The sequence below is a fragment of the Mixophyes fleayi genome, chromosome 2, assembly GCF_038048845.1.
Source record: "Mixophyes fleayi isolate aMixFle1 chromosome 2, aMixFle1.hap1, whole genome shotgun sequence".
Classification (NCBI taxonomy): domain Eukaryota; kingdom Metazoa; phylum Chordata; class Amphibia; order Anura; family Limnodynastidae; genus Mixophyes; species Mixophyes fleayi.
The window spans coordinates 137,631,705-137,920,062 of NC_134403.1; the positions used below are offsets into that span (position 1 = coordinate 137,631,705).

The following is a 288,358-nucleotide window of genomic DNA, read 5'->3' on the forward strand; positions in this document are numbered from 1 at the left end:
CTTATGCCACACTCCCGCTCCCTGCTGCCACACTCCAACTTCCTACTGCCAGACACCCCATCTGCCACACTCCCCCTTCCTCCTGCCAGACACATTATCTACCCCCCTCCTCCCTGCTGCAACACTTCTCCCCACAAGTACCAAAATGAAGACAAACAACTTTATTCTGTGGGCACCATTCCCCCTCTGCCCCTAGCTGGCCTCAGCTCTCTGATGACTGGCCACAGCCTTTATAGCAGCTGGCCTTGCCCCTTCAGCGGAGCACATGCTCTTTCATTTTAGTGGTCCCTCTATGCCCCAGTCCGACACTGTATGTGTGTATTGCAAAAGTGTAATTTTAACTCACTGATCAACAGATACTTCTGATGTTGCTGTAGACAACCACAAATCACATAAGTAAGTGTAAACAAAACATAACCATAGAGGAGGCAGATTTAGTAGTTACACATTAAGGAATCCTTAAATCTCCAGAATCAGATCTGTTTGCAGGAAATATTTCTGAATTCTGAAACATAAAATATTTCCTTTTCTTTTTGACATTTAGAATATTAGACTGCAGTGGGGGGATTTCTGCTTTCATTAAAGTACTGCTAATACCAAGACAATATTACACAGACTCTGTGTCAATCTAACTGCTTGATGTTGAATAGATCATTTTAGCTAACATTCTTGATGATCGCTTGAAAGCTACATTTTTACATTTTACACCAGGTTTACAGAATAACATTTCTCACAGATATACAGGGAAGGGCTTGATCCACAATAAGGATTTCAGCCTATTGACTTTCAAGCTTTAACTACTGTCTGATCATGTATTTATGTTTATGCAACACACGCAAAATACTAAACTAAAGTTTTAATGTACTGTAGTCTGGTGCGATGTTAATGCATTTAGGAAAGACTGATAGAGTGACTTTAATGTCCAAGTAAGATTTAAAATTAAATTGCTCTATACTGCAGTGATTTATTGGTGATTTTACCTTATTCAATCTTTTGAAAAGCAGAAAGAGATTTTCTTGAATTCCATTCATAAATCTAATAAACACAAAAAAGTACTTGCCAGCAGCCAGGCTCCAGGGGGTACATTTATCAAGCTGCGGGTTTGAAAAAGTGGAGATGTTGCCTATAGCAACCAATCAGATTGTAGTTATCATTTATTTAGTACATTCTACAAAATCGACAGCTAGAATCTGATTGGTGCTATCACTTTTTCAAGCCCGCCGCTTGATAAATTTACCTCCAGGAGTTGTATGTTAAAATCTATTATTGGTACACAGCTCCAGCTCAAAAGAAAACATTTATTAGAAGGGGATAAGAGTAAATTTCCTAAATGCAAACAGTTTAAAGCAGACTTAAGATTTTGAATGATTCTCGATCTGCAGGTAAATTCTCATAAAGACTCAATATAAAGACAATGTACAGTATATTTATTTTTTCGTTAAACTGGATCCTTGGAAGACTTTGCTGCAAACATTTTTTATTCCCACTGTAGTAGCTATATTACCAGATGCAAAGTGTCAGATTCTGAAGCATTACTCCAAAATAAATCTCCCACGGTAGCTATGTTAAAGTCAGAACTCCTTTAATAAATATAATTTGATAGAAAAGACCCAGAGAGGAGAGGAGAGCAATTCCCCAGAAAATATATATATTAACATGGTTGTATACATGTAACCATTACATATTTTTATATATATACTGTATGTACATTACATGGCCAAAAGTATGTGGACACTCAAACATCACATACATATGTGCTTTTTAAACATATCATTCCACAGCCAATGGCATTAATATGGAGTTGGTCCACCTTTGCTATTATAACAGCCTCCACTCTTCTTAGTAGGCTTTCTACTAGATTTTCGAACATGGCTTTAAAAAGGTCAGACACTGGTTTTGGGCAATGAGGCTTGGCACGCAGTTGGCATTCCTGTTAATCCCAAAGGTGTTTGATAGGTTTGAGGTCAGGGCTATGTGCAGACCAGTTAAGTTCTTCACACCAAACTCAGGAAGCCATTTTTTGATGGACGTTGTTTTGTTCATGGGGATATTGTCATGCTGAAACAGGAAAGAGCCTTCCCCAAATTGTTGCCACAAAGTTGGAAGTACACAATTCTCTAGAAAGTCATTATAAGCTTTTCTATCATTGGAATGAAGGGACCCAGGTCAAACCATGGAAAACAGCCAAAGCCAATTATTCCTATGCCACCAAACTTTACAATTGCCAGTGTGCACTCGGGTAGAAAGCTTTCTCCTGGCATCCACCAAACACAGAATGGTCTGTCAGAGTGCCAATTAGTCAAGTGTAATTCTTCACTCCAAAAAATGCATTTCTGCTGCTCCAGAGTGGTTTGCAACACTCCAGTTGATTTTGTGCATGGTGGTCTGAGGTTGTGTGTGTGGCTGATCAGCCATTGGATACCCAATCAATAAAACTAATGATAAACAGTTCTTATGCTGATGCAGTTTGGTAGTTGGTATTGAGTGTTGCAACTGAGGACAGATGATTTCTAAGCAATATGTGCTTCAGCACTAGTTGGTCCCATTGTGTGAGCATGTGTGACCTACTACTTTGTGACTAAGCTGTTGTTGCTCCTAGACATTTCCACTTCACAATAACAGCTTTTACAGTGGATCAGAGCAACTCTAGCAAGACCAAATGTAACACACTGTTGGAAATGTGACATCCAATTATAGTGCCACGTTAAAGTCACTGAGCTCCTTAGTAAGACATATTCTACTGATTGACTATGGAGATTGCATGTTTGTGTGTCTAATTGTATGTCCCTGTTAGCAATGGGTATGGCTGAAATGGGTAACCACACTAAGTAGTATAAATACATTGGTCGAAATGGAAAGTTACAAGTGGTGATATGTAAATTATAAATATTATTAAAGAGACTATAAACATGTAGTCTTGCCTTTAAAAGTTGTTTGCAGGTAATACTAAATCCAGTTAAAAACATAGCAATGTTTCAGTAGTTCATATTAAATTCATATTCAGTGTAGGACTGGCCCGAAAAGGGAAGACTACTTTGGTATGAGTTGGTCAGCTTAATATGTATTGCAATATGAGTATGTGGAACATTTCCTGTTTTTGATACAGAGTACAACTTAAAGTAGCTATAATAGCATTAATAATGTCTTTGATGAGTGTAGAGGATCCGAACATACAATATACCTATCTATCTTTAATATTACTGACTTCCAATTAATCATCATGACACCAAAGCAGTGTAGATATAAGTACATTGTTTTCTATTTCTCATGTATAAATAGAAGATACCTCTAATATGATGCTTTAAAACTAGACATGAATACACCCTTTTCATGGATACACATTTGTTGGATTATAACTAGTTCTGGGTTCCCCTCAACTTTGAATCCCTGAGATAAACAATCGTACAAATAACATAATATCAACGGATATTTTGAGAGCCACATTGCAGATTTTCTTATCTCTTTTTAAGTTATGTTGTTTAATTTGTTGAGTTTAGTTCCATGGTAACTTGAGGAAGAGATATTTGTCAGAATGTACAGTGGTTTTCCGATTATTTATTTATATACAAGGTAGAACAAATGAGCTTTCGAAGAGCAACACCTTATATCCCATAAAATCCATAAGGGATAACTATTTATAAAGCATCACCAGCAGGTGAATATGATATAGAATAACATTTTATTATTTCAATACCTTTTCATTGTATCAAACTTTATGCAACAGGATGAATGAAATAGGAATGACCAGTGTCATTTAATAATATGGTGCAAACAGAAACAACGTCTAATGAAATCTTATATCGGATTGGTTTCCATGTGTTTCACTTTCACTGTTTTATTAATTCTCAATATCTGATTAAAAACAGCCACCCTCCCTTATTCATCCTGTGTGTCTGTCATTTTTAACTTCTGATTATTATTGGCAAATCACAACCAGAAATTGTTTACAAACAGTTCAGTAATGTAGTTAGTGTTATGTACATTAAAATAATTTAGTCAATAGCTCATAGCAACAGAATACTCACAAATGCATTCATTCTAAATGTTGTACATACGACAACTCTACCACCAAGGCATTTTATAGTGTACTTTATTTATATGAATCCCTTCGGTACTAAGGTAGAGTGGAACTCGTCATGCTCATATATCTGACAAAGTGCTAGGGATGAGTCCTACTTGTCATTATCACAAACGAGATGTAAGGAACTAAAATTATCAGTTCCCCACCGGTATTTTCTGCTGGTGGGGGCTGGGGGAAGAGGTAGCGCATAATAAAGTGACTAGCAGGAAAAGTGTAGTCGATTGCAGGGGTACAACATTTTGCATATTGAAGGCAAGATAGAGGAATACACTACTTAGTACACCCACATGCAGATATGTGGTTTAGTTTTTTTGGAAAAGATAATTACAGAACTTTGGAGATGGTGGAGTTTGGTACTCGGCCTATACTTTCAATGGGATTCCCTTTGCAATTCATTTGGAATAGCATTTTTCTAGACATGTTTCTACTAATATAATAAAACCAATCAACTGTATGATAGTGACACATTTAATAAAAAAAAAGTCCCAATGTACTCTCTTGCTCAAGATTAATTTAATATATAAATGAGGCTAGATTAAGCAGTATTTTAGGAGAAAAAAAATAAAAGATGTAATAAAGGGTGGTGCTACGTCCGTGTATATCATATGCAATAAAAATTCTCCAATGCAAGCGATGTGGTTTTAAAGCAAAAAGGTTTTATTTGCAAAATAGTTTACAGGGCACATTTGTCATCCATACTCTTGCGGTGTTAGCACTAGCACAAGGTTCTAGGAGAACGCTCTGGTTTCCAAAGCCAGGGGTGAACAATTTATACATTGTACAGTTGTAAATTGCAGTGTCATCACAAAAATACACAGTTACAGTATTAAGGTCTACATTCATAAGTTGATGGGTCATGACCTCCCAAGAACTCAACGTGCCTTTGGTTAATTCCTCTGGTCATTGTTCCATGAGGTGGCCAGGTGTCCTTCTTCAGGCTCCCTAGAAATGTATAAACTGGTTCCTTTACGACATCTCTGGACTTGCTATTTAGTGTATGAAAAGTGATATTAATTATAACTAGCATTCGCAATGTGGGAACGCTACATAAATAATACCGGAAACGTTCTCATGCAATTGAGAACAGAATGATATCAAACTCGATGTAATTTAAATGTTCGAAACATTAATTAGCCTCTTCACCAATTAGTATTTTATATTAAAAGATATAAAATATGTTAAACATATTTAAATGTTGCTACGATAATAATGATGTTGTATATTAATCACACCGCAACTGATTGCAGTGTACAGTAATTATTGATTACCATCTTTGTCCAATTATTAAACTTCAACAGGGGGTAGGTGCGCTAAAATTATAGAAGACATGACTTCGAGATGACTCCAGCTATTTATCTCCAGCTATAACCGCAATATTGCAGAAATGGACCAGGCTAGTTTTGTGGGGACAATTCCATAAATTGTAATGGGGGTGTGTACTTGTATGTGGAAGGCAGACAAATAGGTACAGTTGCACAAAAAGAAATGCCCCGCTAGGACAAATATTTTTATTTCAGAAATGAAGCATTATTATTTCAACAGCAATGATGATGTATTCCTTTCTCCATATGAAATTCTCTACTCCTTCATGGTGACATAAATTTAGGGCTCACATGTAGTTTTGCCAGGACCGTCCTAAATTTTCCATAAGAGATTATTAATTTACTGTCTTATTTTCTCAGAATTCTGTCTCCTGATGCACCCACATTATTGCGATAAGTGTGGATAGCTTCCTAAAACTTACTATACTTATCATCTGAAAGGACGTATGGGGAGGAAATTAGGTGTCAGCAAATTTCAGGTCATATAGATCAGTGGTAGTCAGTTTCATGATACTGACTACCCCGACACAAAACAGAACGACATGAGGATTCCGAATGAAGACTACAACGACCTGTGAAAAAACCTACTTACCGGAATGTAGAAGACTTCACATCACGACTCCCTGTCTTGCTGGCTTGAGAAAATGACGTCATCAGGAAACGCGACTCGACTTAAAGCGGCGATGGACGGACCCGCCTGTCATTTATGTAAAGTAGGTACTGTTTTAGGGGTTAAGGTTATAGTTAGGGTGAGAATTAGGGTTAACCCTAACGCCTAACCCTAATATTCCTAACCCCTAAAACAGTACTTACTTTACATAAGTGACAGGCGGGTCCGTCCATTGCCGCTTTAAGCCAAGTCACGCTTACTGGTGACGTCATTTTCTCAAGCCGCCAAGACAGGGAGTCGTGATGTGAAGTCTTCTGCATTCCGGTAAGTAGGTTTTTCTACAGGTCACTGTACTCTTCATTCGGAATCCTCATGTCGTTCTGTTCTGTGTCAGTGCCGATAATAGGAACTACACCCATATAGATGTCCCAGTTTTTAATTTCAAATTGATGGGACCCTTACATGAATTATTCAACTGAAAGGGTGCATTTATTTACAGCACAACATTTAACCCTATCAGTAGATAGATAATATTAGAGGGAGAAGGCTAAAGTGCATAACTATTACTTATAGCCCATATACACCAGGCAATAATCAGTTTTAAGAGAAATGTAGGACAATGGGAGATGATAAAGAGAAAATCACTTAAAGGAATTTTATAGCTACAGTATGGTGTATATTACTAATGCTGACATTAGCTCCATTTTGGTTTCATTCCTTAGTACAGCTACAAAAAGCTTAGTATACCTAGGGGCAAATGTATTAAGCAGCGGATTCTGCAAGTCGGCGATATTCTGCGACTTTGCAGGGGAAATTTAAAACGGCAATGGCTTTCAAAGCAAAACTTGCCTTGAAAACCATTTTCGTTTTAAATTTCCCCTGCAAAGTCGCAGAATATTGGCAACTTGCAGAATCCGCTGCTTAATGCATTTACCCCCTAGATCAATAATATATTTCTGAGTTTCTTTCAAAGCACCAGGATGGGTTTCCTGTAGCCTTGATTTACCCCAAATAAAAAAAAGTAATTCCTAGTTTGCCCCCCTTACAATTGTTTAGACTCTATCCAACATTTTAAAATACTTGTTAAAATTGTACAGCTAACATGTCTTTATTAGGTTTAATTGCTTAAACAATGCAGACAAAAATATGTTTTAAAAGACACTTATTTAAAGAATTTAGTTCATAATTAATCAAAATGATTTACAAACAATCTGCAAATAAAAAGTAATTATACAATATTATTAATTGTCATAACATCACAGAATCCAGTTAATCACAGAAAACTTATCTTACAGACACAGCTAATTATGTAGTTAGAGATGATGATGATGATGATGATGATGATGATGATGTGATGATGATGATGATGATGATGATGCTGCTGCCGATGATGAAATGAGGCTTTTGAAATTAGCGTAGCTCAGCATAAAAATTTACTAAATTAGTTATCTTATTTTTACAATGCTAATTTCCTAATGAAGTACATAAATGTATCACTAACTATACTAACAATTCGCCTGGGAATTTTTGTAGAAGGATAAAATATTTCTTGGAAATTGTCCACTAGTTAAACATATGCTTGGACATCTGTCCATGAAAATATTATGTGATAATATGGACGAAAAGCAGAAGTCAAGTGTGATGTTTGAAAGTGTCGCAGGCTGTGACAACTAAGGGTTTAAATGCTTGTTTTGATGACATTTCAGTATCCTTATAACTTTGTACTTTATATTTGGACAGTTCATTGAGGGTGACATTGTTTGTGCTCTGGTTAGTACATGCTATGGATTCCTGTTCACTCAAAAGATCCTTGGGTGATGGTATTTGATATTTGGAGGTTACTGTTTTATGCATTGTATGGTAGTTTTCTTTCACACGGTCAGGTGACTCAGTGTGGGTTATCGGTTGCTGTTTACCTTTCTTTTCATGAAGTAGTGCATCCATTTTTAATGACTGTTGTTTTGCTTTTGTGTTCTCTAGTGGACATTCCTTACAAGCTGCTAGTGATGGTTCACAATTATCTTTTTCATTAATTTGTTTCTTCACTGGCACAGGCTTGTCATCTTGTCTCACAGTGTTTAAAAGTGTCAAGGTCTCATTGCTTGTGCTCGGTTCACTGTGGCGATCAATAGGAGATTTTATGTGACACTTGGTGGGCCCTCTTTTACCAACTGTATGGAAGTTCCAATTCAAATGACCAGTTGACTCCATGTACGTCATTGCTTCCTGTAGTTCTTTTTGTCTGTGCATTACCATTGACTTTAAAGACTGTATATTTGGTTTTGAGTTCTGCAGAGGGCATGGCTCACAAGGTTCAAGCCACGGTTCACTGTTCTTTTCTATATGTTTTTGGCCATGTTCCATCATTGGCGAATACCTGTTCTCCAAATTGTTAACTTGTTCCACAGAGTTTACAACATTCAAGAACTTTTCATGAATCTCTGTGATTTTGAACAATGCCATTTCAAATTGAACATAAGGCTCTATGCTACAGGTTGCTGTAAAACTAAGCACTGAAGGAATATTTTCCAAAAATTGCTCTGGTACATAATATTCACAGCACGTTCCATAATTAGTTTCAAAATGAATGGTTGCAGTAGCTTTACCTCTTGTTTTATCAGACATAGTCGTTAAATGTTCTTTCTTCGATGTAAAATGAGGAAGATTTATTAGGACTTCACTGCTGTTCGAATTCATTTGGTCCATGGCTTTGCTAGGTTTATCCCTATTTATTTCTTCTTTATGTGTTGTGGGAGTTATTATATTGTTTTTTGAAGTAATTAATTTGTAGCCATCACTATTAATCATTTCTTGTAACTCATTGTTTTTCGACATTCTACCACTAGGCCAATTCAACTGTGTAGTATCTTCACATTCTAAACACGTCGGAATTGTATAACTAGGTCCTAAAGCTTTATTCTCTTCACCAACTCCTTGAAGCTCCAGTTTATTTTCCCTTTTAAAGCCATAATTGGAACTAGAGGCATGGACATTTTCATTAATTACATTTTCTGCTGCACTGCCAATATTTCTAAGTTCACCATTACAACTGTACCTATTGTCACTACTTATGTTTTCTACAACAGTATGGTTATTTTCCAGTTCACGGTTGTTGTTGCTGTTTTTGCAAGTGTCCCCATTGTCATATAGTTCATGTATCACAGCTTTGCTGCTGTTTTCCAGCTCATTATTTTTGATGCTGTAGGGGATATCGTTGTTACAACTGATATCCTTCTGTTTGTTATCCATATTGTCTTCACCGTGTTTATTTATTTCACATTTTTCAGAACACTCAACACTATTAGTTGGGAGTTGTACATATGTTACTTCTTCAATTTCAACATCACCAACCGCATTCAATGTATCTGCAGAACTTTTCTCTAGTGTTCCTGTGTCCGACATATTTCCTACTTTTAGTCTAATTAGTGGTATACTATTTTTATTGTCCTCTACTAGACCTTGTATAACATCTTTACTCGTTTCTTTGTCAAAAGAGCCCTGATCCCTGGGCTGTACAAATTCTATCATTGCTGTAAGCTTTTCTTCAGCATCACTTTTGCAGTCAACTTTCATAGCCAGTTCACCAGTAGATGTAGTGGAATGACTTGAATGAAAGTATTTATTTTTCTCAAGCATATAATCACGTTCATTTTCATCATTTCTGAATGTTTGTTCCTCTGGATCTATCATTTTGGACCATAAGCCTAAAGGCTCTTTAGTATATACTCTCATATTTATGCTTGTAGCCAGGAAGGTAGGAATGGTCTGTTCCTTCAGAGCTGCACACTCTGGCTCTGGTATCTTGATATATGTTGCACTCATTGTGGGGGTATGTAACACTTCAATTTCTGCTTTTCTAATACATTTAGTATTTGCAGATATTGCTGTTTTAATTGTATGTTCATTAGGAACTAATGAAGGTTTCACCACTGAACAAATTGTAGAGCTTTGCTCAAACCTTTCTTTCAAGGCACAAATAACTGTACTTTTGCTGTATGTTTTGGGTGTATTCATTTTGGTATGTGCTGGTTTTATGTATGAGGATTTGTTTTTGTTTTCCTTTTCTTCCGCAGCAGCAAATTTATTCAGAATGGACTTCACTCTACTTTTTCCATTGCCTTTATTCCATGGACTCTTATCATTCTGAAGGTGCAGTTCATTTCCTGTTTTTTCATCTTTGCTTAGTTTTAATTTTGATGGATCTAATTTTTTGATAATACTGCCTGTGGAAATTCTACTGGCACATTGGTTTTCTTTAAAGGTTAATTTTCCTACTTCCCTTGACTTTTTCATTGGAGGCTCATGGTTTGGGTTCATAAACTTGGACTGCAACAGCTGAAATCTGGTTGGGCGGATAGCATTCTTGCTATTAGCTTGCTCTTGCTTATGGTGCTGTGTCTTATTTTTCTGAATTTTGGTTGTCTGCTCCAGTGTGGTTGACTTTGTGGCATCTGAACCATCCAAATTGGTAATGTAGTATAGTAAGCTACTGAGAACAGCAAATTCGCCTTGAGTCCTACTTTTATTGATCTTTTTCTTCAGAAGAAGTGGGTCTACTGACCTTCTAACTCCATGAGTCATTGATTTTATGGCACTGCATGAAAGAAAATGAAGGGCCCTTGTAATCATTAAATCAAAGACTAACTTTACTTAAATGCTACACTCATGCTACATGTCTGCTTATTTTCTGTGTGGCTAGATGCATGAAGGTTACATTATAGTATACTTGCCTAAATTTTTTATCTCCCCTTTGGGAGATCTCAAAGGGGAGATTCAAGTGTCAAGTGCGGGGACAGTAATGACGGGATTCATGTCATCATAGCATGGCCTTGCCTCCCCAACATCATTGTGCAATGCCAATTTGTGGCATTGCAATGCGGGGGATGGGTCAATGATGACACAATTTGCTTCAAATCACATCATAACGTCCCTGCCCCATCCACTTCACTAGTGACTAGTGAATTGGGCAGGATGCGGGAGGGTGCCTTGCAGTTCCGGGAGTCCAGAAGGTCTCACCAAAATTTGTGAGTCTAACGGACATTTCGGGAAAGTAGGCAAGTACAGCACTTATTCTACAATTGCCATGCTAGATTAATGGATTTACAGCTGAAAGCTATGGCCAAACACTTAGCAAATTGTGAAATGAGGAATGATATTTAATTTTAGTCACAACAATTAAGCCACAAATGAAATCGCATGATGTGCTGATTCCAATGAAGGTTTAAGACTCATAATATTTTTAAGAAATTGTAGGTTATAACAATGCTATTTTGTATTACAGGCTTTTTTTCCACCTTCAGTATCTTAGTGCATACATTTGTATATAACATTTCCATTAATATTAGCTTATTGGGTAATAGTTAATAGCAATCAAAATGTGCAAGAAACTACTCCTTAAAATAATGGAAAAACATTTTAATAGCATTTTTATGTTAAACAGTCCTCAACATGTTTACTTTAATACTGGTCCTACAGCTTGATACCAGTTATAAAACCACTTTGGTCATATGATGACAATTACATAGAGTACTGATGTACAAGGTGCAAATATTAGGATATTGTGTGGTGCTTGTTAAACAGCCAGGTTAGCTTTGAATTGTTCATCACATTTAATAGCTTGTAAATTAGTTAATATTTAATTTATTTAGCATATTTAAATAACCTAATTAAGCTATTATATCTTTCAAAATTCAATATCCTCTATTTAGAGTACCAAATAACTTGTTTGACTCCACAAAGCTAGGGAACAGTGCAATAATCTGCACAGTAAATAAACTGGGCTCTAAAGAACAGGTTTATCAGTGAATGTTCTCATAGCTAACTAATAAAATAGTGTTTTAAACTCTTTATACAGGCACAATGTACATTACTAGAAATAAATCCTGAAATTGTACTATTATCATGTTCTTATTATTTAAAATCAGAACCAGAGACACAAACACAAAATAAGACTAAAGTGTAAAGTCCAGTTGATGTGTCGCTTGTACCCTCTATATAAAAATATATAAGTCTAAAATCACACTTTTTATATGGTTTTCTTGTTATTGGTCTATTTAGTAAAGGGAGATAAGCTCTAAACCTGTGAAAAGGGGATTTTATGCACTATTTCTCCCTATTTACCAAACCCCCTGCCCGGTAAGGCTATTGTAGGCAAGTAGCCATTGTTGTGGGCTTCCTGCAAAGCTTCCCCATGCAAAGCATAAGAAAGCCTATTTTACCATGGACAGCTTTCCTTGCTGCCGCTATCCTCTGATTGCTAATTTTTTTATTTAAGTTTTTAACTTTAATATTTTTCTTTTGTCTTGAATTGGAAGCCCAAGTCCAGGCTTCCAATTCTAGTTTTTTCATACCCAAGCTGACATGCTGGCTCAAGCATGCACGGAAGGTTTCACCGTGGAGGTGCCAGCCACTATCACCGCGGTGAAAGTGGGTTCTAACTGCTTGCCAGCCCATTACTGGAACCCTCCACACATGCCACTATCACCGCGGAGCTGAGCATTATTACCCTCCCACAGTAACATTTTGCTAATAAATTTACTACAATCTAGTTATCGGAGGGGTCTTAATAAATGTAATAAATAATACTAATTTTGCTGTTACTCACTTTGCTTTGGAAGCTTTCCTTTACATAATATCTCCATAAAATTCAAAATTATAGTTGTCTATACAGAACTATAGCCTAGTATATTTTTACCCTTCATTTAGATGCAACAAACTAACCAAAATATGTCCTAAACTTTATTACCCTCTTCCATTGCAATTTCTATAGCTCTCTAATAATGTCTGCACATCATATTGTGTTGTTCATCGGTGTTGAATTTCTTGGTGCTCCTGCAATAAAATAAACAAAATACTAAGTAGAATTGCGTCCATCTGAATTTGTTTTTTAATGACCCATTGAGGACTGTTCATAATAGAAGCATGTTAATGAACACAAACATAAACTAAATAGATCAGTAATGAAACCTACAAACTTACATGCATAACACATGACTTCATGCAGTTGTCCAATGTTCTCTGATTTAATTAAATATTAGGATCCTATATCTATTTTCAATGTATTTCAAATATATATGGACATTTATATTGGACATTTAACATTTGACTTTCCCCACACAACAAAACCCATGACAAAAAGAGCTGGTATTAAAGCATAGTTTATTCACAGGCACATAAAGCAATAATGGAAATATCCCTTCTCCCCAGAAACTTTAAGGACAATGCTACCTTAATTCACCTCTTATATATTCATGCTTCTAAATGCAGATCAGTGCTCAAAGCACAAAATGACACATGCAACATTCCATTTATAAAGGATTGAGAAGTAACATTACATTTATACAGTCTCCTTGATGAAGTGCTCAGCGGGGCTGGAAACATTTTATGACTTGAAGTTTTGGGTTGGACACCATATATATTCCCTGTCCTGTTAGTATGCTGCAGGCTTCATTTACACAATGCAAAATGGTTGATATTAATTGCAAAGTCATATGTGGTAGAGCTGTGATATGTGCCTAAATATCTACCAAAATGCAAGATGGCTGCACTTGCTAATACCAATGGGAGGAGTAAGGCAGAGAAATATCCTTCTTTGTGAAATCTGGAGTAGGCTCATCACTGCACCTAGTATAACAGGGTGCATATTTAGGGGCATTCCTTACTGTGCAGAAGGACACCCAGCTATTTCTGTTCTGCAAAAATGTCTTTGCATATGACAAGATTAGTTATTGCCCTATGCTTTTAATGGGATGTGTTTTCCAGCTTCCAGTTGTACTTCATCTGAGAAGCATATTTCAAGGCGCACTTTACCCAATGTAAAAGAAGCTTAAAAACAGAAAAAAAACATTTTATATAATAAAGGAAGTCTTGAAATTATCTCATGGTTAATTTATGTCTTAAATTAGAATTGGCCGAGGCTGGACTTTTCATGTGATGTTTACACTTTTGCACATTGAACCCCTTCAATTTTTTCCACCTCCCAGCAAAACTAGACATACTTCTAGTTAGCAAAAGGGGTCTACCAAAAGCCAACAGTATACATGGTTCTGCGTGCTAAATGAACAATTTAAGCAGCCTGCTGCAAAACCAAGGTGTTCTGCCCAGCTTATCCTGTCTACTTTGTAAACTAGATCCAGTTTTTATGTGTGTACTAATATTATTGTATCAATAAAGTCTGGATTTTAACACTGTGTTTTTGAGCCTATTGCTTGACTGGACCGAACTCGCCTTCATGTTGGTTGACATATATTTAAACATAATCAACAAGTCCTTATATAATCAGTGATTACACAACATTTGTCATGTAATGTATAGTAACCCCATTGGCTTGGTGATGTGCAGCTCTGCCATTGACTATTTGTGGAACAGTGTGGTTTAGGGGCTATTAATTAATAATAAATAAGTGATTAATTAACATGTAATCACTCTATGGGCCTGATTCATTAAGGAAAGTTAAGCAGAAAATTGAGTAAGTTTTCATACTCAAGTTTTCTGGACAAAACCATGTTGTAATGCAAGGGCTGCAGATGAGTTTATTATTTTGCACATAAGGAAAATACTGGCTGTTTTTTCATGTAGCACACAAATACTTGATAGCTTATTTGTACACTGAAATTTAAAGTTGATCTAGAACATGCCCTACCCCAAATATAAATCTGCCATCACATTTTAAATTTAACTCCCACTCCAATGCAACATGGTTTTGCCTTACTTACTTATTCTTCCTTAACTTTCCTTAATGAATCAGGCCCTATGTGATTATAAAAGATATGGACCACCATATCACTGATTTATCTGATACAATAAATATTTTATAAATGAAATACTGTAGAATACATCTTGCCTATGGTATTGCAAATGCCATCAGATCAGTGTGGATACATTTTACATTTATGGAAGTGATATATAAGAAGGCAGAATCCTTAGTGTGACCTCAATTTGGACATTAACATAATGTAAAACGTGATGATGTCATTTGTTAGCTTAATACCGTGTACACGTTGTATGTAATTTGTGCTTTTGGCCTTGGAACTTGGGTACAAATGTTAAATTGGCCAATTGACATTGACTTTTTGTGCAAAACTAATGCAAAATGATATGTAACTTCAAGATTTGCTATTTGCAAAAACATAAGAAAAATGTTAGTAACAATAATGTACTAGTAGCAAGTTTATACATAAGATAAAACCAAATCTATCATGCTAGCCTACAGTGGACATGATTCTTTTTGTGGGGCGCAATCTCTCAGGTTGTAGAATGTTAGGCATTCCCACTGTCTGTGTTTTCTCTGTTATTAACTGGGATATGGAGGTCAGCTGAGCTAAGCTCTCCCATAAAACCAATCCCTAAAACTTCATCTTTGTGTAAAAACTTCTGCATCAAGTCTTTAAAATCTCATATCTCAATTCTTAGTCCTTTCCCATCAGCAGTCACAAAGTAATGACGGCTAGCCGTGTTTATGTTCCACAAGCAAGGATAGTGGTAGAGTTCGGACCCCTCTTCTTGTATGTGGTATGTAAATGAGGTAGGATGGCTGAGCTAACTAATTACCAGTAATAAAGAATTTTAAATTAATTAAAGAACTATGACAGCAGCACGGAAAACACCTAGACCCCCTACCCTGTCACCACAAGAGCACACTATTATATGAGTGTTAGTTTATGTTTAATCTATGTACTGCTAAGAAATGAAAGTAACTGCATTACTTTTCCTTTGAAGACAATTGATAGAGTTTCTCGCCCAAGTATTCAAGCCTTTCTTTAAGTTCAAGTTCCTGGTACAGATTTTTTGGCACATTGTTTGTACCATACAACAATCCAAACAGACCACCAGCAATAGATCCAGTTGCGCCACTTTCTCCTGCAACAAAACATTGAATGTAATATAAAATATCCAGATTCATGTGATTCCAATGAGTTATAGCGCTGCACAGTAAGTGGAAGGGGTCATCAACAATTCAAGATAAAACAGCGAGTAAAGGTGCATTTCCCTAGATGAGAAACTACAACCAATAGTCTCATATTACTGTTTTTTTTAAAAAAAACTTTTTATTTATAACAGCAGATATATATAAAGCACAGCAGTACATGTCACTGACAGTAAACCAAGAATACAAAATATAAAAACTCTGGTAGAGAAAATAAAAAATGCAGAAAAACAATAAAAAATATATAAATATAGTTTTCACATCATGATACATTCCAGGAGGAAACTGGGAGTTAAAGATCTACGGGGTGATTATAGGAGTAAGGAATTTTCCCATTTCCAGAGGTAGATCATGTAATGTTGTAGATATAAAGCGAATATAGCAAACTGCTGGATTTTTTTTATTTTTTGTTGGGGGTAAAGGGAGGGAGGGGACTGGAGGGAGGAGGTTGGGACAATCCAAGTTGGGAATATATCTCTGCCTGAGAACCCAACATGCCAAGATGATAGTAAAAAAGGGGAGAGGTGAACAGAAGGAGCAAAGAGAGAGTAGGGGGAGTAGAGAGTCTCAAAGTTTGGAAAAAGAAGGGGGGGAGCATATAAAGCTTATAAGAGGCCTGGCATAGAACTGTTGTTAAAGCTATACCAAGGATCCCACACCTTGTGGAACGTGGGAACTGTGTCATGGATAAGACTAGTCACATATTCCATGGATGCAGTGTGCCAAGTTCTCTTTATAACACCCTCTCTAGAAGGTTGTGAAGCCTTCTTCCACTCACTAGCTATTTGTAGTTTAGCTGCATTATATATGTGTCAGACAAGCTTATCCGATGCCTTAGTGATGCCTTTGATAGGTTGGTACAGTAGCACCGAAAGTGGATTCTTAGACACATTGATTGAGGTAACCTGTCGAACCAGTGATATTATATCATCCCAAAATCTAGACACTAGAGGGCAATCCCACCAAATATGAAGGAAAGAACCCACCGCTCCACAACTACGCCAGCAAAGATCTGAGGTGTGGGGGAAGATAGAATGTAGTCTCTCAGGGACCATGTACCATCTAGTATAAATCTTGTATGTATTTTCACAGATGGCTATATTCATATTACTGATTTTTAATAGATATCAGCCAATTATAACTGTTGACATACATTACATATTGTTTAAAATAATTTAGCTTCATTTATTCTTTATAGATATAATTTTCCTTTTATTTAATTTTGTGCAGAATATGAGTAACATGGTATTTGTCCCCTTCATAACACAGAGGAACTGTATCCAGGAGGGTTCGAGTTTGAAGTGTAGAAAACCAACTTGAGGATCAGATCATGAGGCTATATAGACCTCATTAGCATTCCAGAAGGGATAAGGACAACATGCACTCTTTTTGATAAATTTCAAATATGTATCAAGGCAGGAGTCTTATAGCTGCTCATACAAAACTGTGAGAGAGCATTTGCATGTTGCCAGATTCCTCACTACCACAGTGATTTACTGGATATTGCCATTATATGAAGTGAGTGTTCCTGGGTACTTGAATGAAGACAGAAGGGACAATACTTTTTATTAACAACTGTTGATTTGCATTGCAACAAATTGGAGATGGGGCTGTGACGTGTAAGGCTCTTTGAATGTAAGTATTAAGGGTTGCAGAATATTACTAGCAGCTGGTGGGTCTCCTCCATGTCTGTTATGAACCTCTGCTTCCTCCTGCTAACAACATGATGTTTCCTGTATGAAGAAGTCTCCTTGGTAGAAGTGAGGAGAGCATTGCCAGACCAAAGCAGACAAGGAGGACCCGTTGGTTCGAGTGGATCTCTATAACACAGGTATGTTATATTTTGGATCATTGTTTTACTTTATATAGACTACTGGATGAAGTAGAACAAAAATGTTATGACTACAGCTTCAGCTATATAAATTCACCTCTACCAACTGTATATTTGTTTATTAGTAGAAGCAGCCACTTACCTCCATGGAACATGGCTCGGCTGCATAGCTCCTTCCAATCCCCACCAGCTCCCAACAGAGCATCATATGCAATCATAGGTGCATCATGTCCTCTCCTTCCACCACGGCCCTCTGAACTCCATTTCTTATATGTCTATATATTAAATGGTCATACATATTAGCTCACTGTCTTTGCTTCAGACTAGAGATGTGAAAAATTGCAGAAAAATTTTGTGTGAATAAGCGGAACAGACCTTTTCACAGACCTGCAAAGTTCCACCAATACAATTTTTGAGATCTTCTCACGCTCTGCAGAATTTACAGTCTATAAATATAGCTGGTGGTAACTGGGGTATGATAATGGACCAGTCTGTTTAGAATAAAAAATATATGGGGAATTCCACATGGAACATGCAAGGCCAAATAGTATCAAGTTTCGTGCTTTTGTGGCCAAATATGGAATGAGGTGAAAATTTTGTGGAACATATTTCAAAATTTCTCCCATCTATAGTTGGAACATTTAAAGGGACAGTAACTTTTAAAAATATATAAAATTTAAAATGTGTATCATCATCATAACACAACCTAAATCTGATGAGACATATATACATTTTTGGATTACGTCATCCTAAAATGCCTTCATATCACATTACAGCGCATTATTTTTCGATCAAGTAATCACAATATTTGAAAATAGTTACCTTGTCTCTCTCATCAGCATCATACTTATCAGGAAAGGTGGGCTTAGTCACATTGTCTTCTTCTATTTCCCTTTCCTCCAGGTAAAATTGCCATTTAGCTTCAAAGTAGAACCAGTGTTCTTGGTACTCTAAATAGAAGCAACATCCAGAGAAATAAATCTTCAGGATCAGATTGCCAATCACATGAAGGTAGAACAATACGTTGTAAATGAAGTGGAATAAATCGGATTTAAAGAGATAATTAAAAGCACAATCAATTTTTTTTCTAGGCGTAAATTACCACAACATGGATTATATATAAGTGTGCTTGTGTTTACAAAAAATATATTTAAAACAACACAATACACTATTAAAAATGTCCCGTCCCCCCAGAAGATGTAATAAAACTTAAAACCTGAGACACCTATGTAGACAAATCCACTACCTCCTAGTATTTCTGACCTCCTAGTATTCTAGACAGTTTAAGTCATACATATTTGGTTTGCCCAGACTAATCCTGTCCTGCATATACCAGAAAGCTCCACCCCTAAATGATAAGTTCCTGACCTTTATTGGTCACAGATATTGATACTATCCCTCATGTTGGTAAATATGAAAGCATACCGAGGTTCAATTACAAGGGCTTCTAGTTTTTGAAAATGAAAACTGTAGCATTATTTCACATGAAGGTAAGGTACGTCCTACTTTCTTTGTGCAGAATACAGAATAATTCCAGTTAATCATGTTTATCTATATATTTTGATTATAAAATGAAAGTCACACAAGCAGAACAGTAACTTGAAATTTTCCTGGGACAATAAAAAAAAAATAGACACCTACTTTCCTCAAGTTTAACCAAATTAACCTAAAATATTTATTTCCCTGTGGCTTGTTTCCCCCTATAGTTTTGTGCCCTGGGAATTACACCTCTTGCACAGCCCTAGTTACAGTTCTGCAATTAAGCAATATAAATGAAAATATTTTTTTGTGTAACCTAGAAAAGCTTTGGTAACTGCTGTAGTGATTACTAGTAACTAACTCTAGAAATGTTGTAGTTTATCTGCACATTTGTAGGGCCTTGAGTCTAACTCTCCCTAACCCATTAGTGAGGCTGTCTCTATAGTACTTCACATTTTGAGTGAATGCTACACTGATGCACACCAATAGTATGCCTGCAAGTGGAAAGAATTTATTACGAGAAAAAGGAACTGCCCTTGTCGTTCTGGTCAATACACGCAGTACATTGCCAGTTTTCCAAATGGAAATGAATGCCGTTATTTATGATTAGTTTACCTTACCTGCCATATGACGAATAGTTTTCTTACAGTATTCCTCAGCAATTGGTATCACCTTTAGCAGGTCTCTTCCCCACTGTACTAGGGGCTTTCCTTGTATGGCGTAAGAGGCGAACAATGCAGTGCACAGTGACCCCAGAAATCCTAAATATATGAATACACAGTACCTGTGAAATGCTATGAAGCAAGACATATCCTGACACATATTATATTCAAATTACCATTCAGATGAACCATATGTCTCATGCAGTGGCAGATCCAAGGTGGGGTGTGGGCGATCGGGGCAAAAAATTCAAATTGATCTAATAAGAAACAGTATATTGTAATATCCACAAATATATATTATAGACAGAACATAATGGGCCTGATTCAGTAAGCAAAAAAAGGAGTAAATTTGCACCTTGGCAAAACCATATTGCTGGAGGTAAATTTAAAATGTGGGGACAGAATTATAATGTGGATAGGACATGTCCTAGATCAACTTTAATGTCAGTGTAAAAATAAAGTTATCAAGTATTTGTGAGCTACATGATAAACAGCCTGTATTTAACTTATGAAAAATATTGTCTGGCGCTCAAAAACAAACAATACATAAAAATCACTGTGTCAGCATATACATAAAGGAGAATTTTGTGCACAATATAGTTATATTGGTTTTAAGCTTAACTTATGTGCAAAATATATATATATAAAAGACGTTTGTTTGTTTGTTTGTTTGTGTAATATCTTCCACAGCTCTCAAGGTAAAGCTGTCAAATCTTATATAGTTATTTAGTATTGAAAAGCAACCTATTAGACTACATAGCAACAACGCGATAATGCGATGAAATGACAGAGCGGCAAATATTGAAAACATAATTTTTTGGTTGGAAACAATTGTTTGACTGCTGGAAGGAAAATTTGTGGCAACACAACATAACGACAACGCGACAAAGCAACAAGTCTTATTTTCTAAATAACATTTTTGGTCTATTTACCAAATAATTTGCTAAAATAGAAAAACTGCTACACATTACAAATCAGACCTACACGGGGTGACCCTGCTAATAATAAACTTATTTGCACCCCTTGCATTGTAACATTGTTTGTGCAGGAGAAAACGTACTCCTTTTTTTGCCTTACATTCCTTAATGAATCAGGCCCAATATGTTTAAAATTTTATATGTCTTTATGAGCGCAGTCAAAAGTCTGACAATAGCCAAAACAGCTGATACATGTCTCTGAAGTTTAATGGGTGGGGTTTCTATCATGACCTGCTAGAGCACCACCATGGCCTGATGGAAATTTTGTTTATTGAAAAACAATAATGAAGTACAAAAAAAGGACTGAACTGAAAATACACATAGATCAAGTGCTAGAACAATGGGGACAACTTGAAAGATGCGGCCCTCCAGCCTTCAAAGGGGCCACACAGAGGAAGGAGGGAGAGAACAGTGCATTCCCTCCTCCTCTGGATATGCCGTGTGACCTCCCTGCACTGAACAGAGCAGGTCACATGATGGGAAAGTCGGCTACCCCCGTTCTGATAAGATCTGGAGCAACGGGCTAGGAGGCTAAAGGTGAAGACTCATTGTGCCCACCGCTGTGCTAGAACCTATTTCACTTTTGTTGAATGGATTCAGAAACGAAACTCTCTCAGAAACTCCCATCTAGAAGGATTACTATTTATAACATACCATACATGTCAGAATCCGGAAACTCAGTCATCCTACTCAATAGACAAACAAGATAAAATAGGTTAGAATAACCACTGATTCTCTCCACCTTATGTTTGTTTGCTTTTAGGGAGTGTCTGCTCCTTGCTATGTCCACGACCAAAGTGAAAACTATCTCATTACTGTGAACATCATGCTATGTAAGAGATTGTATATAAGATATGGGTTGCTAAGCCATTTCTTTTAAAATTGCCAAATTAATGTAAAAATAATGTCTTAACGTTATAATTTTGGACAAGTCCTCACTTTCCTATACATTACCCACACCACCAATAATACAAATTTAATGAAAAAGTGAACAATAGTTTGCAAAGCTAATTCAGAGAATGTAAGTGTTGGACAAAAGTTTAGGAACCCTTGTACTATATCAAGAGTTATAAAGGAATAATCTCCTACATACACCAATCAGCCGCAACATTAAAACCACTGACAAGTGAATGAATAACCATGATTATCTCATTATGATGGCACCTTTCTAGGGGAGGGATATATTAGGCAGCAGGTAAACAGTCAGTTCTTGAAGTTGACGTTTTGGAAGCATAAAAAATGGGGCACAGTAAGGATCTCTTATTAGTGGTATACAGTGGTGCCTACCAAAAGTGGTCCAAGGAAGGACAACCAGTGAACCGATGAATGGATCATGGACGCCCAAGGCTCATAGATGCACATGGAAAGTGATGGCTAGTCTGTCTGGTATAATCCCACAGAAGAGGTACTGTAGTACAAATTGCTGAAAAAGTTAATGCTGGCTATGATAGAAAGGTGTCAGAACACATAGTGCATTGTAGTTTGCTGAAAATGGGGCTGCGCAGCTGCAGACTCATCATAGTGCCCATGCTAACCACTGTCCACCGCCAAAAGTGCCTACAATGGGCACATGAGCACCAGAACTGAACCATGGAGCAATGAAAGAAGGTGGCCTGGTCTGATGAATCACATTTTGTTTTGCATCATGTGCTGGGTGAATGTGCATTGTTTACCTGAGTGTCACTCACCGGACTGTGAGTGCTTCTTCCCGGACATTTAGGAACCGTGGCCGTCCTCCATCCTGAGGGACTGCGCATGCGCAGCCCTTTCTAAACCTTCAGTGTATGTTTCTTTAACTTAATTGGCAGATCAGGCAACCTCCCTATATTAAGCACCTGTGGTCATCACCACGTTGCCTGATCTTGGAGTCTCATTCCCCATGAGTCTCTGAAGGTGTTCCTGTGTTTCCTCGTTTATTCAGCCCAGCTGATTCCTGTGGTTTCCAAACCACTTCTACCTCTGTGGTTTCCAAACCACTTCTACTACTGTGGTTCCCATACCACTTCTACCATCTACTGTATCATCGTGACTGTGAGCTGATTCCTATCCGCTGCCTCCGTGCACTACAGTCTTCTAACCACTTCAACTCTACCATGTATTATTGGGACTGTTAGCTGATGCCTATCCGCTGCCTCCGTGCACTACAGTCTTTCATTCACATCCACTCACCTGTTCATGATTGTGACTGCCAGCTGATTCCTATCCGCTGCCTCCGTGCACTACAGTCTTCAACCTGCAACTCGTCTGTGTTTCATGATCGTGACTGCTAGCTGATTCCTATCCGCTGCCTCCGTGCACTACAGTCTTCAACCTGCAACTCGTCTGTGTTTCATCATCGTGACTGCTAGCTGATTCCTATCCGCTGCCTCCGTGCACTACAGTCTTCAACCTGCAACCCGTCTGTGTTTCATCGTGACTGTTTGGCTGATTCCTATCCGCTGCCTCTGTGCGCTTCAGTCTTCAGTCCTTGTCTACTCTCCCGTGTTTCCTTGAGTCTGCTGCCACTATTGCTACCCGCTATTCTCCGTGATCAACAGTTCCAGTTCAACTCTGCTCTCCCGTGTCCCATCGTTACTGCACCTGCTGGTTGCTATTGGCTACCTCCGTGTTCCCGCAGAGACCCGCTGCTGTTACTCCTCAGCGCTACTCATCCATCTACTGCTGATCCGCTCTCCACGCCTTCCTGTGTTCCCTGCTGGTCTACCTACCTGTGCGCTGCACCTGCTAGACCACCGCTTCACCCATCCAGGGACTTTGCATCCTGCCGGCCTCCTGCCGTTCAGGTATCTCTGCACTCCTGTCTGACTGCCTTCTCCTGAACCACGGTATGCATACTTCCCATTGACTGTGCTGTGTATTGCATACCTTGCTGGACTGTGTTGGTTCTCCTCTGGAGTGTGCTATCCGCTGAGTCTATTGCCATCATTGACTGTGTTATCTCGTGCTGGATTACTTCAAGAGACTTTCTATATTGGCAGTGTTGTTCAGTCATCTATACATTTATATTGTGCATATTACTGTGGATCAAAGTCAAGGTGCCCGTGTATATCTTGTGTTGCAGTCTCTCCCCGTGCACCTCCACACATATATATTCAGTGGTACAACTTGCTAGTGGCAGACCACTGACCCCTGTTTCCAGTTTCACCTGTTCCAGTATCCTCTCACATAGCAGTGGTACAACTTGCTAACGCAGACCACTGACTCCCCGGATACCTCCACTTGGATTCTATTCCTTCACTCAGACAGCGGTACAACTTGCTATCCGCAGACCGCTGACTCTCATCACCCCCTCGTTTCTGTTGGACATTCCTCCTCACTATAGCAGTGGTACAACTTGCTACCGCAGACCACTGACTACCTTCACGTGTCCTTTGTCCATACAGTTCCTCGTGTATTACTACCTCCATATTGCCAGTGCTGCTAGTCATAGACTTTCCTGAGCATCTCATCATCTGCTATTTCCTGTTCCGTGATCACCCTGCTACCAGAGTACCATATTACCACCTATACTGCTCTGGTAAGCCTATCACCTGGTGATCCCTGGGTAAAGACTCCTAGTGCCCGTGACAGTAAGATCAGGCCATGACAGACCCAGATACGGAACCTACCGCTAAAGAGATGCTGCAGCATCTGGTCAGCCGTGTGGAGCAACAGGATGCTCGCCAACAGCTGTTACTTCAATGTTACCAATCGCTAACCTCCCAAGGAACATCTGGACAGACTGTTACAGCTAATATTGAAGCTCCTGTGCTTTCCTCCGTTTCCCCAGTGCCATCCCAGGTGTCTACAGCTCCTACGCTTCACCTGCCTACTCCGTCAAAATATGACGGGGACCCCAAAACTTGTAGAGGTTTCCTTAACCAATGTTCAGTCCATTTTGAACTCCAACCTCAAAATTTTTCTACCCATCGTTCCAGAGTGGCCTATCTTATCTCATTGTTTTCTGGACAAGCCCTGGCTTGGGCCTCCCCTCTGTGGGAAAGAAACGATCCAATTCTACAAGATAGTGCCAAATTCATTTCCACGCTCCGAAGTGTGTTCGATGAACCAGGTCGTGTGACCTCCGCTGCTTCCAGCATTCTTCGTTTGCGACAAGGCTCCCATACAGTAGGACAGTATGTCATTCAATTTAGGATCTTAGCCTCTGAACTTCAGTGGAACACTGAAGCATTAGTTGCCGCCTTCTGGCAGGGGCTCTCCGATAAAATTAAAGATGCACTGACTACCCAAGAGCTTCCTTCGTCACTAGAAGATTTGATCTCTCTTTGCCATCGTGTAGATATGAGATTTCGTGAAAGAGAGTCTGAGAAAACAACGGCTGTCAAAGCACCTCTTCGTTCAAACCCTCAATTTCGTCCAGCTCCACCCTCTGTGATTCCCATGGAGATAGGACGTTCCAAATTATCTTCAGAGGAGAGGAAACGAAGAGTAAAGAATAGACTCTGTATCTATTGTGCTGATTCCACGCATATGCTCAGCTCTTGCCCTAAGAGATCGGGAAATGCCAGGCCCTAACTAGTTCTGGAGAGGTGAAGTTAGGGTCCCTGGAGTCCTCTCCATTGTCTATGAAATCTAAAGTCTGCGCTTTTGATGTTACGATTTCCTTTGCTACCAAATCCTTTGAGTCACAGGCATTGATTGATTCCGGAGCAGCAGGAAATTTCATTTCTAAATCACTAGTGAATCAATGGTCCCTACCAGTGATCACTTTAAAAACACCCATTACTGTGACGGCTATAGATGGATCACGTCTCATCAATGGTCTCATCACCCAGAGTACGTCTCCAGTAACCCTTCAGATTGGTGTACTACACCATGAAGAAATTTCGTTTTTAATTCTTCCAGTTACGACAAGTCCGATTGTCTTAGGCCTTCCATGGCTTCAGTGTCACTCTCCCCAGATTGACTGGCGCACCCCTCAAGTTACGTCTTGGGGGTCTGAATGTCACCATCGTTGTCTTTCTCAAGTTATTCCTCTTAAAGTACAGCAATCTTCCATCTCATCTTCCTCCCCGGGACTCCCTCCACAGTATGCTTCATTTGCCGATGTGTTTGATAAAGCTCAGTCTGAACGTCTTCCTCCTCATCGTTCTTGGGATTGTCCGATCGACCTTCTACCTGGCAAGACTCCTCCCAGGGGTCGGGTCTATCCTCTCTCGTTACCTGAAACTCAAGCCACATCTGAGTACATACAGGAGAATCTCCAGCGTGGGTTCATTCGACCTTCCACCTCTCCCGCTGGAGCTGGGTTCTTCTTCGTCAAAAAGAAGGATGGATCATTACGCCCTTGTATAGATTTTCGTGGACTCAACGCCATTACTATCAAGAATCGGTATCCCATTCCGCTGATCACTGAGCTATTTGATCGCATCAAGGGAGCTCGGATATTTACTAAGTTGGATCTTCGTGGTGCCTACAATTTAATTAGAATCCGTTCCGGTGACGAATGGAAGACCGCGTTCAACACCAGAGATGGGCATTACGAATATTTAGTAATGCCCTTCGGGCTGTGTAATGCCCCCGCTGTTTTCCAGGGTTTCATCAATGAGATCTTTCGGGACTTATTATATGTATGTGTCGTGGTCTACCTGGACGACATATTGATCTTCTCACAGGACCTGCCTTCTCATCACCAACATGTGGCAGAGGTCCTCTCCAGACTACGGAAAAACTCATTATTCTGTAAATTGGAAAAATGTTCATTCGAGTTACCCCAGATTCCATTCTTGGGGTATATAGTTTCCGGAGTTGGCCTGAAGATGGATCCAGACAAAGTAAATGCTGTACTACATTGGCCTCAGCCAACTACTCTTCGTGCCATCCAGCGTTTTTTAGGTTTTGCCAATTACTATAGACGCTTCATTCAAGACTTTTCATCCATTGCATCTCCTATTGTGGCCCTAACTCGGAAAGGGGCTAATACTAAGCAATGGTCATCCGAGGCTCTCCAAGCCTTTCAAATTCTCAAAGAGTCCTTCTCGTCTGCTCCCATTCTTCGACAGCCTGATGTGACACTCCCCTTCTTCCTAGAAGTAGATGCCTCTAATGTGGGCTTAGGAGCCATTCTCTCCCAACGCTCGGAGCAACAAAAATTACATCCTTGTGCCTTCTACTCTCGGGGTCTTCTGCCCGCAGAGAGAAATTGTACTATTGGGGACAAGGAGTTGCTGGCCATCAAAGCTGCATTAGAGGAATGGAGATACCTGTTGGAAGGAGCTCGCCATCCGGTGACGATCTTCACGGATCATAAGAACTTGTCATATTTGCAATCTGCCCAATGCTTGAACCCTCGTCAAGCAAGATGGTCTCTTTTCTTTTCCCGTTTTGAATTAATTATAACCTTCAAACCAGCCGCTAAGAACAAGAAAGCTGACGCTCTATCTCGAGCTTTTGTGACGTCCTCTGACGTTGAAGAGGTTCCCAACCATGCTATTCTAGACCCCAAATGTATTTCTCTGGCTGCTTCATCCACCAAAATGCTACCATTTGGGAAGACCCTCGTGCCTCCTACTCTGAGGAGGAAAATCCTTTCGTGGTTCCATGCCTCTCGTTTTTCTGGACACGCCGGTGAACACAAGACCTTTGAGATTCTCTCTCGAAGTTACTGGTGGCCTTCAATGAGGAGAGACGTCAAAGAGTTTATTGCTTCCTGTGATTTATGTTCTCAATTCAAATCCTCCCGCAGAACTCCAGCAGGGTTGCTGCGACCACTACCCATTCCGTCCAAGCCTTGGACCCATATTAGTATGGATTTCGTTACTGATTTGCCACCAAGTAAGAATCACAATACTATTTGGGTAGTGGTAGACAGATTTTCGAAGATGGCCCATTTCGTCCCTCTGTCCGGTTTACCTTCCTCGTCTACTCTGGCTGAACATTTCATTAAAGAAATCTTTCGCATCCATGGATGTCCGTCTGAGATTGTGTCAGATAGAGGAGTACAATTCGTTTCCAGATTCTGGCGGGCCCTTTGTAAAACCTTGGGCATACGATTAGCACTCTCATCTTCTTACCATCCGCAATCTAACGGACAAACGGAACGAGTCAATCAAGATCTTGAGACTTTTATTAGGATGTTCTCTTCAGCCAACCAAGACAACTGGGTAGAATTGCTCCCTTGGGCTGAATTCGCCCATAACAACATGTACTATGAGTCATCATCCAAAACTCCATTCTTTGTGGTCTACGGTCACCATCCGTCTTTTCCGGAATTTCCTGCCCTCCCGCCCACCCAAGTTCCTGCTGTGGAGACTGCTTGTCAGACCTTCAAAAATATCTGGTCTCAGGTCAAAACCTGTTTAAAGAAGACATCTAACAAATATAAGTCTTTCGCAGATAAGAAGAGGCGGGCTATTCCACCACTAAAAATTGGAGATCGTGTCTGGTTATCTACCAAAAATATTCGTTTGAAGGTTCCATCTATGAAATTCGCCCCTCGTTTTATTGGTCCATATAGGATCATTCAAGTTATCAATCCAGTATGTGTTAAACTTCTTCTTCCTAAGAATCTTCGGATTTCCAATGCCTTCCATGTGTCCTTGCTCAAACCTCTCATCATCAACCGTTTCTCGACTCCTCCCTCAGCACCGCAGCCAGTTCAAGTTCATCAGGAGGAGGATTTCGAGATTACTGAGGTATTGGATGCAAAAATTTCGCGAGGAGTCCTCCGTTTCCTCGTTCATTGGAAGGGCTTTGGTCCTGAAGAGCGTTCATGGATCAAAGCTGAAGATCTTAATGCTCCTGCCCTTCTGAAGAAGTTTTATTCCAAAAATCCGGACAAGCCCGGTTCCAGGCGTTCTGTGCCCACCTTTAAAAGGGGGGGTACTGTCACTCACCGGACTGTGAGTGCTTCTTCCCGGACATTTAGGAACCATGGCCGTCCTCCATCCTGAGGGACTGCGCATGCGCAGCCCTTTCTAAACCTTCAGTGTATGTTTCTTTAACTTAATTGGCAGATCAGGCAACCTCCCTATATTAAGCACCTGTGGTCATCACCACGTTGCCTGATCTTGGAGTCTCATTCCCCATGAGTCTCTGAAGGTGTTCCTGTGTTTCCTCGTTTATTCAGCCCAGCTGATTCCTGTGGTTTCCAAACCACTTCTACCTCTGTGGTTTCCAAACCACTTCTACTACTGTGGTTCCCATACCACTTCTACCATCTACTGTATCATCGTGACTGTGAGCTGATTCCTATCCGCTGCCTCCGTGCACTACAGTCTTCTAACCACTTCAACTCTACCATGTATTATTGGGACTGTTAGCTGATGCCTATCCGCTGCCTCCGTGCACTACAGTCTTTCATTCACATCCACTCACCTGTTCATGATTGTGACTGCCAGCTGATTCCTATCCGCTGCCTCCGTGCATTACAGTCTTCAACCTGCAACTCGTCTGTGTTTCATGATCGTGACTGCTAGCTGATTCCTATCCGCTGCCTCCGTGCACTACAGTCTTCAACCTGCAACTCGTCTGTGTTTCATCATCGTGACTGCTAGCTGATTCCTATCCGCTGCCTCCGTGCACTACAGTCTTCAACCTGCAACCCGTCTGTGTTTCATCGTGACTGTTTGGCTGATTCCTATCCGCTGCCTCTGTGCGCTTCAGTCTTCAGTCCTTGTCTACTCTCCCGTGTTTCCTTGAGTCTGCTGCCACTATTGCTACCCGCTATTCTCCGTGATCAACAGTTCCAGTTCAACTCTGCTCTCCCGTGTCCCATCGTTACTGCACCTGCTGGTTGCTATTGGCTACCTCCGTGTTCCCGCAGAGACCCGCTGCTGTTACTCCTCAGCGCTACTCATCCATCTACTGCTGATCCGCTCTCCACGCCTTCCTGTGTTCCCTGCTGGTCTACCTACCTGTGCGCTGCACCTGCTAGACCACCGCTTCACCCATCCAGGGACTTTGCATCCTGCCGGCCTCCTGCCGTTCAGGTATCTCTGCACTCCTGTCTGACTGCCTTCTTCTGAACCACGGTATGCATACTTCCCATTGACTGTGCTGTGTATTGCATACCTTGCTGGACTGTGTTGGTTCTCCTCTGGAGTGTGCTATCCGCTGAGTCTATTGCCATCATTGACTGTGTTATCTCGTGCTGGATTACTTCAAGAGACTTTCTATATTGGCAGTGTTGTTCAGTCATCTATACATTTATATTGTGCATATTACTGTGGATCAAAGTCAAGGTGCCCGTGTATATCTTGTGTTGCAGTCTCTCCCCGTGCACCTCCACACATATATATTCAGTGGTACAACTTGCTAGTGGCAGACCACTGACCCCTGTTTCCAGTTTCACCTGTTCCAGTATCCTCTCACATAGCAGTGGTACAACTTGCTAACGCAGACCACTGACTCCCCGGATACCTCCACTTGGATTCTATTCCTTCACTCAGACAGCGGTACAACTTGCTATCCGCAGACCGCTGACTCTCATCACCCCCTCGTTTCTGTTGGACATTCCTCCTCACTATAGCAGTGGTACAACTTGCTACCGCAGACCACTGACTACCTTCACGTGTCCTTTGTCCATACAGTTCCTCGTGTATTACTACCTCCATATTGCCAGTGCTGCTAGTCATAGACTTTCCTGAGCATCTCATCATCTGCTATTTCCTGTTCCGTGATCACCCTGCTACCAGAGTACCATATTACCACCTATACTGCTCTGGTAAGCCTATCACCTGGTGATCCCTGGGTAAAGACTCCTAGTGCCCGTGACACTGAGGGAGAGATGGCACCATGATGCACTATGGGAAGAAGGCAAGCCGGTGGAGGCAGTGTCATGCTCTGTGCAATATTCAGCTGGGAAAAATTGTCTCCCGGCTTTGTGGATGTTACTTTGACATGTACCACCTATCTAAACATTGTTGCAGACAAAGTACACCGCTTCATGGCAACAGTATTGCCTGATGACAGTGGCCTTTTTCAGCAGGATAATGTGCCCTGACACACTGCAAAAATTGTTCAGGAATGGTTTGAGGAACATGACAAAGAGTGTTGATTTGTGCCTCCAAATTCCCAAGAGCTAAATCCGATCGAGCATCTGGGGGATGTGCTGAAAAAACAAGTCCGAACCATGGAGACAGCACCTCGCAACTTAGAGCACTTAAAGAATCTGCTGCTAACATCTTGGTGCCAGATACCACAGGACACCTTCAGAGGTCTTGTGGAGTCCATGTCTGAATAGATTAGAGATGTTTTGGCGGCACAAGGAGTACCTACACAATATTAGGTAGGTAGTTTTAATCAGTGATCGGTGTAAAACAACTTTCACTTTAGGTTTTAGTAGCCCTAAATTTAGAATTTAGAAAGGATGGTGTATGTATGAGCTAATTGCTTATTTATATCACATGAATATGTAACGATGTACATGGTCCTAGGCAGGGCCGCATTTAGGGAGGTTTGGCCACTACAGAAGTAAGGTGCCCGGCCAAGCTAGGGGGCCTGCCTGGGACATATCTGTCTGCCCCTTTACTTTCTTTTTACATTATTTTCTTTTTACATTATTTTGTTTTTTTGTGTCTGATCCAGTGATTCAGAGACTCCCAGCCACTGATAGGCTGTGAGCGTGCTGTGCGGTGCTGAGGTCACAGTACAGCTTGTTCCCAGTTTATCAGTGGCTGGTTGCTACCGTATCATGTCAAGAAGGAAGAGAGTATGAGAGAGCAATGGAGCCAGAGAAACAAGATAAGTGAATTAGGAGGGGTTTAATATACACCATATTGTTTGGAAGGTCAGGAGAGGTCTGATGACATATGTGAAAATGATGAAAACAGTGCAACAGCTGACTAATGCCACCAATCATTAAAAAATCACTATCACATACCAGTAAACATTACTGGGTTCCCTACTTTATTGTAGAGCATGTGTGTATCGGTTTTATAAAACTTTTCCTTTTTTCACTGCCTTTTATTGATGCACATATGCAAGTGCTTGTCGGTGATGTGCACACAAGATCATCCTCAATTCAAATACAGTCATTTGTGTGATATGTCAATATGTTGCATTAAAACTCATCTTCATTACTCTGGAGATCTACAAACTTGTCATGGTTGTCTCAGCTAATTCTTCATTCAATTTATACAGTCAAAAGTATTAATGCATAAGGTAGTTTCCGGGCTATGGCAGACACCTTCACAGTTTGCCCAGTAAGTGTCATGGCCAAAAGAGTCCTTTGGAAACTTTTGGCTGCCCCATGTTTGCGGCACACTTTTATCTTTGGCAACCACAAAAATTTGACTCCAGCCAGGACAGAGCTGGAGACCAGTGTAAGCTTACTCCCAGAGGCCACGACTGCCAGGACAATCTAGTAGTCCACTGGTTGCGGAATTTCAGGTACACCAACTTAGAAAGATAGGCCCAGCAATTGAATAGTACATAGGCTATTAGGCTCTAGGGCACTAGGTTTTAAAGTGACCAAGTTCTTTGCACTTGGTACACCCCCGATCAGACACTCTTACAGCTGGATCAAGACTAGCAGTAGTGTTCTCTTAGATGACTTGGGGTTCAGACATTTGAATGCTCTCATTCTTAGTGTTTACTAGGTTGCTAATCACATTGTTCAGTCCCTTGTTGAGTTTTACTAAGTCCTCATTAGTTTCTTTTACAAACTCTCTTAACGTGTGTATCTTTTGCTGAACTATGCAAGTTTTTGTTTCAAAACAGCACTATCTTGGTCTTTCTCTGCTGCAATGTCTTTGCAGTCTTTTTAAGGGTTCTCACTTATTTTCCTATATCCTCATATGATCTCCGAGTACCTTATTGCACGATACACACTGTTCAGTTACAACATATCTATGTACCTCATCACAAGTTATGAGCTGTTCAAACAGTGTCAACACATCCATGTACCTAATTACATGCTACACACTATTTAACAGGTGCCAACATTCATATTTACTTTATTGCATGCTATGCGCTTTTAAACCAGTGCCAACACCTCAGTGTACCTTATTGCACACTATGCACTATTCAAATAGTACCACCACATCTGTGTATCTTATTGCATGCTATGTGCTGCCCAGGCAGTGCCTACAAACTCTGTGTACTCTGTTGCAAACCCCCAAATTTCAAGTACTCAGCTGTACCCTCAGCATTTTGCCTACAGTGTCAAACACCTAAGTGTATTCTGGGACAAACTCTCTTTGTATTGCATCATCTGCTAGTGTGTTCACCCACTGATATAAAATCCCATGTTCTCATACCCAAGTTTCTGACCTATGTGTTTTGAACTCCAGGGAAAATTGGTAGTTTTGGAAAGACAGTTTTCCAAAAGTTTTGGGCTTAAGCAAAGGCTGGATAAAAGGGTTCCCTGGAGTAAATAGAGGGAGAGGGAGGGCCTCCATTTATTATGCCCATTTTGGGTCTTCTGACCTTCCAGTCAGACAGTAGGCTAATTAATAGCTGTACCTGCAACTATTGTGTAGATTAAAAGGCTGTCAGTTTTCTCAGTCAGTCTCTTATTAACTGGGGAAAAAGGCTGTAATCCATGAAGATAAGGACTCAGGTACTAACCCTGATTGATGTTGACAGGCCCAGAGGTGCAGAGTCAAACAAGCTCCCCAGGTATTCACCAAAAAACACCACAAGGCATGATGGACTTTGCTGCCGGGAACTCATAGGTCGCGGTCCTTTGGGATGCCCCAGGGAGTAGTACTGCAGAAAACAAAACTGTACTTGTGGAGTACACCGGAGACGGTGGAGTGGAAGAAGGGTCACCCAAGTCAAAGCGGTACACGTGCAGATGGAGACTGGGCACCAGCAATAGGCAGGAGCAAAGGCTAATGGAAGCCAGGATCAGTACACGATAAAGCATTCAGGCGTGGTCACCAGGCAAATGTTCAGAACACAGGAGACAATCAAAAGCGTATCCAAAGAAAAGGGACTGGATCAGACACAGGGATCAAAACCAGGTGTCAGAAGCTGTCAACAAAGTTGCTCTCACACTGGACGAGTGTCAGAGCGCTGGTTTAATAGCCGAGCAAGTTTGAAAAGTCAGTCCCGAGCTGCAGTCATGTGAGCTGACACCTGGAAGTGCCGGGTGTGAACGAGATGGTACTGGAATGAGGTAGGTGGAACTTACCAAATGCTGTTTGTTTGTGAGCTGGACATTAGGTCCTTCCACACTAAGAGAGGGTCAAATATACTAGTTAGAGTCAGACAGGCTAGAATTTATTTTGTTGCTTTATTTTTTTCTGAGGCTGCCTTTTTATAGCTGCTGTTGGGAAAAGTGCCCTGTCTAGCCCAGGAGATGGCATTTGTATCCTGACCTTGTGATATTTTATATATATATATATATATATATATATGTGTGTGTGTGTGTATATATATATATATATATATATATATATATATATATATATATATATATATATATATTTATGTATATTAGAGATGAGCGGTTTGGATTGCTTGAAATTCGTCAAAATCTGATGATGGAGTTCTGAGTGAAACCAAGTCAATTGCTCCCGCCAAACTCGGATCTCAAAATGAGGTGAAACATCAGTTCCGTGATTTTTTTTTTGCAAAACTCTCACGTGTTTTGCATCACCATCTTTTGTATATATAGTCCGCCCTCATTCTCTCAACTGCCATTTTAGAACAGACAGTGTGTAGGAAAGCGGTTAGCTGCAGTGCTCTGCTCATAAAATAGCGTTAAGGGTGAACCAGGGACATAGGAAAGCAGTAGAATCATGTCACTATTGTAAAGCTGACAAAACCGGTAGCAAAGATGAAACATGAAGTTGGTTTAGAACTGACAGCGGTTTTGAAACCGCAACACAAAGGTCAGTGCACATCTCTAACATATCTATAATATATAAGCCTAGCGGCGTGTGTTAGTCTGTGTGTGGAAATAAAAAAAACAAGCTGCAGTGCCACCTGCTGGGCGGAGTTATACACTGACCTACTAAATTCTTAGCATTATCTAATATATAAAAGTAAAAGCCTAGCGGCGTGTGTTAGTGTGTGTGTGTGTGTGGAAAAAAACTATTTTCTCAGAAAGGGCTCATCCAATTGACCTGAAATTTGGTATACTGACATTATTTGACAAAAAAATTAGAATAGTGAAGTCAGTTAACTTCCATCATCCCCCCTTCTCCCCGTGGGAGGGGTAGTAAAGGCTAAATTTACGAGTTGAGGGCTCAAACTCATTTTCGTGAGGTCATTTTACCTCATGAACACACATTAAAAAGGGCGCTTGCATCGGGGAGTAACGCTCTCCCCCTGAGGAGGCCTGGGCTAGGCCCAAATGCATGACAAGAGACTTTTTTAAGACCTTAAGTAGCTTGATTTGACTAGAATGCATGAGTATCATGCACGGGTTAACTTGTATATATATATACGGGGAATTGCCAAAATCCTAGTGCTAGTTGTTAGAAAGGTACTCCACTGTGTTGTGCAATGTGCACTAGCATACCACAAGTATAATAATTATCTGTATGTGGCAGGTACTTAGGGACATTATTTTTGTGTTATAACATCGAGAAACAGCAGAATAACATCCCATTTTCCAATTCATTTGGCAATTAATATTAGGTTTCAGGGACAGAATACAGCATCGTCAGGATTCATAGCAAAATTTATGGGAGGGCCTGGTGATGCCAGTGCACCCTCCAAAGGACCCCAACTTGCTGATCTTTTGAGCAAGCACGGGAGCTTCATTGCACATATACCAGCCCTGTGCATGCTCAGTCCTCGGGAGGGTGGGCTGGCATTACTGTTCCTCTTCACCTATGGGCACTGTAGCTGCCGCACCACCAGCAGTAGTGGTAGTTCCACCTCTGCTAGGTTTCTTTTTAAATAATTGCTTAGTATATTTTTTTACTATGCATCAAGGTCTACAAGGTTATTCATTGGTTCGCACAGCTTTGGTTGCCAATGCTATATTAAAACAATTCCATTTATTTTAATTCTGTATTCATTTTATTACCAGCTAAGAGTTAATAGTTTATCTCTTGACTATTTCAGCACAGTGATATTCTGTCTCTGCATTTAGGGGATGATTTAACAAGTTAAGAGTTCTGACTGGTAGGAGATGTCCTGCTGCCAGCACTGTAGTTTATATGACTTGAAACTTGAGACTGTGAGGTGCTGGGTAAACAGATCCAAAGATTTCTTTTTTTTTTAAGCAAGTTTTCTTAATTAAAAATAACAAAAACAAGAAAAATCTGTTACATTTTACATGAATCGATTTTTGCGGCTGAACAATCTTTGGGTTTTGCTTTTGCTTAAGCCATTCTGTATGTACAGTGCCGAAAACAAATAACTACAAATGGCAGCATGCCTTAACCCCAAAAAACAACCAGCCCCAGTAAAAGACAGCCTGGGTTGGATTCTAGTATAATAGTGTGGGGTCTCCTGTTATAGAGAAAACCAGCTGGTTATTGCAGGCCTGATGGTCTTGGAGAGGGAGTTTGCATATAAAAAGTCTTGTATAATGGTAAAATTATTGTTATTTAGAATTATTGGTTATAGTATTTAAAGACCCTTTGGTACAAATAGCTTTACTAAAATATTAGAGATATTTGTAAGCCTTGCAGAATTTCTTTCTTCATATCAAGTGATCTTTCATCAGCTTAAAAATATACCCCACCCTCCTTGCTCCAAATTACTCCCCATCATTAAATTTGACATTAAGATTTAGCACTCCTAGTCTTTCAAATTGAAACTCACCTCATCCTTATCCCCCTTAACTTCCATCTGGTATAAACCTATAGTTCCTCCTGGTCTATCTAAGGTGAGACACTGACTCTAGACTCGTGCTGGCCTCAAATTCCTGACAGATTTCTCAAAACAAGGTCGATGGCTTCCATTAGCGGAGCTCCAGACTTGATCCACATCCCAGACGCTAAGCACCTTTTGAATTCTTTCAAATCACCCACTTCTTACGAACCTTGCAACTTACGTTTGTATTACATGCCCTCACTCCCTTCGAGAATCTTTGTAAACACCACCCTATGTCCAAGGGGCATGATATCACAGCTCTACAGTATCTTTCTTGACACCACTCTCCCCCCTCAGAACTCCCCTGAAGCTGACTGGGAGAAGGACATTGGCCCCCTTTCGTATGATGAGGCCTGGGAGGACATGAGACTGGTGATAGTCAAAAGCTCTTCATCAACTAGATTAAAAGAAACATTCCATACAATGTCTTCCTCCTCGTCACCCAACCGCTGGCAGGGATGTGACCACAGGGGCTCTATGCTACACATCTGGTGGACATGTCCAGTTATCGCTTCCTTTTGGACATGGTCCATGGCTTTATCAATACCTTATGTGAGGCTCCCGTTGCAAATGACCACAGGATCTTTCTCCTTTGTTACCCACTCCCAGATCTCGACAAAATTTCTAAAAAACTGACTCCACACATACTCACAGCCACCAAATCCCTTATAGCCCTCAACTGGAAACACAACTCTCCCCCCATCTCTCTCTGCCCTTAAAAAACAAATCTGGCATGTGGCAGCCATGGAAGATATTGCCTACTACCTGCACAACAGAGGTTATGCTTTTAGCCAAGTTTGGGCACCATGGCAGTTTGCGGAACGCTTGTTTCCCTCTGACCCTTAACCTCCTCATAAAGACCCATGTGCGGCGACCCTGATGTTACTTCCGCTCTTCCACTCTACGATCCTCCAATACGCACACACTATCTACCTTCCGAACACTCTCTCACCTCAACCTTCGTGTCCCCCCTCCTAACTCACCTCCACACCCCACATACCCACATTTACCCCACTTTACTTTTGTCTTATCACTTGTAATATTTAAAGAAAAGCAAAAACAGCTAAAATCCTGTCAATCTATGTTCCATGTCTCATTTGGAAGCTGTATCCTGATTTCACCACAATGTTAATGTCTTTATGTACACACTACAACTACAACTTCAATACTTTGTATCTTGTATGCCTTTATTTATTTCACTATTTAAAATGAAGAATTGTAAAAAAAAAAATCACAAATTACTCTTCAACAAAGAGGTTAATCATATTTATTAAATAACAGTAAGATACCTACATTCATGTATGTTAATAAATATAAAGAAGCAACAATTGTTGAATAGGGTACACATTTTTAATGTGTAATAAAAACACGTTTAAATGGTATTAGAATTATTACAACAAGAAAATATGGATGAAGAGAAGCGTTTGCATAACTAAGGCAAGTGTATTATGGCACAGTTAGCAATAGTTGACAATAGTTTCCAGGGTCAATTTGCTCCTGATGCATCTTGGGCAGCATGGTGGCATATTGGTTAGCATTGCTGTCTCACAGCGCTGGGATCATGAGTTTTATTCCAACCAGGGTCTTATCTGTCTGAAAATTTTATGTTCTCCCTGTGTTTGCATGAATTTCCCCCAGGCGCTCCATTTTCCTTCCACAATCCAAAAACATACTGGTAAATTAATTGGCTTGTGCACCTACCTCCCTGGGCTAAAACTTGCCAGCCAGACCCTGGAAAAACTCTGCAGCTGTCCTTTTTCCACCCCACTACGGCTCGGCTGTCAATCTAACACCCTGTGCCTCTCCTCCCTGCACCCTGCTGCTAGTACTTGGCAACATATTCCCATCACTAGCACTACTCAGAGGTGGCCTTTTACATGTCACTATCCATCATCATCTTCATCAGTTATTTATATAGCGCCACTAATTCTGTAGCGCTGTACAGAGAACTCACCTACATCAGTCCCTGCCCCATTGGAGCTTTTGTATTCTCCATTTGTAGTAAATCTAAACTTGATGTCATAGTCAGATCACAGCTGTCTAGTGACTATGTGATCTCAGGCAAGGCAGTGCACCCCTGAAAATAGCGAAATACATTTATTTATGGTGGGTTAAATTTAGGAGCGCTCTGATCTGCTGTAAATGAACTGATTATGTTTTACTCACCATAGCATACTACTGGAAGTGCCAACATAAACCAAACCAATAACAAAATAAAAAAACTATAGCACAGGGTACATTATTTCCATTATGAAAATACTGGAATTGTATGAATAAAATATCTATTGAATATTAACAAAAAGAAAGATATTACATTTTAAAGGCAATTTAAAGTCCAAATCGTGCCTAGCCAGCAGGTTACACATGGTCAATAACATCACAACATGCCCCAAATCACACTAAACTCACTGTCACTAGGTTATAAACCCACACTGTTGTACAATTCACAATTTGAATTAATTAATTGCCTTATCTCTCCTACAGAACTGGCAGTGTCATTTGATACCAACTATTATTTCCAATTACAGAAGTCTTAGTAAGAACCTATACATAAAGTACATATTACCTGTTGGGTGATTATGAGTCATCCTCCCACATTCAATGCTGACTTCAATCAAGGTCTCCAGTCTCTCTGGTTTCCAGTATCTCATACCAATGCACATGGCCTTGGTTGCAGCTCCAAATCCGGATCCTATTACAAATGAAAATATCACTGCAATTTTATTCTACAACAAATTATTTATTTACAAATGCTTTTATTTCCAGCAATAAAATAAGGTTCTTTATTCAAAATAAAAGAGAACTGGAATTATGTGATGGTGTGTGCTTCTGGTTAATGCATAGACGATGCCCAATTTGGTCCAAATAATGATCGAATCTAGAAAAGTGAAAAATGAAATGGGTGAGGTTGATGTCGAGGTGGAAATAGCTGTAAATTAAAAAAGTGAAGTTTTTAAAATAGGAACAGATTAAGGTGAAGCTAGTGATGAGGTGGGTTTGGTGTCTAATCAGAATTTTTATGTCGGTTTACTAAGTGTCGGAATTGTGGTCATAGGAAAAATGAGTACAACCGGTGGTGGGTTATGGTACCATTAATTAGGATTCACTTTCTTGAATTCTCCATTAGGCAAGTGCCTTACACACCTAATTCTAAATATATTTATAATTGCAAAGTGAATGCTGAACGCTTCACCTTTTTCATTGAATGGGGTATGCCATGCAAGTAAGTAGTTATCCGGCTTTAAATGTGAACATCCTTCAATGGTTGCCGGGTCTGGCTGGCGTCCTTTCAGCTTGTCCACAACATCAACATACTGCTTCACCATATCCCTGTACAGATCTTCCATACACCAGTAATCTGTCATGAAATGAGAAATGATAATGTATTAATGCTGCACAACAAGAAAAAATAATGCTTCAACTATTTATACAGTTAGCTGCTTATAGTATATTAAAATTATATTTTTAATGAGTAATTTCATGACATGAATATTTTCAGTACAGTTTGTCCAGTTCTCACCCACAATTTTTACATTTTCCTGTGAAGTGAAGCAAAATATTCTTTGGTAGCATCTCTTACCAAATTTATGGACATCTCGCTGAGAAGTGTTTCTCGGCTATAAAAATGATTACAACTGCTTGCTGTAAAATTTGTAAATATGTATGACTTCTACTTCATCCACATCTGTATCCTAATTACACTACCTCTCGGCTGAAACTTTGCATAATCAAACATGAAATATAGCCTAACTCCAAATCAAACGCTAACCCAAACTTAGCCTTAACACTAACCTTAAGACTAACATAGTCCTCACAATAAATGTAAACCATAACCTAGCCACAAGCAGTTTTCTAAATTCCCTGCATGCAATTGTCTTGCTATTTTCTGAACTAATACATCAATGAGCAATTGTCTCATGGGCCCTTACCATTTCATTCTGAATTTCCATGACAGCTACACTATATGCAAAAAAGTATTTGGCCACACCTGTTAATTATTGAATTGAGGTGTTTCAATCAGACCTGTTGCCAGAGGTGTATGAAATCAAGCACCTAGCCATACAGTCTCCATTTGCAAACATTTGTGATACAAAATGGGTCATCCTGAAGAGCTCAGTGACTTCAAGCGTGGTACTGTGATAGGATGCCACCATTGCAATAAGACTGTTCGGGAAATTTCATCCCTGCAAGATATTCCACGGTCAACTGTAAGTGATATTATTAGAAAGTGGAAGTGTTTAGGAACAACAGCAACTCAGCCACAAAGCGGAAGGCCGCATAAAATCACAGAGCGGGGTCAATGACTGCTAAGGTGCATGGTGCGTAAAAGTTGCCAATGCTTTGCTGATTCCATAGCTGGAGAGTTCTGAACTTCCACTGGCATTAATGTAAGCACAAAACTGTGTAGCAGGAGCTTAATGGAATGGGTTTCCATGGCCGAGCAGCTGCATGCAAGCCTGTTTGATGGAGGAGGGATAATTGTATGGGGCTGTCTTTCAGGGTTTGGGCTATGCCCCTTATCTCCAGTGAAGGGCAATCTTAATGCTGCAGCATACCAAGTCATTTTGGATAATGCTATGTTTCCAACTTTGTGGCAACAGTTTGGGGAAGGCCCTTTTCTATTCCAAACTGACTGTGCCCCAGTGCACAAAGCAAGGACTACAAAGACATGGTTTGATGAGTTTGGTCTGGAAGAACTTGACTGGCCCGCATAGAGACCTGACCTCAACCCCATCATACACCTTTGGGATGAACTGGAAAGGAGATTGCGAACCAGGCCTTCTCATCCAACATCAGTGCCTGACCTTATAAATTTTATTCAGGAGGAATGGGCACAAATTCCCACAGAAACACTCCAACATCTTGTGGAGCCTTCCAAGAAGGGTGGAAGCTGTTATCGCTGCAAAAGGGGGGACCAACTCCATATTAAAGTATATGTATTTGAACACAATGTCATTACAGTTCCTGTTGGTGTAATGGTCAAGTGTCCGAATACTTTTGTCCGTATAGTGTATATAAAATTTAGTTTTTGACTAATTATTTCTCCATTTCTCGAAATAGTGATTTTACAAAAGGTTCTATATCGCCTTATATGGATTTATTGTTAATCAATATCCTATAACAACAGTTCCATTCTTATCGAAGGTGGTTTGATTGTTGTATGTTGTCTAATAGGGACTTGTCCATAGTAAGGCTTGCTAACTTATTGCAACAATTCTATTGTAGTTTCAATATCCTAATTTCTTAGGACCTTCGCACCTCTGTGACACAGCCTGATCTAAACCAAAATTTGGACGCAACTTTGGTCATCTCTAATGCACATGGACCAAGTGTTTAAATGAGTTGTCCAAATACATTAAGGCATCATATCACAATGTCAAAGAAACTTCCACACTGCTGGCCTAACAGGAAAAAGATCCTCTGGGCTGAGGTGAAGTTTCTGTAATTGGACCTGCCCCAACCATTGTCCTGTTAGTGGTTATAGATGTCAAGTCCACATAGACAGGAAAAATAATAATTACAGGTCAGGGTTAACAGGTAACAGTGCAAAATCAAAATAACTGGGTAACATCAAAACAGGAATACCAACAATATAGGGACTAAGTAACAAGTCCAACCAAATATTAAGTCAGAAGACACAGTAGGCGGCCGAAACATATCATGCAGACTCAATGCCAGTTCCCTGACATGTCTATGATGTGCACTTATGTAGCATTGCTGATAATGGAACAGACAGCAGCTAAAACAATCCCTGGAGACAGTTAAGACCTGATTAGAACAGCTCAGGGAGAGGCTAAAGTCCAGCATATGGCTCAGCACCTGCTTGCTAATAGAAGACACAGTGGCAATTGCAGACACAAAACTACTATATTCTCATCTCACATGGAACAGATTACATGGGGGTAAAATAAATATGAACATACCAGTTACTTTTACTCAGACAGAAAAGGAGGTCTTTTAAAGATGTCACTCCTGAGTGATTGTGTATGAGCTACATCCCTGGTCTATGATTATAATTATACGTAAACAGATTGCATAAATAGAAATTAGATAGTTGGCAGCTATCAGGAGTTGCTGAACCAGGACTATACAGAAGCAGGACAAATGAGGGGTATGTTTAAAATAGTGATACAAAAGTTTGTGGTGTTACAGTGATAACCCAAGTCAAACTGTGATTTGTGAATAAAGGAATAGAAAAACATATAGAAAGGCTGCTTCTTTCTTATGCACCTGTTTAGAAGTTCAATACCTAAAATAAACCACAAAAAACAAATATGCCAAACATAGTGTAGTACATATAACCCAAAGTAATTCCAAAAAGTAATGCAGCTCAAAGCCACATACTATAGATAAATCAAAGAAGAGCTTTTCTGAATAATATTTGGAGTTTCAGGGTAAGGGCGTCCTCTTCAATAGGTAATGTAATCATATGGAAAGCTTGATTCTTCAGAGGATCAATGTGCTATCCAGCTCCACAGAAAAGACAAAATATAATATAGTGTTGTATATTATTAAAACATATTAGAATGAAAGGGTAAATAGTAATGTGTACTAAAGAAAAATGTTTAGTATCGCACATATAAACACCCTGGGCCTGATTCATTTTTGGACGTTGCATGATGGATTTGGCGTGACATTATTATTATTATTATTATTATCGTTTATTTGTTAGGCGCCACAAGATTTCCGCAGAGCCGTACACAGTACAAACAGTAGACAATACAGGGAGAGACAGTGCAGAACAATAAACAAAAAGTACCAATACTTCAGAAACTCAGGCAGGCTAACGCAGTAGAGGCAGAGCAAAAGAACAGGAGTGGAGACAAGAGGGAAGAGGGCCCTACTCATATGAGCTTACATCCTAAAGGGGGGAAAACAAACAGGCACAAGGGGAGGCAGTTGAAGTATGGGGGAGAAAAGGGGGGCCGGGAGGAGAGAGGGGAGAACGAGCGGAGGAGATGAGCGGGTTAGGGGGAAGGTTGGTATGCTTTGAGGAACAGGTGAGTTTTCAGTGCTAGTTTTAAGGAGCACAGGTTAGGAGAGAGACGGATGGAGCGAGGGAGGTTGTTCCATTGAAGGGGGTCGCACGGAAGATGTCTTGGATTCTAGATTGGGAAGTGGTGATGAGAGTGGAGGAGAGGCGGCGGTCATTGGCCGAGCGCAGGGAGCGGGCAGGAGTGTGAATGGAGAGGAGGTTAGAGATATAAGGGGCAGTAGCTTGGGAGAGAGTCTTGTAAGTGGTGGTAAGGAGTTTGAAACATGCTCAGAAATGGACTTTACGCCAGTGAACGCAAGTGCATGCAATTCAAGTTCAAATGCAAATGACACTTCTGACAGCCTACGATTTGAAGGACGGAACAGGGAAGTAGGCACATAGACAATGCACAATAAGGGTGTGCCAAAGTCGAGAGCACGCACATTCGCCCGATTCAAGCTCTGGCCATCTTTGAGATACGTGTTTTTAGTCGAATCACTTGCACCAGCTATAGGGCAGGTGTAAGTGCCCATTCATAGTGATGATGGATATGCATGCATGCCAGAACATGAGTTTGCAATTATGAGCAACTATAAAAATACATTTTATGTACAGTAGGCTTTAATAACATCCTGATATATGAATTTCATGTTAAAAAAAAAAACATTTTAAATGTATTTTTAGTAATGATTATAGTATTGCATTATTAATGTATTTAATTTTTTTTTATGCATTCCTATGGGAATTTATATTGCACATATGCAATGTGCGTATTATGCTGTGTGGTCTGTCTGTATGCATTTGGCAAGCACCATGTAGCCAGAACGTACTTATTCCCATATTTCCCTGAAAATGTTTTATTGGGATCCTTTTGTACTTGAAAACATGCATATGTGCATGCAACTTCCATCTGATTTTAAAAAACGCTATTTGCATTCACTTTGTGTTCCTTGATAAATCAGGCCCTCTATGAAGTTTTGATGAATAAACTGCCAGATTTTAAGTTTAAAAATGTTTAACTCCAAGTAAAAGATAATTTAGCTCAGTATTCATACATTCAATAAAAACATCTCATGCAATTCTCTTGGTGAAGATGTCCAAATGGAAGGGAAGGCCTTTGGCCAGGATAGGAAACTAAAAAACACTAAGGGGTCTATTTATTAAGCTGCGATGAGACAAAACTTGAGGGAACAGCTGTTTTCTGCAGAGAATGGTCATCACAATTTTTATTTCAATTTATCAAGGAATTAAAGGAGGAGAAATCTTTGATTAATGTATTTAACTCTGGTCACTACAGTCACATTAGACTGCTATGGGCATGTAACCAAATCTAACAAGCTTAAAAAAAAATAACTCCATCTCAATAAGGCATTTGCTTATATTTCCAATAGAGTCCATAAGACTCCATTGCCGCTAGAGAATACACCGTGGGTCGCATTGCTGGATCCATTCCCTATATACATGTACACAGCGCCGGTGCTAGGGTCCTTGGCGCCCTAGGCACAGTCTGAAAATCGCCCCCCCCCCCTTTAAAAATCGCCGCTGCGCTTCCCTCCCCACCCCTCCCCATGTCTTTCTTTAACTTACCTGCATGAAGCTGCTCCTCTCTGCTCTGTCTTCTCCCCTCCACTCACAGACACTGTCGGGCCGTGATGATGACATCATCATCACGACCTGTCACTGTCAGTGAGCGGAGGGGAGAAGACAGAGCAGAGATAAGCAGCTTCATGCAGGTAAGATTCATAGCCCCTTCCCTCCTCTCCTCCCCGTGGATTTCCGTTTTTTTTTTTCATTTCGAGGCGCCCTGCAGGTTCCGGCGCCCTAGGCAATTGCCTAACCTTGCCTAATGGGAGCGCCGGGCCTGCATGTACAACCATAGCAGCACATGTGCAATAGCCATACAGGGGCCAGCTTCTCCATTCACCAGCAGAATTTGGCTTCCAGTGGAAGGAGTTGTTAGTTCATTTATGCTGAGGGTTTTACCAGGGCATGCCAATGAGTTCTGGCATGGTAAATACAAGTGGCAGTACATTTTGTATCAATGTGGTATTCAGTGATACAAAATGATTTTTACTGTCACCCACATGCCACCAATAGACTGCTAAGGGAGAGTGCAGACTCAAATGATGGTAAGTCTTTAAAATCCGTCAGTTTCTTTGTCAAAACTTCATAGAATGTTTATATGTGCCAAACAAAACCTTTTTCTTTGGTACACATATCTATATTTATCTATCTGTGGAGTTGGATAGCACTTTGATCCTTAGAAGAATTAAGTTTTCCCTATTGTTACATTACCTATTGAAGAGAAGGTCCTTATCCTTAATCTCCACATATGACACAGATAAGCTCTTCTTTGATTCATCGTTGGTAAGTGGCTGCGAGTTGCATCTCTTTTTAGAATTCATTTGATTTATATGTACTACACTATGTTATGCTTTTTATGTATTATGCTTAAAATAGGCTTGACAAACATGTCCAGGTACTGCTTTCAGAGGTTTATCCAAAATATACTCAACAGAGATAGACCCGTTCCTTCTCACTTATCTATCCAACATAAATCTTGCTCATGCCAGTCTTACATAGCTGTGTGATCTGAATAAGAAGCTGTACGAAACTTACCTCCTTACTGCAATGAAAGAGGAGATGTTGCATACTGACCCTGTTTTTAAAAAATATTTCTCTAATCTGACTTCCTTCTTGGTGGTCTTAATTTTTATCTGCATGCAGAGCCCAAGGTGCCCCCAAAAGATTGGAAGAAATATTCGGTGGTGAAGTTTGAGACATATGAACTATTGTTGCATTTATTACAACAATAGTTTGCAACAATAATTATTTATACTACATGAGTTTAATTGTTGCTATTATACATAAAGAGGTGTTGCACTAATTTTATGTTATCTATTTTAAGTTTTTAAGCTTTCAATTAACCCATGGTGACTCAGTAAATGTTTCCTTAAGGAATTTTGTATTCACATACTAAGGTTATTATGTTTCTAATTGTTTTTTTTTTATTTATTTTTTTGCCCATATTTACATTAGTGGGAATCACCTCATGAGAACCCTGGAACATCCTTTTATCCTTCATATCCTGGATAAATACATGGGACATAAGTGTCTGTGACATGTGCCTGGCGTATACAGCATCCTTATGCTACCGGTGCCGTCCTTCGCGGATCTTAAGATACACAGGTCAGCATATTGGCAGAAATATGTTTTTTTAATTTCAATTATGCCCATTTTGCATTAGCACTACTATATTGTGTATTTCTTTCTGGGTCCATTTAAGTGTAACCCTCCTATTCACTCAGCTTCACCCATGTAGTAACTGGTACAGATTTATTGCAGAACCTCCTCCCATTGTTCCAATGTTATCAGTTATAAAAAAAGAAAACAATTCAGCTGAGGAACCAAGTTCTCCCGTAGGAGTAGTTTTATTCCAAAATTGCCAAAGTGTACAATATTTTGGGGGCTCCGTTCCTTCCTCATGTAACAAATGAATTCCTCAGGGAGGAATGGGCAGAGCCCTCAAAATATTGCACATTTTGTTAAATTTAAAACAAAACTACTCCTATGGGAAGACTTGTTTGTTCATCTGACAGTTTTTTTTTGTCCTTATAATATAGCCAGGGGAGAGGGGAGGGGAGCGGGTACTGATTACCGGGGCCCAGCTATGCCAGGGGGCCCAGGCCCGCACTGCAGACAAGCAAGACTTTTTTTTTGAGGGGAGAGGCGTGGGGGTGTCCGGCAGGCAGTCTATGCGATCCCTGCACACTGTGCGCTGTGACAGTATGCAGGGATCTCACAGGCTGAATCCATGATAGCGGCTAAATCACCTTCAGCTTAGGTACCTTCACACACATCACTGTGACATCACAGGGTCATGTAACTGTGGAGGTCACATGGTACAAAGTGTAGGCGGGCTGCTGGAATTCTATGGTAGTCAATGCAGGAGCTGCAGCATTTCTTTCTGTTCCTGGAGTCATTCGTGTAGAAAAAGGTAAGAGGAATGGGTAATGTGACGGGGAGCTAGCGTGCGTGAGTCAAACATGTGTGATTGAAGCTGCAGAGCATAGGGGGGCATGTGTGATTGATGCTGCAGGGTATAGGGGGGCATGTGTGATTGAAGCTGCAGGACATAGGGGGTCATCTGTAATTGAACCTGCAGGGCAGAGAGGGGCATGTGCGATTGAAGCTGCATGGCATAGGGGAGCATGTGTGATTAAAGCTGCTGGGCATTTCTGTAATGACAGTGCTACAGGGCTCTGTCCTTAGATTACGGGAGCCCTGTAGCATCAAATGATTATATCCTCTAAAGGATATATTAAATTATTCCTTGCCTTGCACTTTTTACCACCTAGGCACACCCCCAATGACACAGCCACACCTCCAATAGTGTGGCCCCACCCCTTTGGCGTTTGCCACCGCTGAGCAGCGGCACAGGGGTTCCCCTTTTAGTCGACTATAGGGGGGCCCCATGAAGTTGCTGTACCGGGGCCCAAAATTTCTCTTGGTGGCCCTGAATATTAATTTTACCTGACATTTCAACCACTTTAATAATATGCAATACAGGGGGCTGGATGGCTGGGGAGCAGGGAGTCATGCTATGCTATCCCTTGGTGCAGGCTATGAACAAACATATTAAGGAGGAGGAAGAAAAAGAATGAAGGAGAAGGGAAGAGGAAGGGGGAGGATAGAGGAATCACTTGTATGCTCTCTGTATTGTATATTGATCACTAGGATGCTCTCTGTATTATATGATGGTAACTAGGATGCTCGCTGTAGTGTATGTAAGTCTCTAGAATGCTCTGTATTGTATATTGATCACTAGGTTACTCTCTGTATTATATGATGGTAACTAGGATGCTCTCAGTAGTGTATGTAAGTCTCTAGAATGCTCTCTGTATTATATGATGGTATCTAGGATGCTCTCTGTAGTGTATGCAAGTACTCTGTATTGTATGGAGGTCACCTCATACTTTTATTTTGCTAGATACACACAGATTTGCAGTGATAAAGACAAGCTCTGACAACAACTTTCTTTTCATCTCTTCAACTAGTGCTTATGGTGAACATGTTATCGCTAATCATGCATATTGTAGAGAAGTATAGAAGGGAGGATTTATAATACACAATAATACCTCCCACAAGTGCAGTGTCTACAGAAAAACTGGAAAGCTAAATATAGCAAAGGACTTTAAAGTTGCCCACACACAATCTTGCATTCAGTGCAAATACCAAACAATATGATCAATGAGCAACTTTACCACACAGATCTTAGTGCAGAGCAGTTTCTTCCGCTCCAAACTCTAGTTCCAGGTTGGACTGTGATACCAGTTTAACTGTTTGCTCTGATTTACAGAGGTGCACTTAAATGGTGTAGGCAGTATATGTATTTGTGAAGACATTTTGAATAAGGGTTACAGAGAGGTAAAGAAAAATTGCATTCAAATTTTTTACTGATTCCAGGTCTATATATTGTATGTGAACCAGATAACTCTTATCTTGCAAGCCGTGTATGAGTTTCTATACAGATAGCTAGCATTCCTATTCACTGAACACTGAAACTAAATTTAGGCCACTCTTGGCTGGAGATTAGACAGTGGCATTAAAACAAGCACCCAACTTATCAAACAAAAGACAGAGAACATTCCGGGGTCTATATATATATATTTAGATTGGGAAGAGACGATAATGCGATAGCTGCTTACAACACATGTATTTTCTGTTAGTTGACTCATGCTACATACAGCTGTTTAAGGATTCACAGTAGCAACTAAATACTGTGTATACTTATACACAGCTGTTTCATAACCTTCTAAAATAAAATTAAAAATTAATTTTGGGTACCAGATTTCAAGCCACTGGCTTCTATTTATTAAAACATCTCAGCAGAAATGTTGTGTCTCAGCATATCTTTAGGGCAAAAGATCTAAACCGCCACCCTTCTTCAACGGGCAAAAATGTTTCTATAGTTTTCAAAAATATCATTATGTTGGGCACTATAACATACTGAAATACATCCTGATAAATGAAATAAGACTTCTGCCTCACAATTGCTTGTAGAAAACTGGGAAACAAACTGTTGCAGCAAATTTGACAGGGTGTTACTAGCTTTTATGTTTACAGATGCTGCTAAGGAAGATCCATTATTCACAATCTATCTGGGAAATGGAAGGAGCGGTGTTTTTGTTTTTGTTACCAACAGGTAATTTTAGACAGAAGTCCTATTTCAAGTACAAGGAATTATTCTAATAAGTCTTAGAACCCTTCATATTCATTTTACTTAGACTATATCATTTTTGAGTGGAGGTACCACTGGAGAGGTACCGCTGAAGAAGGCATCTTGACAATTAAATATTTTGCCTCCAAAACTATAGCCATTTTTACACCATCAAACCAATAGTCATAGATGTAAAATACTACAACAGACAAGGAAGGCAGCACTTGGTAGAAACTGTCTATCAAATGACTATAGCTTACAACATGACACAATACTCTGCTCCCATTTTTCCCACCAAAACACCAAGTGTAACAACCTGGGCTAAATTAAATATTGTTAAAACACTATCATCAGTTGTTTAATTCAGCCCAGGTTAATGCAGCTGGTGACTGGTGAAAATAAAAGTTGAATATTGTGCACTAGGTGAAATGTAATATGTAATAAACAATGAATATGTAGTCTGAGATATATAAGTTTGCTGCTAGTGGTACTTTCAATTGAAAAAAAAGAAATTTACAACTTTATATAATAGGTATCTATTCAAACATATTAAATGTGGATCCATTTAACTATCAGATTTTGAAAGTCAGTGACTTGCGGTCTGGGACAGATGCCTACTTTCCTACTCTTTAATTATTTTTTACCTTTTCTTTCAGATAGCTCTGACATTTAAGCAAGTCAAGGAAAGGCAATAGACAGTTCATCCGCTACTTCAACATCAACATATATTTATTTCCTTTTAGGAAAGGGCGAAAAGCCCACCTGTCGGTGAGAACGGGTGTTTCAAGTCCAATTCAGCTCACACATGCGCAAAATGGGTCCAATTCATTAAGGAAAATAAAGTGAAAAAAATGAGTAACTTTGAACCTGGGCTAAACCATGTTGCATTGGAGGGGGAGCTAAATTTAAAATGTGACGACAGATTTATAACTGGAGTAGAGCATGTACTAGATCAACTTTTAATGTCAGTGTAAAAATAAAGCTATCAATTATTTGCGTCCTACATGAAAAATCAGCCAGTATTGTCCTTATGTGCAAAATAATAAACTTATTTTCACCCCTTGCATTGCAACATGGTTTTGCCATGGTTCAAAGTTGCTAACTTTTTTCTTTACTTTCCTTAATGAATCAGGCCCAATAGGAGAGACAGGCTTGACTAAGCAATACGTTACTGCTTACTGCACAGTGCCAGTGTCGCATGAGCAGCTAAATATGACTCAGCTGCCACAGCGATATTTTTTCTTAAATTGCAGCAATATTTATGATGATAGAAAATAAAAAATCACTTTATCCTATGTTTGTAAATGTGCAAGTGTTCTAAATTTTTGTACTAATATTTTTCCTTACTAAAACAGTAAATTGTTGGTTATATTTTTCAGACTGGTGTACCCATTGGATCTGTCAGAAAACTAATTAAACACTGCTTACTACACAGCAAAAGTATTGATAATTTGCCTTAATAAGGGCTATAGACTTTAGACCATGGTGCTTAATTTGGTTTTCCACCTTAAAGCAACTTTATTGGTTTTAATGTACACTCTTGCAACTTTTACTAACTGTAGTGCTTTACCAAACTGGTTTTCTTCTGTATCTTAGCATTTGCATAATTTAGGCAGAATTGCTTGTTTTCATTGTTTTGAATACAACACCAAACTGATCTGCGATTACTTGATGTAGACGTCAGAGAGCAGATCTGCGACTTGTGATTGGCTCCTGCATTGTACATGATTTTGCCTGCTGTTGACTTGGGGAGTCACACATATGAAAATTTTCCCCGTAAGTCATGAGATGAAATGATGTGTACTGTAAGTGTGAAACGATAAATAGGCAACACTAGTCAACATGAAGGTGAGTATGTTAATATGTGCATTATTCTATTTTAATTTTGTGCTTTTCAAATTTCCCTATATGCTAAAATCAGCCAATGTATAGTGTCAGAAATTGCTTTCTACAAAACTTAATGAACCATATGCAATGCAAACAGTAGACCTTTTGTTGATTTGTTAACACCCACCAGAGCAGTATACCTATAAGAAACTATTCGTTAGAATAAATTTTGCTTAACAAACTAATTTTTTAGAAATAAATCCAGCTTTTTACATTTTTGTGGTTAACTATGAAATTCTGTATACAATGTATCAGTATATTTTGCCTGCTAGTCAAGTGACTGCTAACCTAATAACGTTATTATTTAGAAGGTAAAATGAGATCTCTAGAAGAGAGGAAGCTTTCACTATGGTTAAAATAAGATCAATAAGTTAAATTCCCATATGAAAAGCAATTCTATGTACATTCCTGCTCCAACTTAAGATGTAAATACCTTACCTGTGACAAGAGACTCTGCAGTAGCCATGTGCATTAGTGTGTTGTGGCTGACTGGCCATTTGTCTACTGACAGTATCAACTTTTCTAAACCTCCAAGTTCTTTCAGTTCCTCGTGAATTTTTACACCTGAAGCACTGATTTCCCAGTTGAAGTTTCTATAGCCTAAAGAATCCCCAAATGCAGCCAGAAGCATAGCAGCTGTAAATTTCTCCATGATAAGATGTCCTTGCAGCTCGTACTCCTCTTTTGTCTAGCAACCTCAAGATCTAACTTTAGTGTCACTCTATGGCTGGCAGAGCTCCTGACATTGGCTATAAAAGGTAGTGCTGCCCTTATCAGAACCTGTCAAATCCTCCCCCTTTGAACATTTCTGTAACTGGACATTATCTATTCACAACACTCATTAGAAAAGTCAATTACTGTTACTGTCTTTTTCTTATCATTCAAGAATAAGGGACAAAATTCCATTTTAAACAGGATGTTTTAAAGAAGACAAGATTAGTGACCTCCTTGGCATATTTAGCATGTAATGAACATTACATTATGAAATAAAAATGGATTTAATCTTGCATTGTTACCACTGATCAACAAAAAATCCCTGCAATATAAAGAAAACCTCTAAAGAAGTATAACGCTTATGGTTTTCGGTTGCTCAACAAAGGGTGGATTAACGGACGCGTCTCATACGGGAAAGAACGTAATGTGTTCAAGACCTGTGGTTCACTCTGTGTTGCGAAACCGAATGTCCGTTGTTGCATAGACTGAAGGAACGCTAATTTGAATCTAGGGACATGAAAGAATAATGTTTCTTTTTATTGTCGTTTTGCATTTTAAAGAGTATTGCATTGCATAGGGTATGTGTACTTCCTGCATTAAGTATGTGTACTTCCGTTATTGTTGCCACGTGTGTAAACAGTCATGATCACAGTCTGTTATCTATGCATAGTGTAATCACTTGGTAAAATCTCTGAAAAGATAGTGCCATTGTTTGGGAAATTTATTTTCTGTACAGAAAACAAAAGGTTGTGTGTGTATGTGAATATAAGTACATAAAGACAAAAGTATACTGGAAACGGAATATAGGTTTTTGCACGTGCGCTCAATACTAATCACGACGTTTACTGATAAATAGTAAGTCTGCATCCTGTCCGCACAACAGCAGTTCTCAATGGGAACAGAGATGGTATAGCTATCTTTGAGCGGTGCGATTTGACCGCATGGTAAGGCCGTGATTGAGTATTGGGAGAGCAGCGTGGAAGTGTTGGAAAGAGATTGCGCTATAGTTCAGGTGTGTCTGACGGGGCACAATAAACGGTGACCTGACAACAAAGGTTCTGTTCTAAGGGTGAGCAGGATATAAAGAGACCTTTGTGTGAGTGGTGGTCTGTTCTAACAAAGAGCAGGAGATAAAGAGACACCACAGAGTATACATGGCAGGTATACTCAAAGCGAAAATAACAGGTTTTTGCGACATTCCCAATAGTAATCGTAAAGCATACTGATAGTTAGTATCTGTAAGCGGTGCGATCGGACCGCATGGTTGATTATGTGCAGCCATGATTGTGACTTGGGAGATGTGGGAGGAAATACGCTGCAACCACTGATATTCTTGATTGATATCGGTTGCTAACAGTGGTAAAGTACTCAAACTAAGAAAAGCAGGGTATTGCGAAGTTGGTACTTGTCTGATCCTAGTTGTGTTAGAAGGTGGGTGGCGTAGCCTAATTAAATTGTCCACGGTTGATCTCTAGTAGGTTCTGTTTGAAAGGAGAACAGGTAAAAAGGCCCTGTTTGTGTAGCGTTGAGAAATAGGTTGTTTTCACAATGGATGCGAAGCAAACGCTAGAGACAGTTGATGTTGTGCTGCCTAATGAATGGCCGGTTGGTTTGGCAAAGTATGTTATGCATAATAAATACGGTGTGTATGCAACGGCATACTGCGATAAATGGGTCAAGATGACCCGGGAGTGTGTGAAACCTTTCCCAAACATAGGTAGTCTTGACTCAGAGGTGTTAAATAATGTTAGAGATAAAGTGCGGTTGATTAAACCAACAAAAACGAAAATTGAACATGATGACTGTTTAAAATTGTGGCAACAAGAAGGGTACACGTGGCAAGTGAGCGCGTGTTCAGCGGAAGTAGGCGTGGCGCAAATTGCACGCACAACAGAAGTGAGCGTTGCAAAGCATGGAGAACTGAGCACAAGCACGCCCCCGACAAATTCGGTCGGAGCGGAAAGTACAGCCAATACCAAAAATGTAAAAACTGTAACTAGTAACTTGTATGTTGTTTTAAGTAATGTTAAAAGTAATGTTTCAGGACAAAGAAAAGGAATCATCCCACCAGCAGGGGCAGCGGCTGAAAGTGGTGAGAATAATGTAAAGGTTAACACAGTGGGAGACATCCATTGTACTGTAAAAGCAATTCCAACAACTAGTTCAGAACATAGTGATTTGGTAGTCTTACATCCTGTTCGCACAACAGCAGTTCCCAATGGGAAGGTGGACAAAGATGGTGAAGTTCCCTTAAAACATGATCCATGGACTAGGTCAGAAATGTTTTCAGTTATGTCTGATTTCCCTGATCCTAGAAAAGATGTGGCCAAGAGTCTGAAATTTATTAGACATTTAGGTAATGCACATGAGCCTACTAATAAAGATTGGCGAATGGTGCTTAGAGCCTGTCTTCCTCTTAATATTGATATACAAAAGTTCATTAAGGATTGTATGTTGGAGGATAAATCCTTAACCGAGGATGATAATCAGGACAATATTAGACGTATAATCACACATTTGGCTATATATTTTCCAGTGATAGTGGACTGGAGTAAAATTTTTACTATCAAACAAAAGGACAGTGAAAATGCAGCAGACTATTTTTGCAGGGCTCTAATAGCGATGGCCAAATATACTGGGGTATCAGACATAAAGGATAATGTACACTACAGGGAGGTTGCTGTTACAGTTCTAATGGATGGCCTCAGGGAAAACTTGAAAAGAAGGGTGCAAACTTCATTACCAAACTGGAAATGAATCACTGTAAGTGCTCTCAGGGAGTCAGCTATAGGACATGATAGAAGTATAAATAAACAGAAAGAGACACTAAGTGATAGGGTAATGATGGTAAGTATCCCCGCACTAGAGGGACTGCACACACGACCACCAGCATACAACCCACATAACAAGAAACATAAAATAATCAAGTGTTTCAACTGTAACGAAGAAGGACATTTCATGAGAGATTGTAAAAAGGAAAGACACAATACACATAGGGGTGGGTCACGTAGATATCCTTCAAGGAGGAATTCACATAGACTAGAAGACTCACACCTGCCCGCGCATGTTATAGCAGCAAATGCTGCGCGGGAAAGCAATAGTTAACGCTAGGAGTCAGGTCACACCTATAGTCCTACAACCAGGCGTGGTAAATGTTAAACTGTGGTAAGTATTAGTGTGCAGGTTACTATTTTAAAAAGTATACTTTGTTGATATTACTTGTTTGTTTTATGTTGTCACATGCTTGCTTTTTATAATCGCTGGCCGATGATAAAGAATGAAAATGTTTGTTTCGTTTGTTGTTTAAAGATAACTATCTTGTTTTTTCTTCTCACAGATAATGGTACACAGAAGAAATATAGACTTAGGGCTAGATTTACTAAGCTGCGGGTTTGAAAAAGTGGGGATGTTCCTATAGCAACCAATCAGAGTCTAGCTGTCATTTTGTAGAAGGTACTAAATAAATGAAAGCTAGAATCTGATTGGTTGCTATAGGCAACATCCCCACTTTTTCAAACCCGCAGCTTAGTAAATCTAGCCCTTAGTGTTTAAAGGGGTGGGATAGAGAAATAGAAAGATTACTCTTGAAAGACTAATTAACAATGGATCATTGGAACACTCTTTGTTTTAGGCTGCAGTGACTCATGATAATTTGTTTGGCTGAGAATCAAAAAAAAATGAAGTATGTACATACTTTGCCCTAAAATATCGGTTTATGTATTTCAGATAAATATGAGTCACTAAGAGTTAATTTTCCATTTCTCTATTATAAGCTAGGAAGTCCGTTGCAAAGGTATGTAGTTAATGTGATACCGAGTTCTTAATGAACAAATGACGGACGACACTGGATTGCACGGTTGATGTAAGAACCTCTAGTCAAGTATGGGGAGGGGCCATAGTTTAGCAAATAGCTAAGGGGATTAGTGGAAGTAATACAGCCATTTTCCCATAGAGTCCAATCCAGCTGTCATTTTTGCTGTAAAAATCTCCCTTTCTGCATGTATGTTTGTTTTCAGACCCTTGTATTCAAATCTTTGTATTTCTATTATTCATTGCTTTCTTATTTCACATTCTTTACATCTATGCTAGTATCTCTCTCTCTCTCTCTCTCTCTCTCTCTCTCGTAGAGATAAAAAAGACATAGACACAGTCTCATTAGTGGGGCTAAGACATATTTTTTACATAAGACAAACTCAGGGATATACACACTAGATTGACATGAGTTACAGAAACAGTCAGGGGTTTGGTGTTATGTGTATAGAAGCTGCTAATTTTAAGCAAAAAGTTTTGTTGTGGAAATACGATTCATGTTTTATAAACTGCATATCTGTTTTTGTTTTCTTTTTTTGTTTCATGCCTCCTGAAAGGGTGGTTAGGAGATTGCTGGAGGGTAGACATACAGATATGCATCTCTGTGTAGAACATTGGAATAGGATTTTTGCCACAAGATACGACATAATGTGAAACCCTACAAAATGTAGAATTCTCGTGTTTTATATTTTTTCACTGTTAGACAGACATGTACTGGGTACTGTTATATTTGAAGAAAGTGTTATAGAAATAGACCCCTTTGTCTTTCTCACTTAGTCAAGTAGCTGAATGTGAGGTACTGAGAATGATATGTGAGTTGGCAGAGGGAAAATCGATTGATATACATTGGTCTTCAGCATTTTTATAGTCTAGGGGGCGATGTTGAGTTGACTGAAAAAATCTTTTTATAGCAATACTAGCACATAAGTAGGACGCTACATAAAGGAATTTATACAGTGACACAGTTACCAACTGAAGTAGCTGCTAGTAAAGTCCACACTTACACACACGACCATACATGGCTGTCACACCAGGGCGAACATAGCTGTCAAATAGACAGTAGGGTTTTATGTGACAGCTGACAAATCTATGTTTTGTCTTGTTTTTCGTTGTATTGTTTTTGTTTTAAAAAGTGAACACACACACACACATGCACGCATACACATATTGGTAAATATATGAAGATTTGTGTTACCTGAAGAATTAACTGTCTGGAAACTGAAGAGATGTAGTGAGGAGTCTAGTGGACTCTGGAGAGATGGGTAAGGTAGACCAGCAGCTCTCGTAGTGTATCTTCCAGACCTAGCGGAGGCAGCACATGGTCTGGCTCAGATGGGTACTGAAGGTATGTGCAAGCTGGTAAGAGCATATTGGGGTGCACTAGACATTTCTTCTCAAGCTAGTAGGACAGCAACGTCCTATCTTGATTAAGAGAATGTCAGGAAAATGATACCAATAGAGCCATCCCATATCCCTCCTGCAGATGGGTTTTTCTCCAGATAAAACAAATCCATGTCATCCAATTACCACCATGCGTCTGGGTAAAGGTGTATTGAAATGTGTCTAATGTATTACTGTGTCATATACAAAGCTTTTGTTATTCAATGTGATAGCCCTAGAGTTATAATAGGTGATAGGGGTATTCATGTTATTGATAATAAATGTATAACGTATGAGTAGTGGTAACAAATTACATGCTTTCGATTACCCACAATCCAGTGTGAACATAAAATAATGGTACTAGGTAGAACGAATTGAATAGAATGAGATTCGGAACTTGATTGAAGTGGTTGATAGCTTCGGCCACTAGTCCTTCCCCGCTACCAAAGATCACTCCTGGGCTGCCTCTTAACCTGTCGATTTTTAAAATGTTCTTGATCCCTCGAGATGAGATTGTAACTGAGAGGCTAGTTTAGACCTTCGAGAGGGAAGGTAAATGGTGAGACAGCAACGGAAAACGTCCAAAACACTGTTTCCTGAAAAGTCACACTAACTGTCAGGATGTTGGACCGGGAGAGTAAGTAGTGGAACAATAATTTCCTGAGCTCAGGTTATTTGACAGACAGATACCAGGTGTAGGCTACCAGCATCACGACTTCAAGGGTAGCAGAGACACACTGGTGCCCATTTCACCCACTGCAGACGGGCCAACACTCAGAGAAGGGTCCAAGGGCACTCATGAATCTGTTCTGGAAGGCCTCGAATGCAGTTAGTAGCACCTGAGCCAAAGGCTAAGACAGTTGTCCAGTATGAAGTTGTAGTTTTTCCTGTTTATTGTTTCTCTCATTTCATTCTCTTCTCAGGACGGTCAATTCTTTTAATTATTAGCAGGTGACAGAGGCTGGTTCAGGTAATGATATTGAGGAATTGGGGATGAAGGAGAAGTTAGTAGCATAATCGGTCCAGCCAATTACTCTATTCCATTCAGGGGTAAAGGAAAATTTGGAAACCTTGGAGCTTGGAGAAAGTGCGAGGGGCTATTGTCTGAGCAACATTACGTCCGTAAGTACATTGACCACATAGTTAAAAAAAGAGGTACACCCAGCGATGCCAGTCCAGTAATATTCGGACTTGAGCAGGCATCCTTGAGAATGATTATCAATTTTGGGTGGGTAAGGTTTTAGACCAAACATAGTGCTGGGCGTGCTCTCACGTGCCTCAGTGATTATATCAAGTAGGAATAGTTCTCTTTCCACCAAATATTCTTGACATACCCGAATTATGGGTGGGAGGTCACTAGGGGAAAAGTACAACACCTAGGTCCCTTAGTCTGGAGTCTCCCAATAGTTTGCAAGCCGATCACTAATTCATGTACAAAGAAACCTGAGTATTGGGAGACTGGGAAGAACGAACAGACAATAGCCCGCCCACAAGTGTTGATGAAAAGAACTGATGACATTATTAGAAATGTGTATATTAACGCAAGCTGAAGGAGATTGTATATGGCATTATTGTTAGACATAGGATGATGCTATTGATGAACATGAAGTGTTTAAATATATTCTGAGCTTAAAGACATGCGTTGGACAGATGAACCTGTTAAACTTGAAGAACTGTAGTAGAGTATTCTGTATAACTGTCACGTTCTTTTGTACTCTGTACCTTTCCAAATAATGTATTACGTGTTTTATTGCACCCTTGAAGGGCATACAAAAGGTTATCTCCAAGCTAGACAAGTGTACGATCTATAGTAAAGGAAGAAGTCATTTTGAGGATTAAGACTCTCTCTTATGATAACTTGTTTAGATCTACAGACAGCATGGTCATACACCAAGGGGGACTTGCATTACATAACAATGAAACGTGGTACTGAGATCCTGCATATAACATCTTTAAGGTGATAGTTTATTATACTATCAAAGGGTGGAACTGTCGAAGTCATATAATTGGATGAACGAAAGTATATTGGTTAATATTGTTTTATTGGCCGATTGCACTCAGTATGCCACGCTACATGTGGCATACGGCGATCGCACGGTAAAATACGCACGTACACACTCGCATTACAACAGTTATTTATACAATTCATATTGGTTCCGTTACACAGTAATTTATGAGCAGATAGTATTTAGTTTATTATTAGTTTATATATTATGATTATATGTAGACCTCAGTGTTATTTAAGGTTCAGGTTATAGGAAATGTGTCATGTCTGATATCATATTATTCCCCTATTTATCAGCAGCTGTCCGGTTCCATCGCCGAAGAGATCGCATATTGCATATTTTAGTTATTGATGTTAGGCAATATCTTGTCAGATTGATATCAGACTGTAAAATGCTAATGGACTAGTTGTAACTGGTTTCTGGGCGGGAGAATCATCTGGAATGTTGACCTCAGCCTTTGAGGGGGTTGTTTGAACTAGCCTATGACCTGTTTACCCTGGACCCACCCGAAGTCTGGACCTATAGAAGCAAGCCACGTCATCTGCATTGTTCACTCTAACACTGAATGTATATATAATCATAGCTGCGCTCCCAGTCTTCAGTCTACTCTGACCACAGTATTCAAGGGTGAACTACTGTTCACTGGTGCCCGTGGTAGCGCAGCTGTATGTATGTATCTTTTGGTATTGGCAGTACTGTACTGTCTATAATATAAATGTCTAGTGGCGTGTGTTAGTCTGTCTGTGTGTGAAAAAAAAAAACCCAAGCTGCAGCGCCACCTGCTGGGCAGAGTTATACACTGACCTATATATTTCTTGAAGGAGAAGTGACAGTGGGGAGTTTTTAACACCTTAAGTAGCTTGATTTGACTAGAATGCATGAGTATCATGAGTATCATGCATATCATGCACGGGTTAACTGACCTACTAAATTCTTAGTGTGTGTGGGGAAAAAACCCTCAAAAAGGGCTGAAATTTGGTATACTGACATTATTGACGAGTTGAGGGGTCAAACACATTTTCGTGAGGTAATTTTACCTCATGAACACACATGTGTACAGTGGCGGATCCAAAGGGGTGCGATCGGGGCAATCGCCCCCCCCCCATCCTAACAGGGGTTTGCTGCCGACGGCTGCACAGTATGTGCAGGTCCGTTTGGCAGTGACAGTGTGCTGCCCGGCTGCTCTGATTGTGTTTTAAACACAGAGCAACCGGGCAGCACACTGTCCCTGCCGAGCGGACCTGCACATACTGCAGCCGTCGGCAGCCTCAGAAGTCGGAAAGGGGGCAGGGCCTAAATTGCCCCGCCCTAACATCCCCCCGGAGAACATTTTCTAGATCCGCCCCTGCATGTGTAGCAGCATGTGTTAGTGTGATAGAATTACTTTAATAGCACTAACCGTGGTCCATGTGTACTGACTACACTCCCTATCTGGTGGCTGGCCATGATACCAACACAATGTGAAGGGGACCAAAAAATTGCTTTACTGGGGCCTAAAATTCTTCTTGGCAGCCCTGGCTGTATTTTTTGGATGATTGTCATGCTGGCATATAAATCTTCTCCTAAGTGCTAGGCTTCTTGCAGACAGCAACAGGTTTTCTTACAAAATTCATCTATATCTTACTTCATCCATTTCCCATCTGTTTTGAAAGCATTTAAAACCATGAAGCAGAGAAGCAACCCCACAGTATTATGCTACAGCTACCAATGCTTTATGTGTTGTTGGAATGGTGCGCAATGTTAGGCTAGCACCAAACAAAAGCCTAGCAATGATACCAAAGAGATCACTCTTAATCTCCTCCGACCATAGACCCATCTTCCACCTGATATATGGGCCTCCCACATGCTTTCTGGCAAAATTTAAGTTTAATTTTCTTTTATGAATTTTGTTCAAGTGTTTATTTGCCCCCCCAAAAAGTGTATATTTGAGAAGTGTCCAGGATATTAATGTACAAAGGAGGGAACAAGAACAATGTTGAGGTTAGTGCTGATTTTTTAAGTATGCTATGTAAAGTGGTAGATGTAACAAGGCAGCATTCTGCAAAGCTCTATAAAGTGGTTAATAGATTAATAATTTGCAAATAGAATGGGCCTGGAAAACTATGCAAATTAGAATTTGGAATTAAGTTGAAAGATGTATGACAATCCTTTTTGTGCTGTGAAATATTGCATAAGAGATTTATGGCCATAAAAACCTCTCACTTAAGACTGTGAGCTTCTATACAAGTCATGGATCTTTAATATGAAATGTGGTACACATTTTATTGTCCAATTGGGCATAGATTACTTCCTATAATACACAACATTCAATTTGGAATATCCATGCAGATGATCCTCATATCTAGGCTTACTTAATCTGCCATCACTGACCATAATAAAATGCAAATCATGTGACCTAAGTGAAATCACTACTCTCCAAAAATTATGTATTTTACAAGATGTATTATATCTGTTGATGTAACTTGTGTATTATAGGACAATTTGTTAATTAATATATATATATATATATATATATATGGTGAAAAATAAGCAGCTCATAAGGGGTGTGGAATAGTTTGATCAGTTTCATCAAATTCACCAACTACTGAATTATGTATAGAGGGGGCAGAGAGAGGATAGAGAACAAAGCTGCTTGTAAAAATAGCTGCCGCCTTCAAAACTCCGAGTTGTTAAAATTCGCAAAGCCAAAGTGGTTATAGACTCTGGCTCTCACATAATCTCCCCATACCCACTGCGGACACATTTAAGGCATTAGACTTCGACCCCTCTCAATGATGGGGCCTTCCACATCATCAAGTCTTAATCATGTGTGGTCCAATCCTCATCTCACTATAGTGTTTGCCCCATAACCTTGCCTGCAGTTACCGGAAGCGGGTCCACTTATCTGTAACACTATTTGCGTACTCCATACTTGGCTGCAGACTAAAGATAGTGGTGCTCATTTAGATTTAGGAACAGCACAAACACAAAAAAAAGAGAGCAAATCTATGTTGCGCTGAAGGAGAAGGGGGGGGGGGGGGGTCATTTCCTAGCTTAACTCTAAATTGCAGTGTAAAAGTAAATCTGACCAGTATTTGTGCACAAAGCTAATTTCCCAGATTTTTGTTTTATGGAAACAGGCAGAATCCAACAGAAAGCTGGGTTTAAGGCAAGCAGCACTGGTGAGTAAACAGTAGACTGGCTATAGGTATGGAAACTTGCAGATAAAGAAACAGACAGTGCTATGCAAAACCAGGAAATTGCTATAACAATAGATATGTACTAAGTTACTACTGAGAAAAAAGTATAACATTCCATATATTTAGGAAATGAGAATAAAATTCATGTGAAGGAACCAGGTTTAAACTGAGTGTCAGTGACATCAAGAGAATAAAACATGCCTGAAATTATGCACGCATTTTTACAAGCATGGAGGAGCACACAGCTAGAGTACAATGAAAGTGGCCACACCAGATGGGAAGTGACACAAATGTGACGCTATATAAAAATTCTGACTCCTAAATAACCTCCACTATATTGATAATAACATTTTCATTAAATGGAACTCTTTATACAAAAAATAAACACATTGCATCTCCATATTTTCATTCCTTAACATGTGGAATATATAAAATAGACAAGGATTAAAATAAATAACATTGGTTTACTTGCCGTTGCCATGATATCAAAATTAGTGATGCTGGGCTACAAGTACAGGGAACTCCCAGAAACTGCTAATGTCCTGTTTGCATTTCTTTTTTTATAATGTAGTACACAAACAGGTAAAACAAGTGAAAAGTTTGCAGTAGAACATATTGCTGAGAATAAGGCAGTTTTATTTATTCATCCATACAAGTCATTGGGGTCAGTGCCAGATGCTGATGTTTTTGTGGTAGTAATGTATACCTTTGTTAAGCATGTAAAATAAAAAAATTGGATATCCAATGTTGATTTAACTAGCGTTTTTAATTCTGTTCCCAAAGCTTGCATTTGTGCTGTAACTTGAAACACAAGGAAGATAAAGTAATTTGCTTTGGATTCAGAAGGAAAAGTTACCTTAGGGGTCCAAGTTTCATGGTAATTCCTTAATAAACACCAGAAATACTTCAAATAAACTGGAATAAATGAGCCTAACTAAAAATATTTTGTTAAAATATGAGGTGGGTTGTGGACACACCTGGCTGAACAGATGTAGAATGACCCCACTTGGGGACATCACTATTCACCTTTTTAAAGTCCTGGTTGATATTCCATACTGCATAGAAAATGTACATTGAGCAGGCTGTCACATAATCCATTCTATGAATATCTGCCACACTCCTATAAGGATCCACCACTGATGGAACCTGGAACTTTTCTAGGAATAAAATTATACAACACTGCTAGAAGACAGCCACGTTGTAAATATATTAGTTGGAATTGCATCCTCTAACTTTTAAAAATACTCATTACATTGTCATGAGAGGACATGACTAACATCTATGGTGTAAGGAACCCCTGGTCCCTGTGTATCTCCAACACAATGGCCATGACTGAAGAATCACTGCTGAGTAGGTAGATGGTTTTACACTTCACCTAAATCTCTCTAGTAAATGTTGTTAGGGCTAGAGGACAAGCAACCTCTCGTCGTAAATAAAAGGGAGCTTGAATGACATTTCCTGCACGTATAAAATATGTCCCTGAGAAAATGAGTCAGTTGAGATGCATAATAATATACAATGAAATCCTGTACAACTATTCTTCCCTTCATTATTCTGCCCAGAAAATAGACTTTCCCATCCTGCTGCCCCTTGAGTGACTTCTGATCTCCAGTGGGCATCCCCCCCACCCCAAAAAGGGCTGTACCTCCATAAATTATATTTACTAGGAAGCATAGGAGCTAGAATGCAGCTTTTGGGAATTAGTTTTTACCAGTCTTTTTCAGAGTCACACGTTGCACCCAATTTTTCAAGGTGGCCAAAACATCTGTAAATATAAAACAAATTGAATCACACCTTAAAACTGCTACACTGGTAGTATTTCTCTCCTAAAAAGCTGAATCCAAATATTCCTCACTATCCCACCAGACTGTTTCTGGGTCTGAAACACACATGCAATGTGTTATTCATTCAAGATCTGAAATGTTTGGAATTGACACATATTAGGAGCTTCTCCCTCCTGTCTCTATCATAGCTCTTCCTTTTATTTGGGTATGTATAATTCTCATCTTGCGCAGTTCATCTGTACAACTGCACAATTTCACACAGCTCATATTTAGATCATTTCAAAATTAAATAAGTTCCATTATGATATTTAAAGAATATTTAATTAAATAACCAATGAATAAAAAACAAGGCAAAAGTTATACATTAAGGCTAATTGACACTATAATTTATATTTATTAAATGTACATATAGTCACAATAAATCCCTGCCCAGAAGAGCGTACAGTCTCATTTTTATACCTGGGTCTCAGGTAGAACAGCGTTTAACCAGGATGACACAGAACAGGGGCAGATTTATAGCTACGACCTCAAGCCATCAAGCATATTGCTAGCTTTGTAAGAATTATTTGGACTTAAAACTACCTTATCCATAATTGTATCAAAGAGTTAGCGATAAAAAACAACAACATGCCATATAAGGTTCCATTAGAGATTTAATTTATAACACAAATACTGCTTTTTATATAGATACAATATAATACAGCTGTTCACTAACTGCTGGTGTTTATTCTGGCTCATAAACTGAATGGCATGCTCTTTTAAGTTATTTTTCTTAGACTTTTCTTTTAATAAAATGGCCTCTATTTAAACTGATCCAAAGTATAAAATCATGCAATCTCTACATCCTATATGATACAACCAATATAAGATATGAAGCCAGCATCCTACAAACAGCCGGTGCTCCCACTGCCAGCCAGTGCTCCCTCGTTTCGTCTTGTCCAAGAGCTGTCCACCAGAATGTTCCAAGGCAGAATTCAGACAGTGGCATTTTCCATGTCCATATGTCCGGGCAACTCTGCCGCATACTCAGTAATTGGCCAAAAACAGTGTTCATTATCTAATGAAATGGCAAAAGCATAACTAGTTCTTTTCAAAAGTCTATAGTTAAAGAGGTCGGCGTTTTCCACTCGTCACTAATGGTCTTGCATATTCCACAAAATCGTCTATAAGAACAGGCCATGCTCCTGAAAGAAAAGAGTATTTTACTTTTTGCATACTGAAGTAAATCACCACTGTGCACATTTCTACATCTTATGGAAAGTGTATTTTATCACATATTAAAAACAGTTAACAAGTAGCTTGATGTACAGTCGAAATTGTTCATAAAATCACACTATATATTTCAAGATAGCTATGGTGTAATAGGCAACTTTGAATGTAATAAAATGTATATATTATTGTATGTTTTCAAGCTTTGCTTTATATATTGAAATCTAAACTGGAACAACTGACCACATTTACAGCCATTCATCATATTGCAAATTCTGACATACAAGATGTGTTATGAATGTTCATGAGAGCTCACCATAGCATAGATTTATGGTTGCATTGTCAAAGTTCAATAATGCAAGAAGTGAAGTCCTGTAAATAGCTGGCAACAGTATAAAAAACATTGCACATACACACAAATGTGTTCAATGTTTAATCTGATATGTTATATTGATTAGATTTGCTGCAGCAGCCATCCAGTCATCAATACCCAAAACATCAGACACCTGCCCTTTCACATGTATTGGAATCTATATAGTGCTGCAGTGTATTGGGGCATAGAAAAAAAAACAAAAAACAGATAAAAAAAAAAAAAAAAAAATGCAGCCTGAACCCAACCTGGGTCATAATGGACTGTGACATATTTAAATTCCTAGAACACAGGGTGCCCAATCAGTTTTGAACACAACAAATGGTGAAGTATTCAAGCCTCAGAACAATGAGTTTCATGGAGAAACATTTGAATACATCGCTAATATAATATACACTGTTTGCAGACATTGGATGATTGTGTATATTAGTCTAGTGTTATGTAGATGATAAAAGCAATTGCATGAGGTTACACTGGCACGGTTAGTAAATAACCGCCATTATAATCCCAATGCATAACAAAAAAATAAACATCCTACAGCTCACATTGGACATTTGTGCACTTGCACTTAGATATAGGCATGTCTGCTTAAAAGCGGATCTCCCCTTATAAATGAGGAAGATTTTATTAAATACACTTACCTACCCAGTAATTCCAGTGATATGTGAGAGCACATTAAAAAGGTCATATAGCATTATACAATGAAGCAGGGAAGCCAGGTGAGTTCCTTTGAGATGTCAGTCTCCAAACACTTCAAATGTTCTCCATGTAGTAGTGAGCTGTGTGGAGAGAGACAGCGCAGCCAAGTGCTGGAATCACCAATTAATAAAATATTCCTCATTAGGGGAGTGTATATAATATTGTATTAAAAAAAGCAAATGAAAATGGAGTAATATACTCAATCATCCATATGAGGGTGGGGGCCTACATTACAATAACACACAAAAATATGCCCAGCGCTCAATTACTTTTTAGCAATTACATAAGCGCTGGAGAAATTTTGTGCATATCCGTTAAAGCTAAAGCTTCAAAAAGCAGCGGGGATTTAAAAAAGGTGTGAAGGGATTTTAGGGATTGGTAGCTTAGTTGTTGGGACACCATTCCAGACTCTTCTAGTACACCTCATTTGATACCAACTATTCATTTTAGTCTTCTGTATATTATTCAATAAAATAGAAGACAAATTACTATGTTTATAGAGTTTAATTTATCTGTGTATGCAAAAATTTTTACTCGAAATTGAGCAGCTCTATTGCCAATCATCTCTGAACACTGACATGACCTAAAACCATCCTTGTTTTATGGAGGAAGGAAATCTGCAAAGACATCCTCAAAATCTGAAGCAGAGAGAAACAATGAATAAAATCTCCAAAACATAAAAAAAAATATATAAATAAAAAAATACACATGTATGGAAGATTTTCTTAAAAGTGGAGGATACAAAATTGTAAAATATTCCTAAAACAAGTTAGTCTTTCTCAAAGATTACCTCCATATTTTAAAGTATTTTCTCTGCGCTGAAGTTTTTGAAAATGTATCTTTTTGTAGTTTTTACTTTGTACAATACGGTTTTCTGCACTTTTCAGAATATCTAATATATAAAAGCCTAGCGGCATGTGTTAGTGTGTGTGTGGAAAAAACTATTTTCTCAGAAAGGGCTCATCCAATTGACCTGAAATTTGGTATACTGACATTATTTGACATAAAAATTATAATAGTGAAGTCAGTTAACTTCCATCATCCCCCCTTCCCCCCGTGGGAGGGGTATTAAAGGCTAAATTTACGAGTTGAGGGCTTAAATTCATTTTCGTGAGGTAATTTTACCTCATGAACACACATGCTGTGTTAGTGTGTGTGGAAGAAACTACCGGGTGACAGAGTGCTCAAGCTGCAGCGCCACCTGCTAGGCGGAGTTATATACTACACTGACCTACTAAATTCTTAGCATTATCGAATATATAAAAGCCTAGCGGCGTGTGTGTATGGCGATGAAGATGACAAGAACCTTTTTAACACCTTAAGTAGCTTGATTTGACTAGAATGCATGAGTATCATGCACGGGTTAACTTGTCTTATATAACAAGGGTGATAAATGTTTTTTTTTCCCCCCAAGTCTTGGGTCATTTTAAACTTTTTTTGGACTTCACTTTTCAGAATCTCTCAACATGTAATATAAGATTTCAGTATAATTTCCATTTAAAGCAAAAAGCACCAAACAGATTTATATTAAACCGGTGGCAGCTAATGTTAGCGAGAACATAATAATAGTACAAGTCAATACCTTCTTCGTCATAGTTGGACATGTCATCGGCAATCATATTTCCAAAATCCAATAGGAGGTTCCATGTATCCTTTGGGATTGACCGCTTATGGTGTTCCTAAAACATTGGAATGCAGATTATACGAATATTCAGTTTTAAACTTCATAAACCAGACAATACTTTTACATAAAGCATCTTATTTAATAGATACCTATTTTTGTTGCATGTATTAAAATAGAAATTAGATTTTTAACAGGAAAAAGATCACATGATAGATCCCAATAGCTAGTCTTTATTTGAAGATCATTTGTATTACAACTTCAGACTTTGCAAAAAGAGAGAGGGTTAATGCAATTTTTAAAAAATATACAGTCATGCCAATCTGTTGACATCCCACTAAACCGAATAGTGATTTAAAAAACAACCACACAAATGGTCAAATACACGAAATGCATGACACAAATGACAATCACACTAGAAACAGTGTTTGTAGCCGACTTAACTAACTGTTGGACTCTATGTATAAGGTCTAGCCTGTAAACCTTACAGTAGTAGAGTGTAAGGTGTTAGAACAAGTACACAGCACAAAAATATAAACAAAATGTATTATTTCTAAAATAGAGAATAAGAGGGCAACTTAAAGAACAAGCAATGCCACTTGATAATAAATATTACAGTGTTTCCCAAAACCCAGTCCTCGTGGACTCCTAACAGTGCAGGATTTCCAGATCACAAGTGAAATAAATAGTACAACCTGTGGAACTTTCACAATGTGTCAGTCAGTAATGACCACACCTGTGCTCCAGTAAGGAGATATGGTCCCCCTTGAGAAGGCAGTCTGTGGCTGCGGAATGTATGAAGGTGTTTCTAAACAGTATAGAAGAAGAAGCTGCAATATCACATGCATTCTGCCCCTCACAATGTGCAGTGCCTTATTTTCTAGAATGGCAAACTTTCCAGCCACAACTGTATCCAGAGCTGGTTGTTTAGCTTCTCTAATATGTGACCTACACTGGCCATGGTTGGAGACACAGACTTTCCAGCGTTGCTTCAGCTGTAAATCTAGGGAATGCCCCCAGGGGATAGCAGAGAATAGAGAGCATCAGGCAAGCTGCATACGAACAGTTTGTCTGCCTACTACAAAGAGATGTTGAAAGTAGCACATATTTTCACAGCTTCATGTGCTGATATGGTGGGTGGCAGTGACCTGTACACTTGTATGATTATGTCAAGGCTGCATGTGAGAGTGGCAGTTTCAATATGTGAGAAGAACGGAGGCAAACAGGAAGCCATAGACATGGTTAGACAGTCAAGGAAGCAGGGTCCACAAACAGAACAAGATAGCAGTGTGAGGCCCCTATCAATCTAATGCAGGAAGATTGTAGTGTCTAATGCACAACCTCTTGTACCAAAAGGGGCAGTTTGCCACAGACCTTTAAGGAAAAGACTAATCATTCCTCTGGCAGTCTGTAGGCTCATGCTGCAGACAGGGTTAAAACTCCACACTTCTCTACACACATGGTTACAAGTGGAGCACATGGGTGTAATGTCATTATCTAAGGGTTCAGCAGGTTAGTGCATGGGAGGAAGCATAAATCGACGCTTTATGTTGTGGGCGGCAGGACCAACGGCAGTCAGTGGCTGGTGACTAGGGAGGCAACTGTGTGTCTAGCTAGCAGCAGGGTCGCGTGGCATTGTAAATACTTTTGAGTTGTTTGAATTACTGGAACTACAAGAGTTGCTGTCTGTGCCATTCTAACAACTCTGAATGAACTACAGCAAAGTAGTTCAGCAAACCAGTGTCATGGAGTGAGAGGGGAAAAAGGGATGAGAGGGGGAGGTAACAGACAAGGTGGGAAGTTAAGTGGATGAGTGGTAAGCTTTTAAGGAAAAGATGAGTTTTTAATGCCTGTTTGAAGTTGCACAGATTGGGGGATGATCTGATAGAGCGAGGGAGGTCGGTCCCATGTAAGGGGGAAGCGCGGGAAAAGTCTTGAATATGTAAGTGAGAAAAGGTAATAAGAAGGGAGTAGAGGCGACGATCATTGGCTGATCCCAGTAGGCAGGATGGAGTATGAATAGAAAGACTGAGCCCCTTAGTTATGAGAAGTGGGGCCCCATTGTTCTGTGATGTGACCAACTAGACAATCTAGAGCAATAGCAGCAGGAAGGCCTGTGTGTGTGTGGATTTGGGAAAGGACAGCCTGGTAACAGTCCCCTTATGACAGCTACCAAATCCTGTTAGGTCCCCTATCTAAGACCACCCTGGCCCAGTCCCATTTATATTGGATTGTATTATGTATGACTTTGTTATGGTCTATATTTAGGTGTGGCCAGGTGAGTTCTGCGACGCAGGAGGGTCCCTGTCACATGTCCCACAGAGAGGCTGCAGTAACCTGCACTACAGCTGTCAATCCCTATTAAGGAATGTCGAAGACTGACCTGCCCCTGCAAATGTGGAACTAAACAGAATATAAAAAGGAGAGGTGCAGGCTGTGTTCTGCTTGGGACAGTCCATAATTGAAGTTTAGGGTTCTGCTAGACTGCGCATCAAGTTATTGAAGTTAGGTGGCCTCTGATACCCCATGAGTTGTTACTTGGGGAGCCTACTGTAGCAGGTTGACCTTCAGCTTGACCCCTACCACGAAGTTAGAGGGGAGAATATCAGGCCAATTGGCCATCGCCAAGGGACAAGAGTACAAATATGACTACAGTCCTTGGGTTAGTGGGGTAAGGGACAGCAAGTGTGGTAAACCTGCCTGGCATTTATTTAATACTGTATTTTCCATCGTTTGTGTTTTTGCACAATAAAAGTACCATTGTACTTTCTATCTATTGTTGCCTGACTGACCTAAACCTATAAAAAGGTACCATCAGTTGGCACATAAGGTACCTCCGGATGGCCACCCAGCATTAAGTGGGCGCAAGTGGCCAACGCTAAACCTGGTGTCCTCACAGCATGTTCACGTTGGTCAAATATCAGTGTGTCCATGTTTGTACAGACACGTTATTGCGAGCACTAAAGACAGAGGTTCCTGGGAGCAAAGCCCGGGCCTTGTGTGTGCTCTCATCAAAATACAAAGTATATTCCACTTCCCTATCCCCCTCTCCCTTCTGCCCAACTATAGAAGCATGTAATGGAACACTACAAGTGGCTGCATATGGCGAAACTATGTCTATATGAGACATTGCGCCACAAATGGGTTAAGAATGCATGTGAGGACACTATGTAAAGAGACATTATGGCGACTACTATAGCATATGAGAATATGAACACTAGAACACAGCATCTATATGAGGCATAAAGGGCTCATAGTGCTTCTATGGACAACTGTTAAACATATGGAGACTGCTGTGAAAAAGATAGAATGATAAGGTGTGTATATGAGTTATTTCATTTGTTGTTATACATGCAGAGTAGTGGCATTTAGGAATTGTTGTTGTACTGTGCATAATACTGTATTGTGAGATATACACATTCTTGTGTTTGCGAGATAATGTGAGCATATGATTTATGTTGTGAGCTGTAGTTAAAATTTTGAAAATTGTAGTACGGTCATCAGGGGAGGACTGGCAAATTTTAGCCCAGGGAGCAAGACTCGACTCAGCAACCTATTAGGAACATTTTAAGGAAAAACAAATGAAGGTGACCCAGCCCAAAGTAGCCAACAATGGGGCTGGGCCAGGGGGGGGGGGGGGGGTAGATGCCCCCCTGTTCAGCTTGCCAAGACGGTCATGTGTAAGGAGTTGAAATAGGATCTAGAATATATACACACACAAATGAAGGTGTGTGTGCGTGTGTGTGTATATATATATATATATATATATATATATATATATATATATATATATATATATATATATATATATATATATATATATATATAACTAGGGGGTATATTTACTAAACTGGGGGTTTGAAAAAAGTGGAGATGTTGCCTATAGCAACCAATCAATCAGATACTAGCTATCATTTTGTAGAATGTACTAAATAAATGATAGCTAGATTCTGATTGGTTGCTATAGGCAACATCTCCACTTTTTCAAACCTGCAGTTTAGTCATTTTAACCCTCCCCAGTATTGTATCATCTGTGTTACACGGTTTTATACTAGGTGTAAGATTATTGAGGATTGTTATATTAACAAAAAAATATGCACCATCTCAAAATGAAGATAAATCTGTGTGTAATCTTTCTTGCTATAAGTGTCATTGACCCTATGATATGTTTTGTGTATTCAAGAGTGCGATTATCTATTAGTACCATATGAATTTATATCAGAATCTGTGCGCAAGTGGCAGGAAGGAAATGATGCCTTGTGTATATAATTGCAAGTCATCGTATTGTAAGTTATTGTACGTCTAGGATAAATGATACACAATGGCACCTACATCTAAGGCATAGTTCAGTTAGAGCAGAAAAGAAATACTATTTCTTGGATAAACTGGAAACTACTTTTGCTAGTGGTTAATTAATAGATTAGTTATTGTGGCTGGATCACTTATAAATATCAGATTGTATAAATTTAGTGGCACAGTGCGCCAATGTATATCACTGCAAATGTACTGATTTTTGTATTGGAAATGTATCGATTTTCTGAGACAGTCTGTAATGAATTGTTATTGAAACTTTTCTACAGGAAGTCCCATGCCAATTAAGTCTTTTCATCCAAGTGACTACATTTTTTTTAGCCTAAATGCACAGGAAGGAGCCTTTCATCCCAAGTCTTAGAGATGTGAGAAACATATCTGAATAATGTGACAGGAAGTAATTTATTAAATCACAGATTGATTTGAAATTTTGTTAAAGTTAAATTGCATTAAATCCAAATTTAGAGAACATATTACTGCCTGATGCTCAAGATCTGAGGTAATACCACAGACTTGTGCTGCCAGCTAGGATCACGGAGATGGGTTACCCCCTGCCAACATGTGGTTCAGAAACAATATACAAAAGCTGTATTTTGTATTTCACCTGTATTATACCATCTTAACTTCTGGAGATCACTAGTACCTCTAACTAGTGTGTAAATAAACATCACTGCTTGAAGATTTTGCCCGACGCCTATTGCCTGCTGTAGCCTGTGATCAACAGATAAGAGCTTACACTCTAACCTGTTCCCTGGCTGTCCTGCATTGAACCCAACGTCTGTGCCAACGCGTTGCTTGCTGCTGGGCAGTACTGATCCATGGTAAGTAGTCAACAGGTACAAGCCATCTCAGAGCGAAGAGGCACTGTAGCAGTTATACCAGCTACAGTGAATTAAGAAGTTCTAGGTGCGATGAAGGAGCCTAGTGATGGCAGCAAGATTCTCTTACAACTATTGCACATTCGGTTTCTGCAGTCGGCAAGTGTCTGGTGGCATGGTGACACTGGTACGAGTGGTCAGTAAGTCACTTATTGACGGTGAAAGAAAGACACAGATAATCTGTGTAAGAACATCCCTTCATACTCTTCCCCCACAGACCGGGAGGCAAAGTAAGCCCATCCGGTCAGTTATAAATAGTTATTAAATAATCATTAACGTATGTTCATGTGCATAGTGGTAGGGATACGAAAATGTAAAAAAGAAAAAAAAACAAAAACAAAAAAAAACTTTTTGACCTTGGTAAAGAAAAAAAAAAAACACAACTGTAATCAAGGCAGAAAAACATAACATTTCCAACATTCTGCACATGCAGTGGCAAGGAAAGAATTAGGCCTTTGCCTTTCTGTACGAGTGTTCGCTTTGCAACTATCAGTGTGGCATCTTCTTGTCAGGTCAGTTATGATGATGCAAGACCTTGTTATGCAGGATCAAAAAGTGGTGCCCAAATACTTTTAAGTGAAAAAGCCGAGCTGGAAAAACACCAGTAAGGCATTAGAAGAAACTATTTTCAAATTCAGAAATTACAAATCCCTGAGGAGAGTCTATCCATGAGTGCTATGTGTAAGCTTGACCTTTCTGATACTGTACTCATAAAGAAGCCTCCTTTCAGCACTTCGGATGTGTAGCCGGTGATACACATATTGAGGATGCCATTTTGGAATTGCAATAGGATGAGTGGGATATTTCTGTAGCAGACGACGGCGCTAATGAGGATGTTGATGAAGATGATGTTGTATGTGTAAGTCCTGCACCAGTGGAAGCAGTTCTTGCCAGTGATAAGAAGATGGCCATTGTCATGCCTTTGCACAAGACCAAAAAATACACCTCTTACATGTGAAATTATTTTGACCGAAATCCTGACAACAGTTGTTTAGCTATTTGTAGTGTTTGTAAAGCCACAGTCAGTAGTAGTCCAGCATCAGCTAGCTCCCTTCTCTCATCTAGAACCTGGCACATGCAATCTACACCCACAACATCGTCCTCATCAATATCCTTACTAGAATTCAGAGTTAGTCCTGCATCCAAGTAGCTAAGGCTAGATGACTCATACTATCCAGGATTCCTCAGAAAAATTATTTAGCGTTTGTCCCTATGCTGCTGCTGAGGGTGAATCTTCATCTCAGAAGCAAAACAAGAAGAAGACTACTAGTAGTTTACAACTATTGACTGCATTCCTTTACAAGAGGAAGCAAGTATGAAAGCGGTCACCCAGTCACAAAGCAGATCATAGACGCCATGGCGACTATGCTAGTATTAGATCTGCGTCCAATATCCACTATCAATGCAGCTGGTTTTAGACAGTTAATTGAGGTCGTGTCCCCGTTACCAAATTCCATCACGGCACCATTTTAGTAGAAAAGCTATTCCTCACCTCTACTAGAAGGTTTGTAAAAATATTATTATTGGGCTACAAAATGCCATTCTACCCGCTGTACACTTAACCACAGATATGTGGACAGGCGGAACTGAGCAAACTAAAGATTATATGACTGAGAGCCCACTGGGTTGGTGATTCACCGTCAAAAGCAGGAACAGCAGCATGTACCAAACTACGTCGCATTTTTCAGAGGCAAGCTACTCTGTGCATCACCGTCTTCACTAAGAGGCATACAGCTGACAATCTGTTACAAAAACGAAAGGATGTCATTGCAATATGAGTTATCCCACTTGGACTGCCCTCGGGATATGTAATTTCTGATAATGCCACCAATGTTGTGAGAGCATCACAGCTGGATGAATTCCATCACATTCCCTGTTTTGCTCACACAATCAACTTGGTGGTGCAGAGCTTTTTGAAAAATGACAGGGAATTGCAGAAGATACTGTCTGTGGCCTGTAAAATTTTGGGACATTTCCAGCATTCTGCAACAGCAGGTAGGAGATTGCAGCAGCTACAAGAACAATTTAATTTGCCCTGCCACCAACTGAAGCAAGAGGTGGTAATAAGGTGGAATTTCACCCTTTATATGCTTGAGGAGGAAGGAACAGCAAATAGCCATCCACGCTTACTCTACAAGCCATGACACTGGGAAAGCAGAGGGAACGTATTTTAGTCCAGCACAGTGGAGAATACTTTCTGTGTTGTGCAAGGTGCTGAAACCATTTAAGGTAGTTACCTGTGAAGTGAGCACAAACACTGCTAGCTTGAGAAACTGAAGGAGTGAAGCAAAGCAATTATGCCAAGTATGTCAGGTTTGTAGATAAAGTACTTTATTCGCTTCGCCAGGATTCAAGAGTTATCAAAATCTTGAAATCGGATCACTAAATTTTAGAGACTGTGCTTAATCCTAGGTTTAAGAGCCATGTCTTCTCTTTGTTTCCAACGGACCCAGATCTCAAGAGATGCAAGGAGCTACTGGTGAGCAAGATGACAGCTCAAGTGGTACATAACATGACGGCGTCTCCTTCCTCAGTTTCTCAGGCAACTGCTGCTAGGAAAAAAAACTTTGCTTTCCAAAGAGACCCAGAGATGATGGAGATGACTCTGTACAACATTTTGACATCTGGTCTGGTTAAAAGAATTCACCAAAAAAAGGGACAGCTCTGCCATAACTCCACCTGATCCTACTATCAACATCCAAAGAATGGTGGAGGATTATTTTAACGACAGCATACAAATAGACACATCAGACAGTTCCTTTACATACTGGGAGGAAAAAAAGGCAATGTGGAGACCCATGTACAAACTCACTTTGCAATACCTAAGCTGCCCAAACTCCAGTGTGTACTCAAAGAGTTTTCAACACAGCAGGGAACCTTGTCAGCGATCGGCGTAGGAGGCTACTTGCTAAAAATGTGTAAAAGATGTTATTAAAAAAAATGAACTACAAATTCCACAATGAAGGCCTTTACCAGCAATTACATCAAAGTACAGAGACTTCTGTGATGGTGGATTCCAGTGGGGATGATTTAATATTGTGTGAGGATGATGTACACACTGATGAGGGTGAGGATGACGACGACAACAACATCTTGCCACTGTAGAGTTCATTGAGAGCACTGTTGGGTTTGAGGCAACTAAGCTATTGGTAGTTTGTTTTGTGGGGGCCCAAACAAACAAAGCACTTCAGCCACAAAAGTAGCATTCCTTGTCGCTGGAGTGTTTGGTTTGTTAAACTGTGCATGTCCTTTTTTAAATCTAACATAAGGATGGGTGGAAGGGCCCAAGGACAATTCCAACTTGCACCATTTTTCTTTTCTGCCACTGCTGTGTGGCAATGTTTCCTAGATGTACTGTGAACTGCTGTGTGTTTGTGCAATTGCTCTGTCGCTTAGTATCTAGCCAGGTCGCTGCAGTATTTGGCCGAAAGTGGATGAAAATAATATTGTGAGGTGTTCAAAAATCGACTAGAAATTAGTGTTATTGAAGTTAATAACAATGAAGGGACAAAAAAAACAAAAAAAAAAAAACAGAAAAAAACCCAGAGCCAAATTGTGTGATATTAGCAATTTCCCCCCCCCCCCCAAAAATAAACAAATACAGATAAAAACCAAACATGCGAGTGCGGTTCTGCTAAAACCAACACACGGGAGTTGGAGCAAAAGACCAGTGTTATTTAATTCCCACTCTGCACCTTGAATCTAAAGCTCATATTGAGAAAACCAATATCTTTAAAATGTGTCCACCAGCTCATGAATATTATCTGGGACTAATAGCACGTTCCTAAATTTCAGGCATCCAACACCAGCGTGACACCAATTTAAAAGACCTGAGTCTTTGAGTGCTGCTAAATTAGCAAGTAAAAGGAAAACGCCTTAGTAATTATTTAACATATATAATAAGCTTGAGAGGTTTTGCATACATTTCCTAGCCATCTGATTTTACATGTTGTAAATGTGCATTAAACCATATTTGCAGCTGCATTTTCTAATTTGTATGTGAATTAAGGGTTATGTACGGTGTATAAATTAAAGTGCCTAAATAAAAAAAAAACAGTTTTTATAAGACAGTAGAGATAATTTTCCACATATTGATGAAAACTCATTTTAATAGATTATCCATTATAAATGTTTTGAATTGTCCGCTAAATATCTATTTTTTTCTGCATTTATACTGTATTACACCAATTAGCTACAGTAAATATTAGTGCTGCTAATTTTGTGGTTTCTATGATACGTTTGGTTTGCCAGTTATCCCACATTTTCTGCACTTGCTCTCTGTTGATTCTTGATGTAATGTCAATTAGAAGGTTTTATTAGTTTGTGTTTACGAACTGAAAAATATATAGTTTATGCACTTGAATGAGCCCTAAGAGACAGTGAGACACTGCTGCATGTCCAAAGTATCTAAAATGGAGTCAAATGCAGTTTCAAATGCAGATGCCTGCATTTGTTTACATTGGCAAGGTGTTTGTAGATGAAAGTATGATACAACACTTTCTAAAAAGATGCACACAACCATCATCATCACAATGCATGTATAATGAATATATGGGGTGCAATAAAATAGACACTATACTAAAACAGAATATTACACTACTAAAATGCATTGATGTTAAATAGAACCCAAACAATCCCATACCCCAAAAACTATACTTTATCTGCAATAAAAAAAAAACAAGCAAACTTGGTCGAGGGCGCTAAATGAAGATTTCTTCTATACAGTTATTAAGTAAACCTATTGAATACCAGGTGCAGCTGCTCAGAAAAGAGGGAAAGTCACCCCTCTTTACATACCAAAAAAAAGAAAAAAGAAAAAAAACAATGAGCTGCGCAGATGGTATCTTATGACAAAACTTCAATACTCCAAGACTGAGGAATAATAATAATAATAAATAATAATAAAAAAAAAATTATATATATATATATATATATATATATATATATATATATATATATATATATATATATATATATAACATTTATTAATCCGTAAAAAAAAAAAAGAGCATAAACTAAATTTGGATATACAAAGGTATACCCACATACATAGAACACCCCCAATTGTCAATAACAATATAAAAAACAATAATATCACAAAATTGTAAGAGAAAATCACAGTGCGTCCACTGTGAATTAAAGGATTCAAGCCCACATATATCTTATGAAGAAACAGTAATTGCTTATTCAATATCTGAAGTCCTATAGATTCGAAATATGTTATTAAGTAGTGTTCTGATATTCCTCCTTGTGCCGTAATCAATCAGGGTGCTGATGTGAAACATCCAGACATAAAGATGTGTGTATGTGTGTATATATTCAGACCAATTAGCGACTGAGGAATGAGTTTTCGATGTAATTAGTAAACTCCATCTGAACTTATATAGCCTGTAGATAATGTCCGTCACATCCTTGCAATCTGACGGACATTAACCTGCAAATAAACTGGGGGCAAGAAGGAACAGTGGATCAAATGGCAGCTTTGGTTGCAGGGACACATTTATAATGCCATAATGTAGTGGAAAGATACTAGGATGCAAATTCCCTGGAGGCCTATGACCCTAACCACCCTATATAGAGAGTTATATATTCTATATGACTCATGCATGATACCCTTAATAAAAAGGGCTGCATGAGTTCCATACCTACAAGCAACCAAAAGGTCACATCCTACTCAGTCTAATGCATGCTCTATAATAAGTCTATATTTCCAGGAAGTAATAATTTTGACTAATACATATAGAAGATAAACTTTTCACAGCTCCAAGTAAATATACTTGGAGCTATGTAAATCAATGATACATACCAACAAAAACTTATTCCAAAGATCTAAGAATTTGAATCTTCCTGACAATACTAAATTCCAGTATGCAATTGCCATATCCAAATCTGAAAAACACAAAGTAAAAACATATTAGGCCGATAAACTGCTTAGTGGCTTTGACTTACATGCCATTACTTTAAAGCTGCGCTACCACCTGTATGTTATAGTTTACTAACCTCATCCATGCCTTATAAGTCCCAAGGAAAATTAGGTACAGCTTTTTTTCCTTGGACTCTGTTCTTTAATGCAGAACCAACAAATCAATTTAATTCGCCACTTTAAAACCGAGGCACTCTGGGAGCCTGAAGAAAAATCTCTTAAATACAGCTAGTGACTGGCTGATACTCCCATCCAAAGCCCCCCTTGGTTTTGGCCAAGCCTTTGAGAAGATCCATAAGGGCTCCAGGAAAAATGGATGCAGAGACGCCCTGTGAGGCTTGTTAGAGGAAGGAGGCTAGTAGAATATAACATGAATTTAAGAACACTGGATGAGCAACAGTGTATTTGTAAATATGCAAACAAGTATATAAATGTGATTTCATACATAGGGGCATATTCATTTGTTGGCGAAAACCCCCAAAATCTCGCGGCGTGCGCACTATTACCGTCATTACGGTAATAGTGCGCGTAAATACCATTACGGTAGTTTTCTCGCTGGATTTCAGTTCACAACTCCCTGAGCCGCAAGCTGAAATCCAGCTTACCATTACCGTAATAACGATAATAGGTTTAACGCCACAGGGATTCAAAACAATTGAATATGCCCCATAGAATATTATAGTGAATAGTTTATCTTCTGTGCTTACAAGAATACATGTCACAGATTATCATGCTGCTATAATTAAAGCACAAAGCAGTACGTTGAGGGCCTTTATATAGGTTAAGATAACACTGTAAAGAGAACACAACTCATTTTAAACAAAGATATAATTAGTGCTTGGACCACATTTTTTCTGAATAAGAGGTTTTTTGTCTTATAATTTGGAGTACTATGTCTAAAATATACTAAACAAAGATAAAAATGATCCATCAACCACACTCTTGTTGGGATTACTCTTCTCAGTATGTTGTTTTGCACTGCTCCTCACAGTATGGAGGCACTTAGTTGTCATATTTCTGGGTAAGACTTCATCACTGAACAGCAAATGGTTTACTTTTTCCCAGATAATCTACTGTCCACATGTATGATCTTTTATCAGTATTTAATTTTAACTTTTATTTTGATACATATAGTGGACATATAGAATTTAAAAAAGTAATAACATTGTCTAGGGAGGGGTAGAAGGGTGGGATATAGGAACAGGAGATATGTTGAAAGTGGGTAAAAGGTACAGGGGAGGGTAAGGGATAGGATTTTCCATTCTTATAATAAAGAAGTTGCCATTGTCATGTTTAGTAATATATTACATGCATCTTAGCCCCATTGCAGCATGCCCTGCTTACATATTTTTCCCTGATCTCATCTTCCTGTGCTTAGTTGCACAAAATAAAGTTGATCATTGTAGCATTCCAGTCCATTAACAACCATAAAATCCCTTTTATTATTTTGTCATGTCAAAATATCATATGTTTATAGTTTTACTCATTTCATATTTTGCTATACAGGTCCATTGAAAGGTGAAATAGATTAAAATCAGAAAGAAAAAATAGAAATAAGTGAAATTAAAATCATGACCGTACCTTTCAGTAGAGCCGGCTATAATGACGTGTGGTATTGTCAGAAGGATTTTAATATTTTGAATGACAATTATTCTGTACTGTATTATTGTTACAATATTTTGTTGTTTTTAAAATCAGAAACTGTTGCCAGATTTCTTTATTGGATCTATTGTAAATTTCGCACGCACGCACACGCACACACACACGATATCCGAAATATTGAAAATGTCCGATATTATGATTTGGTAATACAATGGTGTCTAACAACTAAAGTTAAAGAATTTTTACTGTCATAGGATTCTTGTGCGACTGGGGGTATAAAATTAGATGTTGGCAGTATCAAAAAAAGCATCTCGTAATAATCCTGGTTTCTAATTCCACTTGCTGAGCATTCAAAAATTGTGCTTAATCAAAGAGTTACATCTTATTTACCACGGAATGTTATAAGCTCTTTTATTTTCAGACCCACTAATGTAAATAAATGGATTGTATCAGCCTATAATTTAGATTCTCCTTATCCACTTCTTTCCTGTTGTAGAATTATATACTCAGTGACTTTCCCTCTATTCTGTTTATTGCTCCAGAATCATACAGCTCGCACTACAGTACACAGAAAATGTAGATTATATATTTCTATTATTCAGAAAGTGGTGTCCAACTGTTTGATCCTATTGTGTATTGCTCAAAAAATTGATTGCTTCAAAATCAATAAACTATTTTATGGTTGTTAATGGACTGGAGTGCTACTAGGGTCAACTTTATTTTGAGCGACTAAGCACACATTTTTGAATCTGTATCTATACCAAAGTTGAGTAAGCACACCCCCCCCCCCCTCCCTTGTGGCATTACAGTATCACGATATATGCCAAAGGAGGAGGCCTATTCCCTGGGCTGACTTTTTTCTTTTATCAGTGAACAGATCCAGGGCACCCAGTATCTCAGTAGATGTTAGAAACTTTTCAAATGGTTTCATGAGAACACAAAATTAATTTGTAGTGCAGGAAATTTCTGACAGATAGTCATGTGATCTAAGATCCTATCACTAAGATTTTTAAATTTGATACATAAGTAATAATTTTTTTATTGAACTACTTAATGATTAAAAAGTTTTTACACCTTCATGACCAGTCCAATTTTCATGTTTTGGTGTGTTTTTTTTTCATTAAGAATATTCTTTTGTTTTGTTTTTGTTTAATAGATCCATGAAAAGGTTATATTGCTTTTTAAGGACATATACACTGATCAGTCACAACATTAAGACCACCTGCCTAATATTGTGTAGGTCCTCCTCGTGCACATTGAGGCATGGACTCCACAAGACCTCTGAAGGTGTCCCGAGGTATATGGCACCAAGATGTTAGCAGTAAATTATTTAAATCCTGTAAGTTGTGAGGTTCGGCCTCCAAGGCTCGGACTTGTTTTTTCAGCACATCCCAAAGGTGCTTTATCAGATGAGATCTGGGGAATTTAGAGGCCAAGTCAACACCTTCAACTTTTTAAGACGGTCCTCAACCCATTCCTGAGCAATTTTTGCAGTGTGGCAGGGCGCATTGTCCTGCTGAAAAAGACTACTGCCATCAGTGAATACTGTTGCCATGAAAGGGTGTACTTGGTCTGCAACAATGTTTAGGTAGGTGGTACATGTCATAGTAACATCAACATGAATGCCAGGGCCCAAGGTTTTTCAGCAGAATATTGCCCAGAGGATCGCACTGACTGATGGCTTTCCTTCTTCCCATAGTGCATTCTGGTGCCATATCCACAGCATAAAATGTGATACATCGGAACAGGCCACCTTCTTCCATGGTCCAATTCTGGCGTTCACATGACCAATGTCGGCACTTTCAGCACTGGACATGGGAAAGCATGGGCACTCTGAATAATCTTCAGCTATGCAACCCCTATACACAGCAAGCTGTGCCAAGGGAGGTTTCTGTCCTCCCTGAGCTCGCCTTAGGACACCTGCGTTATGGTTTGACAGGTGTACTGCCCCAGTCAAACTCCCCACCTGCCACTGTCCTCGGAGAGGTTCTGACACCTTTCTATCATAGCAAGCATTAACCTTTTCATCAATTTGTGATACAGTAGCTCTTCTGTGGGATTGGACAAGACAGGCCAAGCTTTGCTCCCCACAAGCCTAAGGCACCTATGACCCTGTCGCTGTTTCACCAGTTGTCATTCCTTCGACCATTTTTGGTAGGTACTAAACGCTGCATAACAGTACACCACACAAGATGCTCTGACCGAGTCATCTAGCCATCACTATTTGGCTCTTGTCAAAACCACTCAGATCCTTATACTTGCCCATATTTCCTGCTTCAAACACATCAACTGCAAGAACTGACTGTTCACTTTGCTGCCTAATACATCCAAGCCATTGATAGGCGTCATTGTAAGGAGACAATGTCATTCACTTCACTTGTCAGTGATTTTAATGTAGCGATTCACCAGTGTATACTTTCATTTGGTAGCATTGAAATACATCTTTATTTTATGGGATTCCTATAGTGGAACATTTGCAATAAATAAATAAATAAAAAAATAAAATAAAAAAAATATATAAGCCTTCTCCACGATTCTTCCCAAAACTACTTTTAAAATTAGTGCAACAGCAGATTAGTCCTTCAGAGTATAGAAATATTTTTATAAGGTCAGTTTATTTTCATTGTAGAAGTGCTCTCTTCTTATTTCCCAACTGTAAATAAATCTTACAGTGGAGAGGAGGCTCCTTTTTGCAGATTTGGGATCATGCATGCATTTATTAAAATACATCAGTGTCACAGAGAATTGATGACATTTTGGGGTGCTGGAAAGGGAAATGGGAAACATTTTTATTACTCTTTCTCCTTTGTATTTGGAGGAGGTGGCATGTCAGAACAGGGCCTCCTGATGCATGCCCTCCTGTATCACTGTAGTAATAAGCTTGCAATAGTGTTCTAAAGCTAGCGAGAGTAATATGTCAGCTAGCAATCAGTAATCCATTTATGCACAGCTACATGCTTTTCATCTACTCTGATATAGCAGGCCCTAGCCTGAGGGAAGCCAGTGGCAACCCTAATACAGAAATCTTTTTTCTGCATTGAGGTACATAGGCAAGTGGTCAGTGTTAGATGGAAATCAATAAGGCTACCAAATAAAATAGTTCCCAGACACAGCACTGGTCACCGTCCCGCTGAATGAAGAGCTAGATGTAGTGGTTCCGCCTATCCAGCAGTATGTGCCAAATCTATTATACATTTTCACAGTCTCTTCCTTGTAATATTCTGAACACAATTCAAAGACTGATCATATATATGTGTATCTGGCCAACCCAATTTCAATATTTAGTCAATACAAAAACTATGAAATATTTCCATACCTACCTAACCCTTTCTGTCCAGGATTTTTTGCAAAATTAAATGTAAACTGATAGAAGTCTTTAAACTTAAGAGGATCTTTGAGCTCTTGTTCTAGCCGGGGCAGCTGAGCTCTAAGTTTGTCCGTGCTGTCACACCTGCTAACAAAAACATAAAATCAGGAACATAAAAGCCATTTGCACACATGACAGAGATGCTACCACATAAAACACAAACAGCGAACCTTCAGCATTATGTTAAAATCTCTACCATCTAATTGCTATCAAAGCCAGTAGTCAGTCTGTAATGCCAGGTAATATCCCATCACCTTTTGCATTGAAGATCATTTGAAATGTGAAGGAACAAGAATAAGAATCAACCCAATGCCACCTCAATTTGGTGGGATCACTAAAGGTTTCAAAAACGCAGCAGCAATCACTTCTGCTGAGTACATGCCATTTCCTTCATTGTTGAAATGGTTCCATTTGTAAATGGTGAAGGGAAATAGGCAGTTAGATATATTACTTTGTTATAGAGGGTAAATATTTAAACTGAGGGCAAATGTTATAAGAAAAACATGCAAATTTTAACAAGGCAGACCAAAATCGTCATATCAATTGAAGATATTCTGTAAAGTTAATTGTTTGATATGTATAAGAAATATTTAGTTGAGGCCAAATGTAGGGGCCTCTGTCACAAAATTAAGTTTTACATACATTCCCTAACAAAGGGTGCTAATAAAAAAAAATAAAAAAAAAATAAAAATATAGATATTGCATATTTCCATAAGCGACAGTGATCATAAATGTTAAAACAAATTAAGTTAGGAACAACAGTTTAGACAAAATTGCTTATTTACTCTGAACTGGTAAAAGAGGGATCATGTTTTATTGTGACAAGTAGATTTTAGGTTTACTGTTCAATATTATCACCACCTATTAGGAAGTTTAATGAAGTTCATATTCTATTTAGGTCAAATTAACACAATAGATCATTCTAAAGGGGCGGTACACTTGTCATACCGTAACACAGGTGAGCTCAGGGAGGACAGAAACCTCCCGTGGAGCAATGGGGAACACTAGGAATGTTACAATTCTGATCTTAAAGTAGCAATTCCACATTATGGGGCATATTCAATTGTTTTTTTCCGCGCCGCAGAAAAACTATTACCGTTAATACGGTAATAGTTAGCTGGATTTCAGCTCGCGGCTCAGAGAAAATTACCGTACTAACGCGAGATTTTCGCCGTTTCTGCCGAGAATTGAATATGCCCCTAAAAGATGATTTTTCTCTTTAAATAGTGAATAGTGAAGTACTTTTCAAGCATGCATCTGTCATCTGCCAGTCACACACAGGCTCACAGCATGTCATGTAAAGGTGGGGGAGGATTTTACAGTACACTGAGTGGACATTGCTCAGAGGATTTCCAAAGACTCTCTGCTCACTATATAATGTGCCATGTGACTGTGATTACCATGGTAGTTCATGACACTGCAGGATTATAAATAATTCATAGCAGCCTAAAAATACAACTAAGGAAAATGGTAAATACTACAATTTTCTTATAGCCTGCTGCAGTGACTTATGTATATACACAACTCTGCTTTACAAACAAAACAAAAAAAACCCAACATAGTATACTTGATACAGGAGAGTGTAGGGGTGGGTTAAATTATCACTGGGGAGTGAGACAAAAACATGTGTTTAGAGTGGTTTACTGATCTTTTAAACCATAAATTATTAATGAATGGGGCACTCAGCACCACTTCCATACATACCCAAGCTCTGTCATCCCATCTACAAACTCCTTTTTACTGAATTCACATTGTGTTGCAGCTCTGAACTTCCATGCGATTACTAATACGCTAGTACTGGCTGGATCCAAGTGTAAATCATCACAGAACAATTGTATTCCATCTATGCCTATTTTATTTTCATCTTGAGGGTCTGAAATTGTGAAGTTGAGACAAAAAAACAAACAAAACAATTTTACAAAACAAAACTTGGAAACATATTGGGGCATAAAAATGAATGAAAGCATTCTATATCTACCTCCCTGAATACCTTCTTTATTGTGGGCAGAGATTAATCAGATCAGATTCTAGCTATCATTTATTTAGTACATTTACATCTAGTTAACTAGAATCTTATTGGTTGCTATAGGCAACATCTCCACTTTTTCAAATCTGCAACTTGATAAATTTACCCCTAAAACTTTTCATGTGCAGCCTTGCATTTTGTTAGTCATCTGTCATCTCACAAGGACAACAGTAAGCAATCATTAGTGGTGAGAGAAGGTTTTAATGTCCTAACCAAATGCAAGTGCAAATACTTTCAGAGTATGCAATACAAGTGTACCGACCCGGCTTATCAATTAACCCTTCTCCTGCTGAGTCCCTGGCTTATCTGTATCAACTGATCTACTGTGTACCGACCCGGCTTGTCAATTAACCCTTCTCCTGCTGAATCCCTGGCTTATCTGCACCAACTGATCTACTGTATACCGACCCGGCTTGTCAGTTAACCCTTCTCCTGCTGAATCCCTGGCTTATCTGCATCAACTGATCTACTGTGTACCGACCCGGCTTTTCAGTTAACCCTTCTCCTGCTGAATCCCTGGCTTATCTACATCAACTGATCTACTGTGTACCAACCCGGCTTGTCAATTAACCCTTCTCCTGCTGAGTCCCTGGCTTACCTGTATCAACTGATCTACTGTGTACCGACCCGGCTTGTCAATTAACCCTTCTCCTGCTGAATCCCTGGCTTATCTGCATCAACTGATCTATTGTGTACCGACCCGGCTTGTCAGTTAACCCTTCTCCTGCTGAATCCCTGGCTTATCTACATCAACTGATCTACTGTGTGCCGACCCGGCTTGTCAATTAACCCTTCTCCTGCTGAGTCCCTGGCTTATCTGCACCAACTGATCTACTGTGTACCGACCCGGCTTGTCAATTAACCCTTCTCCTGCTGAATCCCTGGCTTATCTGCATCAACTGATCTACTGTGTACCGACCCGGCTTGTCAATTAACCCTTCTCCTGCTGAATCCCTGGCTTATCTACATCAACTGATCTACTGTGTACCGACCCGGCTTGTCAATTAACCCTTCTCCTGCTGAGTCCCTGGCTTATCTGCACCAACTGATCTACTGTGTACCGACCCGGCTTGTCAATTAACCCTTCTCCTGCTGAATCCCTGGCTTATCTGCATCAACTGATCTACTGTGTACCGACCCGGCTTGTCATTTAACCCTTCTCCTGCTGAATCCCTGGCTTATCTGCACCAACTGATCTACTGTGTACCGACCCGGCTTGGCAATTAACCCTTCTCCTGCTGAATCCCTGGCTTATCTGCAGCAACTGATCTACTGTGTACCGACCCGGCTTGTCAGTTAACCCTTCTCCTGCTGAATCCCTGGCTTAACTGCATCAACTGCATATAAAACATTATTTTATATGCCATTATTTTGTTTTTCCTGATTGTACATTTACAAGTTTCTACTTTTTACCTGTTATTATTCTACTATTTATATGCCTTTATCTTGTTTTTCCTGATTTTATATTTACCAGCAACTAGTTTTACCTGTTATTATTCTTGCCTATTTCCATTGTCCTTATTACCTCTCCTTCTATTATTCTTTGCCTTCCACGCCCTGTTTGGTTATTGTCCTCCATCTTGCTATTGTCTCCCTGCTTATTCTTACCTGTTATCCGCTGTCCTTATTATCTTACTGTTCTGCTATCATTCTTACCTGTCTTCATTGTCCTTATTATCTCACTGTACTGTTGTTCCATGCCCTCCACGCCCTAATTCGTTATTATCTTCCACCTTTTCATTGTCTTCCTGCCTTTGTTCTTACCTGTTTTTCACTGTCCCCACTATCTCACTGTTCTGTTACTCTCTCTCCCTACTATGCCTCCCCGCTCTCACTCCATACCCATACTCTCCCCCCGCCCTACCTCTCCCGTTCCTCCCCGCCATCCCCCGCGCGCTGCTCATCTTGCTAACCTCATCCCCATTTCCCCCCTCTCCTCTCCCCCTTTCTTCTGTGCCCTCTGGAATGCCAGATCCGTCCGCAACAAGCTGACTGCTATCCACGACCTCTTTCTATCCAACTCCTTTAACCTTCTTGCCGTTACTGAAACCTGGCTCTCCGATTCTGATACTACTTCCCCCGCTGCCCTCTCCTATGGTGGCCTCTCCTTCACCCACTCCGCCAGGCCTGGTGCCCGCCCTGGCGGTGGAGTTGGCCTCCTCCTCTCCTCCACCTGTACTTTTCGTGTCATTCCCCCTGAACCCTCCCTCTCCTTCTCCTCTTTTGAAGCTCACTCCATCCGCCTCTTCTACCCCATCCATCTCCGCGTCACTGTCATCTACCGCCCCCCTGGCCCCACCTCCCTCTTCCTTGACAACTTTGCTAGCTGGCTTCCTCATTACCTCTCCTCCGATCTCCCCTCGATCATTCTCGGTGACTTTAATATCCCCATCGACAACCCCACCTACCCTGCTTCCAGCAAACTGCTCACCCTCTCTTCCTCCCTTGGTCTCACCCAATGGACCTCCTCCTCTACCCACTGCCTTGGTCACTCCCTTGATCTTGTCTTCTCCTACCTATGTAATCTCTCCGACTTCTCCATCTCTCCCTTTCCTCTATCCGACCACCATCTCCTCTCCTTCTCTCTCTCCTCTTCTCCTGCTCCCCCCCCCCTGCCCAAACCTACTCTGTCCATACGCAACCTCGATGCTCTTGACCATGCCTCTCTGTCCTCCTCTCTCGATACCCTCCTTTCTCCCCTTTCCTCCCAGGCCTGCCCCAACCAGGCGGTCTCCCTCTACAATCACACCCTCACCTCCGCTCTGGACGCGGTCGCCCCTGCCCACTCCGTCCACCCCCGCTGCTCCAAACCCCAACCCTGGCACTCCAAATTTACCCGCTTCCTCCAAAAATGCTCCCGTTCCGCCGAACGTCACTGGAGAAAATCCCGCTCCCTGGCTGACTTCCTCCACTTTAAATTCATCCTTTCATCCTACAGCTCTGCCCTCTCACTCGCTAAACAATCTTTCTTTAAATCCCTCATCTCTTCCCAGTCCTCTAACCCCCGCCGCCTCTTTGCCACCTTCAGCACTCTCCTGGCCCCCTCCCCTCCCCTCCCCCCACCCCCTCCTCCCTGACTGCCTCTGATTTCGCCTCCTTCTTCTCCTCTAAAATCGAGGCCATCCGACTTGAAATCTCCTCCTCCACTCTCTCTTCCACCCCTCCCACTCTTCTGTCCTCCCCCCCCAACCACCTTCCCCTCCACTCCTTCCGTCCCACCACCGGCGAGGAAGTCCACTCTCTCATTTTATCCTCCCCCCCCCACTACCTGCCCCCTGGATCCCATCCCCTCCCACCTTCTTCGCTCCCTTTCCCCCACCACCTGCTCCCACCTCGCTCACCTCTTTAATCTCTCCCTCTCCACTGGCATCTTCCCCTCCTCCTTCAAACATGCTCTCGTATCCCCCATTCTTAAGAAACCTAATCTCGACCCCACTTCTCTCTCGAACTATCGCCCCATATCTCTTCTCCCTTTTGCCTCCAAAATTCTTGAGAGGCTCGTCTGCAGCCGTCTCACCTCCTACCTTTCTGAATACTCCCTCCTTGATCCTCTCCAGTCTGGTTTCCGCCCCCTCCACTCCACTGAAACTGCCCTGGCTAAAGTCACCAATGACCTCCTCTCTGCAAAAGCCAGGGGCCACTTCTCCCTTCTCATCCTCCTTGACCTCTCTGCAGCCTTTGACACCGTTGACCACCCCCTCCTCCTTCACACCCTCCAGTCTTTCGGCCTCTCCGGCCCAGTCCTGTCCTGGTTCACCTCTTACCTTACTCACCGTTCCTTCTCTGTCACCACCTCTGGGTCTCTCTCCCCCCCATCCACCCTTCCAGTTGGGGTCCCTCAGGGCTCTGTTCTGGGACCCTTACTCTTCTCTCTATACACCTCCTCCCTGGGTGAACTCATCAGCTCCTTCGGCTTCAGCTACCCCCTTTACGCTGATGACACTCAACTATACCTCTCCTCTCCTGATCTCTCTCCCTCCCTCCTCTCTAGGGTGTCCGCCTGCCTCTCTGCCATCTCCTCCTGGATGTCCTCTCGATTCCTCAAACTTAACCTTGCCAAAACTGAGCTCATAGTTTTTCCTCCCTCTCATACCCCATCCCCTTCTGACCTCTCCATCACTGTCAACAATACCTCTATCTCACCTGTCCCCCAACTTCGCTGCCTTGGTGTCATCCTCGACTCCTCTCTCTCCTTTGGCCCCCACATCCTCTCTCTTGCTAAATCCTGCCGCTTCCAGCTGCGCAACATCGCTCGCATCCGGCCCTTCCTCTCCCAAGATGCCACCAAATGCCTTATCCACTCTCTGATCATCTCCCGCCTGGACTACTGCAACCTCCTCCTCACTGGCCTCCCCCACTCTCATCTCGATCCCCTTCGATCCGTCCTTAACGCTGCAGCTAGGCTTATTTTCCTCTCTCGCCGCTCCTCTTTTGTCTCCCCCCTCTACCTAGCCCTTCACTGGCTCCCATTCCCCTTCAGAATCCTCTTTAAGCTCCTCACACTCACCTACAAGGCCCTCGCCAACTCCACTGCGCCCTACATTTCCACCCTCCTCTCTATTCATGCTCCATCCCGCCCTCTCCGTTCTGCCTCTGACCGTCGCCTCTCTTCCCCCCTTATAACCTCCTCCCACGCGCGTATCCAAGACTTCGCCCGCGCTGCCCCCCTCCACTGGAACAAGCTCCCTCCCTCCATCAGAACTTCCCCTAATCTGTCCGGCTTCAAACGGGCCCTAAAAACCCACCTTTTTCTTAAAGCCTTTCTGTCTCCCACTTAACTTCCTACCTTATCTTCTGCCTCTGTCCCCCTACTCTCCCTCTCTTCCCTGCGTCTCTCTGTCTGTCCACCCCTCCCCTTAGATTGTACGCTCCTCTGAGCAGGGCCATCTCTCCTCCTGTTTCCACCACTTCTAACTCTGCTCTCCAGCTACTTAGCCCTCCTCCTTAAAGGTCCTCCACCCCACGTCCACTTTCGCTCCCTCCTCCCCCCTGGGGGTCTCCCTGTCTTCCGCGCCCCCCTTCTTGGGCCCCGTCGTTTTCGGATCCTCCCTCCCCTTTCCCCGCCCTCTCTAGCTGTGCATTGAGCGTACTGAGTTGCTGTGTTTACTGTACTGTGCTGTCTCCCATTGTATTGTGATTTTGTTTGTCTCTGTACGGCGCTGCGGATGCCTTGTAGCGCCTTATAAATAAATATTAATAATAATAATAATAATACAAGTGTGGGCAGCTTTATTCTAGTCTGGCAAAAATGTAAAGTGGCAAAAGGGTATTTTCTTATCAGTGTTCTCCCCACCCAACTGTTTTTACTTGCACTGGCAGGTGTGGGCAATAACCTCCAAAATGTTTTCGTATTACCACTGCCCTACTTCTTAATGCCACCCGGCTGGCAACATTATCTGGTAGAGAACACTGCTCATCTATAGCAGGAAAATAAATAAGTTCATTTCTACAATATATTACTTTGACCAGCATACTTATAAACAGGTTTACTTCTTAATTTGGTCACAAATACAGTAATGAGCACTACTTCGCTAACTATTGCAGGGGAATGCTGCATAAATTGTTATATAAAGATGAAGCATAGTGGGAAATAGCAAGGAGTATGTGGCAGACATTGGGGGTCTTGCCTTGCTCCGGTCAACCCGATTTTTTTTTTTTTTTTTAAAAACATGTTCACTACCAAATTGCTCTGTCAGAGGGAGCTAGGAGTACAGTGCTATTTGCGTTCTATACACTAGGGGACACAACGGAGCTGGACCCCAGGTAAGTAATCTTTTGGGACGGGGCTTAATTTAGGATATTCCACCCAAAACTGAAATTTCAGTTTAGCCTTTTATAGCAATTTTACAGCATTTCATTTGTAAATTACTTAAGTAAATTGTTCCTAAATCTTATATTAGAAATTGATATGGTGTGAATAATTAGATAGAAATAAAAAAAAAAACCCACATCAAACAAATTCTCAGAGTTGTTTCATGCGAGTTGCAATCAATTGAATAAATATTTATTTTATTTTATAGACCTAAATCTAATTTCTGCAAAACCCACCCACTACCATTCGACTGGTTATACAATGAACGGTAAAAGAACTAGCATTAAGTGATTAGTACAGCTATTTTTCTGTTCTTTGAAAATTCATATTTACACAAGAGTAAAGATTAGGAATATAAAATTAATTTGGCCTCCTCAGATGCTATGGTTATGTGCAATATATAACCACAGTGTAATAATTAAAATCCTCAAATCAAAAAATGACACAAAACATTCATTCATAAAGAGCAGCAGCTACACTCTTCAATGCAACTGTATGAAAAGGTCAAATGGTATTACGGAATTTAGTTAAATTTATAACTATTGATACAAACTTGGATTTCAGATCTACAACATTTAAAAAAAAAAGAAAAAAGAAAAAAAAAAAAGAGGATTTAAGAAAAAGAAAACCATCACATACATTTACATGTACAAGTAGTTTCCATTTTACACCCGTGACTTTGTATCATTTCACTATTTAGTAAATTGGTCAAAAAAAAAAACCAAAGCAAATTGTTTGTTTTATACAATACAACTAACAATAATTACATTGATATATCTCAAACACATGTTCAAGGTATTTATACCAGATTTATATGCACTTTAGTAAATAGTATTAGCTCCAACCTTTGAAGAACAAGCTAATTTGACAATTTCTTATAACCTACATGTCAGCACCCCTGTAGATGCACAATAAATAACTGGTAAAAAAAAAAAAAAGAAAAGGTTTCCTTACCTTTGTAACGGTTATACAATTGCTCTAGTTTCTTTTTGTCTACTGTACTTTTCATTGACTCTTTGCAGTACAAGGTTGTGTTCTGGAAGTAGTTGTCTGTTGCCAGTTCTAATTTCCAGTCATTCTGTGTTAAACAGTATATTGCAGTCCTTTCCCCAGCCTGGGTAAATGCCATAAACTGGCGCACCTTGTCCTTCTGAGACGATTTAAGTTTATGCTTTGGGATGCAAAAGAAGCAGCAGAAGTTGTTTCAGCATTGTACTTATGCTTATTTTATTCATTACAAAGATTTAGGTCTCTCGATGTGCGCATGCTTCATTTCAGCATTATGCGTCATATCAGCATAAGACGACAAAGCTTTGTTCTTCTGAGCTTAAAATGCCTTATCTGCAAACTCAAAGGACAGCATCTATATATCTCTATTAAAAACAAACCAGAATTTGATAAAACATTGTACTAAGATTAAAATAGTTATAAAAGTGTATAACATACAGCTCTCAACTGTCGATTGCTAGCGATTCATAACAGTTCAACCTCCAAGTCAACAAGCTCATTAATAGTGTATTTGTTAGGCAATGACAAAGATTGGCACTTATTTTTTGCCCAAGCTGTGTTGAGTTTACAGAATGGTAAAAGGCAGTAGGGATCACCAATTTGCAAGGGGAAAGGACAGACGAAGATAGAGAATGAAAGGCCAACAATGGATGAGTCGTGCAGTGTTCTAGGACATCCCTGGTCTGTCATTCATTCTCTATTAATACTTGTGTATACAGATTTTCCCATTCTATAACTAAATTATGCATGCTGATGTGAGCGTCCTCTGCTAATCAAGAGCCTATACTGTAAAGAGGAAGGTTACAGAACTATGTGCAAAAGAAAATGTTAAAGCCTATGTGTTAATTAGTAATTACAGATAGAAACTGCAAAATGGTGGACCATATGAACTAGGAAAGTCTTTAATTCTTCCTGATACTGTGACTAAGCACATGGAGTAGACAGGCAACCAAATAGCAGTTTTGTGTTATGGGTTTTACAGATCACTGCTTCCTATGTACTTTAGCATAGAAAGTATTTGAAACCTACTAACATGGGAATAGTAGACTACTCTGAATCTCTATTAATGTATACAAGTCACCTGCACCTGAGAGGGGCAAACTCTCCAAAACACTTGGTACACCCAAAAGGAGACCAGCTCATAGTCACCCAAAATGGGACGGATATTAAATATGCTGCAACATTGTATATACATGGAGCAGTAGCCATAGGGATCAGTCATCCCCCAAGATAGATGTGTTGTACATGCAGCTTGTCTGCAGTGAACACAATAACATAATTGAGTTTTAGAAATAAAAACAATGTATGTTTTTATTAACAACAACTCTTTTAGGCACATTCTACAAGGGTTTACTAAACGACAGTCGTAACAGATTTGCAAACAACTTATGACTTCACTTCTAGAGCATGACAATTAAACAATCATTTCTTAGCAGGGTCTCAAGCACGTCACTAAAAATGGTCTGAATTCATAAAAACTATGCCAAGTACATAAAGCACTGGAAAATTTAATGCAAATCTCGAACAAATGTATTAAAAAGGTAAAATCCGCAAGCAAAACAGACAAATGTTTATCACAATACAAAATGTCATGTTTCCTGGTAGGTGATATAGTGTGTTCAGCTTATGCACTCACTTGGAAGATAGAAGGGACCACAAAATGGGGCAATTATGCTGTGCTTGGTTCCCAGTGGCATTAACAAGAATACAACTGCTCCAAAAGAAAGAAATACTAGATATAAACCGTACTTTTGCACTCATTCCACAGGTTTCAGTTTAAAGAGAAGTACAACACGCTGTAAGTTCCCAAACTGTGCGCCTAGGCTCCCTGTGGTGCCTCGGCGATCACACACACGGGTGCCTCAGCCAGGGCCAGTGGTAAGCAAGGCGGGGGACTACTTGGTAATTATTTTCACTTATGGGTGCCTTGAAAAAAATATGGATACCCTGAGAGTGCCTTGAACTGAAGAAGTTTGGGATCCACCGATTTAACTCTTTCAAATACAGAGGTTTGGGAAAAATCACTGTAAGCGCCAGGCAATTTTGATAGACAATGTTTAATTATGGTCCATGTAAATATATTCCTCTTTACACACCAAGTGCCAATGCATGTTTTATTTAGCACAAATTCACCTTTCCATTGGTATTTGAACTTCATTTTATATGCGGTGTTATTATGTCAGAAATAAAGAGAAAAACTTTTTTCCTAATTATGTAATATGTTCAACAAATTAAAGTACCAACATCACCAATTACCGATATAAATTTTACTGAAGGGTTTCACCATTTTAAAGTGTTCCCCTATACATGCAGCTGGACCACACTGTTTCAGCAGCAGACCTTGTAGATTCTACATAGGTTTCACTCTAGGGTAGGATAAGTACTATATTATACGTGGGGTAGAACTGAAAGAGTTAAATTCAATGCAGTTTACTTCTATCAATAGATAAAATGCTGAGGAAGATGGACTAGTGAACCTGACTTGCCTTAACACAGTCACATGAAAAATATTTGTATGATATATTACAGTACTAAGACTCAAACAACACAGATTGAATGATATGCTTATGCCTCCAATGTACTCAGTCCTTCTTTATCAATATTATCGTTGATTTGTAAGGCACCACAAGACTCTACATGCCAGCCAGTGAGGAAAACAGGACATACAAGGCAGACAAAATAAATGCAGACATGAAAACAAAGTGTAGGGAGGGCTTCTGTCTCTTTAGTAATAGGATAGGAACTATTACTGTGCAATCTGCATTTAGAAAAGCATCTTATAATAGCTCAAGAACATTATGATTACATTTATGGTTCTACAACAGCATACTATGAGGGAAGACTGAAGATCAAGGTCATTATGATCAAAACTGATGGACAGCTTACTACCCAGTGGCATTTTTCAAAAATGCGTTTTACATGTACTAGAAACCATTGTTTGAAGTGTTACCATATCCAATGATGTTTTTCAGAACGCTACTTCATTTTTTGCATTTAACGCTTGCATCAATCCAGGCTGTGCCTTCAGCAGTAACAAGCATTGAGGCATAATATAGTAAATGAGATCTTCATTCCATGTACATAAACAAATGCACTGCTCCCTCATCTAATAGGGGTTTATGTCAAACAAATACATTGGCATTTGTAGCGTACATTAACTAAAACATACATTATTTAGATATAAGGAGAAAGTTCAAAGAAATGTATTCCCTTATAATGCTGCCTGAACTAGAGATATAAAAGTAAATGCTTTGATCGAAAGTGATCAGTGAACTTCCAAACATAAGTGGGATTGGGGAGCAGGCTGGAGGAAATATACTAACTGAACATCTCTATTCCTTCTCGTCACTATAGTGAATATGGAGTTTTATGGCTGTCAGCAGTAAACCTGAAGCTTCAGCTCCAAGTATAATACAATACCTATAACTTCTAAACTGCTTTGTTCCATCTTCCAAGTTTCCATTTGCCGAAACGCACATAAACTAGAGGAACCAAGCCACACCCTCCCACACCGATAGGCCAGGGCTTCCCTCCACTGTTATAAACTACACAGCCAAGCACAGCAGTTTTGATGGCAGGTACAACAAGCAGACTTCATTAGAATGGAGAAAGAAGAGGCTGACTGTTGTGTCATGGAATAAGCAAGCTAAGGGATATACATATTACACACACACGAAAGTATGGTTTGAAAAACTAAATAAATCTTAATTACAAAGGGGTGTGATGTGGGTCATTTATTATCTGCTTACTTGCAACGTGCTTGTGCTCAACAATTAACAATGAGTGACAAAAGATGTACATTCTTGTAGCACTAGTATAATTTGAGAGACTGTTACTCTTTAACACAATATGAGTATTTATACTAAATTGTCCACTTCTTTGCTTATTTCTATATGTGCCTAGAATGGTTTCCAAATGTGGACCAAATAGAGGTGCTACCAAACCAGCCAAAATTGACAATTGGAAAAAGAGAAAAGAAAAAGAAGCTGGTTTTAATTGTGGTGCACAGACAGTCTTCATATATACATATTATTCTGTTTTTTACATATGACCCACTTACTAAGCTAAATTTTTTATTTACATTGCTAATAAAAATAAAGTTAAAACAGCGGAATATTGTAGTGATAAAGTGAAAAAAGTGATTAAAATTGCTGCATGCATATTATGACCTCTTTATTTTGTTTCTCCTACATCTCCTGCTAATGATGTGTAAAGTACACTGTATTGTCTTAACAGCAAACTGCCCTTTTAGTATCCCAGTTAGGTAAAAATCCCCTGGAGAATATTTTGAGAACTTTTTATTCACATTTGTACACATCCCACTTTAATACTTGTTTAGGATGTATTATCTCCTTGTATAGTTCACGAAATGCGGTGCAATGATTCCTTGCTGTCTCCCTATATTTTTAGCAGGATTTGCTGCAGATTTAGTTACATGGCTTTCTGCGTGACTTCTGGTGTGGGGGGTGATTTGCTAACTGCCTCGCAGGCCACTTTCTTGGGGTTTAGGCATAGCTAAAACTTTTCTAGATATTCGCTGACTGTAGTATAGGAAGGATCTAATTCCTTATCCTAAGTAATATTGGAGACTGATAATATTAGATCAATTGCACACAGCAACACACTGACACACATTTCGCTGGTATTGCTTTTTCCAGGCAAATGCACACAGCAATTTTAATCACTTTATATTTTGCTGTTTTAACCATATTTTTATTAGCAATATAAATAAAAGTTAAAATTTAACATAGTAAGTGGGTCATATGTAAAACGCAGAATAATATGTATGTATGTATGAAGTCAGTGCATCACAATTAAAACCAGCTTCCTTGTCTTTTCTCTTTTTAATTGTTGAAAGATGTAGTTTCTTCTGCACTTGTTCACATTAGTTTTCAGTTATATTATTTCTAACAGATTTAACAATATTTGGCCTCATATTCAGTTAGGAGTAATTCCATGCAGTAGGTGCAATTTTGCACCTCAGCAAAACCAATCTGCTCTGCTGGTGGGGGTGGATTTGAAATGTGTGCACAGATTTAGAGTTAGGTGGGACAGGAGTGCATTCTAGCTCAACTCTAGAATTTTCCCTACATTCAAATAAAATTGCAGCTGCATCCCTTCTATCTCAACATTTGTCTAGGTGCACTTCTTCCTTACATTATCAGACACTATGCACACTTCAAAAGTAGTGTTTGTAGCACTATTTGTAGGTCCAATAGGCCTTATTTGACCTGTCTGGCTACACAGAAAATGAGTCATTGAGCACAGATTCTGATATGTTTCATACAAAATTTTGGTCAAATAGAACATCATTCTGGTTGTTGATCAAATGAAAGGATTGGATTTTAACTTAGTGATACATGGTTGTAAAAACTGGCCATCAATGACAACATTAGAGTACAAGGAACCAAGGCTGAACAAAATACTGCAGAATTTAGAAGTCTGTCAAATTCAGGAGCGATAAGGATTTTTTAAAATATTTTTTAGGGATCCAGAAAAAAATGTGCATCCATTAGGGCTGGCCTACAAATATTGCATTTAGCTTAGACATGTACAGTGAATCACAGTAACCAATCAGATTCTATCTATTTCACGGTGTAACTAGCACTACCGTCATATTGACCTCAATAGGGAGGACTTCCAAAAGTTAGGCTCAAGCATTCATATTTTGGGGTGGCACAGCAGCTACCCAGCTTCTGAAATTTGTTTACTCCTGCTAGAAAATATTCCATTCCTGGCTTCAAAATTGTTGCACTCAGTAGTCAAAGTGAGCATTGTGCTTCTGCAGTAGAATCTGAAATTCTTAGAAATGGCATTGTGTGTCACTGAGGATTTTCATCTTGAAGAACAGGCCAGGGAATATTAGAAACCGTCATGTATTTTACACATTTTCAATTAGTGCTGGGAACTGGGTCTGATTTGACTCTTAGGAGCAGAAGTAAAGTAGCCCTTAAGGGAGTCACACATAGCTGTCCTGATTAGTGTCCCCACTTTGGGCCTCTTCCTAGAAATTCTTAATTCCCAGAGTGAGCACAGTACATTTATCTAGTTTATGCAGCGAATTAGTCCATGACAGGATGGCAATCTCTCGCCAACTTAACTAGCCAGTTAAAGCGTGAACACTCCATGCAGGTACTCTGATGTTTTGCTAAATAGGTAATGTAAAAGGCCCCTGAAAAGTACAACATTACCCACCACTACATATATAATGAACATGCATATTGATGGTAATGTTAAGCCCCGCACAACACCATATAAATGCAAAGACAGAACAACATCTACTTGACAGAGCATTCAAAGAGTGTTGCAGTATAGTATGCTGCCTACCAAGCACAAACGCTCATGAATGCTGCATGCAGTGTTGAAATTAACACAAAGCGACGTTAACAAATGTCAGAGTGTGTTTACAGGACCGTTTTGTTTTGAAATATAAGCATTAAAGTACATTTAGCAGGCTTTGAGAATGCACGTTTAAATGGAAAGTTCAGGCCTCTTGTGAGCAAGCCTTTAAAAATAACATTGTAAAATATATATTGTTTTTGTTTGTTTTTTTTTTTTTTTACACATAACCTACTTAACTATATAGTAGTTAGAAAAACTTTTTTTTTTCCTTTTTATGTGTGAAAATCATATGTAAAAACAGCATGCTCTATATGGAAATGTCCCCTCACAATCAGGGAACAAACTGATCTATGCTCCTAACAAGGTGGCTTCCTTCAGTTTTCCTACCTCAGAAGCGCTTCTGATTAAGGAATAAACAGGTACAAATTTTAATGTATGTCTAAATGATTAAGTAGCTGTTATTATGCAGGTCGTATTTTGAAGCAAGTTACACAGTATAATCCACTTCACATGATGGTTGTGATATAACCAACTTAAGCAAAAAGGGACTTCAAAGTAAATACTTTTTGTCCCTTTCACATATGCAGGATTACTGCTGACTCTTGACATTTCTTTGCAGGATACATGTATAGTTTCCAGAAAGTATGTGATATAGATTCTAGTCTGTTCTTGCAAAGTAATAGAGGGGAAAACAAGACACAAACAAATTCAAATGGGAGCAGACCATCCCACTACAGCAAGATTTTGAAGGTGTGGCATTCATAGGGTGGAATGACTGGACAAAAATAGACACTAAACCGGTTACCCATGTCACAATAAGCCAAGTACAGTGCTTAGAAAGATAAATCCAAACCAATAACAATGTACACAGCTCCACACACTGCTATAATCCTATCATACTGATTTTAGATATATATTATACACACAAACAGTCAATCCTACCTGTTTGTTCTGACTGCCAGCAGGACCCCAAACTTACTTCAGACAACCATTACGTGAGCAACCTGGAACTATCATAGGCTGGAGGGGGCACAGCTAAGTCCTCCATATAACTACACCGCATCCCAAAAAAGGCAAAGATGAGTGCTGCCTGTGAGAGCTCTCAAAATACCAGCAACTCCACCTCCTGCTGTCACTCCATACCCTGCCTGGGCCTGCTCTGTGTCACCAGCAGACTGTGCTAAGAGCTGCTCCCTGACAACAACTTCTCACAAACTTTCCAACCCTATGGACCCAGCACTGCAGCTCTCACAGACACCGTGCACGGGCACTGGTACAGCACCGGCACAGCACATGCCGGGTCAGGAGCCGAGCATTACATCACACCAGGCGCTACCTCACCGGCTCTGCCCTGGCTTACTTAATGTGTGCCCCCGTAGTATCACCCCAGGGTGTATGCAATGTAGCATCATGTATGCAGGTCTAGCGGCCAAGTGTGTACAGGTAACGTGTCCACCAATCCGGGAGTGCATGGTCCCTGCTCAACCGGTGACCTTCCACTCGCTCACAGTAAATGGAGCACAGTTTCCGCCCTACCACATCCGCCCCCCTGAGATCAGCTACCATGATAACCCCTCAGTACACCTTTCTCCACCCCCCACCACCTACCATTTTATCTCCACCGGATCACACAACTCTGCGGCTCGGAGGTGCCAGACACGCATGCGCAGTTTGGGCCACAGATTTCCGCCCCCCGCCACAAGGAACTCCGGGAGTTGTAGTCTCATCCACGCAGTTTGGGTCTGACAGAAGAGGTGGGCGGGGTTAAGTTTGTAATGGTTCCGCCCACTGCAAACTTAATAGTGTCAGCAGTGCAACAACGGAAACGCTATCACTTTATCGTTAGACTGTTGGCCAACAACTTGATTCATATGTTATGGTGGTAACGTCATGTTATATTTGTTGTGGCTATTACCTGTCTGTGGGAATTCCTAGGGAGTATACAGAGAATGGGAAGTCTTGTAAGGATGTGATGCGTAATTCTGCGCAGTACAGCTATTAGACTGGGACTACATTTCCCATCACTCAATGCCCGACGCGATATGATGACGAGCAGGGATGGATGTTGTGGATGTGTTTGATGCCCGGGGCTCAGTGCTGTGACCAGTGCCGCCTGGTGACGCTGGCAGTAACTGTGTCCCGGCAGAGAGATGAGGAAACTGGACCTGCCCTGCAGAGTGAGCCTGGTTGCTGTCCCATTGCAGGTAGTGTGTTCATGTTTTTCCTGCTCTCCTACTTGACACTTACCATTCACCTTGCTCTTTAGCATATGATAAGTTGTGCCTGATTATATGGAATTGTCACTAATGTGGGACAAACTAGGAATACGTTTACACTAACATTGTTCCAATACCATGGACAGTGAAATGCTGATTTATGTTATGCTGGGTGGCATAATATTCCTGTGATGTTGGAATTACTTAGTTGTACACAAAGTGATTTACGAAAAGGTTAAAGCACTCCAAACAGCAAGCATATTTTTATAGGTCCTTTACATATATTTGGCATATGCCCACTCTATCCTCTAGGTTGTGTGGAATGCTCTTCACATTGGTGGCAGACCCAGGCAGTCCAATCCATCCGAGTAGACTATTTCCTGCCACTTTGGATGCATAATACCAGAGGAATCTAGATTTTTATTTTAGGGAATCCAGCCACATAAACTCCTAAAATATGCATGCACTGCACCAATAGTTTTGGATATGAATATGGTTATAGCCTATGTTTTTTTTTTTTCTATAGCTGACTCCTTTTTGGATGCTGCAACTTTCATTTTATGATTAGTTTTAAAACTGCGGAGGAAGTTGCCAGTGAACTAAACGTTCCCTTGTTCATTCTTTAATAACCCCACCCCTGACTTGAATGTCAGGGGTGGGGTTATTACACTATTCCCAGTGCAGGTTTAAATTATTCATTGTGGCTCTAGTACTCCAGCATGAGGCGGATCCCAGTACCTGAAAGTTATCTACAAAATAAAACCAAAACGCTAATTTAGAAGAGGTGTGAGAATGTGGTTCAAGTGAATGGAAATGCAAAAAAGCAAATTCCAAGCATACCCGAAATGGTATATTACTAACCACGCACCAAGTACTGGATGTACTCTAAAGCATAAATAAATGATGCAGTTTATCTTAAATAAACTGCATCTTAAATTTATTTGGCCTTTAGAGTCATTCCCTGCCCAGTGGCTTTTCAAATATACAAACTGTTGCCAGTGATTGGCAACAGATGGCCATACAAGCCTTTACCTGCAGCTCCCAGCTCCTTACTAGCTCATGCTTTAATGCCATTACAGATAGTTGTCTCCTTCTTTGATTAAATGTATTGTTTTAACTTAGTACTAAGATTAAGAGTAATGTGAGGATCTTTTGAAGGTTAGAAGGCCACACCATTGTCCCCCAAACTGTTTGTTTGCCCATTATTGCTCTATTTCATCTTGAATGCAGCTGCCAGATTGATTCTTACTATTGTCTAATGCTGCAACCCTATGCTAGGACAACATTCAAAATCATGGTTTTAGCCAAAAACCCTTCCACATTGCTGCACCACCCTCTGTTCAACAGTATATATATATATATATATATCTCCAATTGTCAACTCTAATCTGCCAATAACAAACTCCTATCATCCTCCCTTATTAGAACTTCCCCATGCTGCATCCATATTACCCCACTCTATTCATCTGTGCACTATCATTTTAAGCATATACTGAAAACACACCTTGAAATTAATAAAATATTCTAGTGACTGAGGACGCAGCTTCTTCCAGTGTTCATACAGCCGTGGATAATGAACACAAATTTGAATGTCGGAAGTTTCTTGAATTGAAGAATATGGTGAGGTGCAATAAGTAAATCAAATTACAAAAATGTTTTCTTCCAATATATTTGAGGCATGCAATAGAATGTATGATTATAATGTCAGTTTGACTCCCTGAATGAGCAGTACTAGTTATTGTAGAAGTTCAAATGCAAAGATCTCATGTCCTTTAAAAAGAAGATGAAAAAAGATTTGAAGTCTTAATGGAGGTGTGTTTTTAACATATATCATTGTGACAGGCTATAAGAATAATATTGGTAGTAACCATTTTCCTTGGTTTGTTTCATCAGTGCTGGTATTAATGATTTCTAATTCTGCACATTTGTGGACTACCATGGTAACCAGAGTCACATGATACATGATGTAGTGAGTAGAAATCCACCACTACTTCCTCCATATGTCTTCAAATGACGTGCTGTGAGCTTGTGTCTGTGTAACTGGCAGCCATATTTTGCCACCTCCAAAGAGAGTTTGAAAAGGAGATAATGACTTGTAGAAGGACAGTATAGAAAAATAACAGATGCATGCTTAATTGTACTTAACTTGCTTAATAAAGCAAGTAAACTATGAGGGATTGCTGCTTTCACTTGAAAACCCTTTATTTCATCAGAGAGAAAACGGTATATGGTTTTCTTAGTGATTAAGAAAAATATGTCAAAACAAGGCATTTTCTCTATGTCATGTCATCACCAGCCTGCCATAGATTTTTAATCCTTCCATTGTTCTCATCACATACCAGCACATCCATGTAACATTTATTTTTGTTATCTCTTTAAAAATAGGTTCATATAGATTGCAACCTCTTTCACAGTTTACAGAATAATTTGCTGTGTACTCAAATTTCCTGATACCCTCCCCTCTCCCCACACGCACTTTGGTCACTATCAAGTGATACAAACTGCAAAGTAAAGATCACTGTCATCCAAAATAAAAACTATTTTGCTGCATTGAGCTTTTTAATCCTCATATAAGATTTATAATGGATTACATGCCAAGATCAATCAGAGCTTATGTACGTGGTGAGCGTACCCAGTTTTATGTTGTGTTCTTGTTTTCTTTTTTTGTAGAACATGGGCCATACCATCTTCCATTTTTGCATTAAAAAAATGCATGTCAATGAGTTTGCTTTAACATGTGTTTCTTACTAGCGTTCTGAGCTCACTACTGGCTTCTCGAATACGATTACCCATAGTTAATGCGAAAAATTAAACCTGATGCTTTCTGAATAACAGGATGCAATGCGAACACTACAGCAATGCTACATTCTGTGGATTTTACAGTTGTAATCCATGCAGTAGAGCATGAAGGTGTAGGTAAACATGGCATCAAGCTGTATCTAGGCAAGGGAGCCACAGCCAGCCAAAGAAAGGAGTGGTTGCTGATCAGCTGCCAAAAACTGTCCAGTCTCCTTCATCAGAAAATGTAGTGCTTAACAAGTTGCAAAAAATGCCCTGTGTGTGTGTGGTGACACTAGAAACAATTGTTTACATGTGTTTTACTAACCTAAAACTTAGGTATCAATATGTATGTCAGCAACAATGTAGTACGAACAGGTATCAAAGCAAAGAGATAGATTTACTAAAAGTTCTAAAAAAGGAAAGTGGAGGTGTTACTCACAGCAACCAGTCAGATTCTAGCTGTCATTTATCTTTTACAGCCTGTGGGCAACACTTTTTTCCTTCTTCAAAGTTTTCGTAAATCTAAGTTAAAGACTCATAGCAAGCTACAATAATTTTACAATGGCTTAGCTGACCTAATACCCAATTCATACTGCACCAAAATCCCGGGTTTTTGCCGGGGCGAGCTCAAACGACCCGTGTCTTGGTGCAGTATGAATGGTACAAGTTAAAAATCCCGGTTCTAAAACCCTGGGTCTTCAACCCGGGATTTATCGGGGGTAATTCCCGGGTCGGACTCGGGTTGCCTGCACTATGAATGGTGCAACCCGGGTTTTTCAACCCGGGTTGCACAGAAAACAAGCTGATTGGCTGTCTGCCTGTCTAATGTGGTAAACAATCACCACCCACTTTTGCACCATCTTTATGCGTCAAAAAACCAGTCACCTTTCAATGACATCACCATTTTCAGCCAATGAAAACTGCTCTGGTGATGACTCCCACAAATTGCCAGGGCACAGACTTGTGCAGTATGAATAGGGTCAACCTGGGAAATTCCCGGGTCCGAGGTGCAGTATGAATGGTGTTTCTGAGCTGGGACGCTCCGAGCCCCGGCAAAAACCCGGCTTGAAAAACCTGGGATATTGCCGGGGCGGTATTATAGATATTTTGTCTCCGTGTGTACACCGTTTTTCTACCTTTATAAAGTCATCTCCATCTAGCACGCTCTGGTTTGCTTTTCCAAACAAGTTGCATGCACTTAATTACCACACCATCATGTCATAGGAAAATGTCTTTTCCGTTTCTTCATATATTTAAATTTGTGTTTTCATGACTTTCTATTCTGTTCAACACATTTATGATTTAACTGTACTATCAACAAACTGTTATTCAAGATCATTATTTCCACAGCAGATGTAGAAAAGAGCACTCTCACATCAGATACATACATCAAATATGTTACATTGCATATCCTTTTAACACACCAATGTCATTTACTCACCCGCAAATCAGTATGACTGAGAGCAAAATGAGTTGCCTTCTTAGCACTGTCCTCTTATATGTAGCCACTTACCATGATCTAGAGATGCAGTTATATGATATTCATTCACAGTTGTTACATGATCATCAGCACAAGTCATAGTTCACAAAATATAGTTTTTCTAGATTGTAATCAGCATTCACTTAAACTTTGAACTTCTCTGTTACGGACTTCCCTTATTGATTAGTATTTTATGTTCATGTTGGAGATTCATGCTCTCATTTATCTCCTTTACAGAAATCCTTTCTTTGCATGACTAGCTAAAGATGACAACATTTCCCTATCTATTGTATTAAGAATGCTCAACCCTGTTTTCACTGCTTCCTATACTGCCCCTGTATCTTTCCAGATTATTATCTATTTTGTTTCCACCCCCTCCATAACTTATATGCCAGTGAGGACAGAGCACCATTTGCTTGTGTCATGTAGTCACATTGGATGTAGTGAAATGTAAGATCTCTCTGTTTGGGATTATCATCATTGTGATGAAACGAGTGTGATATGCTAACCATTATGTGTCTCGTTTATCACATAATGTGGATTGTAGTACACCAGACTACAACTGCATTGTCCAATTACATGTGGTTAAGGGGACATTGTAGTTCAATGTAAATATGTATATTGTGTACTATATATTGATGACTTGCAGTAATGTTATTCATTGTCCTTAAACTGAAGCCAGGATGGTTATGGGTAAAGATCAGATGGTGTCCACAATACAGGTAAGCGGGCTGGAGCTGCATTCATTCTCCCGCCTCCTTCCTCTACAGGAAGCATGGAACAGCTGGGGACCCTGTGACATCACAAAGTAGTGTAAGGAGTTAATTTTAGGAGGGGCTCACTGCTACCTTATCCTTGGAAGTAGGGGAAGCCAATTAGCATCAATTGTTCTCCTTAGGACTAGTGCAGACTTCTGTCTGCATCCCAGCAGGGGATGCAGACAGTGAAAGGACAGCTGTAAAAGGACAGCTCATCTTAACTGCCCTGTCCAAACCCCTTAGTCCTGCACTGAACAATGGTTAAGAAGAATAGACCCAGGGGTTTGCCCAGGGAGGGGAAAGACTGTGGAAATTAGACCTGAGATATAAGGAACAACTCCAGGGGGGGAAGGGTGTTCATTCTGGTATTTCATTCATGAAGGTGCAAGATCTAGTTTTGAGTTGTCGATCTCTAACTAGAGTCTATATATGCAGCTGAGAGAGATCCATGGATCGTGAAGTCTGGACAGCCAGGTGACTATAACTCCTTAAACTAGTGGGGTAAGGGAGAGATGATGTGTGTACATAATATTCTGGTGTTGTTCGTGTGACAATAAATATACTGTTGTATTTTTATAACTGCATTTGCCTGAGTGACGATACGAATCCCAGAAGGTACTGGGTAGGCTTCCCTGGTATAGGAAGGCACCCGTGGGTGGCCAGCCAGCGTGAAGTGGGTAGCGTTGGGCAAGATAAACCCGGTATCTTCACAATCATCATCATTTATTTATATAGCGCCACTAATTCCGCAGCGCTGTACAGAGACCTTGCATCAGTCCCTGCCCCATTGGAGCTTACATTCTAAATTCCTAACATGCACACAATAGGCTCATCCTGTATTTACCTGCTTATTATGAGCAGGACATTTTAGTTGACGCAGATTTAGAAGCTCTAACAGCCATTAAATCTGCTGAAAGACGTGTAATTCATGTATTACAATACTGTAATAACGTTTTGACTATCCATTTTACAGTGCCTGTTCTTTTTTTTTTGCTGTTTCTTGCAAGGCATACATGTTTTTATATGACTTTCTTTTAGATTCTGTTTATTACTAGGAATAATGCCCGTTTTGCTACCAAATCAACATTTTTGTAGCTATGTGAGTTTTTATAAATATACCCTTTACCCTGCATGCAAGAGTTGAACCGGTGTACATTTTCAGCTCTATTCTATGTGGAGAGACCACATGATGCACCAGTTATGGCATTGGTATGTTTTAATGCATGCTTTTATGTATTGATGTTCAGTATTTACCTGTACTTCAATAATTCCTGGCATATTGTCTTTTAGAAATTCAAGCCATGTGTACCAGATACAGTGAGCCAACCGAAGAGTGTGTATTAACGTAACTTTGGCCAGTACCTGAACGCAGCCATGAAGTTCTACATTGTGTGGATTTTACAGTTGCAGCTGTTTTACCATGTAATCCATGCAGCAGAACATGAAGGTGTCGCTAAACATGCCATCAAGCTGCATCGAGGCAAGGGAGCCACAGCCAGCCAAAGAAAGGAGTGGTTGCTCAACAGCTGCCGAAAACTGTCTGGTCTCCTTCACCAAAAAAATGTAGTGCTTAACAAGCTGAAAAATGCCATCAAGGCAGTGGAGAAAGACACAGGTCTGTCTCCAGAAGAGAAGCTGTTTCAAGTGCACACATTTGAAATCTTCCAAAAGGAGCTGAATGAGAGTGAGAATTCTGTGTTTCAGGCAGTTCATGGGCTGCGTAGAGCCTTGCAAGGAGATTACAAAGATGTTGTGAACATGAAGGAAAGCAGTAGGCAGAGGCTGGAAGCATTAAGAGAAGCTGCTATCAAGGTTGGTGTCTCTTTTTTTTTTTTTTTTTTTTTTTATGTGCATCATTTCATGTGACATCACGAGTCCTATCTACTTATGATACCAAGCCTTATTATGTTTAGTGTAGATTTGTGAGGTGCCGCAGTGCTCCTTGTCATCGGACAGCAGGGAAAACAGGACATAAATAAACTGATACATGTAATGTAGACAAAATAAATGCAGGGATAAAACATATGGTAGGGGTCCTCTGCTCATGAGAGATATTACATTCTAATTGGAAAAGTAGGGAGTAGGGTAATCTCTAATAAAAAGATGGGTTTTCAGAGAGCATTTCAAGATTTGAAGGCTGTGGAAGAGACTCTTCAGAGTTCCATAAGTGGTGGTATATGAGAAGGCTTGCAGGCTGGAAGAGGTGGCTACCAGAGGCGCAGAGCAGAGGATGACCGAAGAGGGTAGGAGGGAGAATATTTTGAGATGTATGAAGGGGTGGAGTGGTTGACGACTTTGTAGATAAGGGTAAGTAATTTTAAATGGATTCTGGAGGACACTGAAAGCCAATTTAGAGATTTGCAAGTGGTGCAGCAGATGTGGAGTGGTGAGAGAGGAAGATCAGTCCTGCTGTGGCGTTTAAGATGCATTGAAGTGAGGAGAATGTGAGATAGGAGGAGATTGCAGTAGTCCAGGCAGGAGATGAGAGAATGGATAAGAGCTTCAGTAGCATCTTCAGTAAGAAAAGGGCATATTCTGATAATATTTCTAAGGTGGAACTGACAGGACTGGAAGAGAAACTGGATGTGAGGAATACAGCAAAGGGCGTAGTCAAGTGTGACACCAAGGCAGCAGGCTTGGGAAACTGAAGAAATAGTATTGTTATTGACCGTGAGAGAGATTTGAGGGGAGGTGGAAGGGAAATGACATAATTACCACTTTAAAGTGGCTGCAAACATTCCGACATGACCCTTCCCCTTCTTTCTCATGGATCCACAATACTATCTTACTATCACTCTCATTCGCTGGTGCATACATAGTCCCTGAATAACAGTTTAGAGTCAGGGAAAAATTTAGTATATAATGTGACTATCCGGACGGAAATGCCTCTCACAACAATGTAATTAGTGTACTTTGGATTGATGTTAACTTGAGATCCAGTTGGATCCTACTTGTATATATTTATTGGGCTGTTCTCCTGTTTGAGTCTATTAAGTGTTTTTAGTGATTTATTTGCATAGGGCCTCTGGGGAATGTGTTCTAGAAGTTTAGGGTCGTAAACAATGTGTTGTACATTGACAGGCTCGCATGCATATTCAGATCGTATTCTGATACATAAAGAAGGAATATTTTATTTCTTAAAGAAGATATGACCGAAAATATGAAATATATAAGGCCCATCATTATTGTTGTAGTTGTAAAAGAACCAAACTTGCACGTTGTAGCTTTTTTTCTTTATTCTGCCTTTGTTATATCATTATAAGTTCAGGGGGTAAATGTATCAAAGTGCGAGTTTGCCAGCGTGTTTAAATCGGGCAAATCGCGGGTGTTTACCCCGCGATTTTTTTTTTTTTAAAAAAAAGGGAGTGGATCAAGCTGCGATTTTGACACTCATGTTCAAAATCGCTGGTCATCTCTGGCGATTTTGAGCGATGTAAACACTCCCGAGTTTAGCTAACTCTCCTGTGTTTGGCAAACTCGTCTGTGTTGTAACACTGAGTTGTCAACACATCACTGTTACAATGGCCCTGCTAAAAAGTTAAAGATTAGATAAAAGTAAAAAAAAAAAAAAAAAAAAAGCGCGTGGGGTCCCCCTGCTATTTCTGCTTAACCCTAGTGCTGCCTGACTAGTGCTGGTCCCGTGAAAATCGGGGAAAAATTTTGCGTGGGGTCCCCCCGATTTTCACTTTACCAGCACTAGGCAAACCAGCCAGGGTTGGCGGCACTATAGCAGTGGGACGCGCAGCAGGGGTCCCCCTGCCATAATGACTAACCAACCCTAGACTGTTCAGCGCTGGGCTGGATTCCCTAGGGAGTGGGGTCTGCCGAAAAAAACGAGCGGGCCCCCCCCCTACAAAGAACCAGCCCAGTGCTGATAGCACTAGGGCTCTTCCTACTACCCCTGGGCTGTGGGTAGTAGGGTAATACGGCGGTAAAGGGTTAAAAAAAACTAACTGACACCAATTTTGTTTGTGGAACTACAAGTCCCAGCCAGCCAGGTTGCCCTAAAAACTGTGGGCATGCTGTTGCTTGTATAACTACAAGCACCAGCATACCCACAGCAGCCAGGGCATGTTGGCACTTGGAGAACCACAAGTGCCAACATGCCCTGACATCCCTGGCTTGCTGGGCCCTGTAGTTCCACAAAGAAAAGGTTTACAAAACCACAAGTCCCTCATAAAAACCACATATATTAAAAAAAAAAAAACCCCACAATAAAGACACTAACCACCCTCTTTTTTACCACATCTATTTATTAAAAATAATAAAAACCCAAATACTTACCAATGCTGTCTTCTTTCTTCTTACCAACGTCCTGGCTTGCCCTAGTCCCTTAATATTTATACCTCCATCTTGACGGTTTGCCCCAGTCCCAGCCATTTTATACCTCCATAAACGATTGTTGAAAAACTGGAACACTTCGCCCAGAAGGGGCCCGTATTTGTAAGTTCCCGAATCTTTGTGCTTGATTGAAGAAAAATAAAAAAAGTCTTCAGACGCCGCAAACACCTCCTACCTAGTAGGAGGTCCGTATCGCAATGATCTTACGTTGTTTGCGTCAGTTCAAAGTACTGTATTATGGGATTTTCCAACGCTAGTGGGCAAATCACCTATTACTGTATTTAGCGCTTACGCAATTAAAGTAGCGCATTGCGCATGCGCTACGCTACTTGCGTAAGCTGTAATACAGCAGGCTATCAACAGGTTGTCTACTGGCAAAGCATGCTGGGGCTCGTAGTTTCACAACACCTGGAGGGCCGCAGGTTGGACAGGCCTGCCCTAGGGGATCCAGCCCAGCGCTAAACAATCTAGGGTTGGTTAGTCATTATGGCAGGGGGACCTCTGCCGCGCGTCCCACTGCTATAGTGCCGCCAACCCTGGCTGGTTTGCTAGTGCTGGTAAAGTGAAAATCGGGGGGACCCCACGCAAAATTTTTCCCCGATTTTCATGGGACCAGCACTAGTCAGGCAGCACTAGGGTTAAGCATAAATAGCAGGGGGACCCCACGCTTTTTTTTTTTTTTAACTTTTATCTATTCTTTGACTTTTTTACACTGCCAGGGCAGTGTAACAGTGATGTGTTGATACAACATGCTGCTATCAAGCAGCGTGTTGTATCTGGCGTGTTTAGAAGCAAACTCTCCTGAGTTTGCTAACTCGCAGCTTTATACATTGGAGACTTGTATAGCTGCAGTGGCAAACAGTGGTGAGTTTGATCTCTGGCGATTTTGCAAGTAGCGATTTTGACAGAAGCAGAACTCTGGCGATTTTGTATGAAAACTCCGCTTCATACATCGGCGAGTTTCAACTCTCCCGAGAAAATCGCTGGAGTTGCAAAATCGCAGCTTGGTACATTTACCCCCAGGTATGTATTGTTGTTTTAAATGTCACATTTATTAATAAGCCTTTTATAAAAAGACGTTTGTATAAAAAGGCATGACAAGCATCTGTAGCCAAATATTGACTCCTGTTTACAGAGGTCCCTAGTAGTTTGGTTGAGTCAGAAATCTGAAAATTTTTCAACTTAAGTGGCTGGATTTGGTACTTTTGCCTTTCCTCACTATAACTGGTGGGTACTTGTCCAGTAAAAAAAGTTTTCAGTTGGGATGGCTCTATAAGGTCTACTATCATACGGTGTGCACTACAGTCCGGCTAAAATCTTCAATGAGAAATGCGTAATGTTTCCAAGTGGTGGAGGTACATAGGTGGTTTTTGCTCGGGTTACAAGACCAGTACCAAATATATCTCCCATTCACTGCATGTTTATCTCATAGACCTAAACATGATAAATATGTGGTTTATTTATTTGTTCTATCTTTTCAACAAAATGTCTTGTTAGTTTTGCTGTGTCACAAAAGCTGTACCAAAAAAAACTGTAACATTTTATTTTGCTATAAGTCCATTAAATTCTTTCAATATTATTTATATTTGAAGACTGCTACCATTTTTCTAGGAAGAAAAGGAATATGTAGAACTTCTGGCAGCCGAAAAACACCAGGTTGAAGCGTTGAAAAACATTCAGCACCAGAATAAAAGCCTGTCCATGCTTGACGAGATCCTTGAAGATGTGCGGAAAGCTGCTGATAGGCTTGAGGAAGAAATAGAAGACCATGCTTTTGATGACAACAAGTCTGTAAGCATTGTGTAATAAAAACTAACTTCATTACAATTTGTTTAATTTGAATAAACAAATTGGGTACTTGTGTAAAAAGTTGGAATGCAGCATGCATTAGTATCTAACAAATGTAACATTTAAAATCTAACTTATACTTTCTTTAAATTGAGGGGATAGGGATTAAAGAGTAATTATTAGCTACCCACATGTATAGCACAGGTTTGTGCCATGTATGGTCTGCTTTATATGTAATTAGTTGCTATAAATTACTGTATATTTGTGCTAATTGCACTGTTATTAAATTAACTTGTTATAGCCGCACTGTCTACATCTTACTGTACATAATATTGTAAGGGATTATAATTGAAGTCTTGCAGAAAAAATCTAATGTACTGTATTTTAGGTTTAGTTTCACTCTTTAGTGTACAGCAGGCTCCCTCTCAGGCTTGTCCTCTTCTGTATGTCAGAAGAGTAATGTTGGTATGCTGCCTGGTGGAAGCTGGCCGGAAGAGACCACAGGACATGCAGAGCTAATGCTGGATTTAATGCTCTCCTGGACAAATGCAGTCATAGGAACTCCTTTTTTTGTCTTTCTTTTTGCACAAGGCACTATGTAGTAGAGTATGTAGTAAAATTATGTATTAAGACCTGGTGACAGCTGTTCTTTACTTCTCTCCCTGCATGGTAACAATTTAGTGTTGCAGGCTGGATCGCAATTTAAAGACACAATTAAAGCATTTTATGTATCATTTATGTCTAAATATCTGCGCCATTGTTTTAGGTTTTTATTGTGTCAGTATGAACAAACTTCTGTCACCCAATGAAGACTGTTTCTGGCAACTTAGTCTCTCCCCAAAGCCAGGCAAATGTTTAAGTTTTCCCCTAAATATCTAAAGGTACTCTTTGCCATTATATTGGTTTTTGCTGCTATTTTACATAGTGCCATAACTGGTATTATCCATTTAAACGCAATTTGTTTTGCATTGTGACCGTACTGTTATTATTTTACTTAATTTTTCTGCTTTTCATTTTCTTCTTAAACTTCTCATCTTCACTTAGTGTATCCTGGATGTCTTTCTTTCTGTTTTATTTTTTGTTACTCTGGCATAATGTATGTACCTCTTTTACTGCATGGTCGAGTTCAGTTTTGTGGAATCATCAAGTCTGCATATAGTGCAAAAAAAATCTTATTTTAGAGCATGCATAGCAAGACAGAAGGCTACTAAATGCCTATACCATGTCCTCATTTTGTTAGTGCATGCAGGCTGCCGCTGATTCCTGCAGGTGCTTCCATCCTTGACACTGTGCTTGTTCAGGAGATATGTTAGATATTGGGGATGCAATTCTCACAGTTCCAAAGAGGGGCAGTCATCCACAGCCGCTTTAGTTTGTGTGAATCTGATGAGATACTGTTCCTATTTGCCATAAGGACTATTAGAGCCAGAGGGACCCATGCAGTATTTAAGAAATGACTAAAAGGTTTGTTTACCATATACTATAACATTAATTGATTGTAGGTGTAGTTCTCCTTTAAGCAGTACTATTACTTGCCCAGCTTGCCTGTAAGTTAGCGCTCAATTTAAAAACACATATATGTACGGCCCAAATATATGGGACACTCACTGTTTAAAGGAGCTCTTTAAATAGAATATCGCAAGTGGTGAAAACTGACTTGGATTGGTATTTGTGACAGATTCGTGGTGTAAATGTCGAGGCAGTCCTGCGAGTGGAGGAAGATAACGTAAAAAGAAATTCATCCCAACTCCAAGTAGAGGATGACTTGGGACTCAGCATGCTTATTGATTCTCAAAATAACCAGTACATATTGACCAAGCCCAGGGATTCCACCATACCCCGTGCTGACCACCATTTTATCAAGGTACGTTTGTCTGCTCTTAGCTGCTGCATAACGGCACTGTAGTATTTCTGTGCATCATTTTCAAATGGGTCTATTAACAACAGTTTGTACTTGGAAATAAAATCAGTATTGATTATAAAGGTCACAGTTGCCAGATAAAGAAAATATAGTCCAGTGCTCTAAAGCAAACCATATATAAATCACTGTGTCAGCATATACATAAAGAAGAGACTTTTGTGCACAATATAGCTATCTTGGGATAAGCTCGTCTGCCAACGTCAAGGCATCTCCTGTAGGCGAGTCCCTAGCCTGTGTAACAACAAAGCATGCAGCACCTGAAGGGAGTGGTGTAAGTCCCCAAAAAAAACAAACTAAAAATTTGGCTGATAAACTACAAAATCCACCATGGTTTGGATGATTACATTATAGAGCGCCACATTCATAGACTAAAGTTTTGGTCATACCTGTATTTACCCTGTGTGAGCTGATTTCCCCATGCATTTCATACAACATTTTTTGTTATTGTAAGAATTTTGTTTTAGTGAATGTAATCTATTACTTGTATTTGACATGTTATTCTTTGCTAATGGATAAACGTGTTCCTTAGGATATTGTGACTATAGTAATGCTGTCTTTGCCTTGCGGATGGGCATGTACTATGATAGGACTGCCAACTATGTTTGGGTATATCATCTGCGGCGTTCTTTTAGGACCATCTGGATTAAACAGCATCAAGGTAAAGTTTTCCCTTGTACAATGCCTGTTACAATAACCTAATTTATTTTTTATTTTCTGCCTCTACAAATCTAAAGTTTATCTTCTTTCTACAGCGACTTGCAAAGCAGAGATTGGCAAAAATGAAGTTCTTATTATTAGCAGTCCATGTTTGAGCCATACCCTCATCATTAATATGAGCTGCTCCTCTCTGGCTTTATCTTCCAAGCCGAGTTGTTACTTTTCATTGCCTTTAGATGTTGTTGTTGATTTTTGTAAGGTGCCACAGTGCTCTGCAGCGCCACACAGTGGGGAAAATGGAGCATACAGAAATCAGGGGCATACAAGGTAGACAATATAAATACAGACATGAAAACAAAGGTTAGGGTGGGCCCTGTTCAGGAGAGTTTACATTCTAATTGCAAGAGAGCACAGATTATTTGCTATTTGAAAGAAGGACTAAAGGAGCAAAGTAGTGGATTAACATTATGAATACAAATGGAAAACCCTCAGTTTTGCGTATATGTGTATACTGGTAGAAATGTTTTATCAAATTTTTCTAGTCGTGTCTGGAATAGTAAACCTTTTTTAAGTTTTAGTAATTTTCAGCACACTAACCTGACATTATTAGTTCAAGCAATCCTGGGAACTTGAAGCTGCCCCCCCTGTGCCTGGGTTTGCGAACCCACCCAAAAATATGCTCGGTAGAAAGACTGAAACATCACTTCAAAGTCCAATATTGTAAAACTAGGATCACTCCCTACTCTGTTTAACCTTGTTTATGTCTTGAGTTAGCACTGATGTCCTCTCACACTCATGATTGTCTTTATTACTTTTGTGTGTTAAACTTTTACACTCCTGCAGATGCCGCCATCTTGGGCCATAAGTCCATGTACATACCTGTTAACACAGGATTGCAATTTCATACATTTTGTCTTTTTATTTATTTTTTTTGTCTTTTTTTAAAGTTATATTTTTGCAAGGTTACATGAGAAATAATTTACAACGGACAGTGAGCCTATACATGAACAGGAAAAAGAGATAAACAGACGCTACGACCACTGTAGGAGTAGAAAACATCTTACGTCAGCATAGGGTTGCAAATGAATAGAGAGAATGACCTGACCATGAATTCTTCTTGTAGAGTAAAAAGGGAAAGAAAAAGGAGGAAAAGACAAAGAGGAGAGAGAAAAAAGAAGAGCGGCTAATTCCATGTTAGGAGAAGCAAGATGGTGGCAAAGAACAGTTAGGGGGGACAGGGCTGATAGAGGTATAAAGTAATGTGAATGGTGAGCGTACCTGGAAAATGGAGATCCACTGCCCCATACCTTGTCGAAAGCTTTCGATGAGTTTCTTCATACATTTGTCTTAATGTCTCTCACATTTGGTTCAGGTACATTTCTGAAGTATGTACCAGAGGAACTAGTAATATGGATGTCGGGGTTTAGCTGTGTGACATTTTTTTTCCATCATCCCTTCTATACAAAGATCTTCTGCATATTTTCTATTTACATGTTGTGTTGGATTACAGAACAAATTATCCAACACAATAAAGACTGATATATTTTGAATAATTTGTAGTAGGAATTATATTTTGTGTCGTGACAAGCTTGGGTACTCATAATGTCTCCATCTTCTCTTGTTCAGTCTATTGTCCAAGTGGAAACTCTGGGGGAGTTTGGTGTCTTTTTCACGCTTTTTCTTGTTGGTTTGGAGTTTTCTCCAGAAAAACTGAGAAAGGTATGTGTCATCTGTTTAATTCCATTGTAATTACTTTATTATCTAACAATCTACAAGTCCAAAAATGCAACTTGCTGCAATAACATGTTGGAGATGTAGGTATTTGCCTGACAGGTACAGAATCATGTTTAGTTGTATTTATTTATATTTGAAACCACAAGTATTCTACAATATAACCATTGTAGAATGTATTTTTATTATCTATTTTTTGAAGAGTCCAATTTTTCATGTTATAGTTAGCAAATATCTACAGATAATTCTTTTCACAGGTCCAAAAGTGCTTAGATTTCATTTTCTTAAGTGAATTAGGGATTTTTTTTAAATAGATGGTAAATCCAATGTTTTATTTATCCCAGGACTTAGTTTTTTCTTTAGATCTTCTAGTTAATAATGTATGTAAATAACTTTTAGAACTGTTTTCTGCTGAAGCCGACGTGTATTCAAGTGAGTTTTAAATTATACCAGTCTGGGAGTTTCTATCACCCCTTCAGTTCTTTAGACTACATTGAACCTGTGTAGACCTATATAAGAGATACAGTACATTCTGACTATGACAATTGCAACTTCCATATGCAATGAAGCAGCAGATGTGTCTGATGCTCTGTTTTTATGGCTATTATTTTACTTGGTATGATACTAAAAACCACTCCTTAATGAATTACTAATGATTTGCAAATGCCCTTTTATAGATCACTGGATGTGAATAGAGTTCTCCATAAGTTAATAAAGTTACAGATGCATGGTTTCATGTTACATATCTACTATTCACTTGTCGGAGAAGGACATTTTGATTTATGAAGCTTGTGGAATGCACTTTTCTCACTGTTTTAGCTGCTTAGTTCAGTGACAGATCTGATAAAGAGCTGCTTTATCATGTTACGTATTTTGATTGTGTGAATTCCAAAGCAAGTAATGATACTTTTTTTCTTTTTTTTCTTTTTTTTTTCTATGCACAATGTATTCCATTACGTTATTTTTTTCTTTTTTTTAATCCTAATGTTTATCAAAAAGGAAAAATATATATATATTTTGTTTCTACTAATGGTCAGAGCAAAATAACTTTGTTACATTAAATGTAAGTGGAATTGAGATATGTAAGTAGGTTATAATTAAGCTATGTAATACGATACTGTTTGTGTTTTGATTGTATGGTATTAGATGAAACTTTTAATTTTTGCCCATGCAGGTATGGAAAATAGCTGTGCAAGGACCATGCTTTATGACCATTCTAATGATTGCATTTGGCTTGCTGTGGGGGCACTTCCTGCAAATCAGGCCTACGCAGAGTGTCTTCATTTCAACATGTTTGTCTTTGTCGAGCACACCCTTGGTATCTAGATTCCTTGGAAGCGGGTCTCGTGGAGATAAAGATGGTAATTAATTGATATACATTCCTAGTATAAAAATGGAAGATACAAAACTTTATACCTGAATTTCCATAACTATGCAGACAATTACATTTTCTGAAAGTGTATTCTATTTGTATTTGTAAAGCGCTACGGAATCTGCTGGCGCTATATAGATTAATGTTGGTGGTGTTGATGATATTTGTTTAAGGTTTTCAATAAAGTCAAGGGGTTTTTTTGGGTGTGGTTTTTTATTTATTTATTTTTTGGGCTTTTTTAAGACAAAGATTTACCTTTTATAACCGGTGATAGACAGAAAGACAAATATAAAATTGTGGAATTATTACCACACAGTAATCCCATATCCTTTAAGAAGACTGACATGTGGCCAGAGTACAAGGCTGTAGTCTGAGAGTGTTAATTTATTGTATAACACAAGCATGTTTAGAGTAAAAAAAAAAATAGAAACCTGTTAATAAAATAATTCTAGCTCTCCGTGTCTCTCTGATGAGAGAACAGCATGTATTGGTGATCTCCCCAAATCTATTTTGCAATGCAAATAGTTAGTGCTCCTATCAACAGAAGTAATATCATTAGTGCTATCTCCTGTTCTTGGCCTGGTATGATATGTTTACATGTCACTAGTTTGTGGATACCATTCAAATGTACTTATTTGTCTATGAATGCTGCTTACTTTCACATGTAGTAGCTTGCAACACCTAAAAGGCACAAGGACTTTATTTAAAACCCATATTATGTTTGTGTCTAGAAAATGAAACCGCCTCTCTTCTTGTGCATTGCACACTAAACTGTTTCCATGTTTGTGTTTGTGCAGGTGACATTGACTATAGTAGTGTACTACTTGGTATGCTTGTGATGCAGGATGTCCAGCTTAGCTTGTTCATTGCTGCTATGCCAACTCTTATTCAAGCAGGAGGGAACACTTACTCCAGGTGACTTGTCTTTAAAGTTGACCGCACAATGCAGAAAGTAAATAGTCATGATGACATGACCCAACAATTGAAAATGACCTACAATACAAAGATATCTGATAGAGACTGTCGCCATTAATTTGTGTGTTTCTGATAACTTTGTCTAGTTTAATCTGATTTAGAGGGGTCTGTTCTGTTATTGTGGAGAATGTGTCTAAACGTTTGTCCCTATGTTTGCCAGTTTTCAGTGCTTGGCACTTTTAGGAATATACAATATTTTATTTTTATCTAAATAAAATGTTACATTTAAAGTTACTTCTATTCTCCCTTTACGGAACCTTTTTGTAGGGTCTTTATTTTGAGTGCATTGTTGCTGTAATTATAATGCTATATATTTTTCTCTCTAGCTTGGTGTTGGAGACTTTCCGAATACTGGCGCTTATTGGACAGATACTTTTCTCTTTGGTTGCAGTCTTTCTTGTCTGTCTTATTATGAAGACCTATCTCATTGGGCCTTATTATAGAAAGCTGCACACTGAAAGCAAAGGAAATAAAGAAATTCTTGTCCTGGGAATTTCTGCATTCGTTTTTCTTATGTTGACAGTAAGTTTATTTCAAATTAGTAAAGAAATACAACTTTACACGTTGGTACTGAATTGTTTCAGTTTAGGCTACTTATGTGTAACATATAAAATATACTATTTAAGCTGTATAATGTGGTCTTTGTATGAGCGCAATGAACATGTCTACATATTTATATATTAAAACTAGATATTCTGCTGTACAGCTCACCTCACTGAGCTCTATGAGCACACCAAAGATAAATAAAATCAGGACTTTACACTTACTGCTGACTAAATTACTGAGAACAGTTGTGTTTTTATGTCCTGTAGAAGCTCTGTACATTCAGAGCCGTGATAAAAACAATCATGCTCATAAATCTGGACTCAAATTATTCAGCTGCTAACAGTGACTGCTCTGAATGTGCTCATTATATGAAGAAACTTGTTCCAGAAGCAAAAATATTTTATTATATATATATATATATATATATAGTTATTTTAGTTTATTTCACATTTACAACCCAGACAAAAGATACGGTTTAATCACATATAAGACTCGTAGATATGCTGCTTTATTGGGAAGAATTGAGCTGAACAAACTGCATTGGAAGATAATTTTTAGACTAGAGTTGTATTACTTTAACCTAAAGTGTTCTGTTCCTTGCTAGCTAACAGAACTACTGGATGTGTCGATGGAACTGGGCTGTTTCCTAGCTGGAGCACTCGTTTCTTCCCAGGGGCACATGGTCACAGAGGAAATTATGTCATGCATTGAGCCAATACGAGATTTCCTGGCTATCATTTTCTTTGCATCTATAGGTACATATTATGGCTAAATGATGAATGCTTCTCTAATAAAGACATTTCTTTACTTGATTTCTACCTTTTGTTGTCAGACCGACTTGTCCTAAATACCAGTAGCTTCTCCTCCCAATCCAAATTCCTAATGATCACTTTTTTTTTTTAATATTAAAGGCCCCCACACACCATGCAATCTGGTTGTTCAATGCTGAACCCCATTGTGAGCAATTAGGTCACAGATGTCATGCTTGGATAAACATCAATGGCCTGATTCATCAAGGCTCTTCGTATTTGCTGATTTTGAGCGTGTCGTCTGCAAAATCACTGGATGCCCAGAACGAGGAGATACGTCCGTGAATGTAGCCCTGTCCACTACATCTTCATAACCAAAGGACACTTGCTACAGCCTACGATTTCGGGTAGTGAAGTGGACGGCATTTTGCCGTAGTGAATTTACAGTGGGGGCATGTCAAAGTCAAACGCATGCAGCAACATCTGAATCCAGCTCTGAGTGTCTCGGTTACTTGTTTTTCTGCCATATCTCTTGCTCCAGTTAAGACCTTTAAGTCCTGATCAGTAACGTTGACAGTCTCATATGCACGTTATAACATGGGTGTGCAGTCACGAGCAACTGTAAAAATGTATTTTATGTTCAGTAGATATTAACAATATCCTAATAAATTTCATGGTAGGGGGGAAAAACAACAATTCTTTTATTAATTTTGTTAATTGTGTTATCATTTATGCATTTATTATTAACAGGTGACATTAATTTTAAGAATGGTTTTATTTTCCTGTGCGTTCTTTTGCAAATTTATAATCCACATTGGTATTGAACTTAACCTGCAGCGTTTTGTGTAGTAGAGCACAACAGACCTGTCCTTGGTTTCAGAAGCACACGTATCTTGAGATCCGTGCTTTGATTAATATGAGAGTGTGGAGAGCCTAAGTACGTGCGTGTGATACTAAACGCAGTTGCGCTCAGAATACGTGCCTTGATGAATCAGGTCTCCAGATGGCAGTGTGCACTTGTTTACTTCCTGATTGAACAGGATTACCCCCATACACTGCCAACAGTGTCATCATACATGTTTTTTTCCTCCACACCCCATCAAATCAATTGGATCAGATTTTCATATGCTACATGGTACAGTGGTGTGTTGGAACTTGCCAAATTGACCAATCAAAATTGCATTATATGGCCAGCATAAGTAATCTTGGCATAAATTGATAATGCACATTAAGTTTTGTTTTTTCCATAATATCTTTTACATTCCAATCCTTTTAATACTATTCTTCAATCTAATACTTATATATTTCTATGAATTTTGTTTCAGGACTTCATGTATTTCCAACATTTGTAATTTACGAGCTGACTATTCTTTTGTCTTTGACGTTGACACTGGTGATAATGAAGGTAATTTGATTTATTTTTTTGTCCTTTTTTTTTTTTTGTAAAGAATGATTCATACTATCAACATACTCACACAGGTCTACTGTCAGGTAGCTTATGCCTACCCTTTGAGCTTACATGATTCAGTCCTTATGTACAGATAGAGTGTATGGTTCACATAGATATAGGTAATAATAATTGCTTATGTGGATAATCCAATAGGGCTCACACAGTTCTGCTGTGTTGTTTTTTTCATATGTCTATCCGTACGACATTGAACAGTATATGCTGCACCTAATACTTTTGGGAGCAAGAGGCACTGGGAAGATAAAATGCTAGGTTTGAAGTCCCTGCCATTAAGAGCTTACAAGTAAAATGGCAGATATACAGCAACAGAAGGCAAGGCATGGCAAGTTCATAACTTTGTAATGCTAAGGTTTAAAGTCAGATTAGTTATGGACTAATGACTGCATTAAAAGTGGGCTATTTTTGAATAATAAAGCTATTTGTTTTTTCAATTTCATTAGTTTCACTTTAAAGTCCCAATGTGTGTGTCCTAAAGACCTTCTTAAGAGGGAGAATGGAGACTTCTAGAGCTGTAGCATTGGAGTTTATGTTTTATAAACTCCAATGTTTGTTATATTATGTTAAAGTTTAACATAATAAAGTTTGTTACATTATGTTTGTATTTTCTCTTAAGTGGACCATAATAATGTGAATGAAAAGTGCTTTTCCACTAAAGATTCACTTATGGACAGTTATTTCCCTCTTGGTCTGTATAAGTAACACAACTGTTAATGTGGTTTGTCAGCTGCAACACAAGACAATACATGTGAAATGCATTAAAATGAATCTTAATTCAGTTCTGAAGTGATGAGGGTTATAGGTCTGAAAACTGATTCTGGTCCAGCCCACCATTTATAAATTGTAAAAAAAACCTGGTTAATGTACTTTGCCAATTCACTTTAAGGACCATATAATTGTTTCTTTCACATTAAGAGTTGCAAAAATCAAGGTGACACAAAATATCAGTCCTTTACCTGCGCACATAATAGGAACAATTAAACTGCTTACATTTGCAGGTTTAGTGAAACAAGAAACATAAAGCACATTTATTTTTCTGTTTGAAATACAATGGTTGGACAATGAATTTTTTAGCATCTTGTAAAATTTTGATAAAATAATGGCAAATACACATATTTAATACTTTATATCCATGTATTTTTTTTTATTTATTGGCCCATGCTAGCCGTTTGCCTCATTGCTGGTGTCCACTTCGGTTTCTTGATTGTCGACAAGCTCTAAACCCAATCTCTGCAAAGTGCCTCCGTACAGTCTTTAAAGAAACGTTCGATCATGCTCCCTTCCACATTATCATCGTACATTTTCCTGGCAATTTTTGGTTCTCTGTTGCAATTTTCATGAGCAGTCAGTCCTGTCTGGTTGTAGTTTTGCGACTGCTTACGTGTTGTCTTGAAGGTGATTTAGCCAGGTTGTGCTTCCACCTAATGGAATAATATGGTAACAAACTGCCTAAATGAAACTATTCTGTTGTAGGTTTACATCATAGGGGGGGAACTCAATTGGCCACGCTACTCGTGAAAGTTATGTGGTTTGCGCACCATTACCGGTAGCATGGTAATTGTAACGCAGATTTCTGTTTGCATTTCTCAGAGCTGAATTAACTAAAATATTTACTATATATTCACTAATTTTGAGATAGAAATCGTAAAAAAATAAAAATAAAGCGAAAGTTTAAGATTTCCTAATTCATTGTCCAGCCACTGTATACTAATAATTATTATATAATATGCTATATAGAAATATATATTCTTTGCAAATATGGATGCTTTATGTTTAATGTATCATTTTATATATGTGTTTCTTTCTTAACAGTTTGTTTTGGCAGTGATTGTACTGTCTTTGATTCTCCCAAAAAGCAGTCAGTACATTAAGTGGATTGTGTCTGCTGGGCTGGCTCAAGTCAGTGAGTTCTCCTTTGTTTTAGGCAGCAGAGCCCGCAGGTCTGGGATAATATCTCGAGAGGTGAGTCCTGAGCATGTGCAGATTGCATTAGTGTTGACAAGTATCGTCTAACCTTAGGATAGTCAAACAAGCCGATTCTGTTAGTTTGCCCCAGTGATGGGATCAATCCAGTTTGGCCACACGTTAGCCAATTTGGACATTCATTTTATCGACAAGCACATAAGATGCAGAAAGCTGATGGGGTGGAGGTTGGGTTTAAGATAATTCCATCAGAGCAGAATCCCAAGATGTAATGTGTAACTTTTGTCATGTGGGACATCACAGACATGGAGGGGCAAGGTTCTGCAGCTGAAAGAATAGCATGTGTTTGTTAAACTGTACTTTGTAAATGGGCTTTACTATTAATATTTCGTATTTGCTACACTTTAGTCCATAAAAGTGTAAAATTGAGCATGTGTCCTGTAAAGTCATGGCAATATTTGCTAATTATTAATTACTAGCTGTAGTATTTTAATGCATCTGCAATCTAATTTCAGGTCTACCTTCTTATTTTGAGCGTGACAACACTAAGCCTTCTGCTAGCACCTGTCCTATGGAAAGTAGCTATCACCAAATGTGTTCCGAGACCAGACAAACGTTTGAGCACTTGAGATAGTCTACTGGTCAACATATTTTACATGCTTTTTCTCCAGTGTTTCTTGGACCATGGCCTTCACAGAAAACCATGTACTCCTTTGCTACAAGAACACATCTGCAAAGCTGGTTTGTGTCATGCTTTTAGTCACTACTGGAAACCTCATCAATTTCAATCTCGGTCATCGTCCGTCATACCTAATCTCCAAACATGTACAATGACTTTCTGGAGAACACCTTGAATATTTCTCTTCTTACGTGCCTTTTTAATCTAAATCTTGTTTTAATTATTTTTGTTAAAAGCAGCCTTGAAGTCTTTATTGCACTACTGTGTGCTATTTGCCAGGACTGCTGAATCATGGTGCAGGTAAATGAGTAAGGAAACAGAGGGGTGTATGGGGGAGGCTTGCTGCATATTATACTTGATTGTATTTCAAATGAAAGTTAAGCTCTTTGTTATGTCATAACTATCAGGCATACTGTAACTTTAATCTTAAAGGCACCTTGTTTACACTTTCTGAGTCAGAGCAGTGAATTCTCTGCAATAATTTAAGATGTGTACTTCTGCAGATTCTACTGTGCCATTTAAATATTTTATATGAAGGCAGTTACATTCTGTATTTATCTTTTTACCGTTAACGTTTTGTTTTTGGTTTAAGTTCTAAAAATGGGCAATACATTGTACCCATAAATGATTGGAAACCTGAGCACACAAAGCAAATAATTACAGTATGGGATGTATGTTCTGAAAGCCCATTATCTAGAATGTACTGAAAACCAGAAAGATAAGAAGTAAATAATTGCTCCTGTTAAGTATTCATGTGCTAAACAAGAGTTTCTTCCAAGAATCACTGTGGTGAGCACTGGTAAACCATTTAATAAGCAAGGGAATGCCATGTGCAATGTGTGGAAGGACCGGGTTTTCCAGATAAGGGCTTTTTCCAGAAGTTGGTGCACTATTCATAAAATATACTTAATGGTAGTTAAAACTACACTTAAATCCCATACACTTGTAGTTGTTTTATTGTTTTAGTTTTTTTTTGTTGTTGTTTTTTTTTTAATATATAGTTTGGTGAAAACTTCTCTTGTTGCACATACCTGTACCAGCTGTACTGTTGGTATGCTATAATACAGACTGTTGTACCCATTCCAGTTTCACAAAGACCATATGGAACAACAGAATGGTATTTTCTCAGAGGACTCTAATGCTCTTTTGAATGCTGCTATGCATAAATGTATAGGATAATGATATGTATAGGACCAATGTTGGGTATTATTTTTCTTAAATAACTCCCGTTATCTTACCCTGTTTGGCATTAGTCGCTGTGTTTTGCTGTAAATGTATTGTCCATGATTGTTCAACATTGGCCACTGGTAGATTGGTATTTACATGGCATAGGTGAAATGAATAGTGGAAATACAATATTGCTTTATCAACACTAATGTAAAGGATGTATTTGAAGGATAAAATAAAGAAAATATTTTTTTGGGCATTGTGACTATCTTATGCTTCACATATCTAGCTAAATGTGACTAATTTTAAATTAAAAGAAAATTTATGTAAGAAAAACAATGGTCTTCGCAGTAATTAAAAGTATGGTATATACAAATTCAGGAGCAAGCTTATGAAAAAATTGTATGTGGTATTAAATAATGCAATAGAGCACTAACATATAGTTAGAGAGCACACATCAAATAACTATTCTTAAAGATTTCCTCCAAACTTCTTCTGTAAGTTGGCTAGTCGTGGAAGATTTGTCTGTTCAGCACTTTGGTCGAGCAGCCAAATCTTTTACGGTGTCCTGTTAGTGAAAAATTGCCCCACACAGACTCCAATAGGTCTTTTGCAGTCCTCTTACCAACAAATGTCCTATAATGATCTGGTAGATTTCTGTGACATGGTATCATTTTGGGACTACAAAAACTGTGATATTGGGCATATGTGACCAACAGACAAGAGTGACCAGGTGGCTAGAAACTGTCTCCAGTTACCGAAACCTGAATTGTCGTTGTTGTATCGCGTTGATGGTCTCTATCAGAGAGATCTTTGGGTAGAAGCAGTGGTCATCTGCTTTCAATATTATTGTTATTGTTGACTTGTAAGTTGCCACAGTACTCAGCAATGCTGGAAAGTGGGGAAACAGAACACAAAACAAGGATATACAAGGTAGGCAAAATAAGTGCAGATGTGACAGGGTTTGGAAGGTCTTGCTCACGTGAGCTTACAATATAGTGTAGTGGTTCCCAACCTGTGGCATGCGTACCCCCGGCGGTATGTGCAGGGTGATTCGGTGGTACGTCAAAAAATATAAAATGGCGGATTGAAGGGGAGCGTGGTTTGTGCGCCATACTGCACGGGCAAGTGTCTGCAGAGCTCCAGCCGGCACAAGTTTCACCTAGATGCCTCACGCGGTTTCTGTTCCCACCGGAGGACGTTCCTGCCTGATGTGTCCGCTCCCCGACCCCCGTTGCTGGCCAGCTGTCAGGGGCTCCAGAGCCGGTGAGCGACCCTGTGCTGGGAGAGAGCCGCAGCTGTGTATGTAGCCTGGCAGCAAAAAACTGAGAAGAAAGGCCTATATCTGGCTACACATAAGGATTTGTTACAGGCGCTACAGCTGACACCTTGCTTCTGCTTTGACAGTCTCCTCCCAGGGCAATAATCAACAGGTGAACTTCCCAACTGCCTGACAGGTCAGACTCTTATGTGGCACTCTACTACCCCACACTGACACCCTTGGCCATTAATAAAATACTTTAAGTGACATACTTCAAGTGACATCCCTGTCAAGCCTTGTAATACCAGTACATACCACCTTTCAGGATTTATTAAACCAGCAGATCAAGCTATAACAGTTGGGTAGATAAAAGATGCTTTATTCAAATTGCTGTATATATTGATCGAAATCTCTGTTCCTCACAGATCTATAATTCATGTGTATGCCGTTAATGGCGCGGGGGGGGGGGGGGGGATTGCCGTGGACAGAGGAGAAGATGGTGCAGTGAGACATGAGGGACAGAGAGATCGTATATGTATTTAGTTAATAATGAACAGTAAACTTTGTGGTTTTTCTATTTTTGGGCTTTTTATGATTTGGTTTGGGCTTGTTTTACTTAGTGGTTGTTTGTTTATATATTCAGAGTTGGCAACTTGCATAACGTCTCGGCCAGGGGGCATGGCATACACAGCCCTGTGGGTGATATGGACCTAGTCTCCATCCCTACCACTAGCGCAAGTCATTAAACATAGCTGGAAGTACCCCTGACAGAAACGTGAGTCAGTCTGCAATACAACGTGTCCGTTATGGATCAGTGGTTGAAAATAAGAATGCATAAAAAAGCAAAATTTGATGTGGATTGTAACCCGTTGCCAAGTGCTTCTCAACACGTGTCCGCAGCTACGAGTACACCCACACCGTGAGATAGTAAAAAGGCGCGTGTCTTAGATACTACAAGGAAGAAAAGGAAATACTATGAGAAGACTATATTGAATATGGGTTTTCATTTATAGGGGATGATGACTGTCCTAAGCTGTTGTGTGTGTGTGTGTGTGTGTGTGTGTGTGTGTGTGTGTGTGTAAGTATTAGGCAACGGTTGCATGAAGCCCTCTCTACTCATGTGACATTTAGAATCTAAACATCCAATGTTAAAAAACAATAAAGAAATACTTTACTTTCAGCGCTTAGAAAAGCGTCCAAATCTAACTTCATACATGAAGTCAGCAAAGACAGACAATGAGAATGCAGTTGATGCTTCTTACTGTATTGCTTATTGCATATCTAAATGTGGCAAAAACTACACCTTAGCTGAAGATTTCATTTCTTCTTGTATTAAGGATGCTGTTTTTTATATGTTTGGGGAAGAGCATGTCAGCAAAATCAATACTATCTTTTTCAAACAATACAATGTCTCGAAGAATTCAGGATATGTCTGACGATGTTGAAGCTACAGTAGTAGATGGAATTAAAAAAAGTTAATTTTTTTCCATCCAGGTTGATGAAAGTGTAGATTTGTTAATTTAGCAATTTTGCTCGTCATCGCGAGGTACTTGAGAGAAAACAGAATTTAGAAAAACCTGTTGCTTTGTTACTCATTGACAAAGCATACGATGGACGAAGATATTTTTAATGTAGTCAATGGTTATTTCATTTGAAAGGACATTAGTTGGTGGAATTGTTGTGGTGTATGCACTGATGGAGGCAAGGCTATGTCAAGTTATTTTATAGGCCTACGCGGCCGAGTTCAAGAAGTAGCTCCCCATGTACCATGGAGTCACTGCTGCATTCATAGACAGTCTTGCATCCAAGCCTCTTCCTACTGAATTGAATGGTGTTCTTAATGAGGCTGCCAAAGTTGTAAGTTTTATTAAGTCCCAACCACTAAACTCCAGATTGTTTGTTTAAAGCGCTATGCGAAGAAATGAACAGCCTTCACAGCACACTATTTTTGCATATGGAGATAAGGTGGCTCTCTCGTGGTAAATTACTCACGGCTGTTTGAACTTAGACATGAAGTCCAGGTATTTTTTGAAGACCATCGTTTCTGTCTTGCTCCAAAATTTCATGACAGTGATTGGCTTCAAAGTCTTGCATACTTATCAGATATTTTTCTAGAAATAAACAAACTCAACTTTGTACTTCAAAACAGCTCAATCACTATATTCAAAGTAACTAACAAAACTGAGTGAATGATTAAAAAAATTTACTTTTGGAAACCGTGTATTGAAAGAGGTAAGCCTGAAGATTTTGAAACTATGCACAACTTCTTATCTGAGAATGACTTGCACCTATCCCCAAACGTGAAAGAGAATATTGTAAGTCACTTGGAAGGTCTCAAAGTGTCTTTTTATAAGTACTTCCCTCAACGTGGAAAAGAAAACAACTGGATTGCAGATCCCTTCACTAAAGAATTAGTTTAGCTTCTTTGACGATCAATCAATAAAAAAAAGCAGTTAATCAAACTTTCAAACGATTCTTCTTTGCATTCTGATTTTAAAAGAAAACATCTTATTACCTTCTGGGTAGATGCCAGTGAGAGAGGGAAAGAGTCTTTACTGATGTCCATAATATGTATACTGGCCACATAAGTATGTGGCTAAGATATTTAGATGATATTTTCATTCTGTGGGTTGGAGAAGAGATGCTCTTCCACAAGTTTACCCAGATACTCGATTCCAATGATTTGAATCTTAAACTGACTTCTGAGATCCATGATGATGGGATCAATTTTTTGGACCTAACTATCTCAAAAACAATAGGGGGTCAACTCAGTACAGATGTATACCGTAAAAAACTGCTACGAACAACCTACTGCATGGCACCAGCTCACACTTTCCGGCGGTTATCCAGGGCATACCCAAGGGGGAATTGCTTTTGGATGAAACGCAATTGTTCAGATATAGGGGCCTATTTGTCAAGGATTTTTACCTGTGTTAAACACCCGAAAACAACAGTTTTCGGGTGTTTACCGTGAAATCACTATGTATTATTGAAGCATCGCAGCAGATATCTCAGATATCTGCTGCTTTGCATTTGCTATCGTTTTTCTGAGCACTCCCCATAACAGTGTATGGGAAGTGCTCAGAACCGCATCTGAAGCTGGCGTACATTAACATATCTGAAAACTTTCACGCTGTCCAGCTCTGCTCTGAAGAGCTGGACAGCGCATGTGTGGAGGGATCATGTGATCCCTCCCTGTCACTCATCCTACAGTTTGCCGTCCAGGATGCTAGTGCGCATGCACCAACTATTCGGTCGGTGCATGCGCACTAACAAAAAAGGAAGAAAAAAAAGAGAAGATCAACGCAGCCTTTAAACTTGAGAAAAGACTGCGATGATCAGGTGAGTCACTTCTCAGGGACAGCAGTCTATTGGCACTGCTGTCCCTGAGAAGTTTTTTAATACATAGCCGTTACTTTTCAATCCTTATCAAGGAGATAAGGATTGAAAAATAGACCCCCATAATGTCTTCCCACGGAGAGCTGATGAACTTAAAACCAGGCTGAAATGTAGGAGGTATAGTAAACAAACTATCCGGAAGGCCGAACTATCTGTGAATAAAAGGGATAGATAGACCCTCATTTATCGCTGTCGGGTTGCCTTGATAAAGCTTACTTTAGTGAAATGTGCGTTGGTGTCACGTGCACCGCCGGCTGTCTGTGTCATCAGATTAGATGTATTATTATACAAACCAATAGTATAACTGTCAGTCTTGCCAGAAGGGACAGCACTTAGGGGAATATCGCTAATCGAACAGGGACAGACTGTCAAACCCGGTAAAGCTGTCCAGTGCGAGTACCACTACTGTTAAAGGGGGAGATAAAATCCACATAGAGAACGCCCCTTATACCTACTAAAGTTAGGATTGCATTCAACTATAGCAAGATTCCTTGAACTGGGTATTTCTATCTAGAGTGACCAGTTATACGTTAAGATATTGCGCAAGTTACAATGCTGATCTAGAGTAGAAATCTGATATTTAAGACTTTAGAAACATAATATCCTACTCCTAATTAGGAACTATATCACTGCTACTAGAATACCTAATAGAGACCTCTACTTTTTTAGCATTTTTTCCATATAAGCATATTCCATTACAATACTGGTGCTGGTGGCACATTATAGCCGTTTATCTGCTAATTTAAACAGCTATGAATTTGGTTTCTCAATTATTAATTGCATATTTTAATATTTTGCTAATTGTTTTGAGTCACATATAAAAATACTCTATTTAACGCTTTAAATGTATACCAATAAAATTTTGATAAGATTTTAATACATGGTTCTCAGAGTGCCCTGAAACACAATTTCTTCTCTTTGCTCTATCTTTACAATGTATAATACATCTGTGTTGGTGCACCATTCCTATGATGATTTGTGGATTGCTGGCAGATACTGAGCCTCATAATGTTTGAGTCAAGTTAATCATCTAGGAATAGTTAGAACCTCCTGGTGCAATATATTTTTCCTTCATATTAGATGCCAGTGAGGAATACGAACAGCTCAGTGAGAAGGCGCTCAAATAACTCTTGCCATTTATTAATACTGAACTAGTGGAGAGAGCTTTTTCTGCTTAAGCCTTCATAAAAAATAAGTACTGCAACAAGCTTAATGCAAATCCGGATTTAAGACTGTATCTTGCATCTTTTGAGGCTGATTTCAAGAAACTAAGTGCATCAAAACAAAGTCAACGATCACACTAACAATCGGCTAGTGATCTGTTGAACAGTTATTACAGACTTCTCAGGTAAGACAACTAAATATTATTATTGTTAATAATAAATTAAAAGTTTGTGAAATACTTGTGTTACGAATATTGTAAAATTGCATCTATGGTTTTATCTTTTAGTGTAGTAATTTTCCATTTACAACTTATTTCCTCATTTACACTATTATACATTAAGATATACACTGAACAAAAGTACCAGTATTTAAAAACAGCTATTGTAAAAACAAAACAAGGCGTATAATTTATAGTAATGGGTTCAAAAGCGATACCCAAGTCGAAAAAAGGTTTGGAAACACTGATCTAGTGTGATCACCAGCTTTTGAAAATTGATTTAATTACAGATGTGCATCTGTTTTCCACAACTTTCTAAATAATTGACATTTGTATGCTTCTTCTTTTTTCCTTTTTTTTTTTTTTTTTTTTAATTTAAAATGACACAGAGAAACTACAGTCAGCAATTCATTGGTTAATAGAGAACTGACTAAAATATATGGAATACTTCCTGCTAGTTGAACTGTACTGAGCTAGTTGTACTGAACTGTTTCTAAACATCCACTCCATTACAATCTGTTGTAAAGTGATCGCTATCAGTTAAATTACCTATAATACATTAATGTGTATATATTTTGTACCCTCCAGGGTAAGGCTAGGTACACATTAGAGATTTTTCATTCGATCTTCGTGTCAATCAGCCGACATACGACATAGTGGGGTTGGGTACCTTTTAACGATGATCGTAACCCTGACAACGGATACCCCGGCAAGAATACACCGAAGGTGTATTCCTCGACAGACTGCTAATAGTGACAGTTTGAAACACAGACCTCAAACACTGTTGACGAATGAAGAACCCGTCAGGCAGCGATGACGTTACTTTGAAGGTCCACACTATGTTTCCTGCTGTTAACCTGGTAATTTAATGCGGCGCTGCCTGTACAATTTACTAGGCTTTGTAAAGAACATTGTACAGGCGGCGCCTCCTTAATTTACCAGGAACTGGCAATGTAGAATTGGCATTCTGCATATGTCACTGTATATATACAGTGCAGGAAACGGCACAGTCTGTCACTGTGTCTGTGCAGCGCTCCAGGAGACTTGCTCTGCGGGCTCAGGAAGGATCTGCATCCCGACTTGTAACTACTCTCATAGTAACCAATTCATATGCTGCGGGGCCTGGAACTTATTAAAGTAATTTTATTGATTTCCAATAATCATTGTCTAAGCGATTTCTTGTGTTTCCAAAGCACAAACAATTTATTTAGTAGATGCAAAAGTTTTAGCAGTTCAATACATAATTATAATACAGTACAGCCGATACCAAAGATACATACCGCCGCGCCCGCCTGCGCTCCGCTGGTACTGCACAATCATACGCAACGGTCGGGACTCTGCAGTTTCATTGCGCCGCGTCCTGGCATTAGGAGCAGCCGGGCGCGCGCGCTAAACACGTGAGGATGGATATGACAGCCTCTAGGGCTGATTACATCTTTGCCTATTGGTCACTGCCTGTTTATAGCCTCCCTGCCGGTTATAGTTTTCAGTGGTCCTGTGTCTAACCTGTTCCTGTACCTTTGTGGAACAAACCTTTATTTCTGACTACCCATGTATGACCCCTTGCCTGTTTTTGGAATTTGAGCCTTTGCCTGTGACCTTTGACCTCTGCCTGTGTGCCGATTCTGAACCTTTGCCTGTGATCCTGATCTGTTGCCTGTCCCTGGATTCCAAACCATTGCCTGTGACCCTGACCGTGCTATTTCCTGACACCTCCTCCGGTGCTCCGTCCAGTCTGCAGATCGCTGGTCCGCCGCTGTTCCGTGTGCCATTACCTGTACCCATACGCAGCTGTGTGAGTATAACTTATACTACTTTGAGTTTAAGACCTGGGGGCATCTGAGTACCTGTGAGCATAACCAGTCTCTACGGGAAAGGCGGCTGCTATAGGTGAAGACCTCCCATTCCTGTTCTATAAGTTTATGCCGCACTGGTTGTCGTAACAGTTAGAGCATTGCAGTGGGAGGAATTCCATCACATTCCCTGTTTTGTTCACACAATCAACTAGGTGGTACAGAACTTTTTCAAAAAGGACAATGGCATGCAGGAGATGCTGTCTGTCCCGAAATATTTAGGGTAATTTTCGGGATTCTGCAACAGCATGTAGGAGAATGCAGCAGCTGCAAGAAGAACAGAATTTAGGGGGAATGTACTTTAGTCCAGCACAGTGGAGAATACTTTCTGTGTTGTGTAAGGTTCTGAAACCACTCGAAGTAGTCACCTGTGAAGAGAGTGCAGACACTGTTCGCTTGAGTCATGTTATTTTCCTAATTTAGACTTATTGAAAAGCAGCAAGAGAAATTGAAGGAGGAAATGAAACAAAGTAAATCCTTTAGTTATGTTGGACTTGTATATTAAGTACTTTATTAACTTCGCCAGGATCCAAGAGTTATCAACATCTTGAAATGGGATCATTACATTTTGGCAATTGTGCTTGATCATAGGTTTAAGAGCTATGTCTTTTCTTTCTTTCCAACTGACCCAGATCTCAAGAGATGTAATGAACTCCTGGCCAACAAGCTGACAGCTCAAGTGGTACATTACAGTTTCTCTGGAAATTGCTGCTAGGAAAAAACTTGGCTTTCCCAAGACACCCAGTGTTGATGCAGGTGCAGATGAGTGCACAACATTTTGACATTTGGTCTGGTCTAAAAAAATTGCCCAAAAATCGTGACCGCTCTTCTGTAAAATGAACTACAAATTCCATGAGGAAGGCCATTACCGCCAATTACATCAAAGTACACAGACTTCAGTGATCGTGAATTCCAGCGGGGATGAATTAGTATTGTTTGGGGATGATGTACACACTGATGAGGGTGAATATGATGACCGTGTAGATTGCATGTGCTGTGATCTAGCTGAGAGAAGGGAGCTAACTGATGCTGGTATGCTTGGTAATCTTGGTAATCTTTTGGGCAGAATGGCATTTTATGTTTTAAGTAAATTTTCATCTTTATTAGGTGTTTTTTTCTTTAAAAATGTACAAGCTTTTTTATTTACATTTTGGTTTCCCTGACTTAAACAACTATGCACTTGAACATAGGCTTTAGCACATGAGGTAGAGGGATTAGTATCATCATGACTGAGACTGGAGAGTGACAACGACACTGCCACCCCTCCTGTTTCTGTATGAGCTATGGCACAGTACAATGTAACTGCAGATTTTGAAGAACGCTGCCAGCCCTATTATTTCTATTTCAGCAATGACAATTCGCAATGGAGCTCTCCTGAATGTCACTGGAGACTTTGAAGAACCCTGCTACTCTTCCTCTTTCTTTTCTACCTATGACGCTGCCCAACTGCACTAGAGGCTGCCAAGAACCGTGCTACCCCTTCTGTGGCCCTCTGTGAAATGGCGCTGGATCGCCGTGGAGGGCGGTACTTATAGAATCCAATACTCGGGAGATCTGACAACGTAACAACGTTTTGCCTCGTTTTCAATTCTAAGGGCGCTCGAAAGTACCGAGCTGACTCGGCTCGGTACTTGGATCTGCTAAGTTCGGGTGTGTTTGGTTCTCTGGGAACCGAGCCTGAGCATCTCTAATATATACATACATATACATTCATATAAATGTGTGTGTGTATATGTGTGTGTATGTGTATGTGTGTGTGTATATGTATATATATATATATATATATATATATATATATATATATATATATATATATATATATATATATATTACACACATACATACACACACATATATATATTATACGTCATCAACATTTATTTATATAGCGCCAGCAAATTCCGTAGCGCTTTACAATTGGGAACAAACATTAATAAGTCAATACTGGGTAATACATACAGACAGAGAGGTAAGAGGGCCCTGCTCGCAAGCTTACAATCTAATATATATATATATATATATATATATATATATATATATATATATATATATATATATATATATATATATATATATATATATATTATGATGATGATGTATTAAATACAGAAAAAAATCCCAAGAGCTGTGTAGTGAATGTAGCTAAAAGAAAGTAAAAAAGCAAACAAAACTATTAGCACCGAATTTTCTTAGGACATTCTATTGTTGTCAGCCAATGCATATCTTCCCTTCTTAAAATATCATTCTGACTCTGAGATTTGACTGACTAGCTCCTAAACATGTATCTGTATATTCAGTAAGATTAAATGCGATTGCGAAAGTTCTTAATGCCTAAGTGAAGTTCCAACCAACATAAATACCAAAGGGGAAATTGCATTGTGGGGGTGGGACTATCAGGAAATCAGCAATAGAGAGGCAAAAGTTTAAAAATATTATAAAAGTCTATGGTTTCAGTTTTCCAAGGAGTCGATCTCTGTAGAACTATCCTTTACCGTCCAAGGCAAGGGGACAGATAGATTGGGATGGCTGCAGTCACTGACCTGGGAATCCTATGATTACACTAGGTGGATGAAGGAGATCTCTTTATTTAAGGTTTTTCAGAAAACAAGTAAAGGAACATTGTTGCCACAAATAGTTTCAAGTTATGTAGTTTAGAACAGAAATTTGATAAGTTAAAAAAACATTTTTTTTAATGCTTGCTGGTGATTGTTATAAACAAAGGTTGTCCACAAAAAATTAAGTAATTTTTAAGCATGCACTGTTTGTGGATTTTGTAATTAGGTTTTATAATGCCGTAAAGAAGGGAGTGACATTTTTGCAGTGGGAAGGATGTAGGGGATATAGGTAAGGGTGTGCACCGGCCACTTTTGGTGTTTTGGGTTCTAATTAGCTTGAGGTTTTGGGTTCTGATTTTTTTTTAAAAAAGCATAAAAAGTGCTAAAATCCATATTTTGGGTTTTTTGTCACTTACACTATTATTAACCTCAATAACATTCATTTCCACTAATTTCCAGTCTATTCTGAACACCTCACACCTCACAATATTGTTTTTAGTCCAAAAGGTTGCACCGAGGTAGCTGGATGTCTAAGCTAAGCGGCACAAACCCGTGGCCCATCGTAGGTGGCTGTGTAGGCTTGAATGGGCTTTTGCTGCTCCTCCATCCTCTGCAGCATATAGAGGGTGGAGTTCAAGCTCGTCACTACCTCTTGTTTTAGTTGATGGCAGGGCAGGTTCATGCTTTTTTGATGTAGCAGGAACAGTGAACGTAGTTTAATATCTGATACTAATATTTCTGCACTGCAGGAACAGTGAACGTAGGTAAATATAGCAGTACTAATATTTCTGGACTGCAAGAACAGTGAACGTAGGTAAATATAGCAGTACTAATATTTCTGGACTGCAAGAACAGTGAACGTAGGTAAATATAGCAGTACTAATATTTCTGGACTGCAAGAATATATTGCTCTAGATTTTTTTTTTATACTTTTTTTAAAGATTTGTTTTTTGTTTTTTTTTAAATTTTATGATTTGTTAATAATTATAAAATTACTATGGACTTATCAGAACAAAGCACAGGACAAAAGCACCACTGGACTCAGCAGGACAGACACTGGCCAAAGCACCACTGGACTCAGCAGGACAGAGCACAGGACAAAAGCACCACTGGACTCAGCAGGACAGAGCACTGGCCAAAGCACCACTGGACTCAGCAGGACAGAGCACAGGACAAAAGCACCACTGGACTCAGCAGGACAGAGCACTGGCCAAAGCACCACTGGACTCAGCAGGACAGAGCACAGGACAAAAGAATAAAGCACCACTACCCTACAACCTCCCTCTTCCCTGATCACAGCCCAAATTAAGATGGCGGCCGCAAGCGCCGAATTTATGACATCCGAGTCTCGCGAGATCCGACGTGTTTTGGATTGCTTTGGCGGCCGGAAGTACCGAACAGTGCTTGGATCCCGTCGGATCCGCACTGTTCGGGTTGGCTCGGATTAGCGGAATCCGAGCCCGCTCATCCTTAGATATAGGTGGAATGGGGAGGCTAACCGGGGAAGGTCCCCCCTCGGCTTATACTCGAGTGATGCTCCAGGACCACACTGTTTTACTCTATACCCCCGAGTTTCACATACCGCGCATGCGCGGCCAGCAGCGCTCATCGGAAACAGGCAGCAGAGAGGTCACACAACGCAGCCACGTAGCTGTCATTATAACAGAATCGAATAAAGTTATCTTGAGTTTGAATCCCGCCTCCTTACTCCATCGAACAGAAAGAGGGGTAATATCTAAGAGATTAACGGAACTCTGTAGACTCACATCGTTTGGAACAGTGGACGTTATCGTCTAAGGGATTGTGGGCACTGCAGACAATATCCTGTGGAGACTGGGACTTTACAATGACGGGGTCTTGGCACCGGACGGAATTGAACCTTCATAAACATACATGTGAGTAACGGATGTTACAGTTTTTGGTTTACTTGGCTTGAAGACTTACAGTTGTTTCTTTGATTTATATGGAACGGGAGTGTTATCGGAGAGGTGTGAATACATTACAGGCTGCAAAAGTCGATATGGAGTAGAGCAGAACACAATTGAGGACTATTCTATATGTGGACACTGTCGATGTACATGTATCATTTTTTATAGTATAAGTGAGTTTACCCTTTTGTTGGGAGGTGTTGGAGATTGGCTGAGCGCTGCAGTGTTTATCCATTTGTATTTATTTAGGAGGGTGGGATCTCCTATGCAGCTGCACGCCAATTCTCTTGTAAGTAGATAGAGTCAGTGCGCAGAGGTCAAATTTGGTATTAGTCGTCCACGGGCAGACCGGTTCACACCCCACACAGCCTCTACAGGACCCTACACAGCATCCAAGGCATCCTGCATGATGGTAGCTTAAGCGCCTTTACTACCATCTAAAAGGTAATTGCACAATATCGCCAAACCTGCAAGACTGGAAGTCACTACCTTTTGAACATTATTCCACTTTGATCACTTCCACTGTGCACCTATAACGCCTACCTTGCAGACACAAGTACTGCAGATCCATCTGTTTATCGGCACATCCAATTACTATTTCAGTAGCAGTATTACTTGCTTGTTTTCACATACTGTTTTACTGTATACCACTGCATTTATCCAGTGTATTATCCATTTCCTTGCCCATCACCTTAACCCCCAATCCCGCTGCTTCTAATGAATGTGCTTCCACTGTAGTGGAAGCATGGGGTCTCAGCTGAATGTATAAAAGTAAAGTAAAAAAAAATTATCAGTAACTGCTGCATTTCCCTCCCTAGGCTTATACTCGAGTCAATAAGTTTTCCCAGTTTTTTGTGGTAAAATTAGGTGCCTCGGCTTATATTCGGGTCGACTTATACTCGAGTATATACGGTACTTCCTGATAAAAGGGGTTTTCTTTTTTTCCAGGTACGTGCTGTCTGAAGTTTAGGTACGTAGCATATGAATATGTTTTATCAATGTACTTATGAACCTGATCTTTGGGTGCACACAGTAGTAGATAAGAGCGCATTATTGCTCTCTTCATAAATATTTTGATACACCCACCATCATTTTTGTCTGATAAAAGGAGGATTGGCTCGCCTAAGTCGATCGGTTGTCTATAGAATCTTATTGTTTGTGTATTTTATGGGAGTTTTCTAACATTTGGATTTGAGCTGATAGAAGATTGCTGCATTTTTATTTTTTTTTTGTTCTTTTGAGCTGCAAAGTTTGTAAATGTTCCAGTTACGTGTCTCCCAGATCATGGTTAATTTGAGGTTCCTCAGCTTATATTCAAAGTATTCTTGTATTCATATTTTGATTGTTTCTTGGAAAGTAGGCAATTGTAAAAGTGTCTAAATTAACCTCCAGGAGGGGTATCCTTGGGGAAACCACACTAGGTCAATTAAAGCGATGACTATTGAGTGGTCTGTCCACTGATAAGGACGTATATCTATCTAGGAGAGGGTCTGGACTATTTGGCTACATTAGGATATCATTCCTAATATTAATGCGGGTGGGGAAAAAGTGTATTCACTGGAGTTTGGATGTTTATTTCCACGTGTGAAATAGATCGGAAGTAGATTGAGAGCCTGACCTGTCTGTTTTGTGACAGAACAGTATTAAAATCTGCTCCTAGTAGAATCCAACCTCTGTGCATTCTGTAGTGATGGAAAAAGCCTGACTGGCCCGTGTTCGGTGAGTATATGTTGGCTATGGTTATATTATGCTGACCTACATTACTAGCCGGATTAATATATCTGGTGGTAGTCGTATTTCAGGCAGTTAAAACTCTGATGTAAGAAACCCCAATGCAAAAATCCCAACGTGAAAATAATCCCGGCACATGAAAGGGTGACATGAAGAAAATCTAGGCAAACCTTTAACTCCGACATAAATAATTCCAACACCTTTTAAAATACCTACATATGAAATGCTGACACATAATAATCCCGACATGTTAATAACCTTCGCAACCATTTAACATCAATTAATCCAGTCACTGTGACTATCTAATGGTAAATAATACAGATTACATGTATTAAATTCTCATAACTCGGACAAATTTTGAAAGAAAATAAAGTTTAATCATGTGGACTACCATTAATGGAACACTTTTACACCCTATAGTGTTATCACTTTTAAGTATGACTGTCCTGCTCTGCATTAGCTCTGTTAAAACATTATGATGCCATCATGAATATATGGATGTTTGAAACCATCCTATCCGATTAAAAGTATTTGCATAATACTGATACTTTTTCTCGCCTCACATCAGCCCTAATAAAATCCCTTCACACCATTAGCCAAACTGCCATTTCTCCAAATTTACTGAGCTTGCTGGTTGTTGTGGTGTATCTGGCTTTTCCTGACCCTGTACCTACAAGTGATTTCTGAATCTCCTGTTTTTAGAGACCTGTTTCCCGATTTTATCGCAACAGACTTGTATTCAAACCCATCTGCTTTTTTTTTTTATAAGCAATCCTTTATCTACTTTATTTCTTAAACTATTTAAATTAGACAGGATGTTTAGGGAGTGCAGGAGGTGTGTTTTTAGACAGAGGAAGTGCAAATTTCCAGTGATGAAGAAGTGGACCAGAGCCATATTTTACTTTTCAGTAAAAGGCAGCAGGGCTACAAAAGATGATGGACATTTAATAACAAATTGCATTTTTCTAATGGTTAATTTTAATAACACTGTTTGTTTTGAAAGGCGTTTGTCATATTTTACAGATATTGGATATTATTTCTCATTTAAATACTAACGATTTGTTTTTTTTTCTCTTCCTTAGTCATAATGAACAATTTTAAAGAAACAATTGAACTTCACACTACATGGATTTAATATTTATATCAATGTATTGTACTTTTTTTTTATTCATTTAATAAAGTATTTTTATACTTGTAACTATTGACTCATAATAAATTTGAAAATAGACAATTACATTTGTGAGTTTAAGTACCATATTATAAGTATATATCCATGATTTTATATATTACACTTTAAGTATGTACATTAACTTAAAAAAATAAATATATATATATATATTTCATTACAAGCAAGAAGTTGATTGAGTTTTAACTTTAAAACAATTGGGTATATAACTGTCCATAACATAATTGAGACAAAGGCAATTTTATTGTTTTTAACTAGTACTGATGATAATAAATAGCTTAAAACACTGGTAATATATCTAAAAACATTTCACAGAACTAGAATACAAAAATATTTTGGAATGATATCCTGCTAAATGAACACAATTCATGCTTCCGCTAGGTAGTTCTCTGAGCTATGTACCATACTGTATGCTGTGCATGTGAATGGGAAGTCTGTTAAGAATAGAAACCCTGCAGTAGAGCACTTAGGGACTAGTTTATCATTGTCTGCACTTGTTTGTTCTGCAGCAAAGAATACAGGCATGTTAGATGAAATATCCTCAGTGATGTGGGTGTGCAATAAAGATTGAAAATGAGGGTTGTGTAGTGCTGTTTGTAATTTGTAAAATGAAATCTGTTTATTCTTGTGTTTTTGTTTTGTTTTTTCCATGTTACTATGTTGATCTATGGGCACCATTGGACTTGCTGTTAGGGCTGACAGCAAATATCATAAACTCGTAGAACAGGCAAAAGAGGTCTTCACCTATAGCAGCCACCTTTCCCGTAGAGCTGAACACGCTCACAGGTACTCAGATGCCCCCAGGTCTTAAACTCAGAGTAGTACAAGTTTATAAACTTACTGTAGCGCAGGCGAGGGCCTGATGGTAGAAAGTAGCGAAGTCCAGAACAGGCCATGGTCAAAGGGAAACAGCAGGCAATGGAGTGAGGTCCAGGCGCAGGGGTCAGTGCCGGCAAAAAACAGCGTAGCTGGAGAACAGGCAGAAGTTAGGGTGACAAGCAATCCAACAGATTCCAGTAAACAAGCCAGGGGTCATACACAGAAGAATCAATTCAAATAACACAGGAGCAGAGGAAAAGAACTGGTCTGCGAACAGAAACTGAGAACTATAATCGGCAGGGAGGCTAAATTCTCCCTGCCTTATATACCTGTAAGGGCCAATAGAAACTGAAGGGCATGGCAGGCAATCATTCACCAGCTGGGCATTAATTAATCACTGATGGCTGCGCACATGCCCAGCTATCCAGCTGGCCCGGTCGTGGCGGTGATGTGTAGAGACGCAGATTGGAAGTGACGCCCCATTCGTCATTACAACAGCCGGGACGCGTCTGAGGGGCCAGAGCTCGGTACCGCCGCGGCTCTGCTGGCACTTGTGACTCCCAAAGGGTTTTCTTGCTCTTGTAGTATTACTAGCACCAGCATGCCCAAACAGCAGCCTTCCCATTCTGGGGTCTCTAGTGCACTAGGGACAAAATCCTTTTTCGCATTAATTAAATTGCTATTACCTCACACCCACTGCCCAGGGATGTGTGAAAACTCCTAGTGCTATCAGCACGAGGCTGGGTAAATCTTGGAGGGAGGCACATATATTTGCTAAAAACCTTTACTTAACTAAACTTTTTTTAATAAACTTTAAAACTATCTGAACACATTAATCATTTTCTCAATTTTTTTTTTTTAAATCCAGTATTTTTATTGGAAATTTTCGTGGTACATACATACCAACAACAAAACAAAAACGAACAAATACAGAAAAAAGAAAATACATTCGCAAATACGCCAATATTAAATATAAAATATCAGATACATTGTAAGACACTAGTATCGGATAGTGATAACATTTGTACAATACTCAATTAGGAATATACATCGTAAATGCTCTTACATACATACTCTGCAGAGGCAGGGCTCTACTATTTATTATAGACTTTATTAATATTATTATGTAGTCCATGGGAACCAAACCCTCATGTATTCGGGACATCATGACTCTGGGATACAGAATAAAATGGAGACTCCACCCACCTGTACCATATACTCTCAAACTTTGACAATGCCTGCCTGCTCGTGTACACAAATCTTTCGTGCCCTTTAGTGGCGTTAACCAGGATTTTTTTACAACTCCTAATTGTGGGACTCGTCGGGGCTAACCATAAGCGGGCTATGCTAACCTTAGCCACCATAAACAACTGGAAAATATACATTTTTGTCAGCTTGTTAACCTTTCCCTTCAGACGGAGCCCAAATAAACAGGTAGCCGATGACCAAAGTGGGACTTTAATTCCTGTTTTTTGAACACATTGTATGACTCTTCGCCAGAAGGTTTGTATACAGGGACATTCCCAAATGAGATGCCAGAAACTGCCATTTTCTGAGTTACATTTTGGACATTTAAAAGTGCTATCCGGGCGGAACTTAGCCAGCCTAATAGGCCTCAAGTAGGCCCTATGCAGAATGAACACCTGTATTTGCTGGAATTTTAATGATGCTGTGTAGCCACTAGTGCTATCCATGACCATCCCCCATTCTTTGTCTGTTAAGGGACCAATATCTATTTCCCATTGATTTCTCAGGTCGTTCAAGTCATTCACTGTGGATTCATGCAAAAGACAAGAGTACATACATGAAATCAGACCCCTGTTACTCAAAGCCTGTAACTGCTTTCTCAGTGGGGCTATAGCAATCACTGGTGGCTCCCCTTTGAATTGTGTGTACATGGCATGTCTCAGTTGGAGGTAGGAAAAAAACATTGTTCTAGGCACAGAAAATTCCCTGGACAACTGTTCAAAAGATTTGAGAACATTTACTTCATATAATTGACCTACAGCCACCACACCATACCGGGACCACCGCCTGGACCCCACCACTGTATCCAACTCCCTCAATCTCCTCATCCCCCAAATAGGAGTACATGGATCAATATCTGTAAATCCACAATTTTATTGCGGACTGCCCAAACCTTAATTGCCTGAATCAGGAGCGGAGAAGCCTGTGGGCCGAGCCGCCCGGACAACAGTGACTGCAAAGGTGTATGATTGGCATTAAATTGATGAACTAATATCCAGTGTAGATCCTGGTAACCTGGATCAGAGATCCACGCCTTAAGGTGGGTCAGTTGAGAGGCAATATAGTACAATTTTAAATTAGGAAACGCAAGACCACCACTGGACCTGCACAATGAGCTGAGCTTAACCTTGGCCCTCCCCCCTCCCCAGACCAGAGAGGTCAAATAATGGTCAACACTACGAAAGAAAGAGGGTGGGATATATATAGGTGACTGCTGAAGTATATAGATAAACCTTGGCTGCACCACCATCTTAATTAAGTTTATCGTGCCAGACACAGAAAGAGGGAGTTTCCTCCACACATGTATTTTTGATTTAAGATATTCAACCTGAGGCTGTAAATTTAGTTCCACAAACCCTGAGGGGGTGTTATTAATCCATTATCCCAGGTGCTTAAATTTTGGTGTCCACCTCAGTTGGAGATCTTTTATTGGAGTAACTGGACATTTCCAGCCCACTGGGAACACACTGGACTTATCCCAATTAATTTTCAGACCGGAGAATAGGTACTCAGCTGCCCCCAGGTCTTAGGCTCAGAGTAGTAAAAGCTCATCCAATATGGCCGTAGCGCAGATGGAACTGGGGGCGCTAGCCCAGACTGGAGCGGGTAGTCACTAGCAGGCCGAGGTCAGGGGTCCAAAAGCAAACAGGTAAATCGATATCCAAGCAGATGTCAGGGTCACTAACGAAACAGCGAAGTCCAGAATACAAGCCAAGAGATCAGGGCAACAGGCAAGGTCCAAGGTACAGGCAAGGGTCACAACAATAGATCAGTCAAACAGGAATCCAACAAAAGGTCAGCACAGCACAGGACTAGAAACGTTATAACCAGCTGGAAGGCTAAGCCCTCCCTGCCTTAAATACAGAAGGTAGCCAATCAGGGTCCTGCCCTATAACTATCCCCAGGTGCTGCCTAATAAATTAATACAAAATTAATTAGCCCGCAGTCTGTTCCTTAATCTGCACGTGCGCCCGGCTGTCAGCGTTGCTGGGACGCGGCGCTGTATTAGAAAGCATCCCAACCATTGCCATGGAGACGGTCGGGACGAGGGAAACGGAAAAGACTTCCTGGCAGCAGCTAGATGTATCCCAAACTACCCCCAAAATAGTTTGTTTTTTTTCCAAAATTACAGCATGTGGGCATTTTTTTTTTTAGACTTTTGGCACACTTTGTAAATAAACAATTTGATGTTATACTTTATATTTTATGTTTGCAATTTGTTTTTACATAAAACAATAATGACTTACAGACAAAGTAGGTGGCAAGGGCATATTCCTTAAATATGGCTGAATTACCAGAATCAGGAGGGCTTGGGTCCACTTCTTCCACCTCCCGGGCAGTAACCTCAGCCCCTTCCACCTAAGAAACCTCATTCCTCATTCACACCACACAAAGAGCAATGATATTGCATACGGTCCGCGACACATACATGAGAGCACCACCAGACAGCTCGAGACAGCGGAATTTGGCTTTTAAAAGGCCAACTGCACGCTCTACAACCAATCTAGAAGCTGTATGGGCCAAGTTGTAGGATACTTCCTCCTCTGTGTAGATTCAAAATAGGAGTGAGAAGCCAAGGGCAAAAAGGGTATGTGTTGTCTCTTATAAGGGGTTACAAGAAAAAACAAAAGACAAAATATTAATGCCTACTGGCCCCAATAAACAAAGATGCAAACATAACATGTTGGATTACAAGGTGCCATATTTGCTATGTCAATATAGTGGCCTGATTCGTTCATTGAAGCAAAGAGGACCAAATTAAAAGCAAACAAAGAGGGGAGGTCCTTTTTAAATGTAGAGGCAGAATTTTTGGGGAAGCTGGCCATGTGGTAAACATCACACTTAAAAATAAAGGGGAAACATATTTGACTGCTCCATGCTAATCTGCCAGTATCCTTAAGAACAAAAAACTTAGCCCATAAAAAAATTACATTGTTACATGCAATATATTGTCAATGATGTACATGTGAAGAAATTATGGTCTGGCTCTCAGTTTGAAGTTGTCAAATTTGTACACGAAGAATGAGCGAGATTCTTCTGTCTTAACTGGTATTGGGTAGACTTCCCTAGAGGTGCGGAGTCTAACAGGATGGAAGGTATTCACCAGGGATTCCCGCAAGGGAATTTAGACTTTAGCGGCTTCCATCCTGCAGGTCGCGGCCCTCCAGGAAAGTTCCCAGTGAGACAGATTGGAGAACTAGTTTAGGCAGCATACAGAGAGATATAATTCTAATAGCAGATGGTGATAATAGCAATTACCACTAAGAGTGGAACATAAATGCAAAGTTCAATGGAGTACAGAGTATATGGCAGATGATGGACCACGGCTGTTATACAGGAGAGTAGAAACAGTCAGCGGAGTTCAGAAGTGCAGACAGAATACATAGTGAGAGCTGAGCACAGCAATTACCACTAAGGAGTGGAACATAAATGTAAAGTTCAATGGAGTACAGAGTATACTGCAAATGATGAGCCACAACTACAGCCACATGGCTGTGGAAGGAATTAGCGGAGGACTGTGATGTAGTTTGAGTAAATAGTAAGAGATGATCACAGCAGCTACCAGTACGAGCGGGCCAGATGAGCAGAGATCAATGGTATCCAGGTATGCAACAGATGAAAAGCCACAGCTTACCACAGGGATGTGGAACGAATCCGCAATAGTCAGCGGTGCATGCAAAGTAAGTAGCGGGCATTGATCACAATGATTACCACAAATGAGTGGGACAAGGGAGCAGAGATCAGCGGTATCCAGATATGCAGCAAACGATGAGCCACAGCTTACCACAGGGATGTGGGACGAAGCAGCAGTAATCAGCGGTGCGTGCAGAGTAGATAGTGGGCGTTGATCACAGCGATTACCGCAAAGGAGTGGAACAGTGAGCAGAGATCAGCCGTGTCCAGATATGCAGCAAACGATGAGCTACAGCTTACCACAAGGATGTGGAACGAATCAGCAGTAGTCAGCAATGCATGCAGAGTAGGTAGCGGCATAGATCATAACGAGGAGAGGAAGCTTAAGCAGGCCAGGTGTAGACTTGAAGAACCAGCAATGAATAGGTGAAAGGAGGAGCCCTATAAAGGAGGACTGACCAATGGCTGAACTGACTAAACACAGATAAAGTAATCACAGGTGCAAACTGTAGCTGACAGCCTGCACTATGAAGAGGTTAAAAGTGAGAGTCTGTGTATTGAGGCTCGGGTGGAGGTACCCGGGGAACAGAGTGTGACAGAAGTAAAGCATATAGCAAGGGGTTTTGAGCAAAAAAGCAACATTATAAATAATTTAAAGATGGAAATAGTACCTAATAGCTACGCGTCATCATGTGTCCTTGCATCCCTTTGCTTCTGTTGCAATCTTTGCCACATACCTGATTGTTGGAAGGCAAATGAGTCATGTGTACTCCCTGGCCACACAGCTACCAGGTCTCAAATGAGGAGAGAGGAATCACATATAGCATGGACATTTATTGAGTGGAAATTCTTCCAATTCAAATAAGTTGAAGCATTCCCACCAAACTGGGCCAGGGCTACATGTGTTTCATCTTCGCCCCATGATGCGCGGAAAGCCGGCTATGTGGCAAAGTGACGGTTTATTAGCACAAGAAAATCCTCATTGAGTAGCAGACTGATGAATTGCTTGAGTTGCAATAGGTACACCCGCAAACCAGCCTTAAGCACACGAGTGAAGGACTTCTGGAACATTCCTGCCGAGACCCCTACCGTCGTCTGGAACGAGCCAGTGGGGCAAAAATGCAATACAGCCAACAGTTTGGTCAATTGCAGCTTTGCTGTCTGGATATTGTGCATTGCCTTTAGGTCTCTCTGCACAGGGTGTCCATGATGACATGAGGTGGAAGCCGATAGCGACGGACCATCTAAGCACCAGACATCCCAAAGAGGCTGACATGTGGTCTAAAGACACTCTCCCTGGACCAGAGCCGATGTACCAGTTACTGGTCTTGCAGGGGTTGGCGGCTGTTGCCCTCCTGCTCTGCCACCTGGGCCATGGCCATTTCAAAGAAACGCTATATGTGAGAGGGAAAGATGAATGGGTCCAAAAATTACATTACCTCATGACGTGTAAACTTTTTCAGCTGTTTGGACAAGAAAGTTTGCGAATATACCTAAACCTCTAAGAGGGCTTGCCAGACTCATTATGTAACTGTAAAACGAAATAAAAAAAAGAAACATGAAAAGAAAGGAACATGAAAATATAAATGTATTGGGAACACTTGGAAGAGTTGAAAGGGGTAAAATAAACAACAAATAAAGTAGTTCAAGTTTTATTTTCTTTCTATTTAACAGGCACATAACATTGAAAAAAAGCAATGTGGCACATTAATAGGGTATATATGTATGAGTAAATATTAACCCAAAAAAAGGAAAAAAAAGATAAACCTTTAGTGGTGGAGGAACATAAATATCTAGCTAATTCAATGCAGCTCTCTTAATCTCATAAAAATCCACTTTGACGAAATGCCACCATAATGAGCATCCTCCAAAGGGTTATAATAGAGTGGTGTTTAAAGAGATAAGTGTATGCAGGTATAGGGAGAAAACTTCACAATTCAATTAGATGACGTGCGGTGTGCATCTGTGTGTGTTTACGATTGCCAGTGGGGATTTAAATTGGATCCCTAGCAGGTCCAGACTTTACGCCTGGATGCCTGCTTGCTCGACTGTGCATCTGAACCGGACTAGGATGTTGCGGCATGGGAACGCCCTCATTGTAAAATAAGTATGGCCACACTCCCCTTCCCCATCCTGTTCATTCTCCAAAATTGTAGACTGTAGTAAGCGTCCTTTGCGTCTGCATACGCAGTGGCCTTGCCTTCGTTGACGAATGGATTTTGCAGACAATATGCTCAAAAAAGGCAGATACGTGCCTTAATGACTCAAGCCCAAGATCTCTTATCTTTATGAGAGGACCTGGGTAAATTGGGAGATTGGGCAGCAACGTGCAGATGACGTTTCATGTGGCCAAATGTAGGGTTATACGTTTAAGGTCTAAAAATATGAGCACACAGCTTACACCCTACATGTACACTTCAGTGACTATTATGGCGAAGGATCAGGATCTATGTTTACTTGTATATATGGTACATTTAGCAATAGCATGTGATGCCAATCTGCTGTAATAAAAGGGGCATAGATTCAAGAAAAAACATTATATTGCCCCTTTATAAGGCACTGGTGGGTCCCACCTTGAACATGCAGTTCAATCTTGGGTGCCAATTCACAAAAAGAATGTCCTGAAACTGAAGGGGTTGTAGAAAAGGGCAACTAAATTTAATAAGGGGTAGAGGATAGCTCTGTTATGAGAAAAGATTGTTAGAACTAGAAATATTCCTATTAGAGAAAATATTTAATTGATTGCCTTATAAATGTGTATAAATGTATTACTGACCCATACAGAATTTTGTGAAAACCTGTGCAGTTTAAGGTCTCTACAGAGGACACAGTTACCCAATCTCCAGCTGCAAAAGCTGCCAACTCTAGTTATTGTGGTAGTGCATTCCATAGCTTCACTGCCCTAACAGCAGACACTGCAGATAGATTAAAAGGATTGGATGTCTTCCTAACAAAACAGAACATACAGGACTCCTGGCATTAACTACACATAAGGTAGTGTGTTGATCCAGGAAATTGTCCGTTTGCCAGTACGGGGCCAAAAACTATTTTTCCTTTCTTACAGCATGTCATATGCCAGCTAATTAAAAGTCTTATAAAACTGCAAATATGTGTTTGTGAATTATCTCATAATATTAGCTTGATGAAGCTCACAGAAACTTTGTGTCAGCCATAGGTTAAAACCTGAGTCTAAATTAATGTACCCCTTTCATTTTTTTCAAAACTCTTCTGTATTCCCCATGACGTATTTATGGATAAGAGAGCCCAGACAGGTGGCTACAGAGAAGTGCTGAGTAACAATTTAAGGTTATGTCAATAATTTCTGTAAATTCTCCGGACCTCAACAGGTAGGTGGGAAGCCAGAGCAGCTGGTGTAAGAGTGAACAAAGGAAAATAAGGACACAGGAAAATGTCATTATATTTTCTCAAATATCATACTTACAGGAGTCATGTTTGGTATGCAAATAAAGGGAAATACCTGTTGTGTGGAGGTAAAATCGTCTCTGTAGGACATTCCGGTGAAAAGTTAGGCCCGTCTAAAGAAAACATGACATGTAGGTGTTTGCACAGAGGTCATAAACAACTAATTTGCATTTACACAAACTTTCTAGTTCTAACATCATTGTGGAAAGGGGGGCTGTGTGTACCTGCAGCATGTTTACAAAATGTCCTATAATTCTAAGAAATTTGTACACTTATTTTTTGGGTGTGTGGGGGGGGGCGGTCAATTTGATATTGAGAAGTGTCCCTTTATTTCGCACTCCTCCAGCAAGGCAGAAGCTGATCATCCGTAAGTTATCATTTCTGTTGTTTTATGTCCTTTTATTTTACAAGAAACTATTATATCTTTGCATGTCATTTTGTTAATTGTTTTTATCTTAAGCATTGTGAATTTATTTTCCATATTAACGTACACTTAAGTTCAGGTCTCTGTTGTCTTACAAATTCACATGTCAGACTTAACTTGGTTAGAATGCTACATAGTTGAAATAGAGGCGATCATTTGGTTTAAGATCAGTCTAAGGAAAGTAAATTGTGATAGATTAATTCAATGGGAGTCTTGAAGGCTTCCTGAATAAGAGTGTCAGCTCTTCACGAAAAACCTTGGTGGCTTAATTGGTTAGGCAATGTTAGTGTATGTTATAGACAGGAAAACATTGAATCATTTTAAACAGAGCACGTGTTTTTGATTAATCCTTTGTCACACACCCTTTATAACTGGTGGCAAGCTTGTGGGATATATGTTTAATTTTTTAAGAACTTAAGTAAATTTATGGTTGTATGATTCCTGATAGAGGGAATACAGACTAATTCAACAAATACTGAACTCAACGCTTAAAACATAAGACATACTGTTGCCTTTCTAATAGTTTAATTGTGGATACTGTTATCGACATTTATTTACAAACGGCTCTCAAATATTTGGGGTCAGCGGACATTACAATCAAAATGGAGCTGATACAACAGTTTCAGGAAAGAGAAGCTGCAGAGCAGCTGCGCCATGCTGCTGAGCGCGCAGCAGGGAGACAAGCTGTTATGAAAGCAGCAGGTTGTCAAGCCGAGCAGCAAGAAGAGAAGCTGCTAAATGACAGGCAGAAAGGAGATGCTAGCTGAAACTTGCCAAACTACAATGCCAGCCAGAAGTCAGAGAGATTGGTATCAGCAAACCCTATCCAGAGAATTTCCCTGTTCTTGAGAAAGATGGGGAGTTGGCAGGGGCGGATTGGCAATGTAACCTACCGGGAAAAGTCCCGGTAGGCCGGCGGCCTCAGGAGGCCGACTAGGGTCTTTTTATGGGTTTATTTAAAAAAAAAAAAAAGTGTGTAGCCCCCCCGATCGGCGGGGGAGGGGGGGCAGTGTGGTACTAGGTGGCTGGCTCCTCCTCTGGGACCAGCCACCTACTTTAATGTGGCCACGGATAATCGTCTCTCCCCTCTCTGTGGCTGCAGTCTCCTACAGAGGTCACATGGGACGTGTCACATGACAGCTGCCGCCACATGTGTGCCGTGAGGGGAGTCTGCAGAAGGAGCCAGGTAAGTGTATGTCTGATAAAGTGTATGTGTGTGTGTGTCTCTCTGCTAAAGTGTATGTGTGTCTCTCTGCTAAAGTGTGTGTGTGTCTCTGCTAAAGTGTGTGTCTCTGCTAAAGTGTGTGTGTGTCTCTACTAAAGTGTGTGTGTCACTCTGCTAAAGTGTGTGTGTAAGGGGGGCTACTAAAGGTTGTGTAGGATAAGAGGGGGGCCACTAAAGATTGTGTAGGATAGGAGGGGGCCACTAAAGGGTGTGTAGGATAGGAGGGGGACCACTAAAGGGTGTGTAGGATAGGAGGGGGCCATTAAAGGGTGTGTAGGATAGGAGGAGGCCACTAAAGGTTGTGTAGGATAGGAGGGGGCCACTAAAGGGTGTGTAGGATAGGAGGGGGCCACTAAAGGGTGTGTAGGATAGGAGGGGGCCACTAAAGGGTGTGTAGGAGAGGAGGGGGGCCACTAAAGGGTGTGTAGGATAGGAGTGGGGGCTACTAAAGGGTGTTTAGGATAGGAGTGGGGGCTGTTAAAGGGTATGTAGGATAGGAAGGGTGCTTCTAAAGGGTGTGTAGGATACAACTGGGGGCTACTAAAGGGTGTTTAGGACAGGAGTGGGGCTGCTAAAGGGTGTGTAGGATAGGAGTGGGGGCTGCTAAAGGATATGTAGGATAAGAGTGGGGGCTGCTAAAGGATATGTAGGATAAGAGTGGGGGCTGCTAAAGGATATGTAGGATAGGAGGGGAGCTGCTAAAGGATATGTAGGATAGGAGTGGGGGCTGCTAAAGGATATGTAGGATAAGAGTGGGGGCTGCTAAATGATATGTAGGATAGGAGGGGAGCTGCTAAAGGATATGTAGGATAGGAGTGGGGGCTGCTAAAGGATATGTAGGATAAGAGTGGGGGCTGCTAAATGATATGTAGGATAGGAGGGAAGCTGCTAAAGGATATGTAGGATAGGAGTGGGAGCTGCTAAAGGATATGTAGGATAAGAGTGGGGGCTGCTAAAGGATATGTAGGATAAGAGTGGGGGCTGCTAAAGGGTGGAATAGGAGGGTCTTAATATATTGTGTGATATGAGGGAAGGGAAGGTGGCTGTCTTAATAGTTCATGGGTGGGAGGTAGGGTATTAATTTAATGGTGGAGTTTAGGTTGGGGCTAATTATTTAATAGATGCTATTTGTGGGGTGAAGGTGGGGCAATTTAATTTATTGGTGGGACATTTAATACTAGGGCCTATTAAATTAAAATGGAGTGAAGGGACCTTTAATTTAATGCTGGGATGGTTTGGGGCTATTAATTGAATGTGGGGCTGAGTTTGGGGAGGAGAGCTATTTATTAAATGTGAATATTAACTATTTAATGCCGCAATGTGTTTGGAAAATGGTTATATTAAATGTAAATGCTATTAATTTATTGCTGGGGCTGTTTGGAGGGAGGGAAATAGGCCTAATTATTACATGTGGGTGCTATTGATTAAATGCCAGGAATGTTTGGAGTTTTCTAAATTTCATGTACCCATTTTTTTTCCAAATAGGGCCTCCAACCCATTCCAGGATCCAGACAAGCAGCAACTGACCCAGCAGCCACAGGTGGTGACAGTGACAAGAACAGGTAGGAGAGAGGAGGACAGTCTGCCAACTGTCCTGAATCTGGTTGGACAGTCCAGAATTTGGGTGACTGTCTTGCTTAGGATTTGGTCTGACTGAAAGGACAGTTGGTAGGTATGCCCCACTTCACACTGTACTACTTGTGAAGGCAGAGCTGCGTGTACCTAACAGTAGTGCGCACAGTTTTGCCTGTTTGTCATATATGATAACCTCCCTGTCTTAAGTGCCCCGGGCCCCCCAGAGCCTTATTCCAGCTCTAGCGATACTTTAGTGGTTCTCGCCTTGATTCCATTGCCAGCCTTCTACCTTGCATTGGTGCCAGGGAAAGATGTATTAGTGTGGTGAGGTGCTCATATGCTGCTCTGGCAGACTGATCAAATAGGTTTCTGCCAACATGTTTTCTTATTAACTTATTAAACAAAGTCAGATATGTTTCTATGAAGGGAATTTTGGAATTACGTGTTAGTAGGCAACTAAAGAAGTTTGAGCATAGAGGAATAAACCAGTCACAGATAATGTAAAAAGATTCATGTATTTTTATAGCACAGGACTGGCAGCTTTTTCCCTGCTTTGCTTTAGAAATGACCCACTGTCTTAAGTTATCACATCTAGGTTTTCCTAATTGTTACTACAATAGAATTCCAGTAGTTCTAAATCCCGCCTACCTTTGTGTTGGCCCCACCCACAGTTGATTTGGACCCGCCCACATGAGGCCACTTCAAGATTTTTTTCCCGGGCAACCTTAAGTTCCCAATCCGCTCCTGGGAGTTGGAAACTTTTCTGCAAGGATTTAACAAGACTTGCCGACAGCATGGACTGCCCAAATATCAGTGGGCACAGTTCTTGACACTGCTCTGAGAGGTAAAAGCCTTAGAGGCCTTTGCAGACCTTTCTCCCTGAGATGGGCAGAGATTATGAGGCTATCAAAAGTGCCCTGTTGTGGTGTTTTAACATAATCCCTGAGGCTCACAGTCAAAAGTTCAGGGAGTTAAAGCGCAGTGCATCTGATACTTATTCAGGATTTGTGGCCCAACTGTTCTTTCCAACAGTGGATTGAGGAGTTAAAAATCACCACCTTTGATGCTCAGAAAGATTAAATGATCCAGGAGCAGTTTCTCACTTTGTGCCCAAGAGGTTTTATGCTTCATTTGCGGTTTTTAAAGTTTGATTTCTGGATGGACTTATTACCACCTCAGTACCCCCGCAGTTGTAATTAAAAGAGTTTAATATGTAGCACCGTACTCATCTACAAAGGTGAGCGGATATCGCCGCAAGAGTCTGTAAGCATTGAATGTTAGAGAAAATCTCTGTCCAGAGTATTGCTACAGAAGGACCTGCAGGTAAGACTATCCTGCTCACTTCTAAGGGACTGATTAAAAAAGAGCCAGCAGGAGGAGTGATTTTCATTTCACACCAAAGGAGGAATTGGAAGGTTGCTTACCAGCAGTTGGCAATTAGCTGGAATATTGCTTTGCACTCAAGAAAGGTCTGTTTTAAACTCATTTGCACTTTGAACTACATCAGTGCATTGTGGGCATTAAGCACCAAGCATTTATTGAAGTATAAGTGGCTAAGGAACTAAAAGATGTTATCATTACTTTTTCAACCTGATTTCACATTGTCTGAGCTATTATCAGACTGCATTTAACACCCATGCCGGTTTTCAACTGACTTTTTTTTTTCTGTGGGGAGTGTGTAATATTGACTTTCTGGGGAGTGCACCCCCAGGGTTTAATAAATTGTCATCCTAGAAATAACTTATAAGCGCTTTAAGAGGTGCATTTTTGTTGTTATGTTTTATTCATGCTATCTGATAAATTTCAGTGGATGAGTATTTTACATGTTGTGGAAATGCAAAGGCTATGTGTTATTGATGTTTTACTTACATTAAATTAACGTTTTAATTACAAATTGGTTGGTGTTTTGAAGTAGTCAGAGAACAACGCCTTTTCTTTGTCCCCCTTCTTTAGTTCTGGAGGACACCTGACATTATTTTATTTGCAACAAGGCAGGGCACCTCAGCGCCGCTTGTTCAGAGAGAAAGAAATCTACACCCTCCACTGGGGGCCCACCTCCCCCCGTCTTCTCCAGCTGTCCTGTGTGTTGCTGGATCCCAAGTGAGCTGGAATGACAACTTGCCAATGGTCCTGTCAGTGACAAGGTAACTGTGGGGTTAAGAGACACAAGTGCTGATGTTACTCTGGTGCAGGGCCGTCTCTCCCATTGGGCACAATGGGCAGGTGCCCGGGGGCCCTGCAGCCCAAGGGGCCTGTCGGAGGCAGCTCCAAAAAAAAATTTGGAAAAAAAAAGAAGAAGAAACTACTTACCTTGCGGTCAGCTGGCGATCCGGCTCCCTCCATGGTCTCCTCCTCCATGCGGCGCTCGCAGTGCATGTCAGGCGTGACATCATCACGCCCGCCTGACATCCATTGCGGAGCGCAGCACGGAGGAGGAGACCAGGGAGGGAGCCGGATCGCCAGCTGACCGCAAGGTAAGTATTTTCTTCTTTTTTTTTTTTCAGGATTTTTTTTTGCGCTGCCTCTGACGGGCCCCCTGGGCTGCAGGGCCCATATATATATATATATATATATATATATATATATATATATATATATATAGGGGCCCCGGTGATCTGCTTTGCCCAGGGGCCCATAATGTTGTTAAGAGGGCCCTGCTCTGGTGTGGAGTCAGTGAGGTCAGAGGTTATCATTCTGGGAAAAACTATTTATGTGCAAGTTGTGGGAGGAATACACCATGCCATGCTTATGGCCAGGGTTAATCTTGACTGGGTTAAGGGAAGAGGTCTAAGGGAAGTTGGGGTATCAGACCATTTTCCTACAAATGTTTTGCTAGGGACTGATTTAGTTAGGATGCTATCTCATAATGTCCCTAGTAATGATGTTGCTGAGAATAACATGGTATTTTTCACAGGTACCAGGATGTGACCGGGGAAATGGATGTTCAGTTGTACCCGAAAAGTGTAAACTATCTATATCAGAAGTTGTTGGGGATGTAACTACTTTTAGAGTGTGAGTGGTCACACAAAGGCACACAGTGCAAGCTTGGTCATCACAATTAACCCCTGAGAGGGAAGGAGACTGCCAGCAGAAAGTCACTCTCACACAGAAACTCCCTCTCTAACCTCCCTCCATCCAGTACATGTAATTACATAACTGTCACTCACCAGCCTGTGAGTGCTTCTTCCCATGTATTTAGGAACCGTGGCCGTCCACCATCCTGAGGGTCTGCGCATGCGCAGCCCTTTCAAACTTTCAGTACCTGTCCCTTTAGTTAATTGGCTGATCAGGCAACACTCCCTATTTAAAGCACCTGAGTTCCATACCTCGTTGCCTGATCTTGGAGTCTCATTCCTCATGAGCCTCTGAAGGTGTTCCTGTGTTTCCTCGTGTATTCAGCGCTGCTGATTCCTGTGGTTTCCAGACCACTTCAACTCTCCTGTGTTTCATCGTGACTGTTAGCTGATTCCTATCCGCTGCCTCCGTGCACTACAGTCTTCAGACCACTTCAACTCTCCTGTGTTTCATCGTGACTGTTAGCTGATTCCTATCCGCTGCCTCCGTGCACTACAGTCTTCAGACCACTTCAACTCTCCTGTGTTTCATCGTGACTGTTAGCTGATTCCTATCCGCTGCCTCCGTGCACTACAGTCTTCAGACCACTTCAACTCTCCTGTGTTTCATCGTGACTGTTTAGCTGATTCCTATCCGCTGCCTCCGTGCGCTACAGTCTACAGCTCAGCTCAACTCTCCTGTGTTTCCTCGAGACTGCAACAGCTGATTCCTATCCGCTGCTCTGCGTGCTCAACTGTTCCAGCTCAGCTCTACTCTCCCGTGTTTCATCGTGACTGCACCTGCTGATTTCTATCCTCTACCTCCGTGTACCTGCAGAGTCCTGCTGGCTGCTACTCCTCAGTTCTACTCGTGTCTGCAGCAGCTGATCCGCTCTCCGTGCTTCTCAGTGTTCCTGCTGGTGTCTACTCGTCAGTCTGAATCGGATCTACGCCTCACTGCTTTCATCTCGTCTAGACCATCGCTACTCTTCAGGGTTCCCCAGGAGTCCAGTTCTACATACTACTGCTTCCTGAGTATTTGTTGCTATCCCTGTTGGTCTACCTACCTGTGCGCTGCACCTACTTCATTACCGCTTCACCCTCCAGGGACTTCGCATCCTGCCGGCCTCCAGCCGTTCAGGTATCTCTGCACTCCTGTCTGACAGCCTGCTCCTGAACCACGGTATGCATACTTCTCATTGACTGTGCTGGTGTATTGCATATCTTGCTGGACTGAGTTGTTCTCCTCTGGAGCTTACTATCCGCTGAGACTATTGCCATCATTGACTGTGTTATCTTTTGCCCGGATAGTTTCTGTGACTTTGTATTATTGCAGTGCTGTTCAGTCATTACTATATTGTGCATGTCATTGTGGATCAAGTTCAAGGTGCCCGTGTATCCTCTGTATAGCAGTCTCTCCCCGTGCTCCTCCTCACATATATATTCAGTGGTACAACTTGCTAGAGGCAGACCACTGATCCCTGTTTTCTGTGTCACCTGTTCCAGTGTCCTCTCACATAGCAGTGGTACAACTTGCTAACGCAGACCACTGACTCCCCGGATACCTCCACCTGGATTCCATTCCTTCACCTAGACAGCGGTACAACTTGCTAAACGCAGACCGCTGACTCTCATCACCTCCTCGTTGCTGTTGGACATTCCTCCTCACTATAGCAGTGGTACAACTTGCTACCGCAGACCACTGACTACCCTCACGTGTCCTTTGTCCATTCAGTTCCTCGTGTATTACTACATATATATTACCAGTGCTGCTAGTCATAGACTTTCCCGAGCATCCCTATCATCTGCTGTCTCCTGTTCCGTGATCACCCCGCTACCAGAGTACCATATTACCATCTATACTGCTCTGGTAAGCTTATCACCTGGTGATCCCTGGGTAAAGACTCCTAGTGCCCGTGACAGTAAGATCAGGCCATGACAGACCCAGATACGGAACCTACAGCCAAAGAGATGCTGCAGCATCTGGTCACCCGTGTGGAGCAACAGGATGCTCGCCAACAGCTGTTACTTCAATGTTACCAGTCGTTAGCCTCCCAAGGAACATCTGGACAGACCGTTACAGCTAATGTTGAAGCTCCTGTGCTTTCCTCCGTTTCCCCAGTGCCATCCCAGGTGTCTACGGCTTCCACGCTTCACCTGCCTACTCCGTCAAAATACGATGGAGACCCCAAAACTTGTAGGGGTTTTCTCAACCAATGCTCAGTTCATTTTGAGCTCCAACCTCAAAATTTTTCTACCCATCGTTCCAGAGTGGCCTATCTTATCTCATTGTTTTCTGGACAAGCTCTGGCTTGGGCTTCCCCTCTGTGGGAGAGAAACGATCCTGTATTACAAGATAGTGCCAAATTAATTTCTATGTTCCGAAGTGTGTTCGATGAACCAGGTCGTGTGACCTCCGCTGCTTCCTGCATTCTTCGTTTACGTCAGGGTTCTCGTACAGTAGGCCAGTATGTCATTCAATTTAGGATATTAGCCTCTGAACTTCAGTGGAACACTGAAGCATTAATTGCCGCCTTCTGGCAGGGGCTCTCCGATAAAATTAAAGATGCACTGACTACCCAAGAGCTTCCTACGTCATTAGAAGATTTGATCTCTCTTTGCCATCGTGTAGACATGAGGTTTCGTGAAAGGGAATCTGAGAAAACAACTTCAGTTAAAGCACCTCTTCGCTCAACCCCTCAATTTCGTCCAGCTTCATCTCCTGTGATCCCCATGGAGATAGGACGTTCCAAATTAACTTCAGAGGAGAGGAACCGAAGAGTAAAGAATAGACTTTGTATCTATTGTGCTGATTCTACACATATGCTCAGTTCTTGCCCTAAGAAATTGGGAAATGCCAGGCCCTAACTAGTTCTGGAGAGGTGAAGTTAGGGTCCCTGGAGTCCTCTCCATCTTCTGCGAAATTAAAAGTCTGCGCTTTTGATGTTACGATTTCCTTTGCTACCAAATCCTTTGAGTCTCAAGCACTGATTGATTCTGGAGCAGCAGGAAATTTCATTTCTAAATCCCTAGTGAATCAATGGTCCCTACCAGTGATTACTTTGAAAACACCGCTTACTGTGACTGCTATAGATGGATCACGTCTCATCAATGGTCTCATCACCCAGAGTACGTCTCCAGTAACGCTTCAGATTGGTGTGCTACACCATGAAGAGATTTCGTTTTTAATTCTTCCTGTTACGACAAGTCCGATTGTCTTAGGCCTTCCATGGCTTCAATGTCATTCTCCCCAGATTGACTGGCGCACTCCTCAAGTTACGTCTTGGGGAGCTGAATGCCATCATCGTTGTCTTTCTCAAGTCATTCCTCTGAAAATACAGCAATCTTCCATCTCATCTTCCTCACCGGGACTTCCTCCTCAGTATGCTTCATTTGCCGATGTTTTTGATAAAGCTCAGTCTGAACGTCTTCCTCCTCATCGTTCATGGGATTGTCCGATCGATCTTCTACTTGGCAAGACTCCTCCTAGGGGTCGGGTGTATCCACTTTCGTTACCTGAAACTCAAGCTACATCTGAATACATCCAAGAGAATCTCCAGCGAGGGTTTATTCGACCTTCCACCTCTCCCGCTGGAGCCGGGTTCTTCTTCGTAAAAAAGAAGGATGGATCACTACGCCCCTGCATAGATTTTCGTGGACTCAATGCCATTACTATTAAAAATCGGTATCCCATTCCGTTGATCACTGAGTTATTTGATCGCATCAAGGGAGCTCGGATCTTTACCAAGTTGGATCTTCGTGGTGCCTATAATTTAATTAGAATCCGGCCCGGTGACGAATGGAAGACAGCGTCCAACACCAGAGATGGGCATTATGAATATCTAGTAATGCCTTTCGGGTTGTGTAATGCCCCCGCTGTTTTCCAGGGCTTCGTTAATGAGATCTTTCGGGACTTGTTATATGTATGTGTCGTTGTCTACCTGGACGACATATTGATCTTTTCACAGGACCTGCCTTCTCATCACTATCATGTGGCAGAGGTCCTTTCCAGACTCCGGAAAAATTCATTATTCTGCAAACTAGAAAAATGTTCATTCGAGTTACCCCAGATTCCATTTTTGGGGTATATTGTTTCCGGAGTTGGCCTACAAATGGATCCAGAAAAGGTGAATGCTGTATTACATTGGCCCCAGCCAACTACCCTTCGTGCCATCCAGCGTTTTTTAGGTTTTGCCAATTACTATAGACGCTTCATTCAAGACTTCTCGTCCATTGCATCTCCGATTGTGGCCCTGACTCGTAAAGGGGCCAATACTAAGCAATGGTCATCCGAGGCTCTCCAAGCCTTTCAATTCCTTAGAGTCCTTCTCCTCTGCTCCCATTCTTCGCCAGCCTGATGTGACACTTCCCTTCTTCCTAGAAGTAGATGCCTCTAATGTTGGCTTAGGAGCCATTCTCTCCCAACGATCGGAGCAACAAAAATTCCATCCTTGTGCCTTTTACTCTCGGGGTCTCCTGCCTGCGGAGAAAAATTACACTATCGGGGACAAGGAGTTGCTGGCTATCAAAGTTGCATTAGAGGAGTGGAGATACTTATTGGAAGGAGCTCGTCACCATGTGACGATTTTCACGGATCATAAGAACTTGTCATACCTACAGTCTGCCCAATGCTTGAATCCTCGTCAAGCAAGATGGTCTCTTTTCTTTTCCCGTTTCGAATTAATCATAACCTTCAAACCAGCTGCCAAGAACAAGAAAGCTGACGCTCTATCCCGAGCTTTTGTGACGTCCTCTGACGTTGAACAGGTTCCCAACCATTCTATACTAGACCCCAAATGTATCTCGCTGGCTGCTTCTTCCACTAAAGTGCTACCATTTGGGAAGACCCTCATGCCTCCTACTCTTAGGAGGAAAATCCTTTCGTGGTTCCATTTTTCTCATTTTTCTGGACATGCTGGTGAACGCAAGACCTTTGAGATTCTCTCTCGAAGTTACTGGTGGCCCTCGATGAGGAGAGACGTCAAAGAGTTTGTAGCTGCTTGTGAATTGTGTTCTCAGTTTAAATCCTCCCGCAGAACTCCAGCGGGGTTGCTTCAACCACTACCCATTCCGTCCAAGCCCTGGACCCATATTAGTATGGACTTTGTTACTGATCTTCCGCCTAGTAAAAATTGTAATACTATTTGGGTAGTGGTAGACAGATTTTCGAAGATGGCTCATTTTGTCCCTTTGTCTGGTTTGCCTTCCTCGTCTACTCTGGCTGAACATTTCATCAAAGAAGTCTTTCGTATTCATGGATGTCCGTCTGAGATTGTGTCAGATAGAGGAGTACAATTCGTTTCCAGATTCTGGCGGGCCCTCTGTAAAACCTTGGGCATATGATTAGCACTCTCATCTTCTTACCATCCTCAATCAAACGGACAAACTGAATGGGTCAATCAAGATCTCGAGACCTTTATAAGGATGTTCTCATCAGCCAATCAAGACAACTGGGTAGAATTGCTTCCTTGGGCTGAATTCGCTCATAACAACATGTACCATGAGTCATCTTCCAAAACTCCATTTTTTGTGGTTTACGGTCACCATCCGTCTTTTCCGGAATTTCCTGCCCTCCCTCCCACCCAAGTTCCTGCTGTAGAGACTGTTTGTCAGACCTTCAAAAATATTTGGTCTCAGGTCAAAACCTGTTTAAAGAAGACATCTGCCAAATATAAGTCTTTCGCAGATAAGAAGAGGCGGGCTATTCCACCACTGAAAATTGGAGATCGTGTCTGGTTATCTACCAAAAATATTCGTTTGTAGGTCCCATCTATGAAATTCGCTCCCCGTTTTATTGGTCCATATAGGATCATTCAAGTGATAAATCCAGTTTGTTTCAAACTTCTACTTCCTAAGAACCTTCGTATTTCCAACGCCTTCCATGTGTCCTTGCTCAAACCTCTCATCATCAACCGTTTCTCGGCTCCTCCTTCAGCACCTCAGCCAGTTCAAGTTCATCAGGAGGAAGATTTCGAGATTACTCATGTATTGGACGCAAAAATTTCGCGAGGAGTTCTCCGTTTCCTCGTTCATTGGAAGGGCTTTGGTCCTGAGGAGCGTTCGTGGATCAAAGCTGAAGATCTCAACGCTCCAGCTCTTCTTAAGAAGTTTTATTCCAAAAATCCGGACAAGCCCGGTTCCAGGTGTTCTGTGCCCACCTTTAAAAGGGGGGGTACTGTCACTCACCAGCCTGTGAGTGCTTCTTCCCGTGTATTTAGGAACCGTGGCCGTCCACCATCCTGAGGGTCTGCGCATGCCCAGCCCTTTCAAACCTTCAGTACCTGTCCCTTTAGTTAATTGGCTGATCAGGCAACACTCCCTATTTAAAGCACCTGAGTTCCATACCTCGTTGCCTGATCTTGGAGTCTCATTCCTCATGAGCCTCTGAAGGTGTTCCTGTGTTTCCTCGTGTATTCATCGCTGCTGATTCCTGTGGTTTCCAGACCACTTCAACTCTCCTGTGGTTTCCAGACCACTTCAACTCTCCTGTGTGTCATCGTGACTGTTAGCTGATTCCTATCCGCTGCCTCCGTGCACTACAGTCTTCAGACCACTTCAACTCTCCTGTGTTTCATCGTGACTGTTAGCTGATTCCTATCCGCTGCCTCCGTGCAATACAGTCTTCAGACCACTTCAACTCTCCTGTGTTTCATTGTGACTGTTAGCTGATTCCTATCCGCTGCCTCCGTGCACTACAGTCTTCAGACCACTTCAACTCTCCTGTGTTTCATCGTGACTGTGTTAGCTGATTCCTATCCGCTGCCTCCGTGCACTACAGTCTTTAGATCACTTCAACCCTCCTGTGTTTCATCATGACTGTTTAGCTGATTCCTATCCGCTGCCTCCGTGCGCTACAGTCTTCAGCTCAGCTCAACTCTCCTGTGTTTCCTCGAGACTGCAACAGCTGATTCCTATCCGCTGCTCTGCGTGCTCAACTGTTCCAGCTCAGCTCTACTCTCCCGTGTTTCATCGTGACTGCACCTGCTGATTTCTATCCTTTACCTCCGTGTACCTGCAGAGTCCTGCTGGCTGCTACTCCTCAGTTCTACTCGTGTCTGCAGCAGCTGATCCACTCTCCGTGCTTCTCAGTGTTCCTGCTGGTGTCTACTCGCCAGTCTGCATCGGATCTACGCCTCACTGCTTTCATCTTGTCTAGACCATCGCTACTCTTCAGGGTTCCCCAGGAGTCCAGTTCTACATACTACTGCTTCCTGAGTATTTGTTGCTATCCCTGTTGGTCTACCTACCTGTGCGCTGCACCTACTTCATTACCGCTTCACCCTCCAGGGACTTCGCATCCTGCCGGCCTCCAGCCGTTCAGGTATCTCTGCACTCCTGTCTGACAGCCTGCTCCTGAACCACGGTATGCATACTTCTCATTGACTGTGCTGGTGTATTGCATATCTTGCTGGACTGAGTTGTTCTCCTCTGGAGCTTACTATCCGCTGAGACTATTGCCATCATTGACTGTGTTATCTTTTGCCCGGATAGTTTCTGTGACTTTGTATTATTGCAGTGCTGTTCAGTCATTACTATATTGTGCATGTCATTGTGGATCAAGTTCAAGGTGCCCGTGTATCCTCTGTATTGCAGTCTCTCCCCGTGCTCCTCCTCACATATATATTCAGTGGTACAACTTGCTAGAGGCAGACCACTGATCCCTGTTTTCTGTGTCACCTGTTCCAGTGTCCTCTCACATAGCAGTGGTACAACTTGCTAACGCAGACCACTGACTCCCCGGATACCTCCACCTGGATTCCATTCCTTCACCTAGACAGCGGTACAACTTGCTAAACGCAGACCGCTGACTCTCATCACCTCCTCGTTGCTGTTGGACATTCCTCCTCACTATAGCAGTGGTACAACTTGCTACCGCAGACCACTGACTACCCTCACGTGTACTTTGTCCATTCAGTTCCTCGTGTATTACTACATATATATTACCAGTGCTGCTAGTCATAGACTTTCCCGAGCATCCCTATCATCTGCTGTCTCCTGTTCCGTGATCACCCCGCTACCAGAGTACCATATTACCATCTATACTGCTCTGGTAAGCTTATCACCTGGTGATCCCTGGGTAAAGACTCCTAGTGCCCGTGACAATAACCATTACCTTTGTCACCAGACACTGAGCAGCGAGTGAGAAGCAAGGCTTTTCAGCACACACAGCACATTGACACTACAGTAGAATGGTTGTATAGGTAAAGGGACTTACTTGAGACTGGGGTGATTGAGAAACAATTAGTGATGCCCCAGGGAGTATCGATAATGGTTAATCAGGGTAGCCCATGAGGTCTCCCTGGCAGGGCATTTAGGCATACAGAAAACTCGCTTAGTGTATAATTTTTACTGGCCAGAAATGGGTACTGATATTGCCAATTATTGTCGATCCTGTCATATGGTGGGAAAGCCAGTGATGTGAGACGTGTCCCTCTAGCCTTTGCTCATAATAACAGAAGTCTTTGAACAGGTAGCTCAGGACATTGTGGGGCCCCTTTCCAGTATCTTTGGGAAACAATTTATTCTCATTGTAGTGGACTATGCCACAAGGTACTTGAAGGAGTGGCCCTCTCCTCCATAACAATTTTTTCCAGGGCAGGATTCCCCAGGGTAGGACACCTTTGTGGAGTCCCAAGGAAGGAATTGGGAGTGGTTTCTGCCACACTTCCTGTTTTCTTTCAGGTAGGTGCCACTGGAATCCACTCCCCTATTGAACTACTTTATGGGTGCTGGGTGCGCGGTCCCTTAGATCAACGAGGAGGGGGAAGGAAAATTAATCATCTCTGAAACCTCAGTGATCCTCTATGTGGTGCGGTTCAGGGAGAAAACACAAAACCCTAATGGGGATGGCACGTAGTAATTTTGAGGCTACACAGACAAAGCAGAAGCAATGGTATGACCGCAGTGTTAGACAGTGTTACTTTGAAGTGGGTGAGGAAGTTTTGGTATTGGTCCCTATGCAGACTGCTTGTGATGACTTCTTCTCGACAGTTCAATGCATTAATGATGTCAATTATGTGGTAGCCAGGAATGAGGGACAGAAGAAACAAGGTATATCCTGTGAACATAATCAAGGCCTATCATAAAAAGGGGAAGGAGGCTCTATTATCTGTATGCAGCTTACCTGAGAAGGACCAGGAGCCAGACCCCTTGCTGAAATTAGTGGCCTATGCCAAGGGTGGGGGGGGGGATCCTTAGAGAACACCCAATGTAGTGAGAGTTTGACAGAAGTGCAGATGGGCCAGCTGTTTGTGACATGAAGATCAATCAGAATCATTTTACAGGAAAGCCAGGGCGGACACATCAAGTAGCCCATAATGTAAACACAGGCAATCAGCCTCCCCTCCGACAGACAGCCTGATTTCGCGGGAGGTACAGTCAGACATGAAGAGCGAGACTGAGGAAATGTTGGAGCTAGGGATAATTAAGATCCTGGGCTACCCTAGTAGTGCTGATCCCCATAAAATGTGGGGCATCCTGTTCTGTGTGGATTCTAAATCCTCCCTTGAACGATCCTCTTTCTCCAATTATCGCCTCATATCTGCTTCCCTTTGCTTATAAAATTCTCTAACGACTTGTCTACAACCATCTAACCCACTTTCTCTTACCACTCTCTTCTAGACACTCTCCAGTCTGGCTTCCGTCACCTTCACTCAACTCAAACTGCCCTCAGTAAAGTAAGAAACCATTTACTCTCAGCTAAGTCTAAAGTTCACTTCTCCACACGTACTCCTTGACCTCTCTGGTGCTTTTGACACTGTCGATCATTCTCTTCTCCTCACCATGCTTCGCTCCCTAGGTCTTCATGAAACAGCTCGCTCCTGGTTTGCCTCCTACCTCTCTAGCCATTCTTTTAGCAGCTCTGCATCTGTCTCTTCCTCCTCCCCTCTTCCACTTTCTATTGCTCTTCTCTCTCTCTCTACACCATCTCTCTTGCTTATTCAGTCATTTGGCCTCCAATATCACCTCTATGCTGATGACATGCAAAAGTATCTCTCATCCCCTGACCTCTCTCCCGCCTTTCTAACTCAAGTATCTAGCTGTCAATGTTACTATCCATCCCAAAATCTTCCTCTTGGTTGACAACACAACTCTCTCTCCTGTCATCCAAGCCGCTTTCTTGGAGTCACCATTGACTCTGCCCTCAGCTTTACCCCTCATATCCATTCCCTCACCAAACCGTGCCACTTCCTCCTCCATAACATCACGAAAATCCATCCCTTCCTCTCTCAGGAAGCAACCAAAATCCTGGCCATTCACTTATTATTTCTTGTCTCGACTACTGCAACCTCCTTTCAAATGGCCTTCCTGTCTCTCACTTTTCTGACCTTCAATTCATATAGGGGGTAGGCTCATCTTTCTCTCCCGTCACTACTCCTCTGTGTAAATCCCTTCATTGGCTCCCTATCCATGCAGAATTCAATTCAAGCTTCTTACCCTTTACTTACAAAGCCCTTACCAACACTTCTACCACTTACGTCTCTGACCTTGTCTCAAGGAACATACCTACCCGGCCACTGACCTCTGCCTCAATTGGCCTCTTAAAACCCACCTTTTCAAGCTCTGCTATCCTACTACCTCCTAACCATTCTAAATATCACCTCCTCTTCCTCTCATGCCATCTCCATTTTCTCCTAGTTTCTCCTACTGTCTCTCACCACTGCTCCCTCTAGAATGTAAGCTCTGGCGAGCAGGGTCCTCTTAACCTATTGTCCTATGTCTGCCTACTGTCTGACTCCCTCATACGTTTTGTATTTTACTGCTATCTGTGTGAGTCCCCTTAGCATTACTCACACTCATTGTGCTAATTATGTGTATTACATCATCTCTTTGCTACTTGCTTCTGTATCCTGCGCTACGGAATCTGTGGCGCCTTACAAATAATAATTATAGGAGGTTAAATGAGGCCACTGTGCCTATCCAATTCCCAGGATAGAATAACTGCTAGAGCGATTAGCCCATGCACGTTGTATAACCATTATGGATCTGAGTAGTGGGCACTGGCAGATCCCTCACGACCGAGTGGTCTGCATATATCACTTATTTTGGTCTATATGAGTTTCTGGCCATGCCCTTTGAAATGAAAAATGCTCCTGCCTTCTTCCAGTGACTTGTTGGTAACCTCCTAAAGGGTTAAGAGAGTTATGCAGTAGCCTGCCTAAATGAAATTGCTGTGTTAAGCCAAACCTGGGAGGAACATTTGTGCTAGAAAAAATAGCAAGGCATGCATGAGTGAGGTGCAGTACTTGGGGCACCGAGCCAACTAAAGTAGATGCTATCACTGCATGGACCACTCCTAAGACCAAGAAACAAGTCATGTCTTCTTCGGTGGACTGCTGGGTACTACCGGAAATTTGTACTCCAATACTGCACTCTAGCTAAACCCCTAAAAGCCCTTACAAAAAAGAAGTTGCCCCATGTGGTGACTTGGACACAGGACTGCGAGGAAGCGTTCACTGAAATCTGCACTTTCCCAATCCCCTGTATTGCGGGCTTCTAATTTTGACAGGAGGTTTACAGTGCAAATGAATGCCTCCTGGGCTGGGAGCTGTGCTCAGTCAAGTGAATAAACAAGGGGAAGAACACTCCATACTTTAAGTAGGAAGCTGATCCCCAGATAGGTGGTCTACGTGGTTTTGAAAAAATAGTTTTTAGCCATAGTGTGGGCCTTGCAGAAGTTGCAGTCCTACCGATATGGACAGGACTTTACTGGAGTCACAAATCACAACCCTTTCAGCTGGTTGCACAGAGTGGTTGGGGACAATGGGAAGCTGCTCAGATGGAGCCTGACCTTCCAGCAATACACTTTTTCTGTCCAGCACAGAAAAGGTGCTGCATGGTAATGCAGACGGATTATCGCATAAGATCGAAAGGATTGTGGAAGGTGAGCAGGGAAAATTATCATGCAGGTAACAATTTCTCTGCCACTCTTTAGAGGTATCATATGCAAGCTAATTACTAGTCCTATAAAGCTGCAAATATGTATGTGACTGAATTCATAGAATTACTTTGATGAGGTTCAGAGGAACTCCGTGTCCAGCCATTGGTTAAAACCTGAAATCTGAATATAAACTAAAGTATCCTGTTGATTGTTTCTAAACATTTCTGTTCTCTCCATGAGGTATTTATGGATGAGATTGTTAGGAACCCCTCTAGCTGGTATGGCACAACCCGGAGTCTGCTCTGCCAGTCAGGTGTTCACTGGAGCCCCTAGTGGTGGGGACAGACTTGGCCGCAGACTAGCAGAGGGTCGAGAAGTGCGTACCGGCTGGGGAGAACCCAGAAAAGCGGAGTGAAGTCCAGGCAAGGGTCAAGGCCGGCAGCAGACAGCGAATCCAATAGACAAGCCAAGGTCAGAGGTCACAGGCACGGTAGCAAGGTCAAGGTACAGGCAAGAAAGGTCAGGGTCACGAGCAAACTGGCAGGGTCCAAATCCAAGCATGGGGGTCATACACGGGAAATCCAATAGAGTGTCCATGGGACAGGGACAGGAACAAAGACAGGTACAGGAAACACGCAGGTCAGCAGGACTGTGGCAGAGAAACTATAACCAGCAGGGAGGCTAAGCCCTTCCTGCCTTAAATACTACCAGCAGCCAATCAGAGCCTGGATCTGACAAATACACAGCCCCCTGCATAATTACACATATTAATTAGCCCGCAGGCTAGTGGGGCCGATGTGTGCATGCGCCCGGCTTTCTTTCATTGCCGGGACGCGGCGCTGAAGAGGAGGCGTCCGACCGTTGCCTTGGCAACGGCCGGGTCAGGGCCGAAAGTGACGTCCCGGTCGTCAAAGTGACGGCTGGGACCCTGGGGAGCCCAGGAGACGAGTCGCGGCGGCGGTGAGTACCGCCGCGGCTCGTGACAGTAGCCCCCCCTTGAGGAGGGGTTAAGGAACCCCGACACCCAGGTTTCTTAGGGAATTTTTTGAAGAATTCTTTAAGATGTTTAGTAGCATGAATTTGTCTTCGCGGGACCCAAGAACGCTCCTCCACACCTCGATTCTTCCATTGTACCAGGAAATGCACCTGCCCCTGCACTCTCTTAGAATCGAGGATCTTATGAATGATGTACTTGTTTGTGTTCCGTACAGAATAACTCGAAGACTGGAATTGATTCGGGTATAACACAGGCTTAAGCAGAGAACAATGGAATGTGTTGGGGATCCTCAAGGAACCAGGGATTTTCAATCTGAAGGCTACAGCATTAATCTTCTTGATAATGAGGAAAGGACCAATGAATTTAGGCCCCAGTTTTCTGCAAGGCTGTCTGAGCCTAATATTGCGTGTAGACAGCCACACTTTCTGGCCCACTTTGAGGGAGCAGGTGGTACGGTGGTGGTCCGAAAAATATTTAGCAAAATATAAGGCTTGTCTCAATGATGAGTGCACTTTTTTCCAGATGACTTTGAGATCCCTGGCCGTGGAACGAATTTCCGGAATACCAGCGGACTTGAGAGAGTACAAGGAATTAGATCTGGGGTGAAAACCAAAATTGCAATAAAATGGAGAGGTTTTGGTAGATGAGTGACATGAATTATTATACGCAAATTCTGCCCAGGGTAACAGAGAGGACCAGTTATCATGAAATTTCGAAGTGTAACATCGTAAGAATTGTTCTAAGGACTGGTTAACCCTTTTGGTTTGCCCATTCGATTGAGGGTGGTATGCAGACGAGAGGCTAATCTTGATTACAAGAAGGGTACAAAAAGATTTCCAGAATTGCGCTACGAATTGGGAACCACGATCGGAAACTATGTCAGTAGGAAGTCCATGGAGCCAGAATATATGCTGGATGAACAGGATGGCCAGATCTCGAGCACCAGGAAGCCTGGGTAGTGGTATGAAGTGTGACATCTTGCTGAAGCGGTCAACTACCACCCAGATGGTGTTGTGTCCTGCAGAGAGTGGCAGGTCAACTATAAAGTCCATGGACAAGTGTGTCCAGGGTTTTGCAGGAATGGGCAATGGAAGCAACTGGCCTACAGGACGACTCCTGGGGACCTTACTCCTGGCACAACCCTCACAAGAGAGGACATAACTCTTGACATCAGCAGACAAAGATGGCCACCAGACAGTACGGAAGAGGATCTCCAAAGTCTTCTGTATTCCAGGATGTCCAGCAGTCTTACTATCATGTGCTTCTACAAGCACTGCCTTCCTTAAATGAACTGAAACGAATAAACATCCCTCCGGAGTCTTGTCAGGAGCTAATTTCTGAAACCTTTGCAACGTGCTGCTCAGGTCTTGGGTTAACCCAGCATGGATCATGGAAGAGGGAACGATAGGTTCAGGACTAATAACTGGAACATGATGTGCCAAGAAGCTTCTGGACAGGGCATCTGCTCTGACATTTTTAGAACCTGGATGGTAGGTAATCACAAAGTTAAAACGGGTGAAGAACAGTGCCCAACGAGCCTGTCTGGGGTTCAGGCGTTTGGCCGACTGTATGTATTGTAGATTCTTGTGATCAGTTATAACAGAGATCTGATGTGCAGCGCCTTCTAGCCAATGTCGCCACTCCTCAAAGGCCCATTTGATTGCCAATAGTTCCCAGTTACCCACATCCTAGTTGGCTTCAGCTGAGGAGAACTGACGGGAGAAATAGGCACATGGGTGTAAGCGGCGAGTATGGGGATCTTTTAGAGATAAGATGGCACCAGCACCGACGTCGGAGGCATCGACTTCAAGAACAAACAGTATTTCAGGATCTGGATGTCTAAGGACCTGAGCGGATACAAACGCTTTCTTTAAGGTCTCAAACGCGGTTATTGCCTGGGGTGACCAGTTAGTTGGATCCATTCCTTTGCGAGTCAAGGTAACAATAGGAGCCACAATCTCAGCAAAATCGCAAATGAATCTTCTATAATAATTGGCGAACCCCAGGAACCTCTGTACTGCCTTGAGATTATTCGGTTGTACCCAATCCAGGATAGCTTGGACCTTGGTTGGATCCATGGAGAATCCCTGAGAGGAGATTACATAACCTAGAAAGGATACTTTCTGCACCTTAAACTCACATTTTTCCAATTTAGCGTAGAGGTGGTGTTCTCACAATTTCTGCAGAACTTGTCTGACGACCCTGATGTACAGGTAATGATTTAGAATATATGAGGATGTCGTCCAAATAGACGACCACGAAATGACCAAGGAACTCCCGTAGCACCTCATTAATCAGATCATGGAACACCGCAGGTGCATTACTAAGACCAAACGTCATGACCAGATACTCGTAGTGGCCAGAAAGCGTATTGAATGCCGTTTTCCACTCATCTCCTTCTCTGATCCGGATGAGGTTACATGCACCACGAAGATTGATTTTGGTGAAGACTGTTGCACCTCTTAATTGATCGAACAATATGGAGATGAGAGGAAGGGGATAGGTGTTTTTGACTGTGATGAGGTTCAATCCTCTGTAGTCAATACAGGGTCTTAGGCCTCCGTCTTTTTTGGACACAAAAAAACATCCAGCTCCTACTGGAGATTTAGATGGCCTGATGAACCCCTTTTTCAAATTCTTCTCAATATAATCCTGCATGGATTTGGTCTCGGGACCCGAGAGTGAATACAAGCGTCCCTTGGGTAACTTGGAACCGGGTATAAGCTCGATGGCACAGTTGAAGTCACAGTGAGGTGGTAAAGTGTCCGCAGCTTTCTTGGAGAACACATCCCAGAACTCGTGGTATTGTGAGGGAAGTTGCTCCGGAATAGACTGGATCATTCGCAGAGGCAGAGTCAAGCAAGACTGTGAACAATACGAGCTCCACTGAACAATTTCTCCTTTCTCCCAATCCACCACAGGGTTGTGACGAGAAAGCCAAGGATGGCCCAGGACCAATGGAACTGATGAGCAGTCAATAAGGAGGAACGTTATGGACTCTGAATGAAGCGCTCCAATGTTCAAGTGTAATAGCGGAGTCTCCCATTCAATCTTGCCTCCAGGGAATGGATTCCCGTCTAAGCCACAGACTATAATAGCGGATTTGAGCTTAACAGATGGAATCCCAGCGGAGCGGGCAAACCCGATGTCAAGGAAGTTGCCTGCAGCTCCACTATCAATGAAGGCCGACAGGGCCACGGAACTGGCACCGAAAGTGACTTGTGCAGGAATCAGGACAGCATTCTTTTGGGAAACAATTTGCAAACCTAAGTGGGCTTTTCCTAGACATGCTCCTTTTTCAGGTTTGTATGGACAAGAGCAGGAGAAGTGGCCTTTATTACCACAATAAAGACATAAGCATTGTGACCGTCTCTTGTCTCTCTCCTCAGGAGGGAGGCGGAATGCCCCTGACTGCGTAGGCTTCTCAATATCCGTGGAAGCTGGAATAAATGCAGACGGGCAAGAAGATGCCTCTTTCTATGTTCTCCTTTCCTTGACTCTCCTGTCAATTTTAATAGCGAGTTGCATAAGGCTCTCCAATGAGGTGGGGGAAGGATACTGCACAAGTGAATCCTTAATCTCCTCTGACAGTCCCAGACGAAACTGGCTGCGTAGCGCTGGATCATTCCATTCACTGTCAGGTGACCATCTGCGGAATTCAGCGCAGTATTCTTCTGCCGAACGCTGGCCTTGCTTTAAGGCCTGTAGATGAGCCTCAGCGGAGGCAACTCGATCTGGGTCATCGTAGAGGCGACCCAATGCGTTAAAAAAAGCTTCCAACGATTGCTTGATAGGACTCGACTGCGGTAGGGTGAAAGCCCAGGACTGGGGGTCACCCTGCAGGAGGGAGATGACAATTCCAACTCTCTGCTGTTCTGAACCAGAAGACCGAGGTTTCAGCCGAAAATAGAGTTTGCAGCTTTCTTTAAAATTCCGGAACAGAGCTCTATTTCCGGAGAACCGGTCCGGCAAATTTAACATAAGGTTCATCAACGGAATCGGAAATGGGCAGTGTAGTCCGGGAGTCCTCCTTCTGAGAGGACAACCGTTGGGACAATCCCCGGACCATTTGGTACAGGGTCTCAACATGACCCGCTAGGGCTTGAAAAGAAGACAATTTGGTTCCGCTTTCATCAATCCCAACTTCGTCTCCGGAACGTCTGTTTGGGCCGGTTATAATGTTAGGAACCCCTCTAGCCGGTACGGCACAACCCGGAGTCTGCTCTGCCAGTCAGGTGTTCACTTGGGCCCCTAGTGGTGGGGACAGACTTGGCCGCAGACTAGCAGAGGGTCCTGCCTTAAATACTACCAGCAGCCAATCAGAGCCTGGCTCTGACAAATACACAGCCCCCTGCATAATTACATACATTAATTAGCCCGCAGACTAGTGGGGCCGATGTGTGCACGCGCCCGGCTTTCTTTCATTGCCGGGACGCGGCGCTGAAGAGGAGACGTCCGACCATTGACTTGGAAACTTGGGTCACGGCCGGAAGTGACGTCCCAGTCGTCAATGTGACAGCCGGGACGTAGGGGGGGCCCAGTAGACGAGTCGCGGCGGCTGTGAGTACCGCCGCGGCTCGTGACAGAGATAGCCCAGACATGTTGCTACAGATGAGTTCCCAGTACCCATTTGTGGCACAGGTCGTAAGCCGAGGTCTGTGAAATATTTATTTACGTTTACATCAATAACTTCTGTGATAGCTCCAGACACCTCAAAAGAGAACGGGGCCAAAGAGAGCAGCTGTAATAAGTGTGAACAAAGGGAAATAAGGATAAATGATCATACTTACAGTAGTCATGTTTGGTATGTAATTAAAGGAAAACTTATGGCCTGTTGTGTGGAGTTAAAATGATCTCTGTAGGACATTCTGGTGAGGCCTGTGTAAAGAAAACCTGACTTGAAAGGTGTTTACACAGACATCATAAACAATTAATTTGTATTTACACAGACTTTCTAGTTCTGACATCACAGTGAATGGGGGGCTGTGAAGACCTGCAGCATGTTGAAAAATGGCAGTGAAGATGAATCTGTTACCAAAGATTCTCTACCTGTTCCAGACTCTGCTTGTTCGAGTACCCTCCCTGGCCCTACAGACCCTGCAAAAAAAAAATCACCTGTTTTAATCTGGATATCCTACGCTCCAAAACAAGAGTTTGCACGATATATCGCCATGCCTCAGAGGGCGGCCTAGGTCTCCTAAACATTTCTATACTATGTTGCCACCCATTTCACTCAACGGGTCCTATTTCACTCCCCATCTTTCATGAAACTCTATGTCGACATCAAAGCCAACCCTGATGTCTCCCAACACTCTAATATGGATCTCCATCAAACACAGCATTTTCCCCTGGGATGCATCATACTGCTTTCAGACTTTGGTCCCGACATGGTCTCAACTTTTTATCGGACATAGCACCCATGCGAATCTTCCTAGAGCTTGCGGACCTTCAAATCCCTCCCGAGTGGCTTAATCGCTACCTTCTATCGTCTGTTGGCCTTTAGCCATTTCGCCTTGTCTGGTGGTCATGTCCCAAGGTCGTGAAGTTCTGGCAAAATGTTCATGCGCTGATTCGTAATGTTACCTCCATGACGCTACCACATTGTCTGTCCTAATCCCTCTACTCTCCCTGTGGCAGATATTGACAAATACATGATGGCACTAGCCAGTCACATACTCAACGCAGCCAAATGCGCAATAGCGGCTGCCTGAAAACAACCTGATCCCCCTGCCCTTCTGACAGTGATCAATAGGATTTGGCACAGGTACTGCTATGAATACATCACAAGTATTATAAATGACCGTCCCAACAAATTTTGTACCATTTGGAGCGAGTGACTCTCCTACCATGAGATTGATCGTTAATAATATTAGTGACTTCAGCATTGCAAATAGACCGAATACCTAAATATTTGCTGTTTTGCACAGAGCTGGGCTAGACCCCTTCCTCTTATCCCCCTCCCTCATGTACTTCTAACTAACATCCTTGCCTCCCTCCCCTTTTGCTTTCACGATAACATGTCAATAATGTTTTACTAAGGCTACCATGCTCTAAATATGCCTACAAACTGACTTGAAACACTCTCCTATTCCTCACCCTGTACCCTTCCACCTCTATCCAACCCTCTCCTCTTTGTTCTTTCCCACTATTCATCATCATCATCATCATCATCAGCTATTTATATAGCACCACTAATTCCACAGCGCTGTACAGAGAACTCACTAACATCAGTCCCTGCCCTATTTAGTCTAAATTCCCTAACATACCGACACACAGACAGAGAGAGATACTGGGCCTGAGTCATTACGGGACGCAAAATGAGCGCAGCGTACGTATGTGCACTAATGTACGTACTTTGTGGCTGCGAACGGCCGAAGTCATTAAGCTGCGTATTCTCACATACGCAGCTTTATGACTTGCGGCGCAAGTCTTCCTAATCTACCCGTTCACGTCCGTACAAGCCGGCACATACTTGCATTACGTGCAGAAGCGAACGCTACGCTGTTTAGTGCATAGTAACATCATTGGTGTATCTCTCAATTGTTGAATCATGGTGCTGGTTGCAAATAACCGTAAAAATATATATTCTCCTTGTTATGCTACTTTGGTTTACCCTGTCACCTGTCTTTGTATCATGTTGTGTCTTGGTTCTGTTTTCAGTATATGTTATGTACTTCTACATTTATCAAAATTTAATGAATGGGGCCAGTGTTTGGTTAACATTCATTTATGCAGTATACCGAGCTTACAAAATGCAAAGGTACAAGAACCGACAGCTAGCATTTCACCACATTGAAATGTATTAAGAGTGCATTTACTAAATTGTTGTCTTTCATTTTTTGCAGCTGATGAGGAGTCGATGGGTCCTCCAAGGCACAGCCAGAGGCTTCTGGATGAATTAAAAAAACAAGAAAAAAAATATAAAAAGCATAAAGAAAAAGCAAAAAAATGTAAAAAAAAAATAAAATATCTCAAAAAAATGTTAAATACCTTTTATTGATTATTTTTTTTCCTGTTTCTTACTTAACATTTGTTAATAGTTTTAGTATATAAATTAAAATATTTTTGCTACAAGAAAAATTGGTATATGTGTGATTTCATTAAACTAATTTACGTATTAGCATTATACACTTAAGTAAAGCTGTTGTTTAAAAGCCAATGGAGAAGAGGCCAACCAATAGGGTCACACCTCACATCCGGGATATAATGTGATAAGGCCCAAAGAAATAACAGTTTGGTACGACATAACCTCTTTCTAAAACATATACTGAAAACAGAACCAAGACACAACCTGATACACATGGAAAACAGGGCTAGTGGCATAACCTCATTGGTGTTATATAGGTTAATAAATTCCTTCAGCAAAAGACACTTAACGAATAAAATTGGATCATTGTTTCTTTACAAAATAATAAGCTTCCACTCTTTTTCTATGCTGAAAACTCTGATCTTAAACAGACCAGAGATGTACTTTGTGTTTCAACAAAAGAAGGTTATACTATAATTTACACCTATCATATAACAATTGGATGAGAAAGTATTTAGGCGTATCCTGATCCTTTTGAGTCTCCTGGATGCAATGGACAAGTCGAAGAAGTCTGTGCAAGTCTTTGTTGAAAATCTCTGGATTGAAAACATAGGTTCTTTGAATAACTACTTCATTTCTGTTAATATTCCTTTCCCTCCAGCTGACACCAAAGGCTTATATAATATAATAATAATATAATACATATGACATTATAAAAACACATCAAATATACATGATATACTGATATATGATATACGATAAAACACTGTAAATATTTCAATATTACGAAATTTTAATCATCAAAAGTAAAACATCTTGACAGAGTAAACAAATCAGATTATCTCTGACAGATAGTGATGGTAGAAATCAGCAAGAAGAAGGCCTAAGCTTAAGAAAACAGGGAAAACAGGCCTATCGAAAAAGGACAAGAGGGTGAAGGTACTGTAGAAGGAGCACACAACAAAAGAGGGCCATGCGCATGAGAGCTTACAACCTAAAGGGAAGGGGGAGACACAAGTAATACAAAGTATTATATTACTATTATATTGTTTTGTTGTATACATGAACTTTCTGCAAAATTTAGCCAAGGAGAATCTCACCCTCTAGGGTGCATTTTTAAAGCCTGCCAGCTGAGTTGGCCTGCGCACAAGACAAGAATTGCTGGGAGGACATTTTTCCCATTGTGGGAACTTAGGATGCCTTGTACTGTGAATGGCCAGTGAAAACTGTTTGTCATGTTCTACCCAAAAAATCCAAACATCATATATTGAAAAAAAAAAAACCACAACTAAAGTATACGAAAATTACCATGTAATGTACTTACTTTTCTCAACCAGCACTTGTGGTTGCTGAGAGGTGGATTCTGGTTGGCTCTGGAATAGCAGAGGTGATGCTGCCAGGTCAGCGGACTGCGGCGAATCCTCCACCACCGCTGACTGCACCTGTTGCTGTTGGCTTTCACCTGGCGCCTCCGGTGTGACCACCTGTTGATGTTGGCGGTGGTGTTCGGAGCTGCGTTGGCTTCCTGTTGGAGACCATTATGTGTTATCTTATGTGTATTTTTGTAATGTATTCACCATACACAGCGAATACATACATGCATGCAGCGAATGGTAGCTTGGAATGCTAAAATGGTACTCATGTCAATAACATTAAATTTGTAAAAAAATGTACACTTAAATTTTTAACATATATATAATAGGACATAATCAGAATAATCGCAAATAAGACTAACATTATTCATACGTTTAGTATGAGAATGGTCAGAAAATAGGCCTTTTCTGTCCATATTTCCTGTGAGAAGAAAAAATTTCATTGCCATATTATTTAGTGTTTGAGCACGACTTACTAGCAATAATTTCAGCCCTCAAATGTGCAAGGAGGTCGGGCTGCCGTCTCCGCAGATCACTCCATCGGCGTTGCAACTGCACGATGGAGCGGCGGGTACCAACCTGCATACGCAGACGCCTGCGCATGGCTCTGTATGCCTGCAGTTTCTCATCATTTCCCACATACCTCCCTGCGGGCTCAAAACAACAGCCCATCGTTGCTGTCAGCACCCGCAGTTCGGTACGTGAGAATACTGCAGACCTCATTTTGTCTCAGAAATGACAGTTTAATATCCTGCTTACCGATTGGTTCTCAGTGCACGTTGGTGCGTCTGCACGTCCATCGCGGAACCTGTACTAAGATGGCTGACTGACCTGTCAATCACTGCTCAAGCGTGCCCAGCGTTCTGGCGCGTACGCAACTGAACGCACCACTATAAAATCGCATACAGCATGCGATAGTTTGCCCTGACAATTTCTGCATGGCTTTTCTAAGTTGTTGCTGTCAGGAAACGGTTAATATTGCCACATATTGAGGTAAGTAACATGGGCCTAGGTCTGCTACCTGACATAGATAGCGTGGTAGGAAATGAAATAATTGCACTTTCTATTTTCCTTTTTTAGATTGTACTCACTTTGGCCAAAAAAACCTTCAAAAATAGGAGAACCTTGCTCCATTTTGGGGTAAGTAACATGGGCCTAGGTCTGCTACCTGACAGATAGCGTGGTAGGAAATGAAATAATTGCACTTTCTTTTTTCCTTTTTTAGATTGTACTCACTTTGGCCAAAAAAGCCTTCAAAAACAGGAGAACCTTGCTCCATTTTGGGGTAAGTAACATGGGCCTAGGTCTGCTACCTGACAGATAGCGTGGTAGGAAATTAAATAATTGCACTTTCTTTTTTTTCTTTTTTAGATTGTACTCACTTTGGCCAAAAAAACCTTCAAAAACAGGAGAACCTTGCTCCTTTTTGGGGTAAGTAACATGGGCCTTGATCTGCTACCTGACAGATAGCGTGGTAGGAAATGAAATAATTGCACTTTCTTTTCTACAGGAGAACCTGAACATGTCTGAACAAGACTCCAATGAGCCATCTGGCTCATCATCTGCTGCTGCTGCTGCTAAAAAAACACGACAGCCTAATTTCTCAAAAAATGAAATCGACATTTTGGTCGAATTGGCTGTTGATAGGCTCCACTCCACTCCGCGTCCACTCTCTGCACCATCAAAAGCAAGAATATGGGAATAAATTACAAATGAGGTCAATGCCGTGGCTCCAATCAGACGCAAGGTTAATGAGGTCCAGAAAAGGTAAATATTTAAGCGTACAAAAATTGGTTAAATGTGTCCAGATTTTGTGGATAATATTATCCTGCTAATGTGTATATTTTGCACACAGGTGGCAAGACTTTAAACGCCGCCTAAAAGATAAAATTTCTGAACACAGAAGACATGCAAGAATGACAGGTGGTGGACCTCCAGCAATGCTGGAATTGACTCCATTGGAGACCAGGGAATTGGCCTCTTTGGATGCGGAGATGGTTCAAGGTGTGGGCCGCATTGACACCGGACGTAGCCCAGCCGCCATCGAGCCTATCACAGCTACAGGTATATACACACACATTTATATAAATATATCAATTCAACTAATTACCTAAGGACGGCATTATTTATTTCATTTTTTCCCTTGTAGGGCCCAATACAGCGGAAGAAATTTCAGAGGATGAGCTGGTGGAGGAGCCACGTGATGTGGAAGAGCATCAGATGAGTGAGGAGCCAGAAGTCAGTGAACGGGAATCACTGCACGCATGCTATCACAGTATTAGAGACACAAATGCCACTATTGAGTCCAATACCACAGATATTGCCACAACCCTCACCCGTATGGAGCACACTTTACACAGTAGCCTCACCCGTATAGAGAGCACTATGGACTTAAACCTTTCATCTATCAACACTACCCTTACCCGTCTCACTGACCTTATTGCAGTGTATATCACCAATCCACAATCACGCATATCACAGGAATCTTCTCCTACTTCTTTCTCTCCATCTCTTAGTCCCATGTATCAATCATACTACACTTCACCCGATTATCATTCCACAAGTAGGCCCTATCTCGCGCACCCGTCTTCACATATTGAACAACTCCACTCTCAAGGTTCTATTGGTTCTAGTCTAAGACCCCAAATGCATCGCCATCATTTTCAAACCAACCCATATGTTGACATTGAACCATAATCCCATTCTAATCAGCAATACAACTATTATTTACCACCATCTGCCCCATTTGCCATCTCTGCCCCATCTGCCATATCTGCCCCATCTGCCATATCTACCCCATCTGCCATCTCTGCCCCATCTGCCATATCTGCCCCATCTGCCATCTCTACCCCATCTGCCATATCTGCCCCATCTGCCCCATCTGCCATATCTGCCCCATCTGCCATCTCTGCCCCATCTGCCATCTCTGCCCCATCTGCCATATTTGCCCCATCTGCCATCTCTGCCCCATCTGCCATATCTGCCCCATCTGCCATCTCTGCTCCATCTGCCATTTCTGCCCCATCTGCCACCCGTGCCCCCCGTGCACCCCGTGCACCCCATGCCACACAATCGTCAGCTGCTGCACAGTCACTCACTGCTGCTCCACTGACCTCTGCTTCCTCACCACTGTTGCCTTCTATATCACGGGTTACCAGAAGCCAGACTCATCCTCGATGTGATGCAACCATTATACCAGCAAAGAGGGCCCGTAAAAAAAAAAAAATGTTTGTTTGATGTGTTTTTGCTATTGTGTAAATAAATTGTATAATTATAAACTTATTAGCTATGTATGTTGTATTTTTAAAAAACATTACAAAAACACTTACAAGAGAAGTAGGTGTCCAGGACATATTGCTTGAAAGACACAGCATCAACTGATTCTGGAGGGCTGGGGTCAGCATCTAACACCTCATGGACAGCAACCTCGGCCTCCTCCACCCAAGGAACCCCACTCCTAATGGCGATGTTATGGAACACCACGCACAGAGCTATGATATCACACACAGTGGATGGAGCATACATTAGAGCACCACCAGACCGATCTAGGCACCGGAATCTGGCCTTTAAAAGACCAAATGCCCGCTCCACAACCGATCTAGTGGCTGTATGTGCGGAGTTGTATGCCATCTCCTGCTCCGTACGTGGGTTTAATAGAGGAGTGAGAAGCCAAGGGCGAAAAGGGTATGCGTTATCTCCTACAAGGGGTGACAAGAATGAAAAAGTTTAAAAATATGAGCGAGTGTCATAATTGTAGACACAAATAACTATATCTATGCCAACAAGACAGGCAACATGGATGAGAAATAATGGCAAAAGAAGCAATCAGACACATAACATATTCAATGTATTTGTAACCAAGGTTTAAGTTTTTGAACAACTTTTCATATGGCCAGCTATCCATGTTGGATTTTAAGGTAAACATCACAATTAAATGTACTTTTGAATGATATTGCAATGTGCCTTTGTAATATATCTACTTAGCTACCAAACTTAAGACATTACTTTTTCCACTTTAAACTACTACATACATGACATGTTTGTTAAATAATAAAAATACCTAATAGCCACGCATCACCATTCGGCCTTGCACCACCTTGCCTCAGTTGCAATCTTTCCCACATCCCTGATTGCCGGAAGGCAAAGGAGTCATGTGTACTCCCTGGCCACATAGCTACCAGGTTACGAATCTGGAGAGAGGTGTGACATATAGCTTGGACATTTATAGAATGGAAATGCTTGCGATTTAAAAAATTAGCAGCATTCCCACCGGAGGGGACCAAGGCTACATGAGTCCTATTGACTGCCCCTATGACATGCGGGAAACCGGCTATGTGGGAAAACTGCCGTTTTATCGGCACCAGGGACTCCTCATCGAATGGCAGATGTATGAATTGCCTTAGACGCGACACAAACGCCCCCAGAACAACCTTTAGCACACGACTGAAGGACTTCTGGGACATCCCTGAAGCGACTCCCACAGTGGTCTGAAATGACCCTGTCGCGCAAAAGTGCAATACCGCCAACAGTTTAGTCAATGGCGGTATTGCTGTTGGGCTGTTGCGTTTGGGCTCCAGGTCAATCTGCATTATGCGCAGGGTGTCCAGGATGACACGAGGCGGGAGCCGATAACGCCGCACCACCTCAGCATCAGACATGCCAAAGAGGCTGAACACACGCTCCCTTGGTCGGCGACGATGGGTTACTTGCTGATTTTGGGGGCGGCGATGCTGGTTGCCCTCCTGTGCTGCCACATGTGCCTCGGCCATTTCTAAGAAACGCTATATTTGAAAAGAGAAGGATGTGAAAAAAATACAATTAACTCATAGTTTGGAAAATGTCACTCCTATTTGCACAGGAAACATTGACAATATACTTACAACAACAAGTGGGTTGGCCAAACTCATAATGTGGCTAAAAAAACAAAACAAAAATTGTCAGAGGGTGAATAAGAAGTTATTCCAGCTGCTTCTATGCTATGTCAGGTTGCAGACCTAGACCCATGTTACTTACCTCAAAATGGAGCAGGATTATCCTGGTCACTTGCAAACAATTGTCAATGGGAAACTAAAAAAGATAAAAAATACAATTATTCCATCTGCTTCTATGCTATGTTAGGTTGCAGACCTAGACCCATGTTACTTACCTCAAAATGGAGCAGGATTATCCTGGTCACTTGCAAACAATTGTCAATGGGAAACTAAAAAAGATAAAAAATACAATTATTCTATCTGCTTCTATGCTATGTCAGGTTGCAGACCTAGACCCATGTTACTTACCTCAAAATGGAGCAGGATTATCCTGGTCACTTGCAAACAATTGTCAATGGGAAACTAAAAAAGATAAAAAATACAATTATTCCATCTGCTTCTATGCTATGTCAGGTTGCAGACCTAGACCCATGTTACTTACCTCAAAATGGAGCAGGATTATCCTGGTCACTTGCAAACAATTGTCAATGGGAAACTAAAAAAGATAAAAAATACAATTATTCTATCTGCTTCTATGCTATGTCAGGTTGCAGACCTAGACCCATGTTACTTACCTCAAAATGGAGCAGGATTATCCTGGTCACTTGCAAACAATTGTCAATGGGAAACTAAAAAAGATAAAAAATACAATTATTCTATCTGCTTCTATGCTATGTCAGGTTGCAGACCTAGACCCATGTTACTTACCTCAAAATGGAGCAGGATTATCCTGGTCACTTGCAAACAATTGTCAATGGGAAACTAAAAAAGATAAAAAATACAATTATTCCATCTGCTTCTATGCTATGTCAGGTTGCAGACCTAGACCCATGTTACTTACCTCAAAATGGAGCAGGATTATCCTGGTCACTTGCAAACAATTGTCAATGGGAAACTAAAAAAGATAAACAAAAAGTAAACAAAAGATAAAAATAATCTACAAAGTACTACACAGCCCAATACAAGCAAACTATTATCTGTAACTATTATCTGAAACAAAGTATAACACCCAAAATAACAAAAAAGTCCAAGACAATTCAAACAATAAAATGTTAAAACAAATCAACCAAAGAAACCATAGTAATATCTTAAAATATATCATGCAAACATACCAGTAAATGAATCAGCAGTGAACAGAGCACATCATCTACGCCGAGCTTTATAGCAGTGGTTAATTAGCAGAGAGTATGCAGGTGAGAGTCTGCATGCGTCCTGATCAAATGGGCGTTCCTTCGGATAAGTTGTGTGTGCTCGTGGTTTAGATCTGAAAGATAAACTAGACCCTTGGCAGGCGCACAGCATACGCCACCACAAACGCGATCACCTGCATTCGCACCACTATGACTTGGACGTAGTTAGACGGGAACGCCCCTATGAGAAATTGACTACGTCACCACGCCCCTCAACCTCCCTGTTCCCGCCCAGAACTCGTAGCTCGTCGCAAATGGGTTTTGCGATCGCGGCCGTACAGTTTTTGCGTTCGCGAAAGTAAACTGACCCAGCAACCGAGCATGCGCACTAAACTTTGGCGTTCGCTACGCGCTGAAAAGGGACATACGTCCCTTGATGACTCAGGCCCACTAGGGTTAATTTCATAGCAGCCAATTTACCTATTAGTATGTTTTTCTTTCCTTTGTCTTTCCATCATCCACTGTTCATTGTTCATCTTTATGCTGTAAAAATGTAATAAAACCCCTAATAACATGTATTTAAAAAAACAAAACAAATTTACAAGTTGGACTTAGCTTGGTTAGAACGCTACTTAGTTGAAATAGAGGGTCATTTGGTTTATGATAACTGTAATGAAAGTAAATAAATAGATTAGTTTAAAGGGAGAACCGAAGGCTTCCTGAGTAAGATTGTAAGCTCATCACAAAAAACCATGATGGTGACATAAAGAGAGGAAGAGTTGTAATCATTTTAAACAAAACAGGTGGTTGTTTTTTATTAACACTTTGTCTCACACACACGCGTTATGCAGGCTAAGGTGAGTACTGGATCATGACACGGCATTTTGGACTAGGTTTTTTATTTTTTATTTTTTATGGTTCAACTAGGATAAACGTTTGAACTGATGGGCCGCATGTATATTTCAACTACATGCTCTCTGGCCAAATACTATGAAATACACACAATACTGCTGCAACAGCCCTGGGTCATGGGTTCAATTCCAACCAGGACCCTACCTGTGTGACATTTGAATGTTCTCCCAGTGTTTGTGTGGGTTTACTCCGGGTGTTCCAGTTTACTCCCACAGTCCAAAAATATGCTAGTAGGTTAATTGGCTTCTGATTAAATTAACTCTAGAGTGAGTGTGTCGGTGTGGTAAGGAATATAGATTGTAAACTCCACTGGAGCAGAGACTGAAGCAGTGGCGGATTGGCCATAGAGCCTATCAGGGCTTTTCCCTGTAAGCCGGTGCCCTCAGGAGGCAAACTAATTTCTTTTTGGGGGGAGTTTTTTTTTTAAAGAAAATAAAAATCATTTATTTACATATATAAGCTCTGGGACAGTCATCGGCCTCCTGGATTATTCTGGGGCCAGATAAAGGTTGGGGGGGGGGGGGAAGGGGGGTGGCACGTACCCAGGTGCCCTCTGGACTAGGTGACAGTGAGCTGGGGAATAGGTGGTGACTGGCCCTTTCTCTGGGACCAACCACCTTCCTTCTGCTGGCCGTGGATCCCTGTGTGTGGCTGCCTCCTCCTATCGGTGCTATAGCCAAGAGTTACATGGGACGGCACCTGTCACGTGGTGCGCGTCCCATGTGACTCCTATCTATAGCACTGATAAGAGGGGGGCGGAACAGAAAGAGAGGCTGTCTGCATCTCTCACACAGCGGATGTAACGGGGTAAGTGGGGTGGTGGGTATATGTTAATGTAGTGTGTGTGTGATTAGGGGGGCTTTTATATATATATATATATATATATATATATATATAGTGTGTGGGGTGGAAGGGGAGGGGGCTTCTAATATACATGGTCTGTGAGGGGAGGTTCTTAATATAATGTGTGAAGGATGGAAGGGAGGGGGGTTCTTAATAAAGTATGATGGAAGGGGGGCTTCTAATATGTATAGTGTGTGAGGGGGGTTCTTAATATAATGTGTGAGGGATGGAAAGGAGGGTGGTATGTTAATATAGTGTGTGAGTGTGAGGGATGGATTCGTAATATAATGTGTCAAATATAATGTGGGTGGAAGGTAGGCTATTAAATTAATGCTGGTGTTTAGGAGAGGACTAATTATTTAATGGGTACTAATTTATTTGTGGAGGGATGGTGGGGCAATTTAATTTATTGGTGGAGCCTATTAATTTTAGATGGGGTGGTGGGACCATAAATGTAATGCTGCAGTGGTTTCAGGGCTATTGAGTTTGGGGAGGAGGGCTATTTATTAAATGTATATGCTATTAATTTAATGTAAGGGCTGGTTGGAGGAAAATAGATTTATTTATCAGATGTGAATATTTTTATTTTAATGTTGGTGCTGGAGGGAGGCCTAATTATTAAACATGGGTGCTATTGATTTAAAACGGGGCTTGTTGGAGTTTTCTAAATTTCATATACCCATTATTTTTTCCAAATACAACTCCCAACATTTCAGGATCCAGACAAGCAGCAACTGAGCTAAAGACACCAGCAGCCACAGGTAGGAAGCGACTAGAACAGGACACACATATAAAGGTACAGACACTGGGCATACATACATTTGGCACACATACTCAGATGGAGACACTGGACACGCATATACTGGCACAGACACTGCGCATGCATATACTGGGCACAGATGTACTGGTACAGACACTGGGCATACACACATATAGGTACAGACACATATACACACACACATAGGCGCAGAAACACAAGGTCAACTAGAGTAATATGGGGCCCCGATACAACAACTTTGATGGCTCCCCTCCACACATATCAGGAGAAGGGATGCAATCGAAGGGGGCATGGCCACATAGTGATGGGGTCCTGACCAACATGGGCTGTGGCTGCGCCTCTTTACATGTGAAGTGTCTCCGGAACACCCGTGAGGAGATTTTGACACAAATTTGTACCATAATTGCCGGCAATGTGTCCGGTGCGATGTCCGCTAATGAAACACAAATGTAACTGTGTAAGAGAATTGGCTGCCTCTAGGAGCTTTGCAACCCAATATAAAGATAAATACACAATTTGTGTTAAATGTTATGTTTTATTATAATATATTATTATATACTGCATGCTAAAAATTAAGAGGCGATCAAAAACCCTTAAACATAAATTCAATAAAGATGAGAGAAAAATGCATAACTCAAAACTAATTTATTCATAAAGTAACAATATGGGGGAGATTAAATTGCCAGTGATGTGGCACGCGAACATTGCGCTGCGCACATTGCTGGCAATTACCGCAATCTCTGCTGCAAGGTGTCTTGTGGACGTTCCTGAGACCCTGAGACACCTCGCGTCTAATTGAAATATACAGGTTTTTGAGCGGCTCTTAATTTTTAGCATGCAGTATATAATAATATATTATAATAAAACAACATTTAACACGCCACCCCCAAAGTCACATTACACATCATAACCTCCTCAGGCCTATCATAAGCCCCCTCAGCCCAGCATAATTACCTAAACTGAGTGCAGAGCTGGAACTCCTCCTCCTTCCTCTCCAGGCTGCTGGGACAGTGTGATGTCACTGCCCGGGGACTGGGAGCTACTGAGAGCTATCAGCTCACTCCCTCCCTTCCCCTTTACACACACGCAAAAAATAAAATTTTACAAATAAAGAATGTGCAGGATCCGAGCCCCCCAGGCAGGCCGGGCCCCAGTACTTTGTACCTGCCCCCCCTCCCCTTTGGCGCTCTTGCAGACATAGTGGGCACACATACACATACAGAAACAGATACAGTGGGTACACACACATACACACACATACTGGACCCCGCTTACCATTTATTTGGCCCTGCCTACATGACACTTTCAGACTTTATTCCAGGGCCACTTTAAATTCCCAATCCGTCCCTGGTTTGAAGTGAGTTATGGAATATTCCCAGTATACTGTGTAATATATAGGCTGCCTGTTGCATTGCCCTGATCTAGATTAAGATTACCCAACAGGTATTAAATATCACTCCGCTGAGAACAAATAAAATGTAAACAATTCTGTCTGAAATGCAGGTTAGATTTGCATTAAGTACTTTGAAACCCTTCAACACAAAACCTTCTGGCAAGCACCATTTGTTCACTCTTATCAACAGAAAACAGCAGTGAATGTTAGACATGTGCATATCTATATGGTTTATGCTCATTTACAAGACTTTTTTTTAAAATGACATGTCTGCAAGACTGCATTTTTTTCCAGTTTGTAAAGCCTTCAATTTAATACATTGTTAAATAATTATAACTCACACCTATTTACCTATTAAGCTTAGGATGCGGAATACATTTCATTTTAATTCCAAACTGAAGAAACTAGTTCTAGTGATCTCTTATTTTGCATAATTAAGCATTTCGCTACTGTAGATGCCACTTATTCTATACAATACATATGTGATCATGCACAAATGATAAGGATTTTAGAAGTAACGTGCTCTGTGACCATATAAAAGCACAAAGCTGTAGGCTGACTTGACTTCTTATATCTAATAATTTACAGCAAGGGTGCAGTATTTCTTCTCGCATACAAGTTCTCATTATAAAGACTGAAGTGATGACATCAGAACTCAGTGTTTATACAGATATTACTTACAGTTTATATCTATATGAACAGGACACTAGAAAAGATTCTCTTCTAGTTTCTCATCAAGCACTGTTCTATAACTGTCCCTAGAGCTAGACTCTTTCTAAACATGCTATATGACTGATATTAAAATCAAGGAGACCTTTACCCATTACTGCTTCAAACTCTATTACAAAGCAGTGAGCATACAGGTCTTATTTTGCTATTGTTAGGAATATACAGTTATAGGCTGAAATATTATTAGCCTTGCAATTTTCTCTAATAATGCACAAGTTCTTCCAGAGAATTGTTGAACTGAAAAAAAATATTATGGTATCCACATCTTTATTACTTTGGTTTGCAGTGGAATAAAACACAAAAAGGTCAGAAAAAAATTACTAAATTGCAGCTTATTCATCCAGAAATTCTTAAATGGGCAAGGCAACAATAGTGGCACCTTTTAGAAGTAGTTGGAATAGAAAGAAATATAAATAGTTTTCAAGCAGGTGATTCACCTTCACTTTGGAACTGAACTCACCTATGGTGAGTAGCAGGTACCTGCACTGTAATAACACTCATTAAGTAAGCTTGAATAGAGAAAAGGACTGATTTTCTTGTTTTGTGTCACTTTGTGAATTGTAATGAGCATGGAGAAAATAAATCACATCATCCTTATGTTTACAGAAAGCAAAGTTAAGCTTTCAAAGAAAAGCAGACCTTCCCTACAGTCAGCCATGAAGTAGGTTCAGTTTTGGGGTTGCTGTGCAACATCTGGCACATGAAATTTGAAGATTACCAACCAGAACAGAATCTGGAAATATGGTTGCACATGTAGCTCCGGGGCTCTGGCTAGGGTAGGAAGAAGCTTCCATAATTTAAGCTTTAAAGGACCACCAAATGCAATTTTTTTCCATCCCTCTCCATTACAGCAATGGGTGGTGGAGGGACATTTCATAAGACTGTGTCAATGGCAGTTGGGAATTTCTAAAAAGATCCAAAGATCCACATTGGGGACTGATTTGGACAGAGATCTGTAATATTGAGGGGTGGTAGCTGGTTAAGTAATTAAGTTGGGTACCCCCAAATTAGTCTTCAGACTGTGGAGACACAGACTGTCTGGTGTCTACGCAAGTGCGTAGACACCAGACAAAGCATATCACTGGGGGTGCCACCTGAAAGGATTCTTTAGAAATATAACATTTTAGAAGGTCATCTTTATGATATACATACACCAGGAGGTTAAATATTTACTCTAGGCTTACACATCTCTACGCAAATACCAGAAGAGGTAATTGACTGACTAGAGGCCTTTATAATCACTAGAAAGTGTTATTCCCATGTAATTTGACAATATGCTTCGTCTATAAGATATTGATAATAAGGCTGGATATCTACCTGTAAAGGTTAGGTAAAAAGTAAAGGGGCTATAACGATATCAAGCCTTTACTAACTAATGTACTCAACCCTTAGCTGGCTCCTTTTAAATCCTTTTAAAATACAACTGCTACATTTATATTTCAGATTATTTTAATGCAGCAACCTTTTCCACTTATTGCAATTACTGTCTGTTTCCACTAGAACCCAGTTTAAAATGTGGTTAATATAAGGTTTAAAATAAGGTTACATCTGACCAAATATATTATTACATCTTCTACCCATATTGTTTCCCTTTTCTCTTGCTCTTCAAGGATTTATAGCTTTCATTCTTTCCCTAAGAGCACCAATAGTCTAGCATGCTCTCCCTTGTTCCAATTGATTGTCCCAAAACCTTCAAAGCATTATGTGGTCCTTGAAAACCACCCTGTAGGGAAACTTATCACGTTTCATAGATAATATCCTTTTATTTAGCTCAGGAAGTACTAGACAGGGAAGGAGGTATACAGATTTGTAGCTAGTTTTCTAAATAAAATAAAAATTACTGTCAAAAAACCCTTACTTATTCCCTATGCAACACTCAAATCATATCAGAACACTCTCTGGTAGTGATTTGCATTGGCTTGACTAGTGAAAGAGGTGTTAAGTTTTGGAAATTAAACTCAGATTGGTTGTATTCAATGAGGAAGGGATCTGATCTAACTTACTTTTGGGAAGACATTTTCAATGATAATAGTGTCATGTCCTCTTCGGCCATTTTATGGGACGCCTTTAAGACCTTTCTTAGAGGGACCCTCATTAAGCGAATTTCTAACATCAAGAATGCTAATAGGAAAATAGAGTCTCTCTTAGAACACTGCTGCAAGGGATCTGGAATGTGTGTATCTTTGGTCACATAAGAGTGAGGATCGACTTCAGTGTTTGCAGGCCCTGCGTGATTGGAAGGATTATCTTTTTAATAAATACAAACGTCGTCTACTTTTTTCACAACATTATTATTATTTTCAAGCTGATATGGGAGGGAGCTATTTGGCTTGTTTAGCAAGGGAGCTGTCAACGAGTAAGACTATTCCGGCAGTCTATATTGAGCATCACATACTAACTTTTTAAAGGGAGTGCAATTTCTCAAAAAAAAATTCAGATTTATAAGGACGTTTATACATCAATGGCACAGTATACCCCTACTGAACTTTCTGTTCATCTTAATTCTATTAAAGTGCCCAGACTTTCCTAAGATTCTGTGGTGTTTTTGAATGCGCCCATTACTTCAGAAGAAATAGATAAAGTCATATCTTCATTTCCTAATCAGAAGGCCCAGGGAATGGATGGCCTTCCGATATAAAGTTCTATAAAAAAAAATAAAAATTTTTTGACTCACGCTTGTTGGCTACTTTTGAACATTTGTTAGAGTTGGGCAGTTTGCCCCCACCCCCCTCAAAGTCTGAGGCGTTAATGATGGTATTACCCAAGCTGGGAAAAGATCCTCTGTACTCTGAATATTATAGACCAATCTCCCTCCTTTGTACAGACATGAAAATTCTGGCCAAAGTTTTATTTATTAGATTGAATTCTGTTATTTCTTAGATAATTCACCCTAACCAAACAGTTTTTATTCCAGGTAAATCCACTATTTTTAATATTCATTGCCTTTATACTCATATTCAGTTACCCCACAAAGTCGAGAAGGGGCAGCAGTGGTATCTCTTGATGTTGCCAAAGCCTTCAACTCTGTGGAATGGGCTTATTTATGGGAGGTTTTATATTAATTTGGGTTGGGGGCTGGGTTTATTAAATGGGCTCAGTTGTTATATTCTGCTCCGGAAAGAGTTTCTGTAAATGGGCATATTTCCTCCCCATTCGGTCTGGGACGGGGGACTAGGCAAAGGTGTCCCTTATCCCCTCTGTTGTTTGCTTTATCCCCTCTGTTGTCCTTGGCATGGTTAATCTGGGATCACCCACAGATTGTTGGGCTACCAGTTGGGCAGGCCCGGGACTCTATAGCTCTTTATGCTGACAACATGCTTCTTTTTCTGTCTGATACAGATGCCTCATTAGATTATCTACTTTGTGTAGTTGAGAATTTTGGTCATTTTTTGGCTTTGTTGATAAAATGAGATAAAACATATATCTTCCCGCTACATGGTGTGATATCCCAAAATGCCTCTGAAATGGACTCTTTGTTTCAAATATCTTGGTGTATGGATATCTCGCTTCCCTGCGGAAATCGTTTCTTTAAATTTTGATCCTGTAACAAATTGTTTTAAATCCAAGATACATGTTTGGAAAAAACTTCCGTTAACTGTGACGGGCAGGATCAATTTATTTAAAATGATCGTTAAGCCAAATATTTATATATTTTTCAGCAGTCACCTGTAGAGATGAGCGAGCTCGGCTTTCGCTAATCCGAGCCCACCCGAACAGTGCGGATCCGCCCGGGAAAAAAATCCGAAACGAGGCTATGACATCCAAGTCTCGTGTCGGATATTGCGAGACTCGGATCTCATAAATGCCCCGCTCGCGGCCGCCAACTTCATTCTCCCTGTGGTTACTGAAGAGGGAGGTTGATGTGCTCTGTCCTGCTGATTACTTTAGTCAAGTGGTGCTTTGTACTGCTGAGTCCAGTAGTACTTTTTCCAGTGCTCTGTCCTGCTGATTCCAGTGGTGCTTTGGCCAGTGTCTGTGCTGCTGAGTCCAGTGGTGCTTTTGTCCTGTATTTGTTTCTGATAAGTCCATAGTAATTTGTTAATTAGCCAAAAATCGTTTAAAAATGTAAAAAAATACCAAAAAAAAACCCAAAAATTTTATTTTAAAAAATATAAAAAAATAATTGAAAAAGTATAAAAAATATTATAGAGCAATATATTCTTGCAGTCCCAAAAAAGAGGAACTGTCATTTCTATTACGATGTTCATTGTTTCTGTAGTTCCAAAAAAGAGGAACTGTCATTTCTATTACTACGTTCATTGTTTCTGTAGTTCCAAAAAAGAGGAACTGTCATTTCTATTACTACGTTCATTGTTTCTGTAGTTCCAAAAAAGAGGAACTGTCATTTCTATTACTACGTTCATTGTTTCTGTAGTTCCAAAAAAGTGGAACTGTCATTTCTATTACTACGTTCATTGTTTCTGTAGTTCCAAAAAAGAGGAACTGCCATTTCTATTACTACGTTCATTAATTCCGTAGTTCCAAAAAAGAGGAACTGCCATTTCTATTACTACGTTCATTGTTTCTGTAGTTACAAAAAAGAGGAACTGTCATTTCTATTACTACGTTCATTGTTTCTGTAGTCCCAAAGTGTGTGTGGTTTAGGGATACGCTCTCTTGTGCTGCATATAATGGAGTACAAAAATTTGGAGGATAAAGTAGGGAAAGATCAAGACCCACTTCCTCCTAATGCTGAAGCTGCTGCCACTAGTCAAGACATTGACATAGACGCTGAAATGGCATCAACCTCGTCTGCCAAGGGCGATGCCCAATCTCATAGTATAGGGTATGTAAAATCCAAAAACCCAAAGTTCACAAAAATTAGCAAGAAAAAGAAAATTAAAATCATCTGAGGAGAAACGTAAACTTGCCAATATGCCATTTACGACATGGAGTGACAAGGAAAGGCTTAGGCCCTGGCCCGTGTTCATGACTAGTGGTTCAGCTTCACCCATGGATCTAAGCACTCCTCCTCCCCCCCTCTAACAAATTTAAGAGACTTAAGCTGTCATCAACAACTAGTCCAAGTCCAGCGAGTCCAAGGGTGTTGGTGGTTGCGAAGCCTGACCTTCCCATCACTGTACGGGAAGAGGTGGCTCCTTCCACCATTTGCTGCATATGCTGGAAGGATCACTTACAGTCCAGTTACAGATTTGACTAATGAAGGTGTGAATGTTGTACACCGGGAGGAGGATATTGATGTAGCTGGCGCTGAGGAGGAACTTGACGAGGAGGATGCTGATGTGGTTATCATAAATGAGCCACCAGGGGGGGAAACAGTTGTTGTCCATGGGATGAAAAAGCCCATCGTCATGCCTGGTCAGAAGACCAAAAAATCCACCTCTTCTTTCTGGAGTTATTTTTATCCCAATCCGGACAACAAATGTATGGCCATATGTAACTTATGTAAAGCTCAAATAAGCAGAGGTAAGGATCTTGGCCACCTAGGGACATCCTCCCTTATACGTCACCTGAAGAACCTTCATAATTCAGTGTTTAGTTCAGGACCTGTGGCTAGGACCGTCAGCAGTCCAGGGACACCTAAATCCCTTGGTCCTGTTGGATACACACCACCAACACCTTCCTCGTCAACTTCCTCCACGATCTCCATCAGATTTAGTCCTGCAGGCCATGTCACCAGCCAGACTGAGTCCTCTTCAATACAGGATTCATCTGAGGAATCCTGCAGCGGTACGCCTACTACTGCCGCTGCTGCTGTTGCTGCTGGTAGTCGGTCATCTTCCCAGAGGGAGAGTCGCAAGAACTCTACGTCTTTCACCAAACAGTTGACCGTCCAACAGTCATTTGCCATGACCACAAAGTACGACAGTAGTCACCCTATTGCAAAGCGTATAACTGCGGCTGTAACAGCTATGTTGGTGTTAGACGTGCTTCCGGTGTCCGCCATCAGTGGAGTGGGATTTAGACGGTTGATCAAAATCCCGTACCAAATCCCGTCTAGATTCCACTTCACTAGGCAGGCGATACCCGGGATGTACAGAGAAGTACGAACAAGTGTCCTCAGTGCTCTGAAAAATGCGGTTGTACCCACTGTCCACTTAACCACGGACATGTGGACAAGTGGTTCAGGGCAAACGAAGGACTATATGACTGTGCCAGCCCACTGGGTAGATGCATCGCCTTCCGCAGCAACAGCAGCAGCTGCATCAGTAGCAGCATCTCCACAACGGCTGCTCGTGCCAAGGCAGGCAACGTTGTGTATCACAGGTTTTAATAAGATGCACAACGCTGACAACCTCTTAGAGAAACTGAGGGAAATAATCTTGCAGTGGCTTACCCCACTTAGACTCTCCTGGGGATTTGTGGTGTCAGACAATGCCAGTAACATTGTGCGGGCATTACATATGGGCAATTTCCAGCACGTCCGATGTTTTGCCCACACCGTTAATTTGGTGGTGCAGCATTACCTCAAGAGTGACAGGGGTGTGCAGGAGATGCTTGCGGTGGCACGCAAAATTGCTGGACACTTTCGGCATTCAGCCAGTGCCTACCGCAGACTAGAGGCACATCAAAAAAGCATGAACCTGCCCTGCCATCACCTCAAACAAGAGGTTGTGACGCGCTGGAGCTCCACCCTCTATATGCTGTAGAGGATGGAGGAGCAGCAAAAGGCCATTCAAGCCTACACAGCCACCTACGACATAGGAAAAGGAGTGGGGATGCGCCTGAGTCAAGCGCAGTGGAGACTGATTTCCGTGTTGTGCAAGGTTCTCCAGCCGTTTGAACATGCCACACGAGAAGTCAGTTCCGACACTGCCAGCTTGAGTCAGGTGATTCCTCTGATCAGGCTGTTGCAGAAGCAGCTGGAGAAAGTGAGGGAGGAGCTGGTAAACCATTGCGATTCCACCAAGCATGTAGCTCTTGTGGATGAAGCCCTTCATACGCTTTGCCAGGATCCGAGGGTGGTCACTCTTTTAAAGTCAGAGGAATACATTCTGGCCACCGTGCTGGATCCTCGGTTTAAAGCGTATGTTGTGTCTCTGTTTCCGGCGGACACAAGTCTACAGCGGTGCAAAGACCTGCTGGTCAGGAGATTGTCCTCTGAAGAGGACCGTGACATACCAACAGCTCCACCTTCATTTTCTTCCACACCTGTGGCTGCGAGGAAAAAGCTCAGTTTTCCTAAAAGACCCGCTGGCGGGGATGCTGAGAACATCTGGTCCGGACTGGAGGACCTGCCAACCATTGCAGACATGTCTACTGTCGCTGCATTGGATGTTGTCACAATTGAAAAAATGGTGGAGGATTATTTTGCTGACACCATCCAAATAGACATGTCAGACCGTCCATATTGTTACTGGCAGGAAAAAAAGGCAGTTTGGAAGCCCCTGTATAAAATGGCTCTATTTTACCTGAGTTGTCCCCCCTCCAGTGTGTACTCTGAAAGAGTTTTTAGTGCAGCGGGGAACCTGGTCAGTGAGCGGCGAAGGAGGTTGCTTCCTCAGAATGTTGAAAAAATGATGTTCATAAAAATGAATTATCAATTCCTCAATCAAGTACAGCACTGCCCTCCAGATAATACAGAGGGACCTGTGGTTGTGGAGTCCAGCGGGGACAAATTGATAATGTGTGAGGAGGAGGAAGTACACACTGAAGGGGGAGAGGAATCAGAGGATGAGGATGAGGATGACATCTTGCCTCAGTAGAGCCTGTTTAGTTTGTACAGGGAGAGATGAATAGCTTTTTTTGTGTGGGGGCCCAAACAAACCAATCATTTCAGCCACAGTAGTTTGGTAGGCCCTGTCGCTGAAATGATTGGTTTGTTAAAGTGTGCATGTCCTATTTCAACAACATAAGGGTGGGTGGGAGGGCCCAAGGACAATTCCATCTTGCACCTCTTTATTTGGCATTATGTGACCGTCCAACAGTCGTTTGCCATGAGCACAAAGTACGACAGTAGTCATCCTATGGCAAAGCGGATAACTGCGGCCTTAACAGCTATGTTGGTGTTAGACGGGCATCCGGTGTCCGCCATCTGTGCAGTGTAATTCAGACCATTTGGAGGAGGTATTGTGGCCCCGGTACCAAATTGGGTACCGGGACCACTCAACTACGCAGTCCAGAAAGCTACCTCGGTGCAACGTTTTGGACTAAAAACAATATTGTGAGGTGTTCAGAATAGACTGGAAATTAGTGGAAATGATTGTTATTGAATGTTATTGAGGTTAATAATAGCGTAGGAGTGTAAAAAAAATCAAAAAACTGGATTTTAGCGCTTTTTATGCTTTTTTAAAAATAAATCAGAACCCAAAACCCTAAATCAGAACCAAAACCTTTCGTCAGGTGTTTTGGCAAAACAAATCAAAACCCAAAACCTCAAGCTAATCAGAACCCAAAACACTAAAAGTGCCCGGTGCACACCCCTAGTCACCTGTTTATCTCCCGAAGTCAGTGTTTCGTAATGTTGACAGGCTTTTCTTCTCATTCGTGTGGGGAAATGGGAGGGCACGGCTTTGTTTACCTATACTCTGTAAGTCTAAAGAAGATGGGGGATTGGCCCTCTCAAATCTTAGATTATATTATTATGCAGCTCAAATTGCACACCTGAATAGTTGGTTAAGGACCACGACTTCGATAGCTTTGTTAGGTTTTCTTTCTGAGCAGGTGGGGCCCTCTAGTTATGTCATTGTCTCTTTTAGAGTGTTGCTGGTGGGTAAATGTTCATGTCAGGATGCACCAATAATTAGACAAGCTGTTGAGATATGGCGTCATGTTCATTATAGAGGTCAGGGACATGTTCCTTCCACTCTATATCGGTATAATTGTTCTTTCCCTGAACTTGCTAAACAACAAAATTATAATATATGGCGTAGATATGGAATTGCTACTATAGGGCAACTCTACGAGTCTGGGTGCCTGAACACCTTTACACAATTATCACTGGAGTGGGGAATTCCGGGAATGTTCAACTATGTCATGCTTTCAATGCTCAGTTTTCTTTATCTTCCCCCATGATTAAGTTATCTCCTCTTACAAGTTTGGTATATACAGTGGGGCCTCAGAATATTATTTCTGCTATATATTCCAAACTTAGTTTTTCGATTGCTCCTGCTGATCTAGATACACTTAGAGCTAAGTGGGAGGTGGATTTGGGTCCTCTTCTGGATGAGGAGTGGTCTCATATGTTAAAAAGCCTTTGTAATGCTATGTCATGTCTTCATTATCAGCAGATACATCTGTTTATATTACACAGGGTATATTATACTCCCATCTGTCTATTTCGTATGGGTCGGAGGAGTAATTCATCCTGTCCGAAGTCTCATTTCCCAGATGCCGATTTTTGGCACTTATTGTGGGAGTGCCCAGTAGTGTATAATTTTTGGTCTGAGGTTTGGATTTGTGTCTTGGATACTGTTCCTTCTGCCCCCCCCCCCCCCCCCCCTCTATGGGTGCTAAATTGTGTCTATATGGTATATCCTTGGAAACATTTATGGATAATTATACAGCTACTTATATTTTCAACTTAATGACCTTGGCTAAAGTGGTGATTGTTCAAGCCTGGTTTGCTTCTGACCTATTGGAATTTCATAAATGGAGAGCTCTTGTTAATGCCACTTTGCAACATGAGAGGTGTATGTATTCGTGTAGGAAAGCGCAATCTAAATATCATAAAATTTAGTCAAAATGGTATTGATCCAGGTACAGGGCATTCTTGGAAGACTTGGCGACTGCTGAGTAAATTACTATAAGGGGGAGGGGAGAAGGGGATTTCAGGCTGACCTGTTTTGTGCAACTTATTTATTCATCTAATTAATTGAATAAGTGTCTGTATCTATTCTTCATATTATTTTTTGCCTTTTTTATATTAGTGAAGATGCAGGTACTATAAAATATCTATGTTAAGGGTTTTTGTATCTGTATGTATGTGTTTTTTGTTTTGGGGAAAAAACAAATAAAAAATATCTGATTTAAAAAATAATATATATAAAGAGGACACACTGCACCACACTACAGGTCCCTTTATATCTTTACCCAATACATTGCAGCTAATAACAATTTCTGTGGAATACAAGAGGAATAAAACGAGCATAGAAAAAATAGGAAGTCAGGTAATCCTAGATGATTCGGAGTACATGTTGGGCTCCTATGTGTACTGTTTTTTTTTTTACCAATGTAAATGCTTAATTAAAAGTTTTCATGGTCTCTATTTCAAAATTATAGGAAACCTAAATGTACAGAGCTCCTAACATTGTACAAAGCTATACTAAATATTACTTTGTTATGTAGTTGCTGTTTCAGGGAAGTGTTTCGGAATGAAAGAGATGAACCAGCAATTCCTGTTTCCAACCATCATGGGTCTGTCTGGAGCTATTATTTCCACCCACACCTCTCATTCCAATGGTCTTGTAGAGCAATTATTAGCTTTAGCTAAAAGCATGCTAAAGATCTGCTCCTGTGTGTTTTGGATGACTAATGGCTCCTGCTATACATGCTAATCATATTTCTAGTTATTTGGAATGTTAAATAAAACATTACTGTATGTAATGTATAAAGTTTATGTTCATGTGTTATTATACATGATAAAAGCATGCACTGCCTTGGTAACACTTGTTAAAAGACCACTAAACTCCAAAATACCTATTTTTACATGTAACACCCGCTTTCCTCAGCTAGGGTGTCTGTACTAATCTTTGTGTGTCCTGTCTGCAAATGGACTCTTTACCTTGTGTTCAGTTTTGCACAGTGCCTCCACCTTGGTCTAAGTACTGTAGGCTCTTCGTGGGGTAGTGTTCTGGAGTTAGCAACACCATAGAGAGAGACCAAGAAACCCTCTGCCCCCCTACACTGGACCACAGGCACACACAAAGGAAATATTCTCACACCAAATTGGTCTAATTTTATATAAAATTATATTACAATAGTGTGAACAATACAATAGCTTAAGTATAACAAAAAATAAACACACTACATTTTGTGCATAGCATCAAAAACAGATCTTCTAATATATTTTAAACTTGAGGTATCTATAATACCACTTACATAATACTTCCTATACTAAAATATTGATATAAATCTATATGCAATATCTATCTAAATGACTTTAAACCTCTATAAACATTTAAAATAGCAATAAGAAACATGTGTACTTATCAGCCTCTCTTTCTCTCTTTGCTCCACCATTCACAGCAGTCTAACTTATAATGTCTCCTATTATAGCCCTCTCTCTTTCTATACAGCGCTGGTCTCTCTCATCACCGCTGTATCCCTTGTTCAATATTGTTTCCTCTCCTCCATACTCCTTCTCCTCTTCCAACTGCTACACATCAACTGCCAGTATCCAGTCATTCCTGTCACTTGTCACTTTTTTTCTCGCTCCCTTGGTCTTAGTGATGTCATTGTGAGCAAAGCTTTATCAATCCCTGACATTAGTGGATATGTGCCGGCCATCATGTCTGCTGGCACTACACATAGTTAAAGCATGAAGGTAAAATACTGCTACAGTGTTCAGTGCAATCTTGACATTCCACCTCTGCTCTGCAAAAGTCAAGTTCAATAGAGTATTATCTCTCAAATCCATTATATATTATTACATCTTTAGGACAGTGTCCTGATGGGATCTAATATAGGTCAAGTAGCAGTTCATTTATTACAGAGGTGGGCAACAGGCGGCCTGTGGCCCACTGGACTTTCTTTTATGGCCTCCCAGCCGACATCCGCTTCACATGAGCTCCTCTGCACAGTGCAGGGAGGTCACACAGCATACCTAGAGAAGAAGGGAATGCAAGGTGCACTCCCTCCTTCCTCTGTGTGACCCCTTTGAAGATTGGAGTCGCGGCCCTCTAGCCACTTTATGTTGCCCTTCACAGGCTAAATAGCTTTATATACTACATTCCTAAGGGACAAGTCTGCATAAAACCGTAGCAATCAATTATATTTACATTAAACAAAACTTCCACTGCACCTTTCAGCAATGATAATAAATAATCATCAGTTTATAAATCCACTCTCAGTATATCAATTCTTCAAAACGAGTCTACAAGCTTGTCATTAAAGAAGCATACCTGACATGACAACCTGCTGAGGCATAAAACAGCACCTATTTAGTTAAATGTAAATATTTCATTTATTTCAGTCAGGAATACACAACGGTTTATAGTTTAACCCCTTAATGACTGGGTACTTTGTAACATTTGGACCATTTTTTTTATATGCTGGTTTAATTACAATATTTTTTTTATTTGTTAGGGTATGTGAATGGATTTTATAATTTTTTTTACTGCCATATGGCTTTCTTTTAGTAGCCTTTTTCAATAAATAATTATTTTTTTTTTTAGGGTTCTAAAAGCTAAATTAGACAAAAATAGATAATTCTCAAGCAATTAGTACACCCATTGAAATATGTTCCCCTATTTCTCACATTTATTTTGAGACCAAATGTGTGTAATTTTCTATAGGGGACAGAAATTAGTGATTGTTTTTTTTTTATTGCCATGTCCCCCAGTAGGTCAGAATAGACATGACAAATATAATTTCATGTTAACAGCAATGGTTTGTTTGCTCTAACTGGAGCGGATGGATATACCTGTTCAATTTAGAGCTGAAGCAAATATGTGACTATATTATTTTTGCTAGGAGAGCTAATCTGGGTCTTCTTAGACCCAGCAGCTATCTCTCATTGAGATGGGTCCCAGCAATAATGTGATTACCAAGGGAATACAGGATGCGTAAAGACGGCATCTTATCGAAATGATCACTGACAGTCTGGATCCAGGTGTGTAATTGAACATAAGAAGATTAAAGCCCATGTCCACTCAACATAAAAAGGAACAGGTGTTAATGTGTTGAAGAATTCCAAACTAAGCTTTAAATCAAGTATAGGGTGCATTTCATTATTTTAACATCCTGCATTTTCCTTACCTCTGCTGCAGTGTTTCCTAATCTGCAGTGTGCCCTAAACGCTTCAATAGTTCCACAGCGCTCTTCTGCTCGTCCTATGTATGCTTACCTTTTGCATGCATTTGGGATGTTCTGGTGTGAAGCTCTTAACAATTAGATTAATAACAACGTGACTCTTATGTGTGTTCTCACACAGCAGGGCTAAAAATGTCAAGGCTGATAAAAAAACAGTCAGATCCACAAGCATTAATTCCGTTAACCCCAACTGAAAAGAACCTCCAGGGTTAGGGTTTGGGAGAGTACTGGGAAGCGCTGAGGCTTCCTATATAATATTAAATATAAGAATGTAACTATAAATAAAATTAAATAGAAGTGGTGTATATAATCTCTAGTCATATAAAACCACAAATAGAGATTTGCGCTTTAATTCACAGTATTAGCTTGGAGTGGCTCGCAGGAATTCTGTGTCCAAATATTGGTTAAAACCTGAGAGGGGAGACTAAATTACTCTTATATCTCGATTGTCTGTAAATTCTTGTGCTATTCTTGTATTATTTATGTAGCGTTCGCACATTGCAAACGCTAGTAGTTATAATTAATATCACTTTTCATACACCAAATATAAAGTCCAGAGATGTCGTAAAAGTACCAGTTTATACAGGTCTTGAGGCGGGAGCCTGAGGAAGGACACCTGGCCACCTCAAGGAACAATGACCAGTGGAATCAACCAATGGCACATCTAGTTCTTGGGAGGTCATGACTCATCAACCTATGAATGTGGACTTTAATACTGTAACTGTGTATCTTTGTGATGCCACTGCTTTTTACAACTGTACAATGTATAAATTGTTCACCTCTGGCTTTTGAAACCAGTGTTCTGATAAAAGCTTGTGTTAGTGCTAACAGCACAAACGTACGCATGCCGAACTTTGCCTTGTAATATTTTGTAAATAAAACCTTTGTGCTTTTGAATCACATCGGAGAATCTTTACTGCAAACGATAGATACAGATGTAACACATCATACTTACAGACCTATTTTATTCAGATGAAATTAATTTCTGTAAATAGTAGACATAAAGATAGAGAAGCATCTTATCTCCTTGCCATTGTTGTAGATACCTCAGACAAAGCCATAGTTATCTCTACAACAAATGATAATGTAGGATCTGGATGAGCTAGGACTGGAGTGGTGGTAAAAGCTTTTTCTTATTATTTTTAGTATTGTGGGTCAATGCAGTCATGGGGGCCACAATCTTAAAAAAGTTTTAGATAAACGGCAGTAACAATTGGTAAAGCTAATAAAACATTGAACCACTTTGACATCTTTTTGGAATAGGCCATTCATCAATGCCTCTGGTATTGCCATCATCTATATGTAAGCTTTGCAGGGAAATGATGTGACCCAGAAACTGATTGTGATAATTAGTGCTCAAAAAATCATTTTCTCAAGCTTTGCAAAAAGTGTTGAATGAGTTGATGTGTTGATGGAGATTTGCCAAGACAATTTGGGCATGTTTACAGTGATCTTAAAGAGACTGCAAATAAACCAAAATGTCATCCAAGTATGCCGCTACGAACTGATCCAATAAATATCTAAACATATCATTAAAGAGAATCTATTATGCAGGTTCTTTTTCTCTCATTGCTGTGTAAAATGTGCGTCAATAATACACACTGCACAATAAGTCCATGTTCCTCAGGTGGGTCCATGCTTGCCAGCTCATCCTAGATCTCGTCATTGAAACCTAAACAAAATTGATGACAGCTGGCTACCATATTCTAATGGGTGTGAGTCACCAGCTCCAAAATTCTGTGTTGTATTCCATCGCAGATCTAGAACCTTGCTATAACTGGGTTAAGGTGGCTTTGACTGTAGCACAATTGTGGAGTCATCAAAAGCTGCTGCAACAAAAATGAAGAAAATTGGGTAGTGAATTAGAAATTGAATCTCATCATTGCAGATAGGGCTTGTCCAAGCTAGATCATCTAATTTTAGGAGTGCAAGTTTCATGGTGTCAGGGGCCGTCCCGCGATCTCTCCGCGACAGCCGCCTGCTCTCCTGCCCAGCGCGTCTGGTTGCTTAGCAACCAGACGCATCACTTCCGGCCACTCGGCCGCCCGACCTCAGCAAACAGCGTGCCCCGTTGCTAGGCAACGGGACGCTATGAGCGGATCCCCCCGGCGCTGAGTATGACAGCGCTGCAGCGCTGATTCCTATTGGGGCACTTCAGTATTTAAACATCTCCTGGCCCTCCTACCAGTGCCAGAGTATCAGGTCTTTCTGCCTCCAGCGTTATAGTGTGTGTACCAGTCTTCTGCATTTGTTCCTGACTATCCTTGTGCTGCCTGTGACATTTTGACCCGGACCGCTTGACCACCCCAATGTTACAACTCTGCCTGTTATTTGTATCTAGCAGCAGTACCTTATACCACCAGAGGTGCTGCTGTTCTGTTCCTGAACTTTTCTACATGCCTGAAGGAGTTAATCACCTTGCATTATGCCTAATTAGAACTGCACCTGTCGCACTGCTTTAAATACCTGCCTCAAGCTGTGCTCTGTGCAGTTCATCCTTGTATACCTGGCTGTTGCTTGTGTTCCCCCTGTTCCAGTTTGATTCTGCTGATATTTGATCTCCCGTTGTGACCTTGGCCTGTTTACCGTTTATGCTTGTCTGCTCGTGACCCCGAACCTTGCCTGAATACTGGATACTGCTTGATCTCTCGTTACCTTAGACCTTGGCCTGATTACCGGACTATGCAAGTTTGCTTGTGACATTTACTTTGCCTGGACTCTGCTTCCTGGACAAGACTTTTGCATCCTAGAATTGGGTAACTCACCCTTCTTATCCCTGCATTCAAACTATTTTAGCCTTCTGTGGAACCTGTTATTTCTGTGTACCTTCTTGCCACACCTGTTCATGTTTATGTTGGGAGTTATACCTGTTTATGAAAACCTGCATGTTCCTGGAACTGAATCCTTGCTTATATATTTTGCTGGAATAAAGACATTTGTATTATACTTCCGTGGCTGCTTCCTGAGTTTACTAGGAATCGTAACATGATGAACTGCCATACAATCTAGGCCTGCTGATTGCACGCCCTCTGCTTAGTCCCGGGATTCCTAGTATTTTTGTATTGAACTCTGTGTTTGGCTATTGAGACCATGTCACTTAATCCACAACTACAAATACTGCAGATGGACATTATTCAGCTCCGCTATCAAATCATACAGGTATCCACTCTACTCCAAGAACTGCTTAAAACCCTTCCTGCTGCTGTGTTAAGTAGTTTCAACACTAATTCTGATTTTAATGCAACAAACTCCTCTGGTGAAAGCATGCAGATCGCAGAGAATCTTCCCAGAACTTTTTCTGACAGTGGTGCTGCATCTATGGTACTGCCTGCGGTCCCTACCATTAGGGATTCTAAACGACCAAGCTACCTGCGTCCCCATCTCACTGAGGAGGAACGATGGCGCAGAAGGATTGGTAAACTATGCCTCTACTGCGCCAGTGGTGAACATTTCTTACAAGGCTGTCCGCTCCGCAGACCACAACATCCTATGGAGCAGCCTTCAGTGTGCTCCTCTCCAGACCCTGGATTGTTCTGCATGTCATCTCCTGTTGTTTTACTTCAACCTAATCCATTCCCTGGGATAGGGCCTAATCTGCTAGTTCCAGTTGCCGCCTGTCCTGCGGTGCCAGTTTCAGTTGCAACCTGTCCTGCGGTGCCAGTCCCAGCTACCGCCAGTACTGAGTCTCCTGCAATTGTCTCCTGTTCCAAGGTGCCAGCCTCTGTCTCCTGTTCCGGGGTGCCAGCCTCTGTCTCCTGTTCCGAGGTGCCACCCTCTGCCTTGAGTCCTGAGTCCGCTGCCGCTGTGTCCGGTCGTGAGTCCGCTGCCGCTGTGTCCGGTCGTGAGTCCGCTGCCGCTGTGTCCGGTCGTGAGTCCGCTGCCGCTGTGTCCGGTCCTGAGTCCGTTGCCTCTACTCCCGAGTCTTCAGCCGCTGCCTCTACTCCCGAGTCTTCAGCCGCTGCCTCTACTCCCGAGTCTTCAGCCGCTGTGTCACGGTTACAACAGGAGTACAGCTAGGAGTCACGAATATGGTGAAAACACTGTTTATTTGCAGAAAAGTATAAACAGCAGGTAATCGAGAGCAATAGTAAATACCAGGTGCAAGCTGATGCAGTAAATAATAAGAATGTTCAGAAACCAGCAGGTAAACAGCTAATGCAGGGAAGCAGGATGTATGAACAGGTTCCAAGCAGGCATGAACCAGAGGAGCAAGGCAGGAGGAAGAATCCACAGGTTGCAACAAGGATATGACTTCACAGGATGGGACAACAGGAAATGACATCAGGATGACAACAATAACCAGCCATGTGTGCTGGGAGTGACAGGGTATATAAAGGGAAAACCACACCCAGGTGCATGGGATAATTGGAACATGAAGGTTAACCCCTAATGCACACAATAAGGCACAATAGCAGCACCTCTGGTGAATGGAGGTACTGCCAATACAAATACAGTGATAAAGACAAAAAGGCAGGAGCTGCCATGCAAAGCAGCATACAAAAGGGAGATGTAGCAGGCAGATCGTGACAGTACCCCCTCCCTTAAGGGCGGATTCCAGACGCCAAAATATCAAGAATGTCTGGGTTCATCTGAATCATAGTCCAGAATTGGGCGGCAGACATGGCAGCAGGCCCGGACTGGGCAGAAGACTTGGAGGGGATAGTGCTGTGAGAAGCCTCGGAAGGGGCAGCGCTGTGAGAAGCCTCGGAAGGGGCAGCACTTTGAGAAGCCTGAGGGCAGACAGCACTTTGAGAAGCCTGAGGGCAGACAGCACTTTGAGAAGCCTGAGGGCAGACAGCACTTTGAGAAGCCTGAGGGCAGACAGCACTTTGAGAAGCCTGAGGGCAGACAGCACTTTGAGAAGCCTGAGGGCAGACAGCACTTTGAGAAGCCTGAGGGCAGACAGCACCAAGTGGTAACTCGGGCTGAACCGCATGGACTGGCAACTCGGGCTGGACCGCATGGACTGGCAACTCGGGCTGGACCGCATGGACTGGCAACTCGGGCTGGACCGCATGGACTGGCAACTCGGGCTGGACCGCATGGACTGGCAACTCTTCTGGAGCAGACTGGAGGGACAGGACCCCCTCTGGAGCAGACTGAAAGGGCAGCGCCCCATCTGGAGAAGACGGTAAGGGCAGCGCCCCCTCTGGAGAAGACGGTAAGGGCAGCGCCCCCTCTGGAGAAGACTGGAAGGGCAGCGCCCCCTCTGGAGAAGACTGGAAGGGCAGCGCCCCCTCTGGAGAAGACTGGAAGGGCAGCGCCCCCTCTGGAGCAGACTGGAAGGGCAGCGCCCCCTCTGGAGCAGACTGGAAGGGCAACGCCCGCTCTGGAGAAGACGGAAAGGGCAGCGCCCCCTCTGGAGCAGACTGGAAGGGCAGCGCCCCCTCTGGAGCAGACTGGAAGGGCAGCGCCCCCTCTGGAGCAGACTGGAAGGGCTGCGCCCCCTCTGGAGCAGACTGGAAGGGCTGCGCCCCCTCTGGAGAAGACTGGAAGGGCAGCGCCCCCTCTGGAGAAGACTGGAAGGGCAGCGCCCCCTCTGGAGAAGACGGTAAGGGCAGCGCCCCCTCTGGAGAAGACGATAAGGGCAGCGCCCCCTCTGGAGCAGACTGGTAGGGCAGCGCCCCCTCTGGAGCAGACTGGAAGGGCAGCGCCCCCTCTGGAGCAGACTGGAAGGGCAGCGCCCCCTCTGGAGCAGACTGGAAGGGCAGCGCCCCCTCTGGAGCAGACTGGAAGGGCAGCGCCCCCTCTGGAGCAGACTGGAAGGGCAGCGTCCCCCCTGGAGTAAACTGTAGCTCAGGAACAGAGACAGCGGCTGAAGACTCTGAACTGGACACAGTGGCAGGAGACTCGGAACTGGACACAGTGGCAGGAGACTCGGAACTGGACACAGTTGCAGGAGACGCGGAACTGGACACAGTGGCAGGAGACTCGGAACTGGACACAGTGGCAGGAGACTCGGAACTGGACACAGTGGCAGGAGACTCGGAACTGGACACAGTGGCAGGAGACTCGGAACTGGACACAGTGGCAGGAGGCTCCAAGCTGGAGGCAGATGATGTGACCTCAGAGCGGGAGGCAGATAATGACACCTCGGCACAGGAGACAGAGGCTGGGGCCTCGGCACAGGAGACAGAGGCTGGGGCCTCGGCACAGGAGACAGAGGCTGGGGCCTCGGCACAGGAGACAGAGGCTGGGGCCTCGGCACAGGAGACAGAGGCTGGGGCCTCGGCACAGGAGACAGAGGCTGGGGCCTCGGCACAGGAGACAGAGGCTGGGGCCTCGGCACAGGTGGCTGGTGCTGGCGCCTCAGGACAGGCGGCTGAAGCTGGCAGATTGGGTCTCTTCCCAGAGAACAGAAATGGTGAAGCATAAACAATTTTGGAATGCGGAGAGGAAACAACAGGAGATGGTTCAATAAGCTGACGTGGTCTACGGATGGGACAGTCCTGCAAGAAATGTGCATTGCTGGCACAGTAGAGACACAACTTGTATGTTATCCTGCGCCGCCGTTCCTCTTCGGTCAGATGGGGGCGTGGACCACCTGTGTACTGGGAATTTGTTACCCCATAGTTCATAGAAAACAGCAAATTTGTAGAAGTATTTTTAAGAGGTGCTGTTTGCACAGGTTCATCAGCAGAGAAGGTGAATTTAGACAGATCAGCAGCTTCTGAATTAGGAGAGACAGAATCTGACAGTCTCCTGAGCGGGTCTAAAAGCAAAGTGGAAAATCTAGCAAGCTGAGAATGTAGCAATATAATGTCCATCTGTAAAGTTTGTAGCAGTGGCAATTCCATGATTGGTGAAACAGACATGTTGCAAAAAACAAATGAAAACTTGATTGCAGCAAAAAGGTCCCAGAATAAAACAAAACTTTCACCTGACTCCAAAGCTGTTTTGTGGCTGTTTATACTGTCATGGTTGCATACAGGAATACAGCTGGGAGCCACGAATATGGTGAAAACACTCTGTGTTTATTTGCAGAAATGTACAAAGCAGGTAATCAAGTCTGTAGAAATAAATACCAGGTGCAAGCTGATGCAGGAAACGATATGATTGTTCAGAAACCAGCAGGTAAACAGTTAATGCAGGGAAGCAGAATGTATAAACAGATTTCCAAGCAGCATGAACCAGAGGAGCAAGGCAGGAGGAAGAGTCCACAGGCTGCAACAAGGATATGACTTCACAGGATGGAACAACAGGAAATGACATCAGGATGACAACAATAACCAGCCATGTGTGCTGGGAGTGACAGCATACAAAAGGGAGATGTAGCAGGCAGATCGTGACACACTGCCTCTACTCCCGAGTCTTCAGCCGCTGCCTCTACTCCCAAGTCTTCAGCTCCAGAGGGGGAGCTGCCCTTAAAGTCTGCTCCAGAGGGGGCGCTGCCCTTAAAGACTGTCAAAGAGGGGGCGCTGCCCTTAAAGTCTGCTCCAGAGGGGGTGCTGCCCTTAAAGTCTGCTCCAGAGGGGGCGCTGCCCTTAAAGTCTGCTCCAGAGGGGGCGCTGCCCTTACAGTCTGCTCCAGAGGGGGCGCTGCCCTTACACTCCGCTCCAGAGTTGCCTGTCCATGCGGTTCAGCCCGAGTTGCCTGTCCATGCGGTTCAGCCCGAGTTGCCTGTCCATGCGGTTCAGCCCGAGTTACCACTTGGTGCTGTCTGCTCTGAGGCATCTCACAGTGCTGTCTGCTCTGAGGCATCTCACAGTGCTGTCTGCTCTGAGGCATCTCACAGTGCTGTCTGCTCTGAGGCATCTCACAGTGCTATCCAGTCGGTGTGCTGTGCCCAGTACAGGCTTCCCGTCAAGTGTGCCCAACTTGCCGTCCCAGCCGGGGACTCTCCAGAGACTGCTGCACAAGCTGGGAACTCTTCAGAGTCTGCTATTGAGCCTGAACGCCCAAAAGCTTCTTCTGAATCTTCAGACCATCCTCCAGCCTTCTTTGACTGAGACCTGAAACAATTTGCTTTAGTCCTTCAAGTTTGTTTGAAGCAATTTGAAGAATTTTCAGGATATTTCTCTGACCAATTTAACCAAGTTAGTACGATTATCATGAATTTCAGAGGGGAGCCGCAGACTTGGGCTTTTTCCCTTCTTAAATCTGATGATCCCATTACCCACAACACCATGGACTTTGTAAATGCAGTCTGTCAGAAATATCTTTCATCTCCAGTCAAGTCACCTGATCGGGGTCTCTCTATGCCACCTCAGTCTCCACAAGCATCAACCTTGGTGACTGGCTTTTTGGGCATATCGCCATCTTCTAATAGAATAAAAGGTCCTATCCTGACCCTTGGCTGGGACTCAGACTCTGAAAGTAAATTAATTGAAGATGCTAGAGACTTAGTGGACAAACTTGCCGACTCTTCTTTTGCTTTTGAGGAATTGGGTCTTCTCTGTACTCCTTTGGAGAAGAGCCCAATTGTGTCTTCAGGAAGATCCCATAAAAAGAAGAGGAGGAAAACCTGAAGGAAGCTTGTATGGAGCGTCTGGAATCCGCTCCTTAAAGGGGGGGCTATGTTACAACTCTGCCTGTTATTTGTATCTAGCAGCAGTACCTTATACCACCAGAGGTGCTGCTGTTCTGTTCCTGAACTTTTCTACATGCCTGAAGGAGTTAATCACCTTGCATTATGCCTAATTAGAACTGCACCTGTCGCACTGCTTTAAATACCTGCCTCAAGCTGTGCTCTGTGCAGTTCATCCTTGTATACCTGGCTGCTGCTTGTGTTCCGTCTGTTCCAGTTTGATTCTGCTGATATTTTATCTCCCGTTGTGACCTTGGCCTGTTTACCGTTAATGCTTGTCTGCTCGTGACCCCGAACCTTGCCTGAATACTGGATACTGCTTGACCTCTCGTTACCTTAGACCTTGGCCTGATTATCGGACTATGCAAGTTTGCTTGTGACATTTACTTTGCCTGGACTCTGCTTCCTGGACAAGACTTTTGCATCCTAGAATTGGGTAACTCACCCTTCTTATCCCTGCATTCAAACTATATTAGCATTCTGTGGAACCTGTTATTTCTGTGTACCTTCCTGCCACACCTGTTCATGTTTATGTTGGGAGTTATACCTGTTTATGAAAACCAGCATGATCCTGGAACTGAATCCTTGCTTATATATTTTGCTGGAATAAAAACATTTGTATTATACTTCCGTGGCTGCTTGCTGAGTTTACTAGGAATCATAACACCCAATTTGGATTCTCCCTTTGTACTTCGCTACCTGAACAATATCGACTCGGCTTGTCTCACCATTCTTCTGGATATCTTTGTGTACCTATTACTACCAGAACGTTACCGACCAGGCCTGTCTGACACCTCTTTGTATCTCGATGTTGACTCGTGGGAGGACCGCGACCTGCGTGTCCCTGCAGCGAAGTCCATACTTCCTTGCGGGGGTTCCTGGTGAATACCAGGGGCATGTTAGATTCCGCACCTTCCTTTGAGTTGCACCAACAATAGCAGGTACGCAACATAGTTGTGACACATGGTGGTGTTCGGTGTCAAGCTAACTGAGGTTCAGGCTCCACTGACATATGAACAGGGAATACCACTGATGGAACTGGAGGAGACCCTGCAGGAGCTGGTCCTGCACTAGTGACATAAAACTTATCAAACTTGTCCTGCATAAGGTACCTTTGTCTCTGCATTTGCTGGATAAACTGCATCAAATGGCTCAGGAACATTGGATCAAGTGCCAGAAAGGTAGTCGTCCAAAGCCAGGGGTCAAGAGCCAGAAACACAGTCAACTTAAGCCAGAGGTCAAGGGCCAAAGATGTAGTTCTCCAAAGCTAGGGGTAAAACACTTGATCTAGAGCAGCTGGTTCAATAAACTGGCAACTGATTAGCCATCAACCCACCTTTTATAGGGGATGCTGTTTCCCAGTCTGTGACATGTGAGCGTAAGAAAATTTAGCATCTATGATGCAGAAATTTCACATTTGCTAACACCAGGCAGTAGATATATTACATTTACAACTAGTAAAAACAAACTAAGGTTACGTGGTACCCAGTATGCAAGGTTAGACACAGTACAGACAAAGGACTTGGATGCTGTGAGCTCCCAGCACAGATACAGAGATTTTCCTGTCTCTAAACAACTCACAGTGGACATACAAGTGTTCCTCTCACCCACCGACACACTGTGAGCCCAACAAATCCAGGGCCCAAATTTGAAAGTGCAGCCTTGTTCGTCTTCAGAGCTGGGAGTAAATGTTATAGCTAAGAGCAATTGGAAGCACCAGAGCAACCCTTCCACCAATCAACTGGTATCCCCTTGTGCCACCTGCAATCACCAGTACTGGGCTAAAGCACCCACTTCTGCTGCCCACAAAACCAGTGCAATGACCCAGCTCCTGTATAACGGTGTAGTGTTTGGAGGATCCAGTCCACCAGCCTGTGCCATCACCCATTTAGGCATAACTGCCACTTAGGCACTCTTTCAAGGAGTCCTCTTCCCCACGCTTTGCCACCCCATTGGAAACCTGCAATACAACAGCAGCCCCTGGCAGATACCCAGAGCTACACACCTGAGGGGAGTTTTATTCCCATTCTAACCAGCCTAGAAGGACTTACAGCACTTTGATACATACAGCAATGTAGAGGCTTATCTAAGGGGTACCCTCTGATCTTACATTACTTTTCTCTACTAGGCAAACAGCCAACTCTCTTCCCCTATACTATTTATGTGCAACCAGAGAAACCTGACAGCCGTGGGGCTAGAAATATTACATGCACTTGGCTAGAAAACTGATTCCTGTACACAGGCCACACTAACATCACACACCTGGTGCATATATATGTAGTGATCAGGCAGATGTAATCATGTGAGAAGAAACAGAGGAGCCTCAGGAAAAACGGCTGCATGAAGCAGCCCGTAGGGCTCCATCTACCGAAGGAAGAGGCTTAGCAAAATATACCCAATAAATGGTATTGCAGTTTTAACATGGGAAGAGAATGCATGATTCTTATAAATGAAACATAAGAAATACCTCAACTCTTATTAACACCTAATAAGTAGATATTCTCAACTGTAACAGGCGATAAAAGTATAAGATTGAATACCTCAGTGCAAAGGGAGCCCACAGTAGCTGGTACAGTGGATCTCGGATGTATAATGTTAAATCTATTTGTAATTTAGTTAAAAATTTATTTAATTTCATGATAGCAAAAAAGTACTTTTATGCCTCTAATTATGATATGGATAGAATATTAAAGTATACAAATATGCACATAATACTAGTTTTATAACAATTATTTATTCATTTTTCCCTTTTAAAAATAAGCAGAAAAACACATAGCCTTATGTAATTATAATAAAGAAGAAAATCTGGGGAGAAAAAAAGCAACGTAGAAAATGGGACAGACAAACCATTAAAATCTATTCATCTTACAATTCACTTTTCTTACTTTATCTTTACTCTTTTACAGATGAACCCTATTTGTACACTTCAAGTTGTCCAATACTAATGCAAAATAGAAGTGCAATTTGGAAAACGCCTGCTAGAAACATTGGCTCCAGGCAGACCACTTGCCAACTGCAGAGGGTTACCTGGGAGCACAGCCAGGTAAATAATACAGGCAGTTTATTACGTCAATGATTCGTGCACGAGTTACTGTAGCCACACCTCTTGCCTCATATTGACAACCCTCATAGCCAATGAATAGTTAGAGAGGAGAAACTCACTTGGATGTCACACCCATCTACTCTTGTACCCAAACAGTATGAAGAATAGCCCACCGGAGCCGGCGTGGGGCGGGGTTACTTTGCCTGACGTAAGAAATCTTGCAACCAATCACAGTGCAGGTCGGCCAGACGCCGCCAAGCTCGGTTTTTTGTTTGAGGTGACGGGAAGGGAGGATACAGCGAGAGGAGGAAGAGAAGAAGGGCCTGGGAGGAAGGGGGTAGTGTGCACACATAGGAGGAACACATATTCGGCGGGGCACGCACCCCAATAGCCGGAACAACGTGAGCGGCTGCAGCCTCGCGCGCCTTCTCGCGGCAGTGTTCACGGACACCGCGTGCAAGTTTGCGAAGCTCAGTGGTGGTCACAGGCGCGAGGTGATCACTAGCAGGCTGGGGGTGACGGTACTCGCGGGACAGTGATATCCCCTCGTGCAATAAGTGGGCGAGCTCCGGCCACTGAGGATGCTGCTGCCCCGTGGCCAGGCCATGTCTGCCCTTGTCCCTCGCTCCCCGTGACAGCCCGCACTCTTGCCGGTTACCCCCTGCTGGCTGCCGAGCTCTGGCCTGTGGTCGTGCTTTCTGCACCTGCCGGCCCTCCTTCGATTCTCTCCTCTCACATGAGCCGCCCTGCACCCCCAGCTGTCTCAGAGCTGCTGTGCTGACGGAATTGGAGCTACTGCCCTTGCAGCTGATCAGGAGGTTGGTGTCCTGCACTGGGCCCGGAGCTGGGAACACGGGGCACTGTAATACATGTGTGCTTATCAAATATCTATTTAGTGGCCCCAGATATACACCATTTCCCCTTTGCTGGGGCCTTTTGTTTACTCCTCCCTGCTAGAGCCTCGGTGTGAGTGGGTGTAAGTGTGAAGCCTTGTCCCCAGCGCTCTGTATTATGGCCCCAGTGTAGAGGATTGGCCCAAGAGGCCTGGGTAATAGCATCATGTTACTCTTGTTTCTGTGTTGGCGGAATAGAGATTTGCACGTCCAGGCCTGCGCCATGACAGCCTGGGACAGCTGCCGGTGTTTTGGTAATTTGATAAAATGGCTGCCTGGTTTGTAGTCCTGTGCTTGTTGTGCCCCAGTTGAACTTAGGGGTAATGATCGTGATTTCGAAGCTTTTGTTGTGCTTTGTGATTCGTGTATGTGGCACAATCGCGACCATGACCTGAATGCTTGGCGTCCCTGTAATTTCTTCTGCTAATCTGCGTATATTGGTTTAGGCTGGTAATGTAGGTTATGACTTGTAATTATATGGTTAAATGTGTCTTTAATAGGTTTTGGTTAGTCTAGGCTTGCTTAATCATCCGGAAACTCTCTAGTCTCAATAAAAGTGGTCTCCAGCTGGGTGATGGTATTTGGAATATATTAATATTTGTGGGTGGGGAATTGCAGTACTCCCAACACTTAAGGGCCTTTTTGCTGTAATGATGTCCCAGGTTTTTAGTTTCCTGTTGGCTTCAGTTCTTAGACCTCCTCTTCCTCCTCTATGCATGGTGACTTGGTGAGGAGGGGATATCCTTGTCCCTGGAAAAGGGTCACATCTATAGGGGTAAAGTTTCTTTACATGGATCTGGAGAGAATTGAGACTCTCTTCTCTCATCCTCTTCCATCTGTGTTCATTACGGGCTGAGGCACATGTACGTTGTGTTTTTCCATTAGACTCCATCCTCCCTCCCAAATGCATGCATGATCCTTTCCAGTAAGTGCTTCGTGTGTCCTTTGCTTATTTTGGAGATGGAGTGATGCAGGCACACAATCCCCTAACCTGAAATGACCTCATTGAGACATAAAGTGTGCTCAGGACGTGAGGGTGTAAATTTATGTGGGACTTTGCCAGTGCCAGGGTGGCATTTTGTAGTAGTACAAAACTTGCATAAACAACTATCAGAACTGTACATAATTCATCCATTAATAAACTCATTTATTCCTTAACTATTGTTGATGTATGCATGACAAATAGTGCTGTTGTTGAGGCCTCCCACAGCTTTCTTTACTCCTGTGAGGTTTTGACTTTACTGCTCAGTGTGACAAGTCTGAACAGTCAGAGGGGCCTAAGAGTAGGGGTTGCAGGTATATTTTTGGTGTTATGCTTTAATCAGCCAAGCGTTACAATGGGCAATGAAATGCACTTAATGTGTTTTCGTATGTACAGAAGTTGTGATTTTAGTGTTCTTTGCACCCTGTAGTTTAATTACTATGACTTGTCATTCTTAAATACTTATCTAAATTTTGCATCTGTATTTGACTTGCCAATAGTCCAACTGTTGTTGGATCACGATAGATAACATTGCTGTATACATTTACATTGTGACTTAAGAATGTTAGTGTAAATGTTTGCCATAGACATAACTTCATATTATATTTCTCATTTGTCATTGATTTGCACAATATTTACCATTAAATACATATAAGCTTTGTCTAATCAGTGGATGTGCCAACTCGTAACTGTTGGCATTCTAAGTGTTCTGGTTATGAGTTTGCTTTTGTTTTTTTCTTCACCTATATTTGATTAGAATAACTGGAGCTTTTTATATTAAATGTTAACTTTTTATTTTTAACAGAAGATTCAACTGGGTGGCAATCCTGCTCACTTGAGCCTGTTCATTTAGTTTCAAGTATCTGGTAACATGGCAAAAGATGTAAGTAATGTGTGTGTTTAACAATATTTGTATATGGAACAGTTTATTTAAAGCGGCTTTTAATCATATATGTAAAGGTTTTATCCCTTTTTTCCTATCATTGTACATGCACAAAATGGCCACTAGGTAAATGTGTATTATCTGAGTTTGTTACAAAGTTGGCATTTGTGCTTATAACAACTGTAAAGTATTTTCAAGCTGTCAATTGTCCCTTCTACACTCCACTGTAACCAGCAGTGTATTTTAAATCATTGAAGTATATTACAAAATAGTTGTTCAAAAGGAAACTTTAAATATTAATATTGTCATTTTTGATTCTTTTGCCGTAGTCCTGCACACTATACTTATTACTACATTAGTTGGGTTTCCTGCCATGGTAAGCATTGATATGTTTTCAGCAGGGTCCTAGCACTCACGTGAGCATACCTTGTACTGCTCGTTGGAGGTGCAGTCCGCCACTCAACAGCTGCCTTGCATTTACAGTTGCTATTTCAGATCTTGCTTGCAGAGGGTTGTGGGAGGTGAATATACAGTTATGGCCAAAAGTTTTGAGAATGACACAAATATTATTTTTCATAGTCTGCTGCCTTGGTTTTTATGATGGCAATTTGCATATACTCCAGAATGTCATGAAGAGTGATCACATGGATTGCAATTAATTTCAAAGTCCCTCTTTGCCATGACAATGAACTTTATCCCAAAAACATTTCCCCTGCATTTCAGCCCTGCCACAAAAGGACCAGCTGACATCAGGTCAGTGATTCTCTTGTTAAAACAGGTTGATAGTGTTGGAGAGGACAAGGCCGGAGATCACTCTTATTCTAACTCAATCAGCATGACAGAGACTGGAAGCTTTAAAAGGAGAGTGGTGCTTGAAATCATTATCCTCTGTTAACCATGGTTGTCTGCAAGGAAACACGGGCAGTCATCATTGCTTTGCACAAAAAGGGCTTCACAGGCAAGGACATTGCTGCTAGTAAGATTACACCTAAATAAACCATTTATCGGATCATCAAGACGTTCAAGGAGAGAGGTTCAATAATTGTGAAGAAGGCTTCAAGGCGCCAAAGAACATCTAACAAGCGCCAGGACCATTGCCTAAATGTTTTTTCCGCAGTGGGATTGAGGCACTGCCAATGCAGAGCTTGCTCAGGAATGGCAGCAGGCAGGTGTGAGTGCATCTGCATGCACAGTGAGGTGAAGACCTTTGGAGGATGGCCTGGTGTCAAAAAACCAACAAAGAAGCCACTTCTCTCCAGGGAAAAACATCAGGGACAGACTGATATTCTGCAAAAGGTACATGGATTGTATTGCTGAGGACTTGGGTAAAGTCATTTTCTCTGATGAACCCCCTTTCAGAATGTTTGGGGCATCTGGGAAAAACGCTTGTCCGGAGAAGGAAAGGTAAACGCTATCATCAGTCCTGTTATGTCAACAGTAAAGCATCCTGAGACCATTTATGTGTGGGGTTGCTTCTCTGCCAAGGGAGTTGGCTCATTCACAATTTTGCCTAAGAACACAGCCATTAATAAAGAATGGTACCAAAACATCTTCAAAAGCAACTTTCTCTTTCCTACCATTGGGAGACACTGCAAAACATTGGGTATAGTAGTGGGACTATGAGTTTAGGCACTTATCAACTTCTTCGATCTTCACTCTCCTATCCTACTGTGCCCCTCCTCTTTTTTTTAAGTGCCTTAGGAGATGGGTCACTTTGGTATAGGCTCCTGCCTATACTTGTATCAGTGTTAGGTTATTTTTCACGTTTTTATTTTATTTCCCATTTAGGTGCAGTGCGGGACTCAATCTGAAGACCCAGAGGAGTGAATAGCACTTCAGCTCTGTTCACTCTGGGTCCCAGCGCAGGTAAGAGGCAGCTCGGTCTCCCTTCCTGGCACCTCTGTCGGCAATCCCCCTAGAGACGAGGTATAGGGGCCATAGATTTAATTAAGCTGAGACTATAGGCTAGGGGTCAGCTCTCTTTTGGGGGTCACAAAATATTTGTTTCCTTTGGCCATTTAGACGGCCGCAGCCCCAGTATGTTAAGTGGGTGGGAGTGAAGCTGTATCAGCCTCTCCAATGCCCCCCTTCCCCCCTCCCCCTGCCCGCTCTACTTGCTGGCAGCAGATCTCTGCCCCTAGACACTAGAGCAGCGGGGGAACGGAGCCAACGATCACGCTCAATAGGAGGCGATTCAGTTGCTGAGCACATGCACCTGGGCACTGTAGTGTGGAGACTCCTCCATATCCGCAGCTATATTATCATGCACTTATTGCCAGACAAAGGCATCGGCGATTAAGGGAGGCAGCCATTTTTAGGGAGGGCTCTAGGAATAACGTCCTCCCTACTTCCTGGTGTGGAAACTGGTATCTTTCATTGTTGAACTCTGACATCGGACTGCATGCTGCTCCTCTGCTCTGCCTCTCCTCTACTGGTATCGTTGCACTCTTATTGTAATCTCTAACAAACTATTATATTACTTTACTAGGCTGCTTACACAATAAGTACTGTTGTGCAGTGTCTTTGGATTGGTGTATTTTCTAGGATTTACCTGGTATAGAAACCTGGTAAGATCCGTTCTGTTTGTAGTCAGACCTTTGTTCTCAGACTTTTCTAAATGATAGAATACAGTTTTCTACAGTGTGTATTGTAATATATATATATAATCATCATCATCATTTATTTATATAGCGCCAACATATTCTGTAGCGATTTACTATATATATATATATATATCATTTTTTTTTTTTAATGTCAGAGAAAGGGACATCCAAAGGCAAGGGATCCTCTGCTATGTCTGCACTACCTGTACCAATTATAATGCTAAATTATCTGTTGGACAGCCTAACCAGAATGCTCGCTGCACGGCATGTGAGGCTGAAAGCAAGGGGGCGGCAGTCATGGAAGAACCGGCCTGGCCTAATTCACCGACATCAGCCATGGCGGAGCTCACCCGGGTGATGATGCGATCCCCAGAGTTACGTGAGGTTTCTGTTTCACACACTTCTACACATTCACTAGCGGACGCAAGCACATCTTCACAATCAGTTCATGAAGAGGAATGCCTGCTTACAGCTTTACACAGGACCAAGAGAATCATCTCTGCATCTCAGGACTGTGGTCAAGTCTCTGACCATTCCTCAGAAGAGGAAGGTGAGGTAGACTTTCATCTGCAGGAGGATGACTCACTTAGCTCAGTAGATTCTTCCCCTTCCCAGCATGTAGATAACTTTATTCTGGGTATCAGACATTCTCTAGGGTTTGCTGTAACCGCACCAACGGCCCCTTTAGGGTTCTCCCTTTTTAAAGAGACTAAGGTGCAGGTGACTGCTTTTCCTCCATCCCCTCAAATGATGGAGATGGTGTCTGGCGCATGACAGAGGCCAAATAAGCAGTATATGATGCAGAGTAAATTTAGATCCTTCCTCCAGAAGACTCCATTAAATGGGAAGCTTCCGCTAGGGTGGCCACCTATATAGTACGGTTGTCTTCCTCTTCGGCTATTCCAACTCAGGAGCGGGTTGCACTAAAGGATCCCACTGACAAAAAGTGCGTTCAGGCTAGCCGTTCAGCTTACCTTGTGGCAGGCAGTATGTTTAGACCCACTATGGTGGTTGCCTAGGCTAACAAGGCTATACTGCATTGGGCAGGACTGCTGGTTTAAGGGTAACATATCCTTGACACTTCGTATTATGTAGGCCAGGCAGCTATGAACGCTGTGTCTGTCAATGCCAGATTCTCTGCCCTCATCGCTGCTCGGCGTCCCTTATGGTTACGCTCTTGGACAGCGGATGCTGATTCAAAGCGAGCTCTAGAGGGTTTGCCTTTTGATGGAGTAACTCTTCGAATCCGAGTTAGAGAAGGTCATTCAGGTGGCCACAGGAGGAAAGGGCCATGCTCTTCCCATAGGTTCCAGTAGAGCTCGACAAGGACGTTTTCGGTCTTTTAGTTCCTTAGGCCGGGGCACCCCGTCCAGAGGCCAGTCCTCTATCCCCAGGGGAAGTTATAGCAGAGGCAGGGGTGCTGTTGGGTCGAGGGACCTCAAGACCGGACGATAAACCCGCAGCGTGACAGTCTTCCCCCTCGGGAATCTGTTGTGGGGGCACGCCTTCTTTGTTTCTAGAGCCAGTGGCGAACATCCACCACAGATGTTTGGACACGGGGAATTGTCTCCTGGGGCTATGTCATAGACCTTTTTCAGTTTCCACCACGAACATTCTTCACCACAGCAACCCCCATTTGTTCCCTCAGGCACAAGACACTTCAAAAAGCAATCCTGAATTTGCTGGCATCCGGTGGTGGTGTTCCTGTTCCAACACAAGAGGTCAGGGGTTTTACTCCAGCCTCTTCCTAGTGCCAAAACAGGACGGATCATTACGTCCAATTTTAAATCTGTAGTCTTTGAACAAGCAGGTAAGAACTCAAAGGTTCAAAATGGAGTCCCTTCGGACTGTCATCTCCGGAATGGAGCAGGAAGAGTTTCTTGCCTCCATAGAAATCAAGGATGTCTACCTGCAAGTTCCCATATGGAGGGGGCACCATTGCCTCCTCTGCTTTGCGGTAGGAAACTTCAATTACAAGTTCAGAGCCCTTCCGTTTGGCCTAGTGACCATTCCCCTAGTGTTCACCAAGATCATGGCGAGGGTCACGATAGTTCCCTATCTAGACAATGTCCTTCTAAAAGCACCGTTGGCATCTCTCTGGTCTTGTCACATCCAGACCACTATACAGTTTCTGGAAGCTCATGGGTGGATTCTGAATTTACCGAAATCATCCCTCACTCCGGCTCGGCGCATGCGCTTCCTGTTCGACACAGTGACCCATAGAGTCTATCTACAGGAAAACAAGATTCTTGCTCTCCTGCAAAGGACCAGAACCTTACTTGTGCAAAAAGAGGCATCTCTCCTCAGCTGCATGAAGCTCTTGTGTACAATGGTTTCGGTGTTCGAAGCCGTGTCCTTCGCACAATTCCACTCTCGCCCACTTCAGCACGATATTCTTCAAAAGTAGTCGGGATCTCGGGAGCATTTAGACAGACAGATCATTTGCTTGTCAGTTCCCACTTGTCTTTGCCTAGGGTGGTGGTATCCAGACAAAATCAGGACAAGGTTTTGACCGGCCCACGGACCTTAGTTACGACAGATGCAAGTCTGCTAGACTGGGGAGGAGTAACAGTCCCTGAGATTTCAGGGCCTCCTTTGTTCCGAAGGTTGTGTCAAGATTCCACTTAAATCAAGAAATCGTGGTTCCGGCCTCCGCCTGCTTCTTCCTCTTCCACTTTGAATGAAGACTTGCGCTTGCTGGATGTGGTTTGTGCCCTTCGGTGTTATGTTGACCGCACGACTTCTGTCCGTAAGACCAAGGATCTTTTTGTTCTTTACGATGCACAGAAGCGGGGTTGGCCAGCTTCCAAACAGTCACTTGTCCGCTGGATCACTTCCACTATTAGACTGGCTTATGCGCAAGCATCTCTGCCTGTCCCAGTATCATTAGGAGCTCACTCCACCAGAGCGGTTGGCGCTTTTTAGGTAGCGTGTCATGGGGCTTCGGCGGAGCAGCTATGAAGAGCAGCCACATGGTCATATGTACATACATTTTCTAAATTCTACAGGTTGCAGGGGTTTGCATACTCTGATGCGAGCTTTGTGCGCAGCTGTTCCAGAGCATTCCCTGCCTTAGGGACAGCTTTGGTATGTTCCCAATGTATCGCAGTGTCCCCAATGGTAGAAAAGAGAAGATTTTTACTCACCGTAAAATTGACTTCTCTTCATTGGGGGACACTGCACACCCTTCTTTGCTCTGTAAATAGTTCTGTTGTGTGTATTTTATACTTATTTTCTTTGCCCTATATGGGGCTCCGTTTTCTCATACGCTTGGTTAGTCAAAATTGAGGTATCCACAGGAGGAGGGGCATAGTATGGGAGGAGAGTAAAGTTCAAAGAAGTTGATGAGTTCCTAAACTCCTAGTCCCACTACTATTCTCAATGTATTCCAGTGTCCCCCAATGGAGTAAAAAATCGATTTACGGTGAGTAAAAATCTTTTTTCCCAACCATCCAAGAACAGTTTGATGACGAACAATGCCTTTTCCAGCATGAACGAGCACCTTGCCATAAGGCAAAAGTGATAACTAAGTGGCTCGGGGATCAAAACATTGAAATTTTGGGTCCATGGCCAGGAAACTCTCCAGACCTTAATCCAATTGAAAACTTGTGGTCAATCCTCAAGAGGCGGGTGGACAAACTAAAACCCACAGATTCTGACAAACTCCAAGCATTTATTAGGCAAGAATGGGCGGCCATCAGTCAGTAGGTGGCCCAGAAGTTGATTGTAATTCACCATGGCATGCTGTTAGAGGTCTTCAAAAAGAGTCAGCACTGCAAATATTGACTTTGCATAAACTGAATGTAATTGTAATTTTACTTCATTATACCATAGCAACATCTGACAAAAAGATCTAAAAACTCTGAAGCAGTTAACTCTGTGAAAATCAATACTTGTCATTCTCAAAACTTTTGGCCATGACTACAGATAAGGGTATTGGTTCCCTACTTTGATTTCCAGCATTCTTTTCTGACACTTTAAGATCCAGAACAGTATCGATAAAAAAAGTGCATTTTGCTAAGAAGTTTGCTGAATTTAAATGAGGTTAGTCTGCTGTGTAGCAATCCTGTTGTCAGGGTAGTGTATTTCTTCCCATATATGTTTTATAGTTGAAATTCCCCATCCTGAAATCTGATGTACAGTATCCACGCAGTAACTGTCAATACTCTAGATGCAGAATATTTTTTTCAGGTTATGAGACTGTGGCAGCCATTAGAGAAGCTGCTATTGAAAATATCAAACTTTGAGATTTAAAATTAGCCAGGTGTTGGGAGGAGATGGGTATCTCACTGCTAACCAATAATATTTCTGTTACATTATGACAGAAATAATGTACATATTAAATATATGCCCCTATCGGGTTTTGTATTGAATAAAATTGCTGTTTGAAGAAAAGAACTTTAAAGCGCCGGGTATCGGCATAGTAAATACACTTCAATGTCTTTATGCAGACAGCCGCCAGTTAACAAGCTTATTTCCAAGTGGAGTGCATTTCATGGTTGGTTTCTGGAATGGGGATGATTCTAGGGGGAAGGAAATTGCATTCTGTAATAGAATACAAGGAATTCATAAGTGAAGTACAAGTTATACACCGATGCAAGAAGGAAGGTGTATAGGGATGAGCGGAGTTTGTGGAAGGGGAGTTGAGTAAGCAACGGTCATTGAAAGCAATTGCAGGCTTCTGTAATGTATTTGAAAATCTTTGTTTTAGAGTTCTGTAGCACATTGCAGAGCAATGGTAGGATAGTGCTATGTCAGTATACCCAAAACTCATTAGTGCTTTTGGTAATTTCAGAGAAATTGGTGAACAGTTTCCGACATATTGGATGAAAGGAAATCAGCCATATACTCTGGACGCTTTCCAGTGATGGCTCTATATGTCCAGAGAGTTGCATCTATTTAGTCTGTAGTGTAGAGGCTACGAATACATATAAAGAGCAGTGATGAAGCACCTCATTGACTATATAAAATGGGCATAGTCAATATAGGGAGTGTAGATTATGCTGAAATAGCTGTCTCTTGGCCCGTAGTTGGGTTAGGTTTTAACCTGTAAATAATCTTAGGTTTTTTGTTTTATCAAATTGTACAGGTGATCTGCAATGGAGTCTTTGTACCAAAATTGAATTTACTTCAAATGTCAGAGTTCTCTTAGGGAGTAGAGCAGGGTAGACTACATTTTTAGATGGAAATAGCATTGCCTTTTTATCTTTTTGGTGTTAAGTTGCATTTTTTTCTTTACTAAGCGTTGGTTTTTAAAATGTTATGAATTCCACTTGCAAGTTACTAAACAGTTTCAAGCTTTGATAGATCACTGTATCATATGCAGACAGATAAATTTGGCCTCATTGTTGCCAGATTTTATTCATATAAATGGCAAGTAAAAGTAACCCAGGATTGATCCCTGTAAAATACTTTTCGGGGTAAACAGATTTCGGGGTCAAAATTTGACCTTGACCTTCTGGTGATTGTTGGAAATGTAGTTGTGGAAACAGATTCCGATCCATCCAGTGCACATTCATTTCCTGTGAGGACATGCTCTCTTTTGTCTTTCAGTTTTTGCAGAAGTCCTGATGTATTGCTATTAGTTACATGAAGCTGAAGGATTGAAATCTATTAGGCAGTGTGTCTGCCATCCCTATGAAATGTTTAGAGCACTGGCGTGCAGCTGTAGAGCTTGTGATGGCAGTCTGTCTGCTGGTCGAAATCTTTACCATGTCCTAACAAGTACACTCCTTAAGGTTATCTACTTATAACTATTATGAGGCTCGGGTGTAAAAACTACTGTCCCCTTGGGAGGCTGAGGGCTGCCAATATGGTGGTTACAGCATGCTTAGGGGGTTTGATTGTCTGTTTTTTTTTTATATCGCTTTTCTCAACTATAATATACTTATAAAATTATTGCATCATTCTAGGATAGGGAGGGGGGTATGTTTTTATACATGCAGTTACAAAAGAATAGGAAGGAAGATTGTGAAAGTTTGTCTTGATTCATCCTAAATGAGAGCACTAGCAATTCAGGGCTTCATTTAGGGTTTCACATCATTTGTGATTGTTGCTGTAGCTACCTATGTCCCTTATTTCAACTAGGCAGAACCTTTTGAACACAATACTAATTGCCTTCTTTGTAAGTAAAATTTGACGAATAGAATGCATCTGCCATTTATTTTGCTTAGATGGTTCACATTTTTCACCTTGCTGTAGCTTTGGTCCAGTTAAATCTAGTTTATACTGTAACTCGGCTGAACTACACATGATTAAATTACACAGGTTTGAACCTTGTATATTTGATTTCTCTATGCATAGTTGCAAATTACTTGGTAACTCACAACACTTGTTCTAGGGATTACGTACAATTAAATAGATTGTGAGCAACAGGCTTTAGGTTTAGCTGTAATTTGTTTTAGGGAACCTTAAAGCTTTCTTTCAACCTAGTGAAAAAAAGGTTTCCTATCGGGCAATAGCCAAAAATTAGTTTTGTTAACAGTCTGCAAATGAGGGAGGGAGGTGGTAGGAGGGAGGATCATTCAGAAGCCATTCTTATTTGCTGGGTCTGAGAGAAAAGTATTAAGATTGTCATCTGTGGGGGAAAACATGTTTTCTAGTTGATGCCAGCGTATAAGCCGGTGCCCTGTATCAAACTGGTTATAGTTTGAGAGCTGTGAATGGAAAACAAGAATTGCATCATGCAAGGTAGAAATGTTAGGGTAATTGTTCGGGCACTTTACAGCACGACTAGGTCAAGTAAGCTGCCATATTGAATCTCCTTGCATTTCTTACCATCTAGAGCCTGAAAGGGTAACATATGTTTACATGTCTAATCCATTGAAAAGTTAGTGAGTGCTTGCATGTCCTTTCTTGAATGTATATAGTTTGTTTTCATTTACTAGAGTATAGTAATTCGATAGCACATCGTGACCCGGAGTCCAATAATACTTTCTTGCAGAACTTCAGCTTTGGATGTTTGTCTTTAGCCTATTGAATTCAATTTATTCAGACCATATCATGTGCAACTGAATAGACACTATACAGACTACCTTTACTTTAATAACACTGCATTGATGGCCAGTTTTCATCCAGTTTATATTCCAAGCACTATTCTGAGTTTTTTTTCTTTTTTAGGAGCGGTTATAACTAACATAAAAATGACCAACCCACAAATATTTCCACATCTTTCTTCATGTGCTTCTTAAAACAGCTGCCAAATGTAAAGTTGATCTTTTCGGGGAAAAGATCTTTCGAGGGTCATTGTGCATGAACAATTGATACACCAAAGGTCTTTGCAAAAAAAGCAAGTAGGACATGGCAGTACTGTGCAAAATTGATGTGCAATAAGCACAAAAAAACTAACAAAAAACACTGATAGAATTGGAGTTGTTTGTAATACAGCTAAAATATAAACCAGACATTTTTGAAATTCAGTCAAAATTACAATTCTCAGTGGTTGGTCACCCAGTGTCTAGATAAAGAAAATCCCATTTACTTTAGCATGTCGCCTACTTTGCTTACATAAAGCAGTGTTTTTTCTAACTGGAAAAAGCCTTCTACAGCACCATTAGAATGTGTTGGCATGTGTCGGCAATCTTGTGCTCTGTAGTGTGTTGTTGTGGTGTATTGTGCCTGTGGTGACATTTTGGGTGAAAGCCTTTTTTCCCCCATTCACATGAATGCTCTCCAAAGACCGTGCACTGTTTTCCTGAAATCTTCAAAAGGGCTAAGGGCACACCAATATTTTACACCTTTAAGTGCATATGAACAATGATATGTTGATCAAGTGTAATAAGTGGGTGGATCTTGTTGGAAACCTACTTTTCAAGAGCATCAGATTAAGGCATTTAACCCTTCTTAGCCCCCCAGCTCTTTGTTAAATAGAATGTTCTTTTAAACTTAATAGTAAATATTTTTTTGTAATGCATTTATGTTCCTATTTCAGGTGGGTGAATAGTAACCCTAGACATTCCCAAAGATTCTTGTTATGGGAAACCCAGCTGAAAGAGTGCAGAATATCTGTGACATAAGTATTACACATGGTTTATTAAATATATTAAGCCAATTGATGTCTGTGTAATACACTAGCCAAGCAGGGGGACACTGTTAGGCTAGACTGTTTCAGTTTGGCAATTATTAACATCATGGCCACAAACTCCGCAGCACCAGGTCAGTTAGCAGTACAGTTCAAAAAATAAACATAATGTAAAACATAACTAATGCATATGATGTAATCAAAGGAGGTGCTTTACAAGCCAGATAAATACATATTAAAAAATTTAGAACATGCGAGGTAGACAAAGGAGCTGCGGAGGAGACAGGGAATACAGGGTCCTGCTGATGAGAGCTTACAGTCTAGAGGGAGGGGCAAAGTAGCAGTAGGAGGCTGTAGTCTCAGGTGAGGGGAGGGTGGGCTGTAGTGCAGAGGGGAGTCTTGAGGGAACATTTGAAAGACAAGGTTGGGAGAGAGTCTGGTCAGGCTGATCAGGGGAGTTCTGTGACTGGGGGCCAGTGTGGGAGGTTTCTTGGAGGCGGGTGTCACAGGGGGTTACCTGTGGAGAAGTTATTATAGTAGATTTGTAAGGCGCCACAATGCTCTGCAGCCAGTAGGGAAAACAGTACAAACATACAGGGAACAGGGATATACAACGTAGACAAAATTAAATGCAGACATGAAAACAAACTGTATGAAGGACCCTGCTCCGTAGAGAGCTTACATTATAAGTGGACGAGGGCACAGCTGAAACAAGAGAAGCAAATGTGGCTGAGTGAAGATTGGGACAGTTGTGAGGGTGCATTCATCTGAATAGTGTTATCGAGGATAAGGTCACCTTAAAAAAAAAAAAAAAAAAAAATGTTTTGTCAAAGGGCGTCTAAAGATTTGAAGGCTGTGGAAAAGTCTGAGCGTGGCAGGGAATTCCATAAGTGGGGAGCAGCGCAGAAGTCGTCTTGTAGGCGGGAGTGAGAGGTGGGTACCAGAGAGAAGAAAAGGCGCAGGTGAGAGGTAGAGCTAAGAGGGTGGGAGGCAGAGTATTTTGACTTGAGATTTGAGATGTATGCAAGGGTAATGTCAAGGACCTTTGTAGGTAAGGGTGAGTAACAGGTGTAGATAAGAAGCAGAACGGAGAGGTTGAGTTGGAGTGCATCTTGTGACCAGACCAAAAGTTTTTATGTAGGGGCTCCACAGATGAGGGTGAGTAGCTTGAATTGGATTCTAGAGAAAATGAGGAGCCAGTACAGGGATATGCAGAGTGGTGATGGGAGAGGAAAATTGGTCTCGCTGTTGCATTGAGGATGGATAGTAGAGGGGAAAAACTGGTAAGGAAAGGCCAAAAAGGAGGAGCTTGCAAAAAACAAGATGGAATATGATGAAAGAATGAAGGGGTTTTGTAAAATCTTGAGTGAGGTTCTGGATTCTGGCAATGTTATGAAGGAGTAGGCAACAAGACTGCATGAGGGATTGGATGAATGGGCTATAGCTGAAAGGGGTGTCAATAGTGACACCAAGGCAGTGTGTGTAGGTAAAAAGGGGTGAACACAATATTAACTTTGGATGACACGACTGAAGGGACAGTGACTCTTGGAGGGATAAAGATGATGAGCTCTGTTTTTTGGGCCTACTAAGTACAAGGTGGCGTCGGGACATCCATGTAGAAATGTCAGAAAGGCAGTTGGACACACAGGATAGGGGAAAGATCAGCAGAGGAGAGGTATATTTTAGTTATCTGCATAGAGATGGTAGTGGTGGTCAAAGGAACATATGAGTTTGCTTAGAAATGTGGTGTAAAGAGCAGATGGATTAGAATAGAGCCTTGTGGGACACCAACAAATAGAAGTAGTAGATACTCTGAAGGAGCAATCACAGAGGTAAGATATGAGCCAGGCGATTAGTACTATGAAGGCCAAGGGAAAGAATAGTGTTGTGGAGAACAGTGTAGTTGACTGTCAAAAGCAGCTGAGAGGTCAAGTTATATGAGCAGGGCACATTGACCCTTTGACTTGTTTAAGAGCAGATCATTGCTAATCTGCCTTGTGCAGTCTGATATGAAGCGGACAGAAGTCTCATTGCAGAGGATCTAGAAGATAGTGGGTGGAGAGATAGTGGGTCAGGCGGTTGTAGACAAGCCATTCAAGAAGTTTGGAAACAAACCTGAGAAAAGAGATGAAATGGTAGCTGTAGAGAGTGTAGGGGAAAATCCCAGAGGAGATGGTATGGTTTGAGGAGGTGAGGTAAGTACTCTGTTTAAAGGTAAAAAGGACATCATCCGAAAAGAAACCTCTAAAGTACAATGGATATATACAGTTTACACTCCATTAAAAGGCTCTACCATGCTCTTACTGTAGGTGTGTGCACACTTAAGCAACTGCTTTGTGGAAGTACCTTTTTGTGAAATTCCCTGTAATCTTCAGCTTCCTGATAGCAGCCATAAGGAATTGTGCCTAATATCTTGATATTTTGAGCTATTATGCCCCCTATCCTGTGTAGAGCCCTTGTTCCAGCTGAAGAGAAGCAGCCCCAAGGCATGATGCTGCCACCACAATGCTTTACAATAAGTATACCACTCAGGAGAGCTTCACTGTAAAGTTGAATACACCAGACCACGCCCCTACACACTTTATCACAAAGACTTCATCAGCGGGCTGGCATCGTTCCAAGGAAGGGCGACTCAGTCATGGGCGCCCAAGGCTCACTGATGCATGAGGGGAGCAAAGGTAGCCCGTCTGGTCCAATCCCACAGAAGAGCTACTGTAGCAAAAAATACTGAATAAGTTAATACTGGCTATGATCGAAAGGTATAAATATACCATCACACCAGATAACCGCTACACCAACAACTGTAATCAAAGGAATATTTATTCAGTAATGTTTGTGTCGGATGTTGCACCCACACATTGTAATACAAATACATATAATCATAAAGATAGAAGAAAATGTGCATTCTTGGGGCACTCGTCGATTCTGATTATGATAAAATAATACTTTATTGTTTAATATTAAAAATAAAAATATTCTACTTCTGACCTAAGGTAGGTAGGAAGTATGATTTTTAATAAACAATGTAATTTATCATAATCAGAATCGACGAGTGCCCCAAGAAAGCACATTTTCTTCTTTCTGATTATATGATAGAAAGGTGTCTGACCGTTCTGTAGCAAGCTGCAATGCACTGTGTTCTGAGTGCCCATGCTGACCACTGTCCAGCACTAAAAGCGCCTACAATGGGCACGTGAGCACCAGAACTGGACTGTAGAGTAATGGAAGAAGTTGTCTGGTGTGGTGAATAATGTTTTCTTATGCATCATGTGGACAGCCGGGTGTGCATGTGTCGTTTACCAGGGGAAGAGATTGCACTAGGATCTGTTATGTGAAAAATGCAAGCTGGTGGAGGCAGTGTGTAGTGAACATAGAGGAATTATAGTTATAAGAATTAACCCATAACATAATTGTGGGAAAGAAAGCCTAATCATAACTGCATTCTAAATATTGTATTTTAAATGTAGCCATTTATAAAAAAAAATTCTCTAAGTTAAATGCAAAAATGACTTCAAAGCAGAGCCCTGCTCTCAAATGGCATGTGTTTATTCTGTGGCTCTGTACACCCCCCTGTTACTAGATAAAAGTTGTCACCTTTAGGAAAGTGAACCGCTTCAAAGACCTCATGGAGTAAACTAGATCCTGGCATAAGAAGTGTTTTCTGGCACTTGGAGAGACTTTAGGGAGCAGTTCACATATTGTGGTCTTACACAAGGATGATGGCTTGCTGTATCTTTATATAGACAAATATGATTCAGTTTTCAAAATGCAGCTTACAACCAATATAGTTAATGATCAACTCCATGTTCATAATTAGCATGATGGTCAGCCCCTACGTCAAATAAAGCTGTCTGTCGAGCAGAGAAGTTGAGAAAAGGAGTATAAGCTCCACTAATACACTGGACCTAAGCCTGGGTTGGTGTGACACTCCACAGGAAAGTTATTACATTGTAGAATTGGGTATTAAATCAGGGAACATGCAAATTGTGGTTGTAAATGGTGTCAGACTGCAACCCCTGCAGGTGGGTGTGTCCTTAAAAAGCTGAGACTAGTTACAAGAAATTCATTTATTTTTTATTTTTTTAAATCCATCCTCATTGATAAGCTGCCCATTTTTCTCTTGTCTCTTGGCCCAGATTATACCACTTATCTGTAAATTATACTCTGAAGTTTACCACTTTATTTTACATGTTTTTCTTATGTTATGTCAACTTATTAATTTTTATAACCTGTATGCATTGTAATATTTTTTGTATATTAAATCTAAAAATTAATATGTGCTGTCCTTATTGCTCTAAACGTATTCACTGCCTGTTTAGAAGATAGGTTGCTTGGCTGTGTTAACTCTTTAGATACTGGTGTGTGAAGTGTTAACTATTTTAGCTACCAGAGCCCAGAGGGTGTGCAAGTGGTTAATTAAGTTATAGGTTTGCTTCAGGCCTTATATGTAGCTGGTGACAGTTGCATAGAGGTGTGCAAGCGTGCGTGTCCGTGTTGGGAAAAGGACCTGTTAAACTATCCTAAAAGAGAGATGAGTGCGAGATATAGGCTGGAATACCGTGTTTCCTTACAGTAAGCTTCCAAGTTACGGGTGTGGAGAGAGTGGTTTGTGACAGGTAAAGGTAGTTAGGAGAGGTTTCCTGACTAAATAGGTGGTATATTGTGTGAATATAGGGTAAGATATTAAATCAGGGAGTGCCTAGAGGTGGCCAGAGAGATTGTTTTAGTTATAAGACTCATACACAGTTTTGTTTTTTGTTTTTCATTTTGGATCAATTTAAATTTTACCTTCAGTGACCATTTAAAGAAAAAGCATATTTCAGAGATGTATTTAAATGTCTGTTGGAACTTTTTTTGTTTATATCTCAATGTTTTTTTTTATTTTTTACCCAGGCTGGATTAATTGAAGCAAATGGAGAGCTCAAAGTTTTTGTAGATCAAAATCTCAGTCCAGGAAAAGGTAAATTACCCATTAATTTTTTCTAGAATGTCTGCTTTTCAGAGTGTTTATGTATATATTTCATACATACAAGGCTATGTCTTAGTGTCCTCTCAGGTGCAGCAGCTTTTATGCAAACATACTGTAGATAGAGGCAAAATCCTGTCATAAGATGGCTCACACTTAATGTAATAAATCTTTAGAATACATCAAGTACAAATATGCCCAAAGATTTATGAAGGATCTTTATAAAGGTCCATAAAACATAAGATTTATCTGCTATTTAAAACCCAGGCTGCCAATCGCAATAAGTGAAAATCCTGAATTATTTGTGCAGTACCTACTACTTGTAGAAAGAACATTCCAAATGGTTGAAGGCCTAAAAATATTGATATATACATTGATAAGTTCATGCTGAAAGGTAATAAGTTCTATAAAGAAAAAAGTTACTGATTTTGATGCAGAGGAAGTCATTGATCTGAATTAAATAGCTAGAAAACGGAAGACGCTGGTATTTCTTTGGTAACACCATTGGATGCCAGAGCATGACATAATAGGGATTTTATCACGCTCACCTCCCTTTTTGGGGGGGGAAGGGGGGAGTGGCAGTCAGGGATTGTTTGGTTAACATGATGTCATGCCACTGGCATGGCTGAATGGTCTGTACCAGTAGATGTAGAATACAGAGCTTTCTTACTAGAGGTTCTATGTGATTCTTTCCTTCAAAAATTTACGTTAAAACCACAAGAAAGTTGGATAGTCACACTGTAAAAACATGACAGATTTTCACATGGCAATCTAAATTTGATATCTGATGTGAATCATGTAATGGGATGTACACAAGCTGTATTAGTAGTTGAATATTTTGTTAGATAACACAATCTATACACTTTTGCCAGCTTGTACTTAATGTGTATATAATGGAATTCTAAGTTTTCCTTGTAATTGTAAAACCTCAAGAAGAAGCTGAAATTTATACAGTGCTGACTGCTTGTTTTCACTTACAATATTGCTTTACAGATACAAGTACGTGCAGCTATAATTTCTCCAATTGTACATACAATGCAATGGAATATCTGGTGTCTGTTTATTTTATTAAGATCGTAAGCTTTTGATATTTCTGTCCACACTGTGGCACTATGTACATGCACATTCAGTTGTAGTGTTCGATGCATTAGAAAATAGAAATAGTCCTATTGGTAAGAAACCTGAAATCTAACGGTTTTCATAACTTAATTTTTGTTTTTTTAATTTTTTTTTTTTTGTTTTGTGTCATAAATTTTTCTATTTAGTCATGTGCTGTATACTAGTCTTGCAATAGAATATAACCGAAACTGGTTTCCTTCAAAGTACAGTATTTCTATTTTTTTTTTTTTTTTTAAAGTAATTTTTATTGGGGTTTTTTCAAAACAAAACAATGAGATTAAGACATACCAAGAGAATGTATAAACATACTGTATACATATGAAATTCAATAGTTTGCACACAATAATAGAAAGACTTATATTAATTCTCTAAAATCCGGTATGTTCTTTATGGAAAAGAAAAATGTTTGTTTTTATTTTTCAGAGGGAGGGGGGAGACGAACAATAGGGGAGGTTATGGGAATAGGGAGGGGACCAGGAGAATATTCTACTCATTGTATTATGCATCAGATTGTAGGGTAGAGAGGCATTAACCCGTGTGGCTATATGAAGAACGAATTAAATCAGAATTTTCCAGAACTTATATGCGTAATGATCCTTCTTAAACCTGACAGGGGTACCTATCCAAACCAACAGAGATTTGTCAACCGGTTGTCAAGGGAGGTTCAGCATCATAGTGATTCGTCCAGGAAGACCATGTGTTTTTAAAGTTCACTGGTTTGTCTTTGAGGAGAGCTGTGATGCTTTCCATCCTTTAAACTGACCAAATTTTGTTGATAGTGGCTGAGAGCGAGGGGGGAGAGAAGAGTTTTTCCATAGAGCGGCAATTAAACATTTAGAGGCATTTAATATATGATTAATACGTTTTTGCGTGGAGCGACTAATGCCCGGGAGCCGTCTAGGAAGAAGCGAGTATAGGGGGGACTCGGGCATTTTAACCAGTGTAATATCCCAGTATTTCTAATTTATGTAAATGACTAGAAAAAGCAAGCAAGTTCTTTTCTGTGGGTAATTGTCATGCATAAAGAACAAACAGAATACTACAAAACAAAATATATGTACATGGTGCACACAGAAGGAAAGACTAATATATATTCATGGTCAAGGTATATGAGTAGGGACAAGTAGCATTTTAACTTGGACTCATTGGTCACTTTGGTAAGAGCAATTTCAGTTGTCCGGAGGGTTTCTTGAGAATGGGGGAGATACCAGTGGAAAGGTTAAATGGGTGGCCAGTCGGAGACTGATCTGGCAGGAGCAGATTTCGTGGTTGATAGTGACTAGTGATAATTATCTAAAGTGGCATAGTTTTGGGCAGTGAGTGAGAAGGGTATGGATGATGAGCGAGGACAGGCAAGCTAATTGAATGTTGCAATGAGGTGGGTGGTGTTGGACAGGGTTGATCGGTCATTTTGAAGTAGGTTTGGTAGTAATAGGATGCACATGAAGTCAGCATTGGACTGAGATCTCCTTCATATGTGTTCTGCATAGTGGGAGCCCTTTTGATGGTGGGGAGTGCAAGGGTTGGTGTTGCATCAATAGCATTAGTGTTGTGTTGGAGAGAAGAAATGAAAGCAAGGAGGGATTCTAGAGAGGTCAAGAGGATGGGATCAGTGCCATTCAGCGACCCCCAAATAACAGGGCGTAGGGGGAAGGTCAGAATGAGGAAGATTGAGTTAAACATGTTGCAAGGGTGGGAGACTACCTCTGTTGGGAGAGCCTGTAGAAAGGGGAGAGTGAGGACTTTAGAGACTGCAGTACTGTTGGGCATTTTAATGTTATGGGGTCATTGTCCTGCTGGAAGACCTGTGAACTTTGTCTGAGACCTAGATTTCTGACCCTGGATTCAACATTGTACCCCAAAATGGCCTGGTAATCTCCAAATGTAATGATGCCATGCAGAGACATTCAAGGCACCCAGTGCCAGGTGCAGCAGAGCAACCCCAAAATATCACTGAACCACCTCCATGTTTCACTATTGGGAGGGTGATTAAAAACAAAAGTCCAATAGGTATATTCAATTAGGTCTAAAGATCGCGGTTATGTGCTTCCACTGACAACACGTTACCGCAAAATCTTGGATTTCCATAGGGTTACAAAGGGAAAACCGCGATGTTGCAGTACCATATTGTCACTTTACACGCACAGCCGCGGAGCCAAATTGAATATGCCTCCAAAGGTGTTCTTTTGTTGAAAGCTTAATTTTGATTTTTGTAAAAATAGATATGATGTGCTTCACCCAAAAAAAAGCTATAATTTGATCTCCTCTAACCACACATTCTCTCAGAAGGTATTTGACTTAAGCTGTGTTTTGGCAAGCTCCTTTTGGCCTTATGTCTTTCTATTTCAACAATGAGGCTCTCCTGGGCTTCTCTACTATATAATCCCCTTTCATTAAAAGAGAGCCAGATGGTGCATCTTGTGGCTAGTGCCCTGTGCCTTAATACAGAAATGACCTGCCCAATGCCTTAGGTCTGCCTACTCTTTTCTTATTTATTTTTGATTGCCTTTGCTACCTTTGCAAACATTGGACTAAACCCATGATGTCTGTTGTGCTCTCAGATGTGGGCTTTTATCATACATGCAGCATGTTTTTCACTAACTTGCTGCCTGCAGGAGCAAGGCGAGCATTGCTCAATTGTGGCAGACCCACCGTATCGGGTGGAAGGCTGGAGCACTGGTAATAGTCTCAATTAATGTTTTACTTATGGAAATCTGCTCAAACTGAACCTTCAGCTTAGTGTGGAATTAGCCTTTAAAAACCAGTAGTTGCCTAGTAATCTTATCCATGAAGGTGTTAACACCTGGCCTTATTAGTCATCAAATAAGTAACCGTGGAATTCATACAATCATTAAAAGCATGACTAAAAGGTATATATGTCTTAGAACACAGGTCATTGCTTATTTTTATAGTGAGTGTGACTCTCAAAGCATCAAAAGTTAAAGATCGACTGAGCCATTTTAACTAAACTACTAACACATCATTACGTCACTTTATATTGGAGATGACTACTCTTTCTGGGGACCATGCTGTAAAGAGGCCCTCTGTTCTTCTTTCTGTACATTACTTTTCTCGGTGAACTCATTAAATTATTTTGCCTCCAATACCACGTCTATGCTGATGACTTGCATATCTAGCTGTCTCTCTTCTGTAACTGCCTGGATGTCGCAACACTTCCAGAAACTCAACATCTCCAAATCTGAGGTCATAATCTTTCCTCCTGCCAATGTTGATATCCCTCCCAATATCTCCCACTTGGTTGACAACATCACTCTCTCCTATCACCCAAGCCTGCTGTCTTGGAGTCTGCCTTGACTCGGTCCTCGGCTTTACCCCTCATTCAGTCTCTCATTAAATCCTGCCACTTCCTCCTCTGTAACATCCTGAAAATCTGTCCCTTCCTCTCTCAGGAAGCAACCAAAATCCTGGTCCATTCACTCATGTCTCGTCTCGACTATTGCAACCTCCTTCTCACTGTCCTTCCAGAATCTCACATTTCTGACCTTCAATCCATACAGAATGCTTTGGCTAGGCTCATCTTCTCCCATTACACCTCTTCCGCTTCTCCTCTTCGTAAATATGTTCATTGGCTCCCTTTCCGTTTCAGAATTCAGTTCAAGCTCCTCACCCTCACTTACAAAAGCCCTTTCCAACACTTCTCCCCATTACATCTCTTACCTTGTCTTGACGTACATACCTGCCCGGCCACTCCGCTCTGTCTCTGACTTCCGCCTCAATTCACCTCACTACCTGCTCCCATGCTCTCTTTCAGACCTTTGCCGTGCCCCCCCCTAATATTTGGCACTCCTTACCGCATCTCACTCTACTCTCCCCCAACCTTCAATCACTCACTCATAACTCTCCTTTTAAAGCTCTCCTAACCATTCTTTCCATCACCTCCTCTTCCTCGCCTGTTATCTCCATTTTCTCCCAGTTGGTCCTCCTGTCTCTAACCACCCCTCTAGAAAGTAATCTCTCGTCGACCGGGTCCTCTCTACCTCTTGTCCCATGTGTCTGTCTGACTCTCTTGTACATCTTGTCACGTCTTTTGCTGCACTCTGTGCAAGTCCCCATAGCATTGCGCTTACTAATCTGTGCTGTTTGTGTAGTACGTCATCTATTTCTTTCTTCTGTATTCGGCGCTACGAAATCTGTGGCGCCTTATAAATAATGGGGAGAGAAGAGTCTTATGGAACGGCTATTAAATCAGGTGCCCCATACTTAAACCTGCCTACTAAGCCAGTTAGAGGGCAAATCGGTATTGGGCTGTTAGAGGTGTTTGCTGGTTGATCCAGCAAACATGCATATGCAATCACCTTCAGGAGATAGGATGGTTCACAATACCATGCAGAAAACTAAAAGTTCTACATTAACAGCTATAATCAATGCTGATAATGCACTGTTCTATGATTATTTTGCAGAAGGGTGAAAATATTGAGTTACAAATACACAATTTCTCTTAAATTTAAGCAAGGGGTAATATTCTAGCTTGATGATTTTTTTTGTGGACAAGTTATTTAGACCCAATATGATCAGCTGGCAGTGGGAAAAGCTTTGTGTAAAGTGACAACTTTCTTTTATTGGTTCCTTTGTTTTTCTGATTTTCTTCAGCAGTGGCCATGTTTTCTCAAAGCAGTTTTAACAAAAAATTCCAAAGTGTTGGTATGGGCGATCTCTATGCAACAAGTTCACCACTCCCCTTTTAAGAACCTCTTTCTTTTGATAGGGTGGCGGTCCACCTTGTCACACTGTCTGTTGTTGCTGGGAATAGGCTGGGCTTACTTTGCCACCGTTCCCTATCGTTATCCCAAATTTGCCCTCACACCGCAGTAGGAGGGGCTTACAAATGCTGCCACCACTAGACTCCTTTACTGGCGTCCAGAACCAGGTTTCTTCTGGATAGCTAATGTACCCCGTTACTGGTGTACCTGGGCTGGTACTCCTGACCTCTTCCTATAGGTCAGGGTTGCTGTGGTGATCCCTCCTGGCCTATCACACTGGCCAGAGCTGCTGGGTAGGAGGCAGAGCGGTAATACTGGATGTTTGGTCCAAACCTCAAACAGCCGGGAGCGGATTAAATTTTGGGTATAATTTTTTAGGTCACAGGATTTTCAGCATGGAAGATGATTTCAAGCAGCTCTTTGAAACAAGTGATGTTTGTTTGCAGACACACTGATTGGAGCTACCAGTGATAAGGTCAGATGAAACCAGAACAATTTTCAATACAAGTCAGTGCTTTTTAAACAGATTTGGACACTGCTTCACAGGGTAAACCAGCCTCCTTGAGGTCTGAGCTATTTTTAGAATCTGGATACAATTTGTTTACCCAAACATGGATTTATATGCAGTGTAAAGCTAACAATATTTACACTGATCTGTGATATTCTAAAGCTTGCTGTGATTTCCTGCATCTTGTTTTTAGACGCAGAGGGGGGTATTCAATTGTTAGCGAGTTTGGAAGTTCGAGCGTGAAAAGTAAATTTTTTGCTATTTTCGAGCGCAAAAACTTCTCACGCAATTATAATCTATTTTTTTTTTTTTACCGAAACTGTGTTATCGCGCTCCAAGCGTTTGTCAATGTTAAAGTATAGGCTGGCTGCGAACCCTTAGCGGAAAAAGCTATTCAATTGTTTTTTTAATGCCGAGTGTGAAAAAGGCAAATATGCTGTTTTATCTCGCACCTCCATGGTCTGCTCAAAGAAATTTTTTTTTATTAAGTTAAGAAAAATATACATTAAACTGAGAAAATAGGTGTAAAAGTTCACAAAAGTAACCTAAGAAAAGTACTAAAAAAAGTATAATTAATAATTTTTGGAAATGTCCCCCTTTAGAAAGAACCATAGTGGTGCATGTATTTAAAACTTTTTTTATATTTTTTTTGTTTTTAAGGGGGGGGGGGTGATTCTGCCAAAAAGTATCATGTTTTTTTATTTATTTTTTTAAAAGCAAAATCGTTTGCTCCCCACTCTATTTAGTCTTCGCCCTAGTGCTGGCAGGCTATTGATGTGTGAAAAATTTGATGTAGGGTTCCCCCTAATTTAATTGAACCAGCACTAGGCAAATCAGCCGGGCACTATTACAGGGGGAGGGGGGGGGGAACGCAGTTTGGGTCCCACGGCCATTAGTCATTTAGTCATTACTAAACACCCACAGACTGCTCAGCGCTGGCCTGGATTCCCTAGGGATTGTGGTCCGCTGAAAAATGTAAGCGGGCCACCCCTCCTAGGGACACCCAGGCCAGTGCTGATAGCACTAGGGCTCTTCCTACTATCCCTGGGCTGTGGGTAGTAGGGTAATAAATGGGGATTTTGTATGAAAAAAAACAAAAAATTTTTTTTTTACTTGTGGAACTACATGTCCCAGCCAGCCATGTTGTCCTAAATAGCGTGGGCATGCTGCTACTTGTCTAACTACAAGCACCAGCGTACCCAAAGCACCCAGGGCATGTTTGCACTTGTAGTAGAACCACAAGTGCCAACATACTCTTACACCCACGGCTGGCTGTGATCTGTAGTTCCACAAAGCAAAATGTTAAATAAAAGCACAACACCCTCATTACAACCACAAATCTTTATTAAAAATAATAAAATCCCAAGAAATACAGTAAACACCCTCATGTACACCATATTTTAATTAAAAAAAAAAAAAAAAATACTCACCATGGACGAAATCCTCAGTTTTATGATGCTTTACTTACACACATTTACGCAAAGTCCCAACAAATATTTTTACCTTCGAAGAAAGGTCCGGCTTGCCCACTGTCCCACAAATATTTGTACCTTACAAATGTCCATGCTTGGCCAGTGTGCAAATGTTTGTAAATTTCAAAAAATGTACCTCCTTGTAAAATCTTTAATTCTGCTGTACAGGGGAGGCCATTGTTGCTTGCAGTGCTGGGGCCCTTCTTCATTGCAGTGTGGGTGCCCATTCTCTTGTGCAGTGCTGGGGCCCTTCTTGATTGCAGTGTAGGGGCCCAATCTCCTTTGCAGTGCTGGGGCCATTCTTGATTGCATTAATTTACTTTTATTTTTTATAGTAAAAAGAGTGCCTTAACCATTTCAAACTCTCTAGGACCAATAATAGAGCGCGAGGGGGTGCATGCAAAAAAACAATTGAATTGAGGGTTTTGTTTTTTTAAACGCGCGCTCAAACAGGAAAAAACAAGCGAGTTTTTTGTTTTTTTTCGAGCGCGAAATTTTAACGCATCTCGCTAACAATTGAATACCAATTGAATACCCCCCAGAAAATCTAGTAAAAAGTCTCAATCAAACCTACTTGTGCCTTCAGGTGCTGGACCCCCACACATCAAAAGGTCTAAATAACATGGGTCCTTTCTTCAGACAGTTGCAGAATACACATTCCCTAAAAAAGTCACAAAACACGAAATAAGTCATTTTTCCACCTCATGATAAACATAAGACTTCCTCCACAAAGGCTTACTGTATCAGATATATATCTCAAAAATCATTTCCTCTAGCAAGGTTAAAACAAGCGAGTTTCTTCCCTGGTCTCAGAAATAACGATTTCCTTTACCAAAATATACACAATATCAAAAATAAGTACATTTGCAATTATATAAAGAAGCACCCTGCACTATTTACTTTAAATAAATGTATACCATAAGTTACTTATTAGTAATCCAGTCACAGATAGTAAGCTTTTTTGTGAAGTCTTTCTAGCAGAATATACCTGCATTTGATCCTTTTGAAAAGTGTATAGCATCAGTATACTTAATTTCATGTTTCATTAGTTTCATTTTGTGTTTCCTTTTAAATTATCAATATTTTACAGTGTCTCGTGTCCTGTTTTTTGGTTTTCCTTAAGTAGTTTTGGTACTACTTTTCACACTTGCCATTTTTGGAGCTTGAAGGTAAAGTGGATCCTCTTAGGAACCAAGAAGGTGTTTGCTATGTGGTTGTGCAGGGATTTGTATCTTAAAGTATTCTAGATGTTGTGTAGTGATGCTGCAGTGCTTGTTAAAGAAAAATGTAGTTTGTATACTCCAGGAGCACCCCAGAGAAAAAACTGTTCACACACTTTCACACGGATAACTATATTTACTATACTAAAGAGGGCCACCCTGATACTGGTCCAGCTGGTTTATATTGACCCTACCATGCTACACGCAGTAAAATGGTTAACATTTCTGCATCAAAGCTCTGGGGCGTGGGTTCAATGCCCACCAGGTATTGAACCCATGGCCCCAGAGCTTTGAACATGACGCCTAACTGTGTTGCGTTTGTAAGTTCTCCCCATGTTTGTGTGGGCTTCTTCTCACACTCCAAAACGTACTGGTAGATTGACTCTGGACTAGATGGACCTTATTGTGTGTGGTGCGGTAGGGAATTTGGATTGTAAGCTTCAATGGGACAGGGACTGATGTGAATGGTTACATTTTATCTCTACGGTGATTCATAATCAATGCTAAATAAGGGATAATTTGAGATAAGTGGGTTATTGGTCCTCGCTTGCCAAAAAGCTCTCACTTTGAGGGTGTGTTTTCATACTATGTTCCTCATTAGTGTAGAAATTTAAACACCTAGCAAACTCTAGAAATGTTTCTGAAGTTCATTTTGCATTTTCTTTTATAGGGATAGTGTTTGACTGTTTTTTATTTGGTCCTCGTGAAAAAAGAATGAAAATGTTGGGTTTATTTTTAAAAGGTTTTTTATTCTTAATGTATTGCCTTTTATCAATTGTTTGTTTTATTGTGAATTAAACTATTGTAGAAATTTTGCAAACTGTATTCAATTTGAATCCTAGGAGTTTTCATGCAGTTGGGAACTTGTTTAGAAGCATTTGTTGAATATGTTCCGGACTGTTTTTTGGAGGGGAGGTATTTCAACTTTTGTGAACTTATAAAACATTGCAGATTCACAATTAATGTATATTTTTTTTTTTTACAAATTAAACTAGTCATGAGAACTGGACAGCTATTTGTTTTAAAAACTAGCCCCCATCCCCCCAATTTTTTTTTTACAGTTCACTTATGCAAAGGAAAGCGCTAGATTGTAATTAATTGCTTATGTTTAGTTTAACTTAATCCTGCCCCCTCAATGGAAGGCATTAGTTGAAAACCTTCTGCTTAGTTATAGTTTCTAATAGATCTGGTATGCCTTGGATTGATTAGTGGTAATAAATAAGGTGACTTGTTCTTGTCTATTTCTTAAAGGTTAATATTGGGTTCAAAAAGTCTTTAAAGAACCCCCCCCTAATTGAAGGCCTGTAGACATTGTTTGGATATGCTTGATGTTGTATACACAAATGTAACTTTTTCGGGATTACTCCTGTGAAAGTAGCCATGGGATGAATTGTGCAAAACATCTTTTTCCATAGCGAACGGCCATATTTCTTTCACTATATAATCAAAGTAACCCACAGTATGACTCGGATTACATAAAATTGATTGGGTAGATTACAATATTAGAAAGTAAATCTTGGCACAACATAAAATAAAGAGCAATAAGCTCCGCACCAGAGAGAAAATAGGTAAATAGACCTTCCAATATATGTTTATTAAATAAGATCTAATTGAGGGGGTTCTGCATTCTAATTGTACAGGAAAAAAACCTTTTTCAAAACAGAAGGAAAAAATATATGCGCACTCCAGTCTGTATAATGGTGTTGTAATTGTAATTAAAACTTAATTTTTATTGCACAGTTTAAAAATTAACTCCTAGTCATTGAAAAGTGGAATATTAAAAGCATATAAAAGGTAAACAGATGTAGGTGGATAATCTCACCCATACCAAACAAAAAGTGTTTAAAACTGTATATGCACCCAATTGGATATAATATTGGAATATATCTAATCTGTGATAGCTACAAAATGGTATAAAGACGTGTATATCATTTTAAGAGGTAACCAAAGTAACCCACAACATGACTGATTACATAAAATTGATTGGGTAGATTACAATATTAGAAAGTAAATCGTGGCACAACATATAATAAAAATGGGTAAGGTCACATGGGGTCTGGTTAGTGCAGTTAGCAGATGGCACAAACTTATACGTGAATCATTTTCAGACATGCCCATAAATTAAAAATATTGCAACATATCATTTTGGGATCCTTTAATACCCACTTTTGGTGCCTATGGAAGATGTCGCTGCTTGTGTGACCAAAAATACAAAGGAGGCAGATGTAATGAGCCATAATTTAATAAAATATACCAGTAAGTGGACCCTTTTGTCTACAGTTGTGACTTTGAAAATCTCATGCAAGTTATCAAATTGATCATGTATGCAATTTTGCTAGTAAATGACTATTTTCAACTTCCTGTAATGCCTTCTGTTTTGTCTATTACATAGGAAGCCACTGTTATTGGTGAGGTAGCAGTTTAACAATTGAGATATAACTTTCTGGTTTAAGTAGATACCATATGTACAAAGTTTGGAATGACAAATATTCTAACAATTTCCTATTGCCAATGTTTCCACAAAGCGGTTTCAGCAAAATATCCGCTAATAGGTCTTAAACTGCAGCTATTTAATATGTTGTGTTTTTTTCATTGGTCTTATTTTTAGGTGTAGTGTCATTGTTGGCTGTTCATTCATCTTCTGTTGGAAAGCAGCTGCTACCCAAAACATTTGGACAGTCCAATGTTAATATTTCTCAGCAAGTGGTAAGCAGACTTTTTTTTTTTTTTCTTTTTTCTTTTGCTATAAGTCATGGAATTTGTGGTAGTGCATTTCTCTACCTGGTTTACTTACAGTATTTGACAGATGTATGCACGGGTTTATGTTGAACTCTATGCAGTTGAAATTTCAGTTTTTGAGTAAAGATTCTTATACTGGATAGTATTTGTTTTAAGATACTATCTTAGTTTACACTGTCTATAGAACAGTAAGTTATGTTTGTTTTGTTGTCTGGAATTATTTGTTGGATCAGGATGCTCTGGTTTGTGCAGTTAACATTGAACGAGGTCACTTGGACTTAAAGCAGATGATAATAAAAAAAAAATCCTCTCTCAGCAACTAATAGGGTCATGGTAAGTAGTGCATTTATCCAGTTAAGGAGGAGAACAAAAGGATAGCTAGCTTAAAATAATTCCTGATATTATCTTCATTAAATGTGTACTTCCTTTTTAACCTTGGTCTTATTTTGTATATATATATCATTGCTATATATTCTGGGGATTTTAAAGGACGGTAATTCTCAGTTGTTTGTGCCCACAATATATTATATATTGCCTCCTGGAATTAAACGTCATGCCCTTTATAAATAAAATCTGCTCTTAATATTAGTTTTTGGAAGTCTAAAGCAGTACCGTAACCTATTGCAGTGGTATCCAAATTCAGTCCTCAAGAGCTATCAACAGTTCATGGTTTTAGTATTTCTTTAATCATGCACAGATGAGTTAATCTATGTATACCCCTTTCATACTGCAGCCTCGACCCGGGTTTTCCGGCAACCCGGGTCGAGGCTGCAGTATGAATGACTCCAAGTCTAATTCCTGGGTCGGCTGACCTGGAAATTGGACCTGGGACTTTTGGTGGGGTAATTCCCGGGTCGCCCGCGCTATGAATGGTGAGGAACCAGACATAATGTTACAGTTTGGGGGGGGGGGGGGGACATCACAGAGGAGCTACTCAGAGCTCCTCTTGTGATGTTGCTATGGAGAGCTGGGTAGGTAGACCTGTGTTCAGTATGAACAGGGTCTGCCCGGAAATTTGACAGGTAAGAGCCTCTGCCGCCCCTGCAATATCCCGGGTTCATATACACAGGATATTGCCGGAGCGGCAGTATGAAAGCGGTATTCGCTGGGACAGTAACTATTCCACCTGTTTCTACAGACTGAAAACATGACCGTTTGGTACTTCTTGGACTGGGGTTGGGTACCTTTTCTCTTAAGCCATAATAGTACATATATACCAGATAAAATATTGAACAAATCGGTGTGGTGCTTCAACAAATGTGCTGCAGAGTACAGTCATGGACAAAAGTTTTGAGAATGACACAAGTATTGGTTTTCACAAAGTCTGCTGCTTCAGTGTTTAGACCACCTTTTTGTCAGATGTTGCTATGGTATACTGAAGTAATATTACAAGCATTTCATAAGTGTCAAAGGCTTGCTTATATTGACAATTACATTAAGTTTATGCAAAGAGTCAATATTTGCAGTGTTAACCCTTCTTTTTGAAGACCTCTGCAATTCGCCCTGGCATGCTGTCAATCAACTTCTGGGCCACATACTGACTGACTGGCCGACCATTCTTGCCTAATCAATGCTTGGAGTTTGTCAGAATCTGTGGGTTTTTGTTTGTCCACTCGCCTCTTGAGGAGTGACCACAAGTTTTCAATGGGATTAAAGTCTGGGCAGTTTCCTGGCCCAAATTTTCGATGTTTTGATCCCCGAGCCACTTAGTTATCACTTTTGCCTTATGGCAAGGTGCTCCATCATGCTGGAAAAGACATTGTTCGTCACCAAACTGTTCTTGGATGGTTGGGAGAAGTTGCTCTTGTTTTGGTACCATTCTTTATTCATGGCTGTGTTCTTAGGCAAAATTGTGAGTGAGTCCACTCCCACCAGTGCAGAGCTTGCTAAGGAATGGCAGCAGGCAGGTGTGAGTGCATCTGCACACAGTGAGGCGAAAACTTTTGGAAGATGGCCTGGTGTCAAGAATGCCAGCAAAGAAGCCACTTCTCTCCAGGAAAAACATCAGGAACAGACTGATATTCTGCAAAAGGTACAGGGATTGGACTGCTGAGCACTGGGGTAAAGACATTTTCTCTGATGAATCCCCTTAAGATTGTTTGGGGCATCTGGAAAAACGCTTGTCCGGAGAAGGAAAGGTGAGCACTACAATCAGTCCTGTGGTCATGCCAACAGTAAAGACCATTCATGTGTGGGGTTGCTTCTCAGCCAAGGGAGTTGGCTCACTCACAATTTATGTTTTCTACTCACTAAAATGTATACATATATAATTTGTTTCTAAAAAAATATATATACTACTGATGAATTTGTCGGGGATTTGTAGGATTCTTAGGGGTCACTCTGTACCTGTGTGATTGTATACTATACTTTCTATCCTGTATTGTTCCTATTCAGTAATGTCTGATGAGGGAAAATCTACCTGAAGCTAAATTCTAGAATTGTTCAAAATGTAAAATAAAATTACTTGTGGGACAAGAGTCCAAAGGCAATGGGCATATCAGCCCAGTTTGTCCCTTCTCGGTCACCTGTATGCATTCCAAGCATTCTAAATTGGGAAGCCGACTTACTAAGTCGTCGCACAGCAATGCCAGGGGAATGGTCCCTTCATCCAGAGGTATTTTGGATATTAGTCCGGAAGTAGGGCCTTCCGGATCTGGATTTGATGGCGTCCATATACAATAGGCAGGTTCCCAGGTTCTGTGCGTGCGCAAGGGACCCGGTGGCGGTGGAAATAATGACAATGCACTGGAATTTTTGGCTAGGGTATCTTTCTCCTCCAATTCAAATGCTTCCCCGAGTACTCTGGCGGGTCAAGCAGGGAGGACTTCAAGTTATACTGGTAGCTCCACATTGGCCCCGCAGGGTATGGTATGCAAACATCCTTTTCATGGCAGTGGGTAAAAAAGGACTTTGTCTGCCTCTTCGCAACGACCTCCTTCTGCAAGGTCCTTTTTTAACATCAGGACCTGCCTCAGCTGGCTTTGACGGCATGGGTGCATGGCTGGCGGTCAAAAGGGTTTTCCTCCAGGGTAGTGAGTACCCTGTTATGGGCCAGAAAACCAGTGTCGGCCTGCATTTACCATATAATCTGGTGCATTTACATTAAATGGTGTGAAGATCGGGCACACAATACAAGTAGATTTCATTTGCCCTGGCTGCTAGGGTTTCTTCAAAACGGTCTTGATGTAGGGCTCCGCCTGGGATCCTTTTAAAGGCTCAGGTCTCGGCCCTTTCCATCTTTTTCCAGAGGCGTCTTGCGGACCTTCCAGAAGTCCGTACTCTTTTGTAGGGGGTCCTGCACATTCAACCTCCCTTGTTCCTCCCACGGCACCCTGGGATCTGAATTTGGTACTATCTATGCTTCAGGAACCTCATTTTGAACCCTTACAGTCAGCGGATCTTGGATTTCTAACATGGAAAGTGGTGTTCCTGGTGGCCATAGTGTCGGCTAGATGACTGTCTGAGCTTGGGGCTCTCTCCTGCAGGGAGCCTTTCCTGGTCTTCCATGATGACAGGGCGGTGCTGCATTTCAACCGAAAGTAGTTTCCAGATTTCACATTAATCAGGAAATGGTGGTTTCAGTGTTCAAAGATTCTTCCGCATGTTCCACCTTAGAATATTTAGATGTGGCCAGGGCATTACGTATTTATGTCCAAAGAACTTTGGATATCCGACGTACGTCCTCTTTGTACTAATTGATTCCCAAAGAAGAGTCTGGCCAGCTTTTGAGCAAACCATTGCTTGGTGGGTTACCTTTACGGTAAAACAGGCGTATCTCAAGGCTAACCGGACTGTGCCTACCCACATTACGGCACACTCCACCAGGTCTCTGGGGGCTTCCTGGGTTGCATGTAATGGGGTCTCGGCTGTACAGCTATGCCGAGCAGCCACATGGTCCTCGGTCCACACATTCACCAAATTTTATCAGTTAAGTGGGTTTGCATCCTCAGCTAGCTTCGGCTGTAGGCCTGCTACAAGCTGGGCTTCCAGAATGGTCCCTCCCTTAGGGGGGCTGCTTTGGTATGTCCCCTTGATAGCAGCGTCCCCCCCAGATAGGGTGAAGGAGATATAAGTATTTTTATACTTACAATAAATCCCTTTCTCTGATTTCATCTGGGGGACACTGCGTTCCCTCCCTTCTGTTCTGCTGTTTGCTACTTGGTGGTTCGTCTCCCTTTCCTTGAGGGCTTTAGACTGACTAGCTACAGGAAGGGGGGGGGGGGAGGGGAGTCTGTCAGCAGCCACATTTTAATTGGTTAAGTGTCAACTCCACACTCCCCAGCTACAACCCCAATGTAGCAGTGTACCCCAGATGGAATCCGAGAAAGGGATTTATCCCAAGTATAAAAATCCTTTTTTTGACTATGGGAAGAAATTCAGTTCTTTCTCTCCTCAGGGGTAGTCATTCCAGTTTTGGGAGTGCAGAAGTGTTTTGGTTTTTACTCAAATCTCTTTTTTGCGTTTGCTATAATGCCTTATCTGGACAACGTGCTGATCTGGCATGGATACCCTACCATGCTTCTGGTCCATGTGCGAGATGCACCAGACTTAAGAATTTCACGGTTGGATCACCAACAACAAGAAATCAAACTGGACTCCTTCCCAGCGATTGGTGTTGCTGTTTGACGGTTCCACTCGGGATCGAATTTCTTTCTAAATGCAACAATTCACGCAGTAATCTTCTTCTGACCAGCTATTTAATCTGACTGTTTCCAAAAGTGCATCAGATGCTCCTCTGGTGGCTGCACACTTCACCATTTTGAAATTGGACAATTGTGAGGGATGGGCTGTTAATTTTTCTTTTAACGAGAACACACTTTTATGGAGATGCAGACTTCTTTACAGGAAGTGATGCATGTGCTACCTTCATACAGACTAGGCTTTCTTTTTGACTAAAGCTTCCATTCAAACCAAAGTGGTTGCCAAGTTAGACTTAAATTGGGGCGTTCTTCAGGAAACCTACAGTCTAAGACCAGAATCAGAAGGTGGCTCATCACTCCTGGACGTTCTCAGGGCTTTCAAGACGTGTGTATCGGACTCTCAAAGTGCTCAAGATAGGTTGGCTGAATCCAAGCAGACCATTCCTTTGGACATTATTCATCCTGCTTTCATCGAAGCAGGACAGCCTGTTAGCAAAACATGTGACTACACATTCTACAAGATCGATGAGTGCTGTGCGGTTTCTGCTGAGCAGGTGGCCACCTTGTCTTTGGTCTACATGATAATTAAACGTTACAAATTACAAATTTTCATCCAACAATGCCATGTTTGGAAGGATGGTGCTGCACACCACAACTTCTAAGAGCTTTGGGATGTCACCAGTGTGATGGACACTCGCTCTTTATGCTCTTGTTCTATTCTTGTTCTCCTTGTTTAAACTTTTAGTTTAAATGTTGTGGTTGACACCCCCCCCCCCTTCAATTACACCATATTTCTATCTTTTGGTGCTTAGTGAAAATAATTATTGATGTTCCCAGCAGGCTGCAGTGGTATAGCAGAGGGGAGCAGTGTTAAAACTCCAGCACTGAGCCTCTATCACCCAGTGCCCCTCAATGGATCCAGTAAAAAAGGATTTAATAGGAAGTATAAAAGTCCCTAAAAAAGGTAGCCTTCAAAATTTGTTATCTTGGCATACAGTTAACTAAGCGGTATGACCAACCGTTGCTTATGGTGATAATAGACTACAGTATATTTAATGGATAGAACAAATCTCAAGCATTCTTAACTCTTAAGACGTGAAATTGAAAGCATGGCTTCCATGTTTAGTATATCATTTGGCAGACTATGTATTGTATATTGTGCCCACCCCCCAACTTATCGGTTTTTAAATACATTGACAGTGTTAAATATTTCTCAGAACTGTTCAGTTCTTAGGAATCTTGTAATATGTTTACTTATTCATTCTGCTGTGTCTTCTTGTTATTTGATGTATGTTATGTACTCTCCCCATCCAAAAAGTTTGAAACTTCTCACATAGAAGCGTTTTCAGATATACATTTTATCTCTGGTGTGACCAGTACGTTCTTTACTGTTTTGGCATAAATATGCAATACTATTTTTATATGTATTCACTTTAATTGCAGGTTATTGGTACACCACAGAGACAATCTGCACCAAATACCATTTTATTAGGAAGTCCACATACTCCAAACACGCACTTTGTATCCCAGAACCAAGCTACAGACTCCTCTCCATGGTCTGCAGGGTAAGCAAGAAATGCACGTGACTCATTCTTGTATAAGCCTTCATTATTTCTACGTTTTTGCAAAGTTAATAGTTGGGTGTTTTTTTTTTTTTTTTTTTAGGTGGGTGGGGAGAAGGTTGCACTTTTAATCCTTGCTATTAATCTATCACAATAACAATATTCCTATTTTCCATTAAAACAAAAAACTAGACTATTTTACCCATAGTTGTTTATATACACTTAATTCAACTCTAGAGAGCTAACCCAAATTTCCACGTCCTGTTTCTTATACGTGTGTGTGTATATAGTATTCATTAATATATCTCCTCCATTGTGCTTGTAATTTTATATTGGCCCAATATGGTCACAAAACTGTTTTTGGACCACTACATGCAGTTTTTAATCCTACATGGTAATTATGTCAACAATTAAGTTAATCATACAAAAAATACTCAAGAATTTACTAATCCATATATTCGATCATTTGTTCAATTTTAAATTTGTCATTGATTCCAATATTTTGAATTGTATTAGTCCAAATTTACAAATTAACTCTATAGTATCCTTCAATTTTCCATAATCACTTCATTGATTTGTGAGCTCCAACCCCAGTATTATCAATTATGTTTCATGAAAGATTTACCATAAGGAATTCTGTGAACAGATGTATGCAATACTACCTCCTAATGTTAAATGACGAGACTATACAAAAAGCCAAGAAACTAGAAGCCACATAACGATTTTATAGCAAATATCCTTTATTTATAGGAATATTGTGTTGGGCAGTTTGTTACAGGGCAGTACTATGTGCAGGACCTTGATTTGTATGTTGAGTGCTACTGGCATGTTGCTCACAGTTCATAAGTGGGTGTAATGTTGGGCACTGCTGTTTGCTGGTCTTGCAAGCTGTGTAATAGGCATGATATACTATATGCATGTGCATGTAAGAAAAATACTTTGCAGCATTTACCAATCCATAGCTCCTAATTTTCCTGCTAAAATTTTTCATCCCTATGGAATCGTGTATAATTCATGTTGGTGAACCTAGTATATTGACAGTTCTGTACATTTTTATAATTGGCAGATTCTGGCATCAGACTGCTGATTGTACACTAAATGAGTTGCTTAACTTTTATTTTAAGTTCTTTCCCACACTTTCCATTCTTTTGTAGCAGCAACTCATGGATGAAACCTGCGTGCTTAGAAACAGGAAGTCACGTTATTGTAACGTCCTGTAGTACATCTCCTTTGGTTTAATTATTGCTGCGGCCCTAATGCTACCTAGGTGACAGCTGTACAGTCTTCAGTTCTGTCCCACAAAGGGCAGCACGAAAGAAGAAGAAGAGGTGGTGGTGGGGAGGATTCTATCAAGTGTCAGTTACTGTGTCAAGGAACAGTCTTTTGTTAAAACTTGTATTTTAAAGTAGTGATGCATTTCTTTAACTGTATATGTATACATATATTTTATCGCCATGAAGTTATGTCCTGTGAGAGTGCTCTGCCTGCAAACTTGTGCTTTCTGTATAGTTACAGAACTCTGGTAACTTCTTATACATGTGTGTAATGAGTCTTGTGCTACTGGTGCTTTAAAGTTGAAAGCAACAGGCTTGGCAGAGGGATACTGTATGGGTGGTGAAGGTGTGTGTAGTGGAGGGTGAAATCTATTGGGCAGAAACCTATTATCAGGGTACTTGTGCTGTTATATGTAAAAGGTGTTCGCGTAATTGAATGTAGATGTTAAACCACAAGAAGCTTTTAGACTTAAGCACTTTTGTTTGGTTTTATTTCAGAACTAGTTGTAACAGATATATACTGACTGCAAGAGACAGGCAGTATGATAAGCTTATGCAGTTAATGTACTTAACTCTATTATTATATTTATATATGCAGATGGTAGTGAGCTTATATTGTGGTCAGAGAACACGTGTATGTATGTCCATAACTCGATAGAGCGACAACTGGGCACTCAGAGTGAAGAGTAGTGATTGTTTTGGGGTACTCTGCATAGCAGGGGTACAGGCGACTGAAGTAGTTTAGTTCATCAAGAGAAGTGATGTAGAGTAGAAGGACAAGGGCTTCTGGTGGCTAAGGGGGGGGGGGTATCCAGTGGTGGAATCAGGAGGAGTGATCCAGAAGAGAACAGTGTCACAAACCAGTGGGAGAGTTGGGTGTGCAGGAGGAGTCTGTAGTTGCTGGTGTCAAAACTGGTAGTTGTCCTGAGGATGAGTATGAAGATTGTGACCCTTAGACTTGGCAGAGAGCAGGTTATTGGTGAATTTATGGAGAGTTGTCTCTATGTAGTAAAGTGGACACAAGCCCACTGTGCAAGGGCAAGAAGTGTGAGGAGAGGGGCTGTGCAACTGTGATTGACAAGTAGTTTGGAGGTGAATAGTGTGGTAGTTGGGTAGAACGGCCTAATTCCATACTATATCTTTCTAAGTATAAGTGAGACGAGTGTTTAAAAAATGAGGAAAGATGCCAGTTTAGGATAGAGGGGAAAGTTGTGTGCTAGGTGCAGACACTCATTGGTAGAGACTGAGCAGTGAAGGCTAGAGGGAATAGGGCCAACAGTTCAGGTGGAGGGGATGAGAAGATGACTGGTGAGCTTGTTTGGTAGATGGGGAGGTGTGCGTGACCTGGCAGTAGGATATTTCTTGAAGTTCAGTGTCCAATTTTATTAAGTCAGTGAGAAGTGAGGAGGCAGGAAGTTGAAGATGGCAAAGACACGACTGGTTGGAGAATTGGGTTGGGAAACAAAGCCAAAAAGTAGGTAGGTTTAGTGTAAAATAAAAGGATGAAGGGGCTGTAAGATGACAGAATATATTTAAAGCAAGGTGTCATCCAGCAGTGCTCTTTGTATGTCATCACTTTAGAGAGCGGTGGGTCTGATTTGAGTGTCATAGCTGCTGCTGGAAGCAGTGTAGTAGGGGCAGCAGTGTCTCGGGATTAGGCGAGTGTCTATATAGGGAGATGACAAGATTTGGCAATGACAGGGTGGTGAGAGCAGTCATTAAAGAGTTTGTAATAAGAGGGCAGTCAAGAGTATCAAGATGACGCTAAGTGCTCATGTATTTAGCCCAATTATATTTGAGAAGAGACGTGGTTGTGATGAAGACAATTCACACTGGTTGAAGGTACCAGTGACCATGAAGTCAGATGGAACAATGATACATTTCAGTACAAACCAGTACTGTGTTTGTTACAGTTTTGGACACAGCCTAGCATGGGCTAAGCAGGCCCCCTGAGCTCTTTGCTGACCCCAAGGAGTTGGAGTTATTTTTAGTATCAGGATGTAATATGTTTCCCAAAACATATGGATTTAAATGCGATTTATACTTAACATTTACACTTATCTGTGTTATTCTACATCATGTGCTGTTTGTGTATAATGTTCAGACAGGTTTTAACATTCTGGACAAATGGCCACTCAGGAACAACAGTAACAACCTCCTGTGACGCATTTAGACTAAAAAGGACATGTTGGTTACACCCATTAATAAACATAGCCTTTAGTGAGGACTTGCTCTCAAAGCTGCACAACAGACATATACCTCAGAAATGAATGCCTTTTCTATACAAAGTGTCACACGATATAACAAAACCAGTACATCTGCAATTATATAAGTAAACGTCCTGCGCTATTTCCTTTAAATTAATTTATACAATAAGTTATTTATAAGTGATCCAGCCACAATGCTTTTTAACACTACCTCACAAAGGTCACAATTACCTATTATAGACACAATGCTAGTGAATGGATTATGCAGCCCACTGATTCACTGACTAAGCGTGTGGATAAAGTTATTTTGCAATGTTGTAGTAAGGTGGGCAGCATGGTGGCTAAGTGGTTAGCACTTCTGCCTTACAGCACTGGGGTCATGAGTTCAATTCCCGACCATGGCCTTATCTGTGAGGAGTTTGTATGTTTCTCCCCGTGTTTGCGTGGGTTTCTTCTAGGTGCTCCGGTTTCCTCCCACACTCCAAAAACATACTGGTAGGGTTAATTGGCTGCTTACAAATTGGCCCTAGTCTGTGTGTCTGTGTGTATGTTAGGGAATTTAGACTGTAAGCCCCAATGGAGCAGGGACTGATGTGAGTGATTTCTCTGTACAGCGCTGCGGAATCTGTGGCGCTATATAAATAAATGATGATTGTGGTGATGAAGCTGACAGGCCAGGTTGTTCACCACCCACATTTAACATTTCTGTAAACTGCATTTGCAGCTCACCTAATTGAGCTAGAGTTGGGCAAGGTCTCATTTTAAACTTTTATCTGCTTTCATAGGATGTATAATACAGCAACGTGTTTGAATAAAAAATAAAACATTTTCAAAATCAAAATTTAGATTTTTCAAAGCCATTTTTTAAATCTTTGAAGACCGCCTCAAAAATTGTTCATACTATTAATAAAACTCCAAAGTTTTTTATGTTGGTATCATGATAGGTTCATCTGCTACAAGTGCTTTAATTTTGGACGGTATGTTTAAATAATGAAAATGAGAACTATCTAGGCCTGTTCATTGCTTTTAATTTATCTCCTTAAACAATCACTTTGTATATTATGTACAATGACCCATTATTTTATTTCTGAAATATTTTTTAAACTTATTTTGTTTTTGTTTGTTTTAATTCTTGTTTGTTATAAAAATCTTCCCCATGAAACAAAAAGTTATGCTAACAATCATTTGCTAATCTAATCAATGAATTGACATATTGGTTATCCAGGTTAAAAATATAGTAACACGTTGGATAAATATAGGATATAAAGAGTTATTAATGAAAGAGCTGCTATAATCGCAGTTGTTCCATTAGATATTTGAAACATTTAGCTGGCTCAGTGAATAAATTAACAACTCATAAAACAGAATTTCTGTATATTTAACAATATAGCTCATGGTAACGCGTAAATAGGTGGATGCCCAGGACAATGCTAACCAGGGACCCAGAAAAATAAGTATGTGAATATACTAGTCAGGAGGCCCAGAAACTTTCCCGTCACCAGAATGTCTTCCTTACTTGGGAGTTGTAACAGTGAAACCATATCTGATAATACTTAAGCTCACCATTTTTGGAAGTCAGAGGAAATACTGAAATATTTAAAACATTTGTGATAAAACATGGGAAATACATAAAATTAAAAGAGCTTACTGCCATTTGGTGCTGTTGCTCAGGATGGATGATGCTACTTGATGGGTTGGAACTGGCTAAAGGATTGATTTGTTAGTATTTCAGAAAAGGGTGCACATTTGACCTATTAGAGTTAACAGATTCACATTACACAGAACGTCTACAATAGTAATCCATAAAACATCCGGCTTCCTTGGGTATAAAAAAGATGGTGATGGACCAGCTGGATGGGGGAATGTCACTTTGATGTCCATCTTTTTCCAGAGCAGTTACATACCCTCCGATGTCAGCAAGTGAGAACTTTTCTTGAGATTTTGGGAGCATCAAAACGTCTTAAAGATTTGTTGTGGATGCTGCATGTATGAAAACATGGAATTTCAGGGTCCAAGGAATTGTTACTGTGTGTTTGAAGTGATCATCTAGAAATATTGCGCTCTCAATATGTTCTTGGATTGAGAAAGTAAAATGCATTTTTGTAATGTAGCAAAAAGTAGCTGTGTAAGAATCTAATTATAAGGATGTTGCAGGCTTACTCTGGATGCTAGCCTGTTCGCTATTGTGAGGATACCACCCTTAGCTGGGATGGAAGTTACCCTCTGTGGGATTCAACTCACTCGGGTAGACCAAGATATATCCAAAATAAGACTTTATTACGACAGCACAACACCACAAGACGTTCACAAGTTACAGGGTAAATGGTAGCACGTATCCTCCAGCAGCCTCCTGCAGTCAGCACTCCAAAGTCATAATCTCTGTCCCTTTCAGGGTCTTATCCTCCCGCAATATTACCACTACCGTTTAGCAAAACAGTTATGGTGTCTCCTAGCCTGGGTTACTAGCTCACACCAACCCTGTCCTGGTAGGGTTCCCTCCAGCGGCACCACAGTTCCTGGCCCAGAGTCCTTTTCACTGATCTCTTCTACACCAGGATCCTCCAAACTAGCATCGCTCTCCTGGCATTCTCCTCGCCCTCTCCTATTTTCTCTATCCACAGGAAGTAGGGTCAAATGTCTCAAACCTCCCCTTTACAGAAGGGGTCTCCCAGTCAACAATTTAGCTCCTAGACATACTGTCCCTGTTACCTTGATTAGACAATAGAATGGCTTGACTCAATTAGCTGTTTTGGCTGGATACACTACACATGGGGTTACAATAGTACATCAAGGAATGACACTGCACGCTTACATGGAACAATAAGACTTTTGACACATTATATCAGCAGGGTTACACAATATAAGTCTGTGATACCATTTGATACAATTACATTTATATTGACACATATTGATACATTTCCCCATGCTATTTCAACCAATATATTACTGTGGAGGCACATTGCATATGAGTAGAAGTTCTAACCTCATTACCTCTCAGGTTATCTGTTGACCTAGCTAATTAACATGGGCTGCCAGCTAGTTAACTCAGACATTGTTCTGATAACAAACCTCACCTCAGCTGCACCCCATACAATACACATTTGAGACAAATGGTAATTACATTAGCTACCACAAGCAAAATGACTGCTGTTGTTCTGATATTTTCACACAGTATGGCAATATTGTTTCTATTTATACTACATACAATATCACAGGTAATAGTATGGGCAAAATGTGTCTAATAACATGAAATAATAATACACATAATACACCAATGCTCTGGTGTATATACTTAGACTGGGCCAAGGATTAAAAAGTACAATAAACCGTGAGAAACGGGTGATGATTACATAGTTCTCAGTCCAGTAGTACCCCGTTTCCTCACAGCTATCATCAACATTACATTATAAAGCACCAGCAAATTTCATAGCGCTTTACAATTGGCTATTCGCCTACGTTATTGCAAAGCCCTTTGCCATGTGCAGTCGCTGAAAAATGCCACTCTGCTTCTATACCAAAATCAATTTTATTTCATTAGTTGCCAAAGTTTTTCTTGTTCTTAAATTGTACTGCTGCCCCATCGGAGAAGTAGGAAACTGCAAGTTGCTGTTCCACTCTGCTCCCAGCACACATTTTCCACTCCTCTGTAGTTACACTCCATTTTTTCCAATGCACCACAAATGGTCCAGGGTTGGGTGAGCTTAAGTTAGTGACCTAGAGGGTTTTGTTCATTATTTAAATGAAACCTGTCTCTTAAAAGGCAGTCCTATTTAACACAATTGAAGTCTTTCCATGTGGAGTTTTTCAACGCCTGCACAGGAGTGGGAGCAGGCGCTGTCTGTAAAATCTCACCCCCAAACACACCTGAAGAGGAACATGCATTCCTCTAATGCAGTGTTTCCCAACTCCAGTCCTCATGTACCCCCAACAGCTCATGTTTTCAGGATTTTGTTAATCATACACAGGTGACTTAGTCACTTGGCTGGGTCAGTAATTACCCACCTGTTTCCACCATCAGAATTCCTGAAAACATGAGCTGTTGGGGGTGCATGAGGACTGGAGTTGGGAAACACTGCTCTAATGAAGTGAACTGGAAAAATATTTAGTTTTTTCTCGATGTGTAGTGCCTCAATAAATACAATAGAAATTCACAATATTCATGAATCACTCGAAAAATTAAAGCTCTTGTAGCAGATCCCATCATGATCCCAAAATAAAACTTTGGGGACTTATTCACAGTGTGAACAATTTTTTAGATGGTTTTCAAAAATTAAACATGGCTTTTAGAGAATTAAAATTTTGATTTGGAAAATATTACACTTAATTTTTATTGAAACCTATTGCTTTTATATAACATATGGAAGACCATAAAACAAGGTTTTAAAATAAAGCATTGCCCAATTTTATAGCACAATTAGTTGAGCTACAAATGCAATTTTTTTAAGAAAATGTTGAGCAAATTTTTCTTTAAAAAATTGCAGCTTTAAAGTCACAGAACTTCAAAACCAGTGTACATGTCAGCCTAAGATTTGGGTGGTTTCTTTACACCCATGGCAGCATATATTATACCAAATTTAATTGAAATTAGGGAATTTTAAACTGTGTTCTAAAATTGTGTTAATTTGATGTGGAATGCCCCATAAATATATAATATACTGTATGTGTCTTATTGCTAGTACTGTAGAATTTATTTTCAGTTTTTCCTTTTTATAATCCTGACTAACCAGCTAAACTAACACTAGTGTATTGGAGAAGAATGGATTGCAATTCAGTGCTCTTAAGATATACTTCTATTGTGATTGTGCTAAATATAAATGTCCGTGGTGGAATTTGCGTTTACTGCAGGGGTGAAAAACCTGTTTCTGGGTAACTGATGAATCTACCACTGTTGAACTAGTGTAGCTACCCCCTTAATCTTAAATAGGACAGATGTATGCCTGACTTTCTCATGTCTCTCAAATTTCTGGTATTGTAATGAAGGAGGTGTAGGAGAATATTTGACATGCAAATTTTACAATCCTACAGTAGTAGAGAAACGCATACCAAGCGTCTTTGAACTCGCACAAGAATTTGATACCTTGACTGTGTTTAAAACTGCTGTGCTCCTGTGTCTACATGCAAATACTGAATTAACATGCCCAGTAGTGAATAAGGCTCTCATGAACACATTGCATCTATTAACATGACTGGCATGTGTGAGAACAGTCTGTGCTAAGAGCCACCTCTACATTTGTGACACACATCTGTTTGTCATTGTGGCACACACCTTTTCAGTTCCTGTCTGTACTATGCAATAACCTCAGTTTGATACAATGATCTGCAAATCTTATGTATATAATACTGGGGGTGTACTAAGGGTTTGTATTTATGGGATCATTACATTGATGCATTTGTCCAAAGATACCAGTTTCTTCATAGCCTGTCTTGCATTATTAAAACTACCATGCAAATTGAATCAGCATTTCTATTTTGAAATATAACTGATCTGTATTATATAGCGACATGCTAAAACAACAAGCTCCCTCCATACTAAAGCTGCGTACACACTTATGCAATTGTGGATTGCATGATTTACACCCGATTTGTTCGGATATTGAAATAGTGTGTAGGCTCCCACAATCATGCTTTATCGTACCAATACACCTTGCGTCTGCTGATTTTGGTTTTTATAAACTTTCTAAAATAAAAATGATCAATGATGGGACGATGTCCAGTAGATGTGGAAATGTGTACGCACTTAAGACCGTCTGTCCAACAATTCTGCCGATCAGTTCCTCCAGCATTGTTTACATTTTGCAGCAGTGTAGGCAGATATCTGTTGTGTGTATGGAGTCACGATCTTTTCAGCAGATGGTTATGAGAGATGAAGATCAGACCTGAAGGTAAATTGTTTAGGTGTGTAAGCGTGAATCGGCATGCTCATCAAGACTTTCAATCGTTGATCGTTAGATATTGCATCTGAAGTGTGATTGCTTAAATGTGTACTAAGCTTAACAGCTGTTAATTTTAACTTGTCACATTCAGAAATTAGCAGATATGAATTCAAAGTTTAGAGCGTTTAAGTACATTTTAATCACATTATGCCTAATTTTCTAACTATTGGGAACTTTAATCAGTTTTACACTACAGATGAAAAATGTATATTTTATAGTAATATCAAAAAAATATTAGAATATCTAACTATAAAGTCTTTACAAAAATTGAGAACTACTCATCCGAAGGAGAATGTTCTTGCAATATACAGCTGTTCACTATCTTCATTTCTATTTTCTGTAGGAAGAGAAATAAAAAAGGAGAGAAAAATGGGAAGGGTTTGCGTCACTTCTCAATGAAGGTTTGTGAGAAAGTACAGAAGAAGGGCACAACGTCTTACAATGAAGTGGCTGATGAGTTGGTAGCAGAATTTAGCTCAACGGATAACCACATATCGCCAAATGAATCTGTGAGTGGGCTGTTCCCATAGTTGTTTAATTTTTTGCATCAACACTTGTTTTTTTTTTTTTATTCTTTAGGGGTTTTCCATGAAACTCAGGATTCTATGCACATGTGAACATGACTAGTTATTAAATCCATTTGATGCAATATCCTGGCTGGTGTCATGGTAACAATCATGATTTTAATTTTTTCTTGTTTGCAGCAAGCCTTTGACCAGAAGAATATAAGACGCCGTGTCTATGATGCCTTAAATGTGCTTATGGCAATGAATATTATTTCTAAAGAGAAAAAGGAAATAAAGTGGATTGGTCTACCAACAAACTCTGCTCAGGAATGTCAGAATTTAGAGGTATGGCTGAGGATTGACTAAAGTGGAAGCTCTGTTTCTGTGCAACATCATGTCTATATATGTGTTTCCAAGAGATCAGCACACTACCAAAACATTGATTTCCAGTTAGGATAGTAGGGAGGGACAAACGCAAGTCGACATTTGGTTTACCGATAAGTGTATACAGCAGTTAATTGTTGGAGAGGCACAGAAACTTGAAAGCGTGATTGACGATGAGTTGGCTGATTGGGCGTACTCCTCTATATAAATCTGGAACTTATGTTCGGGTTCTTACCTTTTTAAAAGGCTACAGCAAAATAAGTGTTGGAAGGATGGGGGACAGTGTTTATGAATTTAAGAATGGAAATCCACTTTGAAATTATGAAGAAATTAAATCAGTCATGTTATAAATTATGGACATAGCAGTGTAATAATTCATATAGAAAAATAATGGGATCATGTGGAATTTGATTCGCAAAATATTAGGATGCAATAATGCTATTGAAAATTATAATTTAAAGAACTCTAAATATACTAATCGGGCTAAGGAAATGTGATGGATTAAAGTAATTGAGCAAATATTAACTATATAATCATATTGAAAAGAAATGTATTAGAAATTATTAATCAATGGGGGATTTCATTCACAAATATTAATGAAACAATAGATGACTAGTAATATCTCCCTTATTAAACTGGGTATTTTAGAATCCCTTGAAAAATAGTTAAAATATTGTAAATCTGTGATGTGCTATAAGGCTAATGTTCGATGACCAAGGGTTCTATTTGAACTGAGACAGAAACACATGGATGCTGAATAAAATCAGAAATTACCATGCTACAATATGTAATCTGTGAATGATCATCTCTATCTAATGAGTCCATCTCAAATGTGGAATAAGTGAAACTGAAGACCAAATCATACAGTTGGTTTAAAAAGAAGCCAGTCAAAAAGTATTTACTATTATGAACCAATGTTTTACAAAATAAGGATCTTATGCTAGTGGTAGCACCCCTCAATACAGAGGATAATCTCTATTTAGAAAACTACTGTAATCTAGACAATATTTGGGGGTAAGGAAATTAAATTTTGGAGACGTGCAGAGAGGATAAAAAAAAAAATATATCCTTCACTGTAACTTTTTCCCTTCTGGTCTAGGTAGACACAGGATACGCATATTAAACATGAGTGGGAAACTGGGCTGTCATGAATTATTTTTGAGAAGACATTAATGTTTACGCTAATTCACTTTAACTGATGGGCATGTTCCTCATTTCTGAGTGTATAAACAAATCCCAAGTATGTCCAATAAAAATGTTAAATGTAGTTTGATTTTGTTGCTGCACGGCTGTTTGGCAAGCTATTGAAGAGAATGTATTTTACATAGGTTGAAAGACAAAGACGGCTTGAAAGAATAAAGCAAAAACAATCTCAGCTGCAGGAACTTATACTACAGGTAATCTTTGTTTTTTTTTTGGGCATAGTACATAAAACATGAATATTATAATCGAAACATGGAATTTGTTTATATACACTGCTCTTGTATGAATAGCACGTCAATCTATACTTTAAAACTGTCCATTTATGACCATATTCTAAACAAATATAATACTACTATTGTGTATTTGTACAGGGTTTGCATGTTTTATTATGTTTTATCCTGTATTCACTGTTATACACTGAAGGTTTCTAATACTGTGGGAGAAATTGCATGTCATCTAAATTCAGTAGTTGAAGCTCTTATCTTATGGCTGACTAGTAGCCTGCTACATAAGAACATCCACTGATCTCCACCCTTACTTTTACACTCTGTTTTGTGTTGATATTCTGCTGCAGCTTGTATTCCCTCCATAAAGATCTACACATATTAGTTGAATATTAATATAAACATAGCTGCAAACATTTGATTTATTAAACTGGCTTCACAGTATACCTATTTCTCACTAGTATATTGAGTCAGTAGCTTTATTGCTTCAAGGTATAATATTTTTTTATTTTGTTTTACATTCACAGTAGGCAATTTGCATTAGAGCATTTTCAAACTGAGGGGTAGGGGGTCGTGATTGAAGAGCTGCATTTTCTGTACACCTTCATGTTTGGTCTCTTGGGGAAAATTACGTGAGCCTCTTGGGCATGCCTTGGCAACCCCTCACAGGCAATGCCAGACTTTGCACGCAGCACAGTTTTACTTTGCCTGGCACGCCAGAGTTGCTTGCACTAAAACTAAAGATGGACGAAATGGATCTGCTGAGCATGAGCAGCACATACTCCCATGTTCCATTGCGGAACTGAAGACACGCGTGTTGACAAGCTGTGAGTTCCACATACAGCCGCCTAAATGCATTTGAAAGTGAACTGAAGGTAGTAGTACTGTTGCAAAATGTGAACTGTGGGCACTGCATTAATTCCGTTCAAACCACACAACTATGAATTTTGTAGCTACTAATTACATAAGTTAAGAATATGCATGTTATTAGCATGATGAATAAATGATATATAATATAAATGGCACACCTGGACTTGACTAGATTTTGGCCGGCATACTGATGGAAAAAGGTTGCTGACCCCTGTTCTAGGACAATCAGCTGTTAAAAGGAACATTTACGATCAGTGAGATGAGTTCGGTGTGATTTTGACGGTCTCTGTAAAACATGAGTGGTGTGTTGCTGGAATTCACTGCTCCTCATGAAGTACAATGGCCACTGTTTTTTTTTTTTCTGCAACATCGCGCCAGGCAACAGACTAAAGTCCACTTTGAAGTGTAAAGCGATTCCCGCTTGTATTAGTAGTACTGAATAAAGCATTGCATCTGCAGTATGATTGCATAGGCGTGTACCTATCTTAAGTTTTTTACTGTTCAATCAGCAATGCAGTTATAACAGGCAATTCTAGTGTTAAAATGGGAGCTGGATTTTTTTTTTTATTTTTTTTTTAATTCTCTGAAAAGATCTGCTGTAGACATGTCTAACATATATTAGATTTGAGAAGGGACCCCCCCCCCTTTTTCAAACCCCCTCCCCCTTTCAAACACTTTAATGGGTGTCGTGGTTTGAGAGCTGTTTCAGCACTTGGAAGGCTCTTTACTTGTGTGATTAAATTTTGGGTTACACAAGCAAATTCTTCAGTGACCATGTGTTGAATTAATCTTGATCAAACATTGGGTATGCTGACACCAAGCCACAACATAAAAGTACATTTGCAAAAGGCCAGTTCTACAAATCCTATCCTTTAACAAATTAAATTGATGGGACATGGCATGAAGCAAATTGCTTGCAAGACACAAGTTTAAAAAGTTCTATAAAGGTTAAACCAAAGTTATGCTTTAACAGTTTGTTACCCTTTATGATTTTTTTTTCTTTCATTTGGGACATTACTTCACTATTCTACCTAAGGAAATGCAGAGAAGATATTTATTTTAAAAGCTGCACACAGAGAAAAAAAAAATAGAAAAAAAATGTTTTTATATTTGAACCAGTTTGTGAAGCCTTGGAATGTAAAACGAATCTGCTAGTTCTCCTATTTTTAGTTATTGAGCCTAGAAACATATCCATTTTATTTTATTTTCCACATTGAACTTTTTGTGTTAAAGCAGGAAGCCTCTTGGGCCTACAGACAGATTCTTTGTAACTTGACTGTACCAGCAGCTGACAGGTTGGCCACTTTCTAGTTCAAGTTACTCTGCATCTGACAGTGCTGGTAGTGGAGCTCTGAGACAGAACTCTTCTATAGCACTCTGGGCTGTTTGCACCGATCTCAGGAATTGCTGTTGTGCAGGAGGCCCAGGCTTCCCCATTGACCTGTGAGACGTCTGTGTCTCATGGTATATTTACTGAATATCTGGTGAATTTCTCACGGCCCCTATATACAGAAACCAACAAAATCTATAGAAACACAAATCAATATTGTCAGGTATGAGGGATCCGCATTGTGTATTTCCGCAGAGTGCCAGTAAATCTGATAGAAGGTGGTTTTAATTTTTCTTGATCATAAATGTGATCCCTTAAAGATCGAATTGTGCTTTCAGCATACTGTAATCCACATGTACAATGTAGTTAAGTTTAAGAGCGACTTGAAATAAAACTTTAACCCTATGTTCACTTCCATTACAGTTGGATATGAAATTATTTAAATACCATATCTGCACATTTTTCCTTTGACAAATGGAACATTCATTCTGTATGGACTTGGATTGGATTCCAGGTAGTGAGGGGGCTAGTCTACTTTTAAGATTGGTTATGTTAGTGTATGTAAATTAGCTATGCCCTGTGACAAGGGGTTTAAAATAGGAACTAATGATGCACAATTTTTTTTTGTTTTTTTTTTAACTACATTTTGCTTTCAACTCTCTTATTAAAATCTGATAAAACAAAGAGGTCTTCATCAGATGTGCCCATCAATAAGTAACCCTGTTCAATGTTGTCAATTACATTCTTGATCCCCTTAAAGTGGCCACATTGTATAAACAAAAAACATCAATACTCTATACTTGCCAAATATGCAATCGAGGATCGATGTGTATATATATTTTTATTTTATTTTTATACATTGCACGTCCCATTTTTTTTAGTTCTTTACCTTAATTCCCACTTGTGTCGGGTGAGTCCCCTGGCAACTAGCGCTTGGGACTCTAAAAGCTGTGTGTGTGTGTGTGTGTGTGTGTGTGTGTGTGTGTGTGTGTGTGTATTGTATATATGTTTATGGACAGACAGGGACAGGATTATCTTGTTACAGTGGCACCTGTCAAGAGGTAGAATATATTAGGCAGCATGTGAACAGGCAGTTCTTGAAATTGATGTTTTGAAAGCAGGCATAATGGCCAAACGTAAGGATCTGAGCGACTGACGAGGTCCAAATTGTTATGGTTAGACGAATGTCAGATTATCTCCAAAACGGCAGGTCTTGTTGGACGGTAGTATTTCCTGATGTCAGTGGCCACTTTTAGCAGCAGGATAATGCGCCCTGCCACACTTCAAAAAATGTTCAGGAATGCTTTGAGGAACATGACAGATCAATGTGTTGACGTAGTCTCCAAATTCCCCAGATCTCGGTCCGATCAAGCATCTGTGGGATGTGCTGGAAAAGCAAGTCTGAGCCATGGAGGCACCCACCTCGCAACCTCCAGGACTTATAGGGTGCTAACGTCTTGTGTCAGATATCATAGGACACCTTCAGAGGGCTTGTGGAGTCCATTCTTTATAGGGTCAGAGCTGGTTTGGTGGCATGAGGGGGACCTACACAATATTAGGCAGGTAGTTTTAATGTTGTGGCTGGTGTATTCTGTTAAATTGACCTGTTAAGGCAAAATGTCCTTTGTAATGTTTTATTTAGTCCCCACCATATTCTGCTGGTCTGTATCCGTTAATAGATTTGGCAAGTTTTGGACTGCAGTGCTGCTTAGCTATATGATTTCAGGTTCTCATTGGAATATGGAGGGGAATTAATAGTAAAATGTGCATGACCGTTTAGAAAACACAATGCATTTTAGTGGGCTATTTCTGACAGGTGATCTTGAATGTTTTTTTTTAATGGAGGATGCATGACTGAGTGATATGTCCCAACTGACCATGACTTTCACTGATTATAGCAGTAGGCATATGTACTTAATTTTACAGTATGTTATGTAGGAAATTTGCATAACTCTTGTATGCACTTTTATTGGTATTGCTGTTTTATATGGGCTCATGTAGCTTTCATTGAATGTATTTTGTCACCTGTTTCAGCAAATTGCCTTCAAAAAGCTGGTTCAAAGAAATCGACAGACAGAGCAGCAAGCAAACAAATCCCCTCCATCTAATTCAGTCATACATTTACCATTCATCATTGTGAACACCAGCAAGAAGACTGTGATTGATTGTAGCATTTCTAATGATAAGTAAGTGAAATTTTTTTTTTTCTTTTAAAAAAAGCTTTTTCCTACATACATGTCTTCGGCAGCACACCCAAAAAGTATTCTGTTCGACTGTATGGAGGCACACACACACCTTCAGAATTTGAATAGAAATAATTTTAAAGAATTTTTTTTTTCTCCACACAGTCAGAACATATGCAGAAGGTACTCTCATATCTAATGGTGGCCTTCATGTTTTTGACAGAAAAAAAACTGGTAGAAAGTGGTGGTTTGTCCAATTAATATCTGCAGTTGTGGTTTGCTGGACTCTGTTCACAAGTGTCACCCATCTTAATTCTGGACTGCATGTTTCCTGGTGTGATGGGGATGAGCTCACAGAGAAAGGTGCCCATGTATGCTGTTGCTTAGTGAATCAAGATACTGGAGTTTCATAAACCTACATCACATCTCTGCTGGGGATTTCCATATGTGGTTTTGGAAGTGTACTAGCATGTGCAAGGCAAAGAGCGGTGCACTTTTTAAAAGAAAAAAGTTTGAGAGCAGACATCTTACGCTGCTGCTGTTCCTGCTATTAGTCTTGTTCTGTGAGCCTATTCTTATAAATAGGCTTTCTTCCTTCGTATATAATACATTATTTAGGTTGTCATAAAATAGAATTGAATTGATCGTAATCCCTGCGTCCGCTATACACACTCTCCACACGAAATGCACACATCTAAAGAACAATAAAACAAGGGGGCACTTCCATAGTGTAAAATCGTTCACAAGTTTTACTCATTGATTAAAACAAGTTCACACGTACCAAAGATTAGGCGTGTTCAAGCATTAATCCTAAAAAGTTATGTATTTTTCCTTTTTGGATTGAACTGCTATTGACACGCTCCACCATGTATACAGTGGTACAATGTCAAGTAAGTTGGTCTTATTGTTATAGCATAGCTGAAGTGACTTGTAGCAGGGAACCAGAGAACGAAAATATAGGAGTACAGATGAGAAGTCATAGTCAGATGGAACATATAAAAATAAACATCAATGATCACATATGATCAGTTGAGTCTACTCTGCTTCAAGTTTGTGGTTTGATTTTTAGCCCAAATACTTACCAATATCAATTTACCCATCTTTAATCCGATTGTAAATTCCTTCATGTATACTTGTTTGTTTGTTTTTTGCTTTTCAAGCCTATGATGCTTTCTCATTTCAGATTTGAATATCTTTTTAATTTTGACAACACATTTGAAATACATGATGACATAGAGGTACTGAAACGAATGGGTATGGCCTGTGGGTTGGAATCGGGTAGCTGTTCAGCAGAAGACCTAAAAACTGCGCGAAGCTTAGTACCAAAAGCGCTGGAACCGTATGTGACAGGTAGGTCACCTGCATTGCTCTAGTGGAATTACTCTAACAATTCAAATTTTCCACAGCTGCATTACAAGGGAACAGTTGTAGCTGGTCCCATAGAGGATGGTAGTTGCATGAAGAGAAAACAAATATACTAGTGGCCAATGTATGTTGACCCTTGGTAGTCATTTATTAAAAAGCAACTGTTGTCCTATCTATCAATGAGCATGACTAATCCTTGATGTTGCCGAATGTAAGAATTGGAGAGTTCTGTGTATGGAGGTTCTCAAGATAGCTGCGTATTTTGGGCATCATCAGAAAATGCCATTTTTTTCTTTGTATTTTTTTTTTTTAAAACCAAATCGATTAGCACAATGAGCCTCTTCCCTGACATTGGTTTAGAAATAATAAACTGTCAACCATTTAAATTTAAGCTTTCTTTTTATCCCTATTGGAGAGACAACTGGTGTTTTCCACCATTAAGTTGCAAAGAACCTGTATAAGACTTCAACTTATTTTGTCCTCATCTTCACAGCAGACATTTTTCACACATCTGTTTTTGTATTGGAATTATTTAAAGTTGGTGTAAATTGAATTCAGAGATCAAATTTAATTAATAAGCAATACATTAATACTAGAAAAGTGTTAATCTATTGAAATGCAAGGATTAAAAATGGAGACTTTGACATATAGGGGAATATTCAATTAAGAAGGCAGATCACGGCTACACGTGACTGCACACTTCCTGCTACTGCAACATTGCGGATTTCCCTTCACACCCCATAGGGTTGCAAAGGAAAATCCACGAGGTTGCGTTACCGTATTGGCACTTTATGTGAGCAGTGACAATGGGTTCATGTGTGCAGCTTGCCCATGGCCTATAGATATGAAATTGACAGCAGGGAAAGACTTGGCAGGCCAAGCATAGCTGTGTAGAATATACATAAACATTGCTTTTAGTGCATTTTGGGTGTCTTTCAAACCAATAAGGAAGACTTATTTAACACAGTAAGTAGGTCAGTTGTTCTCAGAACTTTGTATAACATATTTTGTAAAGAAGAAAAGATGAAGTTGAAGAATATTAGAGTTGTGGTGTTTCCATGAGCTAAACCAAATTATGGTGCAATTCCAATTAGAAATTTAAGATCAGCAATCATTGCACATCAGAATGCAGTAAAATCTGTGTCTTTGCGTATACATTAAGTTACAATAGTCAGCTGTAGCAGCCTGACATTTCTTTTTCAGCACACATTTTTGAATACTTTTTTTTTTTTTTCTTCAGTCTACCATTAATCACTTTCACTTGAATGCTATGTTTGGGCTATTGCTTCCATTTTCAAGTCCCTGAAATTCCCATCCAATGTGGTTCAGATTACATTAAATATATATATATTTTTCCTTCTCCAGAAATGGCTCAGGGATCAATCAGCAGTGTGTATGTCTCGTCTACATCAGTTTCTGTGTCAAATGGCCGAAGATTTTCAGCCAGGTAAAGACTGTAAAGCATGCACTATTTTAAATTTAAAATTGTAAAATGCGGCATATGTAAGGTGGAATATAAACCTTCACTCCTCCTTTCAAAAAGAAAATGTAAGATTTGTTAATAGTGGCTTGATTCTGTAAAAGCTGTTTCAAGAAAGTCCTTTCCTTCCCACAAGGGGTTACCTTTTGATTAGTTTCTCATCCTAAACTACATGTACAGCATTGTAACCTATGGGTAACTTTTCAGAGCATGAATACTATTCCACTGTCAACATGAAGTACCACTAGTGTGCTCCAGAGTTTGTAAAACAGGGTACTGCAAAAATACCTTTGACCATCCCTTCTCCCAAACACTACACGTGATCACTGCTTTACGGACACGTCAATAGATTAACTAAAATCTCTGCGGATTATTTAAACTTGGTTATTTGTGAAGAACAAAGAACTAGAGTTGGAGAACAGAGATCACTCCAGTCCACTGATAAATTAAAATACAACTTTTATTAATGTGTTAAAATATTACCCAGACAGATCAAAGAATGGTGAAATATTAAAATCAAATGGTTTAGCATGTATAGTGAGACTTCACAAAAACACAAATATTAAGTGAATTAAAGCAAAGTACCTGTCTGTAAGAGCCAATGGTTATTGGGGAACTGGAACCAAACAGAGAAAAGCATTATTTGTCACACTAATTGCGGTGAGCTTTCAATAATTGCTGAACAGCCTATCATATTTATTATTGGATTCTACGCCCACCTCCATTCATTCCAAATATGGTTGTCATCCACATGTAAATATTTTGAATCTTGTGTTAGTCTAACCATTTAGAAGTATTATCAATAAGGCTGCATTAATTGCCTATAAAGTAGAAAACAAAATGATATATAAAATGTAATAATCTTATAATACTGCCCCAAAAATGGAGTCTGATATGTCCCTGTAGATTATGTCGACCACATTGCAGAAGTATTCCCTAACCATGTCGCCACAATAGCACATTATTGATTTATTTATTTTTTTAGATTTTTTTTTTTAAAATCTTTTATATATTATATTTTTTATATTTACATTTTATCTATTCTATCCTTATTTATTATTAATGATCTCTACTAGTTTTTAGTTTCCTATACCTGGTATATTAAGCTATATAAAAAGTACAAACATGACCAAAAGGCAGAGTGCAAACAGGGTGGCATAATAGATGTGATGATAAATATAATCATTACATAAAGAGGATCTAATGATGAATAAATTGGTAGACATCCTCAGTCATCACTGTTTTCGAATTCACATTCAATATTTTCTGCCTTGTACATAGATATCTTGTTAGAGCACAAATTCACTCAACTATACACCTCCGGTTTTTAAAGGGGAATACAAGAAAAAAGCAATCGGTCAAATATACATGAAGTTAAGAGGCGTTCAAGATCAGAAACTGGTTATGTGATCTATGGTAGCTTATACTTCATAGTAATCAACCATAGATTAGAACATCCCATGTAAAAGGATCAGTGAAGGCAGCATACAATTAGGGATGTGCACCGGCGACTTTTGGTGTCTCGTGTGTTTTGGATTCGGATTTTCGTGATGTTTTGGGTTCGGATTTGTTTTGCAAAACACCTGTCGAAAGGTTTTGGTTTGGATTTAAGGTTTTGGATTCAGATTTTTTTTGAGAAAAGCATAAAAAGTTCAAAAATCAAGTTTTTGGGCTTATTTTCACTCCTACGCTATTATTAACCTCAAAAACATTCAATAACAAGCATTTCCACTAATTTACAGTGTATTCTGAACACCTCACAATATAGTTATTAGTCCAAAACGTTGCAACGGGGTATCTTTCTGGACTGCGTAGAGGAGTGGTCACCTCAATATAATAAGAAAACCATCAACTGGTCTGAATCGCACCAAAAAAATGTACCTGGACTGCGTAGAGGAGTGGGTCACCACAATGTAATTTAAAAACCCTGAACTTGTATGATTCGCACCAATAAATGTATCTGGACTGCGTAGAGGAGTGGTCCCTACAATGTAATTAAAAAACCCTCCACGGGTCTGAATTCCCAAAAAAAAGGATCTGGACTGCGTAGTGGAGTGGCCCCGGTACCCAATTTGGTACCGGGGCCACAATACCTCCTCCAACCATGGTACAGAGCATTCATCATTGAGATCCCATCAAGTATGTTAAAGACAGACAGGGTCCAAGTGTTATTGGTTGACTTTGTAAACCAAAAAACTGTCCCTGTTGCACATAGTTGTGCAATGAAGAGTGACTTTTTCATTTTAAAGGCTCCATCTTTCAAGTGTAGTGTTTGTAAGTCATATTATACTTTTGGTAAAATTTGTTTAATTTGTTCCTCTTTATGGTAACTACTAATAGAATTAAAGTATTAAATAGAAGCGGCAGTTCCTCTTTATGGGAATTAGTAATAGAATTAAAGTATTAAATAGAGTGGTGTAGTGTGGTATAGAGTGGTCCCCACAATATAATAATAAAACCCTCAACTGGTCAGAATTCCACCAAACAAGTATCTGGACTGCGTAGTGGGGTGGCCCCGATACCCAATTTGATACCGGGGCCAAGTTCCAAGTGTAGTGTTTATAACATCTTAACACCACACTAATTCTAGCACGTCAAAACCTCTTGTTTTAAATAATGACAGGGTGTCACGAGCTGCGGCGGTACTCACAGCCGCCGCGGCTCGCTTCCTGCCTGCCCCAGCGTCCCGGCCGTCACCATGACGACCCGGGACGTCACTTCCTCTTAACGCCCGGCCGTTGGTGAGGCAACGGCCGGACGCCCAGCACTGTAGCGCCGCGTCCCGGCAACAGGGGACAGCTGGGCGCGTGCGCAAGAAGATCTAATAGCCTGCTGGCTATTAGACTGTGATTTTTTTCATTAGTCAGCTCCTGAAAGTATTTTCAGAGCTAGACTCTGATTGGCTCATCTGTACATTTAAGGCAGTGAGGTCTGCAGCCTCACTGCCGGTTATAGCGTTCTGTCCTCAGTCCTGCTGCCTGCTTGTACTATCCGTTTAGGTTCCTGCTACCTTAGATTTGACCACCTGTATTTGACCCCTGCTTGTTATTGGACCTGTGACCCTTCTCTTCTGACCTTGACCTTTTGCCTGGAATTCGGATTTTGCTTCTCTGCCTGTGAGTTTGACCCTTCGCTTGCCCTTGGATATTGCATCTGTGCCTGTGACCTTTGGACCTTGGATTCCTCTTATACTACAGTCCACCAATCACTCCACTTCTGGGAAACTCCTTTGTCAGTATATGCTACTCGACCGTCGGTCGGCCCGCAGCCCAGTCTGTCCCCACCACTAGGGGCTCCAGCGAACACCTTGCCTTCTGAGTAGTTCCCGAGTTTCACTGTACTGACTTGGGAGTTCCTAACACAGGGCATTTAACTTTTGATTTAATTTATTGAATTTGTTGGCATTTTCTTTTACTTTTTGAACATAGCAAACGACTGTTGAATGGTCACATAATGCCAAAAAAATAGTTGCAAGATGGAATTGTCCTTGGGCCCTTCCACCCACCCTTTTGTTGTTGAAATAGGACATGCACACTTTAACAAACCAATCATTTCAGCGACAGGGCCTACCAAACAACTGTGGCTGAAATGATTGGTTTGTTTGGGCCCCCACACCAAAAAAACAATTCATCTCTCCCTGTACAAACTAAACAGGCTCTACTGAGGAAAGATGTCGTCCTCATCCTCAACCTCTGATTCCTCTCCACCTACAGTGTGTACTTCCTCCTCCTCACACATTATCAATTCGTCCCCGCTGGACTCCACAACCACAGGTCCCTCTGTACTATCTTGAGGGCAGTGCTGTACTTTATTGAGGAATTGATTATATTTATTTTTATAAACATCATTTTTTTCAACGTTGTGAGGAAGCAACCTCCTTCTCCGCTCACTGACCAGGTTCCCCGCTGCACTAAAAACTCTTTCGGAGTACACACTGGAGGGGGGACAACTCAGGTAAAATAGAGCCAGTTTGTACAGGGGCTTCCAAACTGCCTTTTGGAGTTCTACCACGTCACTACCTCTAGTTAATTTAGATTGCAAGGCTTGTAAATACTTTGAAGATAAAAAAAAGCAGGCTGCACAGACTGGAGCTAGAAAGTGAAATTAAATGGACCACGTTACTTTGGTGGCTATCTATTCCCTCACCCCGCCCTACACTTGTAGTTGAATATAAAAAAAAGCAGTCTGCATAGACTGTAGAACTAGAAATTCAAATATACAAAGAAATGGACAAAGGCAATTTGGTATCTGTCTGCATCATAATCATCAATATCCTCCTACCGGTGTACAACATTCACACCTTCATTAGCCAAATCTGTAACTGGACTGTGGGTGATCCTTCCAGCATATGCAGAGGGCGTGCTGCAAATGCTGGATGGAGTCACCTCTTCCCGTACAGTGATGGGGAAGGTCAGGGTTCACAACCAACAACACCCTTGGACTCGCCTTGGGGATTTGTGATGTCTTCTGTTTAGAAGGCAGAGTTCTTTGCTGTTTTGTTGTTGTTGCTGACAGCATATCTCTCTTAAAATTTTTGTAGGGGGGGCGGAGGAGGAGGGCTTAGATCCTTGGGTGAAGCTGAACCACTAGTCATGAACACGGACCAGGGCCTAAGCCGTTCCTTGCCACTCCGTGTCGTAAATGACATATTGGCAACTTTACGTTTCTCCGCTGATGATTTTAAGTTTCTCTTTTTGCTACTTTTACTTAACTTGGGCTTTTTGGATTTTACATGCCCTGTACTAGGAGATTGGGCATCGGGCTTGGAAGACGACGTTGATGGCATTTCATCGTCTGTCATGAGTAGTGGCAGCAGCTTGTGCATTAGGAGGAAGTGGGTCTGGATCTTTTCCTACTTTATCCTCAAAATTTTTGGTCTCCATTATATGTAGCACAAGATACTGCAGAATGTGTGAACTTGGTAATATTGCAGACAGTACCAATGGACTTATACTGCTGGATTGGTTTTGCAAATTTAGTTATAATTTATTTATTTTTTTAGTGTTTTTATAACTTTTTTTTTTTTTTTTTTTAAAAACGTGGGAATAATGGGTAAATAACTATGCCCTTAGGAGCACAGGACCACTGGACTGAACAGGACACAGCACAGGACCCAGCAGCACCACTGAACTCAAAATTGACAGAGCACAGCACCACTGGACTGATACTGCAGAACACAGCACAGAACTAAACAGCACAGCAGAGATCTACCAGGACAGAGGACCACCTAACACACCCTCCCTCTACCCTGATCAATGCCCGAGTAAAGATGGCGGCGACTAGCGGGGAATTTATAGGATCCGAGTATCGCGAGATCCGACAGCGGGATTATGACTCAGAGCCTCGGTTTCAAGTTTTCATTTGGCGCCAATACCCGGATCTGTCTCGGATCCGACTCGGATCGGAAAGGTTCGGGTGGGCTCGGATTCACAAAATCCGAGTGCGCTCATCTCTACATACAATACCACTTTCACACTGCCACCCTAACAACATCCCAGGTTTATGAACCCAGGATATTGCCAAGTGGCCGTGCAGGACACTCCGCTAACTTCCCAGGTAGACTGTTCACACATGAACACGAGTCTGCCCTGGTCTCCCTGGCAACATCACAAGAGGAGCTTTGATTGGCTCCTCTTGTGATGGTGTTTTTTTTTTTTTTAAACTTTTCAATAGGTTTCGGGTTTAAACTGGGTCTCGCCATTCAAACTGGTGGTTGCAACATCGTGGGTACATGCCCCTAGACCCGTTCACACTGAGCCTCGACCCGGGTCGTCAAGGCTTGCCCTGGCAATAACCTGGGATTTTGAGGCAGTGTGAACAGGGTATTAGTCACATGACTTCAGCAGCATTAAAGCACTGTCCATGGTAACAAATCAATTTGAACTGTCATGTAAACAAAACTTTATATAGCAACAACATTGTACACCTGATTATTATATATCCATTTAAGCAAATCTCAGTGTTATGGATCATGTTACTGCAAATCATATAAAATCTGGAAGAAGGCAGGATTGCTGCTCTCCCCCCACCCACAACTGGGTCAATAAGGGCAGCAGAACGCATCTACAATAGAACACATAATTAAAGTGAAAACATATTTCTTATACACGCGGTGCCAGCATCCTGCAAAAACAGACCTGACTGAATAAGCCCAATACCTGTCCAGATTTAAAAATTCTCCAGGCTATCCCCATGTTTCATGGTGTCCCCAGGGAGTTGAAACGTGTGTTTTTATAGGAAAAGTGTTACTTTGGAGGAGTAAGGCCCAGTAGTAAAAGGAAAATATGGCATCATAATCTCTACTAACTGCACACAATTATGTGATCAGTATGCTATATCACACCTTTAGAAATAGGAGAATATTAAAGATGTTATACACATCTATACTCTTCCTAGGAGACCTTGTTTCTCACTTTCCCACTTCACTCCTTCTACCATTTTAAATAACCAACTATTAAATATATATTATAATGCTAGTTACTATATCTAGACTATTTACTATAGATGACACACAATCACAATGTGAGTACATGTTGGGTAAAATATTTTATACATTACAATATATCTCCAATAACGGAGCATACACAGTATACATAATACAGTAAAGGATAGATGATGCAATTCCAATGAACTACTCGCAGCTCCTAGGTTCAGATTCACCATTGTGGTAACTTCTGTCTCTTGTACCTTGTCCTCCCCATTTATCTTATGTAACCTTTCCTGGTAGAGTTGTGAGGGGAAGAGATGATCTTTTCCAGTGGTATTTGGTCAGAGTGGAGCACAAAGGTTGGACCTTCAAAGCTCAGCACTCCCAGAATCCTGCATCCCTGTGTGCACAATGTTGACATTGCCCACACACTTCGATACATTGTGGTCTGCCTCTTCAATATTCCACAAGCGCTAGCCGGCGATGTAACTGCACAACTCCCAGCACACTAAATGCACTGCCGTAACGCAGCCTAAAGGAATTGGTGATGCTCATAGATGTTATCTTAGTGGTGAGGTTGCACACTATGTACACGTGTTTGGGAAGGAGGCAGAAGCAGGCTTGTTCCTTTAGAATTATTCCCACAGTGCTCTGTGGGTTCTTTTCGGAGTTGATTGGTAGCAAAATGCAATGCATTTTGAGAGAGATGGCATGTATCAGATTTTATTGTTTTGTTTGAAGAAAATTATGCCCATAAATTAGAGATTTACTTGACACTGGTACTGAAATGAAGCCTAACTTGTCTCAAAGTGTAAAATTCCCTTTAGTAGAGTAAAAAAACTAAACAAAAAAAAAAAAAGTTTCTCATAAAACACACAGCGTAAATGTAAAGAATTGTAGGGTATCCTGAAGGGTCCATTTTCAATGTAAACATCTTTGGGCTAAAAACAAGTGCTTCCTCACTACCTCCATTACAACTTCTAATGCTGCGTCATGCTATCCTTAGTGGTCACAATTGCTGATAGAGGAAACCTGAAATACCAAAGCATAGATTGAAAAGAGACAGCAGTTAACATGTTACTTTTCATATGGAGGAAACAATAGACTATTTTTGTATATATAAACTAGGGCGGGGTGGGGGGTTTAATGTCTAATTTCAAAAAAAAAAAAATTAAGTTATTGTTTATTATTATTATTATTATTATTATTATTAAGAAATGGGTATATCTTCAGATCCTTTGGTGTTTTTCCCCCATACAGTCCAAAAACATATTTGTAAGTTAATTGGCTTCCAGCCACAACAAAAAACCTGTGTGAACCCTAGTGTGTAGGGAAGTCAGACTGTAAGCTTCCGTGGGACAGGTACTGATAATGATTACATACAATAGTGCACCTAAGTAAGTAGTTGCATTGTAATGCAAAGTAATTTGAGTCCTATTGGGAGAAAGCTACATATATCATTATAAAATTATATTGTTTAATTTAAAACTGCACTTATGGCCCATCCTTTTCAATAATTGTCATTTTTGTTAAACACGTAGCTCTGGTCCCCTTCCTAGCAACAGACTGAGCACAGTACATTCACACACTTTAGAAGGTTAGTCCAAGTTGTATAAGAATCTTCTTCCAACACGGTCATAGGTTAATCTTGTGCTACGTGAACACTTACTGATGATATTCTGATCTCCACATTGTGATTGATCCTTTATTCTCACAGCACATTGTGGAAAAGATAATCGGTCTTTATATACGTCTATTTAAACTTTCAGTCTGTATGCACCATTCTCTAAAAATGTAATTGGTTTGCACCTGCAGTTTGTGTATTAGTGGTTACGATCTGATAATTTTCAATACTTTAATCATGGATTGCTTTACACCCACAAGCATATTTTTTGTGCTGGGGTTAGGGGTTCAATTACAAACTCCACACAGGTCGTGTCCTGGTTGTATGTTCTTCACATGTTTTTTTTGGGTTTCCTTCCATAATCCAGAAACATACTGGTATGTTAATTGACTTTCGAATAAATTTAAATATAAATTCTCTACAACAGACATACACTAAGTTCCAATGGGGCAGCGACTGATGTGAATGATTTATCTTTTTTCTGTGGAAAGTACTGCACAGTTTGGTGGCACTATTCAAATGATGTAGATATATATATTTAATATTTTTAATCGAACAGACTTTTTGGTGCATTGGAATGTAGAATAGTTTGACATTTTTTCATATGGCTACAATACATCTGTTTTAACTACTCGACATAGAAAATTGGTCAGATTGAAGGATCTGGTGGCAATGTATGCCTAACTTGAGCCCAAAAACTACTGGACACAGATTTTTATCACAGCTGTGAGCTCACTTAATGCCATATCAAGGTGTAAAAAATTTTACGGATTTCCCATGTGCTTGACAATTAGATTTTATTTAATGCCTTTTACTGAAGCAGTGGTATACAACCAAAATTCAATGCTAGCCTAACTTGTGAAAAATGTAATATGCACCACATATTTTTTTAAATCGAGCAATAAATGCTCATGGGTAACGGAGTCTACTCCATAAAAAAAACACAAACGTGTTTTCCATACTGTCTCGCTTGCTGATGTCTGTCCATGTGCTCCTGGTTATCTAATCTCTGCTCCTTGTCTCTCCTGTTTTGTATCCACTCTTACCTGATGCACCCAGTCCCCCTGGGCTGTACTCACAATGCAGGAACTCGGCTGTCTTAGAGATTTCACATTCTGGCTCTCTTTTGTGTGGTGTTGTGCACCAGCATGGGCACTCCCATTAGAAGAGTAGTGAATAGAATTGTCTGTTACAGTGGAAGCACAGTACACTGTCATTTTCAAAGCTGCATGCAAAATATTGGAATGCTGGTCCCCTGCATTCGAACATATTTGCTTGCCCCATATGTTTGCTAGAACAATTTGTCCATTTATCATGTGGCAAATATATTTGGACACTGCTGTTCTTAGAGCATGTATGTATATGCCTGCACTGATATTATTGCCTGAATGTGCCTTTTTGTAGTTTTTGTGGGAATTCTTTTTATTATATGGTTTACCGGGTGCAAACTTATAATGCCCTTGGGCATCGAGAAACACTCCTTTAAAGCCTTGGCTCAAAAGTTGCTTTAGCCTTGATTTAACAGAAGGACATTCATTAACATTCCTGCAGCCTAGTGATATTGAACTCTCACTGTATTTTACAAAGCACTAATGCTTCTGAACACTTCAGGCAACGTTAAACATTTTTGTGTGTGAGGCCAAAGGCTAACAACTGTTGCAAATCAGGAAACAAATGGGTCAAGAACTAAAGCATATCTATGTAACTCTAAAATGAAGCTTGCACATAATGTGAATATTGTAGCTTGGCTTAGCAGAAATAGACAGCCTTTTTATTGCATTTATTAAATACTTATACATTTGACATTTATAACAGTATAATGTGTTTTGTTATAGTGACTTGACTGCAGATGGGATGCTGGCAACTAGTTCCAATGGATCACAGTACAGCAGTTCTAGGGTGGAGACACCTGTGTCTTACGTTGGAGAGGAAGACGACGACGATGATGATGACTTCAATGAAAATGATGACGACGACTGATGTGCTGAAATATATTCAGTAAAAAAGCTTCAGGAACTTCTTTGTGCGGTGTTCTGTTTCCTTTTTTTATTTTTACCTCTCCCTGTTTAACATCACTGCTGAAGAAACATTGGTTAGACAATTAGTCATAACCAAGCAAAGATGTTTCTATCTAGGGTATTTCCCCCCCCCCCCCTTTTTTTTTTTTTTTTTTTCTTTTTTTCTTTTTTTGTGGATATTTTGAATAGTCTTATTCAATGGGTCCCTTACACTTGTGTTTTCTTTATTGGTTTGGTTTTTTTTTTTGTCCAATTTTGCATCAGTTGCTTAATGTATTATCCACGTTAATACAAAATAAAATGTTATGCTTATGTGTAAAAAAGCAAAACTTGGTTTATTGAATTGGCATTTATTTGGAGTGCTTCAATAATGTGGGGTGAAGTATGGTTTTGTGAAATCATGCAATGTCCAAAGACTTTTTTTTTTTTTTTTTTTTTTTCCCTTTCCCTAAATGCATTTGAAGTTCAGAAAATTGAATAATAGCCAGTTTTTATGCTTTCTATTGTATATGTTGGGAAAATGAAATGTTACTGGCAAAAGTTTTTCTGCAATGCTGGTGCAGCTATGTGAAATGTCTTGAAGGTTGCTATATACAGTATATACATATTGCTTATAGTATAATTTGCCTGAATTCTTCCAGGCAAAATTTGATTATTTTTTTATATAGTTTACATAATTATCATCTAAATGTGTTATGAAGCAAAAGTTTTGTATTTGTTTAATAAAACGCTTTGTAATCTATTATTGAAATTATAGAGTTTTAACAGGTTTTTTTTTTCTCCATATTTGTGAATCATTTTTAGCAGTTTATATTATCAATGATAAATTTCAAAGCAATCTAGTGGTTTCAGATAAAAAATTCACAAAATAGTTACCTGCACATATTGCTGTCAGCTGCCTGCTGAAATACAATATTCTTTTTATTGGAAAGTACATACTTGTGTAATTTTATTAACTATACAGAGACTTATAAATTGTTTAACTTGGCACATGTTAGTTTTATTAATAAAAAACCATGCATGGGCATTAAAGTTGTTTTCCTAATTTAATTTCTATTTCATTTTAGACAGTAAGTTATTGAAAAATTTTGTTTCCATAGATTTCCAGGCACCTGCTATAATTTGTTTGATCACACTTGTATATAGATGGACTTGCAGTGGGCATCACCAGTGTTTCCTCTGAGTGCGATTACATTCTGGTGCTGTTGCATTATACAATTAATGTTCAGTCCAACGTTATTTGTAAAGATTCATTGTCTGTCAAGGTTGGGACATGTGATGTCACACGAGAGGAGTGTAATCTCACTCCCTCATTAGCTATAAATCTGTGATTCCACAAGGGCCGATCCTGGCAATTAGAACACTTGGCGTCATTGGGTTCCTTTTATTATGGTCAGAAGTGGACCCAGGCAGACTGGTCAACTATGATCATCTGACCATATTTACGAACATGCCAGATAATTCTCATTGATGTCAATAAACATTTTTGTTCATCACTGGTTTTCAGGCCATGAGTCCTGTGATGTTGGAGGGTTCTTGTTTTAAAACAAAGTAAATATAAGTTAATCAGAAAGCCGTATCGGGTCATTTCACATCAAAGCAACGCAGGATTTCAAACTGACTGTTTCAGATTGTAATGAAATTTTGTATAAAACCTTCAAATCATAGGCAGATATGTAAACTGATTTTGAAATTATATTTTAAAGCTGCAATTTTTTAACAAAAAATTTGCTTTTAACATTTTTTTGAGCTAGAGAGTTGGGCAAGGTCTCATTTTGAACCTTTTTATGGGCTTATACATATATAATACAGCAGGATGTCTCAATAAAATTTAAATTATAGAATTTTCAAAATTTAGATTTCTCAAGTAGCCATATTTTTTTATATTTTTGAAAGGCCTCTCAAATTGTTCACTGTTAATGCCCAACATTTTTATTTTGGGATCTGCTACAACTGCTTTCATTTTGGACTGTATTAAAATAAAAATGAGAACTATCTAGGCCTGTTCATTAATTTTAATTTGTCTCATTAAACAATTCCTTTGAATATTATGTGCAATGACAGTTTGTTAGTACTGAAATAATACTGGTTTTTTTTGGTGTTTTTTTTAATGTATTTGTTTTTGTTTTTTTACAACACAAACTAAAACAAACAGCAAAACTGACATGTTATGCTAACAAGCATTTGCTAATCTAATCAATGAATTAACACATTGGTTATCCAGGTTAAAAATGTTTTAACTAGTTGGGTAAATGGTTAACTATAAGATATAAACAATTTTTAATGAAAGGGTTGCCATAATAGCAGTTGTTCTATTACAGAGATTTGAAACATTTAGCTGGCTCAGTGGATAAACGAACAACTCCATAAAACCGAATTTCTGTATATTTAACAATATAGCTCAGGGTAAGATGTGAATAGGTGGATGCGCAGGACAATGCTAACCAGCGACCCAGAAAAAGCAGCATGTGAATATACTAGTCAGGAGGCACAGAAACTTTCCGGTCTCCAGAATGTATTCTGTGCTTGGGCGTTGTACCAGTGAAACCATATCTGATAATACTTGACTGGCATGTTTAACCTTGTACATGTAAATGTTGTGGGTCATGAATGCTACAAGAGCTTGCCAGTTTTGGAAGTCGGGGGAAATACTGAAATATTTAAAATAATTGTGATACTTTTTAGGTCTTTCACATATCTTAGGAAAGCTTACTTCATTACCATTTGGCACTGCTGCTCCGGTTGGATGGTGCTACATGATGGGTTAGAACTGGCTGAAGGCTTCATTTTTTAGTATTACCATTTCAGAAAGGGTGTACATTCAACTCTTGGAATTAACAGATTCACCTTACACAACATCTACCATAGTAATCCATAAAATATGACGACTTTTGCTATGCAAAAGATGGTGGCAGACCAGTTGGATTGAAGAATGTCCCTTTCATTTCATCGATTTCCTCGTTTTCCAGAGCAGTTACATCCTCTCTCTCAGCAAGTGGGAGCTTTTCTTGGGGTGATGTCACTGTCTGTGAAACTTTTTCCTTCTCACAAAATTCATTGGAACAAAGATTTCTGTTGTGGATGCTGCATGTATGAAATCATGGAATTTCAGGGTCCCAGAAATTGTAACTGTTTTTGAAGTATTGCTGCCTCAATATAATATAATCTTGTGTTGAGAAAGTAAAATGCATTCCTGTAATGTTTTCCTCTGCCCAGTCAAAAAGTTGTTGTGGTGCAAGAATCTGATTATCATATGGATGTTGCAGGCTTGCTCAGCATGCTAACCTATTCACTGTGCCGCATACATCAACACAAGGCCCTTTGCCAAGTGCAGCCACTGAAAAATGCCACTCTGCTTCTATACCAAAATCGTCTTTATGTGATCATAAGTTGGCAAAAGTTTTTCTTTTTAAATTATGCGGCTGACCCATCAGAGAAGTAGAAATTATTTTTTGGGTGGTTTTTCCTCTGGAAGCAGTAGATGGCCACTGTGTTGTGCACCCCTTCTGCAAGTTGCGTCTCCTTCCTGCTGTGAGCACACATTTTTCCAGTCAGATACTCCACTGTAATTAAACACTCCATTTTTTTCACATGTGGCACAAATGGTCCAGGATTGGGTGGGCTTAAATTGGTGACCAATGGGCTTTTCTTCACTATTTAAAGCCCATCCAAACCTAACCTGTCTCTGTAAAAGGTGGGCCTATTAAAGACAACTGAAGTCTTTCCACATGGAGTATCTTCCCACTTCTGAGCAGAAGTGGGAGCAGGCATGGTGTGTAGAATCTTGTCTTCAAACACACCTGAAGAGGTACGTGCATTCCTCTAATGAAGTGAACTGGAAAAATATTTTGTTTTTTTCTCAGATTTGTAGTGCCTCAAATACACTTTTCAAGAATCACTCAAAAATTAAAATTCTTGTAGCAGGTGATCCCAAAATAAAACTTTGTGGATTTATTAACAATATGAATAATTTTTAAGATGTTTATCAAGAATTTAAAAAATATGGATTTTTGAGAATAAAAAGTTTGATTTTTGGAAACTTTTACAGTTGTAATTTTTATTGAAACATTATGGATTTTTATATCATATAACAAAGCAGTATAAGAGGTTTAAAATGAGGCCATGCAATTTAAGCAAAATTAAAAGCATGTAAGTTGTTTTTGTTTGGTTTTTTTTTTTCCTCCTAAAACTTTTCAGATAGGGTCATTCCACATCAAATCAAGACCTCTAGGTGTTTCAATACAGATTAAAATCATCAACATAAGGACATCAAAGGACAAAGTTTTAGTAAATCTGCATCACCGTTGCATTCATGATTTCGGTCAAACATGGTTAAACTGTATATAGTAATCTTTTGTATTGAAGTTATTTAATGTAAAGAATCGCATGAAGTTTTGCAACTAGATAAGATTACTTTCTGAAGAAAAACATTCAATAGAAAATTGTTTTGTAATTTAAACCCTATAACTGATCAATAAATGTATACTATCTGCAGTTCTACCGTAGAACATTCTTCATGTAAATGTGATAACTTTTAGTAGTGTTGTGGAGGTGGAAATTTCCTGAGTCGACCCCTGGATGCTCTAATTCTGGGTTACCTGCCAAGTTCCTATTCATACTCTGGTTCGAGGTATCAGTAGTTTCACAGGATAGAATACTGTGGCTAACGAAAGATACTTGAATTAAAGTAACCATAGAACACTTATGTCAAGGAGGTGTTTGTTTAGGGCTAACCCTGTAGTTTGAGTACAGGATGATAATGTAAGTTTTGAGTGAAATGTGCAGTGAGGTGTTAATCTGGCATATTCGCCTAGAGAAGGTTTGTGAATTTGATCGGCATGCCTAAAGTGTGTTTTCAGGCAATGCTCAAAGGTTTGGGGGCCAAGAGAATGTCTTCTATGACGGAGTACCTAGAAGGTGCAACCTGAAAAAGTTATGTCCCTGGAATGGGAGCAAGGGAGCTTGGGTGACAGGAGAGAGTGAGAGGGAAATATTGGGAGGGGTAGCATCATTGCCAGGAGGAAAGATGCTCTGATTTGGAGTTGTTTCAGGAAGTGCTGTGACAGCAGCGAGACAGATACCTGGATTAGGAAGGCGGGGGAGAGGTCAGGATAAGAAATGTGTCTCATCAGCATATTGGTGGTATTTGAGACCAAATGATTGAATGAGTTCACAGAGAGGTGGTAAAGAGAGAAACTACTTGTAAGGGCTCAGAGAAACTGAGCATGGAACTTTCGGAGCAGAGCTGGAGCATGGGTGTCGGAAACGTTGACACAAGAGCGTTTTTCGGGTCCCAAGCCCTTCCAATCTACCAAGTATTTGGTGGTACCACTGGAAACCTTGGAATCCAGTATCTGTGATTTCAAATTCTTGTTGCTGAGAGAATTTGGGAACAGTAGAAATGGAAACTGGAGCGGAGAACCTGTTGATGAGTGGTTTGAGAAGAGAAACATGGAAGGAGTCGGAGATATGGAGGGAAGCGGGCAGCTGAAGTTTATATGATACTGGATTGATGACCCGAAGTATTTTATAGGGTCCAATGAAACGAGGGGCAAACTTCATAGATGGTACTTTGAGACGAATATTTTGTGTTGATAGCCAGACCTTGTCTCCCACCTTGAGTGCTGGAACTGCTCGGCGCCTCTTGTCCGCAAAAGTTTTATAGCGTGAGGAGGTCTTTTTTTTTTTTTTAAGATTAGCAACTACTTTAGTCCATATGGTGGAAAAGTTGCGGATAGTATCTTCAACAGCCAGAACATGGGTGAGTGGGAGAGGAGAAAACCTGGGAAGCGGCGGATAAAGTCCAGTAACAATAAAGAATGGAGTAGCAACAGTAGACTCATGGAAGAGATTATGTGCAAATTCGGCCCATGGCAGTAGATCAACCCAATTGTCTTGAGAGGCGGAAGAGAAAAATCCGATGAATGTCTCCAGATCCTGATTTACTCTTTCAGTTTGGCTATTAGACTGTGGGTGATAAGCCGAGGAAAAGTTGAGTTGTATACCCAGAGTTTTGCAGAGGGCACGCCAGAATTTTGAGGTAAATTGAACCCCTCTGTCAGATACAATTTCCATGCGACAACTGTGCAGTCGAAAAAATTTTTATGAAGTGTTGAGCAAGAACTGACGAGGACGGTAGACCAGTGAGAGGAACAAAATGAGCCATTTTCGAGAAGCGGTCCACAATGACACAAATGGTATTACATCCTTTTACTGCATGGAAGATCAGTAACGAAATCCATACTGATGTGAGTTCAGGGCTTAGTGGGTATGGACAATGGTTGTAATGGACCCATAGGACTTGCACGAGGACTTTTATGGTGGGCACATACGTTACAAGCGGCTACAAAATCTTTGACGTCTGGTCGAATAGAGGGCCACCAATAGGAGCGGGAAACTAGTTTATAGGTCTTGAGAAACCCCGCGTGTCCGCAGAATCTGGAGGCATGACACCAGCGGAGCAGTTTTTTCCGAAGAGAGACCGGAACAAATGTTTTCTCAGGAGGAGGAGAATTAGTCGTAGTGAGTCCTATTAAACATTTAGGATCCAGAATGGGACGACTGAGAGGAAGATCAGAATTCAGATCGGAGCTGAAGGCCCTGGAGAGTGCATCTGCATTTTTATTAAGATGGCCAGGTTTGAAGGTTTACATGGAGGTTGAAACGGGAGAAGCGCAGAGACCAACGAGCCTGGCGTTGGTTGAGGCACTGGGCAAACTGTAGATACAACAAATTTTTATGGTCCGTAAAAATGGTAACCACACGCTGAGCCCCCTCCAAAAGGTACCGCCATTCCGACAGCCAATTTCATGGCCAACAGCTCTCTATCTCCAATCAAATAATTCCTTTCTGCGGGTAGAAACTTGCGGGAGAAAAAGGCTCCTACTCCAATGGCAGAAGCATCGACCTCTAGAAAGAAGGGTTTGCGAAAGATTGGGTTGTCTGAGGATAGGTGCAGAAGAGAAGGCTTGTTTCAAGAATGTGAATGCCTCCACGGCCGCCTCCGTCCAGTTTTTGGTATTGGTCCCTTTTTTTGTGAGAGCTGTAATGGGAGTAACAATGGTGGAATACCCCTGGATAAATTGCCTGTAATAGTTGGAGAAGCCCAAGAAGCGTTGTACTGCTTTAAGAGTGGGTGGACGTGGCCAATCCAAGATTGCCCGAACCTTCTCAGGGTCCATCTGTAGCCCAGATCCGGAGATGATGTACCCTAGGAATGGCATGGATGTAGCTTCAAATGAACACTTCTCTAGCTTACAATATAGTTGGTTCTTCTGCAACCTAGACAAAACTTCTTCAATGACATGTTGGTGATGAGAATGAAGATCCTGGGAAAATATGAGAATGTTGTTCAAGTAGACAACTACATAAGAATAGAGCAGGTCTCTGAAGATCTCGTTTATGAAACTTGGGAAGACAGCTGGGGCATTACAAAGCCCGAAAGGCATCACTAAGTATTCGTAATGACCATCACGAGTGTTAAACGCTGTCTTCCATTAGTCTCCGGAGTGTATGCGGATTAGGTTGTAGGCTCTTCGTAGATCTAGTTTACAGAAGATTTTGGCCCCTTTAATGCGGTCAAACAACTCTGTAATGAGAGGGATAGGATACCGATTATTTTTTTTTAAACCATAACAGCATTGAGACCCTGATAATCAATACAGGGGCGTAGATATCCATCCTTTTTAACAAAAAAGAAACCCGCTCCGGCAGGACAGACAGACAGATGGCCTGATGAATCCCCTGTGCAGATTTTCTTTGATGTATACAGCCATGGCCGAGGTTTCTGGCTGGGAAAGTGGAAAAACTCTTCCTCTGGGAGGATTTTTCCCTGGGAGTAATTCTATAGGACAATCCCAAGGGGGGGGGGGGGGGGGCAGAAGTTCAGATTGCACCTTGTTAAACACATCCGCGAAGTCTTGATATTGAGGAGGAAGACCCGGAAGAAATGTTTTCGTGGAAGAGGAAAGAATCTTAATTGGCTTGACTTTAGACAATTGGACCGGCATGCAGATCCCCATGCCAAAACTTCAGAGGTATTCCAATCCAGGGTGGGAGAATGTACACGAAGCCAGGGTAGACCTAGGATAATGGGAGCAGTCGAGTGTGGTAAAACGAAAAAAAGAGATGGTTTCATAATGCAGAACCCCGACACGGAGAGTGAGAGGCTTGGTTTGATAGCGAACCATATTTCCTGGGAGTTGAGAGCCGTTAATGGCAGTGATGGTTACAGGAGTCTCCAAGGGAACAACTGGAATAGAGCATTGGGATAAAAGAGACCAGGAAATAAAATTTTCTGTAGCACCTGAGTCCACCAGTGCTTGGGAGAATTTTTCAGAGGAATCCCATAGTATGGAGACTGTGAGAAGACAAGCAGAGGATGAGGAGGCTTCAAATGTCCCCAGTCTGACCTCCCCAGAGCAGACTAGGGCCTGGCATTTCCCGACCTCCTAGGACAGGAATTCAAGAAGTGACCAGACTCACCACAATAAATACATAAGTTGTTTAAGCGTCTCTTTAGGTGTTAACCTCCCCTACTTTTGAAGAGCCTATGCAAATTGAGAGAACTCGGTTGAGTGGGGACGAAGAGCAGTTAGGATGTTCCTTCTTAGCCGACTTTTCACGGAAACGAAGATCCACTTTATTACAAAGTGAGATTATAGCATCCAATGTGGTAGGAAGTTCTTGAGATGCCAGTACCTCCTTGATTTTGTCCGATAGGCCTTGCCAGAATGCGGCTACCAAAGCTTTATTATTCCAGGACAGATCTGAGGAGAGGGTATGAAATTCTATAACGTACTGAGCAACTGTGTTGGTACCTTGGCGAAGTCTGAGAATGCTGGCAGATGCTGAGGACACATGTTCAGGCTTGTCAAAGATCCGCCGGAAGGTGGCCAGGAACAAGAGGTAATTATTGAGCAACGGACCCTCTCGCTCCCATAGGGGAGAGACCCAAGCCAGGGCTTGGCCAGACAATAGAGAAATAATGTAAGCTATTTTGGACCTGTCGGAAGGAAAATTTTGGGGCTGTAATTCGAATTGTATGGAACATTGGTTAATACAACCACGACAAAGTTTGGGGTCCCCATCAAACTTTCCCGGTGTAGGCAGTCTCAATGAAGATGCTACAGTCAGAGGAGCGGAGCGCTGATCCTGAGGAGCACTAGCCACCGTTGGGTGAGTAGCCTGTATAATATCCAGATGACCGGTCAGATTCTGGAAACACTGCAAGAGTTGGTGTTGGATACTATCCTGTTGATCTATGCGTTAAATCAGATGTTGTAAGAGGTCTCTAGCAGAAGCCTCCACCGGGGGATCAGACATTTGGCCTGTTCTTACTGGCACGGTTGGCGTATAGGAAATTGATCCCTAGTTTCTGCTGGACATTGCTTAGCCCACCCATAGGCGCGGAGTCTAACAGGCCGGTGGTTTTCGCCAGGAACCCACGCAAGGAGGTATGGACTTTGTGGCACCAAATCTGCAGGTCGCGGT

At 40.8% G+C, this 288,358-nt stretch overlaps 4 protein-coding genes and 1 long non-coding RNA gene across 13 annotated transcripts; 3 read left to right on the top strand and 2 right to left on the bottom strand.

Moving 5' to 3' along the window:
* Positions 1–13,172: 13,172 nt before the first annotated feature.
* On the bottom strand, positions 13,173–52,373 carry ADPRHL1 (ADP-ribosylhydrolase like 1). Its single transcript, XM_075200048.1, has 7 exons — positions 52,129–52,373; positions 39,801–39,965; positions 39,174–39,299; positions 19,869–20,009; positions 18,592–18,719; positions 17,912–18,044; positions 13,173–15,871 (listed from the first exon to the last, which is right to left on the bottom strand). Exons 1-7 carry the CDS (start codon positions 52,340–52,342, stop codon positions 15,714–15,716), a joined length of 1,065 nt encoding a protein of 354 aa, XP_075056149.1. The 5' UTR covers positions 52,343–52,373; the 3' UTR covers positions 13,173–15,713.
* Positions 52,374–64,862: 12,489 nt separating this feature from the next.
* On the bottom strand, positions 64,863–101,443 carry DCUN1D2 (defective in cullin neddylation 1 domain containing 2). 6 transcript variants are annotated; one of them, XR_012688680.1, is made up of 8 exons: positions 101,340–101,443; positions 93,336–93,552; positions 86,248–86,416; positions 84,497–84,630; positions 79,458–79,540; positions 68,424–68,520; positions 66,784–66,921; positions 65,661–65,747 (listed from the first exon to the last, which is right to left on the bottom strand). XR_012688680.1 is itself a non-coding variant. In XM_075200049.1 (7 exons), exons 1-7 carry the CDS (start codon positions 101,340–101,342, stop codon positions 65,668–65,670), a joined length of 783 nt encoding a protein of 260 aa, XP_075056150.1. In that variant the 5' UTR covers positions 101,343–101,443; the 3' UTR covers positions 64,863–65,667. The 6 variants fall into 6 exon arrangements, 5 of the variants coding, with proteins under 5 accessions (XP_075056150.1, XP_075056151.1, XP_075056152.1 ...); XM_075200049.1 differs by lacking the exon at positions 66,784–66,921 and having other exon boundaries at positions 64,863–65,747; XM_075200050.1 differs by lacking the exon at positions 66,784–66,921 and having other exon boundaries at positions 64,863–65,747; positions 84,497–84,627; positions 101,340–101,442.
* A 307-nt stretch (positions 101,444–101,750) lies between these two features.
* SLC9D1 (solute carrier family 9 member D1) lies at positions 101,751–128,721 on the top strand. Of its 3 annotated transcripts, none has more exons than XR_012688681.1 (14): positions 101,751–101,935; positions 108,257–108,778; positions 112,919–113,098; positions 114,774–114,959; positions 115,546–115,674; positions 117,300–117,392; positions 118,579–118,765; positions 119,574–119,691; positions 120,078–120,273; positions 120,902–121,052; positions 122,372–122,451; positions 124,324–124,473; positions 124,950–125,413; positions 128,185–128,721. XR_012688681.1 is itself a non-coding variant. In XM_075200056.1 (14 exons), exons 3-14 carry the CDS (start codon positions 108,341–108,343, stop codon positions 125,061–125,063), a joined length of 2,022 nt encoding a protein of 673 aa, XP_075056157.1. In that variant the 5' UTR covers positions 101,751–101,935; positions 103,476–103,567; positions 108,257–108,340; the 3' UTR covers positions 125,064–126,539. The 3 variants fall into 3 exon arrangements, 2 of the variants coding, with proteins under 2 accessions (XP_075056157.1, XP_075056156.1); XM_075200056.1 differs by lacking the exon at positions 128,185–128,721 and adding an exon at positions 103,476–103,567 and having other exon boundaries at positions 124,950–126,539; XM_075200055.1 differs by lacking the exon at positions 128,185–128,721 and having other exon boundaries at positions 124,950–126,539.
* Positions 128,722–166,215: 37,494 nt separating this feature from the next.
* On the top strand, positions 166,216–176,839 carry LOC142140218 (uncharacterized). Its single transcript, XR_012688341.1, has 2 exons — positions 166,216–166,651; positions 176,698–176,839. It is a non-coding gene; the product is annotated as an uncharacterized LOC142140218 (long non-coding RNA).
* A 36,882-nt stretch (positions 176,840–213,721) lies between these two features.
* TFDP1 (transcription factor Dp-1) lies at positions 213,722–279,608 on the top strand. 2 transcript variants are annotated; one of them, XM_075200057.1, is made up of 12 exons: positions 213,722–214,328; positions 216,191–216,268; positions 231,785–231,851; positions 243,506–243,603; positions 249,720–249,841; positions 259,596–259,761; positions 259,957–260,103; positions 261,471–261,539; positions 265,804–265,955; positions 267,136–267,302; positions 268,683–268,764; positions 278,684–279,608. In XM_075200057.1, exons 2-12 carry the CDS (start codon positions 216,257–216,259, stop codon positions 278,826–278,828), a joined length of 1,227 nt encoding a protein of 408 aa, XP_075056158.1. In that variant the 5' UTR covers positions 213,722–214,328; positions 216,191–216,256; the 3' UTR covers positions 278,829–279,608. The 2 variants fall into 2 exon arrangements, with proteins under 2 accessions (XP_075056158.1, XP_075056159.1); XM_075200058.1 differs by lacking the exon at positions 213,722–214,328 and adding an exon at positions 215,192–215,328.
* The last annotated feature ends 8,750 nt before the right edge of the window (positions 279,609–288,358 follow it).

Coding starts and splice junctions, on each gene's coding strand:
- ADPRHL1 (XM_075200048.1), bottom strand. CDS start 52,342: ATGGAGAAATTTACAGCTGCTATGCTTCTGGCTGCATTTGGGGATTCT. Junction 39,300..39,800: donor TACCCCATTCAATGAAAAAG/GTGAAGCGTTCA, acceptor CATTTGTAATAG/GATCCGGATTTGGAGCTGCA. Junction 20,010..39,173: donor GACTCATAATCACCCAACAG/GTAATATGTACT, acceptor TCATATATTTAG/GATTTCTGGGGTCACTGTGC.
- DCUN1D2 (XM_075200049.1), bottom strand. Junction 84,631..86,247: donor GATGGGATGACAGAGCTTGG/GTATGTATGGAA, acceptor TGTTTTTGTTAG/CAGGTGTGACAGCACGGACA. Junction 68,521..79,457: donor TTTGGAATAAGTTTTTGTTG/GTATGTATCATT, acceptor CCAATGTTTTAG/GAACACCATAAGCGGTCAAT.
- SLC9D1 (XM_075200056.1), top strand. CDS start 108,341: ATGAAGTTCTACATTGTGTGGATTTTACAGTTGCAGCTGTTTTACCAT. Junction 108,779..112,918: donor TAAGAGAAGCTGCTATCAAG/GTTGGTGTCTCT, acceptor CCATTTTTCTAG/GAAGAAAAGGAATATGTAGA. Junction 115,675..117,299: donor CTGGATTAAACAGCATCAAG/GTAAAGTTTTCC, acceptor TCTCTTGTTCAG/TCTATTGTCCAAGTGGAAAC.
- TFDP1 (XM_075200057.1), top strand. Junction 243,604..249,719: donor TTAATATTTCTCAGCAAGTG/GTAAGCAGACTT, acceptor CTTTAATTGCAG/GTTATTGGTACACCACAGAG. Junction 259,762..259,956: donor ACATATCGCCAAATGAATCT/GTGAGTGGGCTG, acceptor TCTTGTTTGCAG/CAAGCCTTTGACCAGAAGAA.